Raw genomic sequence first — 288,358 nt, forward strand, 5'->3', positions numbered from 1 at the left:
TTGCACCCTTTGCTTGAAATCAAGTCAATACTAGTTTTGCGCAGAAGTTTTGGATAAAGGTGGAGACAAAGATGCAATATAGCAGTAGCAACTTTGCTCTCTAGCTCAGGACTTTTCAACCTTTTCACCCATTGTACCACTTTTAGGATATGGCAATATCCGAGTATCACGTCACCTAGCAAGGTGTCAAAAACTTGATGACCCCCCCCAAAAGGAAAAAAGTGATGAAGTATAGGTGGTCCTCAACTTACAACAGTTCACTTAGTGACTGTTCGAAGTTACAATGGCACTGAAAAAACTGCCCCCCAAGCCACAGCCAAGCAAGACACCTGCCTATCCATCCGGCAGCGCTCTTCCTCCTGTCTGAGGTTTTCATTGTTGTGAGCATTTCTGTTGAGGATTGGCAGCGGGGGTGGGGTGGGGGGGGGTGTTTGGTTTTTATCCCCCCCCCCGTCTGCTGGGTGGTTGCAGCAGGTTTTGGTCACTTCACATGACTCTGGGACACTGTGACCATCATAAATATGAATCAGTTGCCAAGCATCTGAATGTAAATCACAAGACCCTGGAGATGCTGCAACATTCCAGCTGATCGGCGCTTCTTCTGGGCTTAGCAGAAGCACCAGGATCAGTGGTGCTTTCCAGCTGATCGGCGCTTCTGGGCTCAGCAGAAGCGTCAGGATCAGCGCTGAGCTCCAGTTGGAGCCTGGCGCTGATCCTGGCACTTCCTCTGAGCCCTGACAGCCCTGCAGCTCCAGCCATCTCTCGCTCAGGCTTGTGCGGTAATGCCACCGGTTCAACTCATTCCCCTCCCCCGCTACCACTTTTCTAGGATAGTCGCATACCACCTGCCAGGTGCCAATGTACCACAGGTGGTACCCATATCACTGGTTGAAAAGCCTTGCTCTAGCTTACTGGAAATAAAAAGTTTCGTGGGACAACTTACTGTGTTTTAATTTAAGTACTTATTTTTAAAGAAATAAAGCTCTTTACAATTAGTAATATTGAAATATCATTGTTTTAATTGTCTCTTGTCCCCTGAGTACAGATACCGTATGCGTATATGTATGAATATATGTGTATGTGTGTATATATATATATCCCTATGTATATATAAATATACCCGAATTCATGCACACAAAATAAAATACCGTACAACATGATTGCCTTCCTAAAGCATAGAATGTTTTTGTAATCTCATGATCTTGTGTGATGAAAGGGAGAAAAAATGAGATTTCTGTCATATCCTTTGAAAAAACAGCAGTCCAAGCTCCTATGTCCGGCACCACATGGCCCACCTCCAGATTCAAACTGAGGTTCAGGAGTTTCTCATAAAATGCAGAAGCAGAGGTGAGAACCCAAGACATAGACCTGGCTGGGGAATTCTGAGAGTTGAAGTCCACATGTCTTCAAGTGGCTGGGATTGAGAAACACTGGTGGAGAACATCTTAGAAGACAGCAGGCTGCTTGATGATGCTTTCATCATGATGAGCTTCAGAGGCTGAAGTGCGAATCAAATCTTGAGGAAGGCTTTCCCGGGCGTCCTGCATCCGTTGACGAGCCCGTTGAAAAGCCTCTGCGACAAAGAGAACAAATGTGGTAGTTAGGTGGTGGTTTAACCTGCGCAGTCAACTAGTTCCCCTGCCTGCCCATTCCATCCCTCCAGACGACGGGTGTCAAACTCGCAATGTCACCTGACGTGTCACGACATATCGCGACTTTTTTTCCATTGCCGGCAATGGAGTGGGCGCAGTTTTGGCGTGACGCATCTGGCCCGTGGGCCAGCAGTTTGATACCCCTGTTTTAACCGAAATCCCATGCTGAAATATTGAAAGCATGTGATGAGTTAAATACATTATGCAGGCTAGAAAGTATGTCTAACCTCTACTAGCTCTGTGGGAGAGAGAAAATGTATTGTGCAAAAGCAAAACAAGGATTTTGAATTTCCCTTATTCTCTTGTTCTGACACAACATCCAGAATAACGTATTTTATTCTATATTTTTTTAAAGGCCTAGGAGCCCAGGAGCTACAAAGTTATTTTAATTTTTTAAAAAAAGACTATAGAATATTACTCTTCTGGCAAATTTGAGTTTTTCAAATAACAAACAGAATACCACATGTTTTTCATTAAATAGATAAAAAATACTATCCTCTTTAAATGATCCTGATGTTCAAGATAATTTAAAATAATATTTAATTAGAAGATATGTTCATCTTTAATAAAAAATAAATAAACACCTTCTAATTTGGGCTTTTTAAAGAAACCACTACCATATATTGAACTAAATGAGGAAACAATTTAGAATTAAAATGCCTAAAATGGCCATTGAGAATCCCAAGAACAAAATGCCCTGCTGGATTGGACCCCTAATCCATCAATCTATTATCACAATGGCCAATTCAGGATACAAGGAAGCCCACTAGTTTCCCAGCAGATGGCCTTTAAAGCAGTTATACTGTCATCAAGGCTAATAATCATTAGCCCCTGGACTTCCATCAATTGATCCAACCCGTTTCTGAAGTCACCTTAGTTGGTAGCCAACACCATATCTCATAGTAGCAAATTCCAAAATTTAATTATGCATTAATATTTCCTTTTGTCTTTCCTGATTCTTCCAGAATTCAATTTAATTTGATTCTAGTATTTTGGGAAGGGGAAAATAGTTTCTTGTCCACTTTAACAGCACCATACCACCATGTACATCTCAGTCATATCCGCTCTCGTTTGCCTTCTTTCTAGACTAAAAAAGCTCAAATATTACAACCTTTCCTGATAGGGAAATTGTAATGCCCAAGATCCAAATAGTTCTATTTTCTGCAAAAAAAATCCTACCTGTTTTTGTGTCAAAAGCCTTACCTAAGACATTATAAACGGAACTTTGCTGACTGACGTTTCCTAGTCGATCCAGAACACTCTGCATGCGTTTCTTCATGGAGCTGGACTCCAGAAAAGCTCTGCCAAGAAAAGCAAGTTTTAAAACTAGCAACAATATGCTATTATATGTTGTAGGCATTCCTGGAAGAGGAAGTTGCTTTTTCTCAAATGATAAAAAGATATTTGCTTTATCCCCATCAAATGATATTCTGATTTTCGACGGTCTTCTTTGTTGAAAAAGGGCTACACATTAAATTCTTGGTCTTAAAGGACAGTGCTAATGTTTTCACAACAGTTAGTTGCAATTCTAAAAATGCATTTATAATTAGGTGTTCAGGACTCATCTTCTTTTAGCACGTTCCTTCTGTAATATTTGAGGGAAAATGAGGAAGAATCAGGAAATTCAGCAGCTACCATTGCTGATTCCTTGAAATGAATCCAATAGCAGCTATCAGGTTAAAGTTCTCACTCTGAGGAAAGGGGGGGCATGGCTTGTTGTGCAGGAAAATGGGGTGGGGGTGGGCTTACTCAAGTGACTTACAACCTTTTCTACCAGTTTCCCCAAAGACTTTGTTTGCAGGAATCTGGCAGGGAAGGTTGCAGTTAGTGAACACATGATTGCAGGAGCTGTTTTAAGTGTGAGCTGGTTGCCAAGCTCCTGAATTGTGATCACATGATCACAGGAGCACTGCAATAGATAGAACTTTGAGGACCAATCATAAGTACTATTGCTCAGTGCTGTCGCAATTTTAAATAAGTGATCAGTAAGCAAGGACTACTTGCATGTGCTTCCTTATATCTGCATCTATATCAATGAACATTGAAATTAGGCATTTGAATCCAAAGGCAGATAACCAAGCTGATAACAGAAGCTGCTTTTTGCTGAAATCTCTTTAAATACAGAGGGAAAGAGATTCTCTTCCCTGTGCATGTTCAGAATTTTCAGAAATTCTCTCTCTCTAGTGGAGAGAAAAATCTTACTTGGACTGCTGCAGGCAGTTCAGCCGAAAAGTGACACTCCCTGTTGTTTGAGAACGAAAACCAAAACGGCTGAGACGATCACCCTGCACAGAAGATAAGCATCAGATTAGGGGTAGTCCTGGCTGAGTTTTCATCCTTCTGTCTCAAGAAATCTGCCAAACTCTGAACCAAAAATGCTTTGCAGATGATGGGTGGGCATGGGGAGGCCGGCACTCACTGTGAAAGTACTTGGCACTTTGGTGTAGGTTATATCCTCAAGCTCTGGAGATCCCCCAATGAAAAACCTCCGTAGTTCTGAAATGGTGCCCAACTCCACAGGACGCCATGTAGAAACAGACAAAGTGTGAACCCCTGAATCATCAGGTTGAACAGGATTGATGCCAGAGATATGGGGGAAAAAAAAATCAAAAGCTACTCAGAACATGCATGTCCACTACCAGTATGTTAGCCATTGAGATCACAATATAAAAGTTCCAGTGAAATACAAGACCTGGAAACTGTTTACTACAAGCCAAGGAAAATTTAGAGATACTCTACAATAGAGAGAAGCTGGATTTTCATGGCTTGTAAAAGATATTATAATAATCCATTCACACATGAAGTTTTATTTATATATTTACTGGCTTTTATGACATCTTAGGCATAGAGTAACTGTAAGCATTTGTAAGCATGCCATCTTAAATGCTAAGAGATGCCATTTTAAAAAGACTTTCCAGAATTCCAGCAGTTAAAGAAAATAAGAAAGAAGAGTTTTTTCAACTACAGTTTTCAGAAGAGCATCTAGTACTAAAACAAGATGAATATACACTACTAGAAGCAAGTAAAAAAAAAAATGTATTTTGATTTTTGTTTTATGTAAGTCACTCAGAGTCACATAAAAGTGGCTATATACAGTAAATCAAATAAATAAAGAAATTAATAAACAAATTTGCCTTATAAGTTGCACCATTGCAGAGTTCAGTTCTACCACTGTCTTTTACCTGGCGTTGCTGGCAGCACTACAAACCCATAGCCTTCAATACGGTACCTATGCCAGAAATCCAAGGAAAGAACCTCAAAGTATAGGACAGGCCACTCAGGGAGGGGGCCTATTAGAGGAAGGAAGACAGTGAGTAAAACACCAGCCAGTCTCACATTAATGTCAAGTTTTATTCCAGCAGAAACAGTAGGGCAATTCTGCTGATGGAGGGATGTTGAAATGCAACTTTCCACTAGAATCAGAATAAACCATTGCTCAGAGGAACAATCCTCTGACATAGTTGCAAGTGTTCGTTGAAATGAGTACAAGCTATGCAACACATCCTGCTCTTCTGCAGATCCCACCCATTACTGTACAGTTTTTTTCTAGAGCAGAAGTGTACAATTGGAGGCTTCAAGGCTTCAGTTCTGAGAAATCTCCAAAAGTTGTAAGCAATTTGTAATTTTTAATATTGGAGAAGGTGAGTGAATATATAAGTGGAGAATGATCACATTGATTACATTTAGTGGTAATTAAATTGTAATAATTAAATTGTAATAATTTAACTAGAATTTTGTGTTTGTCTCTAACAATTTTAGGGGTATCAACTTCAGTCTAGAAAAAATTGTGCATTCATAAGCTAGAGAATGTCCCAAAGAATTACACTCCATAAATAAATAAAATCCCTCTATCTCTCATGTGACAGTCCAATCAATTCTCAAAGATGGAGACAAACAGCTTATATCCATTAGAGTAGAACCATTTCTGAACTTCTTTCTGACACACAAGTCTGACTTTCAATGGCATGACTCACCTTCTAAGTCGTCCTTGTGGGCAAAGAACATCTCCAGGGTAAATGGGAAGGAAAAAAAAGCCACCCTGTCCTGGGAATGAAAAATAGTAGCATCAGCTCCTACACGGGGCAGCAGGAAACAGAACAACTCTGGGTGTGGATGATGGGAGACAGAAAACTGATATAACTGGCAAAGATGGATATGCTTTAAGCTTGATTTAGAGTTGCCCCCAATTGCGCCTAGGCATTGCTGCATGATCATGCTGAGAAGGGGTTGATGGGTAAACGTAGGATTTTCAGAGGTATAATTGCAACAGCTAGGCAACCGCCCCCAGATAACAGAGGCATACATTCCCTGACAATAGAGAAGTCTTAATCCAGGCTTTAAACCAATAGAATCACTCTACTGGTTTTGTACCAACAATGAAGAATTCATATAGACTCTAAAGCAGTGTTTCTCAACCTTGACAATTTTAAGGCATGTGGACTTCAACTCCCAGAATTCCACAGCCAGCGTTGCTGGCTGTGGAATTCTGGGAGTTGAAGTCCACATGCCTTAAAATTGTCGAGAAACACTGCTCTAAAGCAAAGGAGATTTTTTCCCCAAAAATGTTTGTCTATATCAGTGACGGCGACCCCCGTCACACAAACGTTCTGCGCATGCGCGGCGCCGCGCGCATGGGGGCGGGGGCCCCATGCGCAGTGCGCATGCGCGGCGGCACCCCATGCGTGACACACGTGCGTGATGCCGTGCGCGGCGCACATGCACGGTGCCGCCGCCCCATGCGCAATGTGCATGCATGGGCGCCCCCATGCGTGGCGCGCATGCACGCCCCCCCATGCGCGGCACCGCCCCCATGCGCGGCGCGCGTGCACGGTGCCGCGAAAAATGGCAGATCGCCGCCTTTGGCGACCCCTGAAAAATGGCCGGTCGACCCCAAATGGGGTCGCGACCCATAGGTTGAGAACCGCTGGTCTATATGCTCAAGATCTTCTCCAATCTGATGTTCTCCAGATTTAATTTTTATCCTTTTTAAAATTATATCATTCTGTATAGTTGCCCATCTTGCAATTGTGATTCTGGTGGCCATCCTAGATTAAAAATCTCATAATTCTTATCCCCCGGGCATTCCAATCTAAACTGAGAATTTGTGGGCCAACTGAGGTTCAACAAAATGTAATGTAAATCATTAAGAAATCTCAATAATTGGCAGTACAATACATTTAAGAGTTAAAGGGATAAGCTGAAGAAGGCTCTACTAGAATGCAGCTTTGAAATATTAGGAGTATCAGAAAACTAAAATCTATAGCAAGAATTGCATTCCAGAGTCATGTAAGGCTGCTATTCCTCAAAGTATGGAAGAAAAATGTACCCCAAAACTAGCATTAAACTGTGACACTGCAAATAGTCCCCCTCCCTCACAAACGAACCACCTTAAACATACTTTGCCATGTACTTTGCTAGTGCAAGTCTGTGTCACTCCAGAGAGTAATTGAGATGGGGGACATGACCAGCCTAGAAAGAAAATAGAAGCTTTTAACACTGCAGAAAAGATAGCAAAATTAATTAGCAGATAAAGAACGAAACCTCTGCTCCAAAACCAAACATCCTTTCATTGCATACCAGTTAGTTCCTGACTAATGACTTTAATTAAGCCTGGAATTACAGTCTTATGTCATGGTGGTTGCTAAGCTGGTCACCATATGACCAGGCCTTATTTTATGACCTTATTTGCGGTGGTCATTAAGCAAATGCCACAATTGTTAAGCAAATACAACAGTCATTAAATGAATTCATTTCTCCAGCTGGCATTTTTTGCCAAAAAAAAGAGAAAGTAAACAGAATATAGCAAAAATGCTAAAAATCATGGTCATGCTGAAAACAGACATAAATGTGAGCCAGTAGCCTAGCTCCCAAATGAAATCATGTGTGTGTGTGTGTGTGTGTGTGTGCGCGCGCGCATGTGCGCTGCAGTTGAATATAAGTGGTGAGGTGGAGAAGGGTGACACAAGGATTTTTTTCTGGCTCTCATCATGCGACTGGATCTAGTGATCCATTGTCCATCAGTATCTTAAGACTGGATTTTAGGGAGTTTGCGGGGAAATATGGCCTCAACTAATAAGACAGTAGGTTCAAGGACATGTTTGATTTGCTGTGTGAAGATTTATGAATCTCTGTACTGTTTCAATTATTTCTTAGAAACAACTCTCAAAGAGAATACACATTTCTACAAAACTGTATGTGGTAGATGCCATATCATATCTTGCTCCCAATCCTAAGGGTCTAATTTATACTACTCACAGCTGGGCAGTTCCAAGAAGAAATGTATGTACAGATTGCTGTATTCATAACCCTGGGCTGAAACTGGGAAAGAAAAGGAAACACAGTAATAAAGCCTTATTCTTTGGATCTTTTCTCTGCCCAATCCTATGAAGGTGCCTTGCTAAAGAGACTCTGATATTAAAACAAAACCTGAGTGAGTTGGCTAATCAAACCTATAGGATATTTTAGTTACAATCACAGCTTTAGATTGCTTACAAACTGAAAAATTAGTCATTTTTCCTAACAGCAAAAAGGTGCCTAAATCAATATTAGGGAAACATCAAAACTAATTACAGAACCTCAAGAAGTATAAATCAGTTAGCAGGATCACAATGTACTTTTCCTCTATGTTGTTTCATAGGGCAAGCACAGGCTTCCAGTTACAGTTTGACCCTTGGTATCCTGGGGATCAATCCTGGATTGAATGTAGGAGGAGAAACAAAAACTCCATCAAGAATAAAAATGTATCTTACCTATTTCACCATTAACAAAGAGTCGGAAAATACCAGGGGCAGTCTGCAAGAGGAAAGAATGAATATTACCCAGCAGAAAAACTGCAGTCTACATTCTGTTGGTTGGGGTTTTTTAAAGAAAAATTTATATGGCCGCCTACTCACTTTCAGTGACTCTAGGCCAGTGGTTTTTAACCTTTTTGAACGAATTGCTCCCTTGAGCCAATGAGGAAGTTGTCATCGCCCCCCCTCCCCCAACATAACCTCTCATAGGAAATAATTCTTCAATTTATGCAAACACTATTTTTGTTTTCTTTAAAATTGTCATTAGGACATATCGATGCAAATAATTTATTTCCAGTCTTTTTCCCATATCTCAACTGTGTGAAAAATTTTGGTGCTACCCATCACTTTATTCCCAAACTTCGTGATACATGTATTTCATTATTATCTTATTTATTCAAGACACTTAAATGTAATGACCACTGAAAACAAAATTCAATTGCAAGAAAGTGAAATGCCCGAAAAGAAAAACAGTAACATTTAATGATTGAATTACAAGTGAAATTTAAGATGCAAAAAGAAATATAAAAAGGGCATAAGAACAAACTGCAATGCAGGAACTAAGAATTTCAAGACAAAAACTCTGAAACTAAATTAAGATTCAAGGAAAGTATATATAGTCACGCACACTGTAAAAAGGATTAAAAAGACACAGAAAATATAATATCGAACTGGAGTGCATGCTAAAAAAGTACAATACAAAGAGACACACAAAATGTTTTACAGAACACAACAAAAATTCTAAAACGAAACTGATGTGTGAATACATATGTACATCGTTCTGTACTGAAGCTAGCTGGAAGAACATTCGAAAACACAATTCAATCCACTAATAGCAAGCGATTTGATGTTTTTGTATAACAGATATACAGTGATTCACTGTACGAAAAAGTCTCAAAAGTGTCCCCAAAACTTCTCACTCCATCGCCCCCATATTGCCCCCTTTTTATTCCTTCGCCCCCGCGTCGCCCCTTTTCGTTCCATCGCCCCCCTGAAAAACAAAACCGCCCCCTGGGGGGCAATATCGCCCAGGTTAAGAACCACTGCTCTAGGCAACTTACAAAAAATACTTGGTCTGGCCAGTTGAAGAATTTCAGATAAAAGATTACATGAAAAGCTTTCCACTGACTGAGAGCTGCTGACTAATCAGACTTGATAAATCTAGACTGGGGGGATCAAAGGGTTGCTTAGATATAAAGCAATTATATTTTTATAATAGAAGGGGAATATCAGATGCAAACCCCCCAAGTCAGAGATATTTATTTATTTATATCCCACTTTTATTATTTTTATAAACAACTCAAGGCAGTGAGCATAGCTGGTATACCTTCCTCCTCCTATTTTCCCAACAACAACCCTGACTGGTTGACTGGTCCAAAGTCACCCAACTGGCTTTCATGCCTAAGGTAAAACTAGAACTCACAGTCTCCTGGTTTCTAGCCTGGTGCCTTTTAATACACATCTTGACAACTCTGTTGCATAAAGAGTAGTTTACAAGCAACAGTTAACCACTTCGTGGAAGGAAGTTCTCATTTTACCTCTTCTAATACTTGATTTTATGAACACAGGGATGGAGAGGTTTTTTTGATGATCAATGAAACAGAAGATATATCAAAGGTTATGTGATGAATATATGACAGAATATATGGCAAGTCAGTTCAGAACTTGAGATTCAATTGTCAGCGTGCTTTGGATTCAAAGGTATAAAATATCCTTGGTTGAGCTTAGCTCCTGATGGCTAATCTATGTAATTTTTAACAATGTTATAGAAGTGGTTTGCCTTTGTCTTTCGAAATATTTTGTTTTCACTTTCTCAATGGCTCTGTGTGGTTCTCCATCCAAGGACAAGCTAGCACGAACCCTGCTACCTTCTTATATCATCCAAGGCACAATTTAATTTTCAAAATAGACTTCTCATTTAATTTAACAATAACTAGTATGGAGAATTTGCAGGGTGAGAAAAGGACTAAGAAGAAAACCACAGCACCATTTTTCCCTCTCAGGAAAAAGCTGCTATTAGAATTCTGATAAGACAACCTGCAAATTGCAGGAATTTTATTATTTGCTCAAATCATATAAAATGTTTGTTTCCAACAATGATAACTAATCATGAATGTTGTGGTAATGCATTACAAAGCAGAATTCCAAATTCTACCAACCTTACACTCTTCATTAAAAATAGAACCAGATTTGAGGTTCTGAGGTTCTATCTTAAACAAGTTAGGATTAGGGTTAACAGCTACCAGGTAAAGCAGACATATCTGGTGCAAAAATAAGTCACTTACCATCTCAAAGTCAGATCCAACAAGTCCATTGAGGTACTCTTTATGTCGGCTGTACAACTAAAGAATGAAATATCTGGTCAGAAAATAACACATATATCCCTTCTAAAAACTTAGTTCCCACTTAGATAAGAGTTCTTACATCCTTGAAGACACGCTGCTCCCGTGCCTCCTCCTTCTCTTCCACTGTAGCAGAGGCATTCTCCAGAGTGAATTTCCATATTTCCCGCTTCTCCCCTTCCAGTTCAATCCTTCAGAGTGCCAAACAACATAGCCCAACTCAGATAAAACATCTGTATAATTGATATGCAAGTGCCCCTTGACTCAATTCATCTTCAAAGATCAAAGGGCTCTAAATGCTGCTCACCTGTAAGGCCCTTTTGTGCCTGTAAAGTCTGGCTTAACTGTGATGACTCCATTGCCATCCACCTTGATCATGCAGAGAACATACTCATACTCCTTGCAACCAAGTCTATGGAGAGATCATTAAAAAATATGACCTGCTTCTTGGCAGTACAAGACACATTCAGATGTTTCTGAACATATAGAACAATGATATGCAAAGCCCAGATCCAGGACTCTTTGATGACTGAAGGAGAACCCTCAGCCACAGAAGATGGCCTTGAAACACTGGAGAGCTTCTATCTATGCCATTCTAGGCTGCCATGAATTTGACCCATACCTGACTCCTAGTAAAAAAAGGATCTCATTAACCTCCTACTTCATCACTTGATCAACATGTAACAGGGATTACTATGATCTCTTCAGCACAACATTGGTTTTTGCTACCCTCTCAACTCAAATTTCCATTAATTCCCCAGAAATGGTAACATGAGGGACACTGTTCTCATGCAGCTGTCACCTTCAGTTGTATATTAAGGAGTACTAATTACTTTTGTTCAACTTCAAATGCTTCTTGGAACCTGGGGGGAGCTGAGAAAAAAACCATGGGGCCCGGAAAGCTTTGGTGCATGGACATACAAACTTACTTGTCTTGGGGTCCTAGGTCCCCCATAATATACATGGTCTGCACAGGAGTATTAATGACATGGTTGTTCTTGATGAATTCTTCTGAGGGCTGCCAGGTGATAATTCGGGATTTTAGGATGTTTCCTTCTCTGCTAAGAGGGACAAAGGAGATTGTTGCCTATAGTGAAGGAGGTTTCTTTCTGCTTTGGCATATAGAACATATAGAAAAGCCAAGGAATGCCAGGGTGGATCAGAATCATCCCCGCACCCCTCAAGTCCAAGAGATTTGTACAGCAAAAGCAGTGTCCAGGGTTACACTCACACTGGCCTGCGTTCTTGTCTTCTCCTCCTCACATTAGCCATCATTTCTGCCAAATACGAAGGCACTTCCTTGTCAGAAGTGGTCACTTTCTGACTATGCTGGAATATAAGAAGAGAGCTTGTTATTCTCATTTACACAGGAAAAATGTGAGCTAAGAGGCTGCATTCAACCCAAGGAAATATATTTTTAGCAGTACGCTCAGTACAAAACAGACAGTAAAGCCTCCAGAATGACAGCCCATCAAGGGAAAGCATTTTAAAGTTTCCAATGTTGAGAAACACTGCTCTGGAACTGAACTGAACACCTGCTGATTACATGCTTTCTTGGCAGTAATATGAAAGTGATTTGGTATTGCAATCTTTCAATATATTTTTCCAACTTCTAACTCTGACTGCTCTGGACTTTCCTGGTAATCTTCCAACCAAACATCACAACAATCTAAGCCTGTCTAGCTTTGGAGGGATCTGCTACTATCTGTCTGAACTTTACTCCCTAAACCAGAAATTATATTTGTAATTATATTTGTAATTCATAATTATTACTTAAGAATTATAAACATATTTTTACATATTTTCTGGTAGAAACAATTCCTCTCTTCCTATCATTCATGTTGACATAAAGAAAATAGACTCTGGGTCAGCCATCCAGTCTCCAACCCATTTCCATCTCTATTAAAAAGCTGGCACCTCTTCTAGGTTGGTGAAACGATCATGGTCTGTGTAGGTGAAGATCCGCTTATTCTTTCGACCCCCCAACTCTTCCAACTTTAGGATATCCTGGTGGTATTGTCGGTCAAGTGGGCTCTGGCAGGCAGACACATTCTGGTAAAGATCGACCTCAAACTAAATAGAGTAGAGAAAACCATTGTTGCTTGTATACAGTAACAAAGCCCTCCCTACAAAACCTTCAACCCATGGAACTGCAGTATCAGCAAAGCAGAAGTCCCAGCAAAAAGCAGACAATTACTTGGATTTGATAGATGAGCAAATCACAAAAAGAGCCACTAACGTCTGTAGGACTCATATCTAATTGGATTTCTCATATATAAATAGGTGCAATGAAGGAGAAGAATGGGGGAGAAGCAAAGGGACACAGTTTGGACAGTGTTCCACCAAGGTTACAATTCAACAAAATAGGTTGAAAGTCGTCTGAAATATTTTTACCTATTAGACTGAGCCATTTAGTCTCTAAAAACCTGATTGAGAAAGTATACAAAGGAAGCCTGTCTTCTTCTTCATTTAGGAGTTTGGTGCTTGGGAAAGCTTGAAAACAAAATGTTTTGCACACCTTTACCTGAGTGACTGAGAAAAAAATGTAGGCCTACTGTTGAAATCCAAATGACTTATGGCTTCATATTTTTCAACCTAGAAGTCTGTTAGAATGAAGTTTGTGCTTTTAAACATTCCATGAGATATCCATGTGAAACTTGCAGGAACAGCACATGATCAGGCTCGACAAGAGGCTAGAACGTTATGCTTGGTTGAAGGAGAACTAGATTCCAATCACTGCTTAGCCTGATATCTGGTTTATGTACAAATAAATTGACTAAGCACTGCCAGAAGCGGTGAAAACTGCTAGAATCATTAGTGGGAAAATCACCCCATCTACTTACTTGACTGAAGAGTTTTTCTTGCCAGCCAATAACAGTCTCCTCTTTCTCTTCAGGACAATGCCCACCTGAAACACAGACAAGTCTCCAAAGTGTGCTTAACAAGAATCATGGCTTAAGATGCTCTAAATCTCCCAGAATTTATTTTCTCTCTTGGTTACTAATATACAGAACACCTGGGCAGGCCTAATGATTATTTTATGGCTTTGAATGTCTTTATATTCAGAATCAAAGCTAAAGTCAAGAAAAACTTAGGAGTTAGCCACGCTAAATCACTGCACAAATCATGGGGCATTTTATTTGGCACCTTAAGAAGAAAAGCAATGCAGGAAATGAGAAAATTACTGTGCGGAAAGCAGACAATCTCACTGACTAAGTCATTAGTTTTGTTAAGGTAAATGTTATCCCTGACCACCAAAATAAAAATTAGTTTAAAAATGAAACAAAATTGTACAGAAACATTTCTTGGTTCCATGGTCATAGTCTGCAAAAAGGATATTTCAATTATTTGGTTTTATACTGATCAGAGTTTGCAGTTTTAATAGTCTTAAAACCTTTCCAGACTTTCAGAAATCATTGTTCTTAAAGCCCAGCCAAGAGCACTCACATGCTGAGTTATAAGGCTCAAAAGTTGACAAACTGATGAGCTGCTGGCCTGATTGGCAAAACGACTGCTGTAGTTGCTGTAGTAGAAGGCTAGTAGAAGTAACCCGCTGAATTTTAACCCTGCAAGAAAAAAAATATATTGGTTTTGGACATCTGGAATGTGACATTAAAAGCCAGTTGCTTGGGGAAAAAAAAAAGGAAAGCAGAGGAAGATCATTCCAAATGACTGTTATATCTAGACCAGTGGTGGCGAACCTATGGCACGGGTGCCAGAGGCAGCACTCAGAGCCCTCTCTGTGGGCACATGTGCCATCGCCCCAGCCTTGCCTCCCCCCGCGATCCCCTCCTCTCCAGCAGCCCCCCTGAAGGAGAGTCGCCCTTGAGCGTGACTCACACAGAGCAGCGCAGCCAAGGACATGGCAGCCAGGCAGCATAGATAAGACTCTGCCCTCACACCCGATCATGCAGTTGATGCTGCAGGGCGTGGGCAGAGGGTGTGGCCGCCATTACGCTCTGGGCTGCCTGGGCTCTGGAGGCGGTGATTGGTCCTGTGGGCAGGCAGTGTGGGGGATGGGGGGGCAGAGCAGGGGGGTGGAGCGGGGCCAGTTTTTGGACAATTGGTCTCTAAATGGTTCGCCATCACTGGTCTAGACTCTTGTTCCTACTGATCATTATCAGTAGAGAAATATCTGATTTTTTTAAAAATATTTTATTTTCTTTTAAAAAATATTTAAGAAAAAAATATTGATGTGTAACAAGAGCAAAGCAAAAAATGGATTTACAAACCAATAAAAATGATAAAATTTTAAGAAAACCATTCCTTTAATATTCCACTAGTAACATTAAACTAAGAGAATACATGGAGATAATCACAAATCAATCAATTTTAAATTATCAATAGGGTGAAGTCAGAAATTAACAATGGCAACTACAATAATAAGAATTTTCAGTCAAAATTGTAGGATAAAAATTTCTAGCTAATCTGAGATAATCTGTCCTTAACTTTATAACCACTTAGACAGAACTCAGTATTTTAAGATTTTAAGAGAAATTCAAATTTCAGTTGTGGCAGAGGTCTATGTGCAGAGTTATAATTCATAACTGTTTTCCAAGCTAAAGTTATCAGACATATTTTTTAAAAATATGAAATCAATTTTGACATTGATGCATACTTCCAGAATTGGATCTGCCAGTATTCTAAAGAAAGAACTGAGTATAATTTCCAATATGAAGTATAAAGTATCTTAGGAGCAGTTATGTGCAAAGCTACTTCAGTATACTTTGTAAAAAGATATAGTCAGGGGTGTTTAACAGAAAAATACTTGCAGGAATATTAAGATCAGAATCTAAAATCTGTTTCATTCCATTGTGAGGCATCTTCCAGAATGGTTGAGCTTGCCACCAGATCTGAATTATTACATTTCCAGCAGTATTGAATATATATTATCTATTTCTATTATCTGAGCCTTTATTGGTGACAATAAGTAAACTAATGGTTTCTGAATTAAATAATATTTTGGTATAAAGTTTTTGTTTAATTTTTCCTCTTAAATTATTATTTTTTCAGGACTGTGGATACACATACCGTAGATTTTTGTTACTCTCTATGTAGGTGTTACAGTGATTTTAAGGGGTGAGTTCTCTTTTAACCATTTGAGTACTTGTAATTTAAATATACATTTCCTGATTTTCAGATTATTTTTTTATTATCTTTGATTTTATAGTAACATCTGTATTGCACTGTTGTTGTACCTAGTAGTTGTGAGTAAAAAATAAGATGCTATGTATTCTTTATGCACAGAAGTGCAACAGAACCAGATTTTTGTTAATTATTTTTAGAGCTATCAAATCAGAACTGTAAAACTCTAAAAACCACATGCTAGCTAAGGAATACTAGTCATTCTTAACATTTGCTATTTTCTAGCAGTTGTCTAGCTTTTTGCAGCACATAGTAGACATATTCTAATATTAATTTTGCTTTGTTTAAAAACTTATTGTATTCTGCATTCAGTTATATTAGACTCCTTGAATATATTAATTAGAGCTGTAGGATATATTAAAAATTAAATGATTTCTCTCTGAATAAGATTAACTGTAATTGAAATACAGGTACTTTCTCATACACATATTCATATATATATATATTATCACATTACTACGTTCTATTTCTATATCACTGCAGCTATGTTTGTAATTATTTTATAGCATGTTTGAAATTAATTTTTTTTTATATTTTATACCAGGAACCCTAACCCTCAATTATTTGTGCATCTTATCCTATGCATTTATTTTATTTTTCTAAGTTTACTGTTACTGTCAGTTGATGCTGTGGTTGTTTACTGCTTATTCTGCACATTGTTACCAAATCCTCAGATCGCAGCTTGCATTTCTTTTAATTCAACTTTTAATACCGCCTCATACTCGCAAGCTATTGCCAATTTTTTTTGGGTGGGGGGGAAACCCTGCATTCCTGAGGTGGATTATAAAGGCTTTACCCTTCTTTCAATACTAGAGAACATTAACGATGCTACTCCGCGATTTTTCTCTCGGGGAGGGTAGACATTATTAAACGATTTGCTGCCTGTGCGCGTTTACGGGGCATTTGAGGTGTAATTTTGAAAGGGAGAGCCCAGTTTAGTGTAAGAAAACCAAGTAAAATACATTAGTTTCCCTTTTGGAAACCAGTATATTGATTCCACAGGATCTTTTCCAGACTGGTTTGTTTGATTGATGGGCGGGCTGCAAAGCAAAAAGATGAGTAACGGACCGCCGGGGGCGGTTGCAGCCACTTTGAGTCGCGAGAAGAGATCGAGGCATTTCACGGCAGAGAAGGGAAGGGAGCACCAACCTGACGCGCAGGTTACGGATGGGGTCTCGGGATCGGTATACCGCCCCGCCCGTGTCTTCGTTCCAAGCCGCCTCCGCCATCGCTCCCGGGGCGGGGAGAGGAAGGCAGCGGCGTCTCGACTAGGCCGTTTTACCATGGATACGGCAAGATGGCGCTGAACATAAATATAGAAAAAGAAGAGGCCTCTAAAGCTTCAGCGGTATCGCTACCAGGCTACATGAGAAAAGCCAAGGTTGACGTTCTCCACGGAAAAATTAGGTGAAGCGATTTTGCAAGACACGTTTATCACGTGTCTATGGATAGTCTCAATCATCCAGGTCTTGATTGTCCCAAGGTATTTTTTCCAAAAAGCAACTGGCCTTTCTTGGGGTTTTCTTCCTTTGAAATCCCCCACTAGTCGATTAGAACTGAAGCTTTTTGAATGAGAAGCTAAACGTTTTCAAAGGAAAAACAAAAAACAAAGTCCAGTTGCCTTTTGGAAAAAGCACTTTTGGGATATGTTTATCACAGAATCATTTTTACAGATCTGTAGGCTTGGAAGAGACCATTGAAGTTTTGGGTTTGTATAATATATAATATAGAATCATAGGGCTGAAAGGGAGTTTGGAGGTCTTCTAGTCCAACTCCCTTGCTCAAGGCAGACGACCATATACAGGTAGTCCTTGACTAACGACCACAATTGAACCCAAGATTTCTATTGTTAAATGAGTTTTGCCCAGTTTTATAACCTTTCTTGCCTCCATTGTTAATTGAATCACTGCAGTTGATAAATTAGGAATCTGGTTAAGTGATTCTGGCTTCCCCATTGACTTTGTCAAAAGATTGCAAAAGGTGATTATATGACCCTAGGGCACGACAACCATTATAAATATCAATCACTTGCCAAGCATGTGAATTTTCATCACAGGATCATGGGGGAATGCTGCAAAGGTCGTAACTGTGAAAAATGGTCATGTCACTTTTTTCAATGTCCTTGTAACTTTGAACGGTCACTAAATGAACCGTTGTAAATCGAGGACTATGTACATCCAGGTCAAATGTTTCTCCAGTCTATTTTTTGAAAACCTCCAATAATGGACTACCTACAACACTCGGAGGCAAGCTATTTCATTGATTAATTGTTCTGAAAGAAAATATCTCCTTATTTCTAGGTTGGATCTCTTTTTAATAAGGTTCCACTTCTTGTCCTGCCCTCTGATGCTTTGGAGAATACGTCAACCCTCTCTTCTCCCTTGGTCTTCATCAAATGCAATGGCAGGAACTTGTGAAAACCTTTTTTCATCATACATCATAGTAATTCAAGACTTTTAGATTTCTAAAAAGAGATTCAGGGGCCAAGCCTGCCAAAATATCTTCAAATACAAGTATCTGCATCAGGAGGAGCATAAGGGCACTTATGCAAGCTGGTCACAGGCGATCATCTGTCAGCAAAAACCACTTAAAAATATACATGGAACAATTTGGCCAGGCTCTAAGCAAAACCCAAAAGGATTACTATTCCATCAGTTGATAATGGCAGTATCCTAAAAAGGGCAGAGATAGCATTTCAATTCCTCAGAATGCCATCTTTGAGTAAGATAAGGTTAGTTCAGTTCAAAACCCCACTTTTAGTACCAACCAATAATCAGAAAAGGGCCTATTAATTGTCTCTAGTATCCTTGCCATCATCTTAAACATAAATTATGGCTTTTGCCTTTAAAAGCAAAGCCTGCTATATGATGGCTGGGCTTGGGATCTGAACATCAAATTCATCTGGAGAGGAACTTCTTTGAAGACCCTGACCTTTTACTGTTATAGCTCTGTCCAAATGCAGATATCTCCTCCCCCCGAACTTAGTAGCATTCAGTATTTTTATACACATAGTTAATCTAAATGGGACATTTTCTTGACTTAGTTGAATTAAGGTCTGTAGGTTACATTCGCCTCACATTCTTCTAGCTTTAGATGGGGCAGTGGTAATTCTTAAAGTTATGGACTGACTTTGTGCTCTCCTGCTCTCCTACTCTTGCCCGTGGAAAGTTTTCCATGAAATCCCCCTAACAAAACTCTTCAAGCTTTCTTCAAAGTTAGGTTGAAATACATCTATTTGGGAGATGGCAGAAAATTAGACCTACCTGAAACGTATTGTTCCCCTTACTTATCAACGCCATTCCTATTCTCACTACAGTACATTTTCCCGCATTCACTATAGTCCCAATATCTAAAGTAATGGGTGAGAAAACCTAATCATTTATCACTTTTATGGTATAGGAACAAAGATGAAAACAACTAGTTTTGTGCCAGTACACTTCATGAATGGAGTGGAACTTAGATAAAAGTAACATTATGGGAAATGCATAAAAAAATGATGCTGTCAAGATAAGTTTCTATCATGATTCCCATGCAAATGGGAAGAGGTCTTCTATGCCAGTCATCCCATTTCCTGTGAATATCTTTCCCCCGCCCCCAAATACATTTCCTCACACATATACTATTTCAAATAGTTTAATTTTAAAAATATTCTCTTCAGTGCTAAAATATCTCTTTGCTTCCCTGCGTGGCCAGCACTTTTCATGGCAGCAGGGCCCTGATCATGAAGTCAGTTCCACATGCAGATTGTGATGGGCAGGACAGGTCTGCAGAGACTAGAGAGGGTTGGGTGATTGGTGCTAGCTGTGCTAGGTGGCTATTCCACCCCTGAGAAGGGCTGCTCAGAGACAATGCCCCTTTGGTACCTGGGAAGATATTCTTCACCCCAAGGTCCACGTTTGCCAGGCTGCAAAGGAGAGCCCTTTAGCCACCTAGATGCAGCCTAGCCTTCACTTCCTAGAACACCTTCTTAGCTGCAGCACCATTACCCTACCATGGAAGGAAAAGTTTTGGCTCCCTCCAGCACTAAGGCTTAACACCACAACTATTGCACAACATCCCAGGCAGACTTCCACCAGGTCCTGACTCACTTCCAGAGAGAATTCTTCACTGTCTGGAGGAGAAAGGACAGGAAAGAATTTATGAGCTACCTGTTAAGTACAGAGAACTCTTTCTTACAGGAACCTTCTTAGCTGCAGTCCCCAAAGCCCACAAAGAGGATAAATAAAAAGTATACAAGAGAGGTTGCAACCACCTCATTCCTTAAGCGTGCAAGTCAAGAGGATGTGGCTGGGATGAGATTGCACAAAAGGGACATATCTTAACACAGGTTGAGCAAAGTTTCATCTGGAGAGGTTATGGAAAGAGCAGGTTGATTCTTGGAGGACACTGCACAGGAGAAAAACATGGAGGTGGAAAAGAATACCAACTTAAACAGATTGGTATTTTGAGAGGGAAGGGCAGGTGGAGTTTTGAAAACCACTGCATCACAGGATGAAGCAGATTGGCTAGCTCTCAGAAGCTGCATGACATATGGAGTTCTTATCTGCACAAAATCTCTTAAGTGGAGGTGCACCAGAATCTTCCTCCCCTCCATTCACCTGAAAGAAAAAAAAAAGTATGGTTAGCTGGCTTGTCAATACAGATAGTCCTTGGTTATGACCATTTGTTCAACGACTGCTCAAAGTTATAGTGGTGCTGAATGAATGCTAGTTAAAAGGTCCTTGAAATTTCAGCAATACCCCCAGTCGTATGATCAAAATTCGGGTGCTTGACAGCCTGCCCATATTTATGATCTCAGGGTACACTTCAACTCCATTGCCTGCTTTTCCCCATCTCTGCCTTTTTGGCTGTCCTCTGTCTCTGCTGCCCCATTACCCCCAGATAACCTTTGTCACCTTGTCAGCAACAGGATGATGGCAAAGGTCACCTGGAGGCAGTAGGGGAGGGTAGGACAGCCAAAGGGGCAGAGATAGGAGATAGGTTGGCAGGGTGAATTGAAGCAGAAGTAAGTGCTGCAGGGCAGGAGAAACATGGGAGTCTTGACCTAGCAATGGTGCAATCTTGGCCTAATGAGCAGAGCCAGGAATACTTGGAAGTGCCATGGTTAAGTGATGTTTCACCTAAGGAATGCTTCACCTAACAATAAAACTTCTATCTCAATAGGGATGTAACCTGACTGCCTGTATAGAAGGTGAACAAAACCAGTTTTACAAAGCTGACATGAAAAATGGGGAAATACTTCCAATGATGTGACATCCCTTTCCCAAATGAGATTCGTCCAGAAGTAGATAATTGGATTTTCTGAACTGAATGTGGACATTAGGAACATTATTCATGTGCTTTGAATAGTCTCTTCTAACTAACTAAACATGAACTTTGGACATAATGTGGGATAGACAGCATCACCACCAGATGGATTTGTAACTGGCTGACAAACCGTACTCAATGAGTAGTCCTTAATGGTACTGCATCTACATGGAGGGAAGTAGGCAGTGGGGTACCACAGGGTTCCGTCTTAGGCCGAGTGCTCTTCAGTATCTTCATAAATGACTTAGATGAGGAAACAGAAGGGGATCTCATCAAATTTGGAGATGACACTAAGCTGGCAGGAATAGCCAATACCCCAGAAGACAAGCTCAGGATCCCAAAAAATCTTGACAGACTTGAACAATGGGCCTTATCGAATAAAATGATATTCCTATCCAACAAAATGATATTTAATGTGGGGAAAAGCAAGGTTTTACACGTAGGCAGGAAAACCAAAGGTACAAGTTACTGGCTCAAAACCAGTAACTGTTAGAGGGACCTTGGCGTCCTAGTGGACGATCATTTAAACATGAGTCAGCAATATGTGGCAGCAGCCAAAAAAGCTAATACAATCCTTGGTTGTATAAACAGAGGCATAGAATCAAAATCACGTGAAGTATTAATACTGCTTTATAAAGCCTTTGTAAGGCACATCTAGCATATTGCATCCAGTTTTGGTCAGATTACAAAAAAGTTGAGACTGGAAAAGGTGCAAAGAATAGCAACTAAGATGATTAAAGGCTTGGAGACTAAAACATATGAAGAATAGTTGCAGGATTTGGGAATAGCCAGTCTAGAGAAAAGGACTAGGGGTGACATGATAGCATATTCCAATATTTGAGAGGCTACCACAAGAAGGGGGTCAATTTATTTTTCAAAGCACCAAGAAGGCAAGACAAGAAACAATGAATGGAAACTAATCAAGGAGAGAAGCAACCTAGAATTAAGGAAAAATTTCCTAACAGTGAGGTCAATTAACCAGTGGAACAGCCTGCCTTCAGACGTCAGTACTTCATCACTTGAGGTTTTTAAGAAGAGACTGGATAGCCACTTGTCTGAAATGGTATAGGGACTCCTGCTTGAGCAGGGGGCTGGACTAGCAGACCTCCAAGGTCCCTTCCAGCTCTATTCTGATTGATTAAATTGTTTTTTGTGTATTTGAGATTACTACTGTACATGTATTTTGGGTGTGGGACTGTCTTGCACCATGATTGTCTGGTTGCAGTGCTTCAGATACTCCCAAGAATCAGTTCCTCATCCATTGCAGATAGTATTGAGAAATAGTAAATCAATGTTGGTCTTGCTTCATCTTCAGCATTTACAGTTTGTTGAGTGACAGGGCCCCTATCTATGCAGGGAACAAACATGGAGAAACACACGCCCCTGGAAGATTCCATATTCAAATGACCATTACTTATTTTAAAATCTGACTGTCACTAAGAGGAGAATCAGCAATCCAGGAATACCATGTGGTTTCATAGTTACCCAGTCTATCCCGGTTTGTCTACATACTGAAGAATAAGAAGAACTAAATGAAAGGCACAATGATGTGGTTGTTGTAGTATTACAACAATATTACAATATTGCAGAGTTGTAATAAAAAGGAATAGTTAACATTGCTTTAAGTTAGGGAGAAGCATCAACATAATTCTGCAGAAATTTGTGTTTGATGGTTCTGAAGCAGCCCTCTGCCTTTTGTCCAGGACAGCAAGTGAAATCTTTGCTCTGCTTTTGATTTGCATTCTGCAGCTTTCAGAGGTACCTGTAATTCACACTCAGAACTAAGAATCCCCGTTCATTTATTTGCTCTGCATATGACTTGGCTTACCATACAATTCCCATCTTTTTGCTCCTTGCTGGAAAATCTGGGAAGCAGCTGGATTGCTATGTTTCAGGATATGGATATGCATTGTATATTTGAATATGCAGCCTCAAACTTGTCTTCTCATATCTATGAACTCTGCTAGGAATGGGGCTATGTTCCCACTTGTAAAAAACATAACTTGTTCAGATGTTTTTCTTGAAGCTTCTGCATGTATTATCATACCTATGCCAACCTGAGTATAATTTGCACAGGAGATATGAAGCTGTGTAAGGGCCTGTATCTCTTTTGAGAATAGAAGCAAATAAGTGTTTTCCATTGATATTCGAATAGGACAATCAAGAATATGTGTATGACTCTATTATTGTTTTTGTACCACAGGTTTTGTCGGTCTCTTTGCTAAATGGTGCTTCCTTTCTATTTTTTAAGCTACATGTTTATAATAACCAAAGAATACAAAGTGTAATAGGTGGCCAAGGTGTGACTTGTCGTCTAGTAGTTCATTGCATGGTACCTGTCATAATGTAGGGATATTTGTTCTTCTGAAAATCTTATGTTTCCTTCCTTTTAGACCTCCCAAACAGGAGCTATTGTGGAGCTATTTCAGATGAACTAAAGTAGGGCCTTCAAATCCTTCAGATTCTTAGTCAAACGAATGCTCAATTCAACAAAATTTTTTTTAAAAAAATATCCTATCCAGTGAATTATGAAGATGCTAGATATTGATTTGCAATTACACCATGAGTTGCCAATGGGTTTTTTATTTGTTGTTGTTGTTGCTGCTGTATCAAAGGAAACCCATAGTGCAGCGGTCTCCAACCTTTCCAGCTTTGTGCACTGGCAGGGTGGGGGGAGAGGAGATGGTTCCATGCTCACCCGCCCGCTGTACGTGCAAGTGGAGTTGTGTGTGCAGGCATACTCACCTACTGCCATAACCTGGTTCTAAACAGGCCCCAACCAGGTAGTGGGCTGTAGCTTGGGGGGTTGGTGACCCCTGCCATAATGGTTTCCAGTAGAATAATAATTGCCTGCTAGATCTGCAAAGTCATTTTGAAGGGACTTTTCTTTCTCTCTCCCCAGTCCTTGCTTATTCAGAAAAGCACAGGCTGTAGAAGGGTGTATCAACCACTCTTGATTAAGCTACATCTCAGAAGTAGAACATCTGAATGACTGCAATTGGCCTGGAGAGCTATACAGGGCTGGACCTACTTAGTACTTGAATGGAAGAACTCCAGGGAATACCTGGGAGATTAGGCTATCCTGAGAAGTAGTGAAAACATCTTAGAAAAGGGCAATACAGATTACTAAGGGAGATATATGGATGTATCCATTAAGATGCTAGAAATCAAGCTACACTTGACAGAGACTTTATTTTAGATTGTAACACGTGGAAAATAACTGTAGCTTATTAACTTTCCAATTAAATTCATGGCCTGGTTAGGAATTCTGTAGCTGAATGTCCAGACAGAAATGTTTGAATATTAATACTATATGCTGCTAAAGAGCATGGGTTTGGATCTGCCTTAGGAAGCTGTTGCCTATTCCATAGGCCTTACCTGAGCCTTGAGTTTAACTGGCTCTTCCTTTGTGAGGGTTGGAGGCTCATCAGCTACTTCTGATGGAGGGAGAGCAGGTTCTGAAAGTTAACAAGAAAAAAGGGTCAGTGGCACATCGAGGTTTTTTATTGAACAGGAGAGGTAAGGCTATTAAATACTCTGCAGGAGTCCAAAATAGCAAGGATTGTACATATGCTATTACTACTGAAGCCCCTTATCAGGAATTCTACATAATACGTCAGGCCTATCTCAGTGCTCCCTCAGCGGCCATGGGAATGGGTTTTTGTAGTGCCACAACTCCTTAGCCAAATGACTCACCTTCCAAGGGCTCCTGTCCCAGCGTGGGTGGCTGTGAATCATCAGTGCGGAAGTCAGAAGTGTGGCTGGGGCTCATGGATTCACTTTGCTGTGGACTGGGACTGGAAGCAGCACTACTGTCTGCCTTTAGCTGATAGGTGTCTGAAAGGGAGCTCTGATTGCTGTTCTCATCTGGGGAAACCAGACAGAAAAAAAGACTTTTCAGTGAGCTGGAAGCAAAAGTAACACTGCAGGTATATCTGCAAGATAACTGAAATGAAACTCAGATTTTCAAATGGTTGTTCCCCAAGATGTACCACCTCACACCATGGTTAAATAAAACTTATAATCCCCTTCTCTGTCAGGGTAATACTCAAACAGAGACAGCTAGGACCAAGGGATGGTTTTGGGTCTACTACAGTTCTTTAATAGACTAGAAAGACTATTGAACACAAAATCCCATTTCATGAGAATCTTGAGGTTTTGTGTTAAAAATCAAATTCAAGTTTCTTAGACATGGACGAAAGGAATCCTGAAGTTTGTTGAAATACCAGAAACAAGTGAACAAAATGAACAGAATTTCCAATAGATGGAGGCAGACATTCAGTTGTCCTATACATCTACTGATGACAAACAAAGCCAGACTAAATTGCAAAACTAGGGAGAAAGAGGGAAATTATGTTAAAATAGCAATTTTGGACCTTTGGTTATATAACTAATTTAAGTTACACAAATGTCCAAAATGTTTTAACATTATTTGCAATAGTATGTGAGCATATAGAATTAGGAGGCTAGAAGGGACCCTGTCTGTCTTCTTGTCCAACCCCCTGTCCAAGGCAGATCTTATTGCATTCTGGACAAGTGGCTGTCCAGTCTTTTCTTGAAGACTTCCAACTACGAAGTACCCCAACTCCGGAAGGCAAACTGTTCCACTGGTTGTTCTTACTATCAGGAAATTTCTCCTTAGTTCCAGGTTGGATCTCTCTTTGATAAGCTTCCACCCATTGCTTCTAGTCTTGCCCTCAGGTGCTTTGTAGAATAAGTCGATGCCCTCCTCCCTGTAACTGCCCCTCAAGTATCACAAGACAGCTATTAGGTCGCCTCTAATCCTTCTCTTCATCAGGATAGACATACCTCGATCCCTTAATTTTCATCATACAGTTTAGCCTACAGACCCTTTATCACCTTTGTTGCTCTTCTCTTTCTGCACTTTCTCAGCATTTTTTTTGTATCATGGTGACCAGAACTGGACAGAATATTCCAAATGTGGCTTCACTAATGCAGTATAGATCAGCACTATCATTTCTTGTGATCTTGATAACTATTCTTTGTTGATGCAGCCTAGAATGGCATTGACTTTTTTGGCAGCTGCAAAACACTGTTGGCTTATACTTAAATGATGATCCACTAGGACACCAAGATCTCTCACACAGTTACTACTGTTGAACCAGGTTGTCACATATTCTATACCTGTGCATTTTGTTTTTCCTGCCTATGTGCAGGAATACTGTATTATCATAACACAGTTTGAAAGATGGGTCCATCTGGCCCAGTATTAGCCACCTTGACTAGCAATGACTTGCCACGATTTGAAATAGGGATGCTGCTTTCTTTTTATCCTGTTATATGGTAATGATGTCTCAGGCTTTTACAGGACCGCTTTGCCAGTGCTTGCAGAACCATGTCTCATCTGCTTCATCAATATGCTGGAGTCTAATCACCTTGGAATTCCAGGAGAAGGGAAGAGTTGGCTGCAGTTTCCGCTGGATAGCCATTTGGTTCTGGGACAGCAGTACCACTGGATTTGGACTTCTCTTTCTTGAAATGAGAAAGAAGACAGTGAGTTTTGTAGCTAGTGTGCAAAAAAATATATATATCTACCACATATATGCACCCTCTACAATTAGCAGTTGGAGCAGATTGGACTTCAGAGGCCACCAGAAGACTCAAAGAATTCTCTACAAGGAAAGCAAGACCTCCTTATCTGAAATTTGATATGCCTTTGAAGAATTAAGCACGAGAAATACAATTTTGGTGTAATCTATTAAAAAATCATCCAAAATGTTGTTTATTTAGAAAATCTACCACATATGGCTACCTTACTCACTCTTTGTGACTCCAAGTGGCTTACAGACAAAATCTCAAAGACAAAACCAAATAAACCTCCACCTCCCGGGCAATAACAATCAAACAAACCACTTGGTAGACTCTATATCACCTTGGGGTCCCCAGGCCCACTGGGAAAAATATGTCTTCAGGGCCTTTTGAAACAATATCAATTTGGTGACCAATCTTATCTCCACAGGGATGGTGTTCCAGGTCCTTCTTCATGGTCCCACTAGATGGACCTCCTTAAGAAAGGGGACCCATAACATACCCTGCCTCCCCACTCTGTTGGGTAAGGTAGAAGTAGATATATGCCAAAGCAAAAGGGATTTATTTATGTTTCATTTTTAATATCCTTGAGAGAGGCAGGAAGTCTATTGAAAATGAACGGACATCTGTCACACTACTGTAAGGATTATCTCTGTATTTTTGTTTATAGGAAGGGAAAATAAAAGGTAGCATATTGCTCATTCTGCTGGGTGTTCTTGCCTCATGTTGGAGAATAGCTCAAGCCCCCTTCCAGCAGGCCCTGTTCCTCTCATCCCTCACCTCTTTGCTATCAGCCACAGGCACCCACTTGAATATCCGCAGGGATGTGTCTCCCACTGTTACCCATTTCTTCTCCCTGCATCAAAACATGAATGAGATTAGATACAGTCAAGCCACCTTCTTCCCCAGCTACAATTTACAGGATTGGCTTAGGTCAACAGTGAAGTTATTTCAGTTTTATTGAGTTTCTGCTTTTTTTCATAAGCTGTACTGAAGCCAAGGTGAAATTGTACAACCTAGCATGTCTTCTCACCTTTTGGGGGGAATTGTAGCACTCTTGTGTTCAGAACTGTGAATGAAACCATTACTTAGCTCGGGAGTAAATAACATTTTGGAATCCAAACTCTACACTTAGTCTTTGAGTGGGGTTTAAGGGGCCATACAACAAAAGTAGCCATGGCCATGTCAAAAATGAAACAATTTAATGTAATGTATATTAAGTTATATGTGGTTAATAAAACAACTTCTCAGACTGTAATATTGTTCATCTTTTGACACATTAATAATTATACTGTGATGGCAGCTTTTGGAGGGCTTGTTAGGGATGCACCCAAGACTTTCAAAGGTTGCACAGGCCTAGAGCTGTAAAACATAACATTAAAAAAATAATAGCTGCAAACAAAATGGTATCTTGAATCCATTTAATATAATCTGCTGGTCTATACTGAAAGATTTATAATAAACACAAGACTGATCTTTTTGCATGTTTCCTATAGCTACCAAACTTACTTTAGCTATTGTGAGGCACCACAAGGAGTTCTCAAGTATACCGATAAGTTGAAGAAGTTATTTTCTCAGAATCTCAAGTTGTTTACAGCTTTAAATACCAGCACCATTTGATAAGAAACTGAAAATCTACAGTACTAACCTTTGATACTTGGCAATCCTGTTACTACTGCTTCTCTACCATTGTTCAGTGTTTCAACAGATATTGAACTTAACTTAGTCATCAGCGATATCTAAAGTTCTGTAATAGCAGTTAGTGATTGTATTTACACAACATAAAAAACAATTCAGCCCATATAAATGGTTTCAAACTATTTCCTAAAGCAAAACATATTGACCATGTTATATCTTACTGTCATGACATGTCACACCATGCTAAGACATAATGAAATTTATTTAATTCTGACCTAGCCAGTACTAGTTTTAAAACATGTTTAAGGTTTAGAATGTTGTGTGAATAAATTTAAGTACTTTTTCAAGAAAGGCTCTTTGTGACAGGCTTGGCTCCTTTTTCTTTTGCTGTCGACTTAAAAGAGAAACTATTGTTACTACTCTGGTGATATTTTACAATTTCCACTTGTTTATAGCATGCTGCATTCTTTTATCTTGGGAACTCTTATCTGGAAAGCATAGTATTCATTAAACTGACCAATGAACTGCTCAGTCTCAGCTACTTTTAGTCAAAACATCTGATCCCATACTTTAGGAATCTGAATTTATTCTCCCCAACTACCCCCCAAATTTAGCCATTCATTGTTTTTGAACAGTGACCAAGTTAGAAATTAATTTCTCTATCCCACTCCTGTGCAATTGTAGAATCATGTTTCTGTATGACCCACATTTTAAAAACATGTCTGCACCTAGTTGCCAATGAAGTGAATCAGACAAAGTTTATTTCAAGTGCTCTCTTACATAATCTGAGCCATGGGAATATATATAAAAAAATCTGTTGTTTTTTTTTTTTACATTCTCCCTTGTTTTTAATATCAGTCAGCCAAAACTAAAAAAACCCCAACCCTTTAAAGAAGTATACTGATAGCCAATCCACAGTTGTTTATCTTTAGATCCTGAGATTCAGAAGCAACTATATTAGACCAAATATTATGCAACTGAAGAAGAAACATAAACCAGGCCCTGAGCAATCACATTTCTGCCACCCAGGAAGAACATGGCTCCCGTTTACTGGCCCCAAAACATACCAGCTGCACTGAGTTGCTTGTTTTTCCTTATCAGAACTCTGAACTCCAACAAGGAAAATAATATGTTGGCCAAAATAGTCATCCATTGGCTAGAAGACTTCTGCATAGATATGGATCATAACACATGTCCTAATACAAATTAGCCAGGCATCCCCATCTGCCAAAATAGGGCAGGAAGACACACCATGTCGGCTGTTACCAAATCTCATATTCTGTGGTAGACTGACTCTTAAGATGGAGGCTCTGATTCTAGCTAATAAGCCCCTATATTCTCAATTTTCACCTCTGAAATATGGAGATGTTACTACTGGCCTACCTTACAAGGTTATTGTGCAGATTGTTAACGTCACACAATTACAGAGTTTTAAAAATTGAGATGTACTCAAATACTCTTCTCCTTCCTCTTTATGCATACAAAACTTGTTTGGCACACTTCAAACAAGCCAAAATCTCCCTCTTCCCCGTACCCACCTCTAAGCAGCTGGATGAGGCAGGCAGCTGCAGGTAGGCCCGCCAATCCCTATAGCAACCCAGCTCCCTACTTTTTAGCTCCCCTGGGATTCGACTGGTGTAGCGTTACGTCAATCTAAACTATGTGACAGGTCCCACTGCCTGCACTACAAATCGCACAGCTTCCCGCACCCGGCCATTTCAGTTGTTACAAGATGATTGGCCGTTTCGCAAAAGTCCCACCCACCAAAATAAACGCCTGCCACCAGTTGGCTCTTTAGCTGTCACCAAGCCCGCATTCGGCGGGGATTGGTTGACCCCTTAACAGACCCCTCCCCCCACGACCCCTCCCTCCTGTCCCTCACCATTTGCGAACGCGCTCGATCGCCGCCATGACTTTTTTGATGTCATCCTTGGCGCGGCTGCGGGTCTCTGCCCGCACTGAGCGGCCCGACATGGCGCCTGTGGCCCCAGCAGCCCCAGATCCCGCAGCAGCCGCTGTCCCCACACGCGCATGCGCGTGCCGCCCCTCTACCTCCGTGCGTAACGCGTCAGCGCCCCGCCTGAGGAAGAGTACGGGCTCTTTAAGCGCATGCGCAAGATGGTTTTATGTTTACCCCGTGCTAAGGGGAGGTGCGAAGCAATTTCTGGATTTTGTTTTATAATAGGACAGTAGTTTTGTATTACTTCAGAAGAACTAGCTTTGCTATGCTATTAGTTTATTTTAGATAGAATTACTGAAAAATAAAATTATACAGTTTCATAAATCAATTGCTTGCCATTTATATAAGGGAAAGTAACAGAAAAAGCTGTAATAGAGGGTCTATTTTGGATTCTTCAGATCTGGCTTCAAATGTAGATACAAATGGAGAAAGGCTTTGTTTTATGGCAGACGAATGTTTCCTTTGAGCCTTTTACTGTGATATCTTGTGGATTTTGTTGCTTTTTTAATTTTTCAAATCTAGCCTAGTTGTGGGATATCCTGAGGGTCTCCCATCCAAGTGTTAAGATAAATCCAGTTTAGCTTTTCAAAGGTAAAACTGTCTTTTATATTTCTATTGCTGTTTATGTTGTATTAATGACATCACATTTAGCCTAAAGTATTTGTGAACTCACTTGTACCCAGAATGTTGGGCCATGTGGATCAGTGCTATGACTCAGTAGGTTCCAGGTTCCTAAATTATGAAGGTTACTTGGCTTAAACATTAAACCAAAAAGAAATATATTGTGTACAATGTATATATCCAACCACCATAGTGGCAGTTGGTTTAAATTACTGGTGCACTATGACAGGGGTGTCAAACTGCCGGCCCATGGGCTGGTTTCATCATACCAGAGCCGCGCCCACCCCATTGATGTCGCATGATGTCACAAGTTTGACATGCCTGCACTATGAGGTCCATACACCAGGTTTATTAAATCTGACAAGCTTGTTGCATAGCCCCTTCCACCTAAAGCACTCTAGATATGTGGTAGCTACACGCACTAATATGAAAATGTGGGAATTGTAAGCCTAATACATCTGAATACTCCAGTTTTGGGAACGCTTGAGATACAGCAAATATCTGCAAACTAGAAGTTAACAGTTAAGGCAGCTTTAGAACCAATAGTCTGAATATGCATTACATAGTATCTTATTTCTGTTGTGGCATGTTCTGGATTTGTAGTTATCCCTTAAGAGTCATTATGAGGAAGGAAGCAATATGCACATTGTACCCTGGCTATGTTTAGGTCCTCAACCTAATAGTACGAAATGGGCCACAGAGATTCTTAGCTATAAAGCTGCCAGAGGGAATGGGAATCTAATCTAGGAAGATATTTCTTATACTGTAAGCCAACAGCAGTTTTAAGACTACTCCTTACAGATGAATGTAGTAATCTAATGAAGTTTACTCAAGCAAATCTGAGCTTAGTGATGGTGATATTAGCTTTCCAGTATAGTCCCATATTTGAAAGGTAGAGGTAGAGACATCTTCAAGTTGAGCTTATCTCTTGGTGACTTTATGGATACATCATTATACTTTTAAAGGAAATAGCATGGAAATGACTTATTGCTTTCTTGCGGGGTTCTTTTTTCAATTTCTCTGTCTGTCCTCCTGTCCTTTTTTTTCTTGAAGATACCACTCAAGTCCAACTCTACGTAGCTTTTTGAGATCAGTGAAGGTCAGCTCAGTGCTGTCTAGATCTACTCACAAATAAAAGCCTCTGAGTTACCTGGAAATTAACCCTATCTACTCCCCAATAAATGAATTATTTTTGAATAATTTGATAATTAAGATTGAATAATTTCATAATTTTGAATTCTTGACATACTATGATTTGTATCTATTCTTTTCGCCCACAGGACTATTCAAATTAAATTGCCAGTCAGGATTTTTTTTAGTTTAGAATGCTTTCCCTGATAACCTTAATCTCAGTTTACTTTTGTCAATGTTTTAACAGTGAATGATATTATCCAAGTTATTTCAACTCTGTATGATCAAGTACAAAACGTGGATAATTTTTTATTCTTTGTCCTATATATTAATATTCAGTCTGATTTTATAGTCCCTGACTTACAACAATTGGGACTGGATTTCCAGTAGTAAGTTGTTATGGTAATAAGTTGGGGCAACCATGTGACTGGAACCTGTTTTACAACATTTGTTTATGGCAGTCATTAAAGGAACACTGCAAGTCATAAGTATAAACCCATTGATTTAAATGGGCAGTTTTTGCCAAAACTGGCAAAAAAAAGTCATAAATCATGCTCACATAATAAAATTCTGTAATTAGTTGTAAAGGTGAGCAGCTGCCAAGCACCTGGAAGGCAGTCATATGACGGTGAGGGGGGGCACATTTTAAAACAGCCAGAAGTGCTTTATAGGTGGGAAATCACCCATTTCTGAACCCATCATAATTTCCAGCAGTTAAGTGCCTCGTCATAAGTTGAGGACTATCATATTTCTGTATTTTATGTTTATTCTTGTTTATAATCTAACAATGAGAAAGCTATTTAAATATACCAAGCCCATCCTTTTCAGGAAAGTATGTATCAGAGAATCCACAACAACTCTCAAAATCGAATTGATTGTAATGCAGATAACATTTAGCTACCGTATATGCCGGTGTATAAGACGACTTCCGGAAGCGCTAAATTCAGCGCCAAAGACGGGGGTTGTCTTATACGCCGGAAATACTGGTAGTTTCCGGCGTATAAGACGACGTTCTAGGAATGCGGCTCGGCGACAAAGATGGGGATCGTCTTATACGCCGGGTCGCCTAATACGCCGGCATATACGGTAGTTTTTTTTTATTATGTTTCTACAAAATTCTAATTAAAAGTAATGATTGCATAGATAAGATAGTGATATGCAAAACATCTGGATTCAAAATATTTCAGTATAAAACTTTCTACTTGAGTTTAAAACATCCTTTTTTGAGCTCTTCAAAAGCATTTGGGAGGGGGACTTCCCAACTGGTCAAAACAACTGTTTGAACTCAAAGCAGCTTGTTTCAAATTAAGGATGGTCTGAGCTGCAGTATTTTGCACCTACCTAGTAAGAAGAGTTAGATATTAACTGATTTCCAAAATGTTAGAATTCATGGGTGTTATTTTCAAATTCTTTTGTGAAGACACCTTTTCAGCTTCTTTTGCCCTCTGAAATAATAACACTAAGAATTCTCAGAATGTCCAAGATGCATGGGGGATGAAAGTCACTTCGATGTGACTCCACCTTACGCACCAATTGACAATTACGGTAAAACAGCAGGACATCTCTTGAATTTCCCAAGACAAAAACTGTCTTGTCTTCCTCGTTCTAAAAAGTTTTCAGGAAATCCCAGGAAGCAACAGCTGTGCAAAAATTGTTTTATTAGTTCTCATTCTACATATTTAAAAAAATTAACCCCAAGCTTGCACAGAAAACATGCTCTTTGGAGCAATTCATTTCTTCTTGCCATAGATACTATCCAGCGCACTCTGGGCATCTGTTATTTGTTGCTGCAGTCTCTGCTTAGTAGACTCATTAGAAGCCTTTTTCAGCAGTGTCTTCATTTCTTCCACCACAGCCCGATATCCAGTTGTGTTGTGGAAGACACGGATGGCTCGGTCCCCACAGGAAATCAAGAAGCGACTGTTCACATCAAAGGCTAAGTCTGCTATGTGCTCTCCATGAACACCTTCAAAGCACTCTTCCTCCTCTCCTCGCTGGGTGTTATAAACAAAGATGCTGGTGCTGCTGGAAATGGCCACTGCCCGTGCATCAGGAGCCAGAGCAATACGGCAGGGTTCTGTTACCTTGCAACTGCCTGTCAGCAACAGGTAAGGATCCTGTTGTTTCTTGTATTCAACATCTGTGTCCCAGAACTTCCAAGTGCCATCCTTTGAAACTGTTGCCATCCTATTAGGGTTAGAGAATGGCATCATTTAGCAATTTCAAGTTAATAGTTAGATGAATGTATTGGCTTGGCTCCAGTAGGGTCCATCACCTTCTTGTAACTTATGCTTCTTTTTTTCAGTTCTAATGTCCAGAAGCTAACCATAGACCTCCCCATGATTACCTAATTCACATCATAAATTTGGGAAATGGTTATGCATATAGACATACTCAGTATGTATGATATAGATGCCTTCAACAGATCTGATAAAACTCAAATATCCTTCAGGAATGTTTTAAGTTTTAAGGCTTGTTAGTGCTAGAGTGTATCTATTTTTAGTTTCCTGAGGATTGATTTATTTGACGTATATGTGACTCTGAGTCATTCCCAAGTTAACATAAAACAATATAACAAAATAATTCTAAACTTATAATAAACTGCACAACAAAATTAAAAACTGTAAAAAAAACTGCAGGAGAGCAAACTCAATTGCCCTAGCAATATAGCCACATTTAGGAAACACTGGGCTATAAATCCTACTAAATTAACCAACTGAGAACCTATTAACAAGGGGCAGTGATGAAGAATGGGTCACTTATTAATTGCATGTACTTAATTCATTCATAATTTAATATATTTTCTGAGTCCACAAAATACATAAAATTGTGAGTCAAATGATTGAAACAACATAACCCTAACCTCAAATTAATCAAACTTAGCAAGTTGTCTGAATCCATTTGTTAAGTTCTGATTTAAGCTGGCTAAATATATTGTGGGAACATAGCCACTTAATCTTCAAAGGAGATTCCTCCATTAGTTTATAAAGAGGAAGGAAGCAACTCCGAAGGGCCTTTTCTTCCTCACACCAAGGGTATCAGGAAAACTAGACAGAGGATTCAAAGGTAAGATGTGAACCAGTTCTTATAAAAATGTTATTAGTCCATAAAAATGAAGAGATAGCTTCTCACCGCCGAGAGTCATTGGAAAAAGCAAAGGAATACACGCCAGCCTTATGCCCCTTCAGGTCAAAGGCTCTGATCACTTCCCGGAAATCTCCACTCTTGCTGAAACACACTTCCCACACCTTTACATCAGGAGTGAATCCACATGAACCAACAAACCTAGAGGAAAGGAAATGCCAAAATGAATAGAACCATTTTGTGAGCTGCCGCTTCTCTGTTCTTCAGTATTATTTAGAGCACAAAGAACACATCTCTATTCTTCTGACATAATAGAAGGAAATGTAAGCAAGTGACTGTCCTTCCTTACCTCCCACATGGTGACACAGTTGCAAAGGTGTTGTTCATCTGGTTGGTGTTGATGCTAGCCAGAATTTCCCCCTTCATGTCCCAGATTAGGATGGTGGTGTCACTGGAGGCACTCATGATATATTTCCCTGGGGAATAAAGGGCAAAGGTAAGGGTACAATTCTGACAGGCTGATGCAGCTACATATATTCAGGAAACCAAGCAAATTAAGGAAATAAAGCTGAACCATTCTCTTTAGTTGTGAGCTAGGCTGTTCAAAAGACAGCTTTCATACCTGTATCAGCAACGCCAATATTGATGATAGGAGCCTTGTGCTGCTTTGGAAATTCTTCTGGGATTGCGATGTATGTAAAAGTGCCATCCTCTTTCTTTGTCATTTTAAAAACGCTGAGGGTGTCTCCATTTGCCAACCAAACAATGAAAGCTCTGAGCGAAGAAAAGAAAGGCATATAAGCAACATAACGAGCACAAGGAAGAAGCTGCTCTGCTTGGCAGTCATATAACATCCACTCATCATGATTTGTGAAACATGTGAAAATGCTTCCATGTTTGCAACTTCAGACTAGCTTCATTTCTTACTGCTTCTTGGCTGCTTTTCTGCAAAAAGGAATCACAGCAAGACAAAATCTGCAGACTCTTTTTAAAAAACCTTTACTGTAATTTTTTACTACGAGCACACTGGCCCACATTAAAAATGAAATGCTGTTGCCTGCTCTCGAAAGAAAGTATATATATCTACCCGTATGCATACATTATGTGACTGAAACAATTCAGGTCAGCCTGTCCTTTTTGCAATGCTCTTCCTACAAAGTTTCCTAAAACCCTTTTTCAGTTTAGTTTTTATTATACTCTTCTTGTTTTGATTGTACACGCTGCCCATTTTCCTTTAGGATTAGGGTAGGTTACAGGTAAGCAGGTAACGCAAAGGATATTATCCAAATCCCCATCCTACCTGGAGTCTGGGAAGAAGCGGACTAGGGTAGCATGGTCCAGTTCCACATTAACCCGCATGCAGCGATGTTCCCTCTCCAAAATGTCTTTGGTACTCCAGATACGCACTGTACGGTCATCAGAACAGGATGCCAAATATTTCCCATTACTGCTGAAGTCCAGGCAGGTGACATTTCCACTGTGGCCCTGCAGAATACAAAGAAAATTAGCTTTTAGCCTCTGAATAAATCCAGGTGTCTTTTATACTGGAGATTGTTATGTAAGAAGCCAAAAAGCAGTTTAGAATTCTAAAAAAAGGATTTATTTGAAAATTGTGGATATAAGAAAGAAGAATATAAATATCCAGTCAAGGAAGCAGAAACCTCATGACCTTTAAACATCTTTTCCAATTTTATCACAAACTTTCCAACCTCAGAATAGGCTAATTCAACTGTGAAATAGTGATCAGGGTAAATTGTTTTGGAGTCAAGATATACTTAATGAAATTGGAAAAGAAAACGTAGACTGTTTTAATCTCAAAACTCTTTGCTTTCTTCTGTGATCTATCTTTTAACAAAACCAGGAGAATTGCTATGGATCACCCAGTAAACAGTTGGATTCCCACTTATCTTTTTGGACAAGTAGATATACTCAGCTAAAGTAAAATGCTTGTAAGATACAATGGTAAAGATGTGAGCAGGATGGGCTCTGCTTTTTCATATCCTGAAACTGTTTATTTCTGCACAGTAGCTGAAGATTTCAAAATGAAAAACAGATAAAGTAATTACACTCAAAGCACACCCCATGGTGCAGGGTGTAGAAGAGGCAGGTCCTAGAAAATGAAAGCTATACAATGTGAACCCAATCCTTTTTGAGAGCAACCTGGTCAATTTTTCCAGAAATATTCACTGTTACTACTGAATAGTACAGTTATGAATTTTGATTTCACAAGATTTTGGAAACAAATAAGAGATGACAGAAGTGTTCAGTTATTTTAAGATAGAAGAATATGGAGAAGTGGCAGGAGTAAAAATAAATAAAGATAAAACTAAAGTAATAGTAAAGAACCTCACAGATAAACAAAAAAAGCAAATACTAGAGAAAACAGAGGTACAAATAGTGAAAAAAGTTAAATATTTAGGTATTCATTTTTTGGCTAAGTGTTCGTCAATAAAAGAAGACAATTATATAAAATTATTGAAGCAAATAAAGCTAGATTTGGAAAGATGGAAAAATCTCCAACTGTCAATATTAGAAAGAATTGCTACAGTAAAAATGAACGTGTTGCCGAAGATTTTATTTTTATTTCAAACGATTCCGATAAAATTTGAGAGAAAATTCTTTCAAAATTTAAATTCATTGGTTTTGAACTTTATTTGGCAGGGGAAAAAAGCTAGAATTAAGATGAAAACATTACAAGATGCTAAGGAAAATGGAGGTTTTGGGTTGCTGGAATGGACATTGTATTATCAAGCATCTGTGTTAACATGGGTGAAAGAGTAGATAACACTCAGAAATAAAAGGTTATTGCATTTAGAGGGACATGATTTACAATTGGGGTGGCATGCTTTTTTATGGTACGGGAAAAACAGAGTTCATAAGTACTTTCAAAATCATTTTGTAAGAAATGCCTTGTTAACAGTATGGGAAAAAATTAAAGCTAAAATATATTCAAAAATTCCAGGGTGGCTATCAACGATGGAGGCATTCATACATCCGAATCTGGTAGACTTTGAAAAAGTATGGACATATAAAAATATTTTAGATATTGATGGGAAATTAAAATTTAAACAAGAATTGGAAAATTTAGGAATAAATTTGTCCTGCTGGACATATTTGCAGATACAAAGTAGATATGAAAAAGATGTAAACATGTATGGATTTTACAAGGATCAAAATGTGTTTGATAAGATTTTGTTAACCTCAGATGAGAAATTAATTAAGAAAATGTATAATTTTTTGTTAATTTTAGATATGGAAAGTGAACAAGTGAAAGAAACAATAAGATGGGCAAAAAAATTTGGTTATGATAAAGAATTAGAAAAATGGCAAATGTTATGGGAGAGAAACTATAAATTAACAATGTCAACTTCATATAAAGAAAATCTGTATAAAATGTTTTATAGATGGCACCTTCCACCAGCAAGATTAGCAAAAATGTTTAAAAATATGTCAGATAGATGTTGGAAATGTAAACACAACATAGGCACGTATTATCATATTTGGTGGACATGTGGGAAGGCAAAGGCCTATTGGAAAAGCATACATATGTGGTTAGAAAAAATATTGGGCAAACAAGTGGATTTTAAACCTGAACTTTTTTTACTAGGCATTATGTCTGAAAAGACTAATAAGCAGAAATTATATTTAATTCTACATATTACCACAGCAGTGAGAATAATTTTTGCACAATACTGGAAGAATGAAGGATTGGCATCAGAGAAAGAAATAATCATGAAAATATTGGAATGTGCAGAGATGGACAGACTAACTATGAGGCTGAAAGACAAAGAAGATACGGACTACTATCAAATTTGGAATTTATTTTATTCTTGGTTAGAGAAAAGAATGAAGGATTAGGAATTGAACATGTATTAGCTTAGCAAACTCCAGACAACTTGTTGATTGGAAAAATTAACATAGGTTGATAGGAAAAAAAATTAATAAAAAATATTGACAAAAAAAAGAAGTGTTCAGTTATTTTTCTAACTTCACGTTTAAACTTCCAATTATTACTGCAACTTTAGTCATCTCTATTACAGCAGAGAATAAAAGAAGGCCAGGTGGCAGACACATGTATAATCAACTGAAGAAAAAAAAGGTGAAATAACAGTAAGAATATGTTACCCACCAGAGCTCACCTTGAGGGCTGAAGCCAGAAGTGGGTGTGTGAAAGTATGCTGTTGGGGCTTCTCTTTTCGAATTCGCTGTTGTTTCAGCTTTTTCAGGCCTGCTGTTTTGCTGGCTGCATCACCATTCACATTTTGATCTGAGGAATACATTTGAAGAAAAACTTAAATCAAGAACCAATTGGTTTTAACTGTTGTTTGAATCACTAATAGCATTTTTTTTCAATTATCAGCTTAGCACAACAAAAAATAAGTAGCTTGCAGTATCCATATTTTGATCATATGACCATAGGGATGCTGCAACAGTCATGTGAACAACACAAGTCATTTTTTTCAGTGCCATTGTAACTTTGATCACTAAATTAACTGTTGTAAGTAGATGACTACCTGTACTCTGGGAAGGAGCCATCTTAGCCCTCTTCCTGCCTACCAAACATTCCAAGCTCCCCTGCCTCTTTACCTTCTGGGAGGCAGCCCCTCCCTTCTGTGACTCCTGATTACATTCCACCACAGCAGTGCATGTAAGAATAAATCTTTGTCATTTAAGATTTTTTTCTAGCTATCATCCAATGAGCTCAAAATGGCACACAGCATTCATTCTTCTCCCATTTTGTTATCAAAACCCAATGGCTGGATTCCCATTATATCATAATATGGTGAGTAAATTACCCACTAATTTGCACAATACGCTGACAGAACCATAACTTAACCAAACAAGCTGGATTTGCACAACATATTAAGCCACCAAAGAAAAGGAAAATCACGTTTATTGCTAGCTTAGCACACTGGGAAAAGCAACTGCAAGATCTCCCTACCGTAGTTAAGTACTTATTATGAAGGCCACTGAGACTAGAATTCCACTCATCTCAAAGTTGACTAGACTAGATTGAAAAACACTTTTTGCTGAACACGAGTTTTCTATTAACCACATTCCAGAGTTAATTCCCACCGTACAAGTCTAGAAAAGATCTCTGCTTGGAAGTCCAAAAAGCCCACACACCAGCTTGCTTGATGAAGCTTCCTTTTACAAGATCTAAGCAAACTGGAATTTCCTCAATGTGATGGCGCAGGCACAGCGACGTGAAGCCAGCTGCACCCTTATACATTCCAATCCTGACATCCGAGGCAATACTTCAGATGTGTTTTTAATATTACTTGCCCCCTTCGCTTTTCTGCTGAGACCAATTCCTTCATTCCTTCCAGTGAAAATGACAGATCCAATGTATCTCTGATTTAGGGTTTGAAACCAAGTTTCCAAGTCCCAGACGAATACTTTCAAATAGGTATTAGACTGACTCAATGCCCTGCTAGCCAGACATGCTTCTGTAATCTAGTTCTAGTCACAAGGCCGTGCTAACAACGATAACGAAAACAATAATGCGCAGCACCTTAGAAGGCAACTTTTAAATCGGAGCTGCCACGGCTCATTTCTTGCGCAAGATGGAAACGTGGCCGCAAACCCCGCCCAGCAGAGAGCGGGCGGCGCGGCTTCCAAGCTTCGACCTCGCTTACCGTCAGGCGTCCCGCTCAATTTCGCCCCGTCCTCCTTGCCTGGCGCAGCCTTCGTCCACCGCGTTAAAAAGAACAGCAATCCCCATAAAACTACGGCCCCGAGGACCAGCGAGAGGCCCACCAGCGTCGCAGACACAACCGCCTCCCCCATCCTCCAGCAGCGGCGGTAGCCTCCTCCCGCTCACCTCAGCGGAGGCGGGCCCGAGCTCGACTGGAGCGCGCGCGCTGCAAGCAGCGGCAAGTATTGGTGTGTCTTCCGTTGCGTGCGCGCCCCCGTCTGAGCTTGGCCCTACCTCCGCGAGTCACTGAAGACGCATGCGCGTCGCTTTGGCAAATAGATATATATTAAGGAAGGCACTACGGATAGTTTGAGTTAATCGGGAGCTTACAAATCTCTGCTTTATTTGTTAGCTTTAGACCGATTCCACCTGACTGTGAGAAGTAGTACAGCAGTAATTATGTCCTGAGGACTAGAAACGTTGCTAGTCATTCGTGTCAAATTAGAACTCGGCTGTCTCTAACCAGGGTGTGGTGAGCAATTTTCCTAGCTCTGTAATTCTAACATAGTCGATCTCATGTAAGGGTGTGACGTACGAAGGTAGGCAGCATGGCAGCCTGCGGAAAGAGGCCTGAGCATCGCGGCCCCGCTGAGCTGGTGAGAAAAGAAATAAGCCTTGTAGCAATAGAGGGGGGAAACGCACTGTTTCATAGGGAAGGGGTGGTAATCCTCTTGTTCGCCAGTCTTCAGAGCTAACCAATGGAAGCTCAATGCTACATTTCCCGTTCTTTAGAACTCTGCTGATTTGCTCACTGCATGCTCCTTGGGGTCTTTGGCAAAGAAAATAACGTAGCTATTGATGCATAAAAATTGAAATACGACCTAGATGCCAGAACAAGTGTAAGAAATAGAAGGCTGACTATTAGGAATGGTAATTCTTTCAAAGTTATACTCTGGAAGGGATTGGAATAGCCCACTCCTAATCCAGAAGCTCCATTTCTGAATGAGATTCCCCAGTTATACAGCTTTGGAAAGTAATGTAATCAGACATGTTATATTGTTTGTGCTGCTCTTATCTCAATTAGTAGAAGCAGCCTGGAATGGTACTTTCTTAGCCCACCAAACAAGTAAATGCAATGCATTAAATCCCTGAACGCTGAACTGGATTATTTCATTGTCTTCCAGTGTTTGCATTCTGACATTCAATGTAATGAAGAACAAGGGGAACTTTTTGTTTAAAGATCCTATGGTATTGTTTCTTGGGCTTCTGGTTGGTCACCATGGAAAGGAGGATAAAATAAAATAAATCCAGTCAAGTTCTTAAATACTGTTATTCCTTATTTCCATCTTGCTTTGACTCGGGTTACAGGTCCAGCCTTTCATCTAAACTCTGAAATACACTGCCTTTTCTGGGGGCCAAACATATATTGAAGGAGTCACTTATCTAAAACAGTTGAATAGATTTTCCATTTTTGGAAGCACATTGTTTTTCCAGTTTCTGCTTCTAGGAACAAATAGGGCTGTTGGTGTTCTGCTGTTATGAGGCTCAAGGAAGCAGCTAGCTGGCAACTGTAATGTACTAGGACAGGGGTCCCCAACTCCCGGTCCATGGACCAGTACTGGGCCACGGCATGCCAGCAACCGGGCCGCACAAACAAGCAAAGCCCCATCTGCGAGATGCAGGCAGCACACAAAACCACACACCTTCTGGTCCGCGGAAAAACCTCTCTCCACGGAACCAGTCCCTGGTGTCCAAAAGGTTGGGGACCTCTGTACTAGGAAGTGATTAGGTGGAGGAAAATAGCACAGGGTCTGTTTATGATCTCTTGGTAATTTAAAGTGAAATCCCAGTTCTATAGGAGCAGTAAAAAAAATAACTTGTCTATGTCAAATTGTATTATTGGCAGGAAAAAAAATTAAGATGAGATAATCAGGAGTGAAAAGAAAAAATCTGTTATATGCAAGACATAATCTAACAGATGAATTGTTTTAATCTCTCTTTAATGACCTTTCCACAGGAAGGACGATAGCTTTTGAATTAATCTAACAACACCTTTTTTGTGATTTCCCTTTACACATTTCTCTTTTCTTTTCCCCCCTAGTTCTATGATGAAGCTGAAGCTCGGAAATACACACATAAGTAAGGCAATCTTAGGCTGTGAGAAGCAGCTTATTTATAGAATTTATATATTTTTAAAACTCAAATCAACCATAGCATTCGCATGGCACATAGCCCAGTGATGGCGAACCTTTTAGAGTCTGAGCGCCCAAACTGCAACCCAAAACATCAGTGAATCTGTGCAATTGCACAGTAATGGTTGGTTTTGAAACCTGGGTAGGTTATTTCCTCCACTGTGGTTTACAAATGCTTCCCAATTCCCCTGCCTTGGTTTTTAAAATGATGAGATCTGCCTATGATATGTTTTGTGGGTGATTTTCAATTTCTAATAAGAATTCATCAGAAGAGAAGACCTTAGTACCGTAGGCAGAGTGGTTGCATTCATACAAAATATTTGAGCAGATCAGTTACAAATCTAGTGGCTAGATAAGCCCGGTGTGCTGAATTGGTTTAGAGCAGTGATGGCGAACATTTTAGAGTCCGAGTGCCCAAACTGCAACCCAAAACCCACTTATGCATCGTCGGGTGCCCGGTGGGTGTGGCCCTTTGGCTGGGTGTGGCTGCGGTGGTAATGGCAGACTGGGTGAGACTAAAAAGTTCAATCAATCAATTCCAACTTTGCGAGATCTTTTTTTTTTTTTTTTCCGTGAGAAGTTGAAATTGACTGATTGATGGAACCTTTTTTTTTTTTTTTGCACATGACGGCAGAGGCCTAAAGCGAAAAGGTTTTATAAAACCCAGCTGAAGGCCTAGGACTGGGGCGACGGCGCGCGTGCCCACAGAGAGGACTCTGAGTGCCGCCTCTGGCACCCGTGCCATAGGTTCGCTACTACTGACATAGCCCATCAGTTAAAATTTCCAAATAGCTAATTAAAATAAAATCCATTGGGTTTCACAGTACATCATATTTAATGTATATAATGTATAAGCTACACTGTATATTAAGCAATGTTAATATATCTTCATTTTATTTAAGCCATTAGGTTATTAGTTACAAAATACATTTAGAGTTTTTGAAATACAGTACATTGTCAGATTTCTCTGAGATCTATGTCTCCTCAGATTTAGACATATTGTACTTGAAACAGAGTACTCTTGAAAATTTATTTGTATCTTTTTTTTACTGAAATATGGATCAAAATAGATTAAAACTATCAGAATATTACAAAGAAGGTAGTCAGACAGAGCTTCCCATATCACAGTTAAATTGCAGTTACAGAGTTTGGTGTGAATGTGGCAAGGGAAATAAGGCTCTTTTGCAGAATGGAAATAGAAGTGCCATCATGAAAGGTTCTTGAGTGTGTTGCTGTAAAGGGAATGATTCCCTAAAAGGAATTATGGTAAGTTTATTCTGAGAGTTTGAAAAACATTTGTCCATTTGGCACATTCATATGGAGAGAAACCTATGTAGCCTCATGGTTGTTAGCAGCCTCTGTTTCTCCCTATTCTGTATGGGGGGGGACTGAAAGGGAAGAGAATTGAAACCACCTTAAAGAATCATAGTGGATTGGCCACCTTGTATTTCTTAATGTAGCAATAGCAATAGCATTTAGCCCTATATACCACTACATAGTGTTTTACAGCGCTCTCTTAAGTGGTTTACAGCAGGGGTCCCCAACCCCTGTTCCGTGGACCACTACCAGTCCGCGGCATGACAGCAACCGGTCTGCACAAACAAACAAAGCCCCATCCACGGGATGCAGACAGCACACAAAACCATGCTCCCTCTGGTCCGTGGAAAAAACCTCTCTCCACGGAACCAGTCCCTGATGCCCAAAAGGTTGTGGACTTCTGGTTTACAGAGTCAGCATATTCCCCCCAACAATTTTGGGTCCTCACTTTACCGAACTCGGAAGGATGGAAGGCTGAGTCAACCTTGAGCCGGTTGAGAATCGAACTGCTGGCAGTGGGCAGAGTTAGCTTGCAATACTGCATTCTGACCACTGTACCACCATGTACCATTTCTTCTCCTGAGTACTTGGAATAGATTGCTTATTGTCTGTGCATAAGCATCTTCATGCAATTTCAAGAATGAGTTAAAAAGAAGCTTACATTTTCCTGTAAGTATTCAAGAGGAATGCTGTGCTGTATATTTTTCCTTGAGGCACTCATGTATTTAATTTCCATCTTCCAGCTCTCGAATGATTGAGATTCAGTCTCAGATGTCTGAACGGGCAGTGGAATTGCTGGGTCTCCCAGACAATCGTCCATGTTTTTTGCTGGATGTTGGGTAAATTTGTTGCCTTATTCTTAAGGGATTAATCTACCAGAATAGGAATGGGTTTATTTTTAAAGTGTATTTCCTAGGAAGTGATACCATGTTTGCATAGCCTGCCCACCCAATCAATATAAGCTCTAAACTTCTTTTAATATCTAAATTTTCAAAGTCACCTTAAAGCATGACTGGCTATATATCAAAAACCCTTCTTTAGGAGAGCAGCAATTAACTTTAAATGCTCAGTGTTGAATCAGGGCCCATTAAGTCCATTGTTACATTCCCCTGAAAGTATCTCTGTGAGGTTGAAGGTAGAATGATGGCTTCCCTGTGACCACCAATCTGAGATTTTTTCCATATTTAAAATTTGAAACATAGAATGTTGGGTTGCCTCCCTCCCAATCAAACTGTGCTGTACCATTTAGCTGCAGTTCATCATCCAATAAATGCTGTCTGATGTCCCTCCAGATGGAAATAAATATGCAAATTGAGTATTAGAATATCACTGTGGTATCAATAACCAAATCAAAGTTTGCCTTGCCTATACTGACATATTATGTCCTGAAATTGGCAATTTTGGGGACAAGGAATCAATGAAATAGGTTATTACCCTGATTCAACAGTGTGATCAATAGAATTATAAGAGGGGGGAGAGTGTTTGTAAATTTAAGTCACCTTTCAAACAGTTGTAAATTCTTGAAGTAAAGCAGTTCTTTCCCTCTCCCGTTAACCATATCATTTTAAAATCAGTGTGTTCTGCATTTAGGGTAGCTTTGCTTTGATCCAAAAAAAAAAAAAAAACTTAGCAGATGTTTTTGAGTAGCACAGTATATCTTCATGCAGTTTAACATTTCTTGATTCTTCACCCTGTCTTGTTTAGTGAAAAAGAGAGCAGATGTTTATTCATCCTAACTGTGCTTTTCCTATCAGTTGTGGCTCTGGCTTAAGTGGTGATTATATCTCTGAGGAAGGGCACTGTTGGGTTGGCATGGACATCAGTCCAGCAATGCTTGGTGAGTAGATCTCTTTTTTGCTCTCTCCTTAGCTAAACTTTCATGCCTGGGAAATGGCACTGCCCTGTTTTCTTTATTCTAAATAGATGTAGCCATGGAGAGAGAAGTGGAGGGAGACCTGATGCTAGCAGATATGGGCCAGGGAATTCCATTCCGACCTGGAACATTTGATGGCTGTATCAGGTAAGAATTTGTAACAAGCAATACCAATATCCAGTGACTACAAGATAGGGAAAATATCATATTCACTGCCTTGAATTATTTTCTTGCAGTATTTCTGCAGTTCAGTGGCTGTGTAATGCCGATAAGAAAACTCATAGCCCTCCAAAGCGACTGTATCGATTCTTCTCAACTCTGTATACTGCTCTGGTAAACTTCAGTTTTTCTGTTGTTTAATTCCCCCCCCGCCCCCCCAAAAGTTGATGATTAAGGAAGGTAAGAAATCCTATCTGTGTATTTTACAGCTTGGCAACTAGCTTGTATATAAAGTATGAGGGGAGGAAAGTAAGAGGGGGAGAGGGGGAGCAATATAATTTCAGAAATATTTGCAATGTCTTGAAAAATGATGAAGCAGACAGATTCTGTTTTCCCCCTTTTACTCGCTATTCTGAGAAAACTTGGGAAAGAGTTCCGTCTTCATTCTGTGTTCAGATCAGTAAGAAGACTGATCTTGAACTCAAGTGGGAATTGCAGCTGTCCTAGTGGATAGGCTTCCCTAGCAAAGAAGGTTTGGAGGCAAGAGCAGTGTTTCTCAATTTCAGCAACTTTTAAGATATGTGGACTCCCAACTCAGAAAATGCCTCAGCAAGCCATGATAGCTGGGGAAAACTGGGAGTTGAAGTCCACTTATGTTAAAGTTGCCGAGATTGAGAAGTATTAGGAATAAGGTCACTTCAACATTTATTTCTCATAAGTAAGATCATGGCCAGATTGCAAGATCTCATATACAACTGACATTTTGTTTTCTAGGCCCGAGGAGCCCGCGCTGTTCTACAGTTATACCCAGAAAACTCTCAACAGGTTTGTGCTTTGGGGCTGGGGGAATGTAGAAGAAGGTAAATTTATGTAGGAAGTTTTTTTTTTGTGTGTGTGTATTGGGTAGATTAGCAAGAGCTGATCTTGATTGCTTGAACAGATTAAGTAACTCACTGTTTTTCATACCTCTGCAGCATAATTTAGGAGAATTCACATGGTTTCAATATTGTTCACATCTTTTAATGTATATCCTGCATATAACCTACAAATATCAGCTTCTGTCTTATAAGAGGCAGAGACATGAGGAAGCCATGCCCAGATGTTTGTTTGGGTTTTTTTTTTTTTTACTTCTTTGGTTTTAAAGAGCAGGGAATCTCTAAAGTTCTCTGGGGGAAAAGGAAATGGTACAGGAAATTTGGGGAAGGAGAGGAAAAGAGTAAGGAAAAGATGTTCCTATTATGTTTAGCTTTAAGATGACTCGCATTTAGTTATTAAAGTGGGCATTTCTTCACATAGATTCAATGTAGTTCTAACTGAGCTTGTGATCCTCTAATCTAGAGGCTGGCAAACTACAATCTGTTATGTTTTTTTTATGCAGCTTGCAAAGTGAGTGGGTGCATGGGTGGGCGGGCAGAAAGCAGATTGCCAAGTCTGAGCCAATGAGTTCCCAGGGCAAGATGCAGGGCTAGGAGTCGGGTGTCTTGAGCAGCAGCATCCATCAGCAGCCGCCTTGCTGGCAAGCTGGTGCCTTTCAATGCCTGCCACACTTTTGCAGATCTGCCAGCTATACCAGTGTTAAGAGAGGAGGGGAAGATTTGACCTTTTACAGAAAAGTTTGCCAATCTCTGTCCTAATGCCCAGTAGAAGTGCAGAAGCAACCCCCCCCCAAAAAGAGGCAAATTCCTTATAATAATAAAGGAGGATATGGGATGTATGGAATGTTCTGTTGGAAGAAGGAGCCTGGCCCGTCCCATCCTCAAGGCAGGTCTGTATTGCTAAGAAGAGAACATCTCAGATTCAGTGAGGTTCTTTCTCTTGGCAGCTGGAGCTCATCACCACTCAAGCCATGAAGGCGGGTTTCACAGGTGGCATGGTAGTAGACTACCCCAATAGTACCAAAGCCAAAAAGTAAGTCTTTTGCTATCTGGGGGAGGATGGTACTTCAATGCACAATGCACACTGCATGAAGTTTTTGGATCAAGAGTGATATGAATCTCTGCAATCAGCTCAGTGCATGCATAGCTTCAGGTTTTTGGATAATTGACTACTTCATGTGAGAATTAAATGGTTTAATATGTTGTGTATATTTAGGTAAAGACTCCTCTTGAGACGCTTTTCATGAGAAAACCTTCATCAGACATGGCAGACATGTTCAAATCTTCTCAGCTCTTGTGCAAAATTTAAGGACATAGAACATTCCAAGACATTTAATGCAGTTCTGCAGGGCTGCTCAATTCATTGAAATAAGTCCATTATTTCTCTTTTCTTGACACATCATTTAGAAAATAATTTGATGAGGAAGGACCACTATTCAATACTTTCAGGTAGTCAAAAAGACCCTCTCTTCTGGAGATCTTTGATTGTTTCTAAAAGTCAGTGCTAGAGTAGATGGCACCATCTTTTAGTAGGGTAGCTCCTTTGACCTTTGAGAAATTATTTAAAACATTCCCTTCTTTCCCTGTGTTGTTTGGTATGCTGCTTATCTCTTTCTTTTTACAGATACTTTCTCTGTCTCTTTGCTGGCATAACTGATGCATTACCAAAGGTAATAAAATTGATAGGAAAATTGAACTGCTTTAATCTAGAACACTTCTTTTCCACAATGAAGGACAAAGAAATATTGTTGATAGATGGGATGGCCTTTAATTCTTCTGGCACCTCTCTCATTTCTAAATTCTTGTCTTTTGAAAGGCATGTTTTCAATTCTTGCCAAATTAAAGAGTGTTTTATTTACTAAAAGATATGTTGTTGTTTTTTGCTGGAGAATGACAGGTCCATGTAAGCAATATCTGATCTCTGCTAAGCATGGTTACTGAGCCTCCAGTTAAGATGGTCTGTGGCTTTTAAGTTCACTGCCTGGATCCCTTAAGCGTACTTCCCTGAAAGGGTATGTAAGAATGACCTTGGGACTAGATAACCATCAGACAAAGGGCAGCTGAGTCCTCAGAATGTGGACATGTCAAATGCCTCAGAAGGAATCCTCTTTAGTTTCTTAGATTGTAAAGATGAGGTGGGAGAGAAATTCTTTCAGACTTGCAAGATTCTGTTAATGTAACTTTTCAGGTAAAGTTAGAGCCAGTATTTTTGGGGTGTGCTTGTCTGGACTACATTGTAAGGCTGATGGTTGCATTTTTCGTGGTTGGTGTTTCTCTTTCAATTAAATTCATATGGATTGTTTTATTTTGTGGCTTTGGCAGGGTCTTGGTACAGAGTGCAGTGAAGAAGAGACCACAGAGGCCAAGTTCACCAGTGAAAGGTACCAAGACCAAAACTGGAAGCAGGAGGACCTTTGGGTTTAGGGTGGTTCAGACTGAATTATATTGCTCTTGACCCCAGACCCCAAACTACAAAATAAGAACAAGAGTGGTTTGCCTTTTAGGATACGGGGAGAAGCAAGAGCCTATAAGCAAGTTGTCTAAAGCAAGTGTTGCTTGCAGTGGAATACCTTCTATGGCATGTGGGCTTGATAGGCAAATCAGCAACGTCTCCTCCTCCCTAAAGCTGTGTAAGGCTACACTCACCCTCTTCATGGCTTGGAGGAGAGACAAACAGCAATAGCCAGAGGATCATTGTCGTGGTAATCAATAGCCTAATTGTCATGTTTTCCTGCCTCTGACACGCTGGTAATGGAAATGCTCTGATTTGGTAATTATATGAATTAGTGGATATGTAGCCCAATCTTACCTAATCTAGTTTTCTCCCAATACTGGCTGGGAGTTAGAAAAATGAAATCCAACATCCTTCCTCAATAAGGTTGGAATAGTTTCTGTCATTTGTTGCACTGGTCTTTTAAACTATGGTAATATACTGTACAATAAGTCCATATGTTGTTACTTCATTTCCACTAAGTTTTTTTTTTTTAAATTCTAGTCATTTCAGCAAAATCACATCTTCCTATATGGACTACTCTGAGGCTTTATTCTGATTTTCACTGTCGGAGGCAAGATGAGCCTACTTTAAAAGTGGGACCGTCTCAGTTACTGCCCCAGTTGACAATTGACAAAGACTTTCAGCAGTTTGTACAGTTTTCTACCTGTTGGTAGACCTTTTAAAGGACCTTTTAAAGTCCATTGAAGGACCTTTGAAAAAGTGGTAATTTTTGTGTTGCTTGTTTGCTCTATTCTGTTTTTTGTTTCTGAGGCCACTTCGCACTGAACTAAAGTAAACAATTGATAATATTTTTGTTTTTCTCAAGGATCCGGTTTAGAAATGCCAAAGGGAAGTCAGTGAAGAAGAGTAGAGACTGGGTGTTGGAGAAGAAAGAACGGCGACGACGACAGGGCAAGTAAGTTTGAACTCTGCAAGATTCTTTCTGTTCCATAGAATAGGCCCTTGTTGTCTCAGAGCAAAATATGGCCTCCCTTTTGGGGAACCTTGACAGATCCCTCCAACTAAAATTGCTGAGAATTGTTGGTGTAGTTTCCTATCATTTTTAGGCAGGAAACAGATATGAAAGCTGTGTTTGCGTGACATGGCTCACCTTGCAATCTCTTTTGCAGCCAAATGTGCTGGCAACATCTAATAGCAGATGGCTTAGTCAGACTTTCTGTGTCTATTTTTCCCAGTTTTCTGGAAAAAGCAGCTGCTACTGCAAAGGTTAGCATTTCCCTTTCCTCTCCCAGGTATCATTTTTGCCACAATGAACACAATTTATACTCTATACTGCACTTAATTTTCAAGTGCAGTATTGTATTGTTTCTTTTCCTTTGTTGATCATTATTTTAAATAAATAAATAAATAACTCGATCTTTGCCAAAAGGCTGAGAATCTATTGGAGCATGATCAGGATCAAAGTCAGGATTGGTGACTGTCTCCGCTACCCTCATGAAAATCAGACTGGACATTGAGACAAAATGCCAGGAGTCTTGTTTTTACAACACTTCTCTATGACATTGTCTTGATCTTGTGACAGAAGAGAGACAATTAAATCCCCAGTAAGTCATTCATATGGCGCACCAACCCACTCCACCAACTTGGTCTTTTCATACATTATTTTTAGCGTTTGCATTTGTTGCATCAGATGAGGAGAGCACATCTTTCTCCTTCTGTCCTGGCCATTTTTTACAGAGGCATGATTGAGAGAGTTTTAACAAACTGCATCACTGGTTTGGTAATAGCAGTGCCTCAGATAGAAGGTCCATACAGAGAGTGGTAAGGACAGCTGAGATTATAGGAAGCTCGCTTCCCGTTATTCAGGATACTACTTATAAGCGCTATGTGCTTAGAGCTTGAAGCATTGTTAGAGACCCCACACTTCATAGTCTGTGTCTGTTGCTCCCCTCTGGGAGGAGGTTTCAAAGTATTTATAGCAGAACTAGTAGATTCTGTAACAGCTTTGTTCCTTATGCCAGCCGTCTTTGCCATGTATATGTATACATTCAAACTAGGCTGTGATGTTTCTATGTCATATATGTGTATGTGAATATATACATAATGGTATTTTTTGAGAGCTGAATGCAACAAAATTTCATTTTAATGTATGCTGATTAGTGTACATTTAAAGTGGCAAAGTTTTTATTCTGTTCTGTTATATTCCTATTACACCAAGTCAAAAGGATAGAGCATACTATTCTACTAAGTTAGATTTAAGCTACTTAAAAGAAAATCTCCCCCCCCCCCCCAAAGACCTGGCTTCCTCCTATGTGTGACCATAATCCCAACCACTTTCTATGCCCATTTGTGCCTCTTGCCTTTCCAAAAAACATTGATAATTGTCAGTTACCAAAATTGTCAATGTGATTTCCTCACCACCACCGCCTCCCCCTCCCAGCACTTGAAGTTTTGCAAAAATCCTCTTATCTCTGCTTCCTGCATTTTGCCCACTCTTACTTTGTTTTCTTTTATGGTTTGTCTGCAGGAGCGTAAGAGCAGACACAAAATACACAGGTCGAAAGCGGAAACCTCACTTCTGACTTCCTGCTAATTGGACTGAAGTAATTCTTCGGAGTTTTTGGGAGCTGGGCTGTTTCATTGTGGAGTGGAACAGGAGGAAGCAGATTGATAATTTGAACAGAAGTTGCTGAAGACTTCCAGGCTGGCCACAGTCCCTTCTCTGCTCCAGCCTCTTTAAAAAGAACTTCTCACACAGAATATCGGACCCAAACAATTCACTATTTCTTTGCTGCCTGATTCTCAGAGCCTCCTTTGGTTTTTCATGGTTTCAGATTGTGTCGGTTTTACTACTCCAACTTTCAATTAAATGAAGTCTGGGAAACAGATTCTGCATCATTGCTAGTTGGTTTAAGCTGCTGCAAGCCCACCTCCCAATAGCCCCCAATGTATTTTGAGATTTCCATGTTTGCTTTTAAAGCTGGAGGAATGATAAAATTGATATTGTGACCTAAAGCTATTCTGGACCAGAACCAACACAAGCAAAAATCTGGGCTTAGGAGATCAAGCATTTTACCTTCTGTGCCTTAAAAAAGGTGCTGGTGGACACCATCTTATTTTGAGCTCTATGCTGAGCAGAAGCAAATCAGTTAAGAAACACAGCACTATTTAAGATTTTCTAGCTACTGACATTTTAAAAAGGTATGTATCATATCAGAAACTAGAAAATTAGTTAGTTTCTTGCTATGGGGTTCTGCTTTCATTTCCAGGAGTATGAAAACCTGAATACTTATCTGCTATAATAAATGATTCAAAAGGTATACACCTTTAAAATTAAATTCTGTATAACCAGCTCAGAAATCATGTAAGTACAACTTATCCCCCTCTATGTTCTGGTTCACGGAAGACTCAAAAGGATGAAATATTTGATATAAATATTCTTTATTATACATAAAAGTTCATTCATAAAAGAAAGCTGTTTGCCCCCTGAAGTTTGGAGGTGGTGAGGAAAAGATATTTGGGGACAAATTAAGCAAAAAAAAAAAAAAGAGAGAGAGAGAGAGAGAGAGATTGAAATGTAGAAAGGAGGCAATAGAGGATTAGTTCCAGATTCCCCAAGTGGAAAGTGAGACTTGAGGGCCACAAGAGACAAGGGCACTTAATTCACATTGTACAGCAACATTACAACTCCTGGGGAGGCCTATATGACATTGTAGGTGAAATGTCTTCCCCTGCAAGAATGCTGAATACTGCAACAGGTAAGACTACAGTGGCACTTCAGAGGGTTTTTTTTTTTTTAAGATTAAAGATGATTGACACATTTTCTCTCAGTATCTGGAGAGATTCCCAAAGCACAGACGTACTAGTAACAGCTCTACTTGTGACATGCAACAAAGGAAGGTGTGAATTGAGAGCAGTAGCTGCCTTAGTGCTGCAGCAGGGCTATTGCCCCCGTGCCGATTGTAGAAAAGTTAATTAAGGTCACCCAAACCGGGGGAAATAAAGGAAGCAGCATAACAGTTTCAGAAGGTGGGGGAACTGCCATGAGCAAAATTGAAACTTGGTTATAACTATTCAACAGAGGTTATTTTCAATATTTACTGGCTACTATGGAAGAAAAAACAAGAGCCAATATCTCAGCAGTCGGTTTTCCAAGTGTGAACTTCACCTGGCCATGTTTTAGTTCTGGAATTGCAAGGTTGCACAAAGGTTTTTGAAGCTCATCTTGATTCCTGCAACGAGGATTATTATGTAAGCTCACTCTATCCTTAAGCAGACTCTATTGAAGTTTCTTGTTCCACCAATAAGCCATTTCTGACTAAGACAAACTGATGAGAAGCAAGCATCCCTTAGGTGAGAGGATAGGAGAGTAGGTTCTTGGTCCAGAAAGTTACTGTATGAAAGATACTGCTGGTGTTGTGAAGCAGCTGGAAGAGCTAAGTTAAGATTAGAGTGCTGGGATGTGGGGTAAAGATTTGGCAATTTCTGTGTAGTCTGGAATAACCACAGGAGGCAGCTTGTGGCATGTAAAAGGGAGAAGATGAACCACCCCACCATTTTTGTCATCAGAAGTAGGTCCAGGCAGCTCCTCTAAAAGAAAATGTGGGAACACCTCTGTCTGCATTTCTCTTTCACTTGAAATCCTCAAGTGAAGCAGCCCACAGAAAAAGAAAGGATAAGTGGAATTTGATTAATAATGAGCCTTTTGCTGTTGGTCAATGCAGTGGAAAAGTAAAGAGTCAGATATTCAGGTAGCGAGAGTGAAATTTACAGTGGCAGAAGCTGGACTAACCCAGTTGGTCTTAAGCACAAAAAAGCTAATTCAAGGCCAAGGAGGTTTTCAGTCTCTGGCATAGCTCAAGCACCCAACATGTATTGCAGGCATGATGTCAGTGGTAACTTCATTGAAGGCAGGTCCTCAGCTGTTTTATTCCAGTGGGCACAACTGGATTTTCAACACAACTACAGACGTCTTTGTCCCAGTCACAAAATACCTTTACCAGAGGGCAAATGAGTGAGAATTCTATTTGCTCTCTAACTAAATTGTTAAAAAGTTTATCACCTGCCTGACTGACTTTCACCTTTTTTGCAGCTACCATTTTATTTTCTAACAGTACAAGGGCCAAAAAGCCAACTTTGAAATATAGCTTTAAAAAAAAAAAAAATTGGGACAGAAAGTCTGGTAAGGACCAAGGAACGCCATGGACACATTAGTACCACAACCATTTTAATAGGCCCTCCATATAAGGCTGCTTCTCATAATATTTTAAACTTGGATTTGTTGTGTTGCGTGACAGAGGAGCTGCAACTTGTCTGGAACACATTTCTAAAATATGCATTTGTAAATTCCCATTTCATCATCCACCAGCTCTTGGTTAACACACCCAGAAGACCTAATTGGATGTGGTGAAGCTTACCTCTGACTCCTCCAATTTAGCTGGTTGTGTGGAAGTAATTATTTTTGTCCTAATTTTGTCCTAATTTCATGTTGCAGATCACCTTTCTGCTTTTTTAAGCAAACAAACCTTGAATGACATTTTAAAGAAATAACATTACATTTTGCTTTCAGGAAGGCAAGAGAAAAGAAGCCCAGTGCTTCCTTGGAAATTGAAAAAGACTGAGGTTTCCACTGAACAGAAATGGCGCTCAGAGCAGAACTGTGGAAGACACAGATTTGGGTCAGGTGGGCCATACTCCTGGCTGGGCAGCTGCAGAATAAAAAAAAATTCAGAATATCCTAGATGAACAGGCCTGCAACACTACAAAAGGGTGTTTTTAGCCCATGGCTAAAAAAGAGGAAGACTGGCCTTGCCAAAGAGGCTCCCCTACCTCTTACAAGCAGCAGTGCAGAGCACACAGTTCTGGCGACAGATGATGATGACCAGACCTTTTCCCTGCCAGGGCAGGGATTGGATTAACTGTGCATAGCTGTTGTAGCGAACTCTTATTTTGGGGAGAAGAAAGAGGACCTCACTGGAAGGCAGGGAAAGGGGATTCGGTTTGAAGAGATCTGACCATCAAGGAGAGGTCAAAAGGTGGTAGAACTGCCAAAACCTTGAGCATGTCATGCACACACTGCCTTCCCACCATCCCCCCAGCACCATCCCTCCCCCAACACGTACACTGTACTTAACACATAGTGTTAACACAAATAATCATGCATTAGAGACGAGAGTGCTGGTCCACCAGTATTCTCCAACGGCGGGTACAGGGTTTGGATGGGCCCAGATGGGTGGTGGGCTGGGTGCCTCCGGTGCTCTTATTCATCTCCTAACTCCCATAAGCGATATTCTTGGATGGTTGCAGGCTTTTAGCCAAATATTCCACCAATAGTAGAAGCAATGACAATTCCCAGAATGACGCAGCAGATGATAATCATAATCTTCTTCTGCAAGAGAAGGAATAGCAATAATGCAGACCTGTGAGGTGTCCCTGAGCCTGCATAGAAAATTACAGCAAAGGAAGAAGAGAAGCAGGGCTGTTCCAGGGAACTGCTCTACTCCCTGAAATGATTTGATTCCAGATAGTTCACCTATGGGATGCCTTCTTCGCTGTTCCTTTTCTGCTATGTTTTGGGGGATTTAAGAAGGTAGGTCAGGGATTGTATCTTTTTTATTTCATTTATTTAGCTTAAAGAAATGGAATTTGTGTTTTTTTCTTTCTCATCTCTTTTTCCTTTCATTTTGACTTTAAGTGTGCAGGCAGTGACTTAATTCTTACTTTAGGCTGAAGACTATGATAACAATATTGCAGATGTCTTTTTTAAAATTTATTGTAAGAATCCTATTGGCTTTAAGATCATTTAGGTGAAAGGGGCCTGATGTGAAAGGCAGTTTGGAAGCTATTACTCATCCAAAATGCAGCTCCCTGCCAGATGGATGATCAATGATGACACAGCAGAATAGCAGCAATCTTACAGGAGCTGGACTATGGCCTCTGGGTCCAGTTCAATGCAATGGCTATCATCTTTTCAGAGCACTTAGCAATAACACTTAGACTTATATACCAGTCCATAGTACTTTACAGCCCTCTCTGAGCAGTTTACAGTGCCTGCATATTTGTCCTCCTTTTATTGACCTTGGAAGGACGGAAGATGGAGTCAACCCTAAGTCAGTTAGGATCAAACTGCTGTCTGTGGGCAGAGTTAGCCTGCAATACTGAATTCTAACCACTGTGCCACTTCAGCTCCTTTCTCATAGTTTATCTTTATGGTTCAGTTTCTTGTTACCTTTAGGCTTGTCTGAGACAGGTAGAATCTGCCCATCCACCTCAGGCATTTCACAGGCAGGCTAGAATCCCTCCTGTGAGAGGTCCAGTGGAAAAAGTTGGAGCAGGACTCCTTAGTGGCAGTCCCCAAGGTGAGGGTGGCCCTTCCCAGCCGTCTTTTTGGAAAACAGCCATGATTATACTATTCCAGTGGATCTTTCGGCCTAGTACAGAGTGGAAGTATCTTATGCTTTAAGATCTAAGGAAGGGGTTTTATTTGATTGATTTTAATTGTTCTGACTGTTCTGATTTTGATCTTATTGTGACCTGCCCAAAGTCGTCATCGGAGGAGGCAGTATGTACATTATTACAAAATAAACAAATAAACTCCCTGTGTTGAAAATGTGTATTTTCAAGGGTTGATGCAGAGTTGCAGTGTTTGAAAAGGAACACGGGGGGGGGGGGGGAACAACTTCCAACAGCAATCAAGAGAGAAAGGGGGGGAAAGGGAGGGAGGGAGGGAGAGAGAGAGAGAGAGGGAGAGAGAGAGAGATCACAATCTATGTTATGTATCTTTGTATTTCAAGGCAAACTAGGTCTGAGCAAGTCTTAATGTTTTCTACTACCATACTTTCCTACATCTGCCAATGCATCTCTGGGATACCATAGGATGGCTTAACATACACACACACACACGCACACACTCTCCTTCTGTACACATCACAGACCAATGCTCACCCGCCGTGCTTTGCTCTGGTACTTTACAGCTTTTTTGGTATCTGACACAGCCCTCTCCACATAGTCCACGGAGTGTTCCACATTATATTCAATGCGGTCGATCATCTCGCCCTGCACAACGGGGGATGCATATAGATTTCAAAAAACGTGGCTTGAGAGATACTGAGGTTCTCCCTATTACCTCTTTTCTTACATCCACATGGAGTGGGAACGGCGCTTTCAGTCTCCTTTGCCCTGCATTTGCTGCCAGACCTGTCATCAGAAAGAACAAAAGAGAGCAGAATGACGAGGTTGAAACTTTGTGATTTAGGGCTGGATGTGGGGCAAGGAGGGTCCTGAGTCCTCACTGGGATACTTTATGTCACATGCCCCCTTATACAGATAGTCCTCAACTTACAACAATTCATTTAGTGCCAATAACAGCACTGAAAAAAGTGACTTATGACCATTTTTCACAGTTACGACCTTTGCAGCATCTCCATGATTATGTGATCAAAATGCAGATGTTTGTCAATTGGTTCGTACTTATGACCGTTGCAGCATCCCAGGGTCATGTGATCCCCTTTTGCAACTTTCTGAAAGCAAAGTCAATGGGGGAGTCAGACTTACTTAACAGCTAGGTTACTAATTTATCAACTGCAGTGATTCACTTAACAACTTGGGCAAGAAGTGTTGTAAAATGGGGCGAAACTCACTTACCAGATGTCTCACTTAACAACAGAAATTTTGGGCTCAATAGTGGTCATAAGTCGAGGACTACCTGTACATATTTCCCCAACAGCTTTTATTTTCAAAGATTATGGCAAAATGAGATGGCCTCAGAGCTATTCATCAACTCATCTGAAAAACATGCTCCATCAAGTTATTCTACTCGTACCCAGCCTGCCACTGCATCAGAAGTTATCCTTAAGCTGGTGCTTTTCTTCTTCTGCCTTCATCCTTGTTAGTTTTTCTGTTATGTATTTCAGGACTTCAAATGAGTAGGTTAATAATTATCTCATTTTAAAATTTTATTTATTTTATTTCTAATCCACCTTTTGTAGAGGAACTCAAAGTGCCATACAAAGGACTCCCTCCTTCTATTTTTTCCTCTATCAGAAAGTTTGGGCTAAGAAAGAGTACCAAATCCATAATCCTCTAGATAACTTCTGTACTGTACTTGAGGAGAGACTTAAATTCAGATCTCTCTGTTCCTATTCCAACATTTTCATCACCATACCACACAGGTTGGTATACACAAAGCTTTCTTAGAAATGTTTGAGGAAACAGAGGAAGCAGAGGAAAAATCTTTAGCAGTAAATAATAAAAGAACTGCTTTAATATTCACTATTGCTTGGTCCACTTCAGGCTTTATTGTTCTAAATTTCTTTTAATCTTTTATGGTATGTAGTTTTCACTTTGAAGAGGCCTCAATGGCAGAAGTACAAATTTGAATTTGAGACTCTCCAAACTATTTATTCAGGATTTATAGTCTCAATATGAATTCCAAATGCTTTTCCAAGCCTAGGAAGCTGAAGTCTCCCTTTCCCTGTGTTTTCAACTGTACATGATTATAGGGTGGAGGTGCCTAGACAAAAATTCTAGAGTCTTACTCTATTGTCTAATAAAACACACACACACAGAGACAGAAAGCAAGGAAAACACTACTCCATAAAAGGCACTCAGCATCACAAAGGCACAGCTGCTGTAGCAGCATACCAAGAAAAGAACCACAAGTGCATGCAGAGAAAGTCTCCCCACATTTATTACAAAGCAGCACTCATTAAAACATATATGACATGCTTGTAAAAGTAATGTTTACAGGTAGTTCTCAACTTATGATCAGTCATTTAATGACAGTTCAAAGTTTAAGATGGTCTCCTCGGAAAGTGTGTTTTATGGCCTGTAAAACAGTTCTGGTCATTGTAAAATGTTTCCTCACCCCATGGTTGTGTGATTGCAATCTGGGTGCCTTATGACTGGCTGCCAAGTGGCCCACAATCATGTGATTGCCATTTGCAATCTTCTCTGCCAGCTACCCCACAAAGTCAATAGGGAAGCTGGTAGGGAAGGTTGCGAGCTACTGCTTACCTATCAAGATGACTTTCTCTCATTTCTGGGAGCTGGCTGAATGAGCTGCCTGCCAAGGGGAGATGAACTTCTTTGACAGGATGCAGAAATGGAACTCATTCTGATGATTTGAGCTCCATTTCTATAACCTGTGGAAGGAGTCCCTTTCTACACGTGGAGGAGACATGAGATCCTTCCACAGGGAGCAAAAGCAAAGCTCAGATCCTGATTATTTGAACTCCATTTCTGCATCCTGCCAAAGGTGATCTTTTCCACACATGGAGCAGAGATGTCATTCTTCAGCAGGCAGCTTTTTCAGCTAGATCCTAGAAAGGGGAGGGAGCTGAAATCCAAACACAGATGCAGTGTAATAAAGTAAGCAGCCTAGAGCACCTCAGGAAGGTGGGGTAAATGTGCCTTCTCCAAAAGCTGAAAATCCTGCTCAGATTTTGGCAAGGAGAATTTTCAGCTTTTGAGCAGAACCCCCACTGGGTTTCCCTGCCAGGCACCCTGTACTCCTTACCAGGGACTCCATCTGCTTAATGACACACACAATCACTTAATAAACACAACTGGGAGTGTTGAGATTGCGGTCATTGAGTAAATCAGTCACAGGAGTAGTCATGTGATGTCTTGCTTAATGACCACTTGGCTCAATGACTGAGATTCCATGCTCAATTGTGCTCATAAGTTGAGGGACTATATCTAGAACTTTTATGTTGTTCAGAAAAATATGGGGGGGGGCTCTCTGCTTTCCAGGATTTTGGCCTAGCTGACTTAAAATCCTTTTCAATCTGCCTTGATAATCTTTGAGGTTAAATAAGATACTAGAATTGCAACCTCCCCCACATCCACTCCTGATGTGTGGACCAATTCTCAAAATTTTCAGCAATGGCCATGTGGGTGACTGTTCTGGGAATGAGGATTATGCTACTTGGTGAAGCCTTAATCACGTTAACTAGCCTAGCAACTTTTTCTTAACTCTCAAGAAAAATCCAAGCAAGACTGAGTACCAGAGGGAGAACATTATACAACGAAAGATTGGGTCATTGAACCTGGTGTTGTCTTCAGCTAGTGACAATTGGATCCAGCCCATCTCTCTTAGATTCCTGGGAACAAGTCTTGAATTTTTTATATGAAGCACATATGCTGTAACACCAACCTATTCTTCCCTCCTCTAGCATCTTTTCTAGACAAGCTAGCAACTTGGCCATCACCCTTCCACTTCCCAACAAGACTGAAGGAGCATGCAGAATCATGAAGCAGCCATGCAGCATAGACATGCAATTGTCCCAATTCTGGGAAAATGGGCATTACCTGCCAATACCTGAACAGTCTTATCCGGATATGCACGGTAGCATGGGAGATAGAAAGAGGGGGTCAGGAGTGGTACAAAGAAAGGCAGGGCCAGACAATCAGGAATCAGATGTATTCACCTTTTAAGAGGGCAAGTCTTTCCAAAGGAGGAACTCTCCACTTTCCTCTCTGCCTATTTCTGTAAATGTAGCCCTCCAACCCCATGCTTGAAGTTCCCTTCAGCTCTCCCTGCTTCACTCTCTGTGGGTTGCACAAGGGGGGCATATGGGAATCAACCATGTCACATCATTTCTGTCAGTGAAGTTTCCCAGGAGGTCATGTTTAAAATAAAGCAGACAGACAGACATTTGCTATGCAATCCAACCTTTTAGAAAGCATTTCCTGTGACAGCACCCCAATTAAGGACCTCTTTCCTCAGTAAAGTATAGCTCTTTCCCATACTGCTGTCCTTCTAACATCAGATAAAAGCACATCAATCCACCCAGGCATTTGCAGAATAACAACTCTGCCAGGAACAAACTATCTTGCCTTTTTTTTAAAAAAAATAAAATAAACCTTTATTGAGACTTGTTTTAATTTACTTTAAAAAGAATTGCTTTTATTACCTAAAACTGGCTTAGGTTCTTCTCTAAACCTCCAAAAGGAAAATGGTTCAGAAAATGAAATAATAATACTGTAATAACACAACAACAGTTTCTCACAGGTAGTGAAAAAGTAAAGTGGTCAAAGGCATCACAATAATAAGAGCTACATTTATCATAAATGACACTGCCCTTTCTTTTTGCAAGGTAATTACCACTTTTACTTTATTTAATTAAAAAAGATAATACAATAAATTTAATTAGAACTTAAAGAAAATCAACAGCAGCTAAGAAATGGAAGGAGGCCAAGTGAAAAATCTATGAATTCTATAGGCCAGGGATAGGCAGCCTTGGCTCTTTTATGACTCGTGGACTTCAACTCCCAGAATTCCTGAGCCAGCATAGCTGGCTCAAGAATTCTGGGAGTTGAAGTCCACGAGTCATAAAAGATCCAAGGTTGCCTACCCCTGCTATAGGCAGTCCCTAACTGAGGGAAATTAAAGAGCTTTCCTTCCTCTATTATTTCCACAGAAATATGGACACAAATTTAGCTTCTTCCAGAAAACTATTATTGACAATAATTTACAAAGCATGATCACACCGTGTAGTGCTTTGCACAATAGCAGAAGAAAAATTGCAGGATCAAATGCCTACATCTTGCTTTTTCCTTGTTCCCAGGTCAGCATTCTCTTTTGTCCTTCTTGCGGAGACCTTTTACGTTCAAACTACAGCAAATTTTGAACAAATCAGATGTGGTGGGCTTGATCTCACGGCCCCACCATAATTTTAACAATATGCTTAACCAAGTCCTATAAGAGCCAAATATTTGCATTTTGCATAACATTGAAAAGATATTTAGCTCTAACTTTGATTGGGGGGGGGAAAGGGGACATTCAGTTATGTTAGTCTATATCAGGGGTGTCAAACTCAATTTCATTGGGGGCCACATCAGCATTGGTGTTGTCCTCAGGGGGGCGGGTAGGGGTGGCCTGGGTGGGCGTGGCCTACTGGGTGGACGTGGATGGAGTGGGTGTGGCCTACTGGGTGGGCATGACCAGCTCTTCATCATTCGCATCAGGGGTCCCTGTGGGGGCCTGGGCAGGAGTGGGACAGATCTGAGGGGGCATCCAGAATGGGGGGGGGGCGATGATGCATTTCTTCATTCCTCACAAAGGGTGACACCTCCCCAACGTGCGCCCAGGGGCCGGTCCCTTGCTGTTTCCAGATGGCCTTGTGGAGTTAAGACTGAATGTGTTTCAGCATAGATGGCCACCACAAAATTGTACATTGGCTCCCAGGTGGCCTGGGCTGGGGCCAAGGCAGCAGGGGCCATTCCCTCACTGTTTCCAGAATGGCTTTGCGGGCCTCATGAAACCACATTGCGGGCCGCATCCAGCCCCTGGGCCTTGTGTTTGAGATGTCTGGTCTATATTTTAATACACCACGTGAAAACAAAAGGAGTTAACACAGTAAACAGGGCGAGTCATGAAATGAAACCTTAAGTTGTTTGAAGCAGGGTTGTATAGGGAAATTTGAATCAAAAATAATTTTTTTGTGTGATCCACATCACAGAGCTAACAAAGACATTTATCCCAGCCCTCTATTTAATGTAGGAACTACAGTGCAAATATATCATTGCAGTATCTCTAGCAGAGGGAAGTGTAGAGACCGGAGACTAATTAACAGAGGATTAGATGTTGCTACCAGGTATGCCAATAAGTAAGTCAGTCCATTCTTCTGCAGCAGCTCTCACCTGGCTTTCCACCAACATGGCCATGTCCATGAACATATCATGGAGTTCACGGATGCTGTTTTCTAGCTTGATGATCTCACTGTGCCGGGTCTCAATCTCATTCAATGCCTGCTTTGTAATGTTGGAGTCCATGATGATCTAGCAAAAAAAAAAAAAAGCAGCATTGGAACACTAATGGCATATGGTCCAGTAAGACTTTCCATTCTGGGTAGATATTTCTGGAGATCACATTTTCCTGATTTTCTGTGGCTGGCTAGAACAAGTTTATAAATTGGTAAAAAATTATGGCTTTCTTTGGGGAAAAAACGCAGAGCTTCTAGCACACATGGATTTTTCTGTTGGTGGGCAATGACAGCAGACATCCGAAGAATCAAAGGGATACTGAGTATCATTGCTGTTCTTAGCCTCCCATGAAGAAAAATCCCAAAAGAGAAAAAAAAATGAAACAGCAGAATTAACTATACCATTAACAAAAATAACTTGTGCATGTATTACCATTGATGAATTTGCTACTTAGAATAACCAAACAAGCTAAATAACACACAATAAGTAATATTATGAATGTTTTTCATACTTAATGATTCTTCATATTTATATAACCACCTATCTCGCAATCAGTGACTTTGGGTGGTGTACATATACCTTCATAAGCCATCTAAAGTCACTGAAAGAATTATAAACAAATAAAATGGGGGGGGAGAGGGACTTGTTCATCAAACTGAGGTTTAAAAAAAAATCCTGGCTTAGGACTGCATGCTAATTCATCCAATATATATATTTATTTTAAAGTACAGACATAAGAATGCATACTGTAGGTACAGGCCATAAATGATTACAGTGAATGGTTACTGTACATAATCTGGAAAAACATCAGGAGATTGTCATGGATGTATAAACATGTTATGCTGAGTTCCATAGGAAAAAGGTGGAATTTACATCAAATATTGCTAAGCATAGGCAGTGGAAGAATAATATCCCAGAAGTCTTTGACCATCACCCATTGTTGATTTTGTGATATAGTAGAACCTATATTGTAAAATCAAGAGTCAAAGTAAAGGATTGTGATTCTTTATTATGGTTCCATGCCAGTAGAAAGAGAACTGCTACCTTTATTCTTGATCTTACTTCCTTTTCAACAATCTGACATTCACTTCTAGCAACATGCCCAAGCCCTGGTGGTGTAATGGTTAGAATGCAATATTGCAGGCAAACTCTGCCCACAATCTGGAGTTCAATCCTGACAGGGCTCGAGGCCGACTCAGTCTTCCATCCTTCTGAGGTCGGTAAAATGAGAACCCAGATTGCTGGGGGCAATATGTGGACATTGTAAACCACTCAGAGAGTGATATAAAGCAGGGGCCCCTAACCCCCAGTCTGCAGCCCAGTGCCAGGCCGCAGCCCATTCAGAACCAGGCCACAGAAGTGGTGGATGAGTGCGCATGAAGCTGCATTTGTGAAAGTGGCTTGTGCATGCAAAACCATTCCCTCTCCCCCCCCCCATCTCTGCTAAGCCAGAAAGATTGAGGACCACTGCTATAAAGCACTTTACAATGCCTTGGTAAGGCCACACTTGGAATACTGCATCCATTTTTAGTCACCATGATGTAAAAAAGATGTTGAGACTCTAGAAAGAGTACAGAGAAGAGCAACAAAGATGATTAGGGAACTGGAGGCTAAAACATATAAGGAACTGTTGCTGAAATTGGGTATGTCAAGTTTAAGGACAAGGGGGGACATGATAACAGTGTTCCAATATCTCAGGGGTTGCCACAAAGAAGAGGGAGTCAAGCTATTCTCCAAAGCACCTAAAGACAAGACAAGAAGCAACGGATAGAAACTAACCAAGAAGAGAAGCAATCTAGAACTAAGGAGAAATTTCCTGACAATTAGAACAATTAACCAGTGGAACAACCTGCCTCCAGAAGTGGTAAAGGCTCCAACACTGGAAGTTTTTAAGAAGAGACTGGACAGCCATTTGTCTGAAATGGTATAGGGTTTCCTGCCTGAGTAGGGGGTTGGACTAGATGACCTCCAATGTACTTTCCAAATGTACTACTACTACTATTATTATTACTATTATTATTATTAGTAATAATAATAACTACTACTACTACTACTATTACTACAGAATGGTAGATAAGTCTAAGTGCTATTGCTATTGTAAGGACTCAAAGATGGCACTGCTAAACTCTACTCTCAGAATGAATCTATGGAGAGTCTCAGTCATCCAGGTCATGGTTGTCCCACAGGTACTTTTTCAAAAAGCAACTGGTCTTTGTTTTTAGGTGATGTAGTTGATCCTGCTGACAATTGGTCTGAATGGAGTTTCCTTTGTGGATTTTGGGGAGTCCATATATGCATGGAGTAGCTTCCCCAGGCTAAAGGCGGTACTATTGTGGCTTGTTAATGTCATTGTCCTTCAGCAGTTGTTGCAGGAAATCAAGGACCTTTTCCTTAGAACGTCAGAGTCTCATATGTAACAGTGTCTTTCAGAAAAAGTGTCCGCCTTAGTAGTTAATCATCTTTGCTCAGAATAACTGCAAGATATCTTCCTTTATCAGCCAGCAATATGGTGATGTTTGGATTTCTTCCTAGGGATGTCACTGCTGTTCTTCCTTGAATCGTGAAGTTGTCCAGGTGCCTTTTGAAATGGTACCTTTGGGTCTACTTTCAGCAGTGTGGACAAAGAAAAGATTGGCCAAATCCCAAGGCAAAGGGAGAGTGTGCTTACCCCAGAGGAGAATATAGCTGGATTCCCACTCTCCAGCATGTCCTCCAGTTCCTCACTGGTGGTGGTCCTGCCAGCTGCAAATGATATTAAGAAGTTAGTGGTTGAACAATAGAATCTATCTTTCTTTCCAACATCCAATAGTTCAAACCTCGTCCATATCTCTTACTTGGATCCTTTCAGATGATTCTCATAACTTGCCTCTGTTACCCTTTATCAACATCTCAGCATAGCAGTCAGAACGAAGTCCAACAGCCTACACAAACATATTAATATGAACCCTAGCCCACTTAACACAGCCTGCTCAGAAATACTATAAAATTGATCAAAACTGGTTAGGAAGATCTACGCAAATACATATCTCTAAGCAGAAAGTGATAGTACATATAGAATCAAAATTTCAAATTTTATTTTTTAAAAGAAAAGCAGGGCCCTAATGTGACCTAGTGACACAAATTTCCTTCTTTCCCATGGGCACCACACAATCCTCCCTTCCTACTCACTATATCTGCAAGTAGCTTTTTTCTAATTCCTGGCCTCTTCCACGCAAGACTTCTTTCCAATACACCCTGCTGCCCCCTTCCACTTTTTGATAGTTATCTACTAACCCCTCCTTTTATGTTGAAAAAGCCACCTGGACAGAGCAGATCTCAAGGCACCACCTGTTCTTCTATAGACTGAAGACACGGGGGGGGGGACACTTCATAGCCTCTTTTCCAGCTCTCATCTCTCACACTGGCTTGTTTTGTGGCAGATAGGAAAGGAAATTTGCTTCCTCCAGTCTGCAATTGGGCCAGGCGCCCCAAGGATCACTAGTGGAAGCTGAGAAATGGCGAGGAGTACTTGCGATTTGTATGGTCTAAATCAGGCTTCCGATTTAACATGCTGGCTGAGGAATTCTGGGAATTGAAGTCCACACATCTTAAAATTGCTAAGTTTGAAAAACGCTGATCTAAATTGGTATCTCCCAATCACACCCAGCATTTTATTTATTAGGTTATATGTTACCTAATCTTCCCAGATTCTGGGATGTTTACAACATTAAAAAACCCTGTTAGAAGGTAATTAAAATGTCCACGGTAATAACTCCAAACAACAATAATTCCACAAATATTTAATAGCAAAAAAATAAATCATCACAAAGGCTGATGACATTTATTCTCAAAAGAGTCCTATGTAGGGAAATGGTGATAAACATTGACACTAAGGCTGGGTTTTCCCACTACATGTAATGTCAGAACTGGCACCAGTTTATCGGAATAAGGGCCATGCCCTCCAACTATGCAACTAGCAGTAGCTGTGACTCCAAAACGACTCTAAAGTCACAGATCAGTTCTCTTAGGAACAGCATCAGTTGAGCTGACCCCCCCCCCCCAAAAAAAACGTTGTTAAGCAAAGAGCAATTCAGTTTGGTTAAGGTCAACTTTTGTTTGCTTTATCATACTTGGAACAAGACTTCAAAAATATCTCCCTTCAGGCTAATGGTTACAGTAAAAAACTGAATATCATTATCATAGCTCAAAATCCACTACACTGTCTACCTGAATATGAACTGCATCACAGTTAAATTAGTCTATTTTGATTCTCTGGCTACGGGAATCTGTATCTTTAATTATTATTTATGGATGTTTCTTTTGTAACAATTTTTTATTTGATTTTTTACTATAAAAGAAAGAAATACTAAGAAGAAATTAGGAATGTGAACTTTGCCTTAAAGAACAGAAATAGATTTCATTTCATTTCACAGAGCATTTGGTGGAAAATGGGAGAACATCAGTTGAACAGATATTCTTTCTCAACTTGAACAGGAAGCTTTTAACTATATGTACAACAGCAACCCGACCACAAGAAAAATAGTGATATCACAATAAAAAGAAAAATGATCACAACCAAATTGTGAAAGTAGGACAAACAAGAACAACACAGGACTGCACCATTCCAATCCTCTGTAAGAAATGGATGAACATGGTAATTTGAATGAAAAGAACTAATGAAGAAAGCACTCACTTATTTCCAGCTGTCTTTGGATTCTTCCTTTACACCGTTCCCGGTAATCAGTCTGGGTTGTATTGTATTCTGACATCACCTCCACAAACTTCCGTGATAAGGTAGAATGCTGGGGGGGGGGGCATAATTATAACAGAATACTTCTGAAAAAGTTGGGTACTGGTGGCTTATATATCCATAAGCTTCTGTGAAAATCCCATTTTCCTCAATTTTTAAATTTACAAAGAAAAAGCTCTTTCATACTATGTTGAGCACATGGAATTTATGGAAGAAAATATGGCCAATGGTTTGAAAAGAGGATGCAACAAACCTGTGAGAAATGAGATGCTTACCAATCACTGCTTGCTGAGAATATTAAATGGAACTTTCATGTATACCCTCTTATCAAATAAACAACTGTGTTGCCTGTTTTTATGGGCTTCTTGAAGCCACATGGTTAGACAGATAAAATTCAGTGTTAGTCTACATGAAGACCCCCTTAGTCTATTTTTTATATTCTTGGAATGGATGGAAGAGAGAGAGAAAAAAGCTAAATCCCCCAAAACATTCAATAGCCCATATTTCACTGTCTCTTCAACACTGTATTTGGGGTATTCATATGATTACAGAACAGGCAATGGTGTCCCTGTAATTTCCTTATTTACCTTCCACAGAGCATTATCAATCTGCTTGGTTTCAGAAAGGTCAGATGACGATGTAGATCAGGCTTGGACAACCTCTGGATGATTGGTTTGACTTTGCTCCTTGCGAACATAAGCTCCTTTAGCCCATTTACAAGAGGTAGGGAGGAGAATGTCAAACACACTGTGTTTTGCAACAGATCTAAGTTTTGGGCATCAGTACAGACAATATGTCATGGGAGACATTCCCATGAAGATCATACAGTGGCATACAAGGCCCCCAAATAATTGCCAACCACTACTGTAGATGTCGAGAAACAGAAGGAACCATTTTCAAAAGCTATAAGATTTTTAAAAGTAATCTACCATTTGATCACCCTGGTTATTTTGTGCATGAAAACCCCTGAATTGATAGGCAACATGGCTTTTTTAGAAATGAACCCACCTGAGTTTTCCTTATTCTCAAGTCTGCTGATGATCTGTTCAGCCCTTCCTCATGTTCAATATTCTGTTCAATACCTAAGAAAAAGCAGAAAATAGAACTTATTTTCAGAGAGGGAAGAAAAAGCACATTACAGGGTAAACAGATGGTCTCAGTCTCTGTCTCTCCTTCTCTGCCTGCTGAACATCCATTTCAGACTGGACTAAAAATAACTCTCCGGAAGAGAAGGATCCTACTATAAATGACCCATTTTTAAAACTTGCACCTGGCAAGTTATCACCTGTAGGTTTCATTTGAGAGTTGCCATGCTGGGCCATAGCTCACTACCAGGCCACAGTCCGTTTGGAACCAGACTGCAAAAACGATGGGCAAACGCAACTCCACTTGTAAGAGTGGCGGGAACACAAAGGTGGTGGGCCCCCACCGCTGGCACAAATGGAGTTGCACACGCTCACACACATGCCTGCCGCTTGTCCAATCTCAGTCCGCCAAACCACAAAGGTTGGGGACCACTGCACTAAGGCAATGACTCTCTGTGAGCAGCTTCAAGCACAGCAGGTGAAGCTTGCACCCCTTCATTATCCATTATTTCAAATCAGGGAGAAACTTGGAAGCCTCCCAAATAACTCTAATTACAGTCATGCAAAGAGTGGCCTGCTCTCTCCTTACACCTGCAGCAGATACTCAACTCTTTAGCTTGGAGCGCACTTTGTTGGCTGTCTTCTTGATATCAGACATCAATTCCTCCAGCTCTTCCTTGGTTTCTAAAAGGGAAACACTGAAATAGGTGACTTGGGACAGAAACATTCGCACACATCCACATACATACATGTTGGCTTTTTCTGTTACGCTGAGCTTTGGAATGAACATATTTGTATCTGGCTGATAAATGTCACCAAGCTGTTCCATCCTTAGCTGGATTCAAGGGAGACAGAGAATAGAGAAGAAAGGCATGGCAGACATTCCCATGGGTCCCCCCCCCCATTCTGGATGCCCCCACAGGTCAGACTGACAACTATCCTTTTGCCTTTCAGGAACTGTTGAATACAGCCATCTTCTGTAGAGCAATCAGACAAGAAGATTTCATTTAGATCAGCAACTGACTCTATTATTTTTATGGCTGTTTTAAGCTCTGTATGTTGTAAGATTCCTTTGTATAAGTAAGCATCATATATATTTAGGCCATCAATCAATAAATGGAAATGTCCCTGGTAGGCACGTGGCAAGTCAGATACGGTGTTAAATAATTTTATTATTTTAATATTACCAAAGTTCGTAGCATTTACATAGCAACATAAGCAAGGAAAAGACAAATGCCCAAAGAACTTACAGTCATAATGTAATGTAAACAGTGAGCATATTTGGCTCACCATTGTTTGCTGCAGAGTTTATGAAAAGCTCTGGAAAAAAAACCCTGCAGAAACTGAATTCAGACAGTTCTTTTGACCAAAGGTCTTATTATTTCATCTCCATTTGAAGTCTTTTTGGCTATTATAGACAAAGAGATGATGAAATGTACTGCATCCATTTTCTCTTTTAAACACCTCTCAAAATTGATTCTGGTTTTCCTTTCTAAAGGAAATATTACATTACAAAATGGGCGGTTTAAAACTAAGCAAGATTTACTGTACCTATTTCCCCTTTGTTCCAAAAATGATCAAAATTTTCCCAACCAACCCTTTTCAAATGTCACCATGACTTAAATCCACAGCTCCTGAAGAGTCATTCACATTCTTTTTTTTAAAAGTGCTGTCTCTAGCCACATAAATGTAACATACCTGTCATCTAATGTCAGTGGCCATCATATCTTGCAGTATAAATTCTATAAATTATGCATTTTTATCAACATCATAACATCTCCAACTAAGAGGGGGGGAATCATTTTTTCTACACGAGATTCATCACAGAAATCTTTATAGGTTTATATAAAACCTCCACTGTCATTCCTTCACTCTTAAGGTGGCTCACATAACATGTTAGATTAAACCAAACCATCAGTGTGACAGTTTATGAATCAGCATGCTATGGGAATCCAGCCATTGCTGTGTTAATCAAGCCATCATCTTTATACCATAATACATATTTTTCTTGTGGTTTTAGAATGTTTGTGACCTTACCAAATAAGTTGGTTACAAGGGCTTAAAGTTAAGCATGTTTATGAAAGCAATCTAAATAATTTATTTACTATGGACTTATAGCTTTTTCCTGGCAGAAGAGAGACAGCCATTTTGGTGCTCCTTCTCAGCAATCTTCCAGCTTATTCTCTCTACCTTCACGTTGATCACAACTAATGCGGCTTGGCACAGAGTGGCAGGTGCAACTGTGTTTCCCTCCCTCCCTCCCACCCCCCATGAGATATTTTTTGTCACCTGGAGCTCTAAATGCTGCCAGTGTAACCAAGCAACACTGGCAGAGCAGCAGAGATTGGCCCCAAGGATGCAAGGAGGACACAGCTCAGCCCAGCCTCTCTCTAAATCATATAGCCACGCTTCAGCTCTTCTCCGGACAACCTCAAATCATGTATTGCATCATTGCTCATGACAGACAAGTGTTCCATTTTCTGGATTAGGTGGGACAACCGAATAACCACTTAATTTTTAGTTAATACTTTTCCAATCCATGGCATGGATGCATCACTATTAGCATGTGAAGAACTCAAGTGAAGCATCTGAGATAGGCTTAAGCCCGCAAACCTAAAAGTGCTTTTAAACTTCTTTACCAACAGGGATTTTGTAGCTTGTCCAGAACATGCCGTCTTGCAGATTTTTAGAGAGGCAATGTGTTTGCTAAGCTTATTCAATGCCTTTACCTGCAATGACAGAAAAGCTGGTAATCTATAAACCTTGTAGAAAAGCTGTGTTAGTCTATGGGGCAAAAACCAGGAGACTGATAACACCTTTTCCAGCTAAGAAATTTTACCCAAAAGGCATAAGCTTTCATGAGTTGAAAAAGCTTGTGCATTTTAATAAATAGTTTTAGCTGGAAAAGGTGCTTCCAAACTACTGATCTAAGACAACCTGTGAGTTACTAATAAACTGCAGTGCCGAACTTGGAATTTCTATTTCTAATATTTATTTCTTTTGGGGGGTCGTTGGTGCTCTCTAAGTTTGATTGTTTTTTGTTTGTTTGTTTTTGCAGTTGAATAACAAAATGACTGCAAGAAAACAACAAAGCTCAGAGAGCAGCAAAGACCTCACAGTTCAATCCTGAGTACAAATATTCTCTTGTATTGGTATTTATGTCTACGGTCCAGAAAGTTATTCTACACCTGACCCTTAATTTTTGAATTTCCCAAAGTTCTTCCTCCTATGAACTATGTTGTTGAAATTCAGCAGCAAATTATTAAATACTGATAGAACAATTTACTAATTTTCAGCAAGAAACAAGAGCAAAATATGCATTAAAATCCATTTGGACTACTTAAAACTGCAAAAATAGATAGAAGCCCTTATACCCAAATCTCTTTTTTAAACTCTATTCCCAAATCACGCTTGTCCATTTAATGGACACCAAAATATCATTACTCCTTTCCATGTGGTACACAGTACCCAAAATAATGTTTTATTAATAACTAGCAAATATTAATAGAATGCTGATATTATTTAATAATGAATGCTGGCTACCAAAAGTGCTTTTTCCTGCTTAACGAGAAAAATAGCTAAATATATCTTTTTTTGCCAAGACAATAACTAAAAATAAAATGAACAATTCATGAGATTATTTATTATGAATCAATATAATTATTAAAGCAAAATGAAGAAAATGAGGCAAAACAGCTGTTCAGTGTGATGTTTCTCCATCAAAATGAGGCCATACAAACCTAGTAAAAGAGAGAGACAAGGAAAAAAGAAACTAAAATTCTTAATTCTCAGTTGCATCCTCAAACTGTCATTCACCTTAAGAAAAATTGAAAATAATACGTAGGATGATCCTGAACTAATTGTTTCAGTACGAAGAATATGGATTCATAGGCTTATACAAGCACACAATACCCAAAATACTGGATTGGTTACAAGTCTGGGAAGAGCATGTAATCAAATTAGAAATAAGACAAGAAGCCACAAACAAATCATGAATCCTTGTTTATCTTTCATACTGGGACAAAAAGCCAATAACAAACCATGGGTTTAAACGTGACATACAAAAAGGTTTAATTGATTCCATTTGCACAGAATCATATCAAACCGAAACCAAATACAGGTAGTCCTTGACTTACAAGCGCAAATGAGCCCAAAATGTCTATTGCTAAGTTATTAAATGAGTTTTATCCCATTTTACAATCTTTCCTGACATAGTTGTTAATTGAATCACCATAGTTGTTAATTTAGTAACATGGTTGTTAAGTGAATCTGGCTTCCCCATTGATTTTGCTTGTCAGAAGTTTGCAAAAGGTGATCCGAGACCCCGGGACACTGCAACTGTCACCACGATATAAAAAAGATGTTGAGACTCTAGAAAGAGTACAGAAAAGACCAACAAAGATGATTAGGGAACTGGAGGCTAAAACATATAAGGAACTGTTGCTGAAATTGGGTATGTCTAGTTTAATGAAGAGAAGGACGAGGGGGGGACATGATAGCAGTGTTCCAATATCTCAGGGGTTGCCACAAAGAAGAGGGAGTCAAGCTATTCTCCAAAGCACCTGAAGGCAAGACAAGAAGCAATGGATGGAAACTAAGGAGAAACTTCCTGACAGTTAGAACAATTAACCAGTGGAATAACCTGCCTCCAGAAGCGGTGAATGCTCCAACACTGGAAGTTTTTAAGAAGAGACTGGACAGCCATTTGTCTGAAATGATATAGGGTTTCCTGCCTGAGCAGGGGGTTGGAGTAGATGACCTCCAAGACCCCTTTCAACTTTGTTGTTGTTGTTAAATATGAGCCAGTTGCCAAGCATCTGAATTTTGATCACGTGACCATGGGGATACTGTAAAAAAGTATCATGTATCATAAGTGTAAAAAAGGTCATAAGTCACGTTTTCCAATGCCATTGTAACTTTGAATGGTCACTCAGTGAATGGTTGTAACTTGAGAACTACCTGTTAGCTATCTTAGGGCTTCATTTGATATGATAATCTACCACTAGGTACAAACAGAAAAAGTTATGCTATGTTATGCAGATATTAAATAAGTCAGGATTGATTGAATTAGCTTTTTAAATTGCTAATTAATCATTGGATTCACAGTATACATTATGCAATACAGATCTGATACATAAATAAATGGGAGGACAGTCCCCAAAATACTAGAATGTAGGAAGCTGATGCCATCTAGATTCTGTGTAAAAAAAACTGGAGAAAAGGCAACAATTAATAAACATCTTTTATGGATTTTTTTTCCTTCTTACATTGCATTTGTTACATTTCTTTTTAAAATATAGCACATTCTTATTTATTACGATTTATCTCTTGCTTTCCAGTCAAATAATCAGTGTGGTATATTATGAAACATCTATATTTTGGAAGGAGTAAAGAGGAAGCTGTATATGAAATGCAATATTTTACCTCTGCATAAGCAGAGCTTTGCTATTTGTAAAATTAAAGCTCTATACTTTGTTCAATAATCCCCTTCCCCCATATCTTCTGCTATTCAGCTTTTGAAGTAACTGTTTCTCATCCAATAAAAATCTTCTGGACTTTCAAAGACAAACACATCTCCAGGGAGCAATTTTTGTCTTGCAGCAGTGTAGGTGTTTACAGTGGCTAATAAGCCACACCAACTCAATCTGGGATATCAATGTTTCCATCCTTTATCTGACCCAAAGCTCATTAGCGACATCTTGAAGCCACAGCAAAAGAAGCCAGGTATCATTTGAGCAACATGAAGATGAAGGCTGCCTGCATGTTCAAAGTACTGACCCAGCTCCAGCTGTGCAAATATGGATGGCCCATGAAACAAGTGCATAGAGAGAAATCTTTGGGATAGGGGTGGAAGAGAGAACATGAGATATGGTTCTTTCTAGACATTATTAGTAAAATTCTGCAGGGATAGATTTTAAAAGTAGGAGTTACCTTAAAAGCTGAGCAATTAGACCATGTCCCACAATTAAGAGGGTGGGGTGATGGATCAGCAGTTAATATGCTAGGCTTGTCGGCTAGAAAGGTGGTAGCCCAGGTTCAAGACCTGTGCGCCAAGTGATGGGGTGAGCTCTTGTCCTCGCCCGAGCTGCTGCCAACCTAGCAGTTCGAAAGTACACAAATGCGAGTAGATAAATAGGTACCACTTTGCTGGGATGATAACAGTGCTCTATGATGTCATGGCCACATGGCTGCAAAAATGTCTTTGGACAGCTCCAGTTCAATGACCTTGAAATGGAAATAAACACCGCCTTCTATAGTCAGCAACGACTAACGGAGTAAAATCTGCAGGGACTCCTTTACCTTTTTTTTACCACAAAGAATTGAAAGGACTATGCATGTTTAGGAGAAGCAAAAATGATGAGAATTCAGAGCTAATAAGCATTAGATGCCCAGTTATTTTGAAAAAGGAGTTGCAGAGAAATAGATTTCAGCTAACAGAACCTTCAACAGAAAATATTCTTACAGTAAGAACTGTTGTCCAAAAACTGTCTTCAGGCAGTGGGTTCTTGTTCAATAAGTACACTGAAAAAGAGGTTGGACAACTGTCGGTAGAGATGCTGTCATGGTTCCAACAGATGAAACTCTTCAAAAGAACTTCGAGGCATTGTTTACCTTAAAGAATCTTTTATTCGAGAAACAAAGTATCGGCACTACATAGTTGAAACCAAAAACTAAATTCCGTTCCCCTAGATACAAAGTAACAAAGCACAATTCCTTCCTCCAATAAACAGTCATAAATCACATTCCCCGATTAGTTTGAAGCGCAGGCTTTCTCCCCAGCTCGCCAAAACTCTATCAACTCTGGGCCCAATGACCTTGGGTTCCCATGGCTGAGTTATTATTGTTATGACTAGCTGGACTCTCATCCACATTCCCCCTCCCAGCATTAACTAACTCTAAAAGCAATAGTGAAAAATGGCTGCATTTCCATCTGTTGTCAAAACAAGAACATCTGATATTAGCAGCGTTGACAGATGTTGCCATTGTATCCTGCAAGCACTGTAATGTATGGAGTAGTGAGTTCATTAGCTCAGTCCTCTGTAATCTGGCACCTCCTGATGTGTTGGGACTTCTCCTTTCAGAATTCTGCAACCATTCATCATGCTACCTCAAAATTGTGAAAGCTGCAATTTTTCCACATCCGTAGTGGGTAAGATCAAAGGAAAGTTGGGATATATAATTTCCAAATCTCTTCAAATGTTATCATTGTATGAGAGTGGAGAATCCTGGACTACAATGAAACAGCCAATGGATTCAATGTGATATAAAGGAATGAAAAATCAGAGCAAACCCAAAGATGCTTTTTCAAAAGGCAGCTGGACTTTGTTTTTTCTTGAAGATATTTCCCTTCTCGTCCAAGAAGCTTCTGACTGAAGTCATAACTGAGTCAGTGAGACTGAGTCAGAACTGAGTAAGTTTCTTGGATAAGAAGCGAAACCTCTTCAAGGAAAAACAAAGTCCATCTGCCTTTTGAAAAAAACACCTTTGGGACAACCGTGATCTGGATGACTGAGAATCTCCATAGACATAGACCAGGGGTAGGCAACCTTGGCTCTTTTATGACTCGTGGACTTCAACTCCCAGAATTCCTGAGAATTCTGGGAGTTGAAGTCCACGAGTCATAAAAGAGCCAAGGTTGCCTACCCCTGACATAGACAATCAGAGGAAACTCTTTCCATAATTTACCCTAGTTTAAAAACCCTGATCAGATTCAACATTACATCAGCAGGGTATTGGTTAAGAACAATCTAGGTTTTCTTGTGGTGATCCCTTTCCCTTTGGCTCATTCAGTCAAGGGTTGGATGATACCAAAACCTGCTGTTAAAAGAATGGCCTTCCACTGAACTGGCCTGCTAGATATTCCAATGTTTATTCACACAATCCTAAGTAAATTTATCCAAGAATAAATTCCATCAAAGATGAGACTTGCTTCCAAGTCAACTTGCACTGCAAAACACATCACATGCAACATTCCCACACCTGCTACAAAGTGGCTTTGTGAGGTTTTATACTCAATCTCGGGGTTTGGGGTCAGATGCCATTCTGCAGTAAGGACTGTTCCCTTTTTTTTTCAACTGTCATTTCTGAATCAAATCATGGGATTTTGGGAGAGATGCAATGTAGCATATTCCTGTTTAATGAGAACAATCCAAGTCTCCTATTGCCACAGATGCATGCACAAACTGTGCTTGGATTGTTTGTCTGCAGAGTGGTGTAGCAATAGGATTAACACCCCTCCCTGAACTTCAGGCTTGTGAATATAGTGGGCAGAACCAGGCAAATCTAATTTAAACAACTGAGCAGCCAAAAAGTGGGCTTATGCTCTAGGCACAGGGCAGCAAAAGGCTTGACTGAAGCTCCAGGGGAGTATGAAAGGCAGAAAGGGAAGCAAAGCATCCAGCTATCAAGTGGGCAGCTGCAGAGAGACCGATGGCATCTGTCTGGGGAATGTAACAGGGATGTGGGAGGTAATGAGGGCTATAACTGGAAGAAACTATCTAAATTCAGCTATCCTTTCTGGACGTTCAAGCACTTGCCTGCTGAATCCCAAGAGCCCATCCCAGACAGCCCTAATTACAGAATGCCTGCAGCAGACAAGAAGAGAAAAGAGTTGTCAGAGGAAGCAAGAAAACAAGGAATTGGACAAAGAAGGAATGGCATAGCTTGATGGGCTATGTCAGACTATATGAATACCATCTTTCAAGACAGGGAATTAAAACACGCTGCTCTGGTCAGTCAGCTACTAACCAGAAAAGCACTTTCCAGTTTTTTCTTGTGCTTTTCATATCAGCGTGACTTGAAAAATCGGCCGGGCTTGCAGCATTAGCTAGGAAATTGTAATGAGCATTATTACAGATGTAGTCACTGCTAAGGAAGTTGAACTATTGCTTTTAGCATTTGTTTCACTGTATTTTGTTTTTAATTATACATTGCTCTGCTGAAATTTGCCCAGCTGGCTGACCTTGGCTGATCTTAACAACATAAGCTGAATGATGGTGGTCTGTGGGTCCCATTAATTAAACTGTGGGAGTCCAGATTGGACCTGTCCTCTGGAATGATATCCCCCAGAGATTCATGTGGCTCCCACTCTTATGACATTTAGGACATTGTTAGGGACCTGGTAGTTCTCCTAGGCTTTAGGACAGAATGATAGTGGGGCTCTGTAATGGTATGTGTGAATGACGTGCCTCCTATCTGGACTACCTCAAAGGGCTATCAAGCCTCCTTTAGTTATCATTGATGTATAACTGGTGAACTGCTCTTCCAATTGGCTGTGACCTTTTTTACATGTATGGTTTTCTTTTTGTTCGTAAGCCATCTAGAATTGTCAAAACAATCCAAAGCTTTGAAATTTGATAAATAAGATAAAAATAAAATAAAGTTATTTGGCCCAGTCTGCACAGGATAATTTCATTTTATTTATTTGATAATGTTTGTGCTGCATTCTACATAGACTAGGATTGGAACCCAGTACTTTCCAGCCTTGTAACAGATTCTGAGATGGAGCTCTTAAACTATATATGATTTCACTGTTGTCCCCTAATCATAGCATTCTCCCCTGAAATGTTTAGATCACATGAGCAGCTGGGTCAGCCATGAAGTGATCTATAGGGCTTCATGTGATCATTTTTTTTGCACCTACCCCTGGTCATGCCAAAAACTTCCTACTGTGAGATGGACAGACGAATGCTTGGTTCTGCTGTCTAAATTAAGGCATAGCTAATTACAGAGCGCTTTGTTCTAATGTGCTCACACGAATCAGGCAAGTGAGTTAATTAATATTTATGCAACACTCACGCTTGCCACGGGAGAGAACGTTCAATTGTTTGGAACAGAGCAGTGAAAATACGAAGCTAGCCACAATAGGGGTTGCATAGGAGCAGAGATTCATGTGAGGCAGCCCTCCCCCCCCCCCACAAAAAAAAGAATTTCCAGCTGGCTAATCTAAAAAGCCAAGCTGCTTCTCCATGCCTAACACCTAACACTACCAACTGAAAGGCATCATGCAGCCTTTGTGACTTTCTCTCCACAGTAGATTTGTTGGTTGCACAAAACAAATAGATAGAAGTAGCGGAGAGGCATAAAAAAGTTAAATGTGTTTGGTAACATAATCTGGATCTCCCCATAAAATTCCATGAATGAGGCAGGGAAGCTGCATAATGATCTGGAAGTGTTTCAAGATAAAGTCTTCAACAAGCATGAATACCGATGCGAAATCCAGATGGTTCAACAGCCCGATACTAGCTTCAGGTCCCTTCTGGTTGAACTTCCATGGAATCCCGTAGTCATGTTCCATCTTTGCACTAAGTTTACAATTTCTATCTGATTTACATGAGACAATGCAGTGAAGGCATCTATTCTAACTGCAACCATGATATAAATTTCTCTCCCTAGCAAAATTGTACTGCTTTTATTAATCAGTTGTGAAAGAAACGCAAGGCAACCTTACTCACTCTCATCAGGATTTGGGGCAGCGAGGATGGCACTATGCTTTCGCTTCACCTCCTCCACATTTTCTGAGATATTCTCTATGAACCCACGGATTTCTTCCACCTGAGGGGAAAAAAAGCCTGGCATGATTGTAGAATTTAAACTCTGGATCCTGAAGCCAACTATAATGAACGCTAATGTCAACCGTCCAGCTGATGAATTCAACATTAAAGAAACTCTACAGCCTTGAGATGCCATAAGAGATAATTTTTTATTGAATACACATCCCAGCACTGAAGAAGTAATATCAACACTTAAATTTTCCACGCAAAGTTCTGGTTAGTTACCAATAGCTTTTCATAACCCTCACCCATCAGGTGTTCACGTTGGCCATTCACATTCTTTCTGTTAGTTATGGGAACGGTCCACTTCTCTGCCAGACACCTGCTTTGAATGACCTTGGTTCTCACCATCCATGGATGATCTCCTGAAACTTCCCCACCCCCATTTCTATGGCTATAGAAGTTAGCAAGCATCTTAGCAATTCAACTTTGACAGCTACATATCTTGGGATAGATATATTAAAAACTGATCAGTCAAATAGCAATAGCACTTAGACTTATATACCACTTCATACTGCTTTATAGCTCTCTCTAAGCAGTTTACAGAGTTGGCATATTGCCCTCAACAATCTGGGTCCTCATTTTACCAATGCTATCAACCAACTTGATTACAATCCCATTGTTAAATTAACCTATTGTTCTATCCCTCAGCCGAGATAAACTATGCAGTCTTGTACATCTCTGCTGTATTGAATTCCATCCTATTGAAAATATATTCAAAATATTTTTCACAATAAGCATTATCTATTTGTATACCACTAAAACTCCCATTCTGCAACCTTTAATTGGTCGAAATGACAAAACTATTTCAACCAAAAGACTGTATATCAAATGGGCTGGCTTATAGAATGTATCCAAAATCTAGGATTCATGACTCCCATAGAACTGAAATTTGGCAAATCTTATAAAACATTTTATGAAGCAATTTATGACATAATACAAAATGTCACAAAACATTTCTCGTGATCAACTTTGATGTTTCATTGAACTACACAGTTCAAAATGGGCTGCTTTCAAGGCAGATACATCTCTGAATACCTCCTTGAATTTTTAAGAACTTTTGAAAAACATTAGAAGCTCTGCCACCATCTAAAGCACTGAGGAATCTGATGAGAAAATATTTCTGAAAGAATAACTCATCAGGTCATAGGTTGCTAAGTGTTTCTAATAAAAATGCTTAAAAATTGTTTGGTTAATTGGGTGTTTCCTAACTGCTGAATGTCCAGTCTCGTGTGCCTCCACCTGAAGAATTTCCTTGTATTTATGTATCTTTATACATGTTAATATAAGAAATAAGATCACGTTGTAACTGGCTGTAAGCTGAAGGCATATACTGGTCCAATATCTGATTTTTTTTTACATAAACTTCCACACAGAAAAGCCATGGTGGTGCAGTGGTTAGAATGCAGTATTACAGGCTGACTCTGCTCACAGCCAGACCGGCTCAAGGTTGACTGAGCCTTCCATTCTTCCGAGGTCAGTAAAATGAGGATCCACCTTGTCGGGAGCAATATGCTGACTGTGTAAACCGCTTAGGGAGTGCTGCAAAGCACTATGGAGCGGTATATAAGTCTAAGTGCTATTGATATTGCTAAACAATACTGCGCTTCAATGGCTAGCTGGCCTAGATATTGGTATCTGAATATAGATCTTTTTTATATTCATATTATATTTGTTTTTAATCTAGGTGAAATGTTTATTTATATATATCAATATATATTGCAAGTCCATGTATGGTATGCCATATATTAAATAATAAATAGGAAATAAGGATTTATCACCTGCTCAAAAAACTCATCCATAAAACGATCCCGATCCACACCAACAGCAACCTCGTCGTCATCATCACTGTCCTTGGCCTGCAATGGCAAGAAACATAATTTCAATATCTGTAATTTCAAAGGTCTGCCTCAAAGAATGCAAAGACCTAAATTCTGCATCATAAGGCCAGAGCAGACATCAGTTGGATAGTGCCTTTGATTTCCCCCAAGGACAAAGACAGCTAATACTTTGACTCCTATTCTTCCAACTCATTCATTTCTGAATTCTTCTAGTGCCAATAAATCCTCCTTTCTCTAGGGTGAGCTAAAAGCAAAAGTATTATTACTTTTCTGCACTATATGGGGATATTATCCAGCTCCTCAGTGCCTAAGTTCTTTCTGTATCTGTGCCTTGGGCTGTGCCTTGGGCTGTGTTTACTCTCCCCCAAGACAATAACCATAAAAAGAAGGGCTGAAATATCGGAAGAAAAAAAAATATTAGGGGTAAACTTCCTTAACTTTGTTCAAAATTGTACCAAGCCCAATTGAGCCAGGAGCAGGAAGTAATACAGTACACTCCCACCATTACAGTAGCTACAAGTCTGTCCAAACTCTATGAGCCGAGGTGGCGCAGCAGTTAGAGTGCAGTACTGCAGGCCACTTTAGCTGACTGTGTTCAGCAGGTCAGCGGTTCAAATCTCACCGGCTCAAGGTTGACTCAGCCTTCCATCCTTCCGAGGTAGGTAAAATGAGGATCCAGATTGTTGGGGGCAATGTAATATATATATATACATTGCTTAGGAATGTGTTGCCAGGAAACTCCTTTAAGGAGCCAGTGACAGTCACAGAAAGGATGTCATACCGTATTAGATCTGGAGTACCTTTGCCTTCTCAGAATTTGAATCCCACGTTCTTCTAGGGCACACTCAAATTTGGTGCCTTTCACAGAAACACTGAATGCATTTTGCCTCTACACAATTCCGTACATAATTCTTCTTTTGAAGAACCAAAAATCATAAAGGGTTTGCCGGCACCTTTTCCCACCAATGCATTTCATCAAAAGCGTTTTAAGCTGCCCCTTTCTTCACCACAAACTCGGAATGCCTAAACTGATGTAGAATTAACTGGGATGAAGCAGAGAGGGAAAGGAAGGGAAAATAAAACAGGGTAGTTGTGTGGATGCAAGTTGCAGGTGAAACAGATTATAACTGGCTTATCAATTAACATTTGTAACTCATTAAAAAAAGTATTGTTTGTTGAAACTGTCTGGAATATTTTGAAACTTTTTGATATATGTGAATTCATCAGTAGTCCAATTCATTGTGATGTTGCTGTAATGTTTCTTTGTTCCAAAACGCCACTCGAAGATCTGCAATGGACAATCCTGGGAGACTGAAATGTTCTGATGTCAATCATGTGTCCATTAATTCTTTAATGCAAAGTATAGATAGTCATTGACTTATGACTATAATGGAGTCCAGAATTTCACTTGTAAGCCATTGCAGTCGTAAATCAACTGACTGGACTTGATTTTATGATCATTTTTCTGACACTGGAAACCAGTAAAAACATTGCAAATTGGGGTCATGCAACCATGGGACGCTGCAACTGAATATAAATCTAAATGTGAACATAAATTGCAAGCTGGTTTCCAATGCTTGAAATGTGACCAGGTGACCAGGAGAGGGGCAGCAGTTTTAACTTTGAGGACAGGTTGTAAGTAGCTTTTTTAAAGTCTGTCTTCACTACAAGGTTTACATCAGATTTCAAGACCAACTAGGCAAAATATAATGTAGCTACGGGACAAGGCCTTTCCCTACTGCTGTTCCCATAGTAATTACCTCTGCCCACATTTAACATCCTTGCTGAATAGTCAAGCACATGTTGTCCCAAAAATCAAATGGCAAAACTTGTGTTTTGTGTTGCTGGAGCTCCTTTGAATTCAGGGGCAAGCTGGTTTCTCAGGTTTAGGACCTCCTGCCAATCTCCATCACTCAGTTCTTCGGATCTTGCCACCCCACATCTGACCAGCTGCTTTAAAGCTTCAGTGTCCTCATAAGTGGGCTGCAGGGTCAGCCAGTCAGCTGACAACTTTTTATTTTTTGCCTCACAGTGAACAATTGTGGTAAAAGGAAAGGCAGCGATAGACTGGGTGAGGAAGTCAACAAGGGGCCTTTTTTGATGCTCCCTAATTGGCCAACCAGAGGGAGCAACTGTCAGTACTGCTGAGTACTCATAATCTATATTTGGATCCAGAAAGAGGTAAAGATGCTTTGGAGGCAACATAGAAACCCTTACTCTGGTGCCATATGGACTACTGCTCTCTTGGGATATGAACAATGCAAATCTCTGTTCACAATGGCTGTTTGAAGGGAAAGAAGCATAGGATGTTGTAAGACTGAATCTGAGGAGTGGAAACAGTCTTGGCAGAGAAGGGGCGTTGTCTTACATGAACGCCTTTTCTCAGCACAGAGATGGAGAATCCACCAATGGGTTTAGACTGTATTCCTGCCCAATCAGATCAAGTCAGCCAAAGTTGCCATGCCCGTCCTGGACCATAGAGATTCCAGTCTTGACGCGAGCGAAGCCATTGACTGACTGCAAGACGTGGCTCACAAAACTAACTAACCCTAGGCCTAGATGACCTACGAGGGCGGGTGTGGATTCTCCATCTCCGTGCTGAGAAAAGGCGTTCAGGTAAGATAACGCCCCTTCTCCAGTACTGGAGATGGAGAATCCACCAATGGGACATACCAAAGCCTACTGTCCCTGAGGGTGGGGAGTAGACTGGTCCAGTGTGGCACTTTGATGTATAACCTGCTGAAGAACCCTCCTACCAAAGGAGGCCTCTGCAGAGGAAAACCTATTGCTTTTATAGTGCCGAATGAAAGGAGATGGCGAAGCCCATGTGACTACTCTGCAGACTTCCTTAATGGAAGCTTGAGTGGCCCATGCCGCAGAAGTAGCTGCACTTCGTGCAGAGTGTGCTGTAACCCATCTTGGAACCGGCAATGACTCAGCCTGATATGCCCCGGTGATGCATGCTCTAATCCACCTACCAATGGTGGAAGAGGAAACCTTCCGACCCCTGGAGGAAGAGTGGAAAGATACAAAGAGGGCTCCTGATTTGCGGAATTCCGCTGTCCGTGAAATATAGTACCAAAGAGCTCTATGGACATCCAAGGTATGCCATTGTCGTTCCAGGGCGTGCGATGGATTTGGGCAAAAATCCGGCAGCACTATCTCCTGTGACCTATGAAATAAGGAATTGACCTTCGGGATGAAGTTAGGGTCAAGTCAAAGGACCACTCGATCCCTGTGGAAAACACACAGGTCATCCTGGATTGAGAGCGCCGCCAATTCAGAGATACGTCATGCTGACGTAATTGCTACCAAGAATGCCACCTTGTGGGACAGGTAGCGGATGTCGCAGGTCTTTAGGGGCTCAAAGGGTGCCTTGGTAAGCGCCCGTAGAACCCATGGTAGTTCCCACGAAGGGTACCTGTGCACAGTGGGAGATCGGGTGTTAGCAGCCCCTTTAAGGAATGAGTGGAGTAAAGGGTGATGACCCAATGACTCCACAGAGTTACAAGTGAGGACCGTGGAAAGAGTGGCAATCTGCCTGCGTAATGTGTTTGGGGCCAAGCCCCTCTCCAGGCCGTCTAACAAGTAATCCAAGATATTGGGAATCGTAAGTTCCTCGATGGACAAATGTCGGCTGGAGCACCATGATTGAAAGTTCTTCCACGTGGCCTCGTATATTCAATTCGTGGAAGGGCGTCGGGAGGCCTGAATTACAGTGATGACCCCTTGCGAGCAAAGCTCCCTTGTTAAGATTGAGCGCTCAAGTGCCAGATGGCTAACTGTAACCACTGGGGTTCCGAATGGAGAATAACTCCTTGGCTGAGTGAGACCCGTTCCGGAGGAATCCGCCAAGGGTTCATGAGGGAAAGGCTCCTCAGATCGGCAAACCAGGGTCTCCCTGGCCAATACGGGGCCACCAGGAGTATCTCCGCTCGCTCCCAAAGAAGTTTGCGTATTACCGCCGGGAGGAGAGGCAGAGGGGGAAAGGTGTAAAGCAGGCCCTGAGGCCATGGACTCCGAAGAGCATCCGTCTGTTCTGCCCCTGCAGATGGGAACCGGGAGAAGAAGTGAGTCAGCTGGGCATTAGACAGTGACGTGAAGAGGTCTACAAGTGGGAGACTGAAGCGTTAACAAATTTCTTTGAAGACCCTCGGATGGAGACACCATTCTGAGTGATCTACCGTTGTCCTGCTCAGAAGATCGGCCTGAGTGTTCGCTTCCCCTGAAATATGATTGGCCTTGATGGAGGCCAGGTTTTGTTCTGCCCAGGATCCCAGTAAGAGAGACTCGGACAATAGAGTCCGAGAGCAGGTGCCCCCTTGGCGATTTACGTGAGCCTTGGTTGCCACATTGTCCGTGAGGACCAGTATGTGCCGCCGTGCCACTAGGTTGCGGAAGTGCCGTAGGGCTAGATGGATGGCTCGTAGTTCGAGCCAGTTTATGTTGTGCCGGAGATTCGATGTGGACCAACGGCCCTGTGCCCACTGAGACTGGAGGTGTGCTCCCCAGCCAAACAGACTGGCGTCGGTCGTGAGTACTAACCTGTCCGGCTCTTTGAAGCATGACCCTCTGAGCATGGCTGGTGATAGCCACCACACGAGGGAACGCAACACCTTTGTGGGAGTCTTACTCTTTGTTGGGATGCACTGAGGTTCTGCCTCTGGTAGGGGAACATGAACCATTGTAGTTCCCAGGAGTGGAGTCTGGACCACGGAACGATTGCTATGGCTGAGATCATCTTCCCTAACAATTGGGAAAGACTGGCCGTTACTGACCGGCACCGGCGTAATTGGAGAACTGACTCCCTTATGCTGTTCCGGCATTCTTGAGATAGGTATACCGGCACTCCACTGTGTCTATGATGGCCCCGAGGTGTAGCAGTCTTGTTGTGGGGACCAAGTGACTCTTGGGAAAGTTTACCGAGAACCCGTGATCCTGGAGCAGTTTTGCCACCAGTTCGAGGTCCGACAAGGTGGACCGGGTGGACGACGACTGGATTAATATGTCGTCCAGATAACATTGGACTCTGACTGGTATCATCCTTAAATGAGCTGCCAGAACCGCCAGGATTTTGGTGAACACCCTGGGAGCCGATGATAAGCCAAATGGGAGCGCCCTGTACTGGAAGTGGCGTCCCTTGTATGCGAACCGTAGAAACCGGCGGTGGGCCAGAGAGATGGGGATATGAAGGTACGCCTCTGTGAGGTCGATAGATGTCAGGAGGTCCCCTTTTCTTACACTTCCCAAGATGGAGCGGAGCGTTTGCATCTTGAATTTGCGATATGCCAGATGGAAATTCAAGCCTTTGAGATCTAGGATGGCTCTCCATCCCCCTGATGCCTTGGGGACAACTAAGAGGATGGAGTAAAATCCCTGACCTCTCTGGTCCAGTGGTACCAGTTCTATGGCCTATATGTGCAATAAATGTTGAACGGCTTCATTCATGAGTCTTTTCTTTGTTCGGTTCCGGGGGTATGGACAAGAGAGGAACTGATTTGGGGGTTGGAGACAAATTCCAGGGAAAGACCGTGACAGACGGTGTTGAGCACCCATGCGTCCATGGTGGTGGCTTCCCACTGGTGGGCAAACAGGGAGAGTCTGCCCCCAATGGGAGGTACTGATGGAGAGTCACCTGGAACGGCGGAATGGCCTGCTGTTCCCTCGAAAGGACTGCTTGCCCTGCACTTGTTGCCTGGGTCTAGGGGCTTGTCTATCAGCCTGTCTCTCCTGCCTATCTTGTCTGGCCCGAAAGGGTTGTGAGGGTAGGGTGTAACCGAATCTAGCACCCACACAAAAGGACTGTCTCCTTGAATAGTAACTGGAGCGTTTGTCCGGTCTTTTAAGGAGGTGATTAAGGACCTTGCGTTTGTCCTTATTTTCCATCAAGTAGGGATTCAGCGCTTCCCCAAATAGCTTGCCTCCCAAATAGCGGTATGGAGCCGCTGCCAGCTTTCATTTAGACTTAGCATCGACTTGCCAATGTTTCAACCAAAGCATGCGCCGACCAGTGATACTGGATGCTATGGCTCTGGCCGAAAACCTGGCAGCCTGGAGTGTTGCGTCTAACGCACACTCCGTTGCCACTACCATCTTACTAAGGTCCTGGTGTGTGCGGATATCCTCCGCTGGAACCCGGGTTTGCAGTTGTCGGAGCCAGCTGATCGCGGCTCTGTTGAAAAATGAGGCGGAGGTTGCAGCCCTGATTGCCCATGCGGCCACTTGGTGTGTTCTGCGGTAGGTGGACTCGCATTTGCGGTCCTCGGCCTTAAGGACCTCTGAAAAATCCCTGGATATGACGGTGGCCGATACTAGGGGCCCTAAGGGCTTGTCCACCGTCGGTACCTCCAGAGCCATCTCCAGATCTTTGGCTACATTGTACAGCCTTTTGTCAGTGTTACCTGGGAGGGGAAGAGAAGCTGGGGAAGTCCATTGTTTCCGGATCATATTCAAGAATAAAGAGGGACAGGGAATGCGGTGTTGAGCAGCTACCGGTTCGACGAAGTTCGGGTCAGCCTCCGTGTCTGGGAGAATGGGAGCCAATTCTGTTGAGGTCCCCGATCCGAGATGAGCTATGGATGTAGCCTTACGTAGTAGGGTGACAAAGAATGAGGGGTTAAAGAGACCACTGAATGAAGGCACCTCAGGTGGAATGTCTTCCTCTTCAGACATTTGAACCTCCTGCTCTGTGGTGGGTTGATCGAGGTAAGAATCCTCAGAACCTGATGAACCCGATGGAGAAGAAGGAAAAATGATAGGTCTCTGCCCCCGGCTGTTGAACAGGACGGGGCATGGCCGTCCCTGGCCTGGAAGCCTGAGCCCTAGCATCAAGGGCTCGGTCCACTGCTTGTGCGATCAGTAAGGCTAGGCGGTCCTCCATAGGAAAGAGGACCGGGTTGTTAGGGCGTAGCCCTGCCACAGTAGGAGTGAATGTGGCCTCGGGAGCCCCCTGAGACACCCGTGCAGTAGAGGATTGGGAAAAGGAAGGAAAATTGTCCCGCACTGCTCAGGGGAATGTAAGTATTCCCCCATTGACCAGATCCCCAGAGGGGAGGTTGGAGCCCCCAGGGGTAAGTCAGGGGCTAACCCTCCGGTCTGAGTTGTTTCCAACCTGGCCCATTTCTGCGCCTTGGAGAACTCCTTTTCTAGGGCTTGGTGTCTCCTGCTGGCCTGTCTGTCTGTTTTCTTGGAAGATTTTGTGGTAGACCTGGTCTTGGTGGCCGCCGTCTTATTAATGCCTTCCGGACCAGGTAGACCTGATGAGGATGGCAAGACTCCCTTCGAGGAAAGGGTAGATTCCTCCATTCTCCGATAGCACAGGAACACGATATGGGGCCCCTGGTATCTGAAGTGTATACACTCTGGGTAAGGACAGACGTAATACAGGGGACGCCTGGAAACCAGGTACAGCCTCTGCGTGGATAAGGACAGGTGCACTACTGGGGACGCCAGGAATCCAACAATGGCTATGCACGGATAAGGACAGACACACTACTGGGGGTGTCTGGAATCCGGCCTGGAATGCTGTGGATAAGGACAGGCACACTACTGAGGGCGCCTGGAATCCAAGCAATTGTTATCCAGATAAGGACAGACACACTACAGGGGGTGCCTGGAATCCAGATGGAGCTAATTGTATAAAGGTTGACAGAATGAGGGCGAGGAGACACCAGGGCCTGAAAAGAGGGGAACCAAGGGGAGCCTGGATGTGTCACCAATCTAGTCAGGTCACAGTTGGAAAGGAAAGCCTGTGACTGTTGTGAAAGGAGAATGCCTAGGAAGACCTAAGGCCCTTCTCTGAAGATAGGCCTCAACCTGTATTCAAAATGGCGACCGTCTATGAAAGTTGACCAGTCAGCCTGAAGTGAGTCCGGTCTGATAGCTTTCCTTGAGGACCACCTGCCCCAGTGAGAGTCCTCACCCCAGATAGCCCCCCCATGGAAAACAGTAAGGATCCCCTTCCACCTAAGACTGCGCTCGTTGGGCCTATTTAGGCTACGCGGTCCCAAAATGGTGGCCGCGCATGGGGACCAACTCCTGGGGGTGACGCCTACCCGGGGCCCGTAGAAAGATTGTCGTTCGCAAGGGAGAGAAGCAGAAACAGAACCCAGTTTCGGACTCACCAAGCAGCCTCCGGACAGCTGATCCGTGCTGGTCCCTTGCGTGCGCACCCCCTTCTGCCAACAACTCGACGATCGGAGATCAAAAGCAGAAGAAAAACGGCCCAAAATTGCTCTACGGGTCTGACTCAGCCTGCAAGGCACCAGCGGCTCCCAAATGAGCTGGGAAGTTCTCGGGGATGTCCTCGGTCTGAAATGTTCAGCGGAGCCGCAGCTGCAAGCTCCGTTTGAAGAGTCGATCTCCTCAGCTGGCTGGGGCTAATGGCCGTTAGCCCCGAGCAATTCAGTGAGCAGAAAGCTTTTACTTCTTTTTGGATGGGAGGGGAGTGGGAGAAGGAAGGAGCCCCTTCCTTAGCAAGGGCTTGGATAGCCCCCCAATGGAAGAAATTGAGAGATATCTCTAAATTCCTGGGGAAGGATGAGAATTTGGTAATCAAATTTGAAAAGGGAATAAATCCTATTATCTCACTAAAATCTCTCAGCTACGAGGGATAAGGAAAATCCACCAATGGAGACTGTACCTGCCTAAGAGCCAAATCTGCATGTCTGTCCTGGGCAAGATCAAGTCAAGACTGGAATCTCTATGGTCCAGGACGGGCATGGCAACTTTGGCTGACTTGATCTGATTGGGCAGGAATACAGTCTAAACCCGTTGGTGGATTCTCCATCTCCAGTGCTGGAGAAATGCTTTGATTTCCAGACATATGTCTCCTCTGTTTAAAATGGGTAATAGTCAAAAAAAGCTGTTTACCCAGCATTAAATCAGTCCCTCCTCAAAAAGTGAGATTCAGGAAGCATGATTCTAAACAAAGGTTTCTTCGAGGATGCACAGTGCAGTCAGGAAGGACGCAACGTAGGCTGTCTCTCTTCCTGGAGAGAAGGTGCTGCCATGTGCTTGAGACTCCTACAGCCCTGTGTGGCAGCACAGGAAATCAGCTGGGGAGTTTGCACTTACATCTCAAGCAATCACATTCCTTGCAGGGAAATGGCAAACCATGCGTGGGCGCATTGCTTCAAATCTCTAGAGTCGTCCTCCTCTGCAGCCCTCCCTCTCTTGCTTCTTGAAGAGGGAGCATTCCAGGTCGGGGCCACATCCCATTCTGGTGGCCCCAAATCACAGCTGACAGTCGTCATGGCAATTTCTCCTTCAGAAGGAGTGGGTGCAGCTGGGAGCAAAGGGTGCCCTTCCTTGCTCAGGAACAATGCTCCAGGGTCCCTACTTGGCAGCTTGGGCTGAAGCATCAGTAAAAACAAGACTAGAGTTTGGCGCGGGGAAGAACACAGTGTCCGGTTGATTACTGAGCCGTGTTGCTATTTAAGAAGAATGATCTGCAGTCAAAGTAACAATTTGTACCCTTATTAAGGGTTATTTAATTTGCATTTTATACTGTTGCTTCAGTTCTTTATTAAGGATAGGAACCCAACCATTGGTCAGTGACCATAATATACTAGGGTCGATTCCACAGATGCCAGCTGATTTCAACCACCAATTCTAAAACAAAAATTCTGTCATTTGTATTAGGGTGGGGATTTTTTCTCGCTCCTTGCATTCCTTCAGACTATCAAGTCCCACTCAGCTTTTTTGTGTTTGAAGGCTTGAAAGCCTGTAGGCACATTTTAGGTCAATGTTTCTCAGCCTCATCAACTTTAAGCTGCATGGATTTTAACTCCCAGAATTCTCAGCCAACATGCTTGCTGAGGCATACTGGGAGTTGAAGTCCACACATCTTAAAATTGATGAGGTTGAGGAAACAGTGACCTACGTAGGGTCTGATGAGCACAAAAGAAATGTTCAAAAAGAAGATGCAATGATGACTTTAGAGTCCAGGAGAGTCTTCTCAAGCATTTCAAAGTCTAAGCAAAGCAGGAAAAAGTTGGACACATAATCAAGGATGGACTTTCCCATATAAGCTATCTGCTCTCCCACCAAATAAATGTCTATGGTGCTTTCAGGAAGCTTGGAACCAGTGTCTCTTTCTTTCTCCATTAATTGTGTTTTCTGCAAGTGCCACATTTGGTCTTCTCCACCATGCCCTTCATGATGCACCAAGTTCCTTAACCTTCCTCTTTATGATTGAGGAGCATCCCCTACTCCAAATGATTTGATTGGCCCCTCCATTTGCTCAACAATCCAAACTTACGGGCTTTCTGTGCTTGGAGCTTCTACAATGAAAGGTAGGGTACATATTTTTAAATAAATAAATCTGACACAGTGCCAACTAGATTTTGGAGAGCTTCCAGACACAAAAGGAGCAACAGCTAAGCAATCTGGCCTGGCATTAGGTATATTAGAGAGGTTTGTGGGCTTTTGTCTGTGCATCAACCAACCCTTTTTCACCACCAGAGTTGGAAATGCACCTGTGCTCACTCTTCTCCTCCCCACTCCCACCCCCTCAGTTCCACCTCCTCCATTGTGCCATTTTTACCCACCATTGTTTCAGCCTCCTGGCCTTTATTGCAAGCAGCAGCTGCCAGGTCCCTCCCATCAGACACCCAGGAAACAAAGGATAGGAAAGCCTTGTTGCCAAGAGGTACCAGCTAGGTGTCATGTCATTTCATTTTGATTCCCTGTTAAAATATGCATATATTGGCACTAAAGCCCCTTTTAATCGTTTTGCTTCAGGCAATCGCAAGCTTATTCTTAGAAGCCACAAGTTCTTATTAATGCTTATTTTGAAACTGGAGCAAAGTAGAAAGACTCAATAGGAACTGCAGACCTAGTAAAAAAGTATACGAAAGGAACCGTTCCTCTAACATTAAATTCAAATTCACCCTAAAGGTGGAGTTTTGACAATAAGACAGTAATTATTTGGGCAAGATTCAAATTTAACATGGCTGCTTCTCTTTGATAGAAGTAAAAGAAAGGTCTTCAAAATTTAATATTGAAAGAGAAATTTAAAATTGAATTTGCTGCAATGGAAATTTACTGAGTGGAGAAGTTATGATGGGAAACAGGAAAGGTTAACATAAAGAAAGGATGTAAAGGAAATATGTAGGCAAAAATAGCTGGGTTTTAGAGTGGGAAAGGAAGAAGAAAACATCTGTAATAGAAGATAACTAGCAAAACAGGAAAGAACCTATTTTTCTAAGAAGTCATAAAAAAGGGGGCCAGAATTCAGGCAACTGAGCATGCACAATTAATTGATTAATATTAACTGACACACCTTGCATAAATTATCTCCTAATTTTAATGTACATGTGATGTATGATTTAGTATGTAGCAGGAAATATGTAGGAGGCGGTCGGAAAGAGTGTAACCTCATAGTACCTCAGCCAATGGGGAAGGAGGAGGGATGTGGAGCCGGGACAAGGGATGTATAAAGAAGGTAATATTTTGGGTTAAAACTTTGGAGAGAACCAAGCTTTGATAGCTTCTCTCCCCGCTTATTGCAATAAACGAAACAAAAGGCCTTCACTGTGTCTTGGCTGGTTATTGGTCAAGCGAGCTTGCCTCTGGTCACGAAGGAAAGTAGCCAGGAGCACATAACATCTTTCACTCCAAAACACTACACTGACACCTGGCTGATAACCAAAAACCAGCAAATAGAGGCTGGAAGAAGATCGTGCTTATTTAGTCCAGTGACTCTTCCAATTATCCTCTGTGGCAAGCTGCAAAGAACCCGAAGACCTTGCTAGCATCTTGGCATACAGGAGTCTGCTGAAATCAGGCTGTTGATAGTTTTGAAGGTATTCAAGAGCTGCTGTTGCAACATGATAATGACCATATCACTGTCTGTCTCAAAAATGAATTGCCCCATTGGTAAGCATGGTGTGCATCAGAAATGCTTGCTGTACAAACTACCTCCTACCTCAGAGTAGAAAACAAAGCTGATCTGTGTATCAGGATGATTGCCAATCTGGTTTACTGTTTGAATTAATATATGTCAGGTCAAATGCATAGTCCATACAGGAAGATTAATGTCTACAATCAATAGAGGAGAATATTTCATGGTTGAAATGAGGGGTTCTTGGTGCTCTCTAAGCTTAGTTGTTCACTTGCACACATTTCATTACCCAAACTAGATAACATGTGCTAAGATTGATGTCTACCAGAAATAACTGCTGTGTACTGGATTAAAATACCTCTTTGATCAGGAAGGTATTTTCCTTACATTGTTTTATAGCTTCATTCTATTTTTCCATGAAGCTACTCAGGGCTGCAAAGATGAGTCTCTTCTGTCCTATAGACAAGATGGGAAGCTGCTCAAGCACAGAAGCTGCAGTATTTCCTCAATTCCAAGTCTTGTTTCTATTGCAAACTTGTCTGGATAACCTTGCCCGAGCTCTCTTACCCTGAAACCCCAACTTGCAGAGCAGAGGTGGCGCAGTGGTTAGAATGCAGCAGTGCAGACTAATTCATTGCTGACTGCCCAGAGTTCAAATCTGGTTGGCTCAAGGCTGACTCAACCTTCCATCCCTCTGAGGTCAGTAAAATGAGGACCCAGATTGTTGAGGGCAATATGCTAAACTGCTTAGAGAGGGCTGTAAAGAACTATAAAGCGGTATATAAGTCTAAGTCAGGGGTGTCAAACTCAATTTCACTGAGGGCCGCATCAGCATTGTGGTTGCCTTGGGGGGGTGGCCAGAGTGGGTGCAGCCTACTGGGTGGGCGTGGATGGAGTGGGTGTGGCCTACTGGGTGGGCATGCCCAGTTCTACATCATTCGCGTCAAGGGTGCCTATGGGGGCCTGGGCAGGAGTGGGACAGATCTGAGGGTCTCTGGCAGAAGGAAGTGGGACCAGGGCAAGTGCCAAGGCATGGTCCACTGGGGCAAGTGCCAAGATGGCCACCACAAAATTGTACATTGGCTCCCAGCTGGCCTGGGCCAAGGCCAAGGTAGCAGGGGCCGTTCCCTCACTGTTTCCAGGATGGCTTTGCGGGCCACATGAAACCACTTCGCGGGCCACATCCGGCCTCCAGGCCTTGTGTTTGATATGTCTGGTCTAAGTGCTACTGTTATTGCAGCCAATTAAGTAATTATTTCATTCATTCATTCATGTTATTGATACATTCATGCATTCATGCATGCCATTTGGGTGTGGTGGTTACAGTACAATTTAGCAGATCATGAATTCTAGTCCTGCTTAGACACACAACCAGTTGGATGACTTCAGAGCAATCATTTTCTCTCAGCCCTAGGGAAACAGCAATGGAAAACCCTTTCTGAAAAATGCTGCTCTCCAAAACTGCAGAGACTAGTCTACATAGTGACCAATAGGTCAACACTGACTTAAAGGAACAACAAATAAGTAAAATTATGAAATTTCTACCTAACTTTCCCATCATTAAGAGCAATCCCTTAAGAGGGTACAATTTAATTAAAACAACCAGGTAGGAATGTGCTTAAAACTGTTTGAAAGCCTCTTAACACTATGTTAAAAAAAAAGTTAATTTTTTTAAAAAAAACCTCTCAATTGAAAACACTGCAGACCAGGCCAAAAATACATAGCAGTTGCAGTTTGACCAAACGCCAGAGTTTTCAACATCAGTGCCAGAAAGTTTAAAAGGCTCAGTGCCAACTTTAATTGAACAAAGAAGGAATTCCATTGCCAGGACACCAGGATCAAGAATACTCCTTTTTGGGTTGTCACATACAGTAGAGAATGAGGAATAATATTTATAGCCTCGCCAGATTGGTGTGCAGATTGCAGCAAGACAATTAAAGCAAAGCACTTTGAACTCTGTCACTATGCAAATAGTGACAGTTTGTTATTATTATACACTATTATAATGATCATCAATCACTCATTCTTGCCATCTGAACATTTTTTTAAAAAAAAAAATCTTGTTTCTGAACTAGCATCCTATTAGTCTGGCAATATAGGCTCCTCATCTTACAGATATTTCCTTCCAGTTTGCTGATCTTGGACTTGGAATGGAAACAATTAGCATTCAATACTTCTCTTTGCCTGCACTGCAGGCAACCTCTCCTTCAAAATCACTATTCAGAAATAATGCCCAGCTTCTATTAAAGACTGGAGATACATATAAGGTGGAAGGAGATTGGCTAATCTGAAAAAAGATAACGGGCTTTTGACATATCATTTGCTGAAGATTCAGGATGCTAGAAGCCCATAATACAGGTAGTCCTCAACTTATAACCACAACTGAATCCAAAATTTCTGTTGCTACGTGAGACAATTAAGTGAATTTTACCACCTTTTTGCCACACTTAAGTTGTTGTTAGTAACACAGTTGTTAAGTGAATCTGGCTTCCCCATTGCTTGTCAGAAGGTCGCCAAAGGGGATCATATGACTCCAGGACACTGCAACTGCCATAAATATGAGTCAGTTGCCAAGTGTCTGAATTTTGATCACATGACCATGGGAAGGCTGCAACCATCATGAGAAATGATCTTAAGTCACTTTTTCAGTACCATTGTAACTTTGAACGGTCACTAAATGAACTGTTGTAAGTTGAGGACTACCTATAAAAACACAGCCATCTATTTCCTTAAAAAGCCTCTCTGGCTCAGCCAAACAGTCTGTAACACAGAGAAATTATCAGTTTCCAGTAAGGACTCATTCCTTGATTATGATGGTATTGGGGGGGGGGGCAGTGGTGGGATTCAGCCAGTTTTCACCAGTTCAGCAGAACCGGTAGGTAATTTTTTGTTGCCCAGGCCCAGAATGGACTTCTGAAGTGGCATCCACACAGAGAACCAGTTGTTCACATATTTGAATCCTACCACTTGGGGAGGGGTGTCCTTGGTGTTCTCTGAGCTTGCTTGTTTTCTTGCAGATGTTTCATTCCCCACATTTAACATGATGGTATGCAATCATATTTAATATATAAACTTTTTTCTTCCTTGCTATCAAGCAGAGACTTCCCCAAATGATTTAAAGCTTAATGCAGTCTGGCTGGTGGGATATAAAGCAGCTCTCAATAGCACACTGTGATGTATTTGTCAGTTAATATGATAGAATAATTGCTTCTATCTGCCAAGATTTGTATACTGTACTATGCAGTGAAATTAATCAAGTTGCCCAAGGAACTACCTGAACAAGTTCTATAAAAGCTTGAAGACATAGACAAGGTAGTTGGCTAAGCCCAACTGACCATCTGTAGTGTTAACCATGTCCTCTTCTGGGATATTACTTCTAAGGCAGGCAGCTCTTTGAACTTACAGTACATCTGTATACTGAGAGTCCATAAATCTACTCTACTGTGTTAATTACGACTTGTTAGAAGTTTATAAGTGGAAAACTTAATCATATCAACATATGTCAGGCAAAAATCCATCATTTGTGGGAAACAGTGGGTTTCTTGAATTTTTATGCGGACATTGTAGGAGGTGGAATTCTGTGGGTATACCATTGTCAACACCAGAGAAATCAGAAGATTCTGGCAGTTAGAATTAGAATAACAGAGTTGGAAGGGACCAGTATAAAGATTTATTGCAAGCTTAAGCTCTCTACAAAAATATGAGCTACTAACAGTGAAGGGAAATGAGCGGGAATTAAGAAGGCATTCAAGATAGGCTGGACTTAGATTTCTTGTGGGTGTGCATGAACTTATGATGCTTTTGACCCCTCGCTTGGGCTCAGCCCAATCATCTCCTACAACTATGTCTTATAGCAGTGGTTCTCAACCTTCCTAATGCCGCGACCCCCAACCATGTGGTCGTAAGTCAAGGACTACCTATATTTCCCTGTGGCCGGGGCAGGAGGAGGCGCGCACGCTCCGCCTCCTCTCCTGCGGCTGGAGTGCACGCTGGGCAGGCCGAGGGAGCACGCAGGCCGTCGCCCAGCAACCGCCTCGGCCCAGGAGTGCCGCACATGCGTGGTGCCGCTCCCTGCGCCGGCCAAGGCGTAGCTGGCAAGCAGCAGCGATGGCGCAGGTCACCAGCTGGGCCACCAGCTGGCCCAGCCCAAGGGAGGTAAGGCACCCACCGGGCCCCATGCGCACCAGCAACCCTCCCTGCACCTGCCAGCCTCCCATCTCCGGCCCTCTTTTACTTACATTTAGTAGTTGCTCAGCAGGGAGGGGTGGAAATGTCCAGAAAGCTCGCCTTAGCTGCAGACAACTTGCAGCACCGTTTGCAGACTGGGACTTTTGGTGGGCTCAGCAGGGCAGAGACAGCCTGGACAATTCCTATTGGCTTTTGAAAGCCAATAGAATTAGACTCTATTCAAGAGAGTCTATTCTATTGGCTTTCAAAAGCCAATAGAATAAAAGGGAGTAGCACAGCTAAGGAAAAGGGGGAAAAAATGGCGGACTGCGTTGTTTGGCGACCCCCGTGAAATGGTCGTTCGACCCCAAATGGGGTTGCAACCCACAGGTTGAGAACCGCTGTCTTATAGCCATATAGTTTGCACCATGTGCTTGCAAACACTTCCTGGAATTTCCTGCCCTATGTACTTTTTTTTACGGATGATCACGCTAACCATTTTGTCCTCCAATCTGAGAGCACAAGATGTTGTCAGAATTCCAAATGTGCCCATAATCCATATAAATCTAATTTCAATTTATCACAGACATAGGGTGATTTTTGGAATTTATATCATAGAACTATAAAGTTGGAATGTGCCATATATTTAGGCAATCTTTGTTCAATGCAGATCCACTAGATCAGGGGTGTCAAACTGCCGGCCTGTGGGCCGGATGCGTCACACGGAAGCCACGCCCACCCCATTGCTGGCAATGTCAAAACAGTTCCGATATGTTGTGCGACGTCACATGACGTCGCAAGTTTGACATGCCTGATGTAAAGTGTTAATACCACTTTATAATTCCTTGGTAAGGCCACACTTGGAATACTGCACTGAGTTTTAGTCGCCACGATATGTCTGCACTAGATCAATGCTTCCCAAACTTTTTTCTTCATTATCCAAAATTGCTTATCAGAAAGTCTTATCAAACTTTGAGGACTAGTTTTAAGTCCCTTCTTTCAGCACCTTCAAATGATCACTGAATAGATGCTCATAACTCAAGGGCTACCTATATTATAAAAACAATGCCAACAAATTACCATTGGTAATTTCATTGATTTTTGTCTTAATAGAAACAATTTGAGAGATTTTAGAATATATTTTAGTGCACAGGGCAATCTTTAAATCAATTTAAATGTCCCTATTGTAATGGATAATATGTTTGTGTGTTGGTACTCAAAGAAAAAAAAACACTTTTATCCTATTTACATTAATTCATTCAGTTTGGGAAGCACTGCATTAAACCATTTATGGTAGATGACATGCAGCCTCTGTTTGAAATTCTCTAGTGAAGTAAAATGTCACGAGGCTGCTTGTTTCACTGATTGAAAGTCTATATAGTCAGAGAACTATCCAGATGCTCACAAATATGCTCCTTGACAATCTGTTCAAAGACTTTGCCTAGGACAGATATCAAGTTGACAGTTCTGTAGTTTCCCTAATTTTACTCCTTCCTTTTTTGAAGATGGGGATGACATTTGCTGTCCAATTTCCTGGAATCTCACCAGTCCTTCAGAGGTTCTCAAAGATGACTGAGGTGCTTCTGTGATCACCTTCACTAATTCTTTTGGTATCCTAAGATGTTAATGCTATGGAGATGCTCAGTCATCCAGGTCATGGTTGTTCCAAAGGTGGTTTTTTTGAAAGGCAGCTGGACTTTGTTTTTCCTTGAAGACATTTTGGTTCTCATCCAAGAACTGAAAAAGCTTCTTGGATGAGAGAAGAAACGTCTTCAAGGAAAAACTAAGTCCAGTTGCTTTTCAAAAAAGCATTTTTGGGATTAGGATGCTAATCCATCTAGTCTAAGAAACCTGAGTTCACTGAAAATAAACTCTTATCTTTTCCATCCTAAACTGTAAATCCTCGCTTTCTCCCAATGGCATAATCCTGATCATCTTGGAATCAATTTCCCTTCTGAGAGAAGGCAGATGCAAAATAGAAGAGGTTCTCCCTTCTCACCATCCACTTCCCCACTTTCTCCTCATTTTTATTATTTTGGTTTCTTTCACAAACCTCAGTTCATTCTGATATTTAGCTTTTCTGACAAAGTTTCTATACTGTTTGGAAAGTATTTTGTAGGCTTTTCTGATTATGTTTTCCTCCACATATCCTTTTTTCTCCTCAGTATTTTAGACTGTTTCTCAAATGTCTGTGCAGACCTCTTTTAAATTTTTTCCCATATTTGGAAGGTGGATTGCTTGTGATTATGCTTCTCATATTGTAGGATTTTTCATTTTTCCTAGACACTTTTCTCATTAAGGATTTGACATAGCTGGATATGAGATAGAAATAAGGAGAAATTTCCTGATAGTTAAAACAATTAACCAGCGGAATGGCTTGCCTTCAGGAGTTGTGAGTGCTCCATCACTGGAGATTTTTAAGAAAAGACTGGACAGCCATTTCTCTGAAATGGTATAGGATCTCCTGCTTGAGCAAGGGGTTTGTCTTGAACAGAGACAATCCCTGGTGCCCAACTTTTTGGGCACCAGGGGTTGGTTCCTTGGAGAAGGTTTTTTCCATGGACCGGAGAGTGCGTGATTTTGTATGCTGCCTACATCCCACGAATGGGCCTTTGCTTGTTTGTGCGGACCAGTTGCTGGCATGCCACAGCCCAGTACCAGTCCACAGACCGGGGGTTGGGGACCCCTGGTCTAGAAGATTCCAAGATCCTTTCCAATTCTGTTATTCTTTTTATCCTAAGCCACTAGTAGTGGAAAAAGAAATTGACAGTGAGGCAAGTAAAAGACCTATACATCTATCCCCCCCTCCCATGTGATCAACATAAATTAATAACTTGGGCAAGACTTGGCAACAGGAAACTTAAAGACATACGATTCTAAATAATATTTTAGCAGATTGGCTCATGCTATAGCAGTGGTTCTCAACCTTTCTAATGCCGTGACCCCATAATACAGTTCTCCATGTTGTGGTGACCCCCAAGTGGGTGTGGCCACTAATAAGAGGGAGTAGGACAGCTAGGGAAAAAGGAAAAAAATGGCGGACAGCATGGTTTGGCGACCCCCGTGAAATGGTCATTCGACCCCAAATGGGGTCCCGACCCACAGGTTGAGAACCACTGTGCTATAGTTATAGTGTGAGGTTTATGAATTTGATGATTATGAAGGTGATATGCCATGAAGTCAATGTAATTATATAATTATAGTATATAAGCACTGAAATCAAAGTTAAGTAAAAATACTGGAGAACAATTAAAAATTAGGAATACAACCATATGCTAATGTTGCAGTCCAGATGTTCTGTAAAAAGTGAATGAACAGACTGGCATTTTGAGAATAAAACAACTAGTGAGACTACAGGCTTGGAATCACATTTTAAAAAATAGAAAGTAACCTCACACTTTTTAACAAGCAGTCATTTTTTTTTTTTTCCTGGAATTATCAGCAACCAACCTGAACTGGTGCGAAAAGAGGGTTGCTACAGGAGTGCCTAATTTATCTCACTTTACATGCAATTTGCATTTCAAGTTCTTCATCTGCATTGATTTGGGACCAGAACTGGGGGAGAGGGGGGGGAGAAATTCGTTGTGCTTGCAGCTAAGGTAGAGCTGCCTTTTTAGGCAGCAATTGCGGACTCAGCCAAGCTAAGAATAATGCACACTAAAGCGAAGGCAGACCTGGCTAATTAGCCCAGTTAGCCAGTTTTTAAACAAACCACCCTGGTCCCATTAAATGTGGAACAAAGGTTAAGCATCTGTTTTTCAGGAGGAGATGGTTGGCATTATCATAGAGGGTGCTTTGAGAGGCCACACGATGCCATCATTTTGGGATTTTCAAAACTTTCACAAATAAAGCACTTTATTACTTCCAACAGCACCATTGTATTAAAGGGTAGGTAGCAGCACATCCCATGTGTGCTAAGGATAGAAGACAAGAGAATTAATTGCTTTTACAGGTAGTCCTTGACATATAACCATTCATTTAATGACCATTCAAAGTTAAAATGGCACTGAAAAAAGTGCTTTATGTCAGCTTCCCACACTTATGATCAAGTTGAGCATGAATTTCGGTGAAAAGGTGGAAGACCTGAAATCATCTTATGGTAGCAATATTGCAATGAATTAAGATCATTTTGAAATTGAGGAAATTAAGTTTATTGATTATATCTTGAACTGCACTCCTAGGCATCTATCCTCAGCTCCTCAATTGTACAGACTTCAACTTCGGAACTTGTATTGGAGAAAATTCTGAGAATTGGTCCACACATCTAAGAAAAGCCCAGTCTAGAGAAACAGAAGACTGATTTGGGATCTTAATCTTTGATGGCAGGAAAATATATAGAATAATTTTTTAAACAAATTATATTGGTTCAAACAGGTGGAAAAAATCAAACTCATAATCGTAAATCACTAAAATGCTTTTGAATAATCTAGAACTGTTCACCATACTAGGGCATACCAAAGAACCAATATCAACAACAACATCAGGGAAAGAAATAAAAAAGCATTCAATTTAAAGCAAATAGTGTGGTTATGAAGTCTTTTGCTTTAGGTCAAGCAAAAGTCTCCACACTAAGTTCAATTCCTGATGAATTCATAGATACAACCATATAGTTTTCTTGGCAACAATATGGAAGTGGTTTTGCCATTGCATCTTCTGGGATGTTCTGTCAAACTTCCAAATGAAGGCTATCAAAGTGGAATTTCTTGATGATATGTCATTAAATTATTAGCCAAGTCTGAATCTGCTTAACCTGCCACCTACCAAGATGAGTCAATAGTGCTGTAGTTTACAGAAAGCAAACCATGGTGTAAGAAAAGGAATTATTAAGATGGGAATATGTTTGCCTGGCAGGCTAACAAACTTGCATTAACATGGATATACACACCACTGTCTCAATCCTGCACAGTTCTCTTCATCGTGATTAATGACATTTCTGCATTTGGGAACATCACCAGTTTGAGCAAGACAATATTAGCAAGATAGCAAAGCCACATCTAATCCAATTGGCCACCTTCTGTTTCACAATGACCAACTCAGGCCCAAGCTCTAGCATGCTTCCTGAAGGCAAAAAGTGTATTTGTTTTTTCTGTCCACTTTTCCATGCCAAAACAATAGGGACTTGCTTCGAGTCACTGCCATGAAGCCAACCTCCTGATTCCAGGCAGGAATATATTCTGAATCAGATCAAAAGATGAAAAGGCACTTTGGATCTCTTTTTCTTTATTTCTCCCTTCGTGAACAGCAAAAAGAGGATGCTCCTACAAAGGTAAACATCCAAACAGAATGCTGATACAGTATATTAAAACAAAAGAAAAGGAGAAAGAGGGAAGCAAATAATATTTAAGAGAAAAGGCACATTATGCGCCATCAAGTTGTTCTTGACTCCTTGTGACCACGCTAGAAAAAAAAACAGTGTTGTAAACATTTAAAGCTTGCTGCCAAAGTAATATCGAGATGACTTTCACAAGTGCCTTGCCCTTATTTGTACTTCTCTTTTTCTGCAAATTTCAACTAAAAATTGAACATCATCACGATTAAGAGAACTACGCAGGACTGAGTGAGACAATGGTGCATATATCCATGTTAATACAACATTTTGTGATTTAAAAAAGAACTGGAAAATAAATTACATTAATAAAATTATTCACACTGAAGGGAAAATGACTAGAGGATCATTTTGGGTCATCAAGCTGGGTCATTCAGTAAAGTTGCAGATCTGAGATGAAGACAACACAATGCAAAAATGACAGTGCAGGATCTGCCACGGCAAGACAGGTACAGTCTTAGAACATCAATGGTTTTGTGAAGAAAAAAAGTACAATCTAAGCAAAAGCCAAATGAATCCAGTTACAGAAAAAAGGATAACTAAATGCCATTCAGTGCCTAAATGATGACTGCCAGCTCTTAAGTAGCCATTTCTACAAGAATGCACCAGTTGAAATAATAAATAAATAATAATCACTAGGCCCAAATCAAGAGGTATCCAATAAGTCAATTTGAGGAATAGCTAGTTAACATAAAGGGGGGAGGGCTGGAAATGAGGGGAGAGAATCCCCGTCTGTTAAAAGTTTATTTGTAAAGTTACAGTCCTCTCAACACACTGGGAGACTGAGAGATTTCATTTCTTAAAAGTGGAATATTAATTAAGAATAAGAATCCTCCTCCTTTGAGGATGAAGTGACAACAGGCAGTCTTCCATGAGTTTTAAATAGATGCCAGCTTTCCCATTTCTCTACTAGGCAATGAAAGGGTTTGCTTGTTAATGAGGCCGCTATGAGAGGTCTCTCTCTTAAACTTCAGTTTAAGCAGAGGTACTTCCTTCCAGCTGCAATTTTTTCCTTATTTTTTTCCTTTCAAACCTTCAATATCCATTTTATTTAGCATCCTGCTTCCAAAAGTGGACAACCATAAGTTTCCAGAAAGGTCATGATAGGAAGGACCTCCCTATGTTCTTTTAATCCATAGCATCTATTAGTCACAGTGATATGGAAGCTTTCTACTTTCTCTGTAGCTACTAATGACAAAATATCTGCCTACTCTCTTTATTAAAGACATTTTGTCTTATGGGGGGGAGGTGTATTTAAAAAACAAGTCCTTTTTTGTCATATGTAGCTGTCTTCTCCCAAAATCAGAGCGGCACTCTACCTATAATAGTTGAGTACTGATCTTTATATCTTGCTCAAGATGGATGTTTTACAATCCAGATAGGAGGATGTGCACTTATGAGGTAGACATCACCCAGTTGGCTTACATGGCTAAGGAGGAACTGAAACTTGCAATCTCCTCTTTCTAGCCTTTGTGCTTTGTGCTTTATGCTTTGCTGTTACGTTTTTAATGCATAGTTTGCAGAATGACTGGCCATACTAAATAACTCAGACTATGATTTGTTCAACAAATCACGATTAAATCAAATTTATCACACTGTATGAACCCAGGCACAGTTTCCTCCAACTGGCAGGCTATTCTGATGATTAGTTCCTGGCTTCTAATTGCAGGTGACATGGATTAAATTTGGAGTCATCTATATGAAAATTAAATCTGCTGTCTCTAAGCTCTGGGCCTTTCATGGAAAGCTACTATCAATAAATTGAACTGGGAACTCTCCCATTAAAGACACAAAGGAAAGAAGCTTTTATTTTTTTCTCTTCATAAATTTGTGAACTTCCCAACCATATTCCTCCCAGTCATCTTCTTTTCATAAACTGAAATTCACTTTAATCTTCCCTCACAGAGATAGGCAAATGAAAGTTGCCATCCTTCAGCCCTGAATAATTTATAATTTAAAGTGTAGAAAAAGTAGGACTGTTTAATATCTCACAAGCAGGCATCACATTCATATTAAAAGCAGGGATTTTTTTTTTCCACCAATGCAGCATACCCCAGTAGTTAAAGTACTGGGCTTATACTGTATTAGGAGACCTGAGTTCCCATTTCACTACAGTGATTGGGGACAATCACTGAATTAGTTTTACAAATGTTTCAATTTTGTGCTTATTATTTAGTTTTTATTCAAGATACTATGCTAATCCAACAAATGGATTGAGTCAGTAACCATGTTTAGTGTATTGGGGAAAATCAGCTGCTCTCTCTCTCTCCGTCCAAACTATTTCACAGGGTTGTTGTTGGGAAATAAATGGAAGTGGACTCCCCACCCATGTAAGCTCCCTTAGAGGAATGGTGGGATACAACTCTAAAAATTAATGTGGAGAATGGCACCACACCTGCCTTAAAAAATGGTTATAGCAAATCTACACTTTCAGCAAAGATCTTCACTAGGGCGCCCTTGTAGATACCAAATACAGATAATCCCCAAGTAACAAGCGTTCACTTAACACTCGTTTGAAGTTACATGATAAGCGCCCCTTAGTGCTTAAGAGCAAGTCCCAAAATTACAAGTATTGCAGCACCACGGCATTCGTTCACCCTTACGAGCAACTGCAGAGGCTCTGCAACATTCACCCTGGTTATTCCCTGCCTCCCCACTCCCGGCCAGGTCTCCCTAGGCACCAGGTCTTCAATACTCACCCTGCGAAAATCGAGGTCTTTTGCTTTCTTGGCTGCTCCAGGCCTTTGGTGCGTTCGCAGAGAATGGAGGCCTAAAGTAACGCAAAATCATGCAAGATCAGTGGGGCGAGATCTCACGCTACTGATCTTGTGTGATCTCATAGTACCTTAGGCCTCTGTTCTCTGCAAGAGAACCGAAGCTGGGGGACGCTTCTGCATGCCTCTGGAGGCTGGATCGGAGTGTCGGAGGCTTTTTCCAGGCCGCTGCCACCCAGATCTGAGGCTGGATTTGAGACATGATAATGTCTCAAAGGTGCTTTTTCAAAAGACAGCTGGATTGTTTTGCTTCTCATCCAAGAAGCTTCATCAATTGAAGCTTCTTGAATGAGAAACATCATCTTCTTCCTCAAAGAAAAAGCAGCCCAGTTGCCTTTTGAAAAAGCATCTTTGAGACAACTATAACCTGGATGACTGAGAATCTCTATAGACCAGACATGTCAAAGACAAGGCCCGGGCGCCAGATGCGGCCCGCGATGTGGTTTCATATGGCCCGTGAAACCATCCTGGAAACAGTGAGGAAACAGCCCCCACTGCCTTGTCCCTGGCTCAGGCCAGCCAGGAGCCAATGTACAATTTTGTGGTGGCCATCTATGCTGAAATACATTCAGTCTTAGCTCCACAAGGCCATTTGGAAACAGCAAGGGACCGGCCCCTGGGCGCACGTTGGGGAGGTATCACCCTTTGTGAGGACTGAAGAAATGCACCATCGCCTGAAAGTGGCCAGCAAATGGCCCTCACCTTCTGCCAGAGACCCTCAGATCTGTCCACTCCTGCCCAGGCCCACAGGCACCCTTGATGCGAACGATGAAGAGCTGGCCACGCCCACCCAGTAGGCCACACCCACTCCAGCCACACCCACCCAGTAGGCCGTGCCCACCCTGGCCACACCTACCCAGTCCCCCGAGGACAACCGCAATGCTGATGCGGCCCCCAATGAAATTGAGTTTGACACCCCTGCTATAGACATTCACATGATAATGCCTATGTTTACCAGACAAAAATAAAGTTGCCCAGGCCACAGAACTTGTGGAAAAATATCAAAAGGGTTCTAGATATTCAATGTACACATGTGAACTGTGAGGCAGGCAGCATATAAATTTAATAAATAAACAGATGCTTGGCTTTATTGGCTTGTGTAGCAGATGGGATGGGGGCAGGGAAGCCAGATCCTATTCAGCTGCTTCCTTTCAAAAGTCAGGGTTTCTTACTGAAAACAAGCAACTTGTTAAAATAAAATCTGAAGAATAATGCTACATTATTTACAATAGCAAGCTGCAGTCATAGGTTGTGCTAATTCAAAATCTGTTTTGTAGGGACATGTAGCCAGGGGTTATAAAGTAGTTTGTGGCTTAGCAAGGGAGAAAGCAATCCATGGCTCTCCAAATGTTGATGAATTCAGGATTCCTCATTATTTGCTCCACCAACTTGATTATATTTCAGCATGATCTGGAGGACCACAGACTGCAGCAGCATATCATGCAGACCCAGCCAACTGTGCTTACTTAGACTTTGTTTACAGCAAAGACAGACAAGATCAGTTTTGATCAATATCTGGAGGGAGCTATTGGACACTCATCCTGGAAGAAGGCAATAGCAAAATATTTCTATAATACTGCAAACTACATGGAAAACTACTTGCTCCAATCCCATGAAGACCATTTTGATTTGTAAAATCATAGCCTCCTCTTTTCTGCTTGCATAAAATTTTTAGAAACCTCTTAATAATCAAGCCAAGTCAAAGGCATTACTTGAGGTACAGTTCTTATTAAGTTGATGGACACATTTACAAAATGGCTGCTAAAGGGGCTAATTCACAGAATAGTTGCCAGCATGTCCAGAAAAATCTTGACCAAAAAGTTGATTTTGATTTTATGGCACACAAATCTGTGTAGTTTTCTGGCAAGACTTTTTGGAAGTGGTTTCCTATGGCCCCCTTCCTAGAACTGAGAGAGAGCGACTGCCTCAAAGTCACCCAGTTCACATTGTTCCCCAAGGCAGGATTAGAACTCATGGTCTTCCTGTTTCTAGCTTGAGGCCTTAACCACTACACAAACTGGTGCTTATCTGTTTATTTTCCAGTCAAAACATAACAATTTTTTTCTATAAGTTGCATATGTTTCAAGTCAGCAGTTTCATATTTGCATTCTGAAGCAGAGAATTATTTTTAATTTGCCATTTTATATATAATCTCATCTGTTGTTGCCTCTGTTGAACTGCCATACAGGGATCTCTTGTACATTCTCAGCAGCAAAGCCAGGAATGAATGATTCCTTAATGTTTTCTGCAATTTCCACTTTTACAGCCTCAGGTTAGTCAGATTCTTTTTTCAAATGTAATTAAATGGATTTTTTTAATTGTCTTAACTACCTTTTGTATACAGCTGTCAGTATATTATCTTGTATCTTTACTGTTTATATTGCTTTTGCCAAATTTATAGGGGTTTTGTACTAATCTGGGAAAATTTCCATTATTTGAAGGAAGATTTCTTCTAACAGCTTCTTGGATTTTATATGGCACCTCTCCAGAGCTAGAGCGCATATTCCGGACCCAGAAGCACTCTGGATTTAATTCCAAATATGTGCTTCAGTATCTGATATGAAATCAGTCTGTAACTCTTTAAAGGAACCACATTTTCCTCCTACATCAGGGGTCTTCAAACTTTTTATGAATTGTGGACTTCAACTCCCAGAATTCCTCAGCCAGAGTGCCTTGAAGACCCCTGCTCTATATCATGTGGCTGCCCTTTAAAGCAGGGGTGTCAAACTGCTGGCCCACTGACCGGGTGCGTCATGCTGAAACCGAGTCCAACCCATTGCTGGCAATGGAAAAAAAGTCACGTGACGTTGCGAGTTTGACATCCCTGCTCTAAAGCTATTACATGATCCTAGGAAATGATGCAACTGCTTTGGATGATCATTAAAGATAGCTCCAATGTAGAACTATGGAGAAATTTCCTGACAGCGAAAACAGTTAATTAGTGGAATGGCTTACAGCCTGAAATTATGGGTACTCCATCACTGGAAGTTTTCAAGAAGAGACTGTACAGCCATTTGTCCGGAATGGTATAAAGTCTCATGTTTGAGCGGAGTGTTAATTAGAAGACCTCTAAGGTCCCTTTCAACCCTATTATTTTATGTTCTATGTTTAAAGAGTTGTGGACATATGCTACAGTATATGCTATACTCCTGACAGTTCAACCTCTATAGCAGGGGTGTCAAACTGGCAGCCCGTGGTCTGGATGCATCACGCACAGGCCACGCCCACCCCGGCTCCGCAAAGGCAAAAAAGTCACGATATGTCACGATATATCACATGATGCGATCGAGTTTAACACCCGTGCTCTATAGGTAGACTGTTTTACTGTTGTATAGATCTTACCAGAAACATTTTCCTTATATTTAAACAAAATCTAGGTCAGTGGTTCTCAACCTGTGGGTCGGGACCCCATTTGGGGTCAAACGATCATTTCACGGAGGTCGCCAAACAACGCAGTCCGCCATTTTTTCCCCCCTTTTCCTTAGCTGTGCTACTCCCTTTTATTCTATTGGCTTTTGAAAGCCAATAGAATAGACTCTCTTGAATAGAGTCTAATTCTATTGGCTTTCAAAAGCCAATAGGAATTGTCCAGGCTGTCTCTGCCCTGCTGAGCCCGCCAAAAGTCCCATTCTGCAAACGGTGCTGCACCAGTTGAGTAGTCCTCGACTTACGACCGGTTGAGTAGTCCTCGACTTACGACCAGTTGGGGATCGCGGCATTAAAAAGGTTGAGAACCACTGATCTAGGTAAATGCACCTCACACCTGTTACTTCTGATTCTAGTTTCTGTAGCCATGAAAAACAGTTCTTGACATTCCTTCCTGTTACTTCCCTTCTTGATCCTGAGCCCAATTATCATCTCTGCCTTCATTTCTTTTTTTCCAGATTGAATATTCCACATTTCATTCCATAATTATGTTTCCTCACTTAGATAGAAGCACCTTCTATGTGCAAGTAGGCTTTGTTACATAACCAAACATCAAAAGGCACCAACTCACTCAGGTAGCAAGCAGAAATGTAGCAATCACATAACAATTTATCTTTATCATTATCCAATCAAAAATAACATTCCAATATGTATCCCCCCTTCATTCCAAAAGTTACATAATTTTTATTAATCAACCCATTAGATTTATGAATAAATCAATCTCCTAGACTGCCTGTTAACAAAGTAATTTCATGATTTAAGCCATGCTTGGTCTAATCAGCAGTGAAATTAACAATCTATTCCTAGTTATCTGCATAAATGTACAATAGTAATATTGCATGTATGTCTATGTCTTCCAATCCTCTATTAAGTCATACAGGATTTTCAAGAGAATAAGGTTAGAACAAAATAAAGATAATAAAACAGGTTTCCTGGGAGAGAACACATGCCTTTTGTCCAGTTTTGATAGCACACATGGTCTGCTGTATCTGCAGTCGTTAACTGAATCACACAGCTGTTAAATGAATCTGGCCTCCCCAATGACTTTGCTTGTTGGAAGCCACCTGGGAAAATCATAAATGGTGATTCCGTGATCCCAGGTTGCTGCAACCATTGTAAATATATGCCAGTCTTCAAGCACACGTATTTTGATTACATGACCATGGGAGTTGTAAGTACAAGACAGTAAATCACTTTTTTCAGTGCTGTTGCAACAGCAGCACTGTTATAACTCTGAAACAATTACTAAACGAATGGTTGTAAGTCGAGATCTTCTTGTAAAACCGAAGTGTCTTTTCCCCAAACTCCCTTCATTCTTACATCCTTTCAGTTGTTCAACTCTCAATTTAGTGGATCCTGTCCCTTGCTTCATCTCACTTCTCTCTATAACTGTGTTCATATGACAGCCATCGTTAAGTGAACCTCGTTTCTGCCTAATTTTTCAGGGTTCTCGTTACACATAGCCCCTAAATCAGCCACACTGGCTAGGTTAACACAGTATGGTAGGCTACTTTGCAGTTGTTAAGGCTAGGTGAATCCAGGCCATGGATCACCATTCCACCACTAATTTATACACCAGAAACCCACACTTTCAGTTCCAGGTCTTCCTTTGCTCCATCCATCCATTCGTGATCTATCCTCCTCTTTGCAACTCACCCCACCGCCTGCGAAAGACTTTCCCGCCCCCGCTTCCCGCGCCACACAGACAGGGGCGCTCGCTGAAAAGATACTGAGGTGGAAGGAAGCCCACCACCCTTTTGACCCCATATCTCTGCCCCTCACGCCAATAGGGGAAAGAAGAGCATCCCTCTCTCGCCCCCCCCCCCCAGATAGATACAGGCGCACCCAGCTTCAGAAAAAGGAGAAGGTAGCCACTGCCGCCTTCCCCGCCCGTCCTCCTCCGAGCTTTTTCCATGGACCGGGCGTCCCTCCGGATTCCGAAGAAAAGCAGCTGTCGGAGACCAAGGAAGGCGGAGAACCTCCTGTTGCCGCGCACGACTCGCCGTCTGGCCGCCTCGCCATCGCCATCGCCTTCTCCCTCTCCCGCCAGCGGGGAGACCTTCCAGCCTCTAATCATTCGGTCCGAATTACTCACCGTACGCAGCTCCTGCGTCCGGTCCTTCATCGCGGTCGCTTCTCCTGGGTTGCGCTCCTAGCCTCTCCGGCACCGGGCGGGCGATCAGGGGAGGAGCGGAGAGGGGGCGGGAGGCGGCACATGCGCTGGAGCTGGCGCGTCGGAGGCAGCGGCCCCTCCTTCCCCACCCACTCGACGGGGCTGCAAGCGGCGACGGTGTTGGTGGGGGGCAGGAGGATCCTAATTCATTCCACGTGCTCTTGACGGACTCTGACGTGCACAGTCGTTGCATTTGCTCGGCGATGGATAATTCCCACCTGAACATTAATACAAGTAGTCCTTGACTTACAACAGTTCATTTAGTGACCGTTTGAAATTACAACAGCATTGGAAAAAATAACTTATGACCATTTTTCACACTTAACGACCGTTGCAGCATCCCCATGGTCACTGCGATCAAAATTCAGACACTTGGCAACTGACTCATATTTATGACGGTTGCAATAGCTCAGGATCATGTCATCACCTTTTGAGTCTCTGATAAGCAGAGTCAATAGAGAAGCCAAATTCACTTAACAACCGTGTTACTTAACAATTGCAGTGATTCATTTAACAAGTGTGGCAAGAAAGGTCGTAAAATGGGGCAAAATTCACTTAACAACTGCCTCACTTAGCATTTTGGACTCAATTGTGGTGGTAAGTTGAGGACAACTTGTACTGTAATCTTTTTTCCCTATGCACTCTAAACATGCTCAGAGATGCACAGTGGACTAAGATGTATGGCTGGACCTGATGCATGTTTATTCCCAGTCCTACTTAGTGCAATAAGGCTTATTTCGGAGCAAGCTATACTGGATTGAAACTGGAGCTTCCCATTAAACATAAAATTGAAAAGGGTTGCAGTTCCATAATGGTTTTCTGAAGGAAAGCCCCTGTATTTCCATTCGTGCTGTGCAAATTACAGGTGGGTTTCAAACAAGGATCCTAACAACAAAAGTTAGTTCTAAAAGCATTTCAGCATCTTTAGACTTGTGAATTCTTAAGGTTGAAATGAGATGGGAATTGGCCAACCTGACAGGGACCAGGTACAGTTCCCTATTTTAATAGCTCTGTTAGATTCAAATGAACTATTTCCCCCTCTAAACAACTATTTCCCCCCCCCTCTTTCCTTGCTGGGAAAAAATGGTTTGCTCAACATTAACAAAGGCAGAATGAAATTATTAGAGGCAGGGAAGATCCAGCCCTGTGCAATTGAGTAAGGCAAATACTGTAAAGGAATTATAACAGTTATAATTGGATCATGGGAGACTAATCCCATTCATGTTCTTCCACCTGCTAACAGAGACAGTGTTGTTTTCCAAATGCCCCAGGGACACAGAATTTCTTAACAAATCTGATTTTCCTTATTTCCCTAGGACAGCAAACCAGAATCCTAGAATCTCCCACCCCACAATTCAAAGTCCTTATAAAAATATCTTCCTTGTTATTGTACTCTATTCTTCTTCCTTTATAAGCTGAAATCTAAGGATCATCATACTCCTTAGAGTTGCAGAAGGATAAGTAGGTTTATGAATCTTTTACTGAGTTTCTGTGTTCAGGTTATGTGTTGGTTTTATTGCTGTCCTGAAAATGAGTATCTTCTGATTTATTTATTTATTGGATTTAACAAGCCAACCAGCTCAAACAATGTAACCATGGGCAATGTAGAGCAAGAATAATAAACACAAAAATAATCATGTTAAAAAAACTCTAATCTACAATTCCAATTGCTGTTGAAATAAGACATTGAATCAGAAACATTCCAATCACAGTTAAACTTACCTTGTGTACAAAACTTGCCTATGTAATTACATTTATGTTTTAGTATATTAAGCAAGCCATTAAAAGTAGGTCAGTTGAATAAACCTTAGCTAAATTCTATGGATTAATGGGAATCTGAGCAAGTCATTGTATGTCAAGTTTGCTTGTGAGTTAGGATATCATGAACCCAGCTACTGTTGAAAGCACTGATTTATGGCTGAGTGTATTAAATGTATTTCATCATTTGTAGTTTGTTCAGTGTGCCATAGTGTAACAAGCTATAGCTTAATATAATATGTAAATTCATCCTATGGGAATAGGACTGAGGAGACCAGATTCAAATTCCTAGTCAGGTGTGAAACTCTGCAATTGTGGTCACAGAACACATTTAATCAGGTCAATTACAAATTTAGCAGCTGCATTTGGACAGCATATTAATTTTAGTTTTAATTATTTTACCACTTCTTTTCTTTAGCCTGTTACAGCAACCCTGTCTACTTGGTTACTTTGTGGTTCAATGTTTTATGGGAACCCAAAATGGGATTATAATTTGACTAAGATGATGTTGTATAAATTACTGTTGCTGATCAGATGAGGGTGAGAGTTAATGAACAAACTATCTCCTCAGGATATTGAGAGGACAAAGCTAAAAAGAATGTGTTAGGTACGTCGCTTTTAGCTTCTGGGAAAACAGGAGTTATTAATGCAACAAGAAACACAAAAAATACCAGATCTTAGATTTCCAAGGAGCCCTCCATCAAAATCCAATAGATTGTAGGTGGAATGAAGTTACTGCCTTCCTCTTGCTATGCCTTGTTTATTTATGGGATTCTTACATGATATTATGATCCATTTTTAAAGTTCTGAAAATATGATGGAGTGCATGACTATGTTCACACATGTTAAGCCATGGTTTGAGTATGATTCACTGAGAAAATTCCAACAGACTGATATAAAGTTATGATTTATTCATCACTGGGCTGGGGTTGCATAGTCTGCTATTCCAACTATACATTGCTATCAAAAGCTTTTGTGAACTGCTTCTTAAGCAAGTTCTAAACATGGTTTTGCTTGAGAGTGTTAGATGAAAGCTACTGATGCATTTTTAGATTTTGCTGAACGTACATAAATAGTTCAAATTACATTACACAAAAGTACCATTTATCACTGTATATGATTGAGTTTAATCTTAGGTTGTACAGAGTTATAAAGAAAATATGTGAGAATAATTACACGGTGATTGTATTTGCTGCACCCAATTTTAAAAAAACATAGGGAACATTTTCTATCCAAACTAATAAACCATTTTATCACTTAGTGTGGTAGCCTTGTTAACACAACATGCTAAGACAGTGGTGGTGAACCTATGGCACGGGTGCCAGAGGCAGCACTCAGAGCCCTCTCTGTGGGCACACGCGCCGTCGCCCCATCCTAGGCCTTTAGCTGGGTTTTATAAAACCTTTTCGTTTTAGGCCTCTGCCGTCGTGTGCAAAAAAAAGAGGTTCAATCAGTCAATTTCAACTTCTTGCGGGGAAAAAAAAAGATCTTGCAAAGTTGGAATTGATTGATTGAACTTTTTAGTCCCACCCAGTCTGCCGTTACCACCACAGCCATGCCCACCCAATGGGCCACACCCATCCAATTGGCCACACCCACCCGGCACTCGACGATGCATAAGTGGGTTTTGGGTTGCAGTTTGGGCACTCAGTCTCTAAAAGGTTCGCCATTACTGTACTAAGATAATCAACAGGTTCTAACAACACATTAAAGCTCAAACTTCTCAGTCTGATTTAGTGTATAATGTGAATTCAGCCTGTAATAAACACCAAATGTGATACATAACAACATACAGAAGATTTTATCATTACATACTGGTATAAAGCAGTAATTCTCCATTATTACCCATTAAAGCAAAGGCATTTATTGTTCTCAACTGAAATACGCTCTGCCTATACTGAAAGGCCTCCTGTTCAAAGAGCCATGATTTCTGACATGAGAAATTGGTTGTTCTGCCTATTACTAGCAAAAATTAAAAGGTAATATTCCTCAACATGAAAATTTGTTTGCATAAGTACAGAATTATGGTTTCTGGCTTAATAGCTGACATTGGGTCATTATATGAGTAGGATTATTAACTGATTGATATAGCCTGGCCTCTTTTTATCCTCATTGGGCATCAATTTTGCATACAGAAATGACAGGAGAATCATAATGCAGTGGAAATCAGTGCTTCCCAAATCTGGGTAAATTATCCCAAATTGGATTAAAGTGTTTTTTCTTTGGGTAATGACACATGAACTCCCTATCCAGGGACATTTAAATACTGTAAGGACTTTCTGATGTGGTAAAAAGGAATTTTTCATAAGCAGTTATGAAGGAAAAAAAAATTCCCCCAAAATTGGGAAGCACTGGTAAATAGAAGCAGTAGCCCCAGTTGAGATCTGCTTGTCAAACAGAATTTAAAACTGGCCACTGAGCATACGGCTCTTCATGTTGTATAGTATGTTTCTTTCAGGTGAGTTGCCAAAGCTCAAGAGAAAATATAACCTGTCTGAAGGATGTTGCCTGGGTATTCTGCCACCTTCTGGACATTGTAGACATTGTCGGAGGACATGATGTTAGTTGTATCTAAAAATAGGCATTTGGAGGCACCTTTTCAGACTAACACATTTTATTAAAATGTTTGCGCTTTCATGAGCTTCTTCCTGACTTCTGGGCATTGAAAATCTAGCAGGTAGCTTAGTAGAATCCATGCATGATGCTTTCTGAAAATGTTGTCAGTTGTTTATCCTTATGACATTTTTCTTTTATGGTGACTTTCAATCTTGATTTCTTATTTCTTCACAGCATCTATGTGGAGGAACTTTCCATCCTTCTCTGTAGCTTTATTTTTTTTTTCTTTTTACCATTATTGTCCATGACATAATGTTTGTATAAACCCAAGTCCTAAGGAATTAAACCCTCTGCAATTTAAATATATTTTCTACCACTTTGACTGGAGCACAGGTGGTTCTGTCAACTTTTAAAGAGGTGCTGCTCTACCTCCTCTTCAAAAAACCATCACTGGATGCAATTGTTCATGACAATCTTTATCCAGTTTCCACCCTTCCCTATTTAGATAGTTGGTTTGCAGCTGCAGAACATCCTAGAAGAAACAGATTATCTGGATTCATTTCAGGCAGGATATAGTCCGCAGGATTGTAATAGGGATGGTGTACCCATCCTTGTGGATATATTGATGCTATATCCGTATAAATAATAAGTTGAAGGCCCAGAGTTTTGATTGTGAGTTCGTCCATATAAATTGATTAAACACATTGATTGATGATAAAATCATCTTTTCAACTTATTTGAGCCTTTGTTTCTTGCTTCCATTTTTAAAATCAAAACCAACTATTTTCCCTCCCTCTTAATTTTCCCACTTTCTTCCCCATTTTCAGGCTTTCTTTTCCATTTTTCTTGCTGAATTTGCTGCCTTACATAATTCCACCCCTTTCCATCCATTCCACTCCTCCTAGAATAGCCCCATGATGAGACAGGCGGCAAATAAATTTAACAAAATAAAATTTATTTATCTAATTTATATAACAGACCATCTCACCAAAAGCTACTCTGGACAGCATACAATAAAGCTAGGAGTAATAAATATCACTATTTAAAACTATACAAAAAACAAAAATAACAGACAAAGCGATATTAATAGAGTCACCTCACAAATTACCCTGTCCCTGGGATCTCCAGGCTTGCTGGCACAACCAGATCTTAACCATTTTTCAATTGTCATGTTTTGTCTTGCTCTCCTCTACCTTACTAACTGGGTCCACCTGCTATTTTCAAAAAGCCATCCTTTGAATCATTTTTCTCTCAGCAGCTGCCCTAATTTGCCTTTAAATTGCAGAAGGCTGCTGCTTTTTTCCACTTCTACAATTTTTTTGCTGTCCTGATCTCCTGTGTTCTTTCTTGAGCTGGTTTCCACTCTGAAACTGTCCTCATTAAAAGTACTGTTGGCTTCCCCAGTGCTAAATTCAAAGGCTCTATTCCTTCATTATCTTTGACTTCTAGCTGCCTTTTATCTGATTAAGGTTTCTGTTCCACATAAAATGTTTAACCTGTTATTGAATGAAACCACATTTCTGGTTTTATACAATACATTGAAACACAAATTAATGAATTCTCTTTTTTAAAAAATATTTTATTATTTTTTTTATCACTACAAATCTTTAGTGCTTAGTAAACAATGTGTTGTCTGGGTCCACATATTTGACATTAATAATAATACAACTACCATTCCTACTCTCTACTCTGTAAAAATTATCCCATGTTTGAAAGTATTCTGTATCTTCGTTCCCTTTCATTTTCAATGTAAGACTATCCATTTCTGCACAGTCCAAAACTTTCCTAATTATGTCTTCTTCCATTGATGTTTCTTCATTTTTCCAATACTGTGCAAATGTAATTCTCGCTGCTGTTATATCATAGTTTTCTGTGGTTATACCTAAAAGAAATAGCTCCGGCTTAAAATCGACATGTTTTCTTAACATTTTCTCTAACCATATATGTATTTTTGACCAGAATTTTTTTGCTTTAGGGCATGTCCACCAAAGGTGATAGTATGTGCGTAGCTGTTGCCTACATTTCCAACAGTTGCTAGACATGTTTTTAAACATTTTTGCTAATCTTGCAGGTGGTAAATTCCATCTATGAAACATTTTATATAAATTTTCTTTATAAGTAGCTGCCCTTGTTATTTTATAATTTCTTTCCCATAAGTTTTGCCATTTTTCTAGTTCTACATTGTACCCAAAGTTTTTTGCCCATGTTATCATTGTTTCTTTGACTTGTTCATCTTCTATCCTTAAGTTTAACAAAAAGTTATAGAGTTTCTTAATTAATTTTTCATCTGATGATAATAGTATCTGGTCAAACATGTCTGGTCTTTCTAAAAACTATATGTTTTGGCATCTTTCTTGTATCTCATTTGCATTTGCAAGTGTGGCCACCATGATAGCTCAATACCCTGTTCTTCCAATTCTTATTTAGTTTGTAATTTCCCTTCAGTATTCAAAATGTCTCTATAAGTCACACGTTTCTCATAGTTGATTAAATTTTGGTGCACAAACACTTCCATTGTCGAGATCCATTCTGGTATTTTCATATAATTTTTTTTTTTTATCTTTTCCCATGTTAGAAGCAAAGCGTTTTTTACATAGTGGTTTTGAAAATATTTACGGATTTTATTTTTCCCATACCATAGGAAGGCGTGCCATCTGAGTTGATAAATTGCCAGATAAATTTCACAATCAATACATTTAACTCATCAAAAAAAAATTCTCTATTTTTATAGGTATTGTTTGAAATAAAAAAGTAGTTATGGTAAAATGTTCATTTTCACCATTGCTATTCTTCCCAATATTGATAGTTGTAGATTTTTCCATTTTTCCAAGTCTAGTTTTGTTTTAATAGGTTAACATAATTATCTTCTTTTATTGTTGCACACCTTAAACAAAGGAATTCTCAATATCCTGTGCATAAAATTAAACTAATAAGTCTTAGCATGTTATGCAAGTATAGCTGCTAGGTTTTTAATTGACCCAGTTAAGCATTTTGTGTGAATAGAGCCATTTTTTACCATTTTATTCCCTATTTGTCCTCCTTTTTTCATATTTGCACTGAAGTCTGAAAAAGGACACAGCTGCTTTTAAAAAAGGATGAACTGCACTTTATACTTTCTGGATCTCAATGGTTTAGCTGACTGTCTTCCTACATACAATATTTCATTCTTTTGCACATTCCATAGGCAGGGTTCTTCCTCTGCTTTCTGACAAGAAGCTGTGTTTGATCTCCTGCTCTTCTCCCTGAATATTGAATGTCTATTTTGAAGGATTTGAATTGAATGGACTAGAGGTGACATGATAGCCGTATTCCAATATCTCAGGGGATTGCCACAAAGAAGAGGGAGTCAAGCTATTCTCCAAAGCACTTGAAGGCTTAAATGAAAGTAAGGCATAAATCAGGGGTTTTCAAACTTGGCCCTTTTATGACTTGTGGACTTCAACTCCCAGAATTCCTTAGCCAGGGACGCTGAGTTGAAGTCCACAAGTCATAAAATGGCCAAGTTTGAAGACCCCTAGCATAAATGGTATAAATATTTAAGGAATAAAAACTATTGTTGTAGTTCTTCATTTGCATAATGCTGTCTATATGGATGGTGCTCTACCAAGGGAAAAGTTCTGATTCAAATTGCTTAAGGCCAACCTTTCAGCACAGCAAAAGGAGGAGGCAGAGACACAGATGGGAAACAGGAGAATGATAATCATCTATATTAATTACTAGACAACCTGTGACCTGATAGGTCATCAATCCACAGATATCTCTTTACCAGATTCCTCAATGCCTTCAACAGTGACAGAGTTTCTAATATGCTGCATTTAGTAGAAAAGTTAAGGTACGTTCAGAGATGTATCTGCCTTAAAAATAATCCATGTTGAACTGCACAGCACAAAATATCAACATAGGAAATGTTTTATGACATTTTGCATTATGTCATAAACTTCTTTGATAATGTTTATGTCATAAAATTTATAAAGTTTGCCAAATTTTAATTTTACAAGAGTCATGGGTTTTCAGATTTTGATTGCATTCTGCAAGTTAGCTCATTTGAGGTACCTCATCTAGTTAATAGTTACAGGATTTTAATAGTATATAGATCAGCGGCTCCCAACCATTTCTATACCACACAGTCCTAGAATGCTTCTGATATATTCTCGCACCCCTTACAAAGTTTGAAATAATGGCAATGAATTATGCATATACACTATAATTTTGAAAACCCAAGTTTTCACACCCCCTGGAATATCATCTTGCACTCCTGGTTGGGAACCCCTGATATAGATCTATGCTACTAGTGAGCCTTATCTAAATCTTAATATGCATACAATATTATGTATAATATTAACAGAATCTAAAGCAGGCTCAGTAGTTGAGCCATTGTGCCAAGCAAGAAGTCACTTCATGACTGACTGGACTCACACATTGCATGAAGACACTCTTTAGGCATTTTAAGAACACTTTTTTCCATGGCCACTTAGGACTGCTGCAGGGGGCAATAACAAAGCAATGTAACCAGAGAAAAGGGAGACCCTGTGAATGTCCTGAAGCTTTGGTGTAGTGATGAAAATATATGTGCCAAACATGTTGAATGCTATTTCACTTTTTTAACAGCAGTAAGTCGATGTTCTGTACAGATTTTGTTGCACAAACTGTTGAGGCTGAAAAAAGAGAGTCAGTGAATGCCAAGGTCTGTGAGGTCATTGACCACTGGTTGTCACTCCTGCCATGTATCCTTACTTGCAAACTCCTGATTTCCTGCCACACACCAGAAAAGAACATTATGGTTTCTTGCAGTCCGTGATCCTTGTGTATTTTCTATGCCTCTGTATTTCTTATCTATCATTGTGCCACCCGAATCCCCTGCAGATCCCTCTTGAGAGACACAGAAGGGGCATGGATGTATTTTTATGCCTGGTCTTCACTAAGGCAGCCCTCTTGCATCCTGCTGACGCACCCTACAGCCTCATGGGGGGGGGCGTTTCCACAGGGTGCCATAGCAACATAGTGTGTAATGATAACTCTGGAGCCTCGTGTCTGCCCTGATAGGGAAGGCCTCTCTGGCGTTCGCCCTCGCCAAGGTGACAGACCATTGTACCTTCCTGACAAAGGAGCTTCATTGGAAATCACGCCCCCACAGCTGCTCTGGAGGGTGGTTCCCTCCTCTCCTCACTGCTTTGTGCCTCTGCTTGCCATCTGTTTCCCTCTATACCCCCTCCCCCCTATTTCTTAAGAGAAACAACAGCAGATTCAGAACAAGCAAAAAGAATTCATGTTTTTGTTGTAGTTGTTGCTCAATTGACCATCAGTTTAGTATGGAATGTGTGGCCAGGAGATGAAGATGTTTTAAGGGCTTGAAAAGGTAATTCGGCTAATCTGTTGAAAAAAAAGGATATGCTTGGCGAGATTGTGTATCTGTCATGAAGACTAAGGGGCATCGCTGGTTGTGGGGCATTCTCTGTGAGGTCAGTGATGTTAGTGGAGAGGAGCAATCCTAAATGTGGGCTATTAGTTTGTAGCTTGGCAATAGGAGACCTAAAATACTAATTGGACCACTATTGGAGATAGATGTAGGTTTGGTTTGATAGATATCACTTCAGTAAGTCATGAGTATGAATTATCTGGATCCTCTGCAACCAGGATTCAGGTTTGGGCATGTGGCTAAAATGGCAGTGGATGCTTTGAGGGTCATCCTCTTGGTTCTGTAATCTTTTCAGTAGTATTTGATATGAAAGACTCTGGTATCTTTCTAGCTCATCTACAAGGGTTGGGAGTTGGGGATATCATTTTGTGGTGGTTCTGCTCTTATCTGAGTGAGTGGTTCCAGTTGCTGGTAATCAGGAACAATGCTTGATCTCCTAGGATCTCTAGTGGGGGGGTCCCATAGCTCAATGGTCTCCCCCATATTATTTAATGAAACTGCTGGGGGAAGTCATCTGTCCATTTGGAGTGAGGTATCAGCAATATGTTAATCACATCTACTGATATGTCTTCTGGGCTGGACTGGAGATCCCACAGAAGTCCTGAACCAGTACCTGGAGGCTATGGGAATGTGGATGGGATGAAACGAACTTGTATCAAATCCTATCTAAATGGACTTGCCCTTTGTCGATACACGGCTGAGCAATCCAATAACACTAGTCCCAACACTTACTCTGGAAGGGGTCAGGCTCCCCATGAAAGAGGTCCTTCTTGACTCTCAGCTCCTGTTAAAATAGTAAGCGCTGTGGCCCGGGGGGGGGGGACTTTCCTTCAACTTCAGGTTTTAACATGGACCAAGATACTCTGACTCTAACTCATGCTTCGATCACCATCTGGTTAGGTTACTATAATGCATTGTTTGTAGAGCTGCCTTTGGAGATGACCCAGAAGCTACAGTTGGTGCAAAATGTGGTGGCTAGACTATTGATAGGAGTATCGTGCCAGGAAAAATAACATCAATTCTGAAGTCACTGCATTGGTTACCAGTATGCTTCCATGCCCAGTTCAAAATGCTGGCTATTACCTTGAAAGCTCTATATAGAGCTTCAGTTGGTCTCCCATTTGTCAAGACATTTCCATGTTGGGGAACAACTGAAACCCTTTAATTTCTGCTTGCTGTGGAGCAAAAATTAGAGGAGGAAAACCTTTAGGGATTAAGAACTACTTTGCAATCCAGTCTTTTAGGAAAGTGGTTCCTTCTCCTACGCAGGCTTTGACGGTGCCAGTTGGACTACTTCAGATCTTCTGCTGTCCCAAGTGGTTGAGTTGTCAATTGTTCAAAATAAAATCTGAGATTTGTTTCCACTGTTGCGGACAATGCCTTTTTTCCAAAACAGCCTCACTGACAAGTGGTTGCTCAATTTAGGGCACAATCATGCCAAATTCAGTCACTTGAACAGGCCAATAAGCAAAAAAACTTTAAAGGCAGATGTAGACTGTGCATTTATACATTAGGTTTTGATTTTCCATTTGTTTCCTAGAATCCTAACCCTTGCTTTATGACCCCCATCCCCACTTCAGTGTCTTACTGTACAGCTATTTAGAGTTCCCAGACAACATAGGCATGTGCATAGTGCATGTGCGTAGTGGAGTTGAAGTCCACGAGTCATAAAAGAGCCAAGTTTGCCTACCCCTGGCCTAGTGCTAGTAAATTTTCAATTTATGTGCCCTTGAAAAACCAGTCCTTGTCTTACAATAACTTGTTTAGCAACTGTTCAAAGTTATGATGCTGTTGAAAAAAGTGACTTATAACCAGTGCTTGCACTTTTGGCTATTGCAAAGCCACTGTGGTCATGTGATAAAAATGTGGATGCTTGGCAACTGTCATGTCTTTACAAAGTGTTCCAGGGTCACATGATCACTATATGTGATTTTCCTTGCTTGTTTCTGAGAAGCAAAGACAATGGGAAAAGACAGATTCACTTAATGACCAGGGCGATTCACCTAATGAGTATGGCAAAAAAGGTCATAAAATCAGGCACGACTCAGTTCATGATCATCTTACTTAGTGACATATATTCACATCCCAACTGTGATTGTCAATCAAGGACTGCCTGTATTGAGATGGATCACTGTGTCTTCCACATCTATTCATAAATTGCTTTATCTGATTATAAACTCAGCAGTTTTATTCACACAATATGCTACTTTGGTTAGTATTACTCTGGGTTAATTTTTTGTTGCTTGCCATATTGTGCAAGTCCAGCTGATTTAATTTATGGTCTACTATGTTGTGCAAACAAAGAAAATAGGTTAAGTCAGCCATCACGTTAAGCATGTTGTGCGAACATAGCCAAAATGACCCTGACCATGTGTCAGTCTATGATTATGCTCCACATTTCACATGCGAGTATCCTGCACACCATATGGCCTTCCCCCATCTTGGCAAAGGCTGGAAAGAACCCTGCTGCTTTTGTGTTGTTGCCATTTTCCTAGGGTCCAGGAGCATAGCTTTTAATGTTGATTCATACTGTGCTGCACATAGGTTGCTATGATTTTACTTAATTTTGTCTCTTAATCTGTGTTTGCTCGCTGGGAATGCTGGGGGGGGATACATTAGTACTGGGTAAACACAGCATACAACTCCCTTTTCCTGCACATGCTCCCAGCAGTTCTTAGCCAATGCAAACAAAGTCTGTTTTGCCAGCTCATTGGCAGCTCTGCATGGTGGTGGGATTATGCGCATATGTCTATAAGTCAGTTTAGGGGTGTTTCTATCATAATCAACAATATGAGACAAGCATAATTGCCAGTCCAACTTAGATTAAATTGCCAACTGACTGGAGAAAAACATGTTGAGTCCTTTGGCTTTTAACAGCCATTTTACCTGCAGAAATCAGTAAGCGAATCTTCTTTTCACAGCAGAGAAGTCAACGTTATGGCCTCACTAATGATGGAAGATTAGATTACTATTAAAGGCATAAGCGCCAGATCAAAAGTTAGCCAGCTTATCTGGAGCTGTTTTACATTGCCTCTGGCTATCTGAATGCACCTTGTACTGGCAAACAAAGTGTTAATTTTGCCCAGCAACTCTTTGTGTCCACCCATTTAGGAGGCAGAACCACATCAGGTTGATCTATAAAGACAGCTATTGGAGTCAGAGCCCTAGTGAGTGCCAGGTGAGGTTACCTATGTGGAACTGGCTGCCCCTGCAAGAAAGATCCTGGTGTTAGCTTTGACAGCTGGGCTGGACAGAGCTCTCCAGCAAGTACCATTTCCTTCACCATGGCTGTCATTCATCCTGGACGATCTGGGCCTTATATAGAACTGCAGATGGAGTCAAGGCCTGACTCGGATTTTGATTCAGATTCTGACAACCCAGTCTTCAACAGCACCAAACCTGGTTCTGCTTATCCTGCCTGCTCCCAAGTGATCCACAGTGGTCACTTCATGGTGTCATGTCCACACAGGGACTTGGTGCCCCGTCGGCGCCATCAACAGGTGGAGCCAGAAGTCCCTGATCCTCCAAGCATTGATCCCACTCTCACCCGCCTGTTTGAGTGCATGAGCCTGGCTTACAGGTGAGTCTGGGACAACTGCCTGCCTCCAACCATGTTCAATTCTTTTGACAGGTGGTTTTGAGAGATGACAAGTCTGCAGTCTGGCCACGGGGTGTCTTTTCTCAGGAATCCTGGAGGTTCTGTTAAAGTGCAGGGGCCTTTTTATCTAAGAGGGGAACAATCTGGAAAAGGCAACACAAAGGATTTGATGTAGGAGAGACAGGATTGGATTAATCTCAGAATTGAGGTTTTCATAGTTGAGAGAGTCAGAGATAAATCTGGCATCTCATAGTGGAGACAAAAATATGAACCTTGTGGATTTTTCTGTTAACCCACTCTGGTTTTCATTGTCTTTTTCTTTCTGAGCTGAAGTCCAGGTTTTTTTTTTTTGTGATTCCTTGAATTGCAGTCTCCAAACTAGCAGAAACATTAAGCTGTTAGTAATGATGAGTTCTGAAATTCATCCTGTGATTGCAGAATTGCAATCTTGCAAAAATGCAGATTGTGAATCTGTCAGGGTACAACATTTAATGAACTTCAGGGAAAACTTCACTCCAGATTATCACCACTTTCCCCAGAATTTTAGTAACCTGTATGCCAATGAAGCCCCTCCCAGGTTGGGGAAGCATTGGTACAGTCCGTGGAGCATCCAAAGCCTCCTTATTTGCTCCAGAATCCAGATAAATGCATTTTCTCCTGTGCTGGTCTGCCAGCTGCATCTGACCAACTAACTGCTTTGCTCAGAGTGTAATTTACTTTGGAACTCTATGCCACAGGATATTGTGATGGCTCATATAAGAAGGGGATATTTTCCTTGCTGCTTTTTAATTAATTCTCTTGCTAGTTTTATCCATTATATTAAGCCATGGTTTAACCATCATCATCATCTGCACTGCAGAGTTCACATTAACATTTAAATATACTGTAATAAATTCAAAAATTAAAATCCACATGAAATTGGTAAAATAAAAGGGGAGGTCTGCTATTGTCACCTTCTGGGATATATTTTTTTTAACTTCCTGCTTAGCCCTAGCCTATATCCTGTGCTTCTTAGAAGTCTCTTTCCATGTGCCAACTGCTTATCTTCCAACCCTAGATATGATTGGTCAAATATTACTGTTTATTAAGGAAGATAAAGTTGGTTGGGATACCACAATAAATTAAACTATTTGGTTTGGTGTTGATTAAGTATGTTGTGTGAAGTGATAGCGAGTCTGGTTTGAGTGTGAAACACGTAGCCCAGTGGTGGCGAATCTATGGCACGCATGCACAGGTGTGTCGCCTCAGTCCTAGGCCTTCAGCTGGGTTTTATAAAACCTTTTCGCTTTAGGCCTCCGCCGCCATGTGCAAAAAAAAAAAGGTTCAATCAATCAGTCAATTTCAACTTCTCGCGGGAAAAAAAAGATCTTGCAAAATTGGAATTGATTGATTGAACTTTTTAGTCCCACCCAGTCTGCCGTTACCACCACAGCCACGCCCACCCAATAGGCCATACCCCCATTTGGCCACACCTAGCCAATGGGCCACACCCACCCGACACCCGATGATGCATAAGTGGGTTTTGGGTTGCAGTTTGGGCACTTGGTCTCTAAAAGGTTCGCCATCACTGACGTAGCCTTTCCTTTCAATCCTAGGGAAGAAGGAAAAAAGATAAAGTCTTGCTATTGATGGAAACTTATGGGGACCTGCTTCTGCCTTTTGCAAAAGTGCTTTTGACCTTCCCCCCCCCCTCCGATAGCAAGACTTTATCCTTTTTTTTCTTCCTTAGGATTGAGAGGAACAGCTCTGTGCAGGAGAGGTCTTTTGATCAGAGGGAAATACATCATCAGCAATCTTTTCTTTTAACCAAGTTTCACCAATTTCCCGTAGAACTTTTGTGGTGGAATCACCCTGCTTCCTTAGTGGCATTTTAATGGAAGTCCAGATTTTGTAATTCATTTGAATCCCTCCAGTGTATCACAAGACCTTTCACTTTCTTTTAATCCAGGAAAGGGTAACATTTTTAGTCAAGCTATTTTCCAAAGCGCCTGAAGGCAGGACAAGAAGCAACGGATGAAAACTAATCAAGGAGAGAAGCAACCTAGGACTAAGGAGAAACTTCCTGACAGTTAGAACAATTAACCAGTGGAATAACCTGCCTCCAGAAGCGGTGAATGCTCCAACACTGGAAGTTTTTAATAAGAAACTGGATAGCCATTTGTCCAAAATGGTATAGGGTTACCTGCCTGAGCAGGGGGTTGGACTTGATGACCTCCAAGGTCCCTTCCAACTTTGTTATTATTATTATTAAGTATTATGAGTATTATTTATGAGCTGTGGTGGTACAGTGGTTAGAATGCAGTACTGCAGGCTACTTCTACTGCCTGCCTGCAGTTTGGCAATTCAATTCTCACCGGCTCAAGGCTGACTCAGCCTTCCATCCTTGGTAAAACAGTTGGTAAAAAGAGGAGCCAGATTGTTGGGGGCAATATGCTGGTCTGTTCCAACAAATTGCTGGTCTGCTCCAACAAGAGTGTACCTATATATGGGGGGGGGAAGACTTCCAAGCAAATAGCTTCTAATAGCAATAGCACTTATTATTATAATATATCGCTTCACAGTGCTTTACAGCCCTTTCTAAGCAGTTTATTGGTATATTGCCAACTAGAGGTTTCTTTTAAAGCCATCACTAGATTTGTGGAAGTGAATTCCTCACATTAATCTTGTGCTGTGTGTTCTCTTTCATTTTTTCAAATTCTCTGTCCAGTCGGCTTCATTGGGTGATTCCTGCTTCTAGAAAAAAATCCCCAAACATTTTATCTATGCTATAGATGACTTTATATCTTTCAATCAGGTTCCCCTTCTAATTTTTTCCAGGTGAAAGCAGATGATAGGAAGTGCCCTATCCTTTTCCTCTAGGGTAGAGGAAATTATTTTGCTTTCTCTTTCTAACTTGCCCTCTCATTTCAACTCATGAATGTGAACCTCACCATTGCAGTTAATAGATCATAGTTTAGTATATTATGTTGCCGACCATCTGGGGTTTGGTTTAGGTCAATTGGTGGTCCTTATTCCTCTTTCTTTGAAAGAGACGTCTTCATTTGCTTGCCTAAACATTATGGCTTTGAATATTGCTGTCCATCTGCAAAAGTCTGCTTGTGTATTTTTTTTTATGGAGAAGGTCAGAAAAGTAGCATTTATTTTGTAGTAGACCCTTCTCATCAATCCACTGGCAGTTTGGGACAGCCTTAGTTGCGGGGTATTGCAGCAAATGCCTGCTTAAATGAGGCCATTTTCCCAGCTTCCAGAGGCTGTTGGCTTCTGGACATGGTGTTCCCAAGCCTTGTTTACTTTGATCCATGGGGTGGCCCCAGTTCAGGCAAATCAGGAGATAGAAAGACTGTAAGGACATCCTGCCTGACACACAAACACCTGTGATCTCACTGCTGCCTAAGCACAATTCTCTCTGCTTTATATACACTGTGCTCTCCGCTACTCCCAGCCCTTTAAAGAAATGTCATGACAAGAATGAATATGGAGAAAATGACTCACTCTCCATTCATTCTGTAGAACTTGGGATCAGCTGGTTAAACTGAGCAGTGAGATCACAAGGACGCACTCTTCATATAAATGGCCCGGATAGATGTCATGTGGTTGGATCCTAGCAGTGGACAATTCTTCCTTGAGAGAGACGGTTGTTCCAGCCCTCGTAATGAGTTATTGGTTCACCCCCTTCTTGAGTAGCCATCACTAGATCCTACTACACTGGACAATTTTTATCGTTACTATATGGTACACTTTTATGAGATGGATGGTTATATAAGTATAATTACCTTATACAGGTAGTCCTCAGCTTAGGACCAGTCACTTAAATCACCATTCAAAGTTTACAATGGACCTCCTCAGAGTTACTTACAGCCTGGTTTTGGAATTATGATAGCTGCACAACCCCCTGCAGTCATATGATCCCATTCTGGGTGATTATCAATTAGTTCATTTTTATACTATGCTATGCATTTTCCAGTTTCTGCTATTTATTTCCAGTTTCCAGCAAAAATGCTCACTGGGGGAATTGATTCCCTGAATGACCACAATGTTCACTTAATGACTGTGTAAAACCAATTGTAATGTCAAATCTGATTACATGAGGCGTCATTTTACAATTGCAATAATTTACGACCATAATTCCATGATCAATTATGGACATACGTCAAGTAATTGTAGCCCTAGAAATAACTTTTTGCAGTTTGCTTAACAACCGTGGTGTTCACTTAACTGTTGCCCCAAAAAGATTGTGAAATTGGGTCAGTCACATGGGTGACCCATTTTACAACTATCACAACTTATGACTATAATGGGCAGGGTCCATTACAGTCATAAATCAAAGATTAACTGCAATGTAACCTTACGATAAAAATAGAGCTAGTACTCTTGAATGTGGGGGGATTTTCATTATGACTATCACTGCATGCATGCTGTTTCTTCATTATGGTTATATAAAAATAACTTCGTGATTAAATCTGCTCCTTTACCTATGTATTTCTTTTTCCCCATCCTTTGCTTGCGTTTGCTTATTTTTCTGTGTCATATTTCTTCCTGCAATCATTTATTTGATGGCAGTGTTGATACATTTTTATCCTGAAAGTATTCTCGGGGGGTTTGTTGCAAAAACTGACAACACCATTGTGATGATGGTTGGATGCCATCTTGGGCAGTTTTGAAACTTTGTGCCAAGAAGAAGCAAGTATAAATGAATTATGATATTTAGCATGTTTACAAAATTTTCTCAAGGCTTTGTTCCTCAGCTCTACAATTTATTCTTAACTTTCAGTTTCCTACACTTTGGAGAGGGCAATAATCCCTCTCTCTCCCATCCATCCCAACTTTAACATTTTTAGAAAATCCTGTCCATATCCTCAAGTATATAGCTGTTATTGTCGGAGATAGAAGCAATGCTTTATTTTGATATGAACAAAAGTTGGGATTTACAGATAGCTGGACCTTAAGTTGGAGCCAGGTTGGTCTTCTGTATTCCTGAATTCACAATTCTCTGCTACCAGAAGCCTGCAAATGCCTGGTTCTATCTGAGGCCTTGGCTTGGTACAGATAGTCCTCGACCTGAGACCACAATTGAGCCCAAAATTTCTGTTGCTAAGTGAGACAGTTGTTAAATGAGTTTTGCCCCATTTTGCAATCTTTCATGCTACAGTTGTTAAGTGAATCACTGCAGTTGTTAAGTTAGTAACATGGTTCTTAAGTGAATCTGTCTTCCCCGTTGACTTTGCTTGTAAGAAGGTCGCCAAAGGGGATCACCTGACCCTGGGACACTGCAACCGTCATAAGTATGAGTCAATTGCCAAGCCTCTGAATTTTGATCACATGACCATGGGGATGCTGCAATGGTCGTTAAGTGTGAAAAACAGTCATAAGTCACTTTTTTCAGTGCCATTGTAACTGTGAACGATAATTAAATGAACTGTTGTAAGTCGAGGCCAACAGGTACGTCGCTTAACCCTTCCCTTCCAAACTACTTAGAATCACAGAATTGAGGTACAGTAATTGAATTGTTCCTTTTCAGTGCAGGAATCTATATGAAAGAACTGTTGATAAGCAGTGATTTGTTGTTGTTGTTAGTTGCGAAGTCATGTCCGACCCATTGCGACCCCATGGACAACGTTCCTCCAGACCTTCCTGTCCTCTACCATCTTTTGGAGTCCATTTAAGCTTACGCCTACTGCTTCAGTGACTCCATCCAGCCACTTCATTCTCTGTCATCCCCTTCTTCTATTGCCCTCAATCTTTCCCAGCATTAGGCTCTTGTCAAGTGCGTCCTTCCTTCTCATTAGGTGGCCAAAGTACTTGAGTTTCAACTTCAGAATCTGGCCTTCTAAAGAGCAATCAGGGTTGATCTCCTCTAGGACTGACCGGTTTGATCGCCTTGCAGTCCAAGGGACTTCGCAGGAGTCTTCTCCAGCACCATAGTTCAAAGGCCTCAATTCATAAACTGAACCTGTTTCAGTTTGTTTAAATAAGTATTTTGCAATTTTAAGATTTGTGTACTACAACTCTCAGAAATCCTTAGTCAACATGAAAAACACTGGTCTAAATCTTTGTGCCCCTAATTGGACACAAGACTTAAAGTGGGATCTGACATATATAGAACAAAAGATACCTATTCTTCCATAATTTAGAAAGTGTTTCCCCTCTGGATGCAAGTGGATTCTAGTCTACAGATAGTCCTCAACTTACAACAGTTCATTTAGTCACTGTTCAAAGTTACAATGGCATTGAAAAAAAGTGACTTATGACCATTTTTCACACTTACGACTGTTCAGCATCCCCAGGGTCACGTGATCAAATTCAGATGCTTGGCAACTGTCCCAGGGTCAGGTGATCACCTTTTGCGACCTTCTGACAAGCAAAGTCAATGGGGAAGCCAGATTCACTTAACAACCATGTTACTAACATAACAACTATAGCAATTCACTTAACAACTATAGTAACAAAGATCGTAAAATAGAACAAAATTCACTTAACAACTGTCCTACTTACAACATCAATTCTGGGCTCAGTGTGGTTGTAAGTCAAGGAATACTGGTACTTTTGTTGCAGCCTTGCTACATTATCAGATTATATTATGCTATTATGTGATGATCCTTTACACAGAAGCATTCCCCATCTATCCCTGTGTATTTTATTTCTAAATAAAAAAAAATTTGGTACTTGTCTGGCCTGATGAGCATTGTTTGAATATATATTGAAATTGGATAACCATTTGTTTGAAATGGTATAGGGTTTCCTGCCTGAGCAAGGGGTTGGAGTAGAAGACCTCCAAGGTCCCTTCCAATTCTGTTATTCTGGCAGCAATTGTATGAGTCCACTTAATTGCCGTGCCATCCACATTTAAGTAGTTTGCTGATCAAAATGTAATGTGATGTTCTGTCAAATGTGTAAGGCATAGCTGTAGTAACAATTTACTAAGAAAATTGCCCAACAAAAATATGAGATAAGATTAGTTTGGCACAATTTGTTCTCAGAATGTTTGCAGGTCAGGCTCTTCATAATTTGTTTGAGAATCTGCCCAGATATCTATGTCAGACTAACTGGCTAGTTGGCCTTCTGTTTCTCTTTTGAAGATAGGGACACCACCGTGTTTCCCTGAAAATAAGACCGGGTCCATAGCTTGGTGCTCGGCTGCTGAGGTCTTGCAGAACCGAGCTACTGATTGAATCCATAGCTTGGTTCTTGGGTGCACAGGCCTTCCAGAAAGCCCTGTGACTTGAGAAATGCAGATCTGGCTGCAGAAGAGGCCTCAGAAGAAGAAATGGCTGGCAAGGAGAGGTGGGTGCGCAGCAGGTGGGGCAGATAAGATAAGTGGGTGCGCAGCGGGTGGGGCAGCTCTACCTCCCCCACCCTAGCTTGATTTTTAGGTGTGTGCCTCGCCCCAAAACTAGGGCTCATTTTTGGGATAGGCCTTACTTTCAGGGAAACTGAAAATTTGCCCAAGTAATTTTATAAAATTACTCAAAAATAGTATATAAAGGCTAGACTACACACTACAAAATATTAGTGAGTTCTTTCAAAGCCTCAGTATGCAATTCATCTGACTCTGGAGAACTGAACTAAATAAATATTTCCTGACTAAATTTCTATCTGTCTTGAAATTCAATCCTGCTCCTTCATTGTGCTTTTGACAGTTTTCTGGCAGAACATACCCTTTTTGTTTGCTTGGTTTTTGAAAGGAAATTGTAATTGTTCATTTATGAACTTCTACTTGCCTTGGGCTCCTTTTCCATTCCTTCAGATTATGGAATCCTGCTCTATTTATTCAAATATGTGTATCACTGAAGTAATCTTTAAATCTGTAGATACAATAAGCACCATATAAACCATTAATAGGGCATGGTTATTTTTATTCTGTAATTGTAATCAGTCTCTCCTAATTATCCTGGCAAAAGATCATGGAGGAGATAAAGGTAGTTCTCAATTTACAACTGAACAGCCATTTAGTGGCTATTCAAAGTTACAGCAGACTTCCTTAGAGCTATTTATGAGCCGACTGCCCCACCCACCATGGTTGACAACCAGCCCATATTTACAGCTCTTCCCCCCCCCCCCCCCGCATCCTGCGGTCACATGACTGTGATTTACAATGATTTTTTCCCTGGAAACTGGCATTTCTGGTTTCTGGCAAAATAGCACTTAGACTTATATACCTGCTTCACAGTGTTTTACAACCCTCTCTAAGCACTTTACAGAATCAGCATATTGCCCCCAACAATCTGGTCCTCGTTTTACCGACCTCGGAAGGATGGAAGGCTGAGTCAACTTTGAGCCACTCGAGATCAAAGTGGCTCAGACTTTGCCTGTAATGCTGCATTCTAACCGTTGTGCTCCCATGGCTTCAATGTCGTGGTGGTACCCAATGGGATTGCTTAATGACCATAGCATTTGCTTAATGATTGCTGCAAAAGAAATCATAAAATCAGCCACAGGCTGCTTAAGGACTGGCATGACTGGCCTCAGTTATGGTTGAAAGTCAAGGATTAGTCTTTCCTATAATTTTTTTCATTTATCCCTGTTTGTTCAAGTTTGGTCCAGGCACTAGATGGAAACACTTTCATTCATGTCAGTGGGGTGGATGTGCGTGAGAATTTCACTCTGGACCAAAAAATCTCACCTCATGAGAAGTGCTCTTTATTTTTTGAGTCTTACACCCAGTGCACATGCAGGATTAAGATGTTTTTCTGTCTAATTTTGACTGGAAGACAGAGAAGCCTTAATTCAAGAAACAAGAAGCTGATGCATGCCAGGAAGATCACTCTCACTAGCTGTCATTCATGAGTCATCTTTGGCCATCAGCCCTGTATCTAGACAGCCTGTCATTTGGGAATGTTTTCCTTTGACTTTTACAATCTAACATTTAGATATGAGTGGCCTTATCCAAGAAATTGATAGGGCAAGTCATTATGTATCTCCCATTCTCTAGAGAAGAACAGAACAAAGTTCATTCTGATGAGCCAAGTGCTACAAGAAGATTGCTTCTCTTTCCTTTCCTTTCCTTTCCTTTCCTTTCCTTTCCTTTCCTTTCCTTTCCTTTCCTTTCCTTTCCTTTCCTTTCCTTTCACTTGAGTTGCACTCCTTGGCCTTCTCTCCCTTCTCCCAAAGGTTGGGCTAACTTTGACAATAAGAAATTCACCCAGAGTAAGATTTAATAGTCTTCTGAACATGTGATAACTGCTTTTTTCTTATTTATAGAGTAATCAGAACAACAAGCTAGATGTAATTAGACATCGCTGCAAGGAGATAGGGAGAAGATATAAAAGGAAGACATTCATACAGGATTCCTGTCTCATGAATATAAGTCAGAATATATTTTCATGGAACTCTCTTAAATGCTCAATTCTTGAAGACGTTGTTCCTCCAAATACCCTCTCTCAATCTGATGCCATGCATATATATTGACCAACAGTCAAGCTGCCTGGAAATCCTAATAATTGTAATTCTGACATCTCTCTAAAACACCAGACTGAGTTATGCTGATCCAAGTTGTGTTGTTGCACAACACCATTAACCTGGTCATTAAGTTAATCCATTGTCTGAGTTTACACAATACAAATCAAGGAAATTGCCTTTACATAATGTATTAAAACACATATGCATCACACAAGCTAACCAAGGTTAACACTAATCACAGTGGATGTACTGTAATGTGCAAACCAATTGCTAGTTTATAAGTGATCACTTGTTTAGTTGTGTTGTGTGAAATCAGACAGAGTGGCGGTAATGCATTTTTGTTTGGCTGAATGTATTCGGTATAATCATATATTTTATTCAACTGTTTGAGCAATGTGCACTTGATCTCCAATTTGAATGTAGGCTCCTGTATTTAAGGTTCTTAGTATTTAAGAATCCTCTTTTGTGTATACTATAGCTCTCATTTTATTGTATCACTATACTATAGCTCTCATTTTATTGTATCAAATTCTGGGAGCATGGAGTCCAAACTGGAAAATTACTGTGAGAGCTTCCCGGCATTGAATTCTAACACTGTTTGTCTGACAGGTGTGTGTGTGTGTGTGTGTGTGTGTGTGTGTGTGTGTGTGCGCGGGGGGGGGAATTCCACCAAGTTGTACTAGTTCTACACTGGTCTAATTCCAAATTCATGAATACAACACAGCATCCTCCATTGCAATCTCCTATTATTCCATATAAGAGAATAACTGGGTTTGCAAAACAGGCTAAAATATAATGTGGTTGGTTTAATAATATGATTTAGCAGGGTGAACAAATCAAGCCATTGTAGTTTGTAAAAACAAGGATTATGGCTTTATGTGAAGCCAGTCAATTGTGCAGTAACTGTATTCAATCTATATTTAAATATACCATGGTTTAGCCTGATTTCCGAACATAGTAAGTTTCCAGAGAGTCTAACTCAGGGTTAGTCAACCTTGGCCAAGGTTGACTACCCCTGGTCTAACTCTTCTCCCTTTCTAAAAAAAGACAAAGGAAAGGATACAAATGGAATAAATCTATTTTACTAAAGAGCAAAATAGATCATATGAAGTATTAGGCAATTGGACTTTTTTGGCTCCTAGGCAACTGGAGAGCTTTGGTCGGTAGGTGGCTGGCAAGAGGCTCTTTTGCCGATTCACCTACTTGGCACTAGCAGAGAGTATTTGTTCTGAATCAGGGCAAAGGGTCCACATTCTCCAAAACAGTAGCAGCTCAGAAAGGAGAGTTTGCTCATTATTTCAGTCTGCTGGTGTGGGGCCTTGCCCTAGCCAGGTCTTTACAAACTTTCAGAAGATCATGAGAGAAGAGTACAGGGTCGCTGGGTTTCAGCCTTTTCCTGATAAGTGGGGACATTCAGCAGACACTTTCTGTTGGCACACTTTGGATAGGCATATTTTGGGTGGTTTCAAAGATACCCAGATCCCAAGTGATACAGGGCTTTATAGGTGGTAACCAGCATCCTGAACTGTACTTGGAAACAAACTGGACCAGTTGACCAGGGTCTACCTATTCTCCCATTCTGGAAGTTGAAGTCCGCACATGTTAAAGTTGTCAAGTAGCAGTGTGATGAAGGAATAACAAAGTTGATCCTTTATCAAATGGGCAGCTGGATACTATAGCAGCTGGAATTTCCAAGCAGTTTTCAAGGACAGTCCCAGCTAAAGAAATTACAATCATTCAGGTTTTAGATCTTCCCATTTTTCTTTTGGTTATATCCACAGCTGAGGACAGCTCTGCCCATCAGACAGGATGGATACTGTATTCACACATCACGTTGACCTGGTTACTGAAATAATTAATTTTCTGGATTTGCACAATATATTGAGGCATAAATTAACTAAAAAAGTAAAACAAAATGACAAGATTAACACTTGACTTAGAAATTATCTGAAAGCAGTTCCTAGGTCTTTAACTGACTTACTTAAATATGTTATGCAAATATGTTCTATGTGACCTTGATCTGCTCCACTCATATTGTCTTATAATTTTTTAAAAATGCCTTCAGTCTCATTTCAGCTAAAAGAAAGTACATTTTGTGGGATATATCAGGAAAACTTTCCTTTTTTATTTTTTTTATTTTTTATAACAAATTTTATTAGTTTTCCAATTTAACATCCAAATATTTAGAAAGCAATGTGGTGACTGGGTTATCAGTAGTTCAATTGTAGGATGATGTAGTAGTGGATACTTGCACTGAAGTTCCATGATCTTGATGATCACCAAGGTCCCTTCCAACTCTTCCATTCTGTGTTTCTACTGTTGTGCAAGAGATCATGTCCCAACACTGCTTGCTTTAGCCCCACTGACCATATGTGGCCATCAACAGGAAAAAAAATTGCTTTGTCCTCTGCAGGCAGTCCTCTGTGTAACCATAATAGCTAGCCGGTGATTCTGAAATCCTTGATTACATGTACTTAGGAGACTAAAAAATGATGACAAAATAAACATTTTCCTCTTTCTGCTGCCATTGTGATCCCTTGGCACTATCTAAGGTTCTTTGAGAGCTGATGTAATCAGGGCTGTTGCCAGATGAAGGCTAGAGAATGGAAACATTTGACAAAAAGATGACTGTGGTCTTCCTTCTGTTCACTCCCACTGCTGTGGGTTGATACAGGGACATCTTTGGCTTTAGATTTGTTTCCTTGCTTAATTGCTTGTAATAATAAAGTATGTTTTGCAGATAGGAGATAAACCTATAAACTGCTTTTGATTAGGGATGATTGACTGATCAGTTACTTTTAAATAGAGGAAGTTTGTTCTGTGTCTGTGTGGTTGTATGTATGGTTTGGTATCTTTAATTATTGACAAAGATAGCCTGTTTGGTTATTTTATAGTTCATTTCAATAAATTGACTAAGCCTATTGTATAAAGAGTCAACATAGTTCATTTGTCTTTAACATGCTATGGGAACACAGTAACTACATTTAATTATCACTGTTTTAGTCTTAACATGTGAATCCAATGAATGAATTCATAGCTTGACATTTTTCTACGACCCATTTCACCTTTTGGAAGGAAGAAGGATAGCAGAAAAGATTACTGAAGGCTATTTAGAGCTATAATATTCAGTTTGGGATGGGGTTTTTGGGGGGGGGGAGAAGAGGGAAACACCCCCCCCCCCAAGACAAGTCCTAATAATTGGTTGGAGTAACTTTTTTCAAACTGCCACTTACATAGGACTATAATTCCCATTCCCATTTACTGGCTTTTGTCTTTCTGATATTTGTATATACAAAGCACCCAATTTTAATCTTTACTTGATTCTAAAATTTAGCTAAAAATTCACTTGTCTGCATAAAACTTTCTCTTAGGATAGATGTCTTGATATTCACCTGAAAACTTTGAATGTCACATATGGTACTAGCAGGTAGTAATTGAACTAATGGCAAGAAATCCATTGTGGATATTGTAGTCTAAAACTATGGGGTAATGGAGTAACAGGCTGCATATTCTATTCTACCTACTATATCAACCCATAATAGCTAAAAATGATAGGACTTGTAGTCTAATGTCACTGGAGGGCACCAGATGGAGGGAAGATTATGCAATCCCACTCTGAATTTCTGTTTTATAATTCAGCCCTGGCCCCCATTGTGCACTTTCCTCCATCACATTACCTCCTTCAACATTTGGCTGCTATTTTATAGGGTTTTCCATCCCAGCTGGTGTTTGCTTGCTTTCCTGTCCAGGAGATGATGAAGGCTGGCTTTATACATGGGTCTCTGCACATAGATTAGCGAAAATGTGCTCTGCTTTGCACACTGAATAAACAGCCGGCTGACTGTTCCTGGAAACTTGGATACAGTGAGGAAACAATTGGTACAATATGGTTTTACTCTTGTTTCGATAGCGCTCCTTTAGACCACAGGCGCTTGTTTTAAAAAATGTGCCTTGGGACGCTTCATATGGATTCACATAATATAATAAACCTTATACCAGGTCAAGTAAATCACATGCCGTATCCAAATTAATAAAACACATTACAGTTTAATATGATGGCCTAATTCACAAAAGATGCTGTGATCTCTACAACATGCTGAATAAGGGATTGAAAGGCAAAGCTGCCTTCAAATCAAGCTTGTCTCCTGGGGACCACATGGATATAACCAGGCAGTTTTCATCTATCTTCTTCCAGGAATGTTTTCCAGTTTTCCAGCTTACCTTACACAATCTCCTCTGTGCTCTCAGACAAGCCTGGACAGTATCAGCCGGTGCTACCCAACCAGAAACTATCCAACTGGACTTTAATCTAGTTCAGTATACAGTATGAACTCAGCCACTTAGAAAAACAAGCCCTTAAATAGAAAGGCAGGCCTTGCCTCTGAATGGACCTGGGTTTAGATCCCCACATCTGCTGTACACCTACCTACCCACATTTCAGAAAACCAAAAAAGGATGGACTTGTCTCAAATACTGCCATGACACATTTCTGAAGGTGCTGCTCACCATTCAGAGGTTGCCTATCCTTATTTATTGTAACTGAAATAAGATGCCTTGAGGTAAATAATAATAATAATAATAATAATAATAATAATAATAATAATAGTAATAATAATAATAATAAAAAAACAGCCAGCTGACAGCTGAGGAGGCAATGCAATGGGTCATGTCCGGGAAAAGGAGAGCATGTGAGGCTAGGAGGGATGGGAAGGGGGGAGGGAAACCAGCCATGCTGGGATGCATCTGGCCATGTGTGACCTTGGCGAGTTAGCAGGTGGCTGGTTGAAGAGGGACGGTTGCCATCTCCGGGGTATGGCGTGTGTGCCCACAGAGAGGGCTCTGAGTACCGCCTCTGGCATGTGTGCCATAGGTTCGCCACCACTGCCCTATACCATTTCTGACAAATGGCTGTCCAGTTTCTTCTTAAAAACTTGCAGTGTTGGAGCATTCACAGCTTCTGGAGGCAGGTTGTTCTACTGGCTAATTATTCTGACTGTCAGGAAGTTTCTCCTTAGTTCTAGGTTGCTTCTCTCTTTGGTTAGTAAAGGTAGGTATTTTGCCACAGAGGCAGTGTGTGCAGTGGCAAGCTGGACAAAGCAGAGGACTATGATGGTAATATGTACACTTATACAGGAAAATGATATATCCCATGCTTTGTCTCAAAGGTGCTCTTTTTTTTCCAAAAGGCAACTGGGCTGTTTTTTCCTTCAGGAAGAAGAAGAAAACGTTTCGCTTCTCATCCAAGAAACTTCTTCAGTTCTGATGGTGGGGGAATGGAAGGATAGGTATTGATAGGTAGCCATTCTTCCATTTCCCCCCCCCCCCCAAATCAGAGCTGATGAAGCTTCTTGGAAGAGAAGTAAAACATTTTCTTCTTTTTCTTCAAGGAAAAAAAACAGTCTAGTTGCCTTTTGAAGAAAAAAAAACCACCTTTGAGACAACTATGTCCTGGATGATGAGAATCTCCACAGATATCCCCATGCTTTTACTCATTTCTAGTTTTATGCTAACATAATTGCTCCAATAAATAAACTATGAACCATCTTCCCTATAGAAGGCAGTGACATATCTAGAACAGGGAACTCTCACGTGGAGTCTTGCATAATTTGCTATTTCCTGACTAGTTAAACTGCACTTCTCAACAATCTAGTGTTTTAAAAGCATTTCACCACTCTGTTATTATTACAGCAATGCAATTAATGCAACAAGATATTTCAGTACCTTGTTGCAATAGAAGTGATAATGCACCATTTGATTTGCCATAATGATGACCTACCTGGGAGAGTTATATAATGGTTTGTAAATGGTTAATTTGTTTATCAAATTTGCATGCTAGCCATCTCTTTACAAACAAATGCACTGGATGGGAAGCTCTTCTAAGAATCAAAGATCCATTAATTCAACATCTGGCTTCCAATTAAATGCCTGTGGGATGTAGATGTGATAATGCCATTCTATTACTGTTTGCCCTCAGCATCCACAGTTGAAAGGTGGGCTGCTTCTGCATTGGGAAATTCTGATTTGGTATCCAAAGTTTACAACACAATCTTTACAACGTACCTTACAACATAGTCCTTTCAGCAGTTCTAAGAAAGTTCTACACCCATTTGCACTTTTCGGGTGACCCCGAGGGCACAGATAAATCACCAAGTGGCCTCAATGACTCTCAGAAAGAGTGCTAACAAGGAATATAAATCCTTCCATTCTCCACCATTCATTCAGAACTGAAGAAGCTTCTTGGATGAGAAGATGACTGAAAATCTCCATGGGCACTGATATCCAACGTTATGCTTCAAATACCTCGTTCAATCAGACCAAGAATTCATCAGGTCTAGTTGCCTCCATTACCAATCAACTAAATGCTTCTAGGAAGCCCATAAACAGGGCATGAAGACCACCACATTTAAACAAGGAATACTGTCTATGTTCATGATTGCTAAATTTAGTTGTTCTAGCAAATGATTACTGATCAATATAACTATAGTTCCATTAGCTCTGGCATGTTAAACTGATATTGGATCAATTTAAAGACCTACAAACTTGGTCAAGAAAAGAACTGGGGTCTATCTGTTCCTGATTTATATCCCTCCTTCTTTAAATCCATGTCTTTTTCTTTGACATTTCAGTGGGAAGCTGGTATCCCCCAAGTGGAAGAATTTTAAAGGATTACAATTGCTTTGTCGGGAGAAGATCCGCCTCAACAATGCCATTTGGAGAGCTTGGTACATCCAGTGTGAGTTGGGGGACTAGGGAAGGAGATGGGGGGGGGCAGATGGTTGGGAATTCAACTCAGCTTCAGTAGATAGGAGCCAAAGTTTGCTCCCCAGGGATGGGCTTCAGTATTTGCATTGCTCACATTTGAAAAGCATTTTAGATCCAAGTACAAGCAAATTTAGATTTAATGGGATTTTTTATTTTATTAAAAATCTGAAAAGCAATTTTTCAATCCTAAAAAAGGAACTTAGGTCTTTGTGAAAGTAAATGAATAAATCTAGGCATATTTACATGTCCATCAAGATATTAGCTTTTAGAGCAGTGGTTCTCAACCTTTTTAATGCCGTGACCCCAACCGGTCGTAAGTCGAGGACTACCCAACCGGTTGTAAGTCGAGGACTTTCCCTGCCCGGGAGCTCCGCACATGCGTGGTGCCGCCCCCTATGCCGGCCGAGGCATAGCTGGCAGGCGGCAGAGACGGAGCAGGCCAACCACCGGCTGGGCCACCAGCTGGCCCAGCCCAAGGGAGGTAAGGCACCCGCCAGGCCCCACGCATGCCAGCAACCCTCCCTGCGCCCGCTGGCCTCTCACCTCTTACCCCTGGCCCTCTTTTATTTACATTTTTAGTAGTTGCTCAGCAGGGAGGGGTGGAAACTTCCAGACAGCTCGCCTTCGCTGCAGACAACTTGCAGCACCGTTTGCAGAATGGGACTTTTGGCGGGCTCAGCAGGGCAGAGACAGCCTGGACAATTCCTATTGGCTTTTGAAAGCCAATAGAATTAGACTCTATTCAAGAGAGTCTATTCTATTGGCTTTCAAAAGCCAATAGAATAAAAGGGAGTAGCACAGTGTCAAGCCAGTGTTCCCCATGTACGCTATGACGCCAAAAGAGTTGACAGAACTATGTTGATACATTGACCACAACCTAGAACGATCCCAAGTTGCTGCCGCAGTACTCTTCAAGGAGAAGAAAGATGGGTCGTTGCGTTTGTGTGTTGACTTTCGCTAAACGACATGCTGATGGTAATCCTCTACATGGGATGAAATGTGCCTGTTTGGAAAAAAGATCAACCACTGTCCAAATCACATTATAGCGCCGATTTTCCAGTAATTCCACCGCGATCTCTTCCCAAGGTCGGGATGGGTCCGCTACTTTCTGTAAAAGGCCCAACGGACACTCTGATACACAGCTAAGGAAAAGGGGGAAAAAAATGGCGGACTGCGTTGTTTGGCAACCCCCATGAAATGGTCGTTTGACCCCAAATGGGGTCCCGACCCACAGGTTGAGAACCACTGTTTTAGAGTAAGCAACATTATATAAAACAAAATTGTAAAAAGTTAGAAGTTCCCAGGATGACAAATTGTAGATGAGATAAAAGAAAAGAAAATCTAGATTACATCAAAATTATTCAATGTACTTCTCTATACTTTTTTTGTCCTTGTGGATAAGAATATTCTTCCTGCGCAATGTATTTAAATACATGATGCCTTCAAATCATACTTACAATACCAAGATATTGGGGCTTTTTTTATTATACTGTTCCATTGTTTCTGGAACCATGTCCCAACATCACACTCAGATCCCCCTCTCCTCCCTTCCCTTCCCTTCCCCTCCCCTCCCCTCCCCTACCTTACCCTACCCCAGGGGTGTCAAACTCAATTTCATTGAGGGCCGCATTAGCATTGCGGTTGTCCTCGGGGGGCCGGGCAGGTGTGGCCAGTGTGGGCATGGCCTACTGGGTGGGCATGGCTGGAGTGGGTGTGCCTACTGGGTGGGCATGGCCAGCTGTACATCGTTCGCGTGAAGGGTGCCTGTGGGGGCCTGGGCAGGAGTGGACAGATCTGAGGGTCTCTGGCAGAAGGGGCTGGGACCAGGGCAAGCGCCAAGGTATGGTCCACTGGAAGAGCCTGCCGAAACCCCTCCCCCAGAGCCCATCAGGTCGGATATGTGAAGTAGGCAAGGGCCATTTGCTGGCCACTTCCAGGCAATGGTGCATTTCTTCATTCCTCACAAAAGGTGACACCTCCCCAGCATGCACCCAGGGGGCGGGGGCGATGCGGCAGGGACTGGTTCCTCACTGTTTCCAGACGGCCTTGTGGAGCTAAGCATAGATGGCCACCACAAAATTGTACATTGGCTCCAGGCCGGCCTGGGCTGGGGCCAAGGCAGCGGGGGCCGTTCCCTCACTGTTTCCAGGATGGCTTTGCGGGCCACATGAAACCACGTCGCGGGCCGCATCCGGCCCCCGGGCCTTGTGTTTGGCATGTCTGCCCTACCCTATCTGATACCCTACCCTATCCTAAAGCTTACTATGGCTTTGCAATTGCTGACAATAGTGTCCTAGAAGTTTTCCTCATCCAAATGATACAATCACACCATTATTAGTCTATTCCACAGCATCATGTCTAGCTTCAGACATCTTTTTCTTAAATAAACAAAGCGCTTAGATTAAGGAGCTCTCTCTTTGTCACCATCTAGCTGTGAATAGGAATCAAGAATGTCAATCCAGCTGTAGATAGCCTAAAACAAGCTCAGCTACATGAATAGCAAATGGCAACTGGAGGAAATACAGAAACAATGAAGTAGAAAGTATTTTCATAATTTGGTACCCAGCAAATGTTTTAGTTTCAGCCCGCATGAACAAAGATAACAGAGGTGGTAATCCAAACTGCACTGGTAGGGAAAAACTGGAATTAAAAAAAAAGTGTGTGGGGGGGGGGACATTTCTGCATGTCTTTCTGCTTGCATTACAAAGCAAGCAACAACTCTATCTTTTCTGCCTTAATATATTTTTGGAAGGGAGATGAAAGAGAAGGTGGGGGCAAAGCAAATGACATGGCTGTCTCATAAAACAGATACTGAGAAGCAGCAGGAATACCTGTGCCTCCTTAGCTTCTCTGGACAATGGAATATTTACTGTAATAGATTCTTTACACAGATGTGGAACGCAGGAAGACCTCTGTTTGTGGATTTGTTACTCCTCTAGATGGGTCTGAAGCAGATGAGCATCGAAAGCCAGAAGTAAGTGGTGTAGCATTTTCTCCATACTATGTGTGTATGTATGTATGTATGGTTTTTGTGTGTGTGTGTATAGATAATGCTGAGGGTACAGTTTTGTCAGTCACGAAAGATTAGGTCCACATGTGAAGGTCCAATTAAACTGATTTATTGCTACTCGTGCCTATGCACAGGTAAATTCTCAACTAATGGTTAGCACCTGCTAGGTATTAGATAAGGATTAACAGAATTCAAGTGGGGGAGACTTAGTCTGTTTGTGGCTATGTAGAGATTGTAGGTTGATCCCTCTTTTAACTCTGCCCCCAGGTTCTTGCACTCCTTCCCCTACAGGTTGATAAAATGAGTGTTAGGAAAAGTCAGCAAACTTATTTGACTATGTCACTTAAACCACATGGCTGTGTCTGTTGAGGTTCTCAGTCATCCAGGTCATAGTTGTCCCAAAAGGTGTTTTTTTAAAACAACAACAACAACAACAACTGGACTTTCTTGATTTTTCTTGAAGACGTTTTACTTTTCATCCAAGAAGCATCTTGTCTTCAAAAAAAAAAAAAAAAATCAAGAAAATTTAGTTACCATTTGAAAAAAAACACCTTTTGAGATCTCAGCAGTTTTCATGCAACACGCAATCTGATTGCTGAATCAAAAAAGCAATTTTGGGGGATTGTAAAATACATTCTATATGAATCAAACAGCAGAGTTCATATAACATATATAAATCACTAATGACACAGGTTAATACTAACCCATTGTTGGGAGTCCTTAGACTCACCCAGTGTTCCTGGGAATTGAACGGCATAATATTTAATAAATTATTGACATTATTAATTTATCAGACACTGAAAACAAGAACATCTTGTGAACTGGATCAGTCTTATGCTTGTCTTTTCCTTCCATCTTCCTTTCATTGTGCTGTCATGAAGTGGTTATTTCTCTTCTTCAGCTGTTATATGGTCCCAGATAACCTGTTTAAAAACCATGATTTATAGTTTAATGTGATGTGATCCCATCCATTTTAATCCATTCAGCAAAATATGATTAAGCCAAACCATGGTTTAGTATTGTGTTGGAGATCAATCCACTTAAATATCTTTCCCTTTAGTTACATTGATAATACATGTTAATATTAAAATGGTTTTATCATCCCAAAAGCCAGGCTGAACTTGGAAAATTGCAATTAAAAATGAGTAAAAATGAGGGTTTTATTATTATTTTCTTTTAATTTCTTCTTCTTCTGGTTTGTTGTCTTCCTTCTCAGGCAGTTGTGTTGGAAGGAAACTACTGGAAGCGACGGATTGAGGTGGTAATGAAGGAGTATCACAAGTGGCGGACCTACTACAAGAAAAGAGTAAGGATTTGTCTTCTTTTCTCCCCACACTGTTATCAAACTGACCTGCTGGGTGGATAGAATAGAATAGAGCTGGAAGGGACCTTGGAGGTCTTCTAGTCCAGCCCTCTGCTCAAGCAGGAGAACCTACATCGTCTCAGACAGGTAAATGGCCAATCTCTTCTTAAAAATCTCCAGTGATGGAACGCCCATGATTTCTGGGGGTAAGCTGTTCCACTGGTTGATTATCGTCATTGTCAGGAAGTTTCTCCTTAGTTCCAGGTTGCTTCTCTCTTTGATCAGTTTCCAACCATTGCTTCTCGTCCTTCCTTCTGGTACTTTGGTGAACAACCTGGCTCCCTCTGCCCTGTGGCAGCCCCTTAGATACTGGAACACTGCTATCATGTCTCCCCTATTTCTTCTTTTCTTTAGACTAGCCAAACCCAAGTCCCGTAGCTGTTCTTCATATGTTTTAGTCTCCAGGCCTTTAATCATCTTAGTTGCTCTTCTTTGAATTTTTTCCAAACTCTCAACATCTTTTTTTGTGATATGGTGACCAAAATTGGCTGCAGTATTCCAGGTGTGATCCTACTAGGGTTTTATAAAGCGGTAATAATATTTTGTGTGATCTTGATTCTATGCCTCTGTTTATATAACCCAGGATTGTATTAGCTTTTTTGGCTGCTGCTGCACACTGCTGGCTCATGGTTAAGTGATCGTCCACTAGGACTCCAGCTCTCACAGTTACTGCTTTTAAGCCAGGTCTCACCCAATCTGTACTTATACCTTTGGTTTTTCCTGCCTAAATGTAAGACTTTGCTTTTCTCCATATTGAAACTCATTTTGTTGGACAGGGCCCATTGTTCAAGTTTGTTAAGATCTTTTTGGATCCTGAGTTTGTCTTCTGGGTGTTGGCTACCCCTGTCAGTTTGATGTCATCTGCAAATTTGATGAGTTCTCCTTCAATTCCCTCATCTAAGTCGTTTATGATGATATTGAAGAGAACTGGGCCTAAAATGGAACCTTGTGGTACCCTACTGCTTATTTCTCTCCATGTGGATGTAGTGCTATTGAGGACTACTCGTTGAGTACAGCTTGTTAGCCAGCTACAGATCCATCTGATGGTGATGTTGTCTATTCCATCTTTTCCTAGCTTACCAAGCAGTAGGTTATGGTCTACCTTGTCAAATGCCTTACTGAAATCTAAGTATACTACGTCCACTGCGTTTCGCTGATCTACTAGTTTAGTCACTTTATCGAAGAATGAGATGAGATTGGTTTGGCATGATCTGTTTTTACCAAACCCATGTTGGCTACTAGATAGAAAAGATAGACTTCATATCTGTCTGAGGACTCCCTAAGGTCATCTGATTGTATCTGCCATTCACCATTTGCTGATGACAGGTTGACAAAAGGGAACCAAAAGAAATGGAAAGAGTCAAAATCAACTCCAAATCATGAGTTGGGTAGCAGCTCCACCTAGGGGCTCATTTTCTCTTTGATTAGGGATACCCACAGTTTACCTTTCCCAAGATTCACAAGGGATCAAAACTTTTGGCTCTGGAATTTCTGCTTCAAGACTGCTGGACTAGCAAAACAGTCCAAAGCTGGACTGTTCTTATTATTATGTTATCTATATACTACTAAAACTCTTCTGTTTGTAATCTTCAGTTGGGTGAAATGGTGCATCATAGAGCAACAATGTCAAGGCAAGCATACTCATATCTAAGTTGATTGGGGCTTTCTCCTTTAGGGGTTGTTTTTTTTTTTGGCTGGGGGTTGATGGTGATGACAGTGAGGGTAATAATGACTTTTTAGGTACTGATGCTGGCATTTCATCAGCAATGGCACTACAAGCCGATATGTTAGAAAAATAACAAATCTATGGATTCTGAAAATGCATAAAGAATGGCCCCTCTTTAATTCATTGCTTTGGACAAAACTCATCATAAAGAGAACTATGGTGCTGGAGAAGACTCCTGCGAGTCCCTTGGACTGCAAGGCGTTCAAACCGGTCAGTCCTAGAAGAACCCCGACTGCTCTTTAGAAGGCCAGATCCTGAAGTTGAAACTCAAGTACTTTGGCCACCTAATGAGAAGGATTCACTGGAGAAGAACCTAATGCTAGGAAAGATGGAGGGCAATAGAAGAAGGGGACGACAGAGAATGAGATGGCTGGATGGAGTCACTGAAGCAGTAGGTGTGAATTTAAATGGACTCCAGAAGATGGTAGAGGATAGGAAGACCTGGAGGAACGTTGTCCATGGGGTCGCGATGGGTCGGACACGACTTTGCAATTAACAACAACAACAACAAACATCATAAAGTAGTCCTTTCTCTTACTATTTTCTTGCTACATATGACAAGCACTATTACTTGAAATGGTTCCTGATTGCATTGGAAACACACTCTGAAGCTTGGCTCTGGTGAGCCATGATTTCAAAGAAGTGCAAGCTTTAATCAATGAATGTTTTAGCTTCTTAAAGTATTTTATTTTATATTTTATTTTATTTTTCCCTTAATCTACCTTGACGCAATAATTGTAAAAAAAAAAATACCTAGTGGTTTGTCAATGTATTGCGGCTGTGCAGTGCATTTGCATTGAAGCTCATTGGCCAAGTTGTGTCTTAGTGTTAACACTATATTTTCCTACTTCTGAAAGGATAGTTAGAACATTAGATGACCTCATCAGATGACCTCATCTGAAACATTAATTCTTTGTTGGCATGATTCAGAAGTGATAATATAACCGCAGGAGCAGAATCACAGAGTTTTTCCTTGCTCACAGAAGAGCGAGACTTTTTTCTGTAGAGATTCCAAAATACAGGTAGTCCTCGACTTACAACAATTCATTTAATGACCGTTCAAAGTTACAACAGCACTGGAAAAAGTGACTTATGGCCGTTTTTCACACTTACCTTTGTAGCATCCCAATGATCACGTGATCAAAATTCAGATGCTTCACAACGGACTCATATTTATGACGGTAGTAGTGTCATAAAGTAAAGCAAGTTAGTGGGGAAGCCAAATTCACTTAACCCTATCCCTGACTTAAGAACTGCAGTGAGTCACTTAACAACTGTAGCAAGGAAGGTCGTAAAATGGAGCAAAACTCACTTAACAAATGTCTCACTTAGCAACAGAAGCTTTGGGCTCAATTGTAGTCGTAAGTCGAGGACTACCCGTTACAATGCAAAAAGGAGGTTGCCTATTCAGCACAGGAGAGGTGAAATTTTTGCACATCCTTTTATCTTAAGGATATCAGACATTACCTGAAAGAGTATTAGGAACCACTAGCGCCCCCTACCTTACTTAAGATTCTCCAGCATTGTCCTTACTAGCATGATTCAAAGTACCTGTCACTTTCATTCCCACTGAAACGAGGGTGACTTTTCCTTGTCCTTTACACCTTCAGCCAGAACAAGTGTCATCCCTCAATTGAAATCCAATTCTAATGTAGCATTTCTCTTACAGCTCCACAGGTTTAGCCGAGAAGGGGAAGTTCCCAGCCCAAAACCGGTGAGTGAAGAGCATCTGGCTTAATCCATTTGGAGCTGCACATAAGCATTGCAAAAAGGATCCTAATGAGATCCCAGCTGAAGATTCATTTCTCTCCTGTTCAGGAAGATGTACCTTGGCAATCAACAGAGAATTGGTGTAACCAGCTCTTCTCCAATGTGGTGCCAATGCTGCTGCGGGATAAGGAGGAGGAAGAGGAGGAGGGAAGGCAGCTCTTTGATATGGACAGCTTCCTCTCAGACATCTCGGACACCCTGTTCACCATGACTCAGGGCAACTGTCCTCCTCAATCATCATCAGAAGAAGGTAATTCTGGTGGTCTATCTCAGCCGGCTTTGGGACAGTCTGAAGATTTTCTCTACTATGCTCGAACAGAGCAGCGGTCCCTTTAATTTTGCATTCCATTTTGTGATTAGTCAGGGACTTTTAGGGAGTTCACAAGCCAATGAGATGGTACCTTGTGAGAGCTTGATCAGACCAAATATGTCCACTAGTCCATTATAAAATCCTGGTTCCCCAAAAAAACCAACTAAAACTTGTTGGAAGCTCACCTTTAAGGTATGAGTATCACAGTACCCTCCCAATAATTGGTACCAAGAAATTCATTGACAAGAATCTGTAGGTAATAATAAAACCATCCTGACTAGTAACTTTTGATAGCTTTATCTTCCATGACAAGGTCTTGTCCCTTTTAAAGACTTTAATGTTTCTGGTTATCACAATAGAAATTCATAGTTTAGCTTTGTGAAATACTTCCTTTTTTCCGTCCTGAATTTTCTACCCTTCATCTCTATTTTTTGATTCTAAGTAGTTATCCCTGCCACTTGCATACTTTTAATTTACTTGACCACTTTCCTTTACACTTTTCCTCCTCAACACAAGCATTCTCAGACACTGTATTTTTTTTCCATAGGAAGTTGCTCCCAACCTGTGCACATTTGAGTTGCTTTCTTCTGTACTGTTTATAATTTTGCCACCAGAATTAATCACACAAGCTAACTTGAAGGACAGCAGATCAAGCATGCAAGGCGTGCAAAGACAATATCCCTCAATGGAAGCAATAAGCTATTTTCTGAAATCAGGTGGACAGATGGGTTTTCAGTTTGCAAAGCAGTAATAGGTTGGTCTAGATCAGGGGTCCCCAACCCCCGGTCCATGGACCGGTACCGGTCCATGGCATGCCAACAACTGGTCTGCACAAACAAGCAAAGCCCCATCTGCGCGATGCAGGCAGCACACGCTCCCTCCGGTCTACAGAAGAACCTTTCTCCACAAAACCGGTCCCTGGTGCCCAAAAGGTTGGGGACCTCTGGTCTAGATTACTGTGTCCTTTTCTAAACAGGTAACTGTTTAGAACAGTGTTTCTTAATATTGGAAAATTTAAGATATATTGACTTCAACTTCCAGAGTTCCCTAGCCAGCATGGGGCATTTTAGGAGTTGACATCATTCATCTTCAAAGTTACTGAGACTGAGAAACATTAATTTGGAACAAGCATAGAGCATTGTTCCAAGGGCTTAAAGTTGATTACCAAGGTCAGCTACTCAGATCCAACAGTCCTTGAGCAGAGCTCTGCTCTTCAAAATCTCTCTTTCCTTTCCTTCCTCTCTTTCCACATGACTAAATAGCAAGAATCACATTTGTATGAGCTGCATAAATATCTGCTTCAGATGCTCTTTACCTTTCCCTTTTAAAAGCTAAATGTCTATGTGGGAGGAGCAGGTGGCAACAAGCAAAAGTCTGGCTGAGCACAGACACAAGTATTGAAAGAGTATATAGATTAGTGCCTGAACACTAGAAGCATGAGTGTACCTCTCAGGATCATCCAGGAAGAGACATAAGTAGATCTGACACAACAAGGCAGTTCTTAAATAGGGCTGTAGTTAAAACCTCCATGAACAAGGGCCGTGTTTTCTCTTTGGCTAGGCAAGCAAGGATGGCTATAGAGGAATAATTCTTTTTTTTTTTTTATTGAAAATTTTTAAAATTTTACAAAATAAGAAAAAACAACCCTCCCCAACCCACCCCAACCCTCCCACTCCCTCCCTCAACTTTCCCAGAGCTGAATATAGGCTTAATTAAATTTTCTTGAATTCTTAAAGAAAAAAAATATAAACCATAGATAAGTCTAAATACGTTACTTAAACTACTAATAGAATAATTAACAATAATATATATATATAAAAAAGACATAAATATTAAAGAAAAAAATACTTAAAAAAAGAAGAATAAAGAGAAAGAAAGAAGAAAAGAAATATAAGAAAGTAAAATAATAATAAAACATATAAAGAAAAAAAATAATACAATCTATAAAATATTAAAATTTGTGTATAAATTATTGATAAACTAAGTAATATTTTTTATATCCAACTTATGTTGTATAAAATCTATCCATTTTTCCCATACCACAAAAAACTTCTCTTGCGATTGATCCTTTAAAAAAGCCGAAATCTTTGCCATTTCCGCCAGATAGGATACTTTAAAAAACCACTCTTGCAAAGTAGGCAAAGATTCCTTCTTCCAGTATTGCCCTACTAACAACCTTGTGGCTGTAATTAAATTTAACATCAATATAACCTCCTTAGTATCACAATCGGTAACAATACCTAGCAAAAACAATTGTGGGGTAAATTTTACCCTCCTTCTAAAAATTCTTTGAATATTCCACCATATCTTAATCCAAAAGGCTTTTATATTTTTACACGACCACCAAATATGGTAATAAGTAGCATCCAAACAACCACATCTCCAACATTTGGGCTGTAAGTCGGGATACATACGAGACATTTTTTGTGGATCAAGGTGCCATCTATAAAACATTTTATAAAAATTCTCCCTTAAGTTCTGGGCTTGTGTAAATTTAACATTTCTCACCCAGATGATTTCCCAGGTATCTAGTAGAACTGGTTCACCAAAATTTTGTGCCCATTTAATCATACATTCTTTAATTAATTCTGGTTCTGAGTCCAATTCTACTAGCAACCCATAAATTCTCTTAATATGAGTTCGTCTTTGATCTTTTACTTGTTTAACAAAATTTTCATCTTCTCTAAGCAAGCCCACATTACGATCTATCTTCCATCTGTCCGCTATTTGTCTGTACTGAAACCATGAATATATAATATTTTCTTGTGCTAAATCTTCCAAAGATTTTAACTGCCAAATTTTACCATCCCATCTAAGCAATTGTGCATAAGAAACACTATCCATCTTAACTCCTCTCCTTATCCCCTCTATCGCATGCCAAGGTATAGCCCATAATGGTATTTTAGAATCACTTCTGTAATATTTCCTCCAAACCCAAAGTAGAGAAATCCTTATAATATGGGATTTAAAAACCCGGTCAACTTTTTTATTAAAAATTAAATAGGCATGCCATCCAAAAAGTAAATCCCAACCCTCCAAGAGGAGTATTTCTACATTTGTTAAATTAACCCAATCACTAATTAATGTTAAGGCCACAGCATCATAATACAATTTATAGAGGAATAATTCTTCACACAGAAAAATGTAGTTGGTTGCAGTAAATGGAATTAGTCTGATCTAGATATTATATGCTTATGCAATGAAGCTTAGTGTCCTTGGTATTCACTTGAGAAAATTGCACTTAATTTGTCATTAGAAGATTTCAGGAACCTCAATACAGAGCTGGATGCTTAAATAGAACTTGGGCAGACCAGATCCAAGCCCTCAAGTAGTGTAACCTGCTCCGAGCTCTGGAGAAAGCAGTGAAGTTCTATGGTAAATCTTTGCTTGACTTTCCTCTCTTACAGCTTACGTTGGCAATGCTGACATGATCCAACCAGACCTGGCCCCGCTACAGCCAAATCTTGATGATTTCATGGAGATATCTGGTAGGAACCAGCTTATTCTGGGGGAAGCGGAAGAGATCATGGGAGAGATCTAGAATGGGAGCCATTTGATGATTATGATCTGTGGGGGCGCATTCCGGGCTTCCATTTTAAAACCCTTTAGTTTTATTAATGTGTCACATTTTCTCAATTTTCTGGAAATGGGGGAAAGGAGGGGGAGGGGGAGGAGAGTCCTCAACTCCAATCTCGCTCTTGGTGCAGAAATCCAATTTAAAGCATCCTTGACAGATGGCTCTCCAGCCTCCACTTTTAACAGTTCCCCAAATATAACTTGTGTTACATGAATGTGGAACCACGCCAGGGGCTAATCAGAGAGGAAGGAAAAGTTTCTACTCAAGAAAGAGGAAATTTGTGAGGAGGGGGTGCTTGGGGGCTGCAGACCATGAAGAAGCCAAAGATCAAATGAAAGACTGAGAAAGAAAAATGTGGGCTGGAGAAGGGTCACTTCACTCCTTTTACCGCTATGCTTCTGAATTTAGGAAACTCTTAGAATCGAAGAATGGAGGAATGGAAAAACAAACCCCTAGCTCATGCTGGTTTTGTGCGAGTTACTTGCCCATGAAATTCTTTCTCAAGCATCCTATTGCAGAAACTCAGGACTGGTTTTGTATAATAGGCTGACTAGGTTGAAATAGGGTCAGGTATTTGGGGTTCAGAAAATTGTGGAAAAACCAGCTGCTATCTTAGCACTTTGTGCGAACCAAGCCATCATGTAATATTGGCTTTAATATATTGTGTGTACTCAACCAGAGCTATGGTGCCAGGAAAGTAGTGTTCTTCCTCGAGGTTGGCAAGCTCTAATTCAGATTTCCCCAACCTGATACCCCCCAATCTACTACAATCCTATAGTATAATTCCCAGCAAGTGCATACTGACAGAATCATTGGAACTGAACTCCCAAAATGCCTAGAAAGTACCTGGTTTGGGAGGAGAGATGGATCATTTTTAGAGTGACGGAGAATCGTAAAGATGATGGATTCCTTTGAATGGTGATGCAATTCAAGAGATAAATTGTGGGTGGGATTGAATTCTCATTAAATATATTGTCCTCAATTAACTGTTTCAGTTTTAATAAATACAGTAGTATGTGCATTTGAGTCAAAGCCCTAAAGAAAAGGCTGCTTCTTTCCTTGTTTTAAGATCGCTAGGGTCTGTACTGTCACCAATTTAGAAGAGTTGTTAAAAAAAGTAACATTTAAATGTTAAATTTAACATTTAAATGTTAAACATTTAACATTTAAAATTTTTAACATTTAAAGATTTATTTCTATTGACTATGTTTCTATCTGGATAGTTTTCAGTGGAAAAGTGACAGCAAAAATAGCCATAAATATGACAACTCTTGAAATGAGTAAAATGATTTTAATCCACTGTTGTGGTCTTAGCTGTGTAATCCAGGATATTTGAGACCCAGGTGCAGCTAATATTACTGTACTAATTGTTGAAATCTCTTTTAATTAAGGAGAAATTGGAATCTACCAACTTTTTTGAATGCTATTGCTTTTAATGTCGGTCTTGATGCACAGAAATTGATATTGCTTTTTCTGGTGTGAAGATAAAGTGATGATGGGGACAACTGTGTTGGCTGTGTTCCAAAAGCTAATTTAAAAAATATACAGGGAAAATCAATAAATAAGGGCTTGATTTAGATCTTTTGTTAAGCTCAGCCCTCAGAAATAATAAAAAAAACAGGGAAATAGATAATTCAATGAAGAGAGGCACTTCAGACATGCTCAAAGGCAGATTATGTCATAGCTGGAATTTTAGGGATTGTAGTTTTCAGTTAATCCTTCTTTCTTTTAGGTAGGGCTAAAGGACTGGCTTCTGAATTGCATTCCTGTCCAGTCTGGAAGCTCTAAACAATGGACATTAAGCTGATTATATTCCCAAACTTCCATATCTTGGAAGACTAAATTGAACTTACATTGTGCTAGGGACTGAAGATGTTTCTAAAAAGTCCCCTTCTTATCTAGATGTTGCAGAAGCCTCTTTGACATTTTTATGGAGGGAGGGAAGTTCAAGGAAAAAGCTGGGTTAGCCCCCTAAAACACTGCTGCAATACAGAGGAGTGGCAGTAAGGTCACCAACTCTGTCCCCAGGCAGGCTACAGAATCCTCTGCCTGTCAGTCAAAGGGCAGAGGGCCCTGTTGAATGAGGAACCACCACCCCTTTGCTGCTCTGAATGTCTGGAGAGGAGAGGAACCTGAACCATATGGAGAAGTCCCCATGGCAGGACCACGGCAGTCTCTGGGGATGGTGACAGACTGCTGCTGGCCTTCCACTGCAGGTAGGAGATGATGGGGCAGATATGGTAGGAGTTGATTCTTGCTTTTATTTAGTCCCCTCCCTGTTGCCTGGCACAGATAGCCCTTCTCTATAAACCTAGGGGCTGCAAGATAGCTGGTGCTAAGGGAAAGAAGGAAGTGCTCTCTGTACTTGTACAGGGAACTCTCTTTCTGTAGAATTGGGCCATCTGATTCTTGATCTGTTCCCCAGAGTTGAGGATCAGTTGTGAAAATATAACTGTGTATAACAAAGTAGCCAGAGTCCAGGAAACCAAAGTGGGGAGTTCTTGCATCTCTCAGGGTTTTATCAAGTGAATTTTGCTTGGCCCAACCTAGTTTGCTCACTCTCGTGCGGCAAACTACAGCTGCCTCTATTCCTGCTGTTTCACGGCTACAGATGAAGCACAATATCTCCTAGACATTTTCTCATTTGGGCCTTCCAATCCTCGGAAGAAGCTGCTTGGGCATTTGGAATTCTTGAATGTATGGAGACAGCTAGGAGAGATAGTTCTCTCTGCTCCAAGGGAGTAAAATGAATAGTTTCACCTTTCTCCTCAAGAAGTCCTGGTGGGGCAAGGAACCACTCCAACGGAGGACCCGCCCTGGAAATTATGTTAAGGAACAGTCTACTAAATAGACCCTACCACTACTTTGTTTTCCCAACTGATTCTGCTCAAGTCTTTCAAGAAATTGGCAGAGCTGCAGAGCAATAAAATAGGGAGAATACAAGCCAACTTACAGCTTATTAACTGATCATCCATGGTCTCATACTGACTCTCAGATATCAGACAATCTACTTGTTTCCTCTAACATTTAGTAACAGTCTGTGGTGTGTTTGAATTTCCACACTTTCAACACTTGCCAAGCCTTTCTATGAACTGACCATTAAGAGTGAAGTGTAATAAAAGTATGAATTTGTGGTTTTTTTGCATTATGGATGAAATGAAAAGTTTTTTTTTTAACATCTTGGAAAAAGAAACCCAAGGAGATATGGCTGATGCAAGTAAAAAAACTTCATGTGTGATGTATACGGAAACTTACAGTTAGCTTTTGCATTCTTCATCTGTGTCTGGCGTAATCTGCTGCTATACCATGAAATCTCTGTTCTGTAGTTTAGAAGCCAGGGAATAGATTTCGTTAATAGCAGTTCTGGTCTGAGTTTCCCATATTGCATGCGATAATCTTCTTTGCTATAGGGAAAGAGTAGCAAAATTTAGATGGGCCCCAGCCTTGTCTGACTTGGGAGTGTGCTTATTGCCACACTATATCTGATTTCACACGCTACACTGCATATTTGGTTGAGTTTGTGCATGTTAAGTGATGTTTTTTTTAAACCATTGTTTATTGAATAAATCACACTTGATTGGATTTACACAACATATACTATATTTTGGTAAGCTTAATATATTATTCATTTATGACATGTTATGGCCGCCAAATAAGTTATGTCATGCTTTACACAATATGTGTTCTGGAAAAGTGGGATATAAATTATAAAAATAAATGAGTAAAGCCAGTGAATGTGAATTGCATTGCTATTTTTCCTTTTCTTGATGTACAGTTACGGAGTTTACTATATTGATGCAAACATTTCATATTATGTGAACTAGCCAGCATTGGGCAAAGTATCATGATTGATTATGTGCTATCAGGTCATTGTCAGCTCTTAGTGACTAGGTAGATAGATTTTCTCCATAATGATCTGTCCCTAACCTGGTGTTTCAGGTCTTCCAACATTGCACTATTGTCACTGCAGCTGAGTCTGTCTACCTTGCTGCTGGTTGTTCTCTTCTCTTTCCTTCCATCTTTCCCAGTATTAGAACCTTTCCTAGGTCACAGTGGTCTTGGCATAAAGTGTCCAAAGTAGGGTAATTTGAGCCAGATCATTTGTGCCTCAAATGAGAACTCAGGGTTGATTTGTTCAATTGTTTTTTTTCTGTCTATGGTATACTCCAACATCAAAATTCAAAAATGCCAATAATCTTCCTGTCCTGCTTTTTCAAAGTTCAAAAAATAACACTAGTGAGAGAGAAATCTTACCCTGGAGAACTTAGATTCAGTAGGGAGACGAACACTCTATAATTAGTACAGAGAGGGCCAGAATCTGTTTATATTTAGCCTTCTCGCTTAATGCTTGCAAGTGACAGTTGTACACCAAGAAAAACTACAGTGATGTAATTTACAGAGTTAATGGCTACATTTTTATAACACAATTAAGTAGTTCAATTAAAGACCTAATAACTCTCTGCACATGCACAAGAGTAGGTTTGTTTTATGATTTGGTTCACTTAATTTCCTTAGCTTCAGCCTGTTGTTCAGACACTTACTTAAACTATCATAATAGTAGTACCTGCAATGATATTAACTGTAATTATTAAACATTATTAATTTTAGTCTCCATGAGATGCAGAGAGATATGAAATGATATACTGACGAAGTTGAAAATGGTGTTTTTTTAAAGAGGCAGGATTTAAAATAAAATAAATATTCCTAACTCATCAATGTTGCTTGTGATTTGTTTAAAATCATACCAAGAATATTGACAGTTTGCAGCTTGCAGGGGGAAAGATAGGGAGATTATTTACTTCTAGCAAAGGATATTTATAAAAAATGAAATTGACATAACTAATGCATATTGGTGAATGCGATTGCACAACTACAGTCCCAGATAGGTTTACTCTGAAGTAGGCTGCAATTTTTATGTAAGAATAAAATCGTTTGAATATCACTGGGCTTTTGAACAAACAAATCCAGGATTACACTGTGTAGTGTGGTAGAGATGGTGAGATCAAACAAGTATTTAGGGGAAAAGACTTGGATTTTTCCATAAAGAAAAACACTTGCTATGGATTTCATGAGGAAATAAGGCACTCTTATGTAGCCTACCTGTGAGGACTATTGTAGATACAAATAACAGAAGTGTTTCTTTTGGAAGGGGATAGTTTCAGCAGTAACAAATATTTCATGTGCTAACGATCAAGTGTTACAATTGTAAAAGAAGTGCAGTTCTGGGAAAGGAAAAGCTATTCGTTGATTTATTGAGATTAGGATGTTTGTGTGTGAATGTGTTGGTAAATTTGGGAAGGAGGGCACTGAAGCATGGCTTGTATTGTGTTTACATGTGAAAAGGAGCTACAGTGTATTTTTGTATTTTTTAAGTGCCAGTGGGAAGGGCACATGTTAGGAAATGTTGTGGGGGAGGATGCTTTGAAAGATTGGGGAAAGGAGGAAGTGGCTGTACAGGGCGTGTGTGTGTGTTTGTGTGTAAGGGTGTATTCTGTTGTCAGAGAGGGAATTAATTTTGGTGGGGTCAAAAATCAGGATGGAGGTTTACAACGTTGCATAAATTATGGGTGTCGGTAAATCTAGAATGCAGACTTGGCGAAACTGGTGGGTAGGGGGGTGCTTCTTGAGACTGAGCTTTTTTTGGTAGAAGCAAAAGAGTCCTTATATTCTTGAGGACTAGAAATTTATAAATGCATAACTGTTCAAAGATCAGATGTGTTGATTTCAGTCTTGTCAATATGTAAAGTGCCACAACTCTTTTTGCTGCATTATTCCAAAAGATGGCTAATCCTATCAGACATCTTTTTCATATATCGAGGACCAATTGCGGGGAAATTTCATTCCTGAGCACAATCTGCTATTGGAAATGTCTGTAATGTTCTGTTTCTGTAGTGCAGTTGTACATGTACATACAAATAGCTCAATGCATGTCTTTGCACACAAATTTCATTTTCCTTGGAGTTTGCTTCAGCACTTTCCTGCAAATACAAAGAGAAGACAGGAACCAATAATGAGTTATGATACAAATAAATAAAATAACAATAGCAATCATTGCATACAACTTTATTGGAGACCCAAACAAGTTCCAGTTCCAATGATGAATAAGATGTGTTGAGTATTTTCCCCCACCCCCAATCCTTTATTACATGCAGAAGAACTATCACTGATTATATGTTAAGACCCAGCCATCAAAAGTATGAATTTCTGTTCCCCCAATTCAGAGAGCTATTCAAAGTAGGTTGCACTAAAAAAAAAAAAATCAGCACAATTGAAATGGGTAGTACAGTTTAATCCCCAGCTAAAACTATTGAGCAAAATTAGAGCGATTTAAGAGAGATCATGATAATATGATTACTGCATCTATAAACAATAGCAGCAAAAACAGTGTTGGAAAAGTCAGAATACAGTTATCTTCATCTATCCAAAAACTTCTGTTTTGTCTCTTGAGGAGGCACTAATAAAATAATTGGTTGATCATGGAGGCTGATGTTTTGAAAGTAGGTGTTCCATTCAGGAGGCCACACAAAATGTGGCACATCACAGTTGAAAAGCTGAACACATTGAATAGGTTTGCACATTAGTCAAGAGTAAATGCCGTTAGGTAGTATGTGTTCAGTGGGTTGTGGGAATCCAGCCACTGATTTTGCGCAGACCAAATCAGGCCAGCTGGGTGAATTGTCTGCATCAGTTTTGGATTCTATAATGTTTCTAAAGAATTAAAGGAAAGCAGAAGCCTATGGACACAAGATGCAAATCTTACTAATCCAACTTTAATAATAATAATAATAATAATAATGACTGTGGCAAAAGCAAGCAAGGGTAGTACCAATAGTCATAGGCTCCTTGGGTGCAATCCCAAAACAACTGGAGCACCATTTGAACACCATTGGCATTGACAAATTCGCTATTAGTCAATTGCAAAAGGCGGCCTTATTAGGAACTGCTTCCATCCTGCGACGATATCTGTAATACCATCAACATCCACATCTGCCTATCCCAGGTCCTGGGTAAGGACTCGATAGGTAGACAAAATGCCAAATCCAGTCTGAACATCTGGCTGACTGTGCGATGATCAATAATAATAATAATAATAATAATAATAATAATAATAATAATAATAATAATAGTAGTAGTAGTAGTAGTAGTAGTAAAGTTGGAAGGGACCTTGGAGGTCATAGAGTCCAACCCCCTGCTCAGGCAGGAAACCCTATACTATTTCGGACAAATGGCTGTCCAGTCTCTTAAAAACTTCCAATGTTGGAGCATTCACCGCTTCTGGAGGCAGGTTGTTCCACTGGTTAATTGTTCTAACTGTCAGAAAGTTTCTCCTTAGTTCCAGGTTGCTTCTCTCCTTGATGAGTTTCCATCCGTTGCTTCTTGTCCTGCCTTCAGGCGCTTTGGAAAATAGCTTGACACCCTCTTCTTTGTGGCAGCCCCTGAGATATTGGAACACTGCTATCATGTCCCCCCTCGTCCTTCTCTTCATTAAACTAGACATACCCAATTCCAGCAGCCATTCCTTATGTGCTTTAACCTCCAGTCCCCTAATCATCTTTGTTGCTCTTCTCTGTACTCTTTCTAGAGTCTCAACATCATTTTTTACATTTAGATAGATTGCTCTTGAAAGGTTAGCTATACATATATTAAAATGAAAGATACCAATAAATCTTATTTCAGAGATTTATTTACTTGCATATATTGTGATAGGGCAGCGTAGTGGCTCAGCAGGTAAGACACTGGGCTTGTCATCTGGAAAGCCAGCAGTCCAGGTTGGAGACCTGAGCGACACACTATAGGGTGAGCTCCTGTTCTCGCCCCAGCTCCTGCCAACCTGGTAGCTCAAAAGCATGTAAATGCAAGTAGATAAATAGATACCACTTTGGTGAGATGGTAACAGCACTCTGTGATATTAAGTTGGCCACATGTCTTTGGGCCGCACTGACTCAATGGCCTTGAAACAGAGATAAGTACTGATTCCTATAGTTGGCAACAGCTGGCAGAGTAAAATCCGTAGGGCCTCCTATGTATTGTGATAAATGCATTATGAATTCTTCAGCGGGAACTTAAAGGCTCTTTTCTCAAAAAATGTACTTGGGTTTTTCAGAAGATCTTTTTAATACGATACATTAAAGCCTAAATCCTATGTTGATCTGGCATATCTTGGTGAAACATTTTTTGCCATCAAACAGTATTAAGATTTATTTTGAACACTCTTTTTATGTTAGTTGTCTTATTGTTAGGCTTTGTCACAAAGTTCTAACTTTGTATATAACTAGTAGCAACCAACTTTAGAAAACAGCTATTGGCCTCACTTGGAGAAAATGACAAGATGAGTGTGGTCAGTTGCCTTAGCTGAAAAGTTTTGACACATTTATAGCTGTTTGGTTCTTTTGTGTCACGTATGCTTATGAAAAGGATGGTCCACTTCTAGTGGTTGCTACATTCTGGAGAAGTGGATTTTGTCACATAAACATGTTTCTTACTTGCTTGGGTAACGTTTAGGTCTTTGCAATTATATTAACAAGATAATGAAGTTAATTTAAAAACATACTGTAAATCCACTTCAGCAAAACACAATTGTTACATTCATGTTATATGTTATGCCCAAACAAACCATATTATCTTATACTGTAACATGATGCCTTACTTTGTAAAACATGCTAAAGCAGCATCTGGGTTTCCATACCTTATTGCACCTCAAACTAGCTTAGCTGCTGTGCAAACTCACCCAGTATTTTAGATGCAGCTCCCAATAAAAGTGCTAAGTGATTGATGCAACCTCAGACATTTAATCTTCCCTTGCCTGTGTGTGTTGTGTGCACGCGCACCTCTTCCCTTTGTGCATAAACTCCCTGTTTTCACCCATGCCAATTCTATATTGCTAAAAATGAAGTTCTAGGTCACAAAAACGACTAAAGTCGGTCAATTTAAAATTGGGGATCAACATTGGAAAAACAGCAACCCTCACACATTGAGTGGAAAAATCTTCAGAGTGCTTGATGTGGGGTTGTGGTTTTCAAAATTTCCACTTTGGATTGAGGAAGAAAACAAGCTCGGAATGACTATGCCCATTTCACGCAACTCCGAAAGTGCCAAGGCAGCGGTTTGGGCTGTCTGACCCTCTAGAAATGAGAGAGTTGCGCTGCAGGGACAGGAAGGGAAAGTAAGCCATGGCTGGGTCACGGGGCTCAGCTTCGGGAAGACCATGGGATGTGGTTAGCCACAGGCTGCACGCAAAGCAGGCGCAAGAAAGCAGGCGCAGACCTGTTTGATACGTCCAGGGAGGTGTTTGATCTTCTTCACAGCAAAGATTGTTTGGTTCCTTTTCTCCTGACCAAACGGCGCTCATAGATTTGTGGGAGGCCTATGCTTCCCATATTTTCTTCCACAACTGTGGGAGTTTTACATTTTGAGGCTCCAAAGTTGCATGACCCGTTACATGATTTTTCTTAGAAGGGGAAAATTATTAAATACAAGGAATATCACTTGCGCTTCATAAATATAAGCTTGAATTAATTGTAACTTTAAATGAAATCATTTTAGCCTTTCTGCTGGCCTCATCCATTTGTTGTCCTAGCTCCAGCCACTGTGCCAGTATGGTGCTCCACCCAGCCATGACCAAGTATGGCCCCAGACCTCAAAATATTAGATGCCCCACATCTTTATCGACACAGACGGTTACTGCTATTTAACATAGAAATGTACTTGCATTTCTTATTATTGAAATAAACCTAAAAGACCACAAAAATCTTTTCTAAAAGGAAGCTTTGATTCTTAGCAGACTTTTTAAGCAGAAGGCTTTTTCCCTCAGTTCTCCAAATAGAACTCATGAGAAATTCACTAGACTAGGGATGTCTAACCTCAGCAACTTTAAGACTTGCAGCTGACAGGGGAATTCTGGGAGTTGGGAGTCCATTAGCCTTAAAGTTGCCAAGGTTGGACATCCCTGCGCTAGACTATAATATTCTGTGAGTAGAGAGATTACAAATGTGGCAATTTTATCCCACAGCATCCATCACTCTTTTGTGGTCAGGGCCCTGGAAGGTGTCGGCCAACACTTTTGTGGCCCATGGGTGGTATCTAACACATGATTGCTTCTCTATGTGGTAAAAATGCTTGTTTCACAATTGCAGCCATCCTCCCTGTTGTGCTGCTGTTGCTGCTGCTTCTGCTGCTACAAAATCCAGGCAGCTGCCTTCCAACCATCTTTGGCCAGGTGAGAACAGTGCAATGGCTTCTCCAAGGCAGCACCATCAGCATCAGGAAGGGGGTGCAATATCTCTTAAGCTCAATGGCTGTGTTCACACAGCATATTTAACCAGGCTAATTTATTTATGTATTTATCAAATGTTTATGCCACCCATTTAAAATAATAAATATAAACATTAAAATTGAAAGAGAGCTAAGGAAGGGAGCCAGGTGTAAATGGGGTGGAGGTAGAATCGTCTCTCAGTCTGTTAGCCACCTCCAGTATGACACCACCACTCCCTGTTTTCTGCATTCAAATAACATTGACCAATAAATTAACTAGAGACTGGTCCTAATTCTGAATACAATAATTATCCATGAGTACTATGCAAGAAACCTGGTAAGGTAAGGTGTCCTCCCTGGTCAGAGCAATATTTTAGCTATCTTTACAGGGCCTAGACCCCAGACACCTTCTTTTTATAAAATAAAATCTTGTAGTAACCCAATTGCAATAACCTCCTGGGACTCTTATTTATACATATTTATCTTACATATATCTTATTTCATCTTACATATTCCCATAAGTAATAAAAAAACTTCAAGAGCAGCAGATGCTTCAGCTCTTTTTATAGTTGCTCTTGGATTCTCTTGTGAATTTTTGAGGTCAGAAGTTAAACTTAGCTGAGCTCACCACCCAAGTTTGAGTTTAAACAACACCTAAAGCCATGGTTAAAGAAGGAAAAGTGTCTCCCAGGTAAGGCACTTCTGTTTAGCCACAATATAATCCAGGGTCCAAATTGGATATCACATTATTTCTGCTTTCCCACAACACCCCTAGCCTGCTTGCTGAATTAATTCATTTTTCTGTTTGCATGATGTGTTTCTTAGCCAGTTGAAAGAGTTCCTCAATGATTCTGGGGAGATTATTGTTTCTTAGCTGAATACATGTTTGAAAGGAAATAATATTGTATTCTCAAATTGTATTCAAATTGGACTGCCTTTTTATAGAGATGGGGAAGAGATAGCCTTAGGGCAGGGGTCCCCAACCCCCAGTTCATGGACCGTCACCGGGCCATGGCATGCCAGCAACCGGTCTGCACAAAGTCCACTCCGCGACATGCAGGCAGCACACAAAACCACACCCCTTTGATCCATGGAAAAATCTGTCTCCATGGAACCGGTCCCTGGAGCCCAAAAGGTTGGGGACCTCTGCCTTAGGGGATGCAAGGAGGTAATGAATGCTGCATATTGATTTCTGTTTCTATTGTGGAATATCTACCTGGGCTATATAAGTACTGTAAATCCTAATGTTTTGGGACTTTCATAATTCCATAACTCTTGATTCTATGGAAATAAAGTAAGGCATGAAAAATAAAGTACATGCAAGCAGATTGAATCTTTGGCATGAATGCCTCTTGTCAAATTTGGAATGTTTTTGTAGAGTATCCAACAGTCCAACTGACTAGGTCTCTTTTTTGTTCTCCAGATTTCTTCTCCAGCCCTCGGCCAGTGCCTGCACAACCCCCCCTGAGCTACACAGATCAGCCTTGCTTTGTGCCAGCACCAGACACCCTTTTTGATAGTGGTGGTAGCAACCTTCTTCCCAGCCCATCCAATGCCTTGCTTCCCACAGGCTCTGCCAGTTCTCCTGTCTTGAGCAGCCCTCGTCTTCAGGTGTGCAAGGTTGATGGTCATCTGTTTTTCCAATGCTCTATCCTAGGTTTTGATTTAGTTTTGGGGCCCATTCTCTCCTTTTGTATTTTTCAGCCGTTTCCAACCCAGTCTGGCTTCAGCATAGGGTTCCTGCTGTATCAAGACTCAAGAGGGAGACATTTGTCCATTTTCAGGAATTCTCAGTATAAACTGAACAGTGGAATAATGAACAGATTCAAGTGCAAAGTATTATTTGGATGGGGAAAATAGGTTGAAGATCAAGGATCAATTCTTGCCTGTTGCACCCCTAGTAATGGGATGGACTCCAACAGAGTATGTAGACTGGCAACAATTTGGTGCTCTAAATATGAATAATCCACCCCACTATTATTTCCCACTTGTAAGATTCAGATCCACAGTACTGCATGATAAGCTCACAAATTGCCAGTCATGATTCTATTTTACTTAGTTTGGCTGATTTTACAGTCCAAATCAGAAGAATATCCTAAGTGCTAAATAAACTTGCAAAGGCCAAACCCAAAGATTGGGTTTCTAGAGGTCAGATAGAATTTGGAGTCTTCCCCTTTTTGACTTTGTGCCACTTTCCCCTTTCTCTGGTTGGCTATCCACTTCAACAATGAGATGGGAGGATTTTTTAATTAATGTTTTTTTGCTGCTGCAGCATCTTTCTCCTCTTTTTTCTTTTTCAGTCTGCAGGTGGTTGCCCAGCTCAGCTTGGTTCACCTGGTGCTTTCCTCAGCCCTGAGCTCCCTCCCATTCCTTCCCCCTCAACCTCCCCCAACAATTTTGGTCCTGATCGCAAGCAGAAGTCCCTGCTTCCCTACACACTCCCCAACAAATGGCTTAGCCTTGACCACTATGGCCCTTATTGTCCTGCCCCCCTCTCCAGAGCCCCTTTGCTGGGACAACAGCCAGCATGTCCACCACTGTCAGCCCCTTGCTCCAAGTTCCACTACCCATCTGCCCCTCTCTTTTCTTGTCCTAATTCCCCATCCCTCTCCACAGCGTGTTTTTCCCCAAATATACCAGGTTACAATGTAGACTTGCCTTCTGGATACCATTCTCCCTTCAGTGCATCACATCTGCTCCCTAGTTTGCCAAGCAGCCCTACTTCTGGCATGGCCAGAGGACAGCCTCGGTCTGGAAGTGACAGGCCCAAGACCAAGGGAGCAACCGTCAAGAACAAGAGGTCCCCAAGACTTCCTGTCCCGCCACTTGCTGCAACGATATCTGACCAGAGTCTGACAGAGCTGCTGATCACAGGTAGGAGTATGAGGCAAAATATTTCCTGAGGGGGTTTGCCAGACCAGAAATGCATTGGGATTAAGACTGCAAGGTCTAATTAAAGAATAGCTTGCATTCAGATTTTTCAAAAAAATCTTATTCTCATTTTAGTTATTTAACAGCTTGTTCAGATTAGTTTAAAGCACTGGGTGAGATCCAGAGTTAGACATATTTAAAGGAGATGTGACATGAATCATGCAAAGTCCAGTGACTTACTGGTTTTAAAATAAAATATAACATTTAATATCAATTAGGTATCACTGAATCTAAGCATGAACCTGGATCTATTCCATTATTGTTATTAATATGTATAACATCGCAGAGAAAAGATGTTGCATTAATTGTGCTGGAAAAGAAAAGGCAGATATTCCTCTTCCAACATCTATACTGCATGCATTTTGCTTGTTTTTTTCTTTTAAATGCTTGCCATGCAAACTGATTAGTGACCAAAAATAACATTTCTCACATATCAATCCATGCACAGTTTCTTTAGCTGGACACAATCCTGTTCCTTTTGTACCGTATGTTTAGGAGGTTGCCAAGACATGTTTGATTCACTTAGTTCTACAGATAAGTCAGCAATTCAAAGAGAAACCTTCTGTGCTTTGGACTTTTAATTGCCAGAGTAGCCAAAGTCCTATTGGGTATTTGGGGGACCGTGGAAGCAATGCATTTGGAAGGTATTGTGTATGCTTTAAAAATGATTTGGAAATATTGTTTTGTACTGTTTTGTTTGAGCAAAGCATCTCTTTTACTGAATAATAAAAAGATGCTGGGCTTATATGAAAGCATCCAAAGCATTTCTTCCAAAGCATTGTCAAAACACCCAAATTGCTTATTTTTTTCAAAGATTGAATTCTATTGAACTTTCATTTTTATCGCGTACTGTCAAATCAATACAGACTTATAGTGGTTTACAAAAGAGTTAATGAAAACATGCAACAGTTAAAACATGCAATAAACATAAAACAGTATATATATATATATAAATGAATTAAAGCAACTGATAACTAAGTTTCAGGAACACAAAGATAAATGTATTATTAATAAGATTAATTCTGATGGACATGTAGAAGATTGCAATCTTTTCCTAGTCCTGAAATATTTTTTACAAGTAATAGATTGATTTGACCGGTTATTTTACTAGTTACTGGCTTAGCCAATGAATTTATAGGAGAATCCATTTAAATTGTAGATGACTCCTCTGCATTGTTTGCAGACTATTTTGTGTTGGTCAAAGAAGTGCAAAGTCCTGAAACTGACTAGCCCATCTTTGCATGTAGTTGAAAGTATAATGGAAAGGACTTAGTTCTTGAACTTCTGTAGCTTGGTGGCAGAGAATTCTGTTTCCAGTGTCATCCCAGGTGTCAGCCGTGCCAGATAGTGCAGAGAAGTAGCACATCCAGGAGTACAAGCTCTGTCTTTACTGCAAGGTTACATTAACAGAATCTTGCAGGTGTGAAAATACTCCTCTCCCCCCACCTCACCTTTGCACAAGAAACTAGGGAGGATCCTTTCTGTGACCTTTGCCATGCCCACATTCCTTCTGCAGACTCAGCCGCCTCTTATTTGTCCATTGCCTAATCTGCTGCTCTGTTTCCTAAAGTCATTTCCACCTTCCATTATATCAGGGCAGTCTTGGCTCCTCCCCCCTCTCTTCACGGAGGGTTTCGGGGAACTTCACAGCTGTCACACTGCTCTCCGTAGCCAAACCCTTTTCTCAGTCTCCAGCTTTTGATGGCTGTATCTTTGACTGAACAAATTAAAAAACAAAACAGAGAAAAAAACAAAACAAAACCCTAACGCTTCCTGCCATCTAGTGCTTGAACAACTGACTAGTCGAACCAAAGTTAAAAAGCATTCATTTAAAGTTCAGCTCACTGTGTGATAGAAAAGAAAAAGGGAAAACATAATAGTGCATGCAATAAGCAGACAGTTGTGCCTAGAGTTGGGAAGAGCCGTTCCATGTGGTAGATGATTAACAGATTGACAGAATGACAGAGTTCGAAGGGACCTTGGAGGTCCTCTAGTCCAACCCCCTGCTCAGGCAGGAAACCCTGGCCTATAGCATTTCAGTCAAACGGTTGTCCAATCTCTTCTTAAAAACCTCCAGTGATGGAACATGCACAACTTCTGCAGGCAAGTCGTTGCACTGATTAATTGTTCTCACTGTCAGGACTGGGATTTGAACAGAGGAAAGCATCAGTCACATCCCCTAGAAAGGCACATGTTAAAAGTGGAGGGGCAGCAGGGCAGTACACACCTGCTTTCACAGTACAGTAAAGATGCCTGTTGGGGCAGCATGATTTCCTAATAGCTCTGGAATGAACATGGCAAAGCAGCTGTATGGATATGCCCTAGTGCAGGAGTCGGCAACCTTAAACACTCAAAGAGCCACTTGGACCTGTTTCCCAGAGAAAACACTGGGAGCCGCAAAACTTGCGTGCACATGCGCACGAGGGGGGGAGAGCTTGATTGAAGAGTTTAATTAAAAAGAAATAGAGGCTGCTGTGCATGAGTTCTCTCTCTCTCTCTCTCTCTCCCCCTCCCTCCCTCCCTCTCTTTGTCTCCCTCCCTTTCTCTCTCCCTCTCTCCCCCCCCCCTCCGATCTTCTGCTCACTTGGCAAGCTGGCTTCACGGGCTGTTCTCTGAGAAGCTGACACACATTCTTATTGGGTTGGCTCTCTCCTGCCCTTGGTCTGCCAGCCCTCTTTCCCCCCACTCAGTGTGTGTGTGTGTGTGTGTGTGTGTGTATGAGAGAGAGAAAGAGAGAGAGAGAGAGAGAGAGAGAGAGAGAGAGAGAGAGAGAGAGAGAAGGGAAGTGCAAGTCCTCTCTCTCTGTCTCTCTCTCTGCAAATGGTGGAGGAGGCTGAGACCACAGGAGAAGGCTCAAAGATCCGGATGCGGCTCCAGAACCGCAGGTTGCCAACCCGTGCCCTAGTGGATTGGTGGAGAGACCAAAAGAAACATCTTTTAGATTTTTAGTGGAACACAAGCTTCTCTAGACTCTAGCTAAACCATTAAAAATGGTGTATAAATCACCATCATCTATATAATCCCATTGTCCCGTACTTATTTTGGACACTTTGGTCTAGTGGTTAAAGCACCACACTAGAAAGCTGGACACCATGAGTTCTAATCTTCCTTTAGCTATGAAAGCCAGATGGGTGACTTTGGGCCACTCTCCCTCAACCCAACCCACCTCACTATTGTGAAAAAATAGGAGGAGGATACAAACAAACAAATAAAATACTTTTATCCTGTTTTTAAGGCAATTATTGCCTTTCAAATGGGCACATATAAATGCTAAAAATAATAGTTCCCATCATCAGATTTAATAATGAACACACTCACACAGAGTAAAAAGGAAAGAGAGGTCAGCTCTTGAAATCCAGAACAAGATGACAAATATGCATGCCAACAATCCACTTATTTTTGGATTGTTAGCTGTTCCTGGTCTTAGCTATGTAATAGTTGGTAATCTTTGGCAGTGGACCATTCTCCATTTCAGATCTGTAGCTCTAATGAGTCAGGGTCCCTTCAGGTTCACTCTTTGGACATAGGACAAAAGTAGAGGAATAATTTTCCTTGCCTTTTTCTAGGATGTTATTTTGACTTCCTTGTCTAACATATGGACCTGGTATTCCCTTGAGGTCTCCCCTCCAAGTACTAATGAGGCCTAACCCTGCTTAGCTTTCAAGCCCAGGCAAGGTCGGACAGATGTTTCTGGTTGCTGAGAAAGCTATAACTATAACTGTGTGACAGAGGGATAAAGGGAGCTTTGCTTCTTTCCTGTTGTACAGGTGCTCCACAACACCCAGGGGGATCCATCTGGATGCCTTTTACCTGTTAACTAAGAAAACATCAGTATCTTTCTTTCAGTAACCCAGAAAGACCTCTAGAGAGGAAAAAAAATGGCTGGGTCCATCTCTAGCTAAGGCTCATGCAGATATGCTGTTTGTGGGGACAAGATTCCATTTGGAAGAAAGTTTACACTGCCCTTCCTCCTTAACTATAGCTCAACTGCGCTAGAGTTAAAGCACCCTGAGCACTGATTAAATTGCAAGCACTGTTGGTTGGGTTCACACAACATATTAACCTAGGTTAAAATGAAATTGGGCTATTTGTGGTTCAGCATAATGTGGGAGTGCAGTTGTCAGGATATTGTATGAATCAGACTATCCATTCAGCATGGTTTATCTGCCGCACCCTCACATGTTATAGGGATTGTATTTTGTCATCCTTGATTTTGGCTTATGCGTCTTGTGTGAACCTTGGCGTGCTCTATAAGTGGGTTGCCTGATCTTTCTCTTTTTACAGGAAAAGCAGAACCTAGTTTAGAGGACCTGTCTGCTCCCAGCCACACTGTAGCCTCCACGGCACCTGAGATCCTGGTAGGTGTTGGTGAGAGAATGATTTGGGGGGGGGAGGTTCTTGGGTTTGGAACAGGGTTAAGATAAAGTGCTTCTAGAACTGGGAGGAATGGAGCTGTATCTCACCTGGACAATTTGATACGCTAAAATGTGGGATTTTGGGAGAAAATGAAAAACCATGGTTGATGTTGGAGAATATAATGTTAGACAATTGGAGGGAAAACTGCCATCACCATGAGTGAAATGAACCAATATACATCCCATATCTAGATTGCCAATACTAGCTTTTATTAGAGGAGAAATTGTAACAGAAGAATGGTAGCACTTCTCAGACCAAAAGTCCGAGGTTGTCCAGCTCCTTTTGTCCAACAGTGCCTGGGCACATCTCCCTCTGGGAAATTCATCAACAGAGCTGGAGGCAGATAGCAACTCACTGTTTGTCCAAAGAACTACTATTCCCAGGTACTGTACACTACTTCTGACCATGGAAATTCCATTCATGGCTCTTAGAAATCAGGATTGTAACTAACAGATTTATCTTCCATAAAATCTGTCCCTCTTTCTAGAATAATTTTCAGTATCTGGTGTCAGAAGGTATCATGGACAGCCCTGCCATGTGCCTGATGTTCTCTTGTGCAATGCTAACTTCCCCCCCCCTTCTTTTTTTTTAGCACAACCCATTTGGTGAAGAACCTGCCAGCTTCTTGCCCCGAATAACAGAGCTCAGCCCTCAGCTGTCCCCCATCTCCAGCCCCTCACAGTCCATCCCAACCACCACAGCATCAACAGGTTCATTGCTTGCCCCCAAGATAGAACGTCTCTCCCCCACTCCCATTTGTGGTGAGTCATTAGAATCAGCATCCACAATCAACCAGTAGTTCTATTCAGTGCTTTTTTTCTAAAAAAAAAAAAAAAAAAAGGTGCCGGAACTCACATACGTCATACAACCTGCCTTGCATACTCTACAAGGTTCCATCCCAAAAAGATGCCGGAACTCCGTTCTGGGCGTTCTATGAGAAAAAAAGCCCTGGTTCTATTTATTCTGGACAGTGTCTGCATGCATATATGTTCCATAGCAAATCAGTAATGAAAGAAAGTCTGTGTATGCTCAGAAGCAATTAATAATTGCAGTGATGTTTTCTTCTCTATCCCTCCCCCCCAACAGCCAATAACCAGAGAATGACACAAGGACCCCCTGTCTCCCTTGAGGGGCTAGTTCCATCCCCTCTCTATTCAAGCCAAAATAGGACAGAACCAAGCAAGGTAAGATCATGTTTCCTCAGATAATATTCACCCTCTCCACTCCAGAAATTAGTGAATTGTGAAGCACTAATAAACTCGTAGAATATTTGTAGCTCAGGGTTGAAATAAGAGGTCCTTGGCACCAAGGGCCCCTCATTAATAAACCCCTCTGATTTATCACAGCTTATTTCTCGCTTCATTGGTCTTTCCCTTGCTGTCTTCTATACAGTTTTTAGAAATACATGGTAAGAAAATCAATCGTCTGTGATAGAACCCATAAAAACATACACGTTGTGACTGTGTTAAAAAAACAAAGGGGCAGCCTGAAAATGCACCTGCCTTCTTGCACCCTGCTCCAAATGCTCAGCTTCAAAGGCGCAGTGCAAACCTAAAAATCCCATCAATATCAGGATTGTTCTAAAGTTCTATTTCATCAGTCCTAAAAGAAAACAACTTAGGAGCCTTTCCGCTTTTTCCTTTGTTTTTTTCTATGGAAACCTAGCAGGAAATACATTCCACTAATATGACAATTTGGTGCCAGATTCTGCCAATGTAATTCAGCAGCTACATACAGGTAGTCCTCAACTTATAACCATTCACTTAGTGACTTTCAAAGTTACAATAGCATTGAAAAAAAGCAGTTTTTAGCACCAGTCCTCACACTTACGACCATCACAACCTCCCCATATTCATGTTATCAGAATTTGTGCACTTGGCAACTGGCATGTATTTACAAGAGTTGCAGCAACCTGAACTCATGTGATTGCCATTTTGAGACCTCCCAAGCCAGCTCCTGACAAGCAAAGTCAATGGGGAGAGTTGGATTTGCTTAATGACCATGAGATTCACTTAACAACTGCATGATTTGCTTAACTTGTGGCAAGGAAAGTTGTAAAATTGGCATGATTCACCTAACAACTGCCTTGCTTAGTAATGGAAATTCTAGTCCCAATTGTGGTAAGTTGAGGACTATCTGTATATCTTTGGACTGAACATCTAAGTTTTACACTGAAAATTGCCTTCTTCCCGCCTAGACTGAGAGCCGCAGAATCATCCACATTTCTGCTGAACAGAAACGCCGTTTTAACATCAAACTGGGATTTGATACATTACATGGCCTAGTGAGCACTCTGAGTGCCCAGCCTAGCCTCAAGGTGAGTGCTGATTGGCCGTTCTTGATCCTTTCCAATTTCCTCAGGAGAGGCCACAAAATTATCCTTGCAGTTCTTGACACCATCTTGGAGAATGTGCTTCTCTAGTTTTGTCAGCTATGCTTAATCTGAAGGGTGAGTTCTGCAACCTTCGTAACCCACAACTGGCAGGCAAAGCAGATGTTATAAAGCAGCAAATGTCTAAATGCATTTCCCCTTCCTTCCTTCCTTCCTTCCTTCCTTCCTTCCTTCCTTCCTTCCTTCCTTCCTTCCTTCCTTCCTTCCTTCCTTCCTTCCTCCCACAATGCAGATCAGCAAAGCCACAACCCTGCAGAAAACAGCAGAATATATTTGCAAGCTGCAGCAGGAACGGGCTACCCTGCAGGAAGAAGCCCAGTGCCTGCGGGATCAAATTGAGGAGCTGAACGTTTCCATCAAGTAGGCCTGGCTGGGTCACCTACTGGCTTTCTTTGGCAAAGAAAGGGATTTGGGTGTCTTTTGGTTGCTGAAATGGAGCTCTGGCATGGCAGGGGCATACAGTGAAGGGGGGAGGCACAAGCCACAGGCTCTGGAGAAGGCGGCACCTGGCTTTTGTGCCAAATCCAGGTTTCTCCCTAACTCGTCATTTCTTTCCTATAGCCTCTGCCAGCAGCAGCTGCCTGACACAGGGGTGCCCATCACCCGCCAGCGCTTTGACCAGATGCGACATATGTTTGATGAGTATGTCCGTTCGTGCACCTTACAGAATTGGAAGTTCTGGGTTGTATCCTTTGGGGAGAAGGCTGCTTGAACTCCTGAAAGGGAATCTGCAAAGCTTTGACCAGAATAACAATTCCCTGAAATTGCCAATGATTCAAGTATTTCTTGAAATGATTCAAATGTTTCTTGCACAAGTTGCAAGTGACAGGGTATCTAATTTGCCACTTAGAAAAGGAAGCAAAGAGAAAAAAACAAAGTTGGCTCCTTAACTACTCCTTCTCCATCAGTTCAGCGTCATCATGCGGCCTCTCTTTGAGTCCTTCAATGGGATGGTATCCACCACCAGCCTAGAAAGCCTCAGTCAGACCTCTTTGGCCTGGTTGGATCAATACTGTTCACTTCCGGCATTACGACCCAGTGAGTCATTAACTTCCTTTTTGTTTTCAGTTAGAATGGTTCTGGGTGCAAAGGGCAGAGATTAGGGACTGAATAAAATCAGGAAATAATTTTTAAACCTTGATTTAGCATGGAGCTATTCAAATGCTGAACCAGGACATTGGGTTTAATCTTGGATTCTAAAGCAATTTAAAAAAAGGACATCCAGATTCAATTTCTTCCTTATCTATGGAGCTTATAAGGGACAGTCTCATTTATTAAATACCTCAGTTAGTGACTGTTCAAAGTTATGACAGCGCTAAAAAAGAAGACAACTGTTCCTCAAAGTTGCAATCATTCCATCAGTCATTGCCGACTATAGGGGGTGGTGCTTATCTTCATTTCAAGGCCATTGAACCAGCACTGTCCAAAGACATTTCTGCAGTCATGTGGCCAGCATGACATTAAGGAATGCTAGCGCTATTACATTCCCATGAAAGTGGTACCTATTTATCTACTCACATTTGCATGCTTTCAAACTGCTAGGTTGGGAGGAGCTGGGGCGAGGATAGGGGCTCACTCCATTGTGTGGTACTAGGGTCTGGAATCTGGGCTGCCAGATTTCCAGCCAACAAGCCCAGCGTCTTAACCGCTGTGCCTTCATGCCACATCTATGTATGTATGTATATCTCACATCATTGAAATGCCAAAGGAAAGCGGGATAAACAGGTTTGGGTAATAAAGGAAAACGTTTGGGAAGCATTATTTGAGGGGATTAAGACCAATGGGACATTTCTAAATGTTTAGGATTGTACTATATTACACAAAATGAAGCTCTTCTGGATTAGCATAGCTTTGTTTTAAAATATCTTAAAATATGCTGGAAGCCAGAACGCAGTGTGAATGCTAAACCTAACCCTAATGCCAACAGAAATATCATAACCTTTTCTGGGATAATCTCAGCTTGTCCAATACAGTGCTTTCATCTTTTATAGTAAAAACAAATCATGTTATTTGTGATAGTTTTAATGACAGGATTTCATCTTTTCTTTGATTTTGTATCTTTCCTTTTTGTTTTCTACATCAATTCTTTTTTCAAAGAAAAAAACATTGTTTATTAACATCTTGCTGGCTGAGGAATTCTGGGAGTTAAAGTTCACGCATCTTAAAGATGCCAAGGTTGAGAAACAACATTATAAAGCATAGGAGGATTCAAAAGGAATGTAACAGGATATAGAAAATCCAAGAATAAAGACACTATAGACTGTATGTGAAGTTTATAATATGATTACAAGTATACATTTCATATCATTGGTGCCTTCTGCAGTACTATTTCTTTGGGGAGATATCTTGCTGCACTTTGCATTGGCAAGATTCAATATCTCTGTCCTTAAGGAAGCCTATCAGAGCAAAGGAACAGAAACAATTTTATGGGTGTCTCTTGATTTTACACTCTCTACACATTTTTTCCCTTAGCTGTACTGAGCTCCCTTCGCCAACTGAGTGTTTCTACTTCAATCCTGACCAACCCATCTGGCATCCCGGAACAGGCTACCCAAGCAGTGACAGGAACAAGTACCATTGATGGCTCTTCCTAGCCCAAAAATGGGATGCTAACCAAAGAATGACAGCTGCCAGAGGATTCCTTCATCCCTTCAGAAGAGCTACGTTTATGAAACTGATCGATTGGTTCTCTGCAAGAAGCTTATAGAAGAAGCATCTTCTGTGCTGACTTTTCTCCAAAATTTCTCTAACTCAAAACCATCTGGCCCAGCCTTCTCTCCCAATCTGGCCAATGAAACAGAAGTGATTAAACTATAAAATCTGTGTGATCTGTTTATTTTCTCTTGGTGGGCTTAGTTGACACCTTCCAGTTTATACATTAGTCATTCATATAGGTGATGGATCTTCAGTCCTCTATAGTACTTTTTCTGGCTTCAGTTAATTTTAAGTCTTAGAATTACTGTAGATCCACTTTGGAAGTCCAACAGGAAACAGAGGTGGCAATGTGGCATCTTTTAGGCTTTGTCAAGTTATGTGGTTCAGGTGCATAACTTTAAAAAGTACAGGTACATCCCTTTAAAAAAAGAGTTATATTTGGGAAGGGAGTCATGCTTTAGTTCCTGTTTACTACATCGTCATTACTGCTCGTCTTTACTGAGAGGAGACAGTTACAACTTCAGTTATGTTTTACCCTCTTCCCATTTTCCAAGAATATACATAGCTCCAGAGCCAAGCTTACAATGTTTAAGTAAGTCTGTCTATGTGTACATAGTTTTTCAGCAGACAGGTCTTCCCATGCTCAGAGGAAATTAAAAGCATAAAACAATGTCAGTTCAGACTAGTAATCCATTTCATCCACAATTTTGTTTTCAGCAGTGGCCGGTCTAATGTATCTTAAGAAGCCAATTAAACAGGATACAAAAAGCGATGTGTTTATAGAAGAGAATACTTGCAGGTCAGAGTTGAACTTTGGTTTGTTGGTGCTCTCTGAACTTGGTTGTTTTCTTGCAGATGTTTCACTGCACTTCACTGATCTTTGATAATGAAATATCTGCAAGAAATCAACCAAGCTTAGAGAGCACCAAGGACCCATAGTGATGTATTTATTACTTTCCCCTTCTGCTTGATCTTAGTATCTGTGATTCAGAGGAATATTACTTCTGCAGTAGGGGTCCTATTTGAAATACAACTGGCAGTATGACTGGGGTGTCACAGTAAGGTCCATCTTATCTAACTTTTCTAATGAAGGCTAAACAGGATCTTTTTTTTTTAAAGTGAACATTTTTTAAAATTTTACAAAAACAAAACAATTTTCCCCCAAACCTCCCCAACCCTCCCATTCCCTCCCCCGACCTTCCCAGAGCTGAATATAGGCTTAATTAAAGTTTCTTCAAAAAATCTTAAAAAAGATATAAACCATAAATAAATCTAAATACATTACTTAAGAAAATTATAAGATAATTAACAATAGTGTGTATATAAAAAACATAAATACAAAAAATAAATGTTTAGAAAAGAAAAAATAAAGAAAAGGAAAAAAGAAGAAAGATAAAAAATATTAAATTTTAAATATAAGTTATTAAAAAACTAAATAATATTTTTTTATATCCAACTTATGTTGTATAAAATCTATCCATTGTTTCCATACCGCAACATACTTCTCTTGCGATTGATCCTTCAAGAAAGCCGAAATCTTTGCCATTTCCGCCAAATAAGAAACTTTAAGAAACCACTCTTGCAAAGTATGCAAAGATTCCTTCTTCCAACATTGCCCTACTAACAATCTTGCGGCTGTAATTAAATTTAACATCAATGTAATCTCTTTGGTATCACAATCAGTAACAATACCTAACAAAAACAATTGTGAGGTAAATTTTACCCTCCTTCTAAAAATTCTTTGAATATTCCACCATATCTTAATCCAAAAGGCTTTTATATTTTTACACGACCACCAGATATGATAGTAAGTAGCATCCAAACATCCACATCTCCAACATTTAGGCTGTAAGTCAGGATACATACGAGACATTTTTTGTGGATCAAGGTGCCATCTATAAAAATTTTATAAAAGTTCTCCCTTAAGTTCTGGGCTTGTGTAAATTTGACATTCCTCACCCAAATAGTTTCCCAGGTATCTAATAAAACTGGTTCACCAAAGCTTTGTGCCCATTTAACCATACATTCTTTAACTAATTCCACTTCTGAATCAACAGGATCTTTTGAAAGATTACCAGCCAGAATAAAAGCAAAAAATTCCTTTTGTGGTTATATTTCTCAATATTGTCCAGCTAGCAGAAAAGCTAAGGCCCAGGTACTAGTCACACAACACTTTCAGATCAACATCTGGAATAGTACCAATAGTCCAGGAAAGCCACTTTTTTCAGTAAACTTCGCAACATATCCAAGGGAAGGGCCACTAAATAAAAAGATGCCATACTGTGGAAGAGCAGGCTGCTAGAGAAAATTGCAGGCCCTTGTGCTCTTTCCTCTCCCTCTCAATTGTTTCTTTCCTCCAGCATCAACATGGCTGAGTTGTCAACAATATAACCTTGGTACTTGACATTAACAGGACATAAAAGGAGCCCCAAACTGGGCGTCCCCTGGGCAACCGTGATGTCATCGGCTAATCCTTTGGTCCCAGAAGTGCCTCAGTGCTTCTTACACAGAAGTAGTACTTTGACACTATAGGGTAGAAGAGATACTGTTTTTGGAACTCTGTGGCCACCAGCTTTCAGTGTAGTGCATTTTCAGAGTATATGGCATAATAAATTTATTGGTGTTTATGGTGGCAAAGTCTCTTGGTGATTTTAGTTCCAATACACTAGGACTGTCAACCAGTTCTAGAAAACAATTTCAAGAAATTCCAATAATGTGGAACCACAAGCCCAAATATAGCTACTGTAGGGTCTTGTTTTGCTCTGGTGCATGCAATAAAATAAATCTGATACCAGAATACTTCATAAAACTGGTTTCACATTGCGCTAAGCCAGTGGTTCTCAACCTTTTTAATGTCGCGACCCCCAACCGGTCGTAAGCTGAGGACTACTCAACCGGTCGTAAGTCGAGGACTACTCAACTGGTGCAGCACCGTTTGCAGAATGGGACTTTTGGTGGGCTCAGCAGGGCAGAGTCAGCCTGGACAATTCCTATTGGCTTTTTGAAAGCCAATAGGATTAGACTCTATTCAAGAAAGTCTATTCTATTGGCTTTCATAAGCCAGTAGAATAAAAGGGAGTAGCACAGCTAAAGAAAAGGGGGGGGGGGAAATGGCGGACTGTGTTGTTTGGCGACCCCCATGAAATGGTCGTTCGACCCCAAATGGGGTCCCGACCCACAGGTTGAGAACCACTGCGCTAAGCCAACCTTTTGTTTAATTTCTTAGCACAGGAGCCATATGCAGGAATTTCAGTCATGTATGCAGTTCCTAAAACATTGCTAGATCATACCATCAAAATTAGATAACAAGCTCATCAGTTTTTGACATTGATATTACATTTTTTTTCAGTTAAAGGTATACAGTAAAAGCCTTTCCAAGGATTTACATACCCTGCTTTATACACCCATCCCCTCAGCTAAACTACAGTCTACTTTTTAGTAAGTAATAATGTACTTAAGTTGTCCATGGGGTCGCGATGGGTCGGACACGACTTCGCAATTAACAACAACAACAATGTACTTAAGTGTAAAGGCACAAGATAAAAAGAAAAGGAAATTAAATCTAGTTTACACTGGCACCGTTCATGACACTTCTCCATACCCTTACATCGTGATAAACCATCTTTGCTTCCATTATTTTCATGTATCACTTCATACATGTTTTTTCATTATAGTTTTTACTTCTCTTCTAGAGGCTTTCTTCAAGTACATCTTTCTCAGTCTTTGCCTCAATCCATTTCTTTCTAGAGAAGTTTATTTTACAATCTAATCCTCATTCATTCTCTCCATACTGCATAAACAAAATATATTCCCATGCTTATTTCATCCTGATAATATATTCCTGTATTCAGTCCAAATTCATTTTGTACTTTCCTGTTTTATCACACACAATTCTTAAATATCCTGTAGCCATTGTATCTAATATATTCGTTCAATTTCTCCTGACAAACATAACTCCCACTTTATTAAAAAAAATGGCAGAAATGCACTCACATACAGCTATGTTTGTTTCTTTTGACAAACATTCATTCAGTACAACAGACTACATACCACCCATTACTTTCTCTTTGCATTTGTTTGCTTTTACCTCCATCTTCCATCATTAGTAAACACTCTACTAAGAGTGCAAATTCATTTTTTTTCTTTTTTGGCTTTTATGTGTTGTCTTGCAATACAGTAATTTGCTCCATTTTCTCTGTCAAACACAACTACTTGGAGCTTTGGCACATTAATTCTCAGATTCCGGCTTCTTATTGCATCATGCACTTTAACATTCACTGCAAATCATATGGGCTCTTGCCAATCACAGAACATCACTGGCACTCTAAAGTACACATGCATTCACATCTCTAATCAACATACCACCTACCCGATATACCATCACCTAAGAGCTGTGGGGGCACAATGGTTAGAATGTTGTATTGCAGGCTAACTGCATTCCACTACCAGGAGTTTGATCCTGACTGACTAAGGGATGACTCAGCCTTCCATCCTTCCAAGGTTGGTAAAATGAGGACCCAGATTGTTGGGGGCAATATGCTGATTCTGTAAACCGCTTAGAGAGGGCTGTAAATCATTATGAAGCTGTATATTAGTCTAAGTGCTATTGCTATTGTTACCAGAATCCAGTTTATATTTTTATCCATAAATACATTAAGGAGACATCATACACCCTTGCCTTACTTACTCCTTGCTCAATGCTAAACCATTCATTATACATTCAATTTCTTTACTTTCATCACATATTATTACTCCTACTTCATTCAGCAACCAAATTTCAAAATGTTTGGTAATTCAAGGCCTCTCAGTTTGAGTACACTCTAAATCAACAAATGTAAAATAAACCACATAATTGCATAATTTTGAAGATATAATAATGCGTATATCATTTTGACACCACTGCCGGCTTGTTACAGGTGCCTATGTTAATCTCTTGTTAGTTTATATTCAACCAGAGATGGATAAATGACCCTGCAAATAGAAATTGCTCTTTTTTCTTCAATCCTTCCCCCACAACTTTGGGGTAAAGGTCAAGTGTTTGTAAAAGAAGAGAAATCTAGTCTTATCATTTAACCTTGACTGAAAAGAACCAAAACTCCCTTATTTAGTTTTCAATGTTCTTGTATTCATACACTTACAGACTCAGGATTTGTTCCCTGAAGCACATGTGAAGTCTTTAAGTAACTGATAATGCAAATATAATGTAATTACTACTGCTATAATTCAGGGTTTAAGCTTCTATATTATGAGACAGCGATTGTGTTCACACATCATGACATACTTTAATTATGCTTGTTTCATTCTGATTTAGATAATGCATGAATGCAGCAACTGTAATGTGCAATCCACAGCATATAGCATAGTATTTAAAATCAGTCCAATCATCTATGGTTTTTCAGCACACTATAGTTAAAGCACAGGCTATTACATGAGAATCCAATGTGTACATGCAAAATAATTAGGTTGTATACTGAATTAATCCATTTTGTGTAGTACACTAAATAATCAGTTAACCAAGAGGGCTGAGTTCTCATGACATAGGCCAAAAAAGTTAAAACGAATTGCGTTTTAATACCGATAGCATATTGTCCAAATGTTGCTGTTAGGGTAAACTACCCTGGTTAATAGTGTTATGTTAATACGGCCACAGAAAACCTTACACAAGGACGCTACAAAACAATATTAACAATCTTAATGACGGGACGGAGCTAGGCGGCTATATCCTGTTACTAACTTCTCTCAGGGTCTCATTGAGCGGCTACCAATAAAAGCCCCGAGTTAAGAATTACGCAGCTTCTGCTACCATTCGATTCAGAGGCTTTGCGTTCCGAGCCTACCCTATAAAGCCCTCCCATTGGTGGACAGGTGGGTGACATAGAAACAATTCATAAACGCTACGTATTGACCTTTGTCCCACCTACCAGCTCTTGAATTGGCCAAGCTTCCCGTCTGTCTGTAGACTACGCTCGCCTACCCCCCCCTCCCCATTCTTACCGGAAACGACATTGACCGCTTCACTCATGCGCCGACGTTCCACGCGTTGGGACACACCATCTCTCTTTAGAGCTGCCTTTCCCCTGCTTTCGCCTTGTTAGTGGCTGCATGCAACTTCCATCAAGAGCTCACCAATAGCTGACTACGCCCCGCCTTTTGGCCGGCCAGGAAGAATTTTCCAATGGGTTTCCTTTCTGGGTTTGGGTTGCCGATTGATTTTGCTTATCGCTCGGGTAACTCAAGATGGCAGAGGTCGCGTGCAAGCGAGTGGCCGCCGGCTTTTAAAGACGCTGCCAATGGCCTTGGCGAGATCGCAGCGCCAGTCAAGGGCTTCCTCTGTCCTCGCCTCAGATCTTCTCCGGTCGTCCTATGGAGCCGGGCTTAGGCCCAACAAAGCAGCGCTGCCTACCCTTGTCTTTCCCGTCCTCTTTCGTGGGCGATCAGGTCCTGGCCAGGGTAATGGCCAGCAAGGGGAAAACGTTTGGCACCGTGCTCGCCCGAAGGACCTGTACGAATTGTTGGGAGTGCAAAGCAACGCTACTCAGGCCCAAATTAAGACTGCTTACTATAAACAGTCCTTTCTCTATCACCCAGATCGGAATGCGGGCAGCGTGGAAGCGGCTGAGCGCTTCATCCACATCACTCAGGCCTATCAGGTGTTGGGCAGCCTCAGCCTGCGCAAGAAGTATGACCGTGGCCTCCTCACCCAGAAGGACATTTCCAATGCTAAGAAGCCGTCCAGCAAAAGTAAAGCAGCAACTCAGACAGTGTCCAAGAAGAGGCAGTCTTACACATTTGGTCGTCCTTCAGGCAAGCCAATCTTCAACTTTGATGAATTTTACCGAGCCCATTATGGTGAGCAATTGGAACGGGAGCGCCTTTTGCGACTAAAGCAGCAAGAATTGAAGAAGCACAAAGAGACCATGAAGGAGGAGAAGTACAGACTCTTTGAAACTGTTGTCCTCATGCTATTTTTATCTGGCGTCATGATCCTACTCAGATTCCAGTGAAAAGAAAGTTGTGCTAACCTCATATGCTGATCTTTTGGAGAAGCTTTGGAAGCAGGTGAAAAAAAACAGTGCTGAGAGATTTGTGAATTTCTCCTGCAGGCCATTCAGCAGCTTTTGGGTTATATGAACAATCTCTTGGGGAACTTTCAACTAGTGCCTAGGACTTTACAGTTTTAGAGGAATTTGAAGCAGCCATAATTTTATGTGGTTAGTTGTCCATGCTTAACAACCTTTGGAGAAGAAATATAGGTGCTTGCCAATGCAAAAATATTATTCTTCCTCTTCCTTTGAATGGAAGGAATGGAAGGATTTGAGGTTGTTTTTCCTTTCTTTTCACAGGAATTGAAATGTTGCCTCTTTCTGCTTAGGCATATTTATATTATTATTGAGACTTGTTCTGGATTTGGGCCCAAAGCTGCTGCAGAATATAAAAATGCAGAAAGAAATTTGAATGTTATGAACAAATATTTCATTTTTGTTAAGCATTCAAATAGATGGACAGTTTGACTTCTGGTACTGAGAGCCAGTCATGTCTTTATTCTAAATGTAACTTAATCTGATAAACTATTTGACCACTGTGGTTTTTTTGCAGATTGTATTGTATAGCTGTACTGTGGTTTTCTTATGTCTACAAGACATTCAAGCCACACACACACAAACATACATTTATACACACACGCACGCACATACTTTGCTTTAAAACTTCAAAAGCACAATGACTGATGATACATATGTTATTGAGCTATCTTTAACTATGGCATCTTTTATATTAACATTGGGAATGACTTAGAATAATGGCAAAATGTGCTTTTTAGTTGAAGATTGTGTTCTCTGCAGTAATCTTTCCAGGGCATTTTTTTTGCCCTCTAAAACTACATTTACACAATATTGTTTAAACTATTTAATTTATCTATGGAGATTCTCAGTCATCCAGGTCATTGTTGTCCCAAAGATGCTGTTTCAAGAGGCAACTGAACTGTCTTGTTTTTCTCTGAAGATATTTTGCTTCTCATCCAAGAAGTTTCTTCAGCTCTGAAAAAGCTTCTTGGACGAGAAGCGAAACATCTTCAAAGAAAAACAAGACAGTTCAGTTGCCTCTTGAAAAAGCACCATTGGGACATATGCTTCTTAATCCAAACAATTGTTCAATTGAATTATCCCATTTTCACACTGTGTTAAATCATTAACAAATCAAACAATGGAATTGCATAATAGAATCCCAGAACCAGAACATAAACACTAGTCAAATTTAGTATATTGTACAAATACATCTAGTTTTTTGTAAACATGTCTTCTCTTACACCCCTAGTCCTTTATAGACATAAACCCCAATTTTCTTTTTCCCTTCCTGTATGATTTTCATGCTAAGTCTCCTAAGCTGTCTGCTTGTCTGCTCCTAATCTGGATGGCAGTGAAAAAGCGCCTGCCTTTTTTTCAGTTTTTAGCCAACAACCCCTCCCCTATAGCAATTGTCCTTTGTTTTCAAAAACTGGAATGTTGTTCCTAAACAGTACTATAGAGGGAGTCCTAGTACTGTACTGATCTACAACTGCTAGTGAAATCATTTAGATTCATAAGTTAGAGTGCTTTGTTCTTGATCGAGCTGGATTTAAGAAGAATGAATTCCCATATATGGGTAATGAGAGGAAATGAGTTTCTTGTGATTGATGACTGTCATAAAAGCAGCCATCAATCTCAAACTAGAAAAGTCCTCTTCTGTTGGATATAAAGAATCACTAGACCAGGAGTGAGATTTTTTTCTTCTTTTTATTTTGCACTTAGCTTTATTTATTTGAACTGCCTTTAGATTGTTGCTCTGCAGGTAGATTGCCATTAGATGCCAGTTTTGGACACATTTCAGATAGTTGTTCCTGTTCATCCCTAGGTTGTTTTAAGGATCAAGTTCCGTGGAAGATACAGAAGCCAGTTTAGATGTTGTAATAACTGGTGTAATAAATCATAAATAAGCGAATAGCATTTTGTCTTGGCATATAATCAGCCTTCCACATTTAGGGCACTTCTCCAAAAGTACACACTCCATAGCTGAGCACCAAGCCCTGTGTTAAATTAGGCATGGTAATACAGAGAATATAAGACACCCATGTAAAAATTTCCTGGTTTTTTGTAGTGTCCCCATCCTTACACACACACACACACACACAGACACACACACACAGTAATAATACTGTTTCATCTGAGACCTTCACTAAGATTTCCTGCAGTATGACAGTACAATGAAATATACCTGCTAGGATGTAGGCATTCTATGCAACATTTCAAGGAATTCTACCCCCCTCCCTACCAATCTTGCATTGTGTGGCTTAGGTTCAGGTGGAACTGCATGGTGGTCGCTAGGGCTTTCTGGAGAAGCTTGCAGAATCTCTGTTGCCTTGCCTTCACAAGCGTATCTGGATGCTGCTGTTGCCAAGGCAACGGGTGGCCCATCAGCAAGTTGGAGAGCCTGGCTGGCCCTCTCCACCAATAGCAGAGCCTGACTGGCATCCCAGAGACAGCGGCTGCTGCCTGTAACCAAGGGCTACCCATTGGCAAATGGGAAGCAGATCTTTCTTTCTCTTGCTCAACCTAAGCAGACAGAGGGCTAAGATGACTCCCCTCCCCTTCTCTCCATCAGCAGTTTCTGAGCAGCCAGTACATGAGCAAAATAACCTGTCCCTTGAGATTTCTGTGAGGATGGGGATCCAGCCAACTTTACCAGCTATAATTTGAACAAGCTGTGCTTGATTTCTAATGTGGGAGAGCCCAGGAACTCAAAGCAAGGCTGAACTTTGGTTCTATTCTTCATTTGAACGGACTTGTGGGAAGAGCCTGAATTAAAGGACTGAAGTTTAGATCTGGTATGCTATCAAGGCTTTCACAATAGAGATGTTGTGATCTGTGAGATACCCTGGTGTCCCTTTGAACCCAGAGGCATGTGTTGGTGCAAGCCATCCTTACCATGATGTCACATGCCAAGAATGAACAATACACCTGTCATATAGCTGGCATAGTCCATGAACCACCCTCAATATCTACAGTTCCTTGAAATCTGTCCCTTATGAAATTGACTCTGAAACATGTATTCTATGTGGTTCAAATCACACTAAGCACTTGAATTAAGATGTGTGACATTTCTGCCAAATGGCCAAAAGAAGACGACTACACCAACACCAAATGAGTAAATTTGTTAGGACTTGGTATGAAACCTTAGAATTTGGCTTTGGAGTGTGATTAGATTGGGGGGGGGTCATCTTTTATATCAGTTGTCTTTAGTCCTAGCAGCTTTCAGTTGTGTTGACAGTGGCGACCAGTTTATTTGGTATCAGTGTCATAAGTTCTTCCAGTTGTGGAATAAATATAATTTGCTGCCACTACTCTCCAAATGATAACCTCAACTATGCTAAAGTTACGTTCTGTCATAAATTTTTTTTATTGGTAGTATAGTATCTTAGACATAGGGGTGGGAGCATTAACTATTGTGTCTCATTTTCTCAGAGAACTGATTGTTTACAAACAAAAATTTAATAATACTCCATGAATAATTTACTAAATTTGTTATAGGCATCCACTCCATTAAATCCTGAGTGGCTTGTATTTTTTAGTTCTAGTTAACCCTGTATTCAGCTCTGGGAAGACGGGGGGAGGGTTTCTGGGAGGGTAGGGAGGTAGTGGGAGAGGGATTTTATTGTAAAATTGCAAAAAAATTTAATAAAAAAAAATCCTGAGTGGCTTACAGTATCAAAAAACAACAACAAGCACATAAATAGATGATCTGGACTAAAACCACCAGAACAATAAATACAAATACTAATTTATGGCCCCATCCATACATCAATTAACACAATCCCTTGGCCTGGGAAGAGGGTCAGGTCTTAAGGGTTTTCTTGAATGCCAAGAAAGTGGGTGCCTTTCTTATCTCTGGGGGTTGCTATTCTAGAGTGAGGGCAGCGACAGAGAAGGCACACTTCCTTGGCCCCAGAAGTTTAGCGGTTTAATAGTAGGCACCTAGACTGCACATCCTCTGGATGTACCAGGTGGTCAGAAACAGTTGGAGGGAGATGATCCCTCGGATAACTAGGCCATATATCATGAATAAATAATAAGGATACCCAAACTATTATAATTTAAGAATGATAATTTCTGCCTAAAGTGAATTCTGCATTGATTTCCTCTGTTATCTGTTGTTTTTTTTTCTTGGCTAGCTATGGTATTCTCAGCAGTCTTCCCCGATACCAAAGTTTAAAAGCTTGAATACTCTATTACGTTGCTTCAAAGCCCAACCTTCATATTCGTAGGATAGGAAGGAAAGCCACTAACTGAATTACTCTGATCTTTACAGACAGAGAGAGATCATAGCATCTGAATATTTTGGTTTCCCATTACCTTCATTACTATCCTACCAGGTCCTAATTCTTGACTTCCTTTTGTGTTGATAGATGATCCTAAGCACTTCAGTTCAATTTCTTCATTGTCAGTTTGAAGGCTGGTTGCTGTACCTGTTGTCATTCTTTTGATCTTTCTTATATTTAAACTTAGCCCCATTTTTTTTTATTGCTCCTGGACTTTCATTACTTGAGTTTGCAGATCCTTTGCATTTTCTGCTATCAGAGTACTGCCATCAGCATAGCACAGATTATTGATGTTTCTTCCTACTGTTTTAAAACCACATCTTCCAATTCAGCCTCCCTAAATATATCTTCAGCACAGAGATAGAATAAATAAGGAGAGGGTATGTAGCTTTGTTTCATTCCTTAGCTGACCTGGAGAAAGTCTATTTCATCATGTTCCATCTAGACCATGGCTTCCTGTCCTTTGTATAGATTTCACATGAAGAGCCAATGAGATGTTCTACATTCCCCCAAACATTCCACAGCTTGACATAGTTGACACAACTGAGGGCTGTTTTATAACCAATTAAACACACATTGATTTATTGTTGGTATTGTTTAGCTTTCCCAATTATTCAGCATGCATCAGCAATAATGTTTCTTGTTAGCCTTTTCTAAAATCAGACTGAACACGTAATATTCCCTTTTCCATATAGAGTTCTAACCTCTGTGGGATTAATTTAGCATTATTTTGCTAGCATGTGACATTTAAGGTTGTCACATAATACTTTGCATACTCATATAATACTTTTCAGACTCCTTTCTTTGGTATTGGTACAGTATGTAAACTGTTTCCAATATGTTAGCCACTATGTTGTTCTCCAGATTTGCTGGCATAATTCAGTTACAGTTTTTACTGAATCTTCGGTTGTTTGCCATATTTTTGTAGACATTCCATCAATTTCCGTAGCCTTCTGATTTGGTAATGACTGGAATGCTGATCTAACTTCATTTTTTAATACTGGAGATTCTTGTAAATAGAAAATATTTTCTAAGGTGACTTAGATACTGACACCTCTATTGTACAGAACTTAAGCACATTCTATCTTTCTCTAATCTTCTTTGAGTCAATTTGAGGCTATCCTTTGAGGCTGATTTGAGAGTGGAATTTCCTTTTGAGTTTGGAGATCTTTTGGAAGACTTTCGTTGTTTTACTGTGCCTGCTCCCATCTTTGATATCTTTAGAAATATTGGTCTAATACTGCTCCTGGTTTTTTCTCAGAATTTTTCTCCAAAATTCTTTGTTAAGTTCATTCTTCAGCTTTTTCTCTCCCTGACTTTGGTTTTGCTGTCTTCTTCGCAATTTCCACCATTTGTTCTCTATTGTTTGCTCCCTATTTCCTAGTCTCTTTTCATAATCATCCTTAAGAACTTCTTTGAATTAATTTCATAGTTCCTCTGGTGCTCCATGAGTAAGGTTCAGCACATTGAAGTGATTCCTGATCATTCCCTTGGTAAACTTCAGTATATACAGGTAAACCTTAAGTTACGATCACAATTGAGCCCCAAATTTATGTTGCTAAATGAGACATTTGTTAAGTGAATTTTTCCCCAATTAACAACCTTGCTTGCCACCGTTGTTATGTGAATCCCAGCAGCTGTTAAGTTAGTAACATGGTTGTTAAGTGAATCTGGCTTCCCCATTGACTTTGTTTGTCAGAAGATCACAAAAGTTGATCACATGATACTGGGATACTGCAACCGTCATAAATATGAGTCAGTTGCCAAGCATCTGAATTTACAAACTTATAAACTGTTGTAAGTTGAGGACTACCTATACTCAAGACCATATTGTGGAAAGTGGTTGACATTGTTCTTCCCCTTTACTTGACTTGAAAAAGTCAAGTAACTACTTGACTACTTGATTACTACTACTACTACTACTACTACTACTAATAATAATAATAATAATTTGGAAGAGATCTTGGAGGTCATCAAGTCCAACCCCCTGCTCAGGCAGGAAACCCTACACCATTTCGGACAAATGGCTGTCTAGTCTCTTCTTGAAAACTTCCAGTGTTGGAGCATTCACCGCTTCTGAAGGCAGGTTGTTCCATTGGTTAATTGTTCTAACTGTCAGGAAGTAATGAAAAAATAATTGGATTGGCAAAAACTGGTAAGTTGTACTCCTGCTTCCTTTTGGTTTCCTAGGCCATACAGTATGCTTTCCTCCTTACTACTTCCATCTTTGGTATTCCAGACTCCTACCAGAAGCTGTATATCTTACATATTCTGTCAGTTAGAAATTGAACTTGACCATACAACTCATCAACCTACTTTTTGTCTGCATCAATTGTTGGAACGTAAACCAAGATCATGGAAAACCTGTTAATAAAGTGATAATCTAATTCATATTATTTGGTCACTAACTGCATTTTATCCAAGTACTGTCATTGCTGTATTTTTCCTGGCTGTGAAATCAACATTGTTTCTTCCATGTTTTTTAGGTCAGTGTCCAATCCACTCTATTTTAATTGGTTGATGGCTAGCAAGTTGATGTTTACTCAATTCATTTACTCTTTTAGTGTATTGAACTTCCCTTTGTAATTCTGTCTTTGCAGGTTTGGGTTTTCCTTTTCTGCATGGCAACTCAGCAAGTAGGATGTCTGGAAGGCTTTAATCTAGCTATATTATAAACACCATTAGTACTCCAAAAGACTCAACCCTCCCTCCCTCCCATCCATTTTAAAGGCTGCCCTATTCTAAACGATTTTGGACAGCTTACATATTAAAAGTCATGAACAACAAGAAAAGAAAAAAGTGCATGTCTTGAGTAACACAGTACGACACCCCCCAAAGCAACGGTCTCACCAATCATCTTAACTCCAGACCTAAAAGTAAAGTCGGGTTTCCAGGGAAGGAATTTTCAGGAAGTTTGAAGGAATTGCTAATTAACCAGGTTGTGAATTTGTTTTAAAGATATTATAATGAAAAACTTCATGGCACATGAATCACCAATAGTAAAAGTGGGCAGTTCAGAGTCCTGGATTAGAGTGGTTTAGAAGCCCCGGTAAACGGATAAATAATAAATAAAGCCTTCACTTTCTACTAGCAAACAAAATGAAACACAGTCTGGAACATTATCTCGAATGTGGGATGGATCTCTCTTCAAGAGTCCTCAGATCCCTAAAATTATTTTGACTCTTATGAAATAATGTCTCTATGGCTTCTGCCCCTATCTGTGTTTTCTTATTACTGCAGTTGGTTTGTGGTTTTTGTCCAGTGGTTGTTAATTAAATGCACATTTTGTTTTATTAGTAGCAAAATTCAAAATACTTTCCCCCACTTTCAAAAATGTCATGGTTTATTCAACTTGTAGCACCTTGCCAATATTTTGTCTGGTGCTTCCCCTAAACAGCATGGCTGGCCGTGCCAAGGGAACTTTCTGCCAGCTGCTCCCATTCTATGTGCCTGAGCCTTTGGCAATGCAGATTTCTGTGAGATTGAACATTCCCTGTCCATTTATCCTGGAGGGCTCCAGGCTACTGGCCCAAGTCTTTCTAACTGATCCCAGCCTGCGTGGAATTAATACTGAGCTTAAAAATGCAAGCATCAGCTCCATTGTGTGTTGGCTCCTGGCCACCAAGGGAAAACTGACGCTAATGGAAAGCCACGAGAGTGGAGTGTTGAAGGACTGGAGCTGGGCCAGTGAGACCCACTTTCAAGTTTACACACAACCTTGAGTGACTCTGGCTAGACACACACTCTGAGTCACAACTCACAGGACTGTTCTGAGGACAAAAAATGGGGTAATCCCTTGCTTAAGCTCTCCAAGGAAAGAGAAATACAAACCTGAAACTGTCTGGGAACTTACTTAGGAGATTAGTTGCTTCAAGGCAAATGTTCTCAGATTACTGCTTTGATGGACATCAATTTCTTAGCTTTTAATTATTTTTTTCAATATTGTATTATCCTTTCCTGATTCTAGAAGATCATCTTCCCCAGCCTCCCCCTTTCTTCAAATCTCCTTGTTTACTGCTTCCTGGCTCCAGAAAACAAAAAAAATTCCTTAATCAGAGTCGGTGAAGATCTAGCAGGTGCATTCTCAAGATATATAATAAGCGTAGTCCTACCCTTTCTTTTAGATTCTTACAGATTTTCACGTACGGGTAGTCCTTGACTTAACAACAGTTCATTTAGTGATCAAAGTTACAACGGCACTGAAAAATATGATTTATCACAAGTTTGCACATTTATGACCATTGCATTATCCCCATGGTCACATGATCAGAATTTGAGTGCTTGGCAACCTGCATGTATTTATGGTGGTTGCAAATGGCCTGGGGTCAGGTGATCACCATTTGCAAATTCCCAGCTGGCTTCCAACAAGCAAAGTCAATGGGGAAAGTTGGCTTTGCTGAACAACCATGTGCGTTACTTAAGTACTGCAGTGATTTGTTTAACAACCACAGCAAAAGTCATAAAATGGGTGCAGCTCAACAACTGCCTTGTTAATGGGAATTCTGGTCTCCAGTGTGGCTGTAACTCAAGGACTGCCAGTATACTTTTTGCTTTAATATCTTCTAGATCAGTGGTGGCGAACCTATGGCACACGTGCCAGAGGTGGCACTCCAGAGCCCTCTCTGTGGGCACACGTGCCATGCCCCAGAGATGGCAACCGTCCCTTTTCAACCAGCCGCCTGCTAACTCACTAAGGTCCCATGTGGTCGGATGCATCCCAGCATGAGTGGTTTCCCTCTTGCCCCTTCCATCCCTCCTGGCCTCACATGCTCTCCTTTTCCCGGGCGCGACCCACTGCATCTCCTCCTCAGCTGTTGTCCAGCCATCCAGCTCAGAGGTGGCTTCTCTGAACTGCTGCCGGACTGCAGAGCCCCAGAGTGCGCTGCTGATGGACACTGTCAGCCCACATGTGCTTGCTGGCCTCTGTGTGCGGGGCTGATGGTGTCAGCAGCCGCCCCAGCCCCTGCCTCGCCTTGTGACAATGGCACTCCCACCCTGCCTCACCTTGCCTTGCCTCACCCTACAGGACAAGCCGGCCCACCGCCCCGCCTGCCAGAGACCCCCTGGATCTCCCCCAATCCTGCCCGGCCCACGCAGGTGTCCCTCCCCACAAGCAATATCAAGGTGATCAAGCCCACCATGGCCACACCCACCCAGTCTGCCATGACCACCACAGCCACGCCCACCTGGCACCCAGTGATTAAGTGGGTTTTGAGTTGCAGTTTGGGCACTCGGTCTCTAAAAGGTTCACCACCACTGTTCTAGATTTTCATATTTTTTAAAGATCTGATATATCTTCTATGCTTTTTAATTGACCCATCTTCCTTATGCTGCTCTACAACTCTATTAATACAGACTTGATTTGATTTACTAAGCTTAGTGACAGTAACATGGGTTAGACTGGGGATGGGTGGGGTCTAGACTGCAAATCAAATCCAGTTGGTTTGTTTATAGTTAGATATTAGGTGAACTCAGATGGCAGCTTCATTAACTGGTTTTGTTGCCCAAATATTGGCTGAAATGTTTGTGACCATTTTAACGCCATGCCACGGTTGACATGGCAGACAGGATGCAAAAAACCTGAGCAATACACGACAAGTTATTTTTTATAAGCATCAGAGATATTAAATACTATTGCAACCAACCTGTGTAAATGCCAGAGCAGCCCAATTTTCCAATTCTAGGCATGTCTCATTTCATAGCAACTATCAAATGGCATCAGACAGAAAATAATAAATGGATGTCCAGAGAACAGGCAAGGGGAGCCATTATGTCATCCAACAAATCATGTGAATAATGTAATTTGCCTTTAATTCGCATCAAACGCTCAATGGCATCATTACTGGATCCAGACACTGTGCTAAGTCTGTACTTTGCAATATTTGGTTTTGGTTTAATGCAGTGTTTCTCAACCTCAGTAGCTTTTAAGATACATGGACCTAAACTCCCAGAATTCTCCAGCCGCACAACTTAGGGTTGAAAAACATTAATTTGGTGTATTGTATGAATCCTATTTGAGCACAGGCTCCTCTCCAGGTTTAGCTCAAGCAGGATCTATTCACTCAGTCACTGAATGCTTGATTAGAAAGCAAGGCCCATCTACTTTCCCTGTTCATCCCCAAGATCCTTCAGTGCACTTTTTATTTCTCTTGATAAAATCCCGTCTCCCTAGATTTTAATCTCAGGGCCTTTGTTTTTTCAAATCCTTAAGCATGCCTGAGAAGTTAACCATTGCAAAGATGTACCTGATACTGGATTTCTAGAAAAATACAAGAAAATTATGTCTCGGAGCCCATCACAGTTGACTTGAGATGAGATTCATTAGTGTTTCTTACCCATTCCCATTGGGATCAATCCTGGCATTCTGTACTGAAATGCTTTCCTTGATGTGTGTGATCTATGACTCAGCAATGAGGGAACTGAAGTCAGTTCTACTTTTATCTCTCTGGCATAGAATTCAGTGATCCCAATTCATCTACACAACGACCCTACAGGATATGTTAGACTAAGAAAGACATTGGCATGCTCATCCACTGAATTCTGCCGAATGAGAATTCCAACTGGGTCTCCTGGATTAAATTCAGTTTGCAGTCAGTTTAAAACAACAGAGATACCAAGGTGATGAAGGGATAAACAATACTATTCTTTCTACTGTCCTTTCTTATTAGAATTATTTATTCATTTCAGGGCTGTGGGAGAGTACAGTATTTTTTTTTACTTTAGAACAGTGGTTCTCAACCTGTGGGTCGGGACCCCATTTGGGGTCGAATGACCATTTCACGGGGGTCGCCAAACGCAGTCCACCATTTCCCCCCCCTTTTCCTTAGCTGTGCTACTCCCTTTTATTCTACTGGCTTTTGAAAGCCAATAGAATAGACTCTCTTGAATAGAGTCTAATTCTATTGGCTTTCAAAAGCCAATAGGAATTGTCCAGGCTGTCTCTGCCCTGCTGAGCCTGCCAAAAGTCCCATTCTGGAAATGGTGCTGCACCAGTTGAGTAGTCCTTGACTTACGACCGGTTGAGTAGTCCTCAACTTACGATCGGTTGGGGGTCGCGGCATTAAAAAGGTTGAGAACCACTGCTTTAGAACTTGTCAATTGGAGGGGTCTAAGGCTATAATTATTGTTGTATTAATAGTAGCAATTAAAAATAAACATGCCACTGAAATTATTTTTTCCTTTGTTCACATTTTTCTCAAAAAGCTTTAAACAAATCTTCTAGGGATAGGTCAATTATCACTAACTCCCTATTATACATGGCAGGTGCCAAGTGGTAACTTATCTAGACCATTTACTGCCGTCATAAATTGTTTTAGTTAGAACATGGATATGGTATCTACTCTTTTTAACAGATCTTGCACGAAACTGAGCTCTTGCATGAGTTCAGTCATTAGCTGCTTCTCCAGGCCCCTGGAGAAGCAGCCAAATTCAATGTACTTCGGGGCATAAACAATATTTTTCATTCAGTCAGAGTCCATTCCCATCTTCCCTCCTACTTTCCCCCTTCAGCTGACCTGGCGCTCCAGCCAAATCTTAATTTGCAGCAATAGCCAGAAGATCGTGCTGCCTCCTGGGGGATTCTGCTGGTCTTGATCCCTTGGAATCAAACCTCTCCCATAGCTCCTGTCCAGCGCCTGCGGACCGCTCAGCTGGATTTTCATACGCTCAGCAGAGGGCACTGCTACAGCTCTTAAGTGGCCCGTTCTTTTCCCTGGAGGCTATGCTCAAACAGAGACTCTCCCCAGTATAGTATTTCTCAACTTAGGCAACTTTAAGACTTCAACTCCCAGAATTCCCCAGGGAAAATTACTACTGGGGAGTTGAAGTCACACACTGTAAACTTGCCAAGATTGAAAGACACTGATTTTAGGGAATGAATTCACGCTTATCCAGCAGCCCTTCACTTCACCTTTATAAAAACATTTATATCTGGTCTGCTCAAATGCGAATGACCGCTAGATAATGAATAATCCATTTTTCAGAAGGAAGTTTTTACGACTTGGATACACTGTGCCTAGTAGTAGGAGAAGACAACACATAATAAGGAAAAGCCAAGTCATGTTATGCTTTCAAACAAAGCAGGCAAAGGCTGCCTGCAGGCTGGTGTGCATGTTTCCAGAATGAGTATGTGACCGATTTGAATGTGCAACCACACTGGTAAACATAGTAACTTTCTGAATTGGCATAAAATGCTAGACACTAATAAAATAGCATCAGCTAGTTCGAAATTTAGCATGTTGTGGGAACCAACATAATCTTAAACCCTAATACGATAATTTTGGGCCTATCAAGGACAGGTGCAGACCCAGTCTTGGAAATTCCTGCTGAGGAAACCCCAACATACAGACAAAAGCAACACATAGGCTGCCTTCCTGCGAAAATCATGGCCCTCTGAGGTGCCTTTCCCACATACAGAATAACAAGCGTTGAAAATGCTGCATACAGAAATGTAGTATTTAAATTTATTCCAAAGAATATTATATATATATATATATATATATATATATATATATATATATATATATATATATATATATTCCACATTTATGTTTCCACACTTATGTTTCCAAAAAACATTACATGGAAAAAAACGTTCACGAAGACAGCATGAGGTCTACCTTGAAGCTGCTGGGGGCACTGCCAGAATCAGATGACCTCTGGGAAAGACACCCCCCACTTTCACACATGTATAAAGTTTTGCAGCAAAGTCCCCAAAGGAAGGAAAAGAAAAAAACCAGTTCCGGCTTGTGCATTACGTCACTGAGGGAGGGGATCCAGTGAAGTCCGAGAGGTAGAGGAGACTGGAAATGGCCCCTCCTCCCCTCCTGTCCCTTCCATCTTGTGGTAGAATTGAAGGAGCAGATTTACATTCCAAGAACGTGTTGTGGCCTCTAGGCTTGTTTGAGATATTGAGGATTGTTTTCGATGGTAGGACCGGTTTGCTCTTTTGGTCAATGAGAACCCACTCCTGCTTCCCACCGAAGAAAACTGGGATCTGGGCACCTGCAAGGGCCAAACCAGGTTATCACAGCAGGCTATTTTGTTTTTTGAACCTAGCCATCAAAAATAAAAACAATTCAGCATCAATGCTAGAAAACTAGTGACTTTAAATTTGCATGCATTTAAATGAATGAACATATACTTGAGAAATGGCCTTCTCTTGTTCCCTTTTTCTTGGGAGCTGAAATAGATTTGAGTGGAAATTTTCAAGCAAATGTTGATAACTCAAAATATCCTTGTAAATGCTGGCACAAATATTCTCCTAATGTAATGCCCTCTTCCTCTATTCTTTCTTTCGTTTTTGTAATTAAACAATGGAGACAAATTCATGAATGAGGTGTCTAACATTGGCTGTAAGACATGAGAGCATAAAGCAGATCTTCTCATTTCAGAGGCAGTATACCTTTAAGAAATAGTTGCTGGGAGCAAACTACTGAAAGATGCTCCATTCATAGGCTTTCCCCGAGCCTTCTGATTGGCTGCGACTGTTACAAAGAAAATGCCAGACTAGATACACTGGGCCTTGAGTGTGACCCATCCACATGAATTATAGATGCTCCTGGACTTAAAGGATACAAGGAAAAAACTAACTGTGAAATGTTAAACTTGGCCATTGAATACATCAAACAAAACATGGCTCACATTTTCTGGCAAAAGGTACTTTTTATATTAAACCCAGAGTTTGGAAATGGAGTTTCTTTCCCACCGAATTTTGGAGTTTGAAATTTCAGACTGAGTTGGTGCAATGTTTTATTTTAGCTGTCCAGCATCTTACCTCTGGAGACAGGAAGGTGCGGAGGTGGGGAATTCTCAGGAATGAACTGCATTACATTGCATTGCCTCAAATACCAACAATCTTTGTTCATCCTGCTGTCTGAGTTTTGTACCTGGCCCTTGCTGAAGAAAATATGTTATTGTACTGGCTGGCTGGTGAATCTAATGACGGAAATATAAAAGACCGAGTTGAACCGGGGATCGTTTACGTTCTAGCTTAGGAGAGAAATCAGAGACCGCTTTCTAATTGGGGCGAGGATAGGATAGGGTTTCAGTTCTTGAAGGTCCTGAAGGAATGCTGGCAGCGTATCTAACCAGGAGCAGAGATTATTTCCCTTCATTTTGATAACCCTCCTGGTCCTCCTTATAACTCCAATGTCCACCTTGTGCTCCAGTTCCCATGATGACTGCTATGAAGGAAAATGAGGCTTGCCCCCACCCACAACTGTCCTTTGTGAGTTGGGAAATGCCCTGTTGTTTGGTGGCAGGAAAAAATAAGCTTCTTATTTAGATTTCAAACTCCTTCACTGTTCTCTTAAAAAATCAAGTTTGAACATTGAAATGCCACAATGGGAAACGGTGGCAGACGCTTTTCTTAAGGAGCTGCCCCCGTTGCAACAGAGCTTCCTGCCTTCTAGTCTAGTGTCAAGATTAGGGGCTCTGATTTGCAACCCTGGTTTTGAAAAGAATGCCCAATGGGTCCTTCCTGATACAATTCCCACCCCCACCCCCAAAACCAGCTGTGGTGGCTGGTTTCAGTTGAAGGACGTCATTACCCACTGAGGCAGGAAGTAGCCATTCCTCACTTGGTGAGCCTGGGCAATATTGTCTGCTGCTTCTGGCTCACAATCACACCTTTCACACTTTCTAATCGTAAGCCACACAAAATCTCTTTTTCTACTGCAGACTTTCCCAAGCCTGGCAACTTTAAGATCTGTCACTTTAACTTTAAGCGTGGCTGGCTGGGGAATTCTGGTAGTTGAAGTCCGCACGTCTTAAAGTTGCCAGGGTTGGGAAACCCTGCTCTAATGGGAATGGCACAGTCAGCTGCCACAACCCTATGCTAGCTCAGCTGCCCTTCCCTAAATGGGTATCCTACTATGGGTCTTCACAAACTCAGCCTTGCTGGAGCTGAAATAAAATCTCATTGCACAGAGGCGAAAAGCAAGAACTTTTGAGATTGGAAAGTGACATTTCAAGGCTTGGGAATTTGGGTGTTTTTTTAAAAAATTCAGTTTTGTAGAGAAGTGTTAAAAACAACCTTGAACTCAAGCTGAAGAACGTAATTTATTTTCTGGCTGGCTCTGAGGAGGTCAGAGGGCAAAGTCTGTCTGTTGGGAATGGCCCCCTTCTATCCCTGGCAGGGAAATAACAATACTATATTATCTACCACTTGGAAGGCTACTGCAGAGAGGAAAAGCCAAAGCAGTGACTCATTCAGAGATACTATGGGCAGCCTCCAGAGAGGCGATTATAAAAAGTGATGCATTGTACATTCTAATAAAGAAGAGCTTTGCTGTAGACCAGATAGGTAGCAAATGGCATGCCCAGCCACGTTGCGTTTATTCTGCCTTTGCTTTCAATGGGATCTTGGCATGGCTAACTTCACCTGCATTGTACCCTCTAAGTCCAATCACACCTATAATTGCTTGAGGGGAAGGGATTAATATTAGGAGAAACTTTTTTTTCCCAGTTCAAATCTCCCTCCCTGCTATCCCCAGAATTTCATCCTTCAGTTTTTTTAGCAAGCACATTGAATCAAGAGAAAAGTTTGCTTGAAAATATTTCCTTGCTCCCTCCCCCACCCATCCTGGAAGGCATGTCCCCCGTAGAGCATGCCTTATCTCTCCCGTTTATGCATACCCTGTTGAGACCGTGTGCCTATGCTGGTACTAACCCATTCTCTAGCCGTGGCATAAACTTTGGGCTAAAATGTTCTACCCTGTGCTTTGCAACTCAACCCCCCCATCACATCAATAGACCCCCTCCCCCACTTTATCTGCAGAACCCCCTGCCTCAATAGAAAAAATGAATAGGAAGGGGGAGCAATTCAGCTCCAAAAACTGCCCCCTCTAAGCAGTTGGCCAACCCCTCCTTTCTCCACCCCTGGAAATGTGCTGTGCTCTATTCCCACCCCCACCCGTCCCCCACCATGTATGTTCTCTTCCTACTTGCTACTGAAATGGAGTCCCTTGTGCGATAGAGAAGATCAGCCGGCCGACTGCCTGGAGGGGGTTAGAGATAGCCCTGCCTGAAATTGATCACGCCCAGCATCCAGAAAAGCAACAAGCAGTTTGCAAGAGGTTTTCCCCCACCTACCTCGAGAGATAGGCGTAATGAGTGCATGATGGTGAATTCAGGCTCCCGAAAAAGAAGGGGGGGGGAAGAAGCGTCATAACTTTCCTTATTTCTCAAGTGGGAAAGGGGGAGGCAGGGCACAACTCCCTGCGGTCTTGGCCACCTATACATATAGTAACACTGGATCAACCCAGCCAACCAAACTGCCTGGGGAGGTGGGGGATGGCGAGGGGAGGAGTGGAGATGGAATCTAAATTATTTTGGCAGCCAGAGAGAAAAGGGAGCCAGGTCTCTGCCATACGCCCACCCCCAACTCCCACCAAGTCTGGGAAGGTGGAGTTCTTGGCAGGCTGGCATCACACCTCAGACTCTGGCCCATTGTAGCTGGTGTCAGAGGCTCTGGTCAAAATGTCCTGTTGGTGCTGTTGCAGCTACCGATGTGGGGGCTCTTTCTTCTTCTGCTGGTGAGGCAGGTGGGTCTGGGGCAAGTGGATGTGCCCAATCAGACTCAAGGGAGAGCTCACAAAGTTAGCGGTGGAGTGCGAAGTGGCCAGAGTGGGCAGGCAGCACTTCTGAGGGGCTGCCGTCATGGGGAGCACAGCCTCCGATGGGATCAAGAATGCCGGTGCCAAGCGGAGCTGGAAGACCTTAGGAGGTGGCCCATTATTCTGAGCTGGGGCTACTTGAGCCGAAGGTGGAGGAGGAGTTGGAAGTGCTGGGGAGACTGCAGGCTGTTCCTCTTCATAGCTCGGGCTTGGCTTTTCAGGAGTTTTTGCCTTCTCCACCTTCAGGATCTCTTGCAGCTTCTCCAGCTGGGTGCGACGAAGATGGGAGAGCATGCGGCTGTGCTGGAAAGACTCCACAAAGGATTCGATGGGGAGATCCCAACATAGGAACTGCTCCATCTGTTCCTGTGGACAAAGAAAGGAAGATGAAACTGCCATCTGGGATAGTTGGGTGTTCCAAGCAAATTTCAACCACCAGCTCCTCCCAATGGGTTTTTCTGCTGAGCTGCAGACCAGCATGGTGCTTGTTCCCATTCCGTTTACAAAACTAAGCTAAGTGGAAGTTCAACCTTTACTTAGTGCAGAAACATAGAAAATTGACAGCAGAAAAAGATCTAGTGGTCTATTAAATCTGACCTTTGAGTTTTTTATTATGTTTATTTATTTATTTTAATTTTTTTTTGGGGGGGGGTCAGATGACGGACATATATTTATCCCAAGCATGTTTAAACTCAGATGATTGACCCACTACCTTGGCTGGGAGTTAGTTCCAAGCTTCCACTCTTCTTTTTTGTAAAGTAATACTTTCTAACATTATTTTTGAACTTCCGTCCTGTCAATTTGAGGTTATGCCCCGGGTTCTTGATTTTTTGCTTTAATATTGAAAATACTGCCTTCTAGAATCTTATTAGTGCCCTTAATATATTTTAAAGGTTTTAATCATGTCTCCCCCTTTTCCTTCTGTTCTCCAGGCTGGACATATTCAGTTCCTTCTATCTCTTCCAATAGGTTTTGTCTCTCAGAGCTTGCACTTTTTCCTTGCCCACCTCTAGGCTTGGTCAATCTTATATCTTTTTTTAAGTGAAGTCTCCAGAACTGGACACAGTATTCCAAATGAGGGTTTGACTAAAGCCTTATGTAACAGTGGTGATGGTACAGTGAATTTAAAGGCAGAAATGAGTTTAGGAAGTGCAAGGCAGGGTCTGGGTTCCTTCCTATAGTATTTTGCTTATATCCCATCAGGCTCTTCATAGAGACCTGAAATGGACATTTTTCCTCCGTTTGTATCTAGAGCATTTCCTATTCCTTTTGTGCTTGCTGTGATTATAGAAAGACATTCCAAACTGATTTCTGCTATTTCTCGGAGCTTTCTAAATCTCTTGTCGGCTCAGTTTTGCTGAAAATGTATTACAATGTTCAGTGTAATTTAAATTTTGGGTCCCTTGCTTAGAAACGTAGCCTCACATAACTTGTTCTCTCTGGTTGTATTTTTAAGCAGCTCCACTAAAGACAACCAATATATACAATGATTAAGAGTGTTGATTAATGATTAAGAGAGTTGGATTAAGACTGAGAAGATTCCAGCCATAGCCATGAAAGCTCACTGGATAACTTTGGGTTGGTCACTCCCAGCATTCATAAAGTTTTTATTGTTGAAGAAACTGGAGAAGGGAGTGTAATGGAGGGCACTATAAGCCTGCGGAGGACAGGTGACTCAATGGTATGTGAGATTGGTCTCTGGGACATGGGTGGAGTGAAAGATATGCTGCCTAGAGAGCAATTAGATAACAGGGGAGAGAGTCTACAGCTGCATAACAGGCAGAGAAAGAAACTCAAAAAGTAACCTCCCTAACTTATCAGGTTGGAAAAAAAAATCATAGGAGATTCGTTCTTTCAGACTTGCAAGATTCTTGCAAGTTGATGTAACCTTACAATAAAGCAGAATTAGCTCATTTGGCTGTGGACCTTTTCTAGTCAACCTGGGAAGGCTGACAGATTGGATATAAATCTAGAAAACCACTGCATGAAAAACCAGTACATGTATTTATACAACATACTAAGTTTAGTCATTGACCTTAGTTTTTAGGGTGCTGTGTGAATCTAGCTTGTTTAGTTAGTTTATTGTTTAATTTAATTTAATTCATTTATTTAGCTCATTCCTAACTTGAAGTGACTTGGAAAGTGCACAATATAATAAAAAGAATAAAATATAATACCATCAAAAACAAACCAGCAAAAACAAATAAAGATGGCAAATCTGCCCTATATCAAATTTACAAGGAGCCCAATCACCCTAGTCCCTGTGTGTGTGTGTGTGTGTGAAGATGGCCCTTTTATGACTTGTGGACTTCAACTCCCAGAATTCCTGAGCCAGCCATGGCACCCTCCATGGGAGTTGAAGTCCACAAGTCATAAAGGGGCCGTCATTCCCCACCTCTGCCCTAGCCCAAACTCTAGGAGAAGAGCCAGGTCTACAAGGCTCCCTACAATGCTATCATGGTTTAATGTTTTGTGCAAATCCAGAACATGAGTTAATTCATTAATCAAATTAATTACACTGTGTGAATGCAGCTCCTGGCACAATCTTATATGGAACTGCTAATGTATTGGCTCAAAAGGTGATTAAGGGAAGTTGCAAAGTCCATGTCTACATTCAGAATTTGCCATAGGAATACATGGAGGAGAATGAGACCTGGGACAAAAATACAAAATTGACAGATAACCCCACTTCCTTCAGTTGTTCTGAGCTACAATTTCTATAACATTGCTATGCCAATGGGTGCTGATGGGAGCTAGAGCCAAAACAGTTGGAAAGCCCCACACTGCCTAACTCATTTAAGAATGGAAAACAATTCTTTCCTAGCCATTCAAATCAGCACAAATGGAACTAGCATAATTGGCATCTGGGTTCCCTCTATTTTCTTAGCCCCTTGACCATATTCTTTTGAAGGCAAAGATGTAAAACACCCTACAAATACCTGTGTGTACCCAAAAATACACTGCGTAGATATTTAACAGCCATGCATACAGTATCAGGAGCTTAGACTGCTAATCCAACAATGGCATTTGGAAAAGGTTTCTTGGTTATCTCTTAATGGAAAAGAAGCTGTTCCAGTCAAAAGCTCTACAGGTAGTCCTTGACCTAAGACCATAATAAATTCATTGTTAAGCGGTGCATTTGTTAAGTGAGGAACCCGGCAACTGCATCCAATTTTACAACCTTTTTTGCCACAGTCCTTAAGCAAATTGCCCCCAGTCATTAAGTGAGGCATCATGTGACTGTGACTTGTGACCTTCCCCGCTGGCTTCCCCACTACTCTGCTTGCCAGAAGCTCTCTGGGAAAGTCATAAAAGCCAATCATGGGCTGCAATTGTCATAAGTGCGAGCTGGTTGCCAAGCATCCGTATTGAGATTGTATGGCTGCGTGTGACAGTCGTAAGAGCAAAGTCTAGTCATAAGTCACCTTTTTTAGCCCCATCATAAATCTGACTGGCTGCTAAACAAATGGTCACAAATAGAGGACTATTTGCCTGATATGCTTTTGTCTCATTCCAAGTTCATTATAAGAAGGGCAGCTCAGGTGGCTGCAGTACTAAGAGCTCTGCTACTCCTGCAAGGAGAGACTCTAAAAACTCTGGCTATCAGCAGATGGCAGCAGTCAGCTAACTTTGACTGATCTGGAAAGTTAAGTTAGAACATACAGTAGAACATAGAATAATAGAGTTGGAGGTCTTCTAGTCCAACCTCAAGCATCAGCCTTTGTTAACACTTGGATGAGAGACCTCCTGGAATTCCAGAGCTTAGACTAGACAGAAAAGTTGGGGGGAGGGGGGAAATCCTAGAAGTAGGCAGTGGTGAGCCTGGATGTGTCCATGGTGTCACCAGATTTGAGCTTGATGCGAAGGAGGCTTTTTTTAAAATATATAAATGCTGTAGGGACCTATATGTCCCTACAACATCATGCCTCACCTCCACTCCAAGTGTCTTGCTCTCTCTCCCAAGGAGGGGACGACGTTCCATAGCTTGAGTACCACTGAAACAGTCCAACATGTTTAATTTGATATTTGTTGTTGATACGATAATAGTAATAACATAAAGGAAGGGTTCGCACAACACATTGAACCTGGTTACTCAACCTATATTTTTTTAAATGTGCACAATACATTGAACCTAAACTAACCAAACAGGTTGAGTGCTTAGCTAAGAGATAAAAACAAAAAGTGCTAAAGTTAACCCTACACGTTTGGTATGTTGTGAGAATGCAGTCACTAGGTCTTTCATTGGCCTAGTTCTTGTGTGTTGTGTGTCTGCAACTATAGCCAAATAGATAGTCTGTGACAGCTAAAAAGGTGGTTCAAAGCTCCATACTGGCCACAAGCCAAGTCTTGAGAGATGCAGCTTGGAAAAGCCATATCACTGCACATCCCTGAAGCCCAAAGTTCAGGTAACAAAAAGGGCCTCCTTCTCAAGCTTAGACAGAAGCAGAGAAAAACTCTCTTGTTTCCCTTCCTTGTCTGTCACACCTCTGCCTTTCCTGGCACAGGCTGGAACAAGTTTGGGAAGCTGACCTTTGATGGGATGGCCTGGAGAAAGGTGGCCTGGAGTCATTTTCCTCTTATCTCTATGTGGGCAGAAGATTCAAAGGAAGACACTTATTTTTTTTATATAAAAAAAGAGGACTTCTGGGAGCAGCCTGGGGGAAGACAGCCTAGCTTCTTCCTCATGACTCACCTCTACTTTGGCCTCTACGTTCTCCAGTTCAGCCTGTAGCCTGCTCAGGGCATTCTCTGGAGTCCACTTTGCCATACACGCACCTGTTAGACAAAGGACAAGTTCAGCTTGTCAAGTTCATGTCACCCAGCTGTGTTGTGATCCTTGCACCATGGCAGGAAGGAATGTCAAACAGAGTGTGCTCCCTAATGTTTGCAAGCAGAATATAATCCCAGGTTGCCAACTCCGAAGAGAGAGACTATAATGGCGCCTTCAACTTCTGTCTTCTCGTTCTCCTGTTGAACGGGACTGGAAGGCTACATCCTATAGGGACTGATTCAGGGATGGGGCATTTAGCTTTGAGGAAAGATGGCCAAGAAAGGATAGAATAGCATTCACCAGGTACTTGGAGGTTTATCGTAAGAAGAACGTCAAACCTGCTGTCTCTCATTCCATACTGGAGGATGTGGGATGCAGTAATGGATTAAATTACAGGAGGGCCCAATTTAATGTTAGATAGCACCCCCCCCGTCATGTATTTGAAATGTGTGCCCATATGAACCAAACCAAATCTAAATCAAATCCAAATCCAAATCCAAATCAATTCAGAATGTGTCTTCAAAAAGCCAAGAGGTGTGATTGTACAATGGAAGCTTTTTATGTGTGTCACATACAAAAATGAGATGGGACTTCAATTAGTTAGTTCATAACCATTATCTTGAACGTTTTGGAACACTCCCCCGCCATCTACCAGCACTAAGATCTATATGGTCCCTTTCACCTTCAAAATTCACGATTCAGTTGGAGCTTGTAACAGGTTGGTCCTTGTGTTCACATATGATCAAAGAACTAGAGGCATTTGCTTATATACAGTATTTATATACTGCTGATTCTCCATGGATTTCTGGAGGTTCACAAAATTGAACATTAAAACAATGAAAATCGGTAACCCAATTACATAAAATATCTCAGCATCGGTACTGATTGATCACATCCAATCTTTAAAAATTGCAAATTAATTAACACTATTAAGAGCTCTACAGAAAACTCTGCTTTGAATTTCTACAGGAGGGTGCCATTTGGTTCTCCAGGGATAAACTGTTCCATAGGGATGGAACATCAAATGAAAAACTCTGAACTTTTTTTTTTTGTCCCCCCCCAAAATCACTCAAGAGGGGTAGAATCTCGAATTCTCAACTTGTGAGTAACACACCAGCTAGGTTGTTCCCATGCAATGGTGGTAGTCCAAGAAGTAACTCAGTGCTGTGCCATTTGTAGTTTAAAATCAGTACAGGTAGTCCTTGACTTATGACCACAATTGAGCCCAAATTTTCGGTTGCTATATGGTCCCAACTTCAAAATTCATGATTCAGTCGGAGCTTGTAAAAGAATTGTAGGGTGGGCCTTGTGTTCACAAATGAGACGTTTGTTAAGTGAGCTTTGCCCCAGTTAATGACCTTTCTTGCCACATTTGTTAAATGAATCACTTCAGTTATTAAGTTAGTCACACAGTTGTTAAGTGAATTTGGCTATCCCGTTGTCTTTGCTGGTCAGAAGGTCGCAAAAGGGGATTCCCATGATCCCGGGATACTGCAACCGTCATAAACATGAGTCAGTTGCCAAGCAGTCTGAATTTTGATCACATCAAAATGGGGATGCTGCCACAGTCATAAGTGTGGAAAACCTTTCAAGTGGCACTTTTTCCAGTGCCGTTGTAACTTCAAATGGTCACTAAATGAACAGTTGTAAGTTGAGGACTACCTGTACTTTAAATTGTACTTACTAGCCTGACAAGAGCCTATGCAATGACTGTGGAATGGATAAGGATGACACTAATGGATTTGGGTACCTGTGTCTACACCAGCATCAATTTCTCAATGTTCTTCAAAAATTGGGTCTACAGGTAATCTTTGACTTGCAACCACAATTGGGACAAGAAAATTTGTCATTAAGCCAGGCGCTTGTTAACTGAAACACCACACGACCACACCTGATTTTTTTTCCTGGTATGATCATTAGGGGAATCATTGTGGTCATTAAGCAAGACATCACATGACCTGACTTGTGACCTTCCCTGTGGGCCTCTCCAGTGACTTTGCTTGTTGGAAGTCTGCTGGGAAGATCCCAAATGGGGATCCCATGACTGCAGAAGGCTGCAGCTGCAATAAGTGCAAGCAGCCAAGTGCCAAGATGACAACAGCATTAATAGCAATAACACCTAGACTTATATGGCGCTTTGCAGTGCTTTACAGCCCTCTCTAAACAGTTTACAGAGTCAGCATATTGTCCCCAACGATCTGGGTCCTCGTTTTATTGATCTCAGAAGGGTGGTTGGCTGGCAACTGCAGGACAGGGATGCTGTGATGGTCATAAGTGCAAGGAGCAGTCATAAGTCATTTTTTTCAGTGCTGTTGTAACTTCAAATGATTGCTAAACAAAGGGTTGTAAGTCGAGGACTACCTATGTACCTTCTGGAGATAAGATGCCCCATGATTCCTGGGCAATCATGGAAGGAAAAGAGGGATTGGGGTCTCTGCAGGTGGCTCACCTCTGGTCTCCTTTCACACACCCATCCTCTGTTTCCCAGGATCTAAATCAGGGGTGTCCGACCTTGGCAATTTTAAGGCCTGTGGACTTCAAATCCCAGAATTCCCCAGCCAGCCATCTAGATCTAGGTTGTATTGAGGCTAGGTTTGCATCGATGCTTATCTAATCCAGTTAAATATATAATGCCTGTATCAGTATAGCACAGTTCTCAACCTGTGAGTCAGTACCCCATTTGGGGTCGAACGACCATTTCATGGGGGTCGCCAAACGCAGTCCGCCATTTTTTTGCCCCTTTTCCTTAGCTGTGCTACTCCCTTTTATTCTATTGGCTTTTGAAAGCCAATAGAATAGACTCTCTTGAATAGAGTCTAATTCTATTGGCTTTCAAAAGCCAATAGGAATTGTCCAGGCTGTCTCTGCCCTGCTGAGCTCGCCAAAAGTCCCATTCTGCAAACGGTGCTGCACCAGTTGAGTAGTCCTCGACTTACGACCGGTTGGGGGTGGCGGCATTAAAAAGGTTGAGAACCACTGGTATAGCAGCTGATACTGGAGGAATTTTAACTTTGATTTGCTTTTCACGGTTCAGCATGTTATGCATGACACTAGTCAGTGTGATTAAATTATGGTTTGGTAGGTAGTACAAAGTCAGTAAATGGGTTAACCATTTTAAGCATAGCTGTGGCCAGTACCCCCAAAGCCAACCACTACAGAACTCTTTCTCTTCTTTTCCTTAGAGTGCCAGGAGATCCTCAAGACAAATCTTGATTGGTTTTAATCATAACTTACTGAATAAACCACAACTGACATCCTGCACACTCAGCTGTACAATATGGTTTACAAGCCAAACTAATAACAAATACAAGTAGTCCTCGACTTGCGGCCACAACTGAGCCCAAAGTTTCTGTTAAGTGAAATGTATGTTAAGTGAATTTTGCCCCGTGTTATGATCTTTCTTGCCACCGTTGTTAAGTGAATCACTGCAGTTGATAAGTTAGTAACCCGGTTGTTAAGTGAATCTGGCTTCCCCACTGACTTTGCTTGTCAGAAGGTCGCAAAAGTTGATCACGTGACCCTGGGACGCGGCAACCGTGATAAATACATGCCAGTTGCCAAGTGTCCAAATTTTGGTCACATGACCATGAAGATGCCACAATTGTCCTGAATGTGAAAAATGGTCATAAGTCACTTGGTGCCGTTGTGACTTTGAACAGTCACTGAGCAGTGCTCATTTTATACCGGGATGCAAAGATGAAGCTGAGCATCCTCCATTCTACTTATTGATTTGTAACTAGTTTTCAGTAGGAGACTGAAATGAATTCAAGATTCGTTCCTATAGATGAATTTACTGTAGATGGGAGTGAAGTGGCTCATGGGGTTAGGACACTAAACTGCTGATATGCAGGCTTGCGTTTGAGACCCACTGCTGCTGCAAAGCCTCTGAATTTTGATCACAGGGTCATGGGGATGCTGCAAAGGTCATAACTGTGAAAAAGAGTCATAAGTCACATTTTTCAGTGCCATTGTAACTTTGAATGGACATTAAACAAACTGTTGTAAGTTGAGGACTACCTGTACAAGTAAACAAACCACATTATTGGGTTAGGAACAATTCTAAATCTGGTTTCTACATAATGCTGGGACAATGGGAGGAAAGCTTCCTCATTCTGTTCCTTGCCTGTCATTAGATTTCTCTTCTCTGTGATTGGGGAAACATGCAGAGTGATAGCTGTATCTCATGTGTCAAACATCCCGCATGTTATAGACTGAGAGAGGAGGAGAGGTGGGTTGTTTTCTGCTGTGCTCTTTTTCTTTTAGTCTGTCTCTTTCTTTCTCCAACTCCAGGGAGGGTTTAGACCAGGGGTAGGCAACCTTGGCTCTTTTATGACTCGTGGACTTCAGCTCCCAGAATTCCTGAGCCAGCATGGCTCAGCTTGGAAACCTCTCCCTTCTCCTCAGCATGGCTGGCTCAGGAATTCTGGGAGTTGAAGTCCACGAGTCATAAAAGAGCCAAGGTTGCCTACCCCTGGTTTAGACTTTATAAAGCAGGGTGATCCCCAAGAGGTGTCTTCCCAAATATCACATACAGGTAGTCCTCCATTTATGACCAGAATTGAGTCCAAAATTTCCGTTGCTAAACAAAAAAACTTGTTAAGTGAGGACTACCTGTACTGAACTCAAGTTGAAATCTGTAATCCAAACACAATGTCTCAGCTCACTAAAATTACATATCTCTCTTTCACATGTTGCATTTACAGTGGGAGAAATACTTCGTTGTCCAAAGCAGCTGAGGAATTCTGGGAGTTGAAGTTCACACCCCTTAAAATTACCTAAATTTGAGAAACACTTTTCCAGTGCAAAGAAACACTTTCAGCATAAAGTTGTAGAGCCCTCACTTTGCATGTTCCTCCATCTATTTATCTTTCCAGTTGTGCCCAGGGAATAGGGGGTAAAAGGAAATAGGGAAAGGGGATCTACACAATTGTAGTAAACTGAAATTTGATAAAACCAACTGTGATCATAGACCAGGCCTACCCATTATGAATAAGACCAAACTTCTTTACAACTATTATCAACTGGTCTACTTTTGGAATCCTAACTTTGCAAGGTAGGCTTGATTTAAAAGGAGGCAAGCTGTCATGAATGAAAGATGCTCTCAGGCCTGCAAAAGTCCAAACCACTAAGAAATGTAATTGCCCTCTGCTAATCATCTAGAACAGAGTTTCTCAACTTTAGCAATGTTAAGATTGGTGGACTTCAACTCCCAGAATTCCCTAGCCAGCAATCAATGTTGAGAAACACTGATCTACATTAAGGCAGTCCAGATCTAATAGTACTCTGGGAGAAGGTGGGGTGGGGGAGAAAGGAAGACACCAACTGTTGCTCACCCAAGCGCTGCTGTTTGTCATGACAGGTTTCCCGTAGCTCCTGCAACTCCTGGTATTTGATGGCGAGCGAAGCTTTGCCGTTTTCTAGCCGAGGCTGCAAGCCCAAATTTTGCTTGGCAAGGTTATAGTTGGAAGCCAGGTGCACCTCCCGCTCCAGCTGCAGGTTCTGGAACTGAAAAGACACATATTTAATGAGGGCCTGGGCCAGGCCGAAAGGTCTCTGTCTGGTTATCTGTTCAGCTTGTCAGAGTTTCTTTGGTTATCCTGAGTATACAGTGCAGAGTTTTCCCATGAATGCATGGAGAATAAGATTTGAACTTATCACCCAAATAGGGAAAGCCACTTTCCCTGCTAAAAACAGTGTGCATGTTTAGCAACCCCCTTTGCAATCCAGCTTGATATTCTTGCTGTTTTTCTCCAAGCTGCTGTTCTACAGATCTTTAGATCCTGGCTTCCTTCTGTATCTGGCAGCTTATCATCCTCATTTGAGTTACATTTCTTTGCTAATCTTTGCTTTGCTGTCTGCACTCTTGTCTGGGTTGTCTGTTTATAAAGGTACAGATTTATGCACTATGCTTATTGATGGTTTTGCTGGTATCCCCACCACCACCCTTTGAGATTCAAAATACATTTGAGCCAAAGCTGTATAGATACAGTATTTAACAATAGAATATGAAGATACAAATTACATTTTTGTTACGAAGTGATTTTGACTGATTCAGTACAAAACAGTAAAAGAAGCAGTTTAGAAGCACCCATAGTGCTTGAGTCTTGGAGCGATATATTGTGGAGAAATAACTTCACCATAGGAAATTCAACAGCTGTGTTCATACAACATGCTGAAGCAGGTCATAAAAAGTCTTTCTCGATGCAGCATACAAACTTTGATAATGTTAACTAAATGAATTGTGTGGTTAGTCATGGTTCAGAGTGTTGTTCAAACTAGATAGTGGATTAACTTGGTAACCAAGTTAAAAAACTAATGTGAATGGACCTATCAAGCTGGTCTGAATGGATGCCTAAAATATGTCTAATTATTCAGCAGCTACTACTGCTACCACCAATATAAATCAGGCCTAAAGAATGTTGTGCTCAGAAGTCATGGATTTTAATCTCCAGGAAATGGCCACTTTAGGAAAGAGACCAACTTTCAGCTTTCTACAATCCGGAGCTAAAACTCTTACCTATCTTAGAAGGCTGTTGTACCTATGAGTAGAAAAAAACAACTCCAAAGGATTAGATAAATGAACCACTCATACAATTTGCTGAAGAGAGTCATTTAAAATCCTGGTGGGTGCATGGGCATAACTTGCAAGGTTGAGTTAATTTTAATTTTGGTTCGGGATTTTCTGTGAGATTTAATGTATTGTGCAAGTCCAGAAAAGAAGTGTTAATTGTGTGAATGCAATCAGTGGGCATTATGTCACACTTTCATTCTGGGAGTTCAACTAATGCTCCTTATTAATGATGCAAAGGGAAGTGGATTTTTTTTCCTACTAAATTCAAATTAATATTGGACGTTGGAGCCAGATATTCCCCTGATTATTAAAGTTTTATAATTTTTCAAATACACTTTTGGCAGATGTATATTTAGGCCTCCCCTAATAACATGGGTCCTTGGAGAGGTTACTCCGGTCTGTTTTTGTTCCTTCATACTAGCCAACTCCAAACCCTCTTCATGAAGGAAGAGTATCTCAGGAGCTTGGCCAGCTATCCTCTGTCACCAACTGGCATTCAATCACTGAATGTGCTTCACTGTTTCTGGCTGCAGCAAGCATAGAGCCACTGAGAAGCTGCCAAAAGATTATTCTTCTAGAGCTACTGCCCTTATTAAACCTTTGAGCAAACCAGAATAACAGACTTGGGAGGGACCTTGGAGGTCTTCTAGTCCAACCCCCTACTCAAGCAAGAATCCCTATACCATTTCAGACAAATGATTGTCCAATCTCTTCTTAAAAACCTCTAGTGTTGGAGCATCCACTGATTAATTGTTCTAACTGTCAGGAAATTTCTCCGAGGTTATTTCTCTCTTTGATTAGTTTCCATCCATTGCTTCTTGTCCTGCCTTCAGGTGCTTTGAAGAATAGGTAGATACTTCCCCCCCCCTCAATTAAGCATTAGATCTATTGGGGGAGTACAACCTTCAAGTAAAAGTTACTATTTACTGACATGGTAAATATTTACTGACTATTTACTGACTTGGTAAACCAAACTGTGAGTTCTCTATGGGAGTCTTGAAACTATGACAAATTGCCCTAAACCTAAAAGGTAACATTTTGGGGTGGTCTTCTAGTAAATATGCTGTATAGTATTTGTGGTTTATCTTGTACGTCACTTAAACTCATGGGGAAGACAAATGTATTTATTGGACCATTTTGGAGTTAGGGGGGGGCATTGGGGATGGTAAACTATGGGGAAAAATTTTGACCATCTTGATGGGCAATTTTTCAGAGGTGCTGGGTTTTTGGTGAGATCTAGCAACTCAGTACCCCTGTTCACACAATACGCTGTCTTGGTAACTGAATTAACCAGTCTGTTTTGCACAGGACACTGAACCATAACTCTCCAAAGAGGCTGGGTTCACACAACATACTAAGCAACAAAAGACTAACCAAGATTAAAATTAATGATAATTAGCACAATGATTGAGAGCAAGCCGCTAAGTCTTCTAATTGACCCGGTTAAGGATTTTGTACCAAGGCAGCCGGCATTGCCTTGAAAGCACACCAAGGGCAGGAGCTGGGAATACCCAGCTTGTCTGAACTGACAAAGCTATTGCAAAAGTGAGGCTGTTTTTCTGGCCATTGTTGGAAAGGAGGCAGAGAAGGTGCCTTTCCAAAATCAACAGCCTCAACGTCTCCTTGTGAGGATGGATGACAACATGTGTGACGTTGCAACTGTGAGACCAGGAGCAGATTCCAATGAAGGTCTGGGGGCCACAAAAAGGGGTGGGGAATTCCTGCAATTGGGGGGGGGGGACAAGGAGGAAGTTAGCTGGATGCCAAATAAATAAGGGAAAGAAGGGGGGAGGTTTTGCTTTGTTTCCACGCCTGTCGAAAGGCAAAAATCATACGCCATTTATGATGAAAATGCCTGACATGCTCTGGCACTTAATTCGGCAACCTTTCTCTATTACCCAGCACAAGACATGTTGCCTGCCTGGCTAGACAGTCAACACCCCCCACCCCCAACCCCCGCCCGTGTTTCCATGGCTGAGTCAATGAGGCTTTGCTGGATGTCGGAAAAGAAATCCCTTTCTTTTCAGCACCGAGAAACAAAAAGAAACAAAACAGGGATCTGTGGTCACCATTGTGGCTGATTTTTGCCAGAGAAAAAGAGGGAAGGGAGGGTCTGGTCCAGGATGGGTCTACTCTGCCAAGACAAAAGCAATGAGGCCTTGGGACCATTCTCTCCCCCCCCCCCGCCACAAACCATCACACCCACACCCTCCCTGGATGACTCCATCTCCAGGACACCAAACAGACAGAGGCTTCTTCTCGGCATTTCTTCTGGCATAATAAATGGGGTGTATTTCAAAGAGTGTTGGGGGGGCAAGACTGCTTTTCAGGGAAAGGAGGGGGCTGAGTGACAGGTGGGTGGAGAAGACCAAAATCCGACAACAGTCCACAAAGGGGCCTATAGCATCTCTGGGGGCTGGAGAGATGGAACCAGAGTAGCAGAACACCTCGGTTCAAACTGGATCCCAGTGGCAGGTTTTAGAGGTGGGACAGGGAGATACGGGGTGTCTTTTAATCCCTGGAGCTAGCAGAATGGGATGAGAAGGGGATAGATCTTCCAAGGGCATATCCAACAGTTGGGGCTAGAGGGCCTTCCCACCTGGGGCCCGGCTATCATCTTTGAGTCTTGTGCATTTGGGCCAACAGCTTCTGTGAAAAGGCCGAAGGTCTGGGCATTGTTTCTGGCACCAAGCGTAGGCCTGGCTGGACTGGCACTAGCCCCCTCCCGTACCAGACTCCCAGCCCCCTGGCAACCAGAGCTGCCTTTGCTGCAAAAGGGGTCGGGTGACACAGCCCCAGGGGTGCCATGGGCAGTCTCGGCGGGCATCGGTGCCCCTTCGGATGCTCGGATTATTTTCCAAGGGGGCGGGGGCGGTCTTTGTATTTGGATGGAGAGGGATGACTGCTGGGGTCGGAGGAACGCAAGCCGCGGGTGCGTGCAGCCGAAGACCCCGCTGGAAAGCAGGGTACCACCCTCCCCCCTCTCTTTCTCCCCTCCGGAGGGCCCGATCCTCTCCTCTCCTGGGCGTCCAACCCGGGAGCCGCGGCTTTACCTTCCTGCTTAGCTTGACGATGCGCTCGAGCCAGGTTTCGTCCCGCATGAGGGCGCGGAGTTGCGCGGTGCTGAGCGCCCCGAAGCCCAGATCTACCGCCGAGGCCCGCGGGCCCCGATCGCGCTCCATGATGTGGACGGAGCAGACGGAGCGGCCGCACCTGGAGGAGCGGGATCCTGCACCTGCACCTGCACTGCCGTCGCAGACCGCCAGAGGGCGGCCCCGCCGCTCTTAAAGGGGCCGCCTCCGCCGAGCTTCCGTTGTTTCGGCTGGGGAGGGTGGGCGCGGCAGAAAGACGGCGCAGGCGGCGGCGAAGGAGGGCGTTAATTGCACGTGCTGGGCAGCCCCCTCCTCTCAAAGGAGGAGAGCAAACAAAGGGGAGGGGGCTCTTCTGCCTGGAAGGCAGATGGAGTGTCTGAGCATGTGTGAAGTACCCAGCCCGTCGCCGCGTGCGAGTGATCTCGAGGGAGAGAAAGAATAAATTCTGCGCCGTGAAAATTGGGCTGTCGCTTGATGACTACAAGCGTGTGTCACCTCTTTGTGCTAAGCTTTAGATATGCAAGGCCATGGAGGCAGGAATGCCGGCCTGCCTCGCTGGCTTGTTGTGAGGTTTAGCCTGTTGCATTTATGTATTATTAACTTATTTAATCCTCCGTCAGCCTTAGAAGGAGTCCGAAGCAGGGTATAAGGAGTAACTCTTCATGGTATCCTCGTAACGACACTGTGAAGTAGGCCGGTGCTGGGCAAAATTAACAGGTCTCAGATGATGATGATGATGATGATATAAATTTATATACTGCTTGGTGCTGAGTTCCATGGTCCAGTGGGAATTTGAACCGAGGCCCCATTTGACCTTTGGTGCAATTAATGTTCCTAGTAGATGGTTTAAGCTCCTTTTATAAATCCATCAAAATGCCAATCTAGATGGTTCCCTGGCATTTGGGAAGGGTTTCTCTTGGTTGGAATGCCACCCCTGTGCTAACTTTCCTGAATGAACTTCATCAAACTCTTTGGTGATCATAGTTCCCAGGGTGGTTATAAACATTTATTTGTTGAATTTATAAAGCTGCCCATCTCGTGTGTGGGTTGGTCTAATAGAGGGATAGAATAAAGAGCACATAAAGTTCTAGTACAGTGGTTCTCAACCTTTCTAATGCCGTGACCCCATAATACAGTTCCCCATGTTGTGGTGACCCCCAAGTGGGTGTGGCCACCAATAAGAGGGAGTAGGACTGCTAGGGAAAAGGGAAAAAAATGGCAGACAGCGTTGTTTGGCGACCTCCATGAAATGGTCGTTCGACCCCAAATGGGGTCCCGACCACAGGTTGAGAACCACTGTTCTAGTACCATTTTACAAAGCCTTGGTAAGAGCACACTTAGAATACTGCATCCAGTTCTGGTCCCCACAGTATAAAACAGATGTTGACACTGTGGAAAGAGTGCAGAGAAGAGCAACAAGAATGATTAGGGGCATGGAAGCTGAAACATATGAACGGTTACAGGAATTGGGTATGTCTAGTCTAATGAAAAGAAGAATTAGGGGAGACATGATAGCAGTATTCCAATATTTGAGGGGGCTCCTACAAAAACGAGGGTGTGTGTGTCAAAGTATTTTCCAAAGTACCAAAAAGCAAACAAGAAACAATGCATGGAAATTAACCAGAGAGAGAAGCAACCTAGAACTAAGGAGAAATTTCGTAAGAGTAAGAGCAATCAACCAATGGAATAGCTTGCCTTCAGAAGTTACAGGTGTTCCATCACTGGAGGCTTTTAAAAAGGGACTAGACAACCATTTATCTGAAATATAGGCTCTCCTACTGGAGCAGGGGTTTGGACTAGAAGACTTCCAGGTTCCTTCCAACTCTATTATTTTATATGCTATGGTCACATGATTAAAATAGAGCAAAAACTATTGAAACTATTACAACAAAACAAAAAGTATAAAAGAAAATATGGGAAAATGCAATCACAATCTTACAGCCATTTTGTGGACTTGGTATTTCCATAGGATCCCCAGGGCCAATGGCAAAACCAGGTTGTAAGGAACTTCTGGAAGGTCAGAAGTGTCAGGGCCACTCTGACCTTGGGGTGGAATCATGCTACAAAGGGTGAGTGCCACACCAGAAAAAGGCCACCTCCTGGGTCCCATCAAATAAGTAGACAAAACCTATAACATGCTCCTCCTGCCAGATGGGTAGATGGTTCCTCAAATAACCAGGCTCCATGGAGAGTAGGGTATGAAAGATCCCCAGCATCTTGTATTGAAGCAAACTAACAACTAGTGCAACTTGCTTTCAACTTTTTAAAATTTATCTTCGGTTTCAGAAAGGTTTTGCCGAAGAGTCAAATTTCTAAGAATAGCTGGAAAGTGGATTTTAAGTAAAGACCCTCATAAATTAATCCTGACTCCTGGGGTTATTTTCTTGGCAACGGTCAGTAAAGAAATTTGCCGCTACATTCTCTCTGGTTGTTTTTCCATCTTCTTAGTCTAGTCTACAGCTCTGACATATCCTGGTTTCCCATCCTAACCAGGTTCTGCTTAGCTTAAGATCAGCCAAGATTATCTAGGTGGTGCAATTTATAGTAAGCATGTGAATCCAATCATGTGACATGAGACATTTATTTTTTATTCCATGGGCTCTTCAGCTAAAAGTAAAAGATGTTAGGCACCCACTTGCTGGTCTCCCTACAAATATCTAAATCTGCTGTTAAGAAAACCTTCAAGGTCCCTTCCAACTTTGTTATTCATTTGTTCATTCTTACATTCAATTTATATGGCCATCCACCTCAACAAATGATTCTGGGTGTTGAACAAAATTAATAAATAAAGTAAAAGCATTTACAATAACCCAATGCTAATGTACATAGTGGCCAAGAATAAATCATACACCATATAGTCCTCGCTTAGCAACTGTAATTGGGATTGGCAACTTGGTCATTAACAAAGCAGTCGCTAAGTGAAATTGTGACTCTGTGTATGATCTTACTTCAGTTTTCCTTTGTTTTACAGAATTGCAAAGGTCATAAATGCAAAGATAGGTCACAAAGTTTCTTTTTCATTACTCTTGTAATTGTGAACAGTTATGGTACAACACAGTAAGCAAGCTAGTATGTATGGTGCCCTTTTGTGCTTCTTTAGGGTTTTTAATTATACATTTCACCACCTATCTGAATTCATCACAAATTTATATACTGCCAATTTCTGATGGACTCAAGGCAATTTATAAAATAAAAAGTACATATAATAAAACACCACTAGGCTGAAACGCTTGATGAAGTAGCCAAATCTGAAGCAATTTATGAGTTTGGGGGTGCTCTGTATTTTCAGAGGCAATATGTGCTACAGCAGTGATGGCGAACATTTTAGAGACTAAGTGCCCCAAAACTGCCCCTGCCCCTGTTCTACTCCCTGCCCCGTCCCCACTCCACCTGCCCGCAGGGCCACTCATCGTCTCCAGGGCCTGTCACAGATCGCCCACGCAGCCTAGCAGCGCCATGGCAACCATGCCCTCTGCCCGTGCCCCGCAGCATCAACTGCGCAATCGGGTGTGAGGGCAGAGTCTTGTCTACGCTGCCTGGCAGCCATGTCCTTGGCTGTGCTGCTCCGCATGGGCCACACTCGGGGGCGAGTCTCCTCCCGGGGGGCTGCTGGTGAGGGAGTCGTGGGGGAGGCAAGGCTGGGGCAACAGCATGTGTGCCCACAGAGAGGGCTCTGAGTGCCGCCTCTGGCACCCGTGCCATAGGTTCGCCACCACTGTGCTGCAGCATGTGTCAGCTTCAGAAAAGGTCTATCACTGATGTGGGATCTTGTTTGGTAATGTCATCTTAATTTTAAATTCTTACAATTTATAAGACGCTTTGGGTATTTTAAAAATATGGACAGGTATGTAATGGAGAAATGAACAAAGTAAAACATTGAAAATTAGAAGTGGTAGAATTGTGTGATCTCTTAGAAAGTTTCCAGTGGGTGTGGAGAATAGTTGATGTCATAATCTAACAGAATGACATCATTGCTTTATGATCTTGCCGGGCTCGTGTAGAACTGATGAAATAAAGGGGCCATATTAGAAGAACCAAGTGCTTTATGAAAGGCATTGAAATGGCCCACTGTTAGAATGGAAAAGGTTAGTGTGAAATTCAAGGTGAAATCCAAGGAAAATTGATCAATGTAAAGTATCTAAATGACAAAAGATCACCTGGCAAGTGAGATGTCTCATGTTATTCCAGTAAACATAGCTTATGATCCATATCAAAGCCCATATTCCCATCATGATAATGAACCTCCAAGGATGGTTTCGCCTCAGAGGGAATGGACCCTTAGTCCACAGTCGCATCGAAGGAGCAGCCCTCTAGTGGCACTTCTCTCTCCGCCAAGAAGCGAGATGTCTAAAACTGCTTCACCCCAGAGAGGAAGTGACATCAATCGGAGCACCTCTCCCCACAGAGGAAGTGAAGCTTCCCAGGGCACATTTCCCCAGAATGTTTATCCTCAAAGAGGAAGGTTAAATGAAGCTCCCCGAAGATCTTGTCCCACAGGTTCCTCCACACGGAGAGGGAGTGAGGTCTCACAGGTTACTGCTAATGTTCAGAAGGGTGGTGAGACTTCCCAAAGGCTGTCTTCTCCAAGAGGATCGATCCCCACTTCTTCAAGCCCTTCTTCACAGAGAGAGAGTGAGCTTTCTCAGATTTCTTCATTTCAGCAATCAAATGATCCAGCACAGAAGATTCCTCCTCAGAAAGGAAATAATACCACCAGGAGTGCCTTACCGTACAAAGGGATGGAGGTCCTGTCAAATGTCTCACCCCAACGAGGAAGTGAGTTCCCTCAGAGTACTTCCTCAAGGCGAGGGAACCAATTAAACCAGAATACTTCACCCCAAAGAGAAACCAACCTTCCACAACAAGGAAGGCCAGCAGTCCGAACCGTATCTCCTCAAACTGTCATGGACTCTCATAGAAAATTCTCCATCCAACCTGGGCAGGTTAAAATGACAGCTAGTCGTATGCTTATAGCAATGAAGCAAAGCCTGAATTCACAAAGAGATGAGATATGCCAGAAACTCCGATCGGTATCAACTTCAGAGAAATCTGAAATGGAAAATAAATATATGCCTTTCATCCCAGTGTGGAATGACTCCTTTCCATCAATCACTCAATACTTTGAAAAACCTGGTCACAGCCTAAAGGATGCATGGACTCAAACATCCAAGAATGCTTCTCAGTTAGTGACTGAACTGGGACAGCAATATATATCCCGAACCCCAAAGAAATTAATCCGTAAATATGTTCCCAGTCCAAAAGATAAATGTATTCAAACAGAAACTGTTTACCAGGACACCTTCTTTTCAAAAAAGGAGACTCCTCATTTAGAGATGTGGACTAGAACAACCCAGACACCTTTTCCTGGAGCAGAAGCTAGGTCCAAAGCATCCCCAGTGCCAACTGTCATGATATCTTCTTATCATTCAGAAATGAAACCCAATTATAAGTGTGCTTTCCATTCAGAACGTGAATCAGATTATATGAAGCCATTCCATCAAGAGATGGACACAGTCCATAAATATTCTGTCTCTCCAAAGTCTGAGTTACTTCATCAAACTTCTCTCTCCACAGAGGCTGAGAAGAGAAAGACCTCTCTCCTAACATGGACTGAACCAGTATGCCAGCATGTTGTACCTACAGAGCCCAATCTAAGAAGGAACCTCCAAACAAAACATGAATTGACCCAGGAAACCAAAAGGCCTATCATCCACCCGGAGACCGAGTCTGAGTATCGTTGTCAGCTCCACCAACAGATGGATGCAATGGCCTCCAAACCTGTTCTTTCTCCTGGAGATGAATCACTTCCCTGGGTCCCAGTTTCTACCTCAAATATGAACATCAAAGAACATTACCCTGCTCACAAAGGCTCTCTACGGCAAAACAAAGAAATAAGAAGATATAAGGAGAAGAAAGCAGTGCCTAACTCAACCCACCAGAGCTCCTTGTGGTGTGAATCCCTACCAAGTGACCAAAATTCATTCCACAGTAAACCTGCTTTTCATCCAGAAAGTGAATCCGAGTATAGGTGTATGCTACATCAACAACTGGAAGCAGCCCAGAAGCAGTGCTTTGCACGAGGAGCTGAGCTCCTGCCTCAGAAGAACTTGCACACCGGAAGGCCTGAAACTACACCCAAGGTCATACCTGCATTTCACCCAGGGAATCTTGACACCACTTGGCTGGCTACAGTGAATATTGACAAGGAGTCTTACTTAGATGAAAAACCCACTTTGAAGTACTCTCTTCATCCCAAGGCAGAAACAAACCTCAGAGCCTTACCACAGACAGAAGTTGCCAGGACCAGTGGAATCTTACCTCCACGGTGTCTCGAGAAGTTTGGACCTCAGTCACCTTGGTGGTCTTTACTTCAAGCAGACACTAATGACCTTTTTCCAGAGTCGAAGAAGCACACCAATCTACCAGCGCCAGACTGGATGGAGACATACAGAAGCTTCTCGGTTCCAGAGCCTAGGGAGAATTGCACTGTCCACCTAGCTCCAGACTGCCGAAAGATACAGTTCAGTGTACCAGCTCAGGAACATTTATTGGATAAGCCGTCTATGGAGTCAGAGGCAGTTTTGGATTTCCCATCAGACTGTGTTACAGTCCCAAGGAAAAAGCAGGCAATAATGACAGTGCGCTCAGAAAAACAACCTACTTCCTTGGCTTCACAGTTTGGAGGCCAAGGACCAGAACGTGCAATCTACAACAGTGAGGCTGATGACCTCCTCAAGTTACAGAGAGGGAAATCAGTTGCCAGGTTTAGTGCTTTCTTTGTGGGTATGTTACCGAAGTTTAAACTATGCTTACTTCTTGTCCAAGAGGCAGCAGAAAGTCTTGTTGCTCTCCATAGCAGGCATTTATTGTTCAATTGTGATGAGTGCAGTTCTACTGCTATAGCTTTAATGAGCAACGTTATTGTATATGGTAAGAGCCATCATTGGTAATTTCCTTGGTTACAGTTCCTGCTCTGTCCATCTTAACCACCATGTGGAAATTCTCTCTGCTTGCCATGCACAACTCTTTGGATATCTTGTGTTGTAATGTTAATTTTTTTTTTCATTCTCATTGTACCATCAGTCAGTTGAACTTTTTCATAGTTCCTTGAAACTGTGGGTTGACTGGTCAATCATGTGATGTATTGACCACTAGGTGGTAGCAAAGAAGGTTTTTGTGTCTCATGCCTGCCATCTGTGGTCATCCATATTTTGCAGCTGTCAGATAATACTGTCAAAGAGCTGGAGTATGAGAAAGGGGGTTGCGTTTGGGGAGTAGTGTGAAGCTATAAAGTGCCTTAAGGACAAAAAGGAGTGGAAAGAAGGAGCTGCCATTGGAAAGAAAATTCCTTGACAGACAGGTTACAGAAGTACAAAAGATATGTCCTTTCTATTATAATTCAATTACATGTGTTAAGACAGGAATACTGTAGTTTAGTCGGCCCATTTAAAAAAGAAAAAAACACCTGGGATTCAGGTGATCCTAATAGTTGAGAGTTGAGAAAACTAGTTAAAGGCCAAATAAGCAAGGCAGCATCAGTTGGTTAATTAGTGCCACACATTTGTAGATATGGAGCATATCATTTTGGGCTATCACCCCCGTGGGTATGAATATATCCTGTGTGCAGGATCTGGAGGTGGGATAAGAGGGAAAGCACTACTAAAAGATCCTGGGTATCAGGAGAGTTAGAAGAAATTCTAGTTCATTCTGAGCTGGGTTTCAAAGAGCACAGGACAACTACTTGAAGCAGAGATAGAGTTTATTTAATAGCAAAACAGCTTAGCAAGGTAGCCACGAGTTAAAAAAAAAAGTCAGCTACATTTATAGAAGGGTCTGTCTTTTTTTTAAGGACATGCATGAATGCAGTCCACCTCAGAGAATGTACTGGATCCATTAGGGAGCAAATGTGATTTCTCCCTCTGTGGAGTTTTGTAAGCTTTGCCCTTTGTGAGTCCAGGTGTTGACTTTGAGTGATGGGTTTAGAATTGGGGGAAAGTAGGGCTGCCTACTTGTGGATGGATATTGAGAGACAGGTAGTTGTTTGTGGACTTCTCTCTGGAAATAGTTAAAGGGTTGACCTCATGCTGGGAGAAGGAGGCTCCATGGATTTGTCCTCACCTTAGCTACAGAGCCCTGTTCAGCAACACTCTGTTTTGCTCAACACCAGGCCAGGATCCAGCCGATCTCTCCTGAGGTCATTCCTGCTATCCAACTTGCTCTGGTCTTTGGAAGAAAAAAAAGCAAAACTGATTTTCTGATTGTTTCTCCTGCAGTTCTGCTGGTGGACAAGAGGTGGCACTCCAATGGCATCTTTGCAAGGACGGTGGCTCAGCAGAAGGCAGGCAGGCAGGCAGGCAGGGACTTTTCATCCACCAGATCCTGTGGCTGCTTCAAAGGCATAATTAAGGAGCTGGGCATTTTGTGAGCGAAGGGTGGCAGGAAGTGGACCTGGCAGGGCCCACACAAAGAAGAACCTCATGCAGGCCTTTTAGGCATTGAAGTGATTGATGCTTTTTATTCAGGCAATATATTTATTTTTAAAAAACAACAACCTAAAGTTATTTCAGTATTTTTGGTTTCCTAACTCACACGCTGCTCTTTCATGGGCACAAACGGTGGAGGAAAATATGTCAAAAACACGCCTGCCTGCCTGCCTGAAATCTTAAAGGACAAGCAAATACCTTCTTGTTCTCACAGACCTCGGCAGTGCTGCCGAAGAATTTGGAGATGGCCCACCAAAGGGGTGGGTGGATGATTAAACATAAGTGAAAAAGTTGCCTTTTTAGCTGTGTTCATTAAATGGTACTTGGTTTAGAGGCAGTCATCCAGCTCATCTTGTCTGATATCAAAAAAGTTAAGTAAGGTTGGACCTTATTAGCATTTGGACATACTACTACAGGTAGCTCTTGATTTACAACCACCATTGAGCTCAACAGTTCTGCAGGAGAAACAATCAGAAAATCAGTTTTGCTTTTTTCTTCCAAAGACCAGAGCAAGTTGGATAGCAGGAATGGCCTCAGGAGAGATCGGCTACATCAATGGTGGCGAACCTATGGCACGGGTGCCAGAGGTGGCACTCAGAGCCCTCTCTATGGGCACACGTGCCGTTGCCCCAGCCTTGCCTCCCGCCGCAACCCCCTCCTCTCCAGGAGCCCCCCTGAAGGAGAGTCACCCTTGAGTGTGGCCCATATGGAGCAGCGCAGCCAAGGACATGGCAGCCAGGCAGCATAGACAAGACTCTGCCCTCACACCCCATCATGCAGTTGATGCTGCAGAATGCGGACAGAGGGCGTGGCCGCCATAGCGCTGCTGGGCTGCCTGGGCGATCTGCGGCGGGCCCTGGAGGCGGTGAGTGATCCTGTGGGCAGGCGGGGCGGGGGATGGGGGACAGAGCAGGGGCGGAGCAGGGAGGTGGAGCGGGGGCAGGGCCAGTTTTTGGGCACTCGGTCTCTAAAAAGTTTGCCATCACTGGGCTAGATGCTGGCCTGGTATTGACCCAAACAGAGTGCTGCTGAACAGGGCTCTGTAGCTCAGGTGAGGACAAATGCATGGAGCCTCCTTCTCCCGGTATGAGGTCAACCCTTTCTCACCACCGTTGTTAACTGAATCACTGCACTCGTTAAGTTAGTAGCACAGTTGTTAAGTGAATCTGGCTTCCTCACTGACTTTGCTTATCAGAAGTTTGCAAAAGGGACCCTGGGACACTGCAACCGTCATAAATATGAGTCAGTTACCAAGCATCTGAATTTTGAGCACATGACCATGGGGTTGCCACAATGGTCGTAAGTGTGAAAAATGGTCATAGGTCACTTTTTCCAGTGATGTTGTAACCTTGAACAGTCACTAAATGAACTTTTGGTAGTTGGTAGCTGACTACCTGTATAGATGTGGTTTATTTAGGTCTTCATGCCTCAGTTGGCCACCAGATTAGATGGATCTTTTTCTCTGATTCATCCAGGACTCTTTCCTTGTCTCAACTAGTACCTAACCATAACCCAGACATGCTTTGATAGCATCTCTTTCTCTCTCTCTCTCTCTCTCTCTCTCTCTTTTACATGTTCTCATTACATTATGTTCCTCTTATTCCCAGCTCATGAATAAGACAGGTTTAAGTCATCCTTTAACAGTACTGGTATTAAAGTATTATTTTCCTTCTAATTTTAAGTATGCAAGGACAGTCTCAAGATATGCAAAATCTGTCACTTTTTACTTTTGTCACCCATGACCTTGGAAGAAAATCAAGAGACTGGCAGTGGCTAAAACAGAGGCAACGCAGGCAGGACAGGGATCAGCAATGGGGCTGGCATGTTTCATGGTGACATCATTTCTGGTTCAAGGATGGCTTGGGAGCACTTTAGCTCAGCAAAGGGGAAAGGCCCTATTACTCATGCATTATTTAAAACACAGCTTCAAAACCTGACCTGTTTTTTTTTTTTTTTTTGCTGCCCATAGCAAACAATTAAGTTTGGGGAGAAGATAATAAGGGACCCACATCTCCCAAATCAAGAGAACCATAGGTCCTGGCTAGGTCCATTTTGGAGTAAATAGCTATTGACAAATTGTGCAAAGTCCAGCATAGTCCTTGAGCCAATGGAAATTATCCGTCCCTGATTTACAAGTTTAAGGCTGAAAGCGTGCAACTTGTACAGTTGAGCACTGCTTCATCAGATTAGGCAAAGTCCCAGCAGATTCATTTGTTCAAAATGCTCAGCTTGTTTAGTATCACTTTGATTCTTTCTTTCTTTTTTAACTTTGTGTGTTGTGCAAACCCAGTGCATTTAGTTGGTTGAGTTAATTCAACTGCTCAAGAGAAGTAAGTTTTGTGAAAGCAGCCAATCTTTCTAAGTGAAAAGCTTCTACTCTCTGTCAAAGGCAAATAGACACAATCATAAAAATGCTCTTGTGAACAATTACATGCGCAATCTTTTGAGCTAAGCTGCATACATTTTCTTGGTACAGACTATGAGCAGATCCATATATACAGTTAATGGAAAGTACTCAAAAACATTTCACCTCCAAAACGGATCTTCTTCAATAGTGTATAATTGGAACTCTTCATTCAAAAGGAGGCCTGCAGTGAGACCTAGATGGGTAGAGTAGAGGATGCATCAGGATTGGCAAAATTTAGGGATCCTTTTTACCTAAAGGACTGCCTGAACCAATACAAGTATGCCCAGGCTTACAACCAGCCAGGGAAGTGCTTTAAAACTGTAGCACTTTAACTCTAGAAATAAATTATAGAGGGCTGAAAGTATCAGGAAGAAACTCTTTCGGGAGTGGCCCCATACTTACCAAACCCTTTCCTCTAAAAATATAACAGATCTACCACCGGGAAGAATTAAGGAACTCTACTTTCATTTTAGCCAACTTGCTGTTCCTTGCTATTGGCATTTAACTGTAGTTATTGATTATAAGGTGATTTTAATTCAAGATCATGGAAACCGAAGCCTTCCAATGTTGCAGGGAGCCCCTCAAAACCTTGGACTCTTAAAACCTAATTTTAATGTTACTGAAAATACTTTGATATTATGGTTAGTTGTTCAGTCATTCAGATGTTTAGACTGGATTTAACATTTCTGACCACTTATCGAGTCCTTCTCAAGGCCTGTTGTGATGATCCAGGGTCCTGAATGGAGGCAAAGCAATTAGCTGGTCAGAATAATTGTCTTTGTAAGCACTGCCAATGTTCACCCAGCAGCTCCCACATATGCTGGCACAAGTTCAATAAAACAGTCAACGGAGTTACAGTTCTTTAATGTAACACAGATAACAAACAAAGTATGATCTTTTCAACGCCCAGCTTGCCTGTAACCTGCAAACTGCAAAATTGAGGGCAGCAAGGAGAACTCAGCAGGAAACAAATTTGATCCAAAATACAAAGAGTCCAAGTACAAGAGCTCACATCACAAGACACGTTTGTTCCCGGCAAATGCCCCACCCCACAGCGTCTCCTTAAATATCTATTCTCCAGGTGTGCCTTGTGGAGTGGGGCGTGATGCTCTCCTTCCGAGCAAGTGAGCCTGCCTCTGTTGTTCCCTCCTCTCTGCTCTCCTTGCTCTGGGATCTGGTGGGGAGGGATCTTGCTCCTCACCTGAGCTCTGCCTTCCCTGTTCCAAACTTGAAGGGCCCTGGCCTGCTTCAGCCTGTTCCTCCCCGCAGTCCTCCGAAGCCACAGACACCCCCTCCTTGGCCTCATCAGGGAACTCCATGTCAGAAGGAGGCATGACACCTGGGTTAGGCAGATATGGAGTTTGATGGAAGTATCATTGCAGCATGTAATCTCTTCCAAGTAAGACTGCCTTTTGCAGTTGACTGATGGTGATTTTGTCAATGCCGATGGTGTTCAAGTGGTATTCCAGATGTTTTGGGATTGCACCCAACACGCCTATTACGATTGATACTAGCTTTGCTTTCTTTTGCCATGTTATACTTCTATATACTATCTCTTTATGATTTTCTCCAGTTTTTTTGTCCTCTATTCTACTGTCTCCAAGTATTGCAATGTCCATTATCCAGACTTTTTTTGTCTTTCTTATCAACAATAGTTAGGGTGTTGTGTGGCAGATGCTTGTCTCTTTGAATTCTGAAGTCCCAGAGCATTTTAGTTACATCATTTTCTATTACTTTGTCTATTTTGTGGTCCCACCAGTTCTTTCTTGCAGACAAGTCATATTTTTTGCAGATATTAAAAACACTAGTCCAGTGTTTTTCAAACTTAACAATTTTAAGATATGTGGACTTCAACTTCAACATCTGATGGATTTTCTGGAGGTGTTTTTTTTTTTGGTAAGATTTTTCAGAAGTTGTTTGCCATTGCCAGGAATGAGAAAGAGTGATTGACCTAAGGTCATCCAGCTAGCTTTATGCAAGCACCTTAAATACTACACCAAACTGGCTGTCCATATTAAGTGTACTTAGTCATTTAATATCAATAATCAAGTAAATTTGAATAAAATTCAATTTAATTTTTACTGCCTTCCTCTCCTCTTCTTTATCTTGATTCCGACCTATTCAAAGGCTTGTTGTAGCCCTAGATCTCAAAAATATTTGCACTGTATTATATTTTATTAATCTTTATGATGACTATTACTGAGTTTGGGTGATAAACACTGGAAGCCATTAAACACTGAATGTAGAATGGGATGTTTAGAAAGCTAGCTTGCAAGCAGAAACCTATTAAAATGAACAGGATTGGCTCAAGGCCACGAATGCAAGCCCATTGATTGCAAACTGAAAAATAGCATTTTGCTTGGGACCTTCTCTGTGCAGAAAATCTTCTTGACCACTGAATGATGGGGACACATTCCATTTAAATATATAGGAAAACATCCAATAATACACAGCCTTTGTTTGCTGGGGGTCAAATTAGTTCCAAGGCAAGGCTCTTAATGCTAAGCCAATAACTTTGGAGTAAGAAAGGTTTGCTAGAAATGGGAAGGGTTCAGCACACAGTCTGGTGCAGGGGTTCTCAACCTTGGCAACTTTAAGACTTGTGGACTTTAACTCCCAGAATTCCTCAGCCAGCAAAGCTGGCTGAGGAATTCTGGGAGTTGAAGTCCACAAGTCTTAAAGTTGCCAAGGTTGAGAACCCCTGGACTCTGGTGGGAGGTGGGGATCTAGCAGTTATCCTCCTCTTAAACTCAGAAATCTGACCAGGATGAGGAGCATAAATGAAAAGGTGAGTAGCTCAGTCCACTCCCCCATTCAGTCGCAGCTGCACTGCAGTTCCTAACCACTTTCTTTATCTCTGTTCCAGATGTCTCGGACAAGATGTATGCTGACATTCTCTGGTGGCTGAAAGGTGGGTATTTGGCACTCATGATCTCAACTCTGAAAAGACAAAAAGCATGCTTCCTGTTTTATTTCACTTGTCCTTGGCTCATAGCCTTTCCTGAAAGATGCATCTTCTGTGTATTCTTTTCTGTACTTTACAAATGTCAAGTGTTATAAGAACAGGATGATTGAGTAGGTCCTTCAGACTCCTAAAGGAAACATATGATTTCAGGTATTAACCAAAATTTGGTTTTGCTTTTGCTTTTGCTTTTCAGAGTTATACATGGAAAATGATTGAATTATTATTCCACTCGTAGCTACTTGATTAGACTATTTTGCATTTATATTTTAGTGTTTAGGACACAATCCTATTAATGGAGAATAAGCTCCACTGAATCCAGCAGGTTTCACTCTTGAGTAAGCAATGAACTCACTGCTCAATGAATCTATTTCAGAGGAAAATGGTTAACCTGATATATCTCCTAAGAGAACTTCATTTATTCATAGTGAAGGGAATTCTAAAGAGTTTCCAAATATTTGGAAAACAATATTAGGGCATAGTTCTGTTTATGGTTATGAAAGAGTCACTTCCATCAAACCCAGTAGGGCTTCCAAGTAGACATGTACAGAATTTCATTGTTAATTACATTTGATTCATATGAATGCAACTCACCAGCAGATATTTCATCTTTTTTTAATTAACATTGCAAAGGTCATTTGCCATTTCTATTTCATATGAGTGTGGCAAATGTACCTTGAAGTGTGTGTATAAATATGAACAACAACTCTGACTGCCTTAAAATCAGATCTAGGCTGATAACACGTAAACATGTGATTCATTACCTAAATTAGTGCAATTGGCTAATTCACTCTATTTAAATAAATTTATCAACAGCAAAACTTTAAAGAAGGTCTTTAAGCATTCTAACAGAAAGCAGTAAGACAAATAAGTGCATAGCAAAGTAGTATACAATGATATTTAAATCTGAGTGGATTTTTCTCCACCAGTTGTAGTATTTATTATCAAGATTGCATTATAAAGAATTATGTTTAAAAGGCTATTATTAATGCCCCCCCCCCTCATCTCCCCTTTCCAATTTGAGGCTGTAGTATTATTCCTTGTGTCAGGGCATGCTGTGTGGCTTCAGCAGGTAATAAGCACAATACCCATTATTATGGTGGAAACTCCAACTTTAAATGAAGTTGTCTTCAGGTGAACAATATTAGTTTTATTGGAATGGTGGGATAGCATTTGGGCAAGAGAAGGAAGTCTTAAGGTGGGCCCAGTTAATCGGTTTTAGAAGATGGAAATAGATAGGATGAACATGAAAATGGATGGAACATGGATAAAGTCAGGATTTTCTATTTCTCTTCTGGATTTCAAGGAAGATAGGGACTTTTCATTTACTTTTTTGGAATTATGCTAAACTGATTTAATAGTTTTTTTTTTCCTGTGAGTGCCATCTCAAAACTATGAGAAATTACACTGATCACTTTTGGCAGTTCTGGTGAAAGAGATTTTTGGGGATTGCCAAAAAGAGGTTCAGGGTATATCTCCAGCCCTAAATTGTGCCACTTTCTGCTTTGGATGGCAAGTTCAGCTGGTGTTACTAATCAGGAATAAGACAACTGTCTCACTTCTGAGACTCTAAACTTTGTTTTTGTAGTTTGGGCTAGGTGGTGCTCATCCTGAGTTTTTCCTGCAAACTGAGGATGAAAGTTGCAACCCCAGAGAGCTGACAACCAAATGTAATAGGCAGATCTAATCTCTTTTGCACTCATTCAGGGCAACAGCAGCAGCATCAACAACAAAAAACTGACATGTGTTCAGTCTGTATTTGTTGAACCTCCCAGGCGTAACCTTCGCTGTTTATTGCAAGGGAGGAAATCTTTTTTTTTTTTAAGTTTTTATTTTCCATTTTTCATTACACTCATACAAAATACTTCAGATAAAGAGTAAAATAAATTTATACACACAACTTTCGGTATTGCTCACTCATTTCCCCCCAAACCTCATCCTCCCTTTGACTTCCTGCCTTACTTCCCTCTTCCTCCCTCTTCTTCCTCACCACACTCCTTCTCTCCTCTTTCTCCTCCACCTTCCTACTTGCTTCTCCCCTTCCTCCTACTTTCTCATCCCACTCCGGATGCAGTCCAGGGAAAATGCCAGAGCAATTCCTCTCTCCAAATTACAACATCAATATTATATACAATAAAACTATTTCTACTTATCTGACCTATTTAACCTCCAACCCACCCTTCCCCTCCTCACCTCCTCCCTCCCCGACTTCCCAGAGCCAAGTACAGGGTTATACAAACATATTAAACATAATCAACTTAACTTTACTAATTATACAATAACCAAAATCATACTAACCCTTAACTCCCTTCAAACTTTAACATCATAATTTTATAAACAAATCCATCATTCATAAAATAAATGAAACTTTGTAGTTCCATATTTCTTCTGAACATATTCTATCCATCTTCTCCATACAATAACATATCTCTCTTGTGAATGATCCTTTAAATAAGCAGAAATTTTGGCCATTTCTGCTAAATTAGAAACCTTAAGTACCCATTCTTCTAAAGTAGGCAGAGAGTCCTTCTTCCAATATTGACCAACCAATAATCTTGCTGCTGTTATTAAATTCAACATTAAAATAGTTTCTTTAGCATCAAAATCCACAAAAATACCCCAAAGAAATAATTGGGGAGTAAACTTAATCTTTTTTTAAAAACCTTTTGAATGTTCCACCAAATCATAATCCAAAAAGCTTTAATATTTTTACAAGTCCACCAAACATGAAAATATGAACAGCTCTGCATATGAATCACTCCTCCTCTGTTGTAATGGAGAGAAACTGGTATGGACAGAGAAGTTTCAGTTTTCTGTTAGAAGTAGAAATTTTGGGGGTTCAGATGGATGCATAGTGCTGACTCACAGGGCTGTGCTTTGGACCATCCTGAATGCAATATCCCTCTCCTGTATATTAAAGTAGCTTTAAAATAATAATAGTAGTAGTAATAATAATAATAATAATAATAATAATAATAATAATAATAATAATAATAATAATAATAGAAGTAAAATAACTACAGCAAATAGAGGTAGAACAGTTGTGGCCAAAGAAGGAAAGATAATATCAGTAGTAATAAGTACCTTGAGTGCAACCCAAAACAACTGCAGCACCACATGAACACCATTAACATTGACAAATCACCATCAGTCAATTGCAAAAGGCAGCTTTATTCAGAATAGCTTATATCTTGGGAAGTTGAATCATAATTCAACTGAATTCAAATTTGCAGATTACACTAAGATGGCAGGAATAGCCAATACCCCAGAAGATAAACTCAGGACCCAAAAAGTTCTTGAAAGACTTGAACAACGGACCATATCCAACAACATGAAATTTAACATGGAGAAAAGCAATGTATTACACCTAGCGAGGAAAAATCAAAGATATAAGTACAGATTAGACGAGACCTGGCTCAAAAACAGTAACTGTGAGAGGGACCTTGGAGTCCTAGTGGACAATCACCTGACTATGAGCCAGCAGTGCGCAGCAGTAGCCAAAAAGCTAATACAATCCTGGGTTGTATAAACAGGCATACAATCAAGATCATGCAAAATATTAGTACCACTTTATAAAACCTTAGTGAGACCACACTTGGAATACTGCAACCAATTTTGGTCACCATACTAAAGAAAAGATGTTGAGACCTTGGAAAAAGTTCAGAGAAGAGCAACTAAGACAGGGTGTCAAACTGCCGGCCTGCAGGCCGGATGTGTCACACGGAAGCCACGCCCATCCCATTGCCAGCAATGGCAAAACTGTCCTGATACATTGCGCGATGTGCAAGCTTGACATGTCTGAACTAAGATGATCAAAGGCCTGGAGACTAAAACATAAGAAGAACAGCTGTAGGGTTTGGCTAGTCTAAAGAAAAGAAGAAATAGGGGTGACATGATAGCAGTATTCCTGTATTTGAGGGTCTGCCACAAAGAAAAAGGGATCAAATTATTCTCCAAAGCACCAGAGGGCAGTACAAGAAACAATGGTTGGAAACTGATCAAAGAGAGAAGCAACCTGGAATTAAGGAGAAACTTCCTAACAGTGAGGATAATTAACTAGTGGAACAGCTTGCCTTCAGAAATTGTGGGTGCTCCATCACTGGAAGTTTTTAAGAAGAGACTGGACAGCCACCTGTCTGAAATGGTATAAGAGGTTCTCCTGCTTGAGCAGGGGGTTGGAGTAGAAGACCTCCAAGGTCCCTTCTAGCTTTATTCTGATTGATTGATAAATATTTTTTACCAATACATCAATACAGAGACTGCAGTGAACCAGTCAACAACTGATAAAGAAGAAACAGTGTAGTTAGGGATGCAGCTATGAGACAGCCAAAAAATACAACAAGAATGCAACTTGGACAAAGGAGGTGGGTAAAACTAAAAAAGAAGGTGAAATGAAAGAACTTGTAATAACAGCAGAAATGGTGGAGAAAAGGACAAGGAAGATCAAGAATTAGTCAGACTAGAAGATGAACTGCATGGTTTTTGCTTGAAACATTTGATTGATCTACGCTCACTCATTTCCAAGCAGTTTAACAGCATACTGCAAGGAGGTGAAATGGAAGATTGGTTAACACCTGGCAAAACCTGATAATGAAAGATCCAACAAAAGGGGCAGCACCAGGCAACCATAGGCCAATTACCTACTAACCAACAACATTCAAATTGCTAACTGGCATGATAACTGATGCAGTCCAACAGCATCTAGTTGAAAATAAGCTCTTTCCATCTGAGCAGAAAGGAAACTACCCAAATAGCAGAGGAACAAAATATGAGTTCCTAAGTGACAAAATTATTTTGGAAAACTGTAAGAGAAGGAAGACCAACTTGAATTTAGCTTTCGTTGATTACAAGAAGATATTTGACTCCCTGCCACATGCTAAGACCAGGAAAATTGAAGAAAGAAACAAAAGGCTAATTCTGGCTGCACAAGGCCAGGCCTTAAGAACAAATGAGCCAGAATTGAGACGACAGCAACAGACACCAAGTACTGCTTTTGCAGAAGAAACAATTGGCCACCTAGATAGCTGCTGAAAGAAAATGCACAGATTGACTACAAAAACAAAAAAAATAACAATCCTGCTTTGGAATAACTGCAAGAAATTGCATTTGCCTGCAAGCAAGGGCTGGTGGGACCGTAAAATAAATATAATAGAAAATGAAGAAACTAAAGAGCTCTGGGACTTTAGAATTCAAATAGCCAATCACCTGCCACATAACACCCTAGACCAGTGATGGTGAACCTATGGCACGCATGCCAGAGGCAGTACTCAGAACCCTCTCTGTGGGCATGTGCGCTATGTCCCGGAGATGGCAACTGTCCCTCTTCAACCAGCCACCTGCTAACTAGTCGAGGTCCCAGGTGGCCGGATGCATCCCGGCATGGCTGGTTTTCCTCCCCCCCCATCCCATCCCTCCTGGCCTTGCATGCTCTCCTTTTCCTGGGCATGACCCACTGCATCGTCTCCTCAGCTGTCAGTCGGCCATCCATCTCAGAGGCGGCTTCTTTGAACTGCTGGTGGCGGGCTGCGGAGTTCCAGAGTGCGCCGGTCAAGGGGCCAGCAGGCTGTTGCTGCTGACAGACACCGTCGTCCCCCATGCGCTCGCTGGCCTCTGTGTGCAGGGGCCAATGGTGTCAGGTAGCAGCTGCCCCTTACCTTGCCCCATGGCAATGCACCCCCACCCTGCTGTGCCTCACCCACAGGACGAGCTTCCTGTCTACCGTCCCACCTACCAGAGACCTCCTGGATCCCCCCCAACCCTGCCCATCCCCCACCATCCCATCCCTCCCACGAACAACATTGAGGTGACCATGCCCACCTTGGCCACATCCATTCAATCTGCCATGACCACCACAGCCACGCCCACCCAGTGGGCCACATCCACCTGGCACCCGGCAATAAATAAGTGGATTTTGGGATGCAGTTTGGGCACTCAGTCTCTAAAAGGTTTGCCATCACTACCCTAGATGCAACAACTGTCAATAAGAAAGAGAAAAATGTCTGCACAGTGGACATGGCAGTACCTGGAGACAGCAGAAGAACTGGAGAAAAATCACAAAATACAATGAACTGCAAATAGAAGTATAACACCTGTAGCAAAATATTTCTTTTAATCTTTTAAAAACTTTTTTTATCTCTACAAAAGATACTAGCAAAGATATTGATAGTCACCTTGGTTGCAAAACATCTGAGGCACCACTTGAATACCATTGGCATTGACAAAATCACCATCAGTCAATTGCAAAAGGCAGCTTTACTTGGAACAGCTTACATCCTGCAGCGACACTAACACATCAAACAACACCTATCTATTCCAGGTCCTTGGGAAGGACTTGATAGGTATATAAAAATGCCAAATCCAATTTAAATATTTGGCTGATTGTGCCCAGCAATAATAATAATGGTTAGGACATGAATCATTACTTTTCCACCAGTCTTAGACTGTAAATTGAACTATAGATTACTTACGCATAGTGGTGGGGGCTATGGGTATAGCCAATGAGCAATGATGTTACAAGAATGGTTGACCCTAGCTTTGGGGGAAGGGCAATTATTTTGTCCTTTGTCAGTTAAAAGTTAAAAGCCCCTTTTTTGGGTGAAATGAATGGCTCATGAGCTTTTCTTCCACTTCTAAATTCCCCAGTTTGGTAACTTTGGCTCTTACCTTCTCAGAAAGCAGGGGTCCTGGGATTTGCTTGAGGCCCTGACTTTCCGTCCTGCTCCAGGTTGCCCATTGTTAATTGTTTATGTCTTCAGTTTGATGATGCTCTAACTATAAGCATCTAATACAGACCTTTCTCTTTCTGTCTAATCCTTTATTATCTTCTGATCGCTTTTCCTTTCAATTTTGGAAATGATGACTCCTTGGAATCTCCTCCCTCCAGATGAAGAGGTAAGAGAAAGAGAGAGAGAGAAGAGAGAGAAATTATCCATGTAATGGGCTTTTTGCTACTCTTAACATTTGAGAGGTTTACAAACCCGGCTAGATTTGGTTTCACCCCTATTCTATCCCCACTTCTATTTGGTAAGGATTGTTCTCACCTCAAGTTTCTAGAGTTGATAAAGTGTGTCTTATATTTTGGGAAGAGATGTGATGTTAGGTGTCTTTTCTTTCCAATGATAATGTGAATAGTGTGTGTGTGTGTGTGTGTGTGTGTGTGTGTGTGTGTGTGTGTATGGGTATACTTGTGTTCACGAATGCAACCAAGCTAAAACGTAGCCTAAAAGGATCTTCAAGTGTGGTATGTGCCCATTATGATGATGATGGTTTTGAGACTTTCAAACTTTCTCGCTCATAGATAAAAATGAGTCATCTCAGAGATGCTCATGAATTTTTAGCTGGACAATCATTAACATTAACAAGAGAAAAAAGTAGTTCAAGCAAATATTCAAGTCCGAAAAATGTGCACATTTATTTTATGCATAGAGGTGGGTTGATAATTTCTGCTATAGAAGATTCATAATTTCGAGTAATTTCAAATAGACTAAGACGAGCTGGAATGCTAAATCAAACCCAACAAAATAACATTCTTTATTGTAAAGTTGAGCATTTGAGTATCCCACCTGCTCTTCTTCACTATGCTTTTCTACCTCTCCGGAGCTGATCTATGGGCAGACTGCAAGTGTGCTCCCAAAGCCATCCAGATATTGACACCAAGCTGTAATTTATTATGAGTAAAAAGCAAAAAATGGTTTAATACATAAATCAGCTAAAATTGTAATTTTGACTTCAGTTTATTATGATTTTGCCAACTTCTTAGCATCTACCCGTAGTTTACTGAAAAGTTGCACATTTCCAAATTATGGAGCAATCTCATAAGATAACAGCATTTTTCCTGTAGGTGGCAACATTAAATTAGCAATCAGCCAGCCAATTCTGCAGCCTTTTGAGAGTAAAATAAAACTGTTTTTCAGCCAGGAGAAGTCAGTACAGCCTCTGTCCTAAAGTTGGGTGGGACAAGCAGTTTCAAGAGGCAAAATGCTGAGAGGGATTAATGAAAACACCTATTGGTTTTTGTAGAATGCAAGTTTGCTTGACTGAGAATGCAGCGGTTGGGCTCATTCTAGGAAAAGTGTTTCTTCCTCACATTTTGAAACATTTGAAAAGGCTTCTTCAAATATTCACGTAAGGCAGATATGGGGAACCAGGGCTCTTTTATGACTTGTGGACTTCAACTCCCAGAATTGTTGGCTAGCTCAGGAATTCTGGGAGTTGAAGTCCACAAGTCACAAAAGGACCATGGTTCCCACCCCTGACCTAAGGTAACAGTTCTCCATTGTAAAATCTAAATGTCTATTGTGAGTCTTTGGTCATCCTAAGTTTCAAGAAGCATCTTTGGATATTCTTTTTGTCTGGCTGTTTGGAGAAAGTCTACATAAAGTCTACATCAGGGGTGTCAAACTCAATTTAATTGAGGGCCGCATAAGCATTGCGGTTGTCCTCGGTGGGGGGCGGGGATGTGTGGCTTACTGGGTGGGCGTGGCCAGCTCTACATCGTTCGCGTCAAGAGGGCCTGTGGGGGCCTAGGCATGAGTGGGACAGATCTGAGGGTGTCTGACAGAAGGGGATGGAACCAGGGCAAGTGCCAAGGCATGGTCCACAGAGGAGCCTCACTGTTCCTCTCAGGCCATGCGGGGGGTGCTGGATGATGGTGCCACCACAAAATTGTACATTAGCTCCTGGCCGGCTTGGGCCAGGGCCAAGGCAGCGGGGGCCGTTCCCTCACTGTTTCCAGGATGGCTTTGCGGGCCACATGAAACCACTTCGCAGGCCGCATCCAGCCCCCGGGCCTTGTGTTTGACATGTCTGGTCTACATCAATAGATAGGAAAGAAAAGTCTATAGAATATCCAAAATTCTTTGCCCATACTATCATTGTCTTCTTCTTCTTCTTCTTCTTCTTCTTCTTCTTCTTCTTCTTCTTCTTCTTCTTCTTCTTCTTCTTCTTCTTCTTCTTCTTCTTATTCTTCTTCTTCTTCTTCTTCTTCTTCTTCTTCTTCTTCTTCTTCTTCTTCTTCTTCTTCTTCTTCTTCTTCTTCTTCTTCTTCTTCTTCTTCTTCTTCTTCTTCTTCTTCTTCTTCTTCTTCTTCTTGGATAAAAACATTACGCTTACTAAAACAGCAACATATAAAGAAAATTTATATAAGATGTTTTATAGATGGCATATGACACCAGTTCGTTTAGCAAAAATGTTTAAAAATGTATCAAATACTTGTTGGAAATGTAAATAACAGCCAGGCACTTATTACCATGCCTGGTGGGTATGCCCTAATGCAAAGAAATATTGGTTTAAGATTCATAGATGGCTGGAAAAGATGATGAAAATACAGATAGAATTTAAACTGGAATTGTTTTTGCTAGGAATATTAAGACCTAATTATGAGAAAGAGAATGACTACTTAATATTACATGTTTTAACAGCTGCAAGAATTGTATTTGCCCAATTTTGGAAAATTGAGAATCTACCATCTGACCAGGCTATAATTGCTAAAGTTTTAGATTGCGCAGAAATGGATAGATTAACATTGGAGATGAAAGAGAAAGATGATTCAGTTTACTTTAAAACTTGGGAAAATTTTTATCAATGGTTAGAGACACGTTAGAATGTGAAAAGAACTTAAAATTATAGAATAGATAGATTTTTAAGTAAGTTTCTGTTCTTAGGTTAATAACATCTTTATTTTTAGTGATTCTTAATTGCTAATGTTGACAATTATGATTAGTTGAGATTTTATTAATTACATTTATCTATATAGAGGAATTTTATCTGTTTATCAATCTTTAGTAATATGGTTATAGTTAATCTTATTTTAAAATGGCTGAGTAAAATATAAATTATGTTTATTTACTATTTTGATCCGGACAGTAGCTTGTTTGTTAAAGTATGAGATTATTGTTGGGGGTTACCCCACTACGGCACCTACCTTCTTTCCATCCCAAATTCCCCATGCCCTTCCCTCCCCATACCTGCACTCTCCCTATTCTTTCCTCATGTATATAAAATCTAATAAAATATTTTAAAAAAATAGATAGGAAAGAAAAGGACCTCGCAAATAGGACATTGACACAAAATGAGTGTGAGCATCCTTTTTTGTTGCAGTTTGGGAAGACTGTATATTTTATTAGTCTATTAACCATGTATTACATTTATACAAAGTAATGAAACTTACTGCCTTTCAAATTTGGTTTACAATTATTATTAATTTTAGCTCTGGGGTCTTCAACATGGAGCCTAAGGAGTCCAGTAGATTTTTGGAGCTTTTTTTAGCATGCACCAGGTTTTTTGCCACAACTGATATACAGGTAGTCCTCAACCTACCACCATAGTTGACCCAAAATTTATGTTGTTAAGTGAGAAATTTGTTAAGTGAGTTCTACCCCATTTTACAATTTCTCACTCCACATTTATTAAGTGAATCACTGCAGCTGTTAAATTAGTAACATAGTGGTTAAGTGACTCTGGCTTCCCCATTGACTTTGCTTGTCAGAAGGTCGCAAAAGGGGATCACAAAACTCCAGGACACTGCAGCTGTCATAAATGTGAGCCAGTTGTCAAGCATCCGAATGTAAATCACATGACCATGGTCAGGGGTAGGCAACTTTGGCTCTTTTATGACTCGTGGACTTCAACTCCCAAAATTCCTGAGCCAGCATGGCTGGCTCAGGAATTCTGGAAGTTGAAGTCCACGAGTCATAAAAGAGCCAAGGTTGCCTACCCCTGACCATGGGGATGCTGCAAGAGTCGTCAATGAGAAAAATGGTCATAAGTCCCTTTTTTAAATGACATTGTAACTTTGAACCGTCACTATATGAACTATTGTAAGTCAACTACCTGTATTACCTTTAAAAAGATAATTTTAAAATATGGGAAGATGTCGTGTATCAGTACAGACGGCCATTTCTGTCACTGTCTTTAGTCCTAAGAATGACTCTTTGCCCTAAATGAATTGCATAAGCTCTCTTAGATGAGTGAAGCCCAGTGCTTTGTTTGGAAGTGTCCCAGCACGTGCCATTTTGCAAGCCTGCCAACATGTCAAAAGTCCCAGTGGACTTGGGTTGCTACTAGATGATAATGAGATTGACAGCTGCTGCCTAGACAGAGAATCCACTGCCTCAGAGAAGTTCCTCTTGACTGCAGCACTGCTAGGGACCACATACCAAAAGGGATTCCCCAGGAGACCTCCCTATAGAGGAAAAAGAGATTTTGGGGGGAAGAAAACACCCCAAGCGCTTCTTCAGCAAGAAACAGGATAACAAGAAGCAACATACTTGGGTTGGAAAGAGGAATTAAAGAAAAATATAAGCCATTTTTCTGTATGAGGACTTAGTAAATCCAAGAGAGCAAAGAGAAATCCTTTGTCAGGAACTCCATTTGTCTCTGAGGGGCAGGTCAAGAAACAATTTTAGCCAGATATCAACACTGGGGTATACAGGAAGTCCTCAACGTACGACCACAACTAAGCCCAAAATTTATGTTGCTAAGCGAAACATTTGTTAAGTGAATTTTGCCTCATTTTATGACCTTGCCATGGTTTTTAAGTGAATCACTGCAGTTAAGTGAGTAACACGGTTTTAAATGAACATGGCTTCCCCCTTGAGTTTGCTTGTCAGAAGATCACAAAAGGGGATCACATGACCCCAGGACACTGCCACCGTCATAAATATGAGTCAGTTGCCCAGCGTCAGAATTTTGATCATGTGACCATGGGGATGCTGCAACAGTTGTAAGTGTGAAAAATGGTAATACGTGACTTTTTTCGTGTGTTCTAACTTCGAACAGTCACTAAATGAACCGTTGTAAGTCAAGGACCATCTGTATGTTGTATTTGCGTACACCTAAGTCTGCTGTGAGAACTGGTTTGGTGTAGTTGTTAAGGCATCAATTTAGAAACTGGGAGACCCAGAATTTTAGTCCTGCTTTAGGCACAAAGCCAGCGGGGGGACCTTGGACCATCTCTCTTGTCTCTCAGCCTTTGGAAGAAGTTAAGGGCAAATGTTGCCAAGAAAGTTGCATGGACTACCCCAGAAAATTGGCACTAGTGAATAGTGACTCAAAGGCCTACGCATACAGTTTCAAAGGTCCTCTCGCAGAAACTGTGTCTCCTGTTTTAGTGTAGCACCTTGGTAGTTCTCAAAACTTCCGTCTGTCTTCGGCGGGATGCCTTTAATCTTAGCATATGAGAGAAATAAAGTTCCCACAGCCTAAATAAATAAAAGGAAAAAAACAGAAGATAAAAATGAAATAAGTGATGAGCAGTAGTGCCATGCATCTTTACATTGGTTACCTGCACTCAGCTACGAGATCTGTTCATTTCTGTATGGCTATGTTCATACAAATACTTACCGAAGTTAGGTAAAAACCTAGTGGTTGTTTGCACACACACCTGTTAGGCTAAAAACTGGATTAGCTTTTTAAATCGCTTGATCTATTTTGCAACCACAGCCAATTTGGTTAGTTTATAAGTCTGTATATTACCAGGGCTCTTATATGGCTTAATTCAGCTTTTATGCAGGAAGAACTGGAATGCTACTTTTAAAACACCAGTTTGAATATCTTTCTCTAAATATGGATTATACTTTGAATGAGTGAATGAACTGGGGACTGTATGCAGTCTATGGGCCACTGGTTGGGCTACCAGATATGGACTGCAAAAATACAAATTATCACTACATGACAAAAAAAAAAAATGAAATATAGGGTCTAACTATTTGCTGCTAGCTAGTGGTTGTCCAAATTTTTGTAGCTTACATCCGGTAGCTCTAGCTGCAGTAAATTCTCCCTGAAGTTGAGCTAAGAAGGATTTCTGCCAAAACGAAGGAAAGCCACTGCCCATCAGTGTGGGCCTGTTAGTCCCAATCAGCAGATTCTGTCTTATCCAACATGATATATTGCCAACAAATAAATACACAATTAATTGCATTCCATTTTGTTTTCTTTGATTCAACCCCATTTTTTAAAAGTGCAACACCAAATAGTTTACTGATTAAGTGCTAGGCTCTATATATTTCCATATAACAAAATAATAGGTATGTCCTTGCTTAACAACCAGTCACAATGTTATGATGGGTCCTCAAAAAGGTATTCTCAAGTTATGACTTTAGCACACATGTGTGTATGGGAGCGCACACACATAAGCGTGCATGCACACACACACTAATATGATCACATTTTGGGCGCTTGGAAACTGGCTCACATTTATGACTGATTGCAGAGGTCATATGACTGTGATTTGCAACATTTTCTGCTGTTTCTGACAAAAAAACCACCCATTTGGAAGAATGGATTTGCTTAATGACCACGTGTTTGGCAACCGTGATGATTCACTTTACAACCATTATAAAAATGGTCATAAACTTGGTGTTCTGCTTAACAACTGCAATGACTTACAACCAAAATTCTGGCCTGATTTCTAATTGTTAAGAGGATTACCTGTATTTTCCTATTGAAAATAAATCAGCTATTAAACTCTCCTCTCCCCGCCCTCCCCTTCTTTGGGAAGAGACAGTGACTTTGCGTCATGAGGGAGATTATCCAAAAGTGATGAATTATTCACTCAGTGTTTAGTAAAGGATGGCCAGGAATGATGCCTAAGAGGCAGGCATCATTCCTATTCAGATGTCTAAACACTTGTATTATATATTTCAGTATTGCTAAACACTGGTGTCCATCAAAGTTTAGTTCTATAGATTTGGGGTATACAGTCCTGCAACTACACTCATTCATATGGCAGGATAGTTTCCTGTGCTTCTTATTTATTTCAAAATGTATTTTCGAAATATATATGAAAAAAATATGTACTATTTTTTAAAAATTAAAATTATGTTACAAAACCATAAAATGGTCCTAAAGAGTTCAGAAAAGATCCTACCACCATCGTAAGTGGCAGGTTGCAGATTTAATAGCTTTCTTTTTCATTCACAGCTCTTTCATTCCTTAGTTAAGACTGGTAGAAAGAATTGCAAATTTCTCTTCTCTCCTGGGTGAATGCTACATTCTCACAATAACATGTAAAATAGGCTAGATTCAGACTGTGGTTGGCCCAAGGGGCACTTAATAATAAGGCTCTACATTAAGCTGTCTCCAGCCAAAATCTGAAATGCTGATCTCTATAGTGCCTTTTACAGGTTCACTATTCGATGACTGTCAATTCGTTATTAATTCATGTGCCAGTGTTCTTTTCTGTTTATATGTGTAAATGCATATATATGAGTTACTTTAGTAACCTGTTTAAATGCGTTCTGTGAATGTAGCCAGAAATTAATAATATAGGCTGGATTCATCCCCCCAAAATCAAACCTGCTAATACAGGTAGTCCTCGACTTATAACAGTTCACTTAGTCACTGTTCGAAGTTACAGTAGCACTGAACGGCATTTGTGTATTTCATTTCAGTATCTCTGATAGAAACATGCAGAAATATGTCTTAGTAATCACAATAATGCTAACTTTATGAGACTAGTATTATCATTCTCACATTACATATAGGAAACTAAGGGGGATGCAAAGAGTGGTTCTTCGGGTTACAACAGTTCACTTAGTGACTGCTCAAAGTAACCTGAAAAAAGAGACTTATGGCCATTTTTCACACTTATGACCATTGCAGCATCCCCATGGTCAAATGATTTATATTTGGATGCTTGACAACTGACTCACGTTTATGATGGTTGCAGTGTCCCAGGGTCATGTGATCCCCTTTTCCAACCTTCTGACAAGCAAAGTCAATGGGAAAGCCAGAGTCACTTAACAGCCATGTTACTAACATTAACAACTGCAGTGATTCACTTAACAAATGTGACAAGAAGTCATAAAATGGAGAAAACTCACTTAACAAATTTCTCACTTAGCAACATAAATTTTGGGTTCAATTGTGGTCGTAAGTTGAGGACTATCTGTAATATGCCCTGCTCAAAGTCACCTTTGGTGAGATGAGCAGCTATATAAGTTTGATAGATAGATAGATGATAGATAGATGATAGACAGACAGACAGACAGACAGATAGATCGTTGTGTGTTTGGTGAATGTGTTAACACAGTCACATATTTGGATATAGATGTGGATCAATATGTCTACATTTTTGGATACAATAGTCCTCAATCATTTGTTTAGTGATCATTTGAAGTTGCAATAGTGCTTAAAAAAAGTAACATACTGGAAGTGGTCTTACAATTGTTGCAGTGTAACCACAGTTACACAATCAAAATTTGGGGACTTGGCAACTGGCATGTATTTATGACTGTTGCAGGGTCCCAGAATCACAAGCTCATTTGCAACTTTCCTAGCTGGCTTCTGACAAGCAAAGTCAATGGGGGAGGCCAGATTCGATTAACAACCATGTGATTCACTTAATGACACAGGGATTTGCTTAACAACTGCAGCAAAAAAAAGGTTACACTTAAAAACCACCTTGTTTAATGACAGAAATTCTGGCCCCTATTTATTTATTAATTAAACAAATTTGTATGGCTGATCAATTTACACACTTTGGAGGGCCTACAACAGGGTTGTAGGACTAGATGACCTCCAAGGTCTCTTCCAACTTTATTATTATTATAAAATTGTGGTCATACGTCAAGGACTACCTGTACTCTTGGATCATTCTGGATTGTTACAAGGTGTCCTGCAATGTCAAAATATAGTCTGTACAACATCTTCATAAATAAGATCTCAATTAATGTTCATCGTAGATTAACTGAAACTATCAAGTGAGAACATGGAATTAATGTTACTGGAAATCTTTGCTGAATAGAACAACCCTATACGTAAACATTTATAGGGCTGGGGTAATGAGAAGGGTATTAATGAATAATGTCATGCTAGGATAAGGGCTGGTGTGGATTTTCAATGTTTAATTTATCTTCATTGGTCTGTAATTCACCTAATTGCAGCACAGATTAGGCTAGGCTGGATTCAAAAAACTCAGCATGGGAACAACAACTACAGAGTCATTTTCTCTGCATGCGGGAGAAGCTTCACCTACCCAAATGGTCACATCATGTAACTACTATAGGCCCAGGAACAAGAGTAGAGACAAAAAGAAGCTGGGATGGGAGAGGAGAGGGAGAGCCATCTGGCTGGGCATCCTACTCTCCAAGATGTCTCTGGCCCCTTTGGATTGAAAGAAATGCCTGGGCAGCCAGCCAGAGGCTTCCCAAAATAATTGGGCCTCCGTGGATAATTATAGCTCTCCCATGCCACTCGTAGGCTGCAGACTCCACATCTGTTCCCTGTGGCTTGAGAGTGGTCTGCCTCCCTCCATCCTATCCCAGCTGAGGAGTTAACTTTTCTGCTCTGACATTGGAGCCAAGGAGCCCGGCTGGAAACCGAGGCCTAAAGAAACACTGGAAATGATGCTACAAGGAACAGGGTGGCAACGGAGTTACTGAGCAAAGTTTGGTCAGGCCAGCATCACTGGATAATTGACAGACAGTGATATATGTGCTTGTCTAAATACATCTAGGTCAGCTTTGTTTTTATAAAAGATCCAAATGCAAATAATTGGGGAAAGGGGAAGCATTAATTGCTCTCCCCACAGCATCTCCCAGGATTATTTACAATATCAGTGTAGCTGGAGGAAATAGTGAAGCAACTAGTGGAAAATAATACTGGCCAAACTCTTGTCAAAATCTTTGCTGCTTTAAGCCTTTTACACTTGCATTTGGGGATGTTAAACTCTTTGTGATGGAGGGGGTGGGCATGCTTTTTTTTTTTAAAAAAAAAACCCTGTCTGGGCCAAGATTCCTGTAAGTTGCAATCAAAGAAGCCGTAGTTTGCCATGATGTGCGAATCCAGCCTATATGTCTCAATCTGCTCCAGGAGAGCTGAAGGTCCTTGGCCAGGAGGTGGTGGAGGTTGCCCTTGTAGACTATGCTGCCTTCCCTGTTCCAAGCACTTGTAAGTGGATGTATCTCTTGAGTTTGCTCTGATATTTGCAGTGTGTTATCCCCATTACTACTTTCATGGTGTTGAGGTTATTCTCAGGCTACCATCTTCCAGTGCAGAATATTTTAGGCTTGAGGGGTTCTTGGTGCTCTCTGAGCTTGCTTATTTTCTTGCAGACATTTCATTACCCAAACTAGGCAACATCATCAAGTGCTAGTGGAAATATTAATAAAGGAGAATACAAATATTCTCCTTTATTAATTTTTTAGGCTCCTCTTTTCTTTACCACGGACCCCCTTTAAATAACTTTTGTGGCCAGGGACCATGGCCGCGGACCACCAAGACTCAAGATTTAAATCATAACAATTCTTCAAGTTTTCGCGAACCCCCTGTGATGACGTTGCGGTCCCCCAGGGGTCAGTGGACCACAGGTTGTAAACTCCTGATCTAGGTCAAGCTTGCTCCCTTTTTTTCCTAATCCACAGCAAATTTTTAAAAAAGCAACTCCATTTTTAAAATAATTTTTGCTCAGATCCAAAATCAACTCTTTGCAAGTTTTATTTTCATGTTATTTAAATATTTTTGTTATAATGTTTTGGCATTTTCCTATTCAGACAGGCTCACATACATAAAGCAAACAGTGCAATAATGATCTACCTGACAGGCCAGATCTAAAAAAGAAAAAAAGTTTTATGAATCTATTTACAAGTTAAGGTGACCCAAAGGTGTTTTTTCAAGAGGCAACTGGACTTTCTTGTTTTTCTTTCAAGATGTTTCCCTTCTCATCCAAGAAGCTTCTTCAGCTCTGACTGGATGGTAGGGAATGGAAGGATTTATACTCCTTGCAGACAGTTGGTTATTTGCATCCTTTTAGAGCAGTGGTTCTCAACCTTTCTAATGCGGCGACCCCATAATACAGTTCCCCATGTTGTGGTGACCCCCAACCACTTAAAAATCACCAGGTGCCAGGGACGTGGCCAAAGAAAAGGGGAAAAAATGGTGGACAGCCTTGTTTGGCGACCCCTGTGAAATGGTCGTTCGACCCCAAATGGGGTCCCGACCCACAGGTTGAGAACCACTGTTTTAGAGAGTAGTTGAGGCCACCTGGAGGTTTGTCTATGTCCTCAAGGTCACCTGAGTAGTGCAAATGGGTATGGAGCCTTCCATTCCCCACTATCTAGTCTAAGTTAAAGAAGCTTCTTGGATGAGAAGCGAAATTTCTTGAAAGAAAACAAGAAAATCCAGTTGTCTCTTGAAAAAACACCTTTAGGACAACCATGACCTGGCTGACTGAGAATCTCCATAGACAAGTTAAGGTGGCCTTGCTCAAATTGATATCTTTTCTGAATATTAAAACTTGATTAAAAGAGTCAATATTACTATCTATGCATATTTAATTTTTTTCTTCACTAATTTTTAGTATTTTCTTCATTAATACTGATTCTGAGCAGATACTGAGGCTATGTATCAGGAAGCTAAGAGATTATTATATTAAGATTTATAGGCTACATAACCTTCAAATGAGATAGGAATGTTGTGCACCTGCATAGAAAAAGTCCCAGTTAAGTTTACCTTGATCCTTGGTTTAATTTTGCAACTCAGTTCTTGCAAGTACAACATGGCCACAGTTGCCCGAGGCCCTGTTTTCTAAAACACTTCACAAAAGCTTTTGTACTAAACAGTTGAAAGCATTGCAAATAGTTTCTTTCATGTGCATATATCATGCAGGGTTGAAATTAATCTTAGAATTCTGAACATGATGAAGACACTTTCTTTCAAACCCCTGAAATCTGGGATGGATTAAAGGAAGCTTTCCCTGTCCCCTTTTTATTTGCCTTTTTATTTTTATTTTATTTTCCACCTCCTGATTCTAGGTTGCAGCACAGATGGACTGCTTGTTGTTTGCATGCTCAGAATTTTTTTCTGTCTGCTTTGTTGTACAAATACTCCTTGACTTATGATCATAATTGAGCCCAGAATTATAGTTGTAAGTAGTTTCAGTTGTGGGTCACAGTGTGAGCAGAACCAATTTTACAACATTTTTTTTGTGACAGTCATTAAGCAAATGCCATGGTTATTAGTGAATGCCATCGTCAATAAATTTTACTCAATGAGCATTTTATTTTTGCGGGAAAACAGAAATACTGTGCTGGAAACTAAAAAAAAATTGAAAATCAATCACATGCTGCAAATGGCCGTTAAGGTGAGCCAGTTGCCAAGCACCCAAAATGCAATCATGTGACCAAACAGGGGGAGTTGCAGACATTGTAATTTTGAAATTGGGGGGTAATTAGCTGGAGGGGGGGCATTCTGTCATAACTTTGAACAATTGCTAAGTGACCCATTGTAAGTTGAGGACTACCTGTATTGAGAATTTTGGTGTACTATGGATCCCCAGTTCTGCATTTAAAATGTGTCCAAGGACTGAAGCAGTATTTTTTTTCTTTTTCTGATAGCAAAATGATATTTATATGAAATAGTACACATTTTTCTTCTAAATGAGTACATTTCTACATTTGGGGACTGTTTCTCTTTAAAACCTTTCCAGGCTGAATGACGGCTCTAAGATTACTGTTCTTCTAGATCTAACTCCATACACTTCTGAAGGTGACATTCAGAGTCAGAGATTCAGTTCCCAGAACAAGTCCTGAGAGTCAGAAAGTTCTGCATTCCTCACACGTCCAGAGAAGCCCTCATTATTCATCCATCAAGATGTACAAGATGAATGCTGGCATAGAAAGCAGATCTGTTGAAATTCAGGCCATAGTCTGCCCTTGTTCAGAGGCACAGTTTTACGCAGTTTTTTGGCTTCTGAGATTTTTGACAATTTTTAAAACAGAATATTCCAGTTTCCTATACTTTGCTTATGCTCAAGGAAACACCGGCTAAACAACACAAACCTAGTTTTAACTTTGTATTCTCACATCTTCATTTTGAGTAGGCTGCCTCGTTCCTTTAAGTGACTGGACTAAGCCTATTAAGGTGAGAACACAGCACCTTTACAGTCCAGATTTCCAAAGATGCGGGAAAACTCCGAAGCTTGCATAACTCGACACCTTGCACAATCACACTCCGGCACAGGCTTCTGAAACTGGAGGATGCCATAGGCATGCTGCTCATGCTCAGAGGCACTGCCCTTTTAAAGTTCACTGAGCCCGGAGGAGAAAGGCTCAGAAGTTCTCAGCAGGATCCTGCTGGTGTCTAGATGTCTCTCCTGCAGCTCAGGGAGAGCTGCGGCTGTTCCCTCCAGGCTGCTGCGGTGCTGCTTCGCGGCTCCCCCTCCCGTCCAGTCCCAGTCACATGCCTGCCTGCAGCCTCCGTTAATTCTGCGCCGGCCTGAGAGGGACGGAGCGAGCCGAACAGCTTCACCTGGCGGCGCGGCGGGACTCGAGCCGCCGATTTTGCTGCCCCTGCAGTGGTAAGCCGGGGTCTGCAGCGGGGCGGCTGGGCAGGGAAATCAGGAAGCGGAGCGGCTGCTAGAGCCGGTTGCGGTTACACCGAAATGCGCTGCCGTTTTTTCCCGGAGATCCAAAGGCGGATTGCGCGAATGGTTTGCGCGTCGTTGGCGCCCGTCGGGGTGGTTGCTCCATGCTCTGCGCTCCCCTCCAACCGGGAAGGGATGCCATTGCTCTAGGCCGGGAGGCCCCGCACTTCATCCCGTCTCTGGGTGTCACCGGAGGCTGGAGAATCAGCGGACAGAGCGATGCAGGCGATGTAGGAAAAAGTGGGCGCTGCTGCTTTTCAGCCCAGAAGTTTCTCCTGGGATTCGTTTGGGAGCGATGATATTCTTATTTTTAGAAGATGTGGAAGTTTTTATACCGCAGGAGGATAGTCGTCGTCTGAGCGTGTACCGAGTTTTTTTTTTTTTTAATTTCGAGCCATTACGTAAGCAAGAAGGCAGCGGCGCATAGGTTAGAAGTCGCGTTTAATACTTTAAGCCTGGACTGCACGAAGAGCAGATTTAAGAGATTTGGGAAGAGGGGGCTTACTTTTTCTGCGTGAGCATCCGAAATAAACCTTATTCGAATTTGATGAAATTTGGGAGTCCAGACTGTGGCAGGGAATCTGTTCTCAAGCCACTCTCTCTGGCCCAGCTTGCTTTATAGCTTGCAGAAATGGGTTGAGAACACCAGCCTATCTCAATAGGCCTTTGATTATTGAGATAAGGTGTGATATATGCAAAGCATTTGATGATACTATACTCTCAGTAGCTGTTTCACCCAGTTCCCTTAATTGGATCAGTGGATCAGTGAAGGACTAGCAGATGCATTACACCCCGACATGTGGTTAATGCTAACCTTAATTTTTTTTTTTGCAGCTTGTGTGCTGTGCAACCCAGATTGCTTAGTTAAATGATGATTCCATGTGAATTCAGATCCTGGATTAATTTAGAAAGAGATGGGTTGTGTTAGTACAGACAGAGTGAAGCACCAGCATGGCGATCTCTTTATAGCTCACTGTGTTGCTCTTTTGAGGAGAGGGGTCCCCTATCACAGGATGTCTCTTCTCTCCCAATAAAAAGATATTTTTTTCCTCTAGATTGGCCTGCATTTAGCCCTGCTCCATGTATTGAATGGATATTTGAGATATATTTATGGTCCAAACATTACCTATGGGGAAAAAATGTTTTTCAGGGTGCCTCTGATGCAGACTATTCTAGCAGGGTGTTGTTCCTGATCAGATATTCCTGATGTTTTTTCTAACTTGCTGCCATTGGGCCAGTGGAGATAAACCTTGAGATCACCATTCATGCCAGCCAAGAGATCACCCATCCTCTGCAATTCAAAATTTGATTTTGATAGATGCAAATAGGTTGACAGGATGGATTTTTTTTTCCTTACAGCGTAAGATGTAGTCTGGAGTTTGAGATAATGACTTATACTGAGACTCTCCAGATTACATTGTTTTGGGAGGAAATTAGACAAATTTATGGAACATATTGTCTGGGATGGGAGAACTAGGCTCATAACAATAGGTTGAACTTCCAGGTTTTCAAGATTGTCTAATTAATGTTTCTCAACCTCACCCACTTTAAGATGCATGGGCTTCAATTCCCAGAATTCCTCAGCCAGCATCAAGTCCACACAACTTAATGTGGTTAAAGTTGAGAAATACTCGTCTAGGTACACAAGGGCTGGGGAGAGAAGGAACAGAAGAGGTGGTCTGTTGTCTTATTTATGAGTTGTGGTTTATATCCTGCTTTTCTGTTAGGAGTTCAATGCAACACACATAGTATTCCCTCTTCCAATTTATCCCCATAATAACAGCAATCTGGACAGTAGGAAGGGCTGAGAAATAAGCAACTGGCAGTTAACCAATTAGCTTTTTTGGCTAGAATGTTGCTTCACCATGTTCCCTCTCCTGCCTTGGGATGCTGTGTGGTCAATCGATCCTCAAAATAAGATCTTTTAGTAAATGGAACTTCCTTCTTCCAAAGCTTTATTCCACCAGGGTGAGCTAATTCTGGTCCTGAGAATTAGAACATATTTTTCCTTCTTTCTAACTTGGTTACTTTTTTTTTGCCAACAAATTCTTATTCCCTTACCCTGTTCTGGATTAGCAAACTCTCTCCCTTGTAGCTTTTATGGCAACTTTTTATGTCAGGCAAAGGAACATGCCAGTGAGTATGCCAAATCCCTGCATATTTTCAATTCTCCTCCTAGGAGCCAGCCGGCAGTTCTGTGGGAACAGGAAACAGCTTCTCAGGGTTTTCTCTCCCTTTTTTTTTTTCTGCCTCAGCTTTGCTAGCAAAAATAACACAGATGCATAGTTGTAATCAGTGAGGAGTTTTCCACAATCATTTGGCAGGCTGTCCTGTTTTAGAGAAGATAGCCTTTATTACTTTCAAACTTTATCCCACAATTAAGGTGTGGGATGTGATTCAAAATTAGTTTCAAAACAGATTTTTTAAAAAATGAACTTTAACAATTTTAGATTAAAAAGACATAAATATCACCTGCAGCAATATGGTGGAGTATACTGAAATGCACCTGTCCAGGATTCCAGCCAACTAGAAAAGCCAAGCCCTTTCTCCGGGGAAGTTTATTACATTTCCCCCCTCCCTTTTAAAAACAAATCCTTTCTTATTATTTTTCAATGACAGCCAATCTGCTTAACACACCCAATCCTTGTTAGGTTTTCTGTTGCTTTGTTTTTGGTTTGGCTGCCTTTTATTTGTAAAAAAAAAAAAAAGTTAAGAATTTCTTCTGTTTGCTCCATAGTCCTGTTTTGGCTATTTATAGTCACTACTTAGTGTCTTTGTTGTTCAAAGGAATGATGATATTGGGAATTATGAGTGCATATGAAATTGCAACCAGTCAAAGTGTGGTTCGGCCTGTTTCATGACTGGTTCTGTGGGTTCACGTTTTGGGAATGTGCTTAAGGCAAAAAGATTATATGTAATTCCATTCCGTATTTTGGGGATATGTGAGCAAGTATTGAAGTATGTCAAATGTCCTGATTCTTGGGAAACTGGAGGGAGCTTTTATTAAAAACCAGTCAAGGAAGCTAAATACATCAGAAGAATCTGCCTGTTGTTTCATTGTCCTCTTCCAAACAGAACATCTACAGTATGACAGCAGATAAAAAAAAAAAATCTAGTTATGACCAGAGAAGATGCTGCTCAGAGAACAGACAAGCGATCCAGGGAGTGTTTTCTTCTGAAGTGGCATGATGTTTCTATCTTTATGAACTGAGAATCATTGAATAATGTGATTGGATTTCTTACAGAAAATTAAATAAAATTAAGGAAAAAAAAAAGACTAGCCCAATAGACTCATATTGAAGTGTGAGAGGCAGTCTCTCGGGCTTTTGTGATCTTTTCTATTTTTAATACAGGAAGTCCTTGCTTAACGATGATAATTGGGACCAGAATTTCTATTGCTAAGTGATAATGGTTGTAAAGCGTGAGGTGACTGCCTTGTTTAGCAATGGCAGTCCTGGCAGTCTCAGGGGCTGTTGTTAAGTGAGGATCACGGGAGATTGAGAAAGGACCTCACATGATCACAACTTGCAATTTCCTGCTGGCCTCCAACCAACAAATCAGTGTGGGAAAACTGGCAAAAACGTATAAGTTCCGGTGAGAACAAGACCTTTCCTTTAGACCAGGCATGTCAAACTTGCAACGTCACATGACATCGCTCAACGAATCTGGCCGGTTTTGCCATTGCCAGCAATGGGGTGGGTGCGGCTTCCGCATGACACATCCGGCCCTCGGGCCAGCAGTTTGACACTTTTGCTTTAGATGGCTTGTAGGCAGACCAGTGATCAGGTAAGTGCTGCAGAGGGCAGGTGGGTGCCATGGCCCGGCTCCAGCACAGTGGTTGATGGTTGCTGCAGTGTGAGTGTGGGTAGGGCTCCTCAGGAGAAAAAGGTACAGGAATGACTTGTGACCTCACCTGCTGGCTTCCTCATTGACTTTGCTTGTGGGAAGCTGGCAGGGAAGGCTGCAAATGGTGATCCCACGATGTGCGATGATGCAAGTTTTATAACTGTGAGTCAGTTGCCAGGCACCCGTATTGCAACAGTGTGACCATGGAGATGCTTCAATAGTTGCAACTGTGAGGATCGATCACAGTACCATGCACTCAGTAGCACTGTAACTTTGAATGATTGCAAAACGAGTGGTTGTTAAAAGAAGATTATCTATACAGGTAGTCCTTGATTTACAATCACAACTGAGTTTAAAATTTCCATTGATAAGCAAGACCATGCGTTAAATGGAGTTTTGCCCCATTTTACAGCTTTTCATATTATTAAGTGAATCATTGCAGTTATTAACGTTAGTAACATGGTGTTACTGGCTTCCCCACTGACTTTGCTTGTCAGAAGATCGCAAAAGGGGATCACATGTTCCCGGGGACATTGCAAGTGCCATAAATACATGCCAGTTGCCAAATGTCTGAATTTTGATCACGTGACCACTGAAAAAAGGGACTTATGACAATTTTTTCACACTTACGACCATTGCAGTATCCAGTATCCATGGGGATACTGCAATGGTTGTAAGTTTGAAAAACAGTCATAAGTCCCTTTTTTCAGTTCTGTTGTAAGTTCAAATGGTCACTAAATGAGGACTAACTGTGTTAGAATAATTGTCTCAAAAGCTGTTTGTTATATCTTTCTGTGGCCCAGGAAGATGTGGATTATATTTTGTTCAATTACCTCTGTGGCCCAGGAAGATGTAAATTATATTTTGTTCAATTATGCAGTTTATGCAAGAGTTGAAGTGGGTTCCAAACTATTTGGTTTTGAGGATGGAGTTTAAAATGTGATTTGGCGATGCATTAGTAATTCTTACTTTGCAGATCACAATACAGGTTAATTGACCTCCATTCAGAGTGGCTCTTATTGTAAGAATATAGGGCAGAAAGTTAAATGTTTGCAGGCAACCAATCCACAGTAAGTTGGAATTAATGATTTTGCAAATTCCCAGAGGAGATATTTTCTAGCTCTAGGGAGCCATCAGCCAAGAAAGCTTTTTTCTAAGGATCCTAGTGGTTCAAATCTGGGTCAGTGTAATGTGCTTAAGGAGTTCTTTTTGAAACTGTAATGGGACAAAGGCCACATAAAGAGGGCATATTTAAAAGCATGCAGGGAACAAGATACTTAGAGTTTTTCAACAGCCTTCCTGAATTTCACTGAAATTCTAGGAATTTCAGTCCCAAGACTTAGAGTGTGCCAAGTTCGGGAAAATTGTTTTACTTTATTTTTAAAAAGACAAGATTTTTGGTTTGGAGGAGCACAGAGGCTGGGCTATTATGTTCTGTGCAGATGTAGGAACTATAGCTGAAACTAAATGATGCATCAGGAACTCGGGCTTTCCAAATCCAATTAATTCTCTCGTTAATGAGCTTCTGGATGGTCCCAGAGAGCACACTCACCAATTCCAAAACTACATGCCCATGAGGTCAGTACACCTGCATTTAGGCTTCTGATGTGCCCTGAGATTTGAGCAGAACTACTGCTGAGCTTGTCTATCAATAAGTATTTAGTGTTTAATTAGTAGATTAATTAAATAATGGCCTGTTTGTTTAATCTGAGGTGGCATAATATAGATATGTATCTCTGGGGCTGAAAAATTACCTTATTGTTTAAAGCTGTTTAGAGAAAGAAAACATGCATGCAAATATGTATACTGTATGTATACGTACAGCTAGTCCTTGATTTGTAACCACGGGTCCAGAATTTTGGTCACTAAACAATGTAGTCATTAAATGAGTTATCACATGATTGGACCTAATTTTATGACCATTTTTACTTTGGTCACTAAGTGAATCTGGCTTCCCCAATTGACTTTGCCATCTGGGAAGATTTCAAATTGCAATTACAAGACCACAATACACTGCAACCGATATAAATGTGTGCCAAATGTCCAAATTGTGATCATATTAACTACAAGGGTGGTACGATGGTCATAACTTTGAGGATGGATTGTATGTCACTTTTTCTGAGGCTATCATCACTTCAAACTATTATTAAATGAATGGTTGTAAGTTGAGGACTACATATATATTATATTTGTATAAGTGTATAGCAATAGCAATAAGACTTATGTACTGCTCCACAGTGCTTTACAGCAGTGGTTCTCAACCTGTGGGTCGGGACCCCATTTGGGGTCGAATGACCATTTCACGGGGGTCACCAAACCATGCTATCCGCCATCTTTTTCCCTTTTCCCTAGCTGTCCTACTCCCTCTTATTGGTGGCCACACCCACTTGGGGGTCACCACAACATGGGGAACTGTATTATGGGGTCACGGCATTAGAAAGGTTGAGAATCACTGCTTTACAGCCTTCTCTAAGTGGTTTACAGGGTCAGCATATTGCCCCCAACAATCTGGGTCCTCATTTTACCGACCTCAGAAGAATGGAAGGCTGAGTCAACCTTGAGCCGGTAAGACTCGAACTGCTGAACTGCAGGCAGCCAGCAGTCAGCAGAAGTAACCTGCAGTATTGCATTCTAACCATTGCATCACCACAGCTCCAGAGTTTCCCAAACTGGGAAGGATATGTCCCTTGGGGAATTCAACAGGGTCCAGGAAAGTGCAAAAGACCTTTTAGTTACATTGTTACTATAAACCCAGCTTTGATTTACATTCTGATGCTTGACAATTGACTCGCATTTATGGCGGTTGCAGTGTCCTGTGGACACGTGATTCCCTTTTGCGACCTTCTGACAAGCAAAGCCAATGGGGAAACCAGACTGACTTAACAACCATGTGACTAATTTAACAGCTGCAGTGATTCACTTAATAAATGTGGCTTGAAAAATCATAAAATGTGGCAAAACTCACTTAACAAATTTCTCATTTAGCAACATAAATTTTGGGCTCAACCGTGGTCCTAAGTTGAGGACTACCTTTACTGATGATTGTTCATCTGTCTGAATGTTAATGGATTTGTTTTTTTATTTTTGCTGCCTGAAAAGTCAATCATCATGTTTTGTTAAACATAGACTTTTTAACATAGCAATATTTTGCTGAGTTCATGACATCAGCTAGTGGGTATATTGTTTGTTTGTTGGTAAAATATAAGGAAGGGAAGGATCTCGGAACCATCTAGTCCAACTCCCTGCCCAAATCAACAACTCTTGATCTTGACATCATAATTCCTTGGATACATCCATGGATTACATTTGGTTTTTTGTTTTTTGTTTTTGCAGTTGCATCACATTGTTGATTCATATTCAGCCAAACCCTTTTCACATGTACTTCTATCCCTATAGTCCCCTCTTCCATAGATATTTTCCTAACCAGATGTACGATTTTACATTTGCTCTGTTGATGTTCATTGGGTTGTTTCCGCCCATTATTCCATCTTGTCAAGATTCTGAATCTTGATAGCTTCCTCTAAGGCAGGAGTGTCACCTTTGGCAACTTTAAGACCTGTGGACTTCAATTCCCTAGCCAAAAGGGCTGACTGGGGAAATCTGGGAGTTGAAGTCCACAGGTCTTAAAGTTGCCAAGAATGGACTTCCCTCTTCTAAGGTGATTCTTATATTTCTGTCTCTATATCATATGCAAATTTAATAATCTTTTCAAATGCCTGATTCATGTCCTTTATATGTTAAACAGCAGAAAGCCTCAGTAGAACCTGTGGTGTGCCACTTACACTTCCCTTCAGCTTGACATGGAACTATTGATGTATACTAGCTGGTTACAATTCTTCAACCAGTTCTATATTGAGCTAATTGTAGCATTAGTGCAGCCCATTTTTGGTCATTTTTCCTACTAGAATCTGATGGGAGATTGTCAAAGGCTTTGCTGAAGTCAAGGTACACTATGTCCACTACATTCCCGTGGTCAACTAAATTGGCTATACTACCAAAAAAGGAGAACATATTGGTTTGGCATGATTTATTCTTGATAAACCCACATTGGCTCTTGCCAAGCAGTGCATTCTTTTCTAAATGCTCACAGGCCGACTGCTTAATAATGTATTACAGAGTTTTGCCTGGTATCTTCATCGGGCTGATTAGTTGGTAATTAGCTGGATTTTTTTTGTTCCTGTTTGTTTGAGGATACGAACAACAGATACCTTTCTCCAGTCCTCTGGTACTACTTTATGTTCTTTCCCCCATGATTTCACAGAGACTGCAGAGGTTGTTTAAAACATTCACGTTCCTTTTTTTGGAGGTGGTTAACAATGACCAGAAATGATATTGCATTAAAAAGATGTTGAGACTCTAGAAAGAGTGCAGAGAAAAGCAACGAAGATGATTGGGGGACTGGAATCTGAAACATATAAAGAACGGTTGCTGGAATTGGGTATGTCTAGTTTAATGAAGAGAAGGACGAGGGGTGATCTGATAGCACTGTTCCAATATCTCAGGGGTTGCCACAGTGAAGTGGGAGTCAAGCTATTCTCCAAAACACCAGAAGGCAGGACAAGAAGCACTGGATGGAAACTAATCAAGGAGATAGGTCTTTGTTAATGTGATTCTTAGTTTCTAGACTAGTGCTTCTCAATTCAGCAGTCTTCAACTTCCATAGCAAGCCACCTGTGTGAGGAATTCTAGAAGTTGAGGTCCACACAACTTAAAGTGTTTGAGATTGAGAAATGCTGATCTAGATCAAATGTTATTTCTGAATAAGTGAGTACTCTGTGGTCAGAGTTGTTGTCTTCCTGATACTATGGGCAACACTCAAAATAGACCATTACTGGAAATCAGCTGCTGAAATAAATAGGCTTTTGTCCCACATTATCTTTCTTAGATTTACTCATCAAAGTCCTGTAGTTAAAAAGGCAGCAAGAAGGATTTAAATTGGTTGACAGTTGATCTGGCAGTTCAAGTTTAACTAGATACTTAATTTCATTAACTTCTTGGTATGTCCATTTGCTATATGTTAAACGAGTAGTGCTGGGATTAACATTTTCAGATGTGAATAACATTTAAATTACCTGTTCATCCTCAGCAAGCCTATAATTAACAACTCTGCCTGTAATTATATGTGATTACTAGATATTTTATTGAATTTATAACATGGGTTCATATATTTGAGCTGCTAAGTCAACTTTCCTTTAGTTGTGTTGGATTGTAGCTCTCATTTTTCCTAGTCCACCATTTTAGCAACATGTAGGCTCATTTGAATACTTGGAAAAGGTTATCATTGTTATAAATGAGTCCTTTTTGAGGGAGTGAGCAATGAGATCATCAGAGGAATTGTTCCAGAGTCCTATTTCTTGGATTTGGAAGTATATTTTTAATATTTAAAATATTTCTTTACTGCATATGATGTCTTGCATTTCTAGGAAAATGTACATTGAAACACCGTTTATGATTTAAAAGAATGGTAAGAGAAATATTTATTGAAATCCACAAAGCATATAGATTTTTAAATTACCAAGAAGCCCTCAAAACTGATACCATAATACATAAAGATAAATGAGCAAATGTAAGTAATGGAGCAGGAGACGTGGATTCAGAGGCAAGGGCAGGGAACTCTGCATACACTTTGAGATATTTCCATTTTGCTGTATCATATCTGGAGTAAGAGCTGAATGAATAGATTTCTTCCTGAGCAAAAAGCGTGCTCTGTTTCAAAATAGCTGCTTCGATGTAGCTTTTAAGCCATGCAGGCATTGCTGTGATGCAGCATGCAAATAAAAGTACCCCCCCCCTGTCTTTTCTCTAATTTATAAGCTGCATTGCAAAACAGTCTGTCTTCAGTGTAGATCTCACATGAGAATGAAAATTGACTTCATCCATCTATGAGCCAGGAAATCAAGCAAGAAATTGCTTACAAAACTCATTGGTCAGGGCACGGGAGATGGAAGACTGAATTCTGGATCTAGATTTGGCACTGTGGAGGATTGCATCTGTTTTCTTAAGGGTTCTGGCTACAAGGGGAAAAATGTAGACATGTTAAAGAAAAGCAACCATTTTATACCCTCCCTGAAGTACCTTTATACTCTTATGATATCTTAACTCAAATACTTACTTTCTTCACTAGCACAGCTTTTGATAAAATATATCAATTTCTCTCATTTCATTTTTTAATTCATACTCTTTACTGTTTACCTTACATGTCATAGTTATTAACAGGTGGGCTTGTAAATATTGATCTCCAGTATCTATCCTGGCTTTGGTCAATCAAGCAAGCCTTCTCTATAAAGGATTTTAGTAAGATTGAGAAGGTGTAGCCTAGGTCTGGCAGGTGTTCAGTCCTTGCTGTGGAGCAGGTGAGTTTTTGGGATGTTTTGCTTATCAGATGCTTCATTTATATTGAACAGCTGGGTGCTTTATGTAGAGATGCATGCCCATCAATATAATAAAACTGTATATTGTTGGCTATTATGTATTCTTTCTTGAATGAAACCAATTTATCCATGATTCCTGCAAAAACTGTTAAGGAATGCTTGTTTTCATGTGATAGGAACTGGTAGACAGGTTTTTTTTTTTTTTTGACTGTGCCTCATGTTTCTCTTTTGAGATCAGATTAATGTCTACAAGTTTGATGATTTCCAGGGAGCGGATAATGACTGAACATTTCCAGAGTGTTTGGAGGGAGTGTGGCTGGCCCCGTAGTGGATTTTAGTATTACTGTGTGTAAATTGTTTCTGTGCTGTTTTTATAGATTTTGTTGATAACCTTAAGCAGGGGTAGGCAACCTTAGCTCTTTTATGACTCGTGGACTTCAACTCCCAGAATTCCTGGCTGGCTCAGGAATTCTGGGAGTTGAAGTCCACGAGTCATAAAAGAGCCAAGATTGCGTACCCCTGCCTTAGGCAGTTCATACGGTACGCATAGGGTTACATAGGGGTTGAACTCCTCCTTAAGTAACGAGCTATGTATTAGGAGGTACTCTTGGACCTATCATTGTCTTAGTGACATTGATGACTAAAAGCATCAAGCTCTCCTTACTTTGCTTAATCTTAACAATGTTTATTTATTGATTAAAAGTATTCTACCAAAAATCATTCCAAATCCTGGTAACTTACATCAGAATAATATACAATAAATTGTCCATGGTAAGAAAACAATTATATTAAACAGCGCTAGCACTAGCACTTAGACTTAATACCATTTCATAATGCTTTACAGTACTCTGTAAGCAGTTTACAGAGTTAGCACATTGCCCCCAACAATCTGAATCCTCATTTTACTGGATGGAAGGCTGAGTCAACCTTGAGCCAGTCAGGATCGAACTCCTGGCAGTGGAAGATAGAGTTAGCCTGTAATACTGCATTCTAACCACTGTGCCACCATGGTTTCTCCTTAAGCACTCATGGTATAAAAATAAAAGATGAGATGTATAATAATTATGGCAAACAATCACACCATGTTTAGCCTCCATTGGCTTCTGGAAGCCCATTACTAAGAGGCATAGTCTGATGATGTTGGAAAGCCATATTTGTATGAAACCCAGGGACCAGAGCTGAACATTTGTGGAAGGTTGCTTGGGTTGCTGCAACAATGCTTGGGAAGACTCCATGAAAACTAAATCCATACCACAGCCTTTTCAAGGTCATGGTTGAATGGATGGATATAGCAATTACACAGGCATAATGGGTGATATTGATTAGGATGGATAAGCCAAGCTCTACGCAGACGGTGCAGGATGACTGAGGAGTCACTTTGACCCTATTCCTGCCTTGCTCCACTCTGCAGCAGGGGATGCTGCCTTTATTCCTAGGTCATTGTCAAAAAAGCAATTTCCAGTTGAGGAAGGATGGCTGGTTAATTGGTAGAGCATGTATTGGACAATAGCCTGAAGGGGAGAGGAGAGAACCATCCTCAGTCTCTGATGGCCTTTCCAATGAAAATGCATTCCAAAAGCAGAGCTGTGGACAATTTGTGCTTGAGGCATATAGTACTAGTGTAGGTAGTTCAGTGATTTGATCCTTTTGGACTACGGAGCATTTGGAATTCCTCGGGGGGAACTGTAGAGATGTAGATGTCTCCAAACCAAACTTCCAAACCATTCATTTTAGCAGCAAACCATCAAGTTGATTTGAACCAATTCATGACGAAAGCTTGTGATTTCTTGCCTAGCTTTGCATATATATTAAAAATAGTACTAAAAATAGAGGAATGATTCCTGGGTGTATGCATGTTAAGAAATAAAATGTGAGCACCAGGAAAGAATAAAACATTTAAAAGTTTTAAATATAAAACATTAAAAGGTTTTTAATAGGTCCCTGTGTTTTTATATCTATATTCTCCTGGTGGTCGCATTTTTATTTATACTATACATACATACATACATACATACATACATACATACATACATACATAGAAATAAATATAAATAATATAATATATATATATATATATATTAAAAATTAACATAAAAATTGAGGAACGTAGTCTCCTGGGTGTATACATATTCAAAAGATAAAAACGAGCACCAGGAGGTAAAACAATTAAATGTTTAATAAATAAATAACCTAGCTTTCGATGGCTATATTGCTGCCATCATCGTCAGGGTGTTAAAAGCCAGAGGGTGGGGGAGCTCGTTTATAAGCACAAACGCGCCTGCACACGGCTCATAGACCTCGTTATGGGGCCCGGTCGATTGATCCTTTCATCACTCATGTCAGAAGTATTTCTGAGTTCTAAGTTCTTGCAGCTGATTACTTCTCTGTTGCGTGCGGCTCCTAGGCTGGGAGGCGAGCATTCCATGTCACTACGCACTAGAGTAACATGGGTAACTGCAGACCGATCCTGCGAAGAAATCCCAGATCTGGCTATCTTCCTCCCCCGTGTCTGATGTGTCACTCTCAGGGGGCATGCTACCCCATGCGTGCTCCCATCTTCCCCTATAGCCCCCAACCCACTGCCCTTCCGTGCATGGGATGCACAGCAGTTCGTTGCGATCTCCGTTCCTGTTAGTTTGGCGTCCGATTCAACTCTCCCTTCGGAGGAAATTCCAACTGCGATCTTCGCGCGTGCGCCCTCACGTTTCCACCGTACTACTTGGGAACGCGTGATGGGACCCTTAATGGGGCGGTTGCAGTCTGTAGGTCGGACGCAATATCGAGGAGAGGGAGGGGGAAGGGAAGGAGTGTTCGGGGCATCCAGGGCACTAGGGGGTGGGTTGCTGTTGTCAACGAATTCTTCATTCATCAGTGGGTGCGCGCAGGAATTGCTAATAGCCGGGGGCACTCCGGATGGTAGGATCGTCCTTACCTCGTTGTCTATCTCTTCGTTGGAACAATTGAGATTGCAAACAGTGGGGTGCTTCCTCCGTCTGGAACAAATGCGTGCCTCCCAAGTTTTCATGACCTGGTGTGCAGGATGTAACTCCATTGAATCGGACGCCAAACTAACAGGAACGGAGATCGCAACGAACTGCTGTGCATCCCATGCACGGAAGGGCAGTGGGTTGGGGGCTATAGGGGAAGATGGGAGCACGCATGGGGTAGCATGCCCCCTGAGAGTGACACATCAGACACGGGGGAGGAAGATAGCCAGATCTGGGATTTCTTCGCAGGATCGGTCTGCAGTTACCCATGTTACTCTAGTGCGTAGTGACATGGAATGCTCGCCTCCCAGCCTAGGAGCCGCACGCAACAGAGAAGTAATCAGCTGCAAGAACTTAGAACTCAGAAATACTTCTGACATGAGTGATGAAAGGATCAATCGACCGGGCCCCATAACGAGGTCTATGAGCCGTGTGCAGGCGCGTTTGTGCTTATAAACGAGCTCCCCCACCCTCTGGCTTTTAACACCCTGACGATGATGGCAGCAATATAGCCATCGAAAGCTAGGTTATTTATTTATTAAACATTTAATTGTTTTACCTCCTGGTGCTCGTTTTTATCTTTTGAATATATATATATATATATATCAGGTAGCAGTTTTTCTTAAAGTAAGAAGCATGTTCTATCTTGAGTAGCATGTTGGGATTTACAGATCAAAAACAGAAGGGATTATAAGAAAAAAGTAGGTGGAGAGTCAGAAAAAATACGGTAGTTTGTTTGTTTATTTATTTATTTATACAACTTTCTATACCACCCATCACTTCTAGGTGACTCTGGATGGTTGCAAACAATATCTTTTAAATTACATCTAATATAGATCGTGGGCCCTCCATCACTGGAGGTTTTTAAGAAGATACTGGACAGTCACTTGTCTGAGATGGTATAGGTTCTCCTGCTTGAGTGGGGGCCTGGACTAGGTCCCTTCCAGTTTTATTCTATTCTATAGATACACTAAAAGTAAATACAGCTTTAGATAATGATATAGATAGATAGATAGATAGATAGATAGATAGACAGACAGACAGACAGACAGACAGACAGACAGACAGACAGACAGAGACAGACAGCTGAAGGGGGCATGGGACAGCATAGAAAACTGATTCAGTTTTTCGCGCTGTTCCATGGAAATTGAAATTCTGTGCAGGTCTGTCATTAAAGGTCTCCTTGCACTTCCACCTAATCATGGCATAAACATACCCTGGTGATGTTTTTCTGTTGTGCCCCCATGTGGCATTTTTCTTCTCATTCCCAACTCATGAACAAATAAGGCTTAAGATGTCCTTAGCAGTACTGTGTAAAAAAAAGTATTTCCCCCTTTTCTGCCTTTCAATTCTGCTATTGAAAGGCTTCAAGGTAGGTAAAATCTCTAAGGTGTTACCACTCTTGAGCAACATCAACAACATGCAGCAAATGGGAACAGAGGAAATAGGTGCACAATTGAAATTGGAAACAGAGACAATAAATTTAGATCTGTTCCCCCCAACACAAACATGGTTGTAATCTCCATGATCTGGTGAGGTTATCCAGGCTTGTATTCTGATTCTTTGGATATTGTTGCAGTGTTTGAGTTTATTATTAATATTTGAAGTTGTCATTTCAATGATTCAATTGCTTTTTTAGTTATTGGCAGCAACCTTAATTAGATTATTGGATTGTCCCATCTTCTATACTGGACACTACACTGATTCAGAAACTAGCCATATGGGTTGGGTCCCCAGAGCTTCCCTATAGTACAGTGGTTTTCAACCTGTGGGTCGGGACCCCATTTGGGGTCGAACGACCATTTCACGGGGGTCGCCAAACAAGGCTGTCCGCCATTTCCCCCCCCTTTTCTTTGGCCATGCCCCTGGCACCCGGTGATGTATAAGTGCTTGGGGGTCACCACAACATGGGGAACTGTATTATGGGGTTGCGGCATTAGAAAGGTTGAGAACCACTGCTATAGTAGATGCTAAACGATCATCCAGCAACTTTTGCTTCATTAAAAACACACACACAAAAAACCAATCTTGTTTGTGTCCCCTGGAGAAGGAGGACCTAGGGGAATGATGGTCATTTTATGACTTGTGAACTTTCTCCCAGAAATCTTGAGCATGTTGGCTCAGGAATTCTGGGAGTTGAAGTCCACAAGTCATAAAAGTGCCATCGTTCCCCACCCTTGATGTAGGGGAATCTCTCAGTCTGTCCAGGATGGAAGTACCTCCCTTCTGAAGATGATTCCAAGTCTGTTTAAGCAGATGTCTGAGTTCTTCTGAGTGGCGAGGAAATTACATTCACCACAGTGCTCAGCCACAAAACTAATGAAGTTCATAATACTCAAGGCCAGTGTTTCTCAACCTTGACAATTTTAAGGCATGTGGACTTCAACTCCCAGAATTCCACAGCCAGCATTGCTGGCTGTGGAATTCTGGGAGTTGAAGTCCACATGCCTTAAAATTGTCAAGGTTGAGAAACACTGCTCAAGGCTAAGTCTAATAAAGCAACTTGTTCAAATGCTGAGTTTTATCTGCTCTGATTAAAACTGTTGCTATATGAATGCAAAGAACTTTTACCACTAGAGGAGTGATTTATGCTGACATGTTAAACATATTTGCTTGAAAATAATACAGTAGAAAAGAACATCCTTAATATAACCACTCACTTCTTCCAGCACTTAACCAAAGGCAATTTCTAATAGCAATAAATGGCAAACTGTAAAAGTGAAGGAAGTGAAGAACAAGTCATATAATACTGTAGATGGAGACTGGGAAAAATCCAACGCTCAATCTCTGTCTCAAGACATCATTGCTAATATTTATCTCCACTTCAACACAGTACAATAGCACTAATGCTAACCTCTTCTGTACAATATAATATTGCTGATATTAACTTAGCCTCCATTTCTCCACAATACATTATTTCTAATCTTAACTTCTATTGTGTATTTTCAATAGAAGTAAGTGTCTGTACGTTCTGTGGTTAAGTCTAATGACTGGGGGATAGTTATTTGGAATGGCTCTTCAAGAAGATTTTTTCAGAGGTATATCTCAGTTATCCTCACCATAATGCTTTCCTGAGAAATGCCTGATTTCAGATGAAGTGGGGTCTCCTCATACACTATGGGAATTCCAGTTTCTGACCTATCCAGTTTGTGGATTTACATTGCTGCTGCTACTGCAATATGAGCATAAGTAAGAGATGCCATCCACCACATAATTCTGAATGTTCATTAACATTGCAGACATGAACCCCCCCCATATATGCTTTCCTGAGATAAAAACACTTACAGATGTCTTCATTTAGCAACCACAATTGGGAGCCACAACTTGGTCCTTAAGCAAAGTAGTCACTAAGTAAAACTGCGACTGTGCTTACAATCTTTGGTTTCCTTTGCTTTACAGACCTGTGAAGGTTGTAAATGTGAGGATTGGTTAGAAAGTTTCTTTTTCATCATCATGGTAACTGCAGTGGTCACTAAACAAGGCAGTCCCCAAGCAAGGACAATTAATTTAAGTCAAATTTAGTTTTCCCCTGACTCCTCCTCTTTTTGGAGCAGGGTCCCTGGCATGTCACCTCAAGGGCAAGTGCTGTCCTTGAAACAAAAGTTATGTGCTCCTATCCTATGATGTTTTGAGGTAGAATCCTAGAATTGGAAAGAGCCATTTGGACCACCAAGTTAAAGCCTGCGAGAGAGATACCTGTTTAGTCTCCTCTTCCACATAAACCATCAATCCTCTGGTTCCACTATTGAATTGCTCTTACTGTTAGGAAGTTTTTTCTAATGTTCAATTGGAACTTTAAATCAGTGTCTTATATCTTACTCTCTAGAACACTGTTTCTCAACCTTGGCAACTAAGATGGCTGGACTTCAACTACCAGAATTCCTTAGCCTGGCTGCAGAATTCTGGTAGTTGAAGTCCAGATATCTTAAAGTTGCCAAGGTTGAGAAACACTGCTCTAAAATGAGAGTGCACAAGTACTGACCTTCTATATATCCTTTCAAATATTTGAAAAATGCTAGCATCTGTCCCCTCATCAATCTTTTCCTGAGTGGAAACGTACTCAGTTCCTTCAAGTCTTTTCATAGGGACATTCCTTTGTCCAGTTACTGTGAACCCTCCTGAAAGTATTGTGTTCAGAACTGAATACAAGTAGAGATAGTCCTTGATTTACAACCATTTGTTTAATAACTGTTCAGAGTTACAGTGGCACTAAAATCCCGGGATCATATGATTAGCTTTTGTGACTTTCTGACAAGTATGAAAAATGGTCATAAGTGACTTTTTTCAGTGCTGTTGTAACTTCAAATGGTCATTAAATGTATGATTGTAAGTTGAGGACTACCTACCGGTATGATGAGAAATTCATACATTATATTTTTCATTTTAGCTGCAAGGAAAGTATTTTCCTAATTATTTAAATGATTGCCTTGATGCACACACATCATCCACACTTATGACTATGGATAAAAGCATCTTTGTTGCAGGGATTCACATAAATATCACGGTCAAATATTCTTTTACTTCTGAGCGTGTAGGTTTGAACCTGGAGCCTTTGTGGACTTCTTGTGCACTTTTCTCTCTGCCTTATCTATCTTTTGCTCCTTTCATCCCTCATTCCAACACCTGCCTTGCCCAATGTACTCGACTCAGGGAGAGGAGTAGAAGGAACCATAGCTGTCCTGGAAGACTCCAAGGAGATGCAGCCCATTGAAGCAGAGATGCCTTTTCCTAATGCCCTGAAAGAGGGTGCTAATCCCAGCCACTTTGGGCAGGCTGAAGAGCCTGCTAGCCTCCCCCAGGAGCACACAGTAAGAATTTTGCATACACAATGGAATTTATCCTGAGTTTTCCTCTGCAGACCCCAGTTTAATCTCCTCTTACCCCAGTCTGTGTTCGTATCCTTAGGATATGACTCTTTTTGAACTATCCTTTATCTTCCCAGTAGTGCAAATGATAACGTGCATGTATTATTTACGGGTCAAAAGAAGCTCCATGATTCTTATCTTTCCTGCCTGGAATTTGTGGATATTCATTTGACATGACTGCATAGTAGTCAGTTGTTAAAAAACAACAACACCTTTTTGATACTAGGCTATCCCAGAATGTTCTTGACAGGAATTACTGATCAGAGAAAAGAATTAGAGGATATTTCTGTAACAAAAAATTAAATAAGCATGTTAGAGTTTTACGTATGTGTGAATAAAAAGAAAGAAGAATACCTTGCTGCTTTTGAAACAGTCACTGGAAAGGGAAGAATCCTGGAGCATAATATTAGAAATCAATACTACACCATGAACAAAGACCTGCAAATAGCAAGATGGAAAGGTAGCTGAAAGGGTATGACATTGAGGTCCATCTCTTCACACAAGTATTGTTTTTTGTTTTTATTTTCTCCCACAATTTCTCCTGCCCAGATAAAGCAATTTCTGAAGGAAGACTCAGAAGAAGCTGAGCTGGTCCAGTTCCTTAAGGATTCCCCACCTGAAAAGACCTTCCATCGGGTGAAGCCAGAAGATATCCATCAGGAGAAAAGATCCAGTCCTTGTGGGACTGAAATGTTCCCTAGTGCTGCAGTCCAGGCCATTCCCAAAGATGCCTTGGAGGAAAAGGAGCAGAAGGCCTTCTACCGCCCTCATCCTCTAGATTTGAAACAGCAACACATGGCTGCTCCAGCACCGCCAAGCCCATCCCGTCCCAGAAGCCCCTGGGGCAGGCTTGACCCATATGAATCAGATGAGGTAAAGCATCTCTATGAGCGTTTCTTCCAGAACCCTCCATCTTCCACCTCCTTCAGAATCTCTTTTTTGTAGAACTGGACATAGGATTATGATCATGGATCTTTGAATGTACAGAAATATTGAACCCAGATTCCTCATCTCTATTGATGGGAGTATTTTGCTTATGATGTGGAGTAAGCTTCTTCTAGAAACAATGTTTTGGTGTGCTTCAGATGCTATAGTAATAAGCATCCCCAAATGATGCTTTTCAAGCTGGACAGATTATCAGTGACATTCCCATGTTGGAGAAAGCACAGAAATAAAACAAGGGCTATTTTATTAATCAGTTGATGACTCACTGACATGAGCAGTGAGTGTATAAAGGCCCAGAGGTCCATTTCCTGAGTCTTGTATAGAAGATTTATGCCATTCATAAAAATGCTTTGATAAAAAATGTTTCTCGCCAGTGATACAATTCTTGTATTCACCCAGTGTGTTTAATCAAAACAAGTTAAAGACTGAGTGGGTGAATTTGCACAGCATGTGAAGTTTAGTTACTTTTTTAAAAATTTATTTGTGGTATAGAAACTAAGCCTATTTAGTTAATATTATTAGTACATTATATGAACTCAGAAATAGATTAATTCTGTAACCAAGTTAAATTTATTGTGTGAATAACTTTTAAAAACCTGTTTCAAACAAATGATTCTTGCAAAAAGCCTGGCAATTTGTAATACTGCTTTTTTTCTCCTCTTTTTCCTCTCAGGATGATAAAGAGTATGTGGGATTTGCAACACTTCCTAATCAGGTCCATCGGAAATCTGTGAAAAAAGGATTTGATTTCACACTAATGGTTGCAGGTATCAATGCTGAAGTTGCAAGGGCTGTTTCAGGAGACAGTATATAATTGTTGCTGATTAAAAGCATATTATTCATGGCAGAAAACTATAATTAAAACTAAATTTCATTTGCCTTATGTTTAGGTAATGTGTGTATAAAAGTCTAAAAGAGGAAAATATATTCAGTTGCATTTGATCTATGACAGTGGTTCTCAACCTGTGGGTCGGGACCCCATTTGGGGTCGAACGACCATTTCACGGGGGTCGCCAAACAACGCAGTCCGCCATTTTTTTGCCCCTTTTCCTTAGCTGTGCTACTCTCTTTTATTCTATTGGCTTTTGAAAGCCAATAGAATAGACTCTCTTGAATAGAGTCTAATTCTATTGGCTTTCAAAAGCCAATAGGAATTGTCCAGGCTGTCTCTGCCCTGCTGAGCCCGCCAAAAGTCCCATTCTGCAAACGGTGCTGCACTAGTTGCGTAGTCCTCGACTTACAACCGGTTGAGTAGTCCTCAACTTACGATCGGTTGGGGATCGCGGCATTAAAAAGGTTGAGAACCACTGATCTATGAGATCTTAGAAATAATTCCACAGTATTTTTATTGGATTGGATTGTAAAGTTGGATTTCTTAGCATTCTTTGTGAACTGATAGACAGTCTAAGCTGCAGATGCCGAAGAGCTAGAAATAGGAAGATTGGCTTTAACTATACGAACTTGCTATGCAAATTGCCACTGCTTGTTTTCTTTATTTAAAGAATTCCTGTTAATTTAAAGTATTCCTCACATTTGTCTCTTTTTCCTTCAGAAAAATTGTTTTCTTAAGAATTCATTTTCTTTATATGTAATATTAACTGCTCCTCCTCTTCCTCCTCAGGAGAGTCTGGGCTAGGGAAGTCCACTCTGGTGAACAGCCTTTTTCTTACAGATCTATACAAAGATTGTAAACTCTTAAATGCAGAAGGTATTTTTTTTTTGTTTATATGTTCCTTTATGCTTCTTATCTTCCAACTCTTAATACAGTGTTTCTCAACTTTGGCAACTTTACGAAGAGTTGACTTCATCTCCCAGAATTCCCTGCCAGCATATGCTGGCTGGGGAATTCTGGGAGATGAAGTCTCACTCATTTTAAAAGTTGGAGAAACACTGTCTTAGCAACTCACAAACAAAAACCACAATACTATAATAGAAAATAGAAAAAAATATAATAACTGTAAAACAAACAGCAGACCATCAGCCAATTCAAATAATCATAAAGCAAAACTATGTAATGGTGATACTAAGCCTGAAAGATGAAAGATTCGCAAGCCTCAGCTCCTAGAAGTACTTTGGATCATTGCTCCTTAGCTCCACTTTCTTTCTATTGATTAGTTAGGCCTGTCTTCCAGGAGGTAATCTATTCTTGGTGAGGCAGGCAGGGCTCCCACAGCCTGTGCGCCTTACCAGCAAATAAAAATAAATTGATAAAATGAAATAGTTCCTGTAATTGCTAGTCCTGACAGTATAGTGTGAAGTGTGTGACTAAGGAAGTCAGTTTCCTTCTCCTTTGAAAGACGAGTTTTACAGAAAGGTTAATTTTATTTTATTTTAAATGAAAAGGAAAATAGTAAAAGTTCCTTTTTTTTAATTTTAAGCAGTCATGTACAAAACAGAGTTAAGTAGAGAGCTGTGAATTCACAGACATTTCCAAATAATCTCCAATAGGAAAACTATGGTATTGGCCTGTGGCCAATTCTGCAACAAATATTCTGCAGTATTTCTAGCTCAAACCTATTACTTACTCCTTAGAGATAACTAGATCATTGCAACAAATGTCTCCTGCATGCGTTCTCTGGATTTTTCAGATTCTGTTAAATTCCAGCTTTTAATCAAAGATGCAGGAGCAGTGCTCTTTTACACAGCCAAACATTTCTGAGAATCAGGAAGGAGGAAGGAGATCTTGTTTCTGATGGAAAGGCATTCCTTTAGAGACCTTATTCTTGCATAGTTGGCATTTCATTTGATTTGAAACTTTGCAAATACACCCTCTCCGATTCTCCTTTTTCTATCTTGGGGGGGCTAGAACGGATTGTCCAGACTGTGGAGATTACCAAGCATGTGGTAGACATAGAGGAGAAAGGGGTGAAACTTCGCTTGACCATCGTGGACACACCAGGCTTTGGAGATGCTGTAAACAACACAGAATGGTATGTCTCCCCAGAAAGTGGAAAGGACTTTGCCTGAGGAAAGCCTTATTGCAGAATCATGGGAAATTGTAGGGAGGGAATCCTATTAGGCATTTCTTGCAGGGATGAGCTAATCCTTGGAAGGAGGCCAAGACTATGGTAAAAATAATCTGCAAGAGACAAAGGCCAGCTGGCTGGAGGACAGGTAAATCCTGCTGCAGGCACTAGGAAGAAGAACTGAGTCTTGCCCAAGAGGGAGTCTTTTTTACATGCATTGTTCATCTGGGGCTCAAATGTGAATTTTGAAAGTCTGATAATAGTCATTAAAAAAAATTAAAACATGCGCTAGAAAGGAATTCCTGTCTTACTGGTGTTACATCAGATCTTGAGGAAATTATATATTGTGGTCCCTTCTGGTGGTGTCCAAATACAATTGTGTGCCAGATGCCATACAAGGAGAAGGAAGGGATTTCTCTCTTCCTGTAGCTCTTCTGAAGTATAGTATTGCTTCTGTTAACCTGGTTAATAATTAAAGAGAAACAAGGGATATTTATAAAATGAGTCACCAAGTTTACCTTGTGTGCTTAAGAATCCAGTACATGTCATTGTCTCAGATATCCAATAGTTCTGAGTCAGGATTGACCTCAACGCCCACCTCAACCCTCTTGCTGCCTTACATAAAGATAAAAAGCTAGAGTTGCCCAGAAAAACAAGGCTTTTCTAGGCCTTTTGTCTCTGTTTGTTTTTTTCCTTTTCAACTCCCCAGAGATATAGATAAGTGAGAGGGTGGTATGGGCAGAAAGAGGAAGGGGGCATCCTGACCTCAGGCTCTTTCTTTGCTTAAGCCATTGCTAATTTTAAAAATCACATGATAGCAAAATAATGCGTAGGATCATCCAATACAGATTAGAGCCCTCTGTGGAAAAAGAGATGCCAGATGTTCAAGCTGGCTTTAGAAAAGGCTGAGGAACATGAGATCATCGTTGCTGATGCACGCTGGTTAATTGAGAACGCCAAATACCAACAAGAAGTTGTTATGTTCTTCATTAGTTATAGAAAGGTCTTTTGTGTATATCACGTCAAACTGTGGAATGTGCTTAGAAAAATAGGAATCCCAGAACAACTCATTGTCCTTATGAGTAACTTACAGGTAGTTCTCACTTACTGATTACCTCATACAGTGACTGTTCAAAGTTTGACAGTATTAAAAAATAATTTTGCAACTGATTTATGATGGTTGCAACGTTCATCAGTTATGTGATTGCTGATTATGTGTTTCGCCACTGGCACACATTTTTGCTTCTGACAAGCAGAGTTAACACTGTAGTGCAGAAGGCAGAAGTATAATCTCAAGAGTAGGCCACCCATGATTTTGGACTAGGCCACATATGATTTGGAAAGGGGCCTGGCACGGTCTCGGGAAGAAGACCTGGTGCAGTCAGCAACTACCTCATGAAGGCCTAGGCCAAGCATTTCAGTAGCAGCAGGAATTGAGGGCAGCAAGACTGGCAGAAATGGCAGGAGCATTGAGTGCAGGGCAGTGGGATGACAAGGTGGCAGGCGGAGAGCAGGGTGAGAGGGCTGACAGAGGTAGCATAATGCAAGGTGGCCAAAAGGGCAGAGATGTGGAGGAAGATTGGGAGGGGGGAGAAGAATTGAAGAGGAAGTGACCAGACCAGGAATGGCTTAGATCAGGGTAGATCCTTGGAATCTTTGGGATTCAGTTAATCATAGCAACTGGCATTGCCATCTATAAACAATGTGATCACATGACATCATATTTTGGAACTGCATCACTTAGCAATGGAAAGTCCAGTATTTGAGGGGCTGCACAAAGAAGAGGGCGTCAAACTATTCTCCAAAGCACTAGAGGGCAGGACAAGAAACAATGGTTGGAAACTGACCGAAGAGAGAAGCAACCTGGAATTAAGGAAAAAGTTCCTAACAGTGAGGACAATTAACCAGTGGAACTGCTTGCCTTCAGAAATCGTGGGCGCTCCATCACTGGAGGTTTTTAAGAAGAGACTAGACAGTCACTTGTCTGAAATGGTATAGGGTCTCTTGCTCGAGCAGGGGGCTGGACTAAAAGACCTACAAGGTCCCTTCCAGCTCTATTCTATTCTAAATTCTGGTTCCAATTGCTGCTGTAATTCACGGACTGACACTTTTCAACTTTGGTGTTGGAGAAGACTCTTGAGAATACTATGGACAGCCAAGAAATAAACAAATGGATCATTGAACAAATCAACCAGAGCTCTTACTTAAGGCACAAATGACTTGGCTCAGTTATCCTATTTTGGGACATTATGCAAAGTCCTAGCCTTCTGGAGAAGATTCTGATGCTGGGAAAGGAGGAAGGAAAGAGGATGACCAGCAGCAAGGTGGATAAACTCATTTGCAGTGAGTGACAACGAGTGCACTGTTGGAAGACCTGGAGGACCAAGTTAGGGACAGGTCTTTCTGGAGAATATCTATGTGGTTGCTAAGAGTCAGTACCAACTTGATGGCACATAATCAGTTTAAATGTTTTTGAAAGGTGGCTGAAATCCTGTCAGATATAATTTCTTTCAAAATAACTGGAGCATTTTTTTCATTCCTGAGGTCATTTGATATCATAGCAGTGGATAATTTGATTTCTGGTAGATTGAGTGAGCTGTGTTGATGTTTCAGAGAGACTGCTGCATCTCTAGAACAATTGTGAACCAGCAGGAGACTTCTGAAAGGAAGGGAGATATTTAAATTTATCTCCACAATGGCTTATCAGGCATGAACACATTAGAAAGCCTACTGAACTACACTAAACAGTCCCCCCTTCCCTCTGCAAGAAGAAATGTTCAAACTTTCACCCTTGCTTCCATCCTATCATGCTGGCATGAATGTACTGCTTATGGATGATCAGTGGACAAGTGTGTGACTCACCCAAGAACTTACATGGAGACTGGCAGAGGTGGCATTCAAATGAAAAAAAGAATGTAACCTACCATATTAGTTAATTGTGGATTGCCAGAAAATAGATCTGGATATAGATCCTCGGATGATTTGCAAAAAATTGTCAGGGATTTCCTAATTGTCCCAGCCCTGTACTATATTCCTGGTATGAAACACCATTTAGGATATCCAGTTCTGGAATCTCAAATTCCTTGACTCAGCATTTTTAAAATTCAGTGTGATATTTACAGTTTTGATTGTGCAAACATGATGGCTGCCTCCCTTTCTAAACTATGTTCTCTTTCTTTCCCAGTTGGAAGCCTGTGGCTGATTACATAGATCAGCAGTTTGAGCAGTATTTCCGGGATGAAAGTGGCCTTAACCGGAAAAATATTCAAGACAACCGTGTCCATTGCTGCCTCTACTTCATCTCTCCTTTTGGTCACGGGTATGAATTAAACCAACCTACTCATGATCCTGGAACATGCTTTTTCTTAAAAAAAAAAAAAGTTGACTAAAGACTTGGTGACTGCCTTGATACCTAAAAAAACTCTTAGCAGGTTTTTTTTTCTGGCCCAGCCCTTTTAACCTCATGGTCTCCAATATGCAATCCCTGGTTTTCCAGCCTGGAAGTTATATATGGTTAGACTGCTCCACAACCAGTAAAGGCTATGCACAATTAATATTGTATCTATTCACATAGAAGCCAATTCACAGATAAGCCAATCCTTGATTTTTTAACCAAAATACCATGAAAAACACATCACCTGTGGATAAATTGGCCTGTATTTTTCATAATAGTTTGATTACAAATTTGAGGGTCTACATGTCTGCAGATGGGCTTATCTTCAAATAGTTATATGGGAACTATGGGTACTTTTTAAAAGTACAGCATTATTGTATATACTTGAAGATAAGCCCATCCATGGATAAACAGAAACTGATTTTTAGATGCATTATAGCACTTAAAATTCTCAGTTTATCTGGGACAATTGATAGTGATTTTACATCATGACATGGCTTTCCTCACTGGATGCTGGACACTGAGGTTAAAAGAGAAGAATTCTCTGATAGGGTCCTTGCTCCATAGAGTTCAAATTCTTGAAATCCTTCAGATTGATAAACCCAATTAGGATCTAGAATAAAGATGTCTATCCATGAAGGGTTAAAGTAATTGGAAAAGACTCCTCTAAGTTGTTGGAAAACAGCAAAAACCTTCAATATAGGTAATTCTAAAATGTGTGATCCAAATGGTATAATGCTTAAAGGATATACTTCTTTTAATGTTGCCTCCTCCTGGAAGTTGGAGTATCGTTTGTTCTGCAGATGTTACTACATGAAATAAGAATGTCACATCTTTGCCAAAAACATAGATTTTTCAGTCAGGATATGATACATAACACAGTTCTATCTTTCTCTTTAATGTTTCCTTATATAATTAATTAAAATACTGTAGTTATTTTTGTGGAGTATCATTGATTTCCGCCAAATAATTGGTACAGATTCTAGCACATGTCAGACACCCCACTTTTTTTTTGCTTATTGGCCAAAAAAGAAGCAACCTCTTTCCACAGCTCCCAGGTTTTCTATAGTGAACTCTTGTCTGCTCTCGGCAGTTTGCGACCACTGGATGTTGAATTCATGAAAGCTCTCCATCAGCGGGTGAACATTGTCCCTGTCTTGGCCAAGGCTGACACTCTCATGCCCTCCGAGGTGGAACGAATGAAGTGCAAGGTAAAAGAGGAGATTGGAGCAAACTTGAGGACACTCACTTCCATGAACAATGTACAAAAACAACAGAATGCATTGAGATAGATAGAGTAGTAACCTAAGCAAGACAAATTGAAAAAGAAAAACAAAATAGAAAAGGAAACATGGAACAACCTGCCTCCAGAAGCTGTGGGTGCTCCAACACTGGCAGTTTTTAAGAAGAGACTGGACAGCCATTTGTCTGAAATGGTATAGGGCAGTGATGGCAAACCTTTTAAAGACCGAGTTCCCAAAAACTGCCCCGCCCCCTGCCCCCATCGCTCCACCCCGCCTGCTCCACCCCCGCCCCACCCCCACCCCACCTGCCAGGCCACCTACCATCTCCACAGCCTGCCGCAGATCGCTCAGGCAGCTCTACTGCACCATGATGGCCATGCCCTTCATTCACGCCCCGCATCATCTGCGCACAATGGGGCACGAGGGCGGAGTCTTGTCCCTGTTGCCCAGCTGCCATATGGTCCTCTGGGAGGGCTGCTTATGAGGGGGCTGCGGGGGGAGGTAGGACTGGGGCGATGGTGCACATGCCCACAAACGGCTCTGAGTGCTGTCTCTGGCACGCGTGCCATAGGTTCGCCATCACTGGTATAGGGTTTCCTGCCTGAGCAGAGGGTTGGACTAGATGGCCACCAAGATACCTTCCAACATTATTGTTGTTGTTGTTGTTATTATTTCCAACATTTCGAAATTGTTTCTTAAATATAAAAGTATTAAGTACAGGTAGTCCTCATTTTATGACCATAACAGAGACCAAGGAAATTCATTGCTAAGCAGTGCGGTTGTCAAGTGACCCATATGTGACTGCAGCTGGCAGTCTTGCTTTCTGGCTTCCCCATTGACTTTCCTTGTCAGAAGCTGGCTGGGAAGATTACATGATTGTAGAATACTATGACAGTCATAAATGCACGATGGTTGCCAAGCACCTGAATCATGATCATGACTGTGGGGACACTGTTTGTGTGAGTGCCAGTGGTAAGTCCCTTTTTTCAGTGCCATAACTTCAAATGGGTGGTTGTAACTCCAGAGCTACCTGCATATACTTACACAACCCATTGCAATTCAGATTTTAAATGCTGAGTTAAATGTAGGCCATAAGGAATCATACCATCTTGTGCTTCAATCTGAGATTCTTCTGTTACACCCCCTCTTCCTCACAGTGAGTTTGTCGTGTATTCCAGCTCAATCCTCCCTCCCTCTCCAACTCCCCACCCCCCCCCAATATCCAGACTCTGTGACATTGTGAAATCTGTATTCTTTTTAAAATTAACAAACAGATGACTTTCAGTCTCTCCCTCAAAGTGAGCACATATATTTTATGAGAAACTCAGTGAGGATGAAGAATTGGGGGGTATGGTACTGATTGAACGCTTTCTTCATTCCCCTGTTTGCTTTCTGGAAGGCCCTGATTGGCTCATGAAGAATTCTGGGAGTGGCAGTGGGTGCCCACGTTCATGCATTTGGTCTATAGAATATAAGGAATCAAGGCTATGATTGAACTTCATCGGCTGCTGGCATGTTCCTCTGTTCTAGATTCGTGACGAAATTGATCGTTTTGGGATCCGGATCTACCAGTTTCCTGAGTGTGATTCAGATGAAGATGAGGAATTCAAGCTGCAGGATGAAGCACTCAAAGTGAGGGATTACCAAGAGTGGATATTGGGATCCATTGGTTCTGCTAGATGTACCTGATTGTGTTAGAACAAATTCAGAAGAAAACCTGGTTTTCCCCACTCATATTCCACATATGCTGATTCTTTGACTGTAAAGGAACTTTTCGTAATATTTGAAAACAGTATGTTTCATATTTGCTAGCCTTTTTAAAATTAAGGCATGCGTTCCAAGTCGGACATGTATCTCTAATTCTAGTTAAGACATACGAAAGAGAGGCAGCTAGGCTTGGATTAAACTCTTAGCCTAAGGGCGCTATCTAACAAAATGAAATTCAATGGTGAAAAAAGTAAGGTTCTACATTTAGGCAAGAAAAACCAAATGCACAGGTATAGTATAGGGGGTACCTTGCTCAATAGTAGTAACTGTGAGAGGGATCTCAGAGTCCTAGTGGACAATCATTTAAATATGAGCCAGCAGTGTGCTGCAGCTGCCCAAAAAGCCAGCACAGTGCTAGGCTGCATTAACAGAGGGATAGAATCAAGATCACGAGAAGTATTAATACCACTTTACAATGCCTTGGTAAGGCCACACTTGGAATACTGCATCCAGTTTTGGTCACCACAATGTAAAAAAGATGTTGAGACTCTATAAACAGTGCAGAGAAGAGCAACAAAGATGATTAAGGGACTGGAGGCTAAAACATATAAGAATGGTTGCTGGAATTGGGTATGTCTAGTTTAATGAAGAGAAGGACGAGGGGGGACATGATAGCAGTGTTCCAATATCTCAAGGGTTGCCACAAAGAAGAGGGAGTCAAGCTATTCTCCAAAGCACCTGAAGGCAGGACAAGAAACAATGGATGGAAACTAACCAAAGAGAGAAGCAATCTAGAACTAAGGAGAAATTTCCTGACAGTTGAAACAATCAGTGGAACAATCTGCTTCTAGAAGCTGTGAATGCTCCAGTACTGGAAGTTTGTAAGAAGAGACTGGACAGCCATTTCTCTGAAATGGTATAGGGTTTCCTGCCTGAGCAATGGGCTGGACTAGATGACCTCCAAGGTCCCGTCCAACTTTTTTATTATTATTAAAATATTTTTTTTCGGCCTTCTCCCATGCCAGATAGTGATGCTCATGATTTAATGCAGACTTCCCCAGCCTGGTGTCCTCCAGGTGTGTTAGGACTGTAGAATGTCAGCCAGGATGCACCTAGAGACAGAGAGCAGGCTGGGTGTCAAGCTTGTTTAAAACTGCTACAGTCCTTATAAATGGGTCCTCAGTTTGTAATCCACCGGCCATTTTTTAAATCACTTTTTTCTATTTTATTGTTGTAAGCTACCCAGAGTAGTGAGATGGGCAGCAATAATAAATTTAACAAACAAAATTTAACAAATAATAAATTGTACTTTTTTTGCTGCCTGGCCTGAATAACTTAAAAAGAAGAATCCCTTAATTTAAACAAATAAACGAAAGAAAATTGGTGGATTGCAAAGCAGTCATGCATCATGTGTATTTACTGCACAACAGGGATCAGCTCTTTTCCAAACCACTTCCTTTTTTTGAAGCCTTCAGACTCTGCTCCCTCTTATGCTGACAAATTTGATGGTGCAGTTGATGATGATGCAGTTTCCTTGTATCTTTTTGAGGAATGCTGTCTTTTGTCACTAAATATATGTGAAGTAGTGAAGATTGGGGAAGGTCCCTGCCATCCGGTCTGACTCCTAATTGTCACTGTTCTGCAGGACAGCATCCCCTTTGCTGTGATTGGCAGTAACACCATTGTGGAGATGAAAGGCAAGCGGATCCGTGGGAGACTGTACCCTTGGGGAATCGTTGAAGGTAACCTATAGCTCCTTGTGGCAGTGTGGCTCAGTAAACTGGGGACTACAGCTAATGGGCCAACATTGATTCAATACGGAATTCGGCAAAAATGTTCCATGCTCCCCTAGTTTGAATTGACATCCAATTACTGATGCTCTTGTGGGATGGAAATACAAAATATTGACTTTGGCAGCATAATGTCTTAGCTTTGGCAGTAGAAATCAATAAAAGCTTCCTGTCCCCAAGCATTAAATTAGTCATTTTGTAGGAAGCGTGGGTTGAGTATGGTAGTTTTGCACCATGTGCCCAATATCTTGTTGGAAAAATCAGGAGGTGGGGATGAGGGAGAATATTGACAAGATGCCACCTCTTGGCAATCCCAATATTTTATTACAGGGGCATTCCCATAAATTGTCAAAAAAGTCAAGATGGTGGGCACAACTACCCAATCAAAGCCAGATGCCTTTTTTAAAATGCATTGCATGTTGCACTTGACAACACAATGGGGCTTCAGTTGTGTAGTTGTGCTCTTCTTGACCCTTATTATCACCGCTGCAGATGTCCTCAGTGTAGATGTGGGAGGCAAAGAACAAGGTGGCATCTCTTCTATCACATCCAAAAACCAAAGGGACTGGTTGTTGAATTGTTCTTCTGTGTTATAAATAAGATTGCCTCCTTTGGTGCATTGAAGGCAAAAGGCTAATTTAGAGGCAAAGCAGGCTGTGCAGCAAACATCCTTTCCTTTCTGCTGTGTCCTGGCACCTGCTGTCTGAGGTGGCTGCTTCAGTCTGTTCCAGGGTAGAGCCAACCCTGGTCCCATCCTATCCTTTTATCCCTGTTGGTCTTGAAAAATCCACTGTTAAAGCTTGGATTTGAAGTACGCTGAATTTCAAGATTTGTTGTATGCCTAAAAAATAAATTGGTGTCAAACATAGCTTGGGAAAGCCAATAGGTAGGTGAGTAGGGAATGAGAGGGAGAGAGATTGAGAAAATATATAATCTTTCTTGATAATAATACTATAGATGAGACCCCTCAAAAAAGCTAAACTACCTAAAATGCTGATGAGTCAAGGTGCTGAATCTAACAACTGCTTTAAAATGTTCTTCAGTTTATTACAGGGGAGGGCCTGTCCACAAACCCTACTGGCAGCATAGATAGATGACCTTTGGCAAATCAGCTTTAGGAAAACTAAAACAATACTTGCAATGTTTGTTATAAGGAGGTACTTTTTTTGCATTTTTGTAATAAGGAAAAAGGGGAGAGATGGCATTAACAAATCCCAGCAAAATCACTTGAAGCTGATCATTGTGTGTATACATATGAAAATATTTCCTCCAAATGTGCGGCTGGGAGTTGCGTACTCTTCAGACTCACTTTGTACTGTAAGTCTTATCTTGAAGTGGCCTGGTCTCTCTGGAGTGCAGACTCCTGAGAACGTAAGAGGAGCCAAAAGGCTACAAGCAAAATAGGAAACAAAAAGCTTTCTTTCATGTTTTGCCTGCCAGTCTGCACATTCAGCCATTCCCCAGACAGGTTCCATTTCACTCTAGTTGCTAAAAGCCATCAATAGGCTTTTCATCTTCCATAGATTTGTTTCCAGTTTTGAGATCGTTGACCTAGAGACCGCCGCTGCACTACGTGGTCTTGAATTGCACTCACTTAACTCTGCATTCTTTTGTCAGTGGCCGCTGCACTACGTGGTCTTGAATTGCACTCACTTAACTCTGCATTCTTTTGTCAGTGGAGAACCCTATGCATTGTGACTTTATCAAGTTACGCACCATGCTGGTAAGGACCCATATGCAGGACCTGAAGGATGTGACTCGGGAGACTCACTATGAAAACTACCGGGCTCAGTGCATTCAGAGCATGACTCGCATGGTGGTGAAAGAGCGGAATCGCAAGTAAGTTAGGGGGTGCTGGGAAGGAGGAGGTGGAATTGGGGAGGAGGGAAGCTGAGCAAATGGCACAGCTGGGAAGAATGAAGGAGATAGGAAAGGTGGGACCCCCACTTTCAATAACCTTCTTGTAACCTCCTCTCCTACAGGTATGAGGAGGAAAGTCAGGCAAAGCGGCCTTAAAAATTCTCAGGTGGAAAGAGTCTGATGGAGGCAGTTCATCAAGGAAAATTTATGCTGGCTTAAATTCACAGATTTTTTTTAATGATGATTTAGGCAGGTATTTATTATAACAACAGATGGATAGCACTCTATTGCAAACAGAATAAATTATGTACATTGAAAGCCATGTTCCTGGTTTGTGCAATTTTGTGCTAGGACAGGTATCTGTAGAAAGGTGATGCAGTATAAATACGAATGCAAGCAATATCTATGTTTTCTGTTTTAAACTCAGAAAGTGGCTGATGAGTTGCATGTCCAAGGTGGCATCAGATAGAAAACTCACCAAAGTGAATGCGGAGAAATGTTATTCCTTTTTGGGGGGGGCCTTGAGGTTTTCAGTGAATTGTCCTATTAGGAGAAACACATGTACAGAAGTCTGGTTGCTTAACTTTTCCCATTTCCCCCCAAATCTGATAACTTTCAGAAATGTGGTTCTCATTTTTCCCAGTTTCCCAGTTGACACAACAACCATTGGATATGCTGGGTGTAAAAAATGGGAAGTGTTCTACAGTATGTCTAGGACAGGGGTAGGAAACCTTGGCTCTTTTATGACTCGTGGACTTCAACTCCCAGAATTCCTGAGCCAGCCATGCTGAGGGGAAAGGGAGGTTTCCAAGCTGAGCCATGCTGGCTCAGGAATTCTGGGAGTTGAAGTCCACGAGTCATAAAAGAGCCAAGGTTGCCTATCCCTGGTCTAGGAAAACCAAAATCATAAGACAAAATACAATACCCTGTAACCTCTTGATTTTCTTATAGGCCTTCTTCAGCTCACCATCTTGGTGATCTGTCAAGGAAAGTCTTGGATAAACCTTTTCTGAGACTCTGTTTCTCCTAACTTATCTTTTCTGTTGTTCAGTTTCCCCCAGATCTTGCTTGTTTTCTCATGTTCTTGAAATCTGGCCTGCTAACTCATTGACTCTGTTCTTCTCCAAAGCTTGACTGTTAGGTCTTACTGTGTCTCTTACTCCTTTTGCCACTATCCCTCTCTGTCCAGCCATGGCCAGCTAGAAGAGATAGTTCATTTTATTTATAAAAGCTGTGTTTTAGTCTGAGCCGCCAGAATGTTTCCCAATGTGCCAGGTGCACAATTAAGAAATAAGCGTGGGGCATTGTTTTATCTTACAAAATAATTGAGCAATAACAATCCCTGGATATTCTGCTGTATCCATTAGAGGAGAGGTGGGTTAGTCCAATGTTTTCAACCTTGGTAACTTTAAGATGAAATACTGGTTTAGTCTATATTGGCAAAAACATCAGAAGAACATCTGTTAGTCCCTTATCTGACTAATATATGTTATTAGAAGGTATAAGCTTTTGTGACTTTTCATCTAATTTCATCAGATGCATAGAATGGCTTGAGAGATGGAGGATTTAAATTGGAATTAAAGTTGAAAGATGGTAAGACAGGTTGATTATGCAGATTACATGTGAGACAGATCACAAGTACCTTTAAATCCTACATTTCATGCCTTTTAATGAAATGTGCTAATCTGCTTGGGGGGGTCCTTGAGTTAGTACTAAGTATCTGGGAGCTTAACCAGTTGAATGCACTAACCTGATGATCCTCTGTAACTTTTCCATTGCTGCAGTTTGCAATCTGCATGCTAGAAGGGATTTAGTAAGAAAGCAAAGGGCAATAAGCTTGGGTAGGAAGGAATGCAGATAGAAAAAGAAGAAAAAAGAAATATTAGTAAGGATACCGAGGAGGTAGCACATTCAAGAAATTATTATGTATTGCTGCTGTTTTGCATTGGTTTGTGTGTGTTAAACTGCAGGGCAGGCCATTCTCTCTGTGTGTGGTAAATATTGGCAGTGGTTAGACTTCTCAAACTATTTGGGGACAGCACTGTGTATTATATATGAAGGATGAAATCTATACATCCATGTCTGTTAGACATGAATTATTTTTTCAGCAGCTCTGACTGAAAGTTACCGTTTTCTGAAGAAAGCAAATTAGACAATATGTGATTGAGGGAGACACAGTGTATAACAGAGCAGTGCTTCTCAACCCCTAACAACTTGTATGGACTTCAACTTCCAGAATTCTCTGGGAGCCTTGGCTGAGGAACTCTGACAGTTGAAGCACACACATCTTAAAATTGCTGAGATTGAAAAACACTGGTATAGAGAACTTGGAAGAAACTGTCCTCCTTTTTATTGATCCTAGATACTTATTCAGCATTTTGCCCACATTTACCATGATTTTTGTCCTGTATAAATGGAGAATAGCCTATATTTATATTGTATATTTGAGGAATTCATTATGTGCCACCAAGTTGTTTTCAACTCCTAGTTACCACATAAATGTTCACTACTAAGCAGTCTTTTTTTGCACATTTCAACTCTCTAACAATAACCCTCTGAAACACATACTTTCACATCCCCTTTTCCTCTCTACCTAAGAAAGAAGATTATTTTCTAGGAAACCCCTAGGCAATCAAGAATCAGTGGTTTCAGAGGCTTTGCTTCCATCTCTCTGGCTTCTCAGCTGTGATTCCATCACTTTCAGATTTGGTCCATGATGCCTGAACTAGGGCACAGAACAACCATCTAAGCCAGGACTGTCAAAGTCGCAACATCACGTGACGTGTGGCGATGTATCACGACTTTTTTTTTCATTGCCGGCAATGGGGTGGGCACGGTTTTGCCATGACGCATCTGGCCTGTGGGTTAGCAGTTTGACACCCCTGATCTAAGCCAAGGGAAAATCTGGAAGGGGGGGGGGTAAGTCTCGGAGGAAAGTTCTTCCCTGCCCTGCCTTCCCATGATGAATTTAAGCCGGGGGTATCCATTCCCCTCTTCTGCTTGCCATCCTGTTTAGAGGGAAAGGAGATGTCCCCATCTTTGAGATTCTGCTGCAGCAACTGTTTCTTGGAGTAAACAACTACCCCCCCCCCTTTCCAGTTCTGCTTCCATTCCCCTCTGCTGTTGGACTGCTGTAAGCTTGTAATTGCTGAGGACTTGTACAGCCAGGCTGGAGTTAATGCCTGACACTTTCCTCCAGAGCTGCATCTATCTGGCTTTCATGTATTTCCTATAAAAGTTCTATAAAATTTGGATGGTCATTGGAAGTCAGAACACTCTATCTGTATGCATGTAAGATGCTTAACCTTATTGCTGGATTTACACAATCTACTAACCCTAAACAGAGTTACTAGTAATCACTGTTACTAGTAAAAAAAAATCCTGTGTGAACACAAACACCAGGCTTTTATTTGACCTGGTTAAGTATATCATATGAAGATGAAGATTTGGGGCAGAGGTTGTTAATTGGGAAAGGCTTAAACTTCAGATTTGAATCCACATTCTTGGTTCAGTATGATCATTGGGTTGTTTTTTCAATTTGCAGTCTGTAATCTACTTTCCATAATGATCTTCTGATCTGTGAAATAACAACAGGGAAGATGAGTTAGGAAGCATCTTGATTCATGACTTGCCAAGCCAAGTCCTTTTTTTCTTTCAAAAGTCAACTAGACTTTCTTTTTTTTTGCTTGAAGATGTTTCGATTCTCATCCAAGAAGCTTCTTCAGTTCTGAACCTCTCTTCCACTTCCTCTCATGATAATTGGTTCCACCATCAAACCACTCTTGCCATCAGGAAGTTTTCCCCAAAATGAATATGAAACAATTGCCTTTGCAAGATAACCTCAAACATCTGGGGGAAGCCAGGCTGGAATTATATCACGGAATAAATAACAAAAGGAGTTTGAGGGAAACCAAATACAGCACTTTGATTGGGAGGCAAATGGGATATTTTGTGGGCTTGCATACTCAAGCATTTTTTTGGTAACCTTTTTTTTGAGAACGCTTTAATGTATTTCCTCCTCTTTTATCTCTTTCCTGGTTTTGTTTTTTGAAAAAAACAAACAAACAGCAAGCTAACCCGAGAAAGTGGGACTGATTTCCCCATCCCAACTACGCCCACGGTGCCAGATTCAGAGACAGAAAAACTGATCCGGGAGAAGGATGAGGAGGTAAATAACAGAGTACTGTTTTGGGGGAGATTGCTGGTGCTTGAAAGTTTACAAAAACACACAGAGCTGTATTGTATAACATCAGGGTTTTGCTCAATTTAGCTCAGTATAAGCCAGATTCACACATCAAGCTGACCAGTTTCTTTAACAGCAGGTTCACATAATGTGTCTATGGAGTTTCTCAAGTCGTCCAGGTCATGGTAGTCCCAAAGGTGCTTTTTCAAGAGGCATCTGGACTTTCTTGTTTTTCTTTGAAGACGTTTCCCTTCTCATCCAAGAAGCTTCTTCAGCTCTGAATGGATGGTGGGGAATGGAAGGATTTATACTGCTTGCAGACAGCTGGTCATTTGCATTCTTTTAGAGAGTTGTTGAGACCACTTGGAGGTTTGTCTGTGTCCTCAAGGTCACATGAGTAGTGCGTTTGCACATTGGCATATCATACCCGTTCACATGTTGCTTCTGCTTCCTCATCACACTCAACTGTCAGCAATAAGTGGTGGTTCTGACCACTTGATCATAACAATTAGATCAAAAACAAAGCTAGTTTACCTTCTTTAATGTAGGGGTTGGGTAATTTTGCAAATTGAAGTCCACCCAACTTAAAGTTGCTGAGACTTAAGAACACTGCTCTAAGAAATATCTGGTATCCCATGAGTCTTTTTATCAGGAGAGTATGGGCAAGGCTTTGTGACATCATTGGTCCTTTTCCCAGGGATCAAGATTATGACTACCATTATCAATTAAATTTATATGCTTCCAACTTTCAGCAACTCTAGATAGTTCACCAATTGAGGGTTGGACTGGAAGACTTACAAGGCCCCTTCCAATTCTGTTATTCTTTTGTCCTTCTGATTTAATCAGTGTTCTGAATTTGCATTATTCTGTAACTGAATAATACATTATTTTGTAACTGAATGATATGGGTTCTTATTATATGCTAAGCCAGGGTGGGGATGGGGACTAACCATAGTCATTAGATATGAATCTGTGGTAGCGATTCTCAACTTGGACCTCAGCTCCCAGAATTCTGAGAGCACCTCTCAAAGTTGCTTGAGAGAGATGGATTTATGGCAAAGAGGACACAGCCCATTGCTTGACTCTCAGCCGTCAAACCTTCTAAGATGCATTTGACCTCTACTCTTGTCAGTTTTAGAAGACATGTTTAAGTATCTTTCTTTTAGACAGGACTTTATAAATCAGAGTGTTGATTTGTGTTGTAAAGTATGTGTTTTGGTATTTTCAATTTTGTATTTTTGGGGGGGAAGTATTTATTTTGTAAGGTGCTTTTGGTCTTTCAGTTTGCACAGAAAAATTAAGCAGATAAATTTCTGGCTTATTTTTCCCCTTTCAGTTACGAAGACTGCAGGAAAGGTTGCAGAAAATCCAACAGCAGATGGAAAATTCATAGTAATCATAAATTGCCCCACCCCAGCATATATTTTTTTGTCCCTGCTGGCTGGCATCCTTCCAAAGCAGAAAATGTTTACATCCCTCTGAATTTCATCCCATCTCCAGTACTTGGTCCTTGACAAACATATATTGCTGCAATGATCGCCTTAAAACCAAAGTTCTATAATTACTTACCCATCTAAGAAATGAGAAACTGAAAAAGGCTTCAAGATGCTACTGCAATCTAACACACAGGAACTTTTCCTTTTTCCATCCAGTCTGGCTACTGATCATCATTGTAGTGATGTTTTTGTAGAGGCCAGAGACAAACTATTCTGCAGTCACAGCACTGAAAGGAAACTTAACTGTCATCTGACAGCAGACTATGATAATTTGTACCAACAACTGTGCTTGACAAGATTCTGTCCAGATTCCTTTCTAACCCAGTCATAAAAAAAGATGCAAGTGTGAAAAATCAGGCATACACAGATACTAGTAAGATATTCTCTCCAAGTCCATCTTAAAATTATTGGCAAAAGTATATGTACACTAGAGCAAGGCTTTTCAACCAGTGGTACGGATACCACCTGTGGTACATTGGCACCTGGCAGGTGGTACGCGACCATCCTAGAAAAGTGGTAGGGGGGAGGGGAATGAGCTGAACCGGTAGCAGCACCACACAAGCCTAAGCAAGAGATGCCTGGAGCTGCAGGGCTGTCAGGGCTTAGCGGAAGCGCCAGGATCAGTGCTTCTTCGGGGCTGTCAGGGCTCAGTGGAAACACCAGGATAAGCCCCAGGTGCCAGCTGGAGCTCCGCACTGATCCTGGTGCTTCTGCTGAGCCCAGAAGCATTGATCAGCTGGAATGTTGCAGCATCTCCAGGGTTTTGTGATTTACATTCAGATGCTTGGCAACTGGTTCATATTTATGACGGTCACAGTGTCCCAGAGTCATGTGAAGTGACCAAAACCTGCTGCAATCACCCAGCAGACGGGGGGGGGGGAATAAAAATCAAACACCCCCACTCCACCCCCACTGCCAATCCTCAACAGAAATGCTCACAACAATGAAAACTTCGGACAGGAGAAAGAGTGCCGCTGGGTGGGCAGGCAGGCGTCTTGCTCGGCTGTGGCCTGGGGGGCACTTTTTTCAGTGCCATTGTGACTTCAAACAGTCACTAAGTGAACTGTTGTAAGTCGAGAACTACCTGTACTTCATCACTTTTTTTCCTTTTTTTGTCATCAAGTTTTTGACACCTTGCTAGGCGACTGGTGGTACTCGGATATTGCCATATTCTAAAAGTGGTACAGTGGGTGAAAAGGTTGAAAAGCCCTGCACTAGAGATGAAATGACAAAATGCTGATCTATAAGCTGGTAAAATGGAGAACTTTCAGACTCGCATCAGATGTTGGGAATGCTTTAAAAAAAATCCTTCTGGAAAATCTGAAGGGCATCAGCTATAGCCAGCATTTAAATTTCCTAATTATAAGTCCCCTTGAAATGAATGGGAGCTGCTGGAATCTTGCACTGATAAACTTTCAACTGGATTAAATACAAGAGCACTCCCTTTGCAAAAACTCTGTTTTGTTCTATTTTATATTTATCTCCTCATAAGTGAGAGTCAAAACATGGAGTTAATACAGTTTTTGCAAGCTAATATTATTAATTTTATTTAAGTTCTTCAAGCTATTTATCAAAGTAAGATAAAGTAAAAAGAAATTTACTGTCCTGTGCACAGTCATGCATACCCAGCTGCTGGTGGATGTGGAAAGTAACCACGCTTCTTGCAAGGAATATTCAGTTTCATTAGAAATTGTTCCTTCCCATGTGTCTTAAAGTGACTGTGTCTCTTTTGTGAATATATATCTGCTCATACCCTCAATCAAGAATACCTAAATTAGGACTATTCAGCAAGTGGCTTTTTTAATGTGTGGCTTATTCCAAATGGAAATTTTCCTAAAAGTCTGGAAAAAAAATGCCTGCCACTCTCTCCCTCTGGAGGGTCAGTCCTTAAAATCTGCATGCTGCTGCTTTTGTGGGAGCCAATCTTCTGAACCTGCTAAAATTCCCATCTCTGCTGATCATGCATGCTGCAGTTACGCTTTGAAAGAAGATCCCAGAGAACAAAGCAACATATCTTTCTCAAACCAACTGTTTGGTTGCTCACAGAAAATGAAGTTCAAAAGAAGAGAAATAGCCAACCCATCCACTCTTCTAGGTCTCCCTCACTTCAAGGCTGTTCAGAAGGACCAACAGAAACCCAAGATTCTGGCAGCCAGGGCTGCAAGGCATTTTTCTCTTTCAAGGGATGGTGCCCTCGTTGAAAAATGCCCTGAGAAAACCACGGTGATCTCACTGGAGATATGGGTGCAACCCCATGAAAGCCACCTGCTCTTCCAGTTCGGAGTTGAAGTATGGATGGCCTCTCATTAAACAGGCCTTTTCTCCCTGTAGGCTTCACAATGAAAGAGAAGCAAGGGATTGGCAGAGGATGGAGAAGAATTCAAAGTGCAAGCAGGTAGCACAGGACATGAGCCTGTTGGAGCAAAAAGATGATGCTTCTGAATAAAGCTAACAGTCTTTCATTTGTAGCCCAGTGCAGCATGTCAATATGCTGGATCAGACCAAGGCTCTCATGTTAGTAGCAATGGCGATTAGTGGTATCTTTCCTCTAGCTATGGAGTCTCTGTAAGAGTCAACTGTTGATAGATACCTGTTACTACTCACCCTTCTGTCTCATTCTCTTTTCTAATCAGCCTGTTATAATAGCTGTCACAATGTCAATGAATCCAGATCCAAACAGACTTGTAAACTGGGCCAAGAAAAGCAGAATATGGGTTATTTTCTCTAGAAGGTTCAGAACCCACTAGGCATCATAGAACCATCTCTGTAGCAATTATTATAATATCACCTGCAGAAACTTCTGAATAAAGAAAAGCCCCAAAATTGCAGGTGTGGAAATAAGAAAT

At 41.1% G+C, this 288,358-nt stretch overlaps 9 protein-coding genes and 1 non-coding gene across 26 annotated transcripts; 5 read left to right on the forward strand and 5 right to left on the reverse strand.

The window, feature by feature from the left end:
- Window positions 1-996: 996 nt before the first annotated feature.
- MKS1 (MKS transition zone complex subunit 1) lies at window positions 997-17,698 on the reverse strand. Of its 3 annotated transcripts, none has more exons than XM_039346225.1 (18): window positions 17,080-17,697; window positions 14,233-14,351; window positions 13,629-13,693; window positions 12,703-12,858; window positions 12,017-12,114; window positions 11,715-11,846; window positions 11,093-11,197; window positions 10,868-10,976; window positions 10,729-10,785; window positions 8,402-8,444; window positions 7,908-7,970; window positions 7,051-7,121; window positions 5,627-5,696; window positions 4,835-4,942; window positions 4,072-4,205; window positions 3,855-3,937; window positions 2,856-2,953; window positions 997-1,573 (listed from the first exon to the last, which is right to left on the reverse strand). In XM_039346225.1, the coding sequence occupies exons 1-18, from the start codon at window positions 17,157-17,159 to the stop codon at window positions 1,446-1,448; spliced, it is 1,719 nt and encodes a 572-aa protein (XP_039202159.1). In that variant the 5' UTR covers window positions 17,160-17,697; the 3' UTR covers window positions 997-1,445. The 3 variants fall into 3 exon arrangements, with proteins under 3 accessions (XP_039202159.1, XP_039202161.1, XP_039202162.1); XM_039346227.1 differs by having other exon boundaries at window positions 11,715-11,843; window positions 17,080-17,696; XM_039346228.1 differs by lacking the exon at window positions 7,908-7,970 and having other exon boundaries at window positions 17,080-17,698.
- A 1,849-nt stretch (window positions 17,699-19,547) lies between these two features.
- On the reverse strand, window positions 19,548-30,512 carry BCL7B (BAF chromatin remodeling complex subunit BCL7B). Its single transcript, XM_039346229.1, has 6 exons — window positions 30,308-30,512; window positions 27,568-27,643; window positions 26,634-26,730; window positions 24,934-25,104; window positions 24,616-24,695; window positions 19,548-20,528 (listed from the first exon to the last, which is right to left on the reverse strand). Exons 1-6 carry the CDS (start codon window positions 30,397-30,399, stop codon window positions 20,436-20,438), a joined length of 609 nt encoding a protein of 202 aa, XP_039202163.1. The 5' UTR covers window positions 30,400-30,512; the 3' UTR covers window positions 19,548-20,435.
- Window positions 30,513-33,778: 3,266 nt separating this feature from the next.
- Window positions 33,779-41,075, reverse strand: TBL2 (transducin beta like 2). Of its 2 annotated transcripts, XM_039346230.1 has the most exons (7): window positions 40,861-41,075; window positions 39,361-39,488; window positions 36,522-36,706; window positions 35,844-35,995; window positions 35,571-35,697; window positions 35,270-35,422; window positions 33,779-34,324 (listed from the first exon to the last, which is right to left on the reverse strand). In XM_039346230.1, exons 1-7 carry the CDS (start codon window positions 41,009-41,011, stop codon window positions 33,868-33,870), a joined length of 1,353 nt encoding a protein of 450 aa, XP_039202164.1. In that variant the 5' UTR covers window positions 41,012-41,075; the 3' UTR covers window positions 33,779-33,867. The 2 variants fall into 2 exon arrangements, with proteins under 2 accessions (XP_039202164.1, XP_039202165.1); XM_039346231.1 differs by lacking the exon at window positions 40,861-41,075 and having other exon boundaries at window positions 39,351-39,489.
- Window positions 41,076-41,205: 130 nt separating this feature from the next.
- On the forward strand, window positions 41,206-52,618 carry BUD23 (BUD23 rRNA methyltransferase and ribosome maturation factor). 3 transcript variants are annotated; one of them, XM_039346238.1, is made up of 12 exons: window positions 41,206-41,515; window positions 42,961-42,998; window positions 45,112-45,207; window positions 46,123-46,205; window positions 46,292-46,388; window positions 46,478-46,574; window positions 47,175-47,225; window positions 48,223-48,308; window positions 48,900-48,945; window positions 49,598-49,656; window positions 50,596-50,685; window positions 52,258-52,618. In XM_039346238.1, exons 1-12 carry the CDS (start codon window positions 41,468-41,470, stop codon window positions 52,310-52,312), a joined length of 846 nt encoding a protein of 281 aa, XP_039202172.1. In that variant the 5' UTR covers window positions 41,206-41,467; the 3' UTR covers window positions 52,313-52,618. The 3 variants fall into 3 exon arrangements, with proteins under 3 accessions (XP_039202172.1, XP_039202173.1, XP_039202174.1); XM_039346239.1 differs by having other exon boundaries at window positions 41,207-41,391; XM_039346240.1 differs by lacking the exons at window positions 41,206-41,515; window positions 42,961-42,998 and adding an exon at window positions 43,014-43,193.
- Window positions 49,883-50,021, forward strand: LOC120309264. Its single transcript, XR_005557045.1, has one exon.
- A 2,274-nt stretch (window positions 52,619-54,892) lies between the features above and the next one.
- Window positions 54,893-111,625, reverse strand: STX1A (syntaxin 1A). Of its 5 annotated transcripts, XM_039346232.1 has the most exons (12): window positions 111,279-111,624; window positions 81,586-81,663; window positions 79,706-79,805; window positions 69,861-69,935; window positions 69,175-69,248; window positions 68,110-68,218; window positions 66,106-66,179; window positions 63,375-63,512; window positions 61,041-61,059; window positions 57,868-57,926; window positions 57,675-57,785; window positions 54,893-56,118 (listed from the first exon to the last, which is right to left on the reverse strand). In XM_039346232.1, exons 1-12 carry the CDS (start codon window positions 111,306-111,308, stop codon window positions 56,041-56,043), a joined length of 945 nt encoding a protein of 314 aa, XP_039202166.1. In that variant the 5' UTR covers window positions 111,309-111,624; the 3' UTR covers window positions 54,893-56,040. The 5 variants fall into 5 exon arrangements, with proteins under 5 accessions (XP_039202166.1, XP_039202168.1, XP_039202169.1 ...); XM_039346234.1 differs by lacking the exon at window positions 57,675-57,785 and having other exon boundaries at window positions 57,856-57,926; window positions 111,279-111,625; XM_039346235.1 differs by lacking the exons at window positions 57,675-57,785; window positions 61,041-61,059 and having other exon boundaries at window positions 57,856-57,926; window positions 111,279-111,623.
- Window positions 111,626-124,270: 12,645 nt separating this feature from the next.
- Window positions 124,271-175,411, forward strand: MLXIPL (MLX interacting protein like). Of its 2 annotated transcripts, none has more exons than XM_039346241.1 (17): window positions 124,271-124,666; window positions 140,707-140,813; window positions 143,734-143,816; window positions 145,069-145,158; window positions 148,611-148,655; window positions 148,760-148,961; window positions 152,429-152,509; window positions 164,273-164,460; window positions 165,150-165,723; window positions 170,065-170,138; window positions 170,789-170,957; window positions 171,283-171,380; window positions 172,394-172,513; window positions 172,821-172,948; window positions 173,150-173,273; window positions 173,497-173,626; window positions 175,061-175,411. In XM_039346241.1, exons 1-17 carry the CDS (start codon window positions 124,371-124,373, stop codon window positions 175,180-175,182), a joined length of 2,631 nt encoding a protein of 876 aa, XP_039202175.1. In that variant the 5' UTR covers window positions 124,271-124,370; the 3' UTR covers window positions 175,183-175,411. The 2 variants fall into 2 exon arrangements, with proteins under 2 accessions (XP_039202175.1, XP_039202176.1); XM_039346242.1 differs by lacking the exon at window positions 124,271-124,666 and adding an exon at window positions 131,888-131,965.
- A 5,840-nt stretch (window positions 175,412-181,251) lies between these two features.
- DNAJC30 (DnaJ heat shock protein family (Hsp40) member C30) lies at window positions 181,252-182,827 on the forward strand. Its single transcript, XM_039346243.1, has one exon. The coding sequence runs from the start codon at window positions 181,534-181,536 to the stop codon at window positions 182,245-182,247; it is 714 nt and encodes a 237-aa protein (XP_039202177.1). The 5' UTR covers window positions 181,252-181,533; the 3' UTR covers window positions 182,248-182,827.
- Window positions 182,828-198,520: 15,693 nt separating this feature from the next.
- Window positions 198,521-213,782, reverse strand: VPS37D (VPS37D subunit of ESCRT-I). Its single transcript, XM_039345910.1, has 4 exons — window positions 213,606-213,782; window positions 209,315-209,486; window positions 203,904-203,986; window positions 198,521-199,576 (listed from the first exon to the last, which is right to left on the reverse strand). The coding sequence occupies exons 1-4, from the start codon at window positions 213,732-213,734 to the stop codon at window positions 199,097-199,099; spliced, it is 864 nt and encodes a 287-aa protein (XP_039201844.1). The 5' UTR covers window positions 213,735-213,782; the 3' UTR covers window positions 198,521-199,096.
- Window positions 213,783-217,546: 3,764 nt separating this feature from the next.
- SEPTIN4 (septin 4) lies at window positions 217,547-286,331 on the forward strand. 7 transcript variants are annotated; one of them, XM_039346244.1, is made up of 14 exons: window positions 217,550-220,427; window positions 227,401-227,445; window positions 234,380-234,387; window positions 266,477-266,800; window positions 267,546-267,639; window positions 268,494-268,580; window positions 269,679-269,802; window positions 273,023-273,157; window positions 274,326-274,443; window positions 276,007-276,108; window positions 277,829-277,925; window positions 279,650-279,812; window positions 283,902-284,001; window positions 285,353-286,331. In XM_039346244.1, exons 1-14 carry the CDS (start codon window positions 217,787-217,789, stop codon window positions 285,407-285,409), a joined length of 4,095 nt encoding a protein of 1,364 aa, XP_039202178.1. In that variant the 5' UTR covers window positions 217,550-217,786; the 3' UTR covers window positions 285,410-286,331. The 7 variants fall into 7 exon arrangements, with proteins under 7 accessions (XP_039202180.1, XP_039202178.1, XP_039202183.1 ...); XM_039346249.1 differs by lacking the exon at window positions 217,550-220,427 and adding an exon at window positions 222,983-222,992; XM_039346246.1 differs by lacking the exons at window positions 283,902-284,001; window positions 285,353-286,331 and adding an exon at window positions 279,956-283,894 and having other exon boundaries at window positions 217,547-220,427.
- Window positions 286,332-288,358: the final 2,027 nt, after the last annotated feature.

This window comes from Crotalus tigris, unplaced genomic scaffold (genome assembly GCF_016545835.1).
Source record: "Crotalus tigris isolate CLP2741 ecotype Arizona unplaced genomic scaffold, ASM1654583v1 scf7180000017987.690289119674:8195010, whole genome shotgun sequence".
Lineage (NCBI taxonomy): Eukaryota > Metazoa > Chordata > Lepidosauria > Squamata > Viperidae > Crotalus > Crotalus tigris.

What these genes read in the sequence shown, in the direction of transcription:
- BUD23 (XM_039346238.1), top strand. Translation starts at nt 41,468, where the DNA reads ATGGCAGCCTGCGGAAAGAGGCCTGAGCATCGCGGCCCCGCTGAGCTG. An exon ending in ACCCAGAAAACTCTCAACAG is followed by an intron (nt 47,226 to 48,222) that starts GTTTGTGCTTTG and finishes TTCTCTTGGCAG; the next exon opens with CTGGAGCTCATCACCACTCA. An exon ending in GCCAAGTTCACCAGTGAAAG is followed by an intron (nt 49,657 to 50,595) that starts GTACCAAGACCA and finishes GTTTTTCTCAAG; the next exon opens with GATCCGGTTTAGAAATGCCA.
- DNAJC30 (XM_039346243.1), top strand. Translation starts at nt 181,534, where the DNA reads ATGGCCTTGGCGAGATCGCAGCGCCAGTCAAGGGCTTCCTCTGTCCTC.
- VPS37D (XM_039345910.1), bottom strand. Translation starts at nt 213,734, where the DNA reads ATGGAGCGCGATCGGGGCCCGCGGGCCTCGGCGGTAGATCTGGGCTTC. An exon ending in TGACAAACAGCAGCGCTTGG is followed by an intron (nt 203,987 to 209,314) that starts GTGAGCAACAGT and finishes TTTGTCTAACAG; the next exon opens with GTGCGTGTATGGCAAAGTGG. An exon ending in ACGTAGAGGCCAAAGTAGAG is followed by an intron (nt 199,577 to 203,903) that starts GTGAGTCATGAG and finishes CTTTGTCCACAG; the next exon opens with GAACAGATGGAGCAGTTCCT.
- BCL7B (XM_039346229.1), bottom strand. Translation starts at nt 30,399, where the DNA reads ATGTCGGGCCGCTCAGTGCGGGCAGAGACCCGCAGCCGCGCCAAGGAT. An exon ending in CTGTGGCTGATAGCAAAGAG is followed by an intron (nt 26,731 to 27,567) that starts GTGAGGGATGAG and finishes TCTCATTTCAAG; the next exon opens with AAAGAGAAGTCCAAATCCAG. An exon ending in GGGACAGGAGCCCTTGGAAG is followed by an intron (nt 24,696 to 24,933) that starts GTGAGTCATTTG and finishes GTTAACTTTCAG; the next exon opens with AACCTGCTCTCCCTCCATCA.
- SEPTIN4 (XM_039346244.1), top strand. Translation starts at nt 217,787, where the DNA reads ATGACAAAAGATCACCTGGCAAGTGAGATGTCTCATGTTATTCCAGTA. An exon ending in ACCCATATGAATCAGATGAG is followed by an intron (nt 266,801 to 267,545) that starts GTAAAGCATCTC and finishes TTTTCCTCTCAG; the next exon opens with GATGATAAAGAGTATGTGGG. An exon ending in TAAACTCTTAAATGCAGAAG is followed by an intron (nt 268,581 to 269,678) that starts GTATTTTTTTTT and finishes TGGGGGGGCTAG; the next exon opens with AACGGATTGTCCAGACTGTG.
- MLXIPL (XM_039346241.1), top strand. Translation starts at nt 124,371, where the DNA reads ATGGCTGTCATTCATCCTGGACGATCTGGGCCTTATATAGAACTGCAG. An exon ending in GAGAGCTTGGTACATCCAGT is followed by an intron (nt 140,814 to 143,733) that starts GTGAGTTGGGGG and finishes TTCTTTACACAG; the next exon opens with ATGTGGAACGCAGGAAGACC. An exon ending in TGATTTCATGGAGATATCTG is followed by an intron (nt 152,510 to 164,272) that starts GTAGGAACCAGC and finishes TTTGTTCTCCAG; the next exon opens with ATTTCTTCTCCAGCCCTCGG.
- TBL2 (XM_039346230.1), bottom strand. Translation starts at nt 41,011, where the DNA reads ATGGGGGAGGCGGTTGTGTCTGCGACGCTGGTGGGCCTCTCGCTGGTC. An exon ending in TATTGGCGTTGCTGATACAG is followed by an intron (nt 35,698 to 35,843) that starts GTATGAAAGCTG and finishes TTTATTCCCCAG; the next exon opens with GGAAATATATCATGAGTGCC. An exon ending in TTTTCCAATGACTCTCGGCG is followed by an intron (nt 34,325 to 35,269) that starts GTGAGAAGCTAT and finishes TAACCCTAATAG; the next exon opens with GATGGCAACAGTTTCAAAGG.
- MKS1 (XM_039346225.1), bottom strand. Translation starts at nt 17,159, where the DNA reads ATGGCGGAGGCGGCTTGGAACGAAGACACGGGCGGGGCGGTATACCGA. An exon ending in GGCACAAAAGGGCCTTACAG is followed by an intron (nt 10,977 to 11,092) that starts GTGAGCAGCATT and finishes GGCACTCTGAAG; the next exon opens with GATTGAACTGGAAGGGGAGA. An exon ending in CTTTGTTAATGGTGAAATAG is followed by an intron (nt 7,971 to 8,401) that starts GTAAGATACATT and finishes TTTCTTTCCCAG; the next exon opens with TTTCAGCCCAGGGTTATGAA.
- STX1A (XM_039346232.1), bottom strand. Translation starts at nt 111,308, where the DNA reads ATGAAGGACCGGACGCAGGAGCTGCGTACG. An exon ending in TGGATGAGTTTTTTGAGCAG is followed by an intron (nt 79,806 to 81,585) that starts GTGATAAATCCT and finishes TTTTCCCCTCAG; the next exon opens with GTGGAAGAAATCCGTGGGTT. An exon ending in ACCAGAGCAAAGCACGGCGG is followed by an intron (nt 56,119 to 57,674) that starts GTGAGCATTGGT and finishes CTTCTCTTGCAG; the next exon opens with AAGAAGATTATGATTATCAT.